Source organism: Melopsittacus undulatus, chromosome Z, assembly GCF_012275295.1.
Source record: "Melopsittacus undulatus isolate bMelUnd1 chromosome Z, bMelUnd1.mat.Z, whole genome shotgun sequence".
Taxonomy (NCBI): Eukaryota; Metazoa; Chordata; class Aves; order Psittaciformes; family Psittaculidae; genus Melopsittacus; species Melopsittacus undulatus.
In genome coordinates this window covers 64,361,286-64,649,643 of record NC_047557.1, presented here as the reverse complement: position 1 = coordinate 64,649,643, position 288,358 = coordinate 64,361,286, and the positions used below count along the sequence as shown (strand labels likewise).

At 38.7% G+C, this 288,358-nt stretch overlaps 4 protein-coding genes across 6 annotated transcripts; 1 reads left to right on the top strand and 3 right to left on the bottom strand.

The window, feature by feature from the left end:
• Positions 1–3,858: 3,858 nt before the first annotated feature.
• On the bottom strand, positions 3,859–75,750 carry PRDM6 (PR/SET domain 6). Its single transcript, XM_005142400.1, has 7 exons — positions 75,225–75,750; positions 66,037–66,344; positions 27,507–27,634; positions 23,759–23,883; positions 19,131–19,473; positions 10,061–10,237; positions 3,859–3,973 (listed from the first exon to the last, which is right to left on the bottom strand). Exons 1-7 carry the CDS (start codon positions 75,748–75,750, stop codon positions 3,859–3,861), a joined length of 1,722 nt encoding a protein of 573 aa, XP_005142457.1.
• A 38,083-nt stretch (positions 75,751–113,833) lies between these two features.
• On the top strand, positions 113,834–121,427 carry PPIC (peptidylprolyl isomerase C). The gene is made up of 5 exons (XM_013131054.2): positions 113,834–114,009; positions 117,198–117,311; positions 117,783–117,876; positions 119,495–119,679; positions 120,884–121,427. The coding sequence occupies exons 1-5, from the start codon at positions 113,902–113,904 to the stop codon at positions 121,010–121,012; spliced, it is 630 nt and encodes a 209-aa protein (XP_012986508.1). The 5' UTR covers positions 113,834–113,901; the 3' UTR covers positions 121,013–121,427.
• A 1,477-nt stretch (positions 121,428–122,904) lies between these two features.
• Positions 122,905–216,765, bottom strand: SNX24 (sorting nexin 24). 3 transcript variants are annotated; one of them, XM_005142398.3, is made up of 7 exons: positions 216,614–216,765; positions 170,773–170,856; positions 163,253–163,357; positions 130,811–130,905; positions 129,643–129,675; positions 128,792–128,856; positions 122,905–123,921 (listed from the first exon to the last, which is right to left on the bottom strand). In XM_005142398.3, exons 1-7 carry the CDS (start codon positions 216,671–216,673, stop codon positions 123,851–123,853), a joined length of 513 nt encoding a protein of 170 aa, XP_005142455.1. In that variant the 5' UTR covers positions 216,674–216,765; the 3' UTR covers positions 122,905–123,850. The 3 variants fall into 3 exon arrangements, with proteins under 3 accessions (XP_005142455.1, XP_030898980.1, XP_030898979.1); XM_031043120.2 differs by lacking the exon at positions 122,905–123,921 and adding an exon at positions 209,216–209,308 and having other exon boundaries at positions 128,184–128,856; positions 216,614–216,734; XM_031043119.2 differs by lacking the exon at positions 122,905–123,921 and having other exon boundaries at positions 128,184–128,856.
• Positions 216,766–225,759: 8,994 nt separating this feature from the next.
• On the bottom strand, positions 225,760–256,030 carry SNX2 (sorting nexin 2). Its single transcript, XM_031043116.1, has 15 exons — positions 255,896–256,030; positions 249,311–249,428; positions 242,093–242,256; positions 240,366–240,432; positions 240,114–240,157; positions 239,877–240,018; positions 236,013–236,091; positions 234,926–235,001; positions 233,536–233,649; positions 233,215–233,308; positions 231,297–231,502; positions 230,177–230,320; positions 227,205–227,285; positions 227,026–227,097; positions 225,760–226,248 (listed from the first exon to the last, which is right to left on the bottom strand). Exons 1-15 carry the CDS (start codon positions 256,001–256,003, stop codon positions 226,198–226,200), a joined length of 1,560 nt encoding a protein of 519 aa, XP_030898976.1. The 5' UTR covers positions 256,004–256,030; the 3' UTR covers positions 225,760–226,197.
• Between the last annotated feature and the right edge of the window lie 32,328 nt (positions 256,031–288,358).

Below are 288,358 nucleotides of genomic sequence, written 5' to 3'. Positions count from 1 at the left end.
ATCAAAAGTTCCAAAATCTAGACAAAATATAAACAAAAAATTTTAATGCAGTTCCAGAATATTTTATTTTCTGGAATCTTATCCACAGAAAGGATTTAGGTGGTACAGAAGAGTGCTCCGATTGTAATTAAAAAAAAAAATCATAGCAACTGTTGACTCTCAAAACCAATGAGGACTTACTTTTGGACTTTCACCTATTTATTTGTCTGAAATCAAATAATTTTGTCAGCTATAAGACAGAATTACATAATGCAATGTCACCATAAAAATAATAAATACTAATTAAAAGGAGAGATGATGCTACCAAAAAGATACAAACATCGTTGCTTTTGATTTTGTAGTATGCAATATGCTGTAATTACTACATTATTCCCAACTTAGTTTTCCTTCATGGGAAGACAAAGATCATATTTGGGGTCTAACTGTAGGTTCTTAAAGGACCTAACATCTTTCTGAAAGGAATAATTTTATGAATGTATAACATTTAATTCCACACTGGAAAAAGAAATCAGAACCAGGCACAGTTTTTAAATATGACTGTCAATGTATTCTGGGTTGGACAAAACAAAAAAAAACCCTAAGAAAACAAACAAACAAAAAACTCCTGACAAATCAAACAAGGAAAATAAAACAAAACACAAAAATAAACAAAAAAATCCCACCCAAAACAAACCCTCAAGCTTGTATTTTTTTACCAAACTACAAAATAGTGCTTCAGAAATTCTGAAATGGCAGGCACATAATCACTACATTTAAAGATAATTGTACTATACTTACTGCTTCAGTTTGCTGTGTGCAAACACATACTGTATTCGTAATAGACCTAATGTACTGTTGTTCTGTCGATACATGAACAGAAACTCATTCAGCATTCAGGTAGAGCAGACAGGAACTAGATTCTGTTTAGTCCAAACCTAGGATGTATTTCAGCTTGTCCATGTTAGTTTTACATTTGCTATATTGTAACAGGATGCCAAAAGTTGTACTTAAGGAAAAACCCACTATGAAATCACAGATTTTCACTGAATTGCTTTTTTATGCTGCCAAATCTGTTCTGAAAGTGCCATGCATAAAATAATACAATAATTGAAATTGTGCTTAGGCATCTGGCACAACATAGTGATTTACACAAGAAAGAATTACTTGGAAGAAAGTAATTAAGTTCTGCAGAAATCCTACTCTGGTGAATAAAAAAAAAAAAAACAGGAAAATCTTGAAATAATTGCTTCACACCCATTCAGGAGAATATTTAGACATGTGTTTAATTAAAAACATATGAATAAGTTTATCTATATTCAGCAGGGATCTTGCAATATTTGTAAGCATATACCTATATGCTATTTGCATTACTGGATTCAAATATAAATCCCTTCTGCAAGAGGCTGAGTGCTCTGCACTACCACTAACCACATCCCTGAACAGGAGAGCACAGTTAGATAATGCAGCAGCATAAATCAGTGATCCAACAGATAGTTCACATTTGCTCTTCAGGGAATGTCATATATCTTTTCGCACTTCTCTATTTATAAATTTCTGCTTTTTTTTTTTTTGGGGGGGGGGGTGGAGGGAGGAGAATGTCTATTTTCTTGCAGAAATGGTCTACAACTGCTGTTCAAATGTTAACCAAAAGCTGGTGCCCCAACAAAAAGTTACTTCACATGAAGTCTGTTAAATAATGGAAGGTGTGAACTACCAGGCTTGAGGGTCTGAAAGGTTTAGGATCAGATTTTGGTTTTTTCTGTTTGATTAGCCTTGCTAGGAATAGAACAATGTTCAAATAGTCACCTTTAAGTTACAATTCTTCCTACCCAGCTTTCCATGCTTCTTTGAACCTAAAAAACAAACACACACATTTATATAGTAGTTAAGAATTTTTCATCGTTTAGAGGAAAAAATCAGGTGAGTGGTAACAGAATTGCTATCTCCCCGTACCTCTGCACTGAGAAACAGAGCTGAAAAGCTCACAGGGCCAAAGCCTCTTAGTGAGATAATCTGGTACTTGCTAGAACAATGATAAAAATATCTCTTTTTTTTCACAATGTTTTACATTTTTAATGGCCAAAGACAAATAATAGAATAATTCCTGAAGTAATTTCTGGCAAAGCTTTGGAAACTTCAGATTCTGCAGTGTATTTTCAGCAACATAATAAACGAACATCCCGAAGTAAAGATGTCTTAGACTGTACATTCTTTTTTACATGTATTCGAAATTTAGTGTATGTTCTTTTTCTACTTGAGCTTTTTGCAGAATTCGTAAATGGTCTGAATCTGTTACTATATTTGTAGCTGATTCTGTCTAGCCCTTTACAGAGTTGGATACTTAATTCTCTACATATTTAAAATCATCCCCATAAATGTTTTTAAAATATTTAGTATAATCAACTGAGCCCTTATGAGCCACCCAGCATTTCAGTTTTGGTGCAAAACTGAATGAATCTGTTTTAATCCCCATAATCTCCACAAATTTATTTTGCAGTTCTACCTTATAATATAGCATGACCTCAGAACTGTTTAGGTTTGCTTCTTGTTGATGGTTTGGTTTTGGTATTTTTTGGTGGGTTTTTGTGATTTTTTTCCTTTTTTTTTCTTTTTTTCTTTTTTTTTTTTACATTTTTATCAAACTACAGCTCTAGCATCGACACAGTCAATATATGAACAAACACTGCTGGTCTCTAAAAGGGAAAAGCATTCTTTGATTAGACAAAATCAGGAAATCTGAAATACATCAAAGATAAAAGCTTGAAAAAAGCCAATATGGAAACTGTTAAATTGAACCAATGTAATGACATCTGAGCTTTTTACATTGATGTTGGGAATATTTTGGCACCCTTTCATTCACGACTGCACCAGGCAAATTTCCATGAAGTGAATGCTATGAGGCCTCCGAGCCATTTACAAAGTATGTGAGTTCAGATTTAGCTTTTGTTTTAAAGCTCAGCCCAAGTATGTTGAAAGTTTCAACTGACACAGGAGCATTTTCAATTTGATACAAACCAACAGAGTAAAAATATCAACGGTCTACAGCCTGGACTTCTGATCAGTTTTTCTGTTAGGATTTACACATAGACTGGAATCTTAAATATTTAAAATACTTTCTACTGCTTCTGTCTTTCATAGCTATTAGACTGAATTTGAGAGCTCTTAGTTTAATATAGCTTTCCTACTGGCTTCATTATATAATGTATGTTTGCAGATATATAACATTCCTTTTTTTATAATTTTTTTTTCCAGAATATCTATGCCAATGCAATACGGTTGAGTGAAACTACTTACATGAAAAAGTGCACACAATATGAGACATGAGACTATGGAAATGAAATGCCCTTTGGTCTGAGAAAGATGATACTGACCCAGATACAGCTCTTGATCACTTCCCATCCCACACAGCAATTTCTATTTTCAAGAATCAAATTAGCCCAGCCCAGCCAAATATATTGATTATACCTGGGTCCTTTGAGTCATGCTACAAAAAAAGGTGTAACAATAAACAAGTCCATGTGCATTCTCAGTCATAACTACAGGCAGAAGAACCCTTGAGATTCCTCACTTTGGCATTAAACAGCAATTATAAAGGCTTTTAGAATTAAAACTATACAAGGTGGGACTCGAAATGTTAACAGTCCCAAGTAACTTGTCAATTGAAATAAGACTTATCCCTAGTCATAAATAAATAATCTCTTTCCTGGTGTCACTTCCATGCCAGGATCAATATCTCTTAACATCTTACTTATTTTATTACTGCTTTTGGTTTTCTGGGACTGATTGAAAGTTGCTCAGAGGAAATCTTTGGTTTTGCTTAAGTGTCCGTGACATTTAATCATGACTTTCCTTGCAGTTTAATTCCAACCAGTCAATCAGTTAATCCACTTCAATTGATTCTGTGCTCTCTGTTATTGGCTTGCACTCATTGGGCATCCTCTGGTGTCGACTCAGCTGCGTGGCTTGTGTGAAGCTCCTCTCACACCTCTCGCACCTGGTGAAGTCAAGAGAGAAAATTGAGACCGAGGAGCTGCTCTGGGGGTGGAGGTGGAGGGGGTGATGGGCTTTGTCTCATCCTGCCTAATCAGAAGAGACACTCAAAAGTGGCTTCAGATTTTACTGGCTCAAGAGGTTTAATTGGTGGCTACTTCCAAGGCCTTGATGCCTATGATGGGACAAGGCCTTTCTGATTCAGAACAGAGGAATCTGTCAATAGAGAGGGGGAAGGTGATTTCTCCAGAGAGGCCTGTCCTGCTGTAGCTCTGATCACTGTCAGCTCAAATAGATAAAGAACAAAAAGAGATTTTTAGGAGTGAGCCATCAAAGAAGCAGCTTGTCTGCAGTTTTCTGCTCTGTAACCCCTAGGAGAAATTGATGACAAATAGAATTTCACCTTCTGCTAATTTAAAATCTACAATTGCCTATTGGAGGAAGAGAAATCACAAAGCAATAATTGTTCAGTGCGAGAACAAGACAAAACTCTTTGTTTATGTGATCTGATTATGCAATGGAGCTCATTTTAAACAGGCACATAGAGTTAGTGGTTACACAATTATCTGAAAGGAACCACACTATGTGAGAAATCTGTGTGTTGAGCAAGAACTTGTAACAGTCACCAGTGTTTGCTTCACTGTCTTTTATGCAGTCTTTCTACCTTGTCCTTTCTTTAGAGAAACCATAGGCTGCAACAAAAACAATGTGTGAACAAATGAATAAAGCCATTGCATTTTGGAGGAGATAGGATGTGGGTTATTTCTAGCCTGGGATGAATCCTCTACCCCTGCTCTGAAAGAGAATCTATTGTATTTAATCTTCCAAATAGCACCCTCTTAATTTGCATTCTAACACTAGATAGTGGTGTTTGATGATTGCAAATATGGATGCAGGAGATTCTTCTTGTATTGTGCTCACTCCAAAAGCTACCTTTGATTTAGTGTGATCTTTTACCTTCAAAGAATATTATCATAAAAGCATCACTAAGATGAATTCTTCACCTTCAAAGGAGAAATGAGGAAAACAAAGGGCTCAGCTGATTCATATTCATCTATCTCTTCACTGATGCAATGATAAAAAATGAACTGTCACTGATCTAACTGCTTACAGAAAAAAAAAGATAAAATAAATATATTTACACATATGCATGATTGTGGAATGTTCTTCACAGTAGTAATTTTTAGTAAGAAAGTTCTGTTTCAGGAACATCTAGCAAAGGCATTACAGAATCATTCATCCAAGCTACTGTACCAATCTAAAATGTCAACACTTCTAAGCTGTGTTTCTTTGATTGTCTTTCATAGAGTATTTTTAGCAGCCTGCTCCACTGTTTAAAACTGCACTTTGATCTTGACAAATGTAAAATGTCAGCTTTAATGTATCAGACCTATCAGCTCAATGAAAATAACTCAGAAGTATTGATTACTTAATGATTTTTGGGGTATTCATTAACGTCTATGTGCAGATCATCCACTCTCCAGAGCTCCTGAAGTGCTGATGACACATTAGTGGACTGCTGATTGTTTATTAGAAAACTGATTAGTTACTGGATTAGTGTGTCAAAATACACTACCTTTCATTGCCTGACAAACTTGCAGATTACTGTATTATTTTTATATACATATATATGTATCTATCACAGAGACATTAGAATCAATTTTAAGGCTGGGGGTTTAACTTAGTCTGTATGAGATATTGCCATCTGCTTGAACTTGATAGTTTTGTTATTTTGATGTCTACAAAGACAAGTGCTTTGTTTGCTGAGTAATAGGAGGCTTGGATCCTTGCCTGAGCAAGCTGTAAATGGTAGTTGCAAAATAATCTACAAAATCAGGTGTGGTAACACCTTATTTCTAAATAAATGACTAAATACATTTCTGGCTAAATAAATGAAATATATCAGGATGCCATGGGGCTATATGTGAATCAAAGTAAGACTATAAGGTGATCAAAACATTGAGCTACTCATTAAAAACACATGCCATGAAGGTGTAGCAGGCCTTCTGACCATTTCTGGAGCTTGCCTGGGAGGCTGGAGCTGGACACTGCATTCACTCAGACCCTTGCATGGGTCTTGAAAGCAGAGTAAGGTTCACTGTATTACTTTCAAATGCAAGTTCCTGACTTTATCCACAAGTTTCTTCTGTCATCAGAATGCTCTAACTTCCCAGCTACAGGCTGCTCTGGGAAACACTCATGCAGGCACAGAAAAGAAGGATGCTAAAGAGAGACTAAAAAAGAATAAATCCCTTGTTACAAGCATCTACCCTTTGGATGGGAGAGATGTGGGTGCCAAGTGTTGCTGCTGGTAAGGCTATGCTATCTGCATTCCAGCCCCTAGAAAAAGTCTGAATGAAGCCTTTGGCAAGGCACCTAATTCCCCTGGCTTTCTCATGTACACAGGTATCCTTCAGATAGTACCAAAAAGGTGCCTAAGACTTTCTAGGCACCTGCAAAGGGTGGTGGTGGTGTTTTCAGGTCAAATAGTTTTGGATATTTAAGTGCCTAGCTTACAGGGAGGGACATGTATTAAGCCCCTGCCTTCTCTTTTCAATGTGTGCAGAGAACCTGTTGCTGGATACAAACCGATAAGAAAGGTGAGGATGATAGTGTCACAGCAGTCTGCACAGCTATCCCACTGTAGGTGGGAATGGTAGTAAAGCAGCAATATTTTTCCTTTTGAGCTATGATGTACAAAACAAAACCCCAAAAGCCAAAACAAACTAACAAATAAAAAAAAAAAAGACAAAGCTGAGATGTCACTGCAGGTACAACAGCTATTTTCAACCTGAAATCTATGATCCCTAGTTTTCATTTCAGTGAGAAATAATGAAAAACACATGGGTTATCCCAGAATCTTTTCTCTAATACTTTTGGGTTGACTCACAAATATTAGATGTTTGCATAAACCTGGTTCTGCAGATAAGGCCCTCAACTATTCTTTAATCTTTCTAAAATGGAATGTATTTGGAGGTAAGAATTTAAAAAAATGGGATGTACAATACTTTTCCTTTCTCTCCTACCTTTTAATTTTTTTCAGAGCTTTGCTCCCAGACTAGCAGCCATAGTGGAGACTTCAGTAAGATAAGAATACACGAAAACTTTACAGTGGTGAGGCTGACTTGATAGCTTGTGATGACATGAAAAGAAATCCCTTCTAACTGGACCTGCAGTCCAGGCAATGCAGCTAAAGCTTTGACTACAGATAACCTCACTTAGCATCGTTATCTATAATGAAAAGCAAATAGAAAAAGTCTTCCACCATGCATTCAAAGTTGCCTAAAGCCTACAAAGAAAACATCTTCTCCCAGAAAAGTCTTTTTAAACCAATCAGATCTCTTTTAGAGGACCTCTTCCCAGACCTCTAAAATCAGTATTTTAAAATACAGTCACCCTATGTTCACCACTTTTAAAAACAGCTTCCAAAAGCAATATGCATACAAACATACACTTAGTGTTTGACATAGCATGCTTAATCCATGCACACTGTAATTTGCCCAAATGCCACTTACAAGCCTAACTGTCTTATTGCATTACAAATGGTGAGATTGCATTCACAGTAGATGTGGTTAACCATCCAGCTAACTGCCCATTTTCACCTATGAAATTGGTTATACCTTTAAAACTATGTCTGTTACTTTAAAAATAGCTTATTTAAAAATAATTTAGTGCTACCCATGCATGCTTGTTCTTGTTAAGAGTAAAAGTATTATTCAACAGAAGTATGTACATTACCATAAATACAGACTTTTTAAAGAAACCTTATCTCACAGGACTTTTCCATTTTACTTTTTTGTTACACTCAAAATCCCTTTTTAAACAAAGATTTTTAAACTAAATTGCATGAGCAAGAAACAGAAATCTTGTCACATTTACAGGTCTTATTTCTTAGAATTTGTTGATTTTTTTCACCCTAAGCTTACTTAATACCATGTCTTGCACGATGGTATTGAGACATCAAGATGAGCTGCTGCTATCTCTTTTTCCTCCAACAGAGAGGGTGGATTATTTTCTGGACAAGATTTCTGCACCTCCTCTCTCAAATGCAAGCAGCCCTGCAGGGGAGGCAAATTTGTCCTTTTGAACAGCTTGCAGGATCAGGGTGTATACATCCCCTTATCTGACTAGCAGGGATTGGAAGATCTGTAGCTCCAGTTTTAGCTTCATACGAAATGACTAGTCAACTTACTGCAGATACTTTAACAGGTCTTCCAGAGAGAAACTGGTACTTTACTCTTTCTTGAGTTTAAGGAATAATCTACATCAGAATCTTGCAAGTATGAAATGATGCCGTATGTTATAAAGAAACAGTATAGATCATCCACATTTTTTGTTGCTCTGCCCTGCAGCTTCAAGAATGGCCAGATATATCCCAGGATATTTAAATACTTCAGCATAAGCAGGGCAAAGCAAACAAATTCCAGATCAATGGTTAATTCCAGTACATACATTAAGCACTTTCATAACTGAAATTGTGCGGTAGTCAAGGCCATTTTGGGAAAGGGGAAAAAAATAACCAAACCAAACCGGAAAAATAATGACTCTAAATGGGGCAAAATAGCAGATCTATTGGAAACATGACAAAAACAGGATGTTAAGGAAAAAAATTAAGTGGAGTCAACAGGGTTACACATAAGTAACACCTTTACATTAAAAGAAATCTATTTTCCATTTTGACCTGGAAACCTCTTCCATTAATTACTAAAATCTATTTACACAGCAACTAGATAAAATCGATCTGATTGCTCACACTATTTTTGGCTCATTTTCCATGGGCTCTGAGCATTCAACAAACTGGCTCTAGAGGAGTCAATGTTTAGATGCTCTGAGTTTCCATGTTTTGACACCTATAAAGCTATCCTAGCTACTACTTCTGGTATGCAAGCTCTTCTGTCCTGGATATGTAGTATTTGGTTCCTGGCTCTGCCCCCTTGCCCCGAGCAGAGACATGTACAGAAGCCATGCTTCCTTCCAGCCGTATATGGAGGCAAAATATCTCTACTGGTATCTCTACTGGGCTTGTTATGAGGGGTTCTGGCAGGCCCCATGGCTGAGCTCTCTTACATTAACCAGACCAAGATCACAGGATAGCAAAAGTAGAAAAAAAGACAAACACAGAAAAGTAGATGGAGGACAGGCAGACCTTGAAGAACTGGGAGAGACACACACACCCTCTATGCGTACTCTCGTTTCTTGCTGGAACACCAGGTAGCTTCCAAATGAAGTGATATCAATACATTACACATTGATATCAATACATTATTTTTCTTCCAAAGTAGAATTGTTCCAGGTAAAACATCCATAAAAATTGTGCCTGTCAGTTCAGCAAAGACATGGGTACAAATATGGAAAATGTGTATTCTTGAAGAACACCTGAAGAATACCTAACAGAAGGTAAAATCTACCTGGGCCAACTGTGTTATAATTGGAGGTGAACACAGAGGAAAAATTATTTCTGAGATGCAGTTATGTACTTGGCTTTAATTTCAGTAAACAGAACCTACAGAAATAAGCAGAGGCTGTTTAATTAAAAAACATCTTGACCAAGAGACTTCTTTTTTTCTTTTCTTCTATCTTGGACAGCTGAACACTACCAATTTATTACTATGATCTTATCAAACTTATGCCACACGCAAGAGTTGCATTTTATATGCAGTGATTCTGAGACTAAAAAAAGATGGGTATTTCTACCCCTTATTTGACCAGACCCAAATTAGCTTTAATGTGAAGTTCCATCTACCTTATCATGTAGACATCAAAGAATCATATTAATGTTCTTACATCATAGCCTGTCCCAGTCTTGACTGTATTTTCACCTACAGTTCTCTGGCAGCAGCTTGTCATTTCACTAAAAATTCAAGTTCTCATCGGAAGACTGAAAATTGTTCAAGGCTAGCAAGGGACCCAGACAAAAGCCTGGCTTAATTCTAATATTAGCCACACCACTGGTTATATCTAGTGGTCTGACCTTGGCTTTCAAGGGAGCCTCTGCTCTGTGCTGGTATGGAGCAGTGATGCTAGTGAACAGCAGCAATGCATTTCCCTCTCTAATCTCAGCTGGCAAAGGCTGTTGGCTTCAAGTACTTACTTGAAGGGCTTTTCCCCAGTGTGTGTCCGGATGTGATTGTTGAGTGTTGTGGCACCAGCAAAGGCACGACCACAGTAACCACACTTGAAAGGTCTGTCACTGGAGTGCGTAACTACGTGGTTCCTCAGCTCTGAAGGCTGGGAGAAGGACTGGGAGCAGTGACCACACTGGTAGGGCCTGCAATGGGAAAGAGAAACACCATGTCATCAGTGTTTTCTATTGACTTGAGCAGGAAATCGTGCAGGCAAGAACATCTGGTCTTCCAAACAATTTGCAAAGAGAACTATGGATTCAGCTTTCTTGGGAGACACCCAAAGCTTCGTGATCTCTTTAGCAAATGTGAAAAGCTTGTGCAGGAATTGACTGAGAGTCTGTGGGCATCCTGCTCCACAAAACATAATTCATCAAGCTATGAGCCAGCATTACACATACATATGCCTTCCTTATTTCTCTCAAACTCAACATGGTACTCCTTCATCACAAAATGCTCCTCACACATCTGAACTAAGAGGTTCATGAAACCCTCTCTCTGTTGGTGTCAGCTTACCTACAAATGTATGTCTGATTGTTAAAACCGTATCGTAGGTAGATTCTGTCACTATTTGCAATTAAATACTTCATATTACTCTGGAGGAATCTAGGTTTTCTAAGATCACCTTTTTCAATGAGAGACATTGGAATAAATAATCACCATGTTACAATTACCTTTCCATTTTCTTACTGCTATTGAAAACATTTGCATCTAATTAACACATTTCTCCCATCCAGACTGAAAACACTTATTTTTATGATCTTGAAATGAAACCCAGAACTTAGGTTTTCAACACCACAATTTGTTAAAAACAAACATAAAAAACAAACAAACAAAACTGACTGATATGTTACAAATTCAGAATCATCACAAGAAGACTACAAACACAGAAAAGAAAGGACAGCAAGGTGAGATAGAACTACTGAAATGCAAATATCGTTTGTAACTAAAATAAAATTTCTGTTTGGTAAAAGTGATTTGATATCAACATCCTGTGTGGCTCTCTTTCTTTTTGACAATTCAATTAAGTTAGCAACAAAGCCCAACAATCTCATCAGACTTTTTGTTAAGAAAATTAAGATTTTTTTTCTAGAGGTATATTAAAAATTTCTACTCTGTACAACATTGTAAGTCAGAGCTCTTGATGTCTGCATTTCTAGAGCAAATGGCCAACTCCAACTTAATTGCTCTCTCTTTAATAAATGTGTATGTTTAAATGGCTGGAAATCAAAACTAAAAGGAAAGAGACAGTGGTGACCAAGCATGTACAATTCAATTAAGTGCAAAATAAAGTGAACAATCTCATTTGTCAAGTGAACTGCTTAATTGTGGCTACTTGCATCACTGAACACAAATACTATTATTTTACAGTGCTTCAGAGCACTGAACCCTGATTGTAGAATTTTTTAGCTTGATTAATAGCTCAGTATTGGTCAATAACTCAATAGCTTATGCTTTTAATTACTTACATTTGAAAATCTAACTGCTCTCCAACAAGTTTGAACAAAATGTATAAAAACTGTGGAAAGGTTACCTAACCTAGATGTTGTGGCCCTTAAAAAAGTACATGAGATATGTAAAATAATATTTTAAGAGAAAAATAAATGCTGAATATATTTCTCTTATTGGAAGACAAGTAGTCACATGCCAGATTTTCTCCTTATTTGAAGTGTGCAGTTAATTTGCACACAAAATATTTGTTGAACTTGAAATGAAAATTAAAGAGCTGCCAAAATAAAGATGATTTGTGAATGCAGGTTTATTTGTTTGGATATTTTTAAATAAAACACATTTAAGCAAAAAAGAACACATAAAGATATTCTGTGTCCAAGAAACATTGATTTTTTTTTTAATAGTGAAAGGGACCATTAACATCTATTAGCCTCTGGTTATCTATTTTTAATAGCTACCACAATAAATGATATAACACTGTATAAAACCAATTAATCTTTTATTTTTTTAAGTCAATGTGATTAATTTCATACAGGGAAAAGTCACATGGTAACTTGCCTGTAAATAGCCAAAATTCTAAACCAGTTGTAACTGAACATTGTGATGCTAAGTGAAATGTTTCTACCCCCTACATTGGCTCAAAACTTATTTGATGCTTACAGAACACATTTCACTGGCTGATGCTGAAGAAAAAGAAATGTGTAAAAAGTCATCTATTGCTAGGTCGCTTTGTATTTTTTCCATTCATCCATGTCTCAGAAGAAAAATTATTGAAGAAGTTACCCTTCTCTTTGCAGGGGATGCATTTCTCCAGTTGATACCCGGGAAATTTTGATTGATACTAAAATGTACAGAGTAAGTAATTTTTTCAATCTAAATATATGGCATACATTAAACAAATCTAATTTTAAAAAGTTAGATTATAAATGCATTTAAATACTATAACTATTTTAAAGTGCTGTATCTAATTTGCCCAGTTGTAGATACAAATATGCCAGTTTTTGACAAGTTTTGGATACTTTTATTTTTTTCCAAGAGCAAAAGAAGTTATTTAATAAGTATAAAAGTTGTAATTTTGCCCTCTGTTAACAATTTTGCTATTCTCTGAAATTTTTCTTGGCAGAAAATGAAATCAAAATGTTGTTTTTTTAAAAAATGAAGTGTCTCATAAGGAGTGAACATGAGCAATGCTCAGTTCAGTGAGTACATTGACACAGGAAAAGCAGGCCTGTCTTTGATGTAGCAGTTAGGCTACATCTTCTGCCATCACTTTGGTCTGAAACTGAAAAAACAAATTAAAATGGTGACTTCTTTATAGTAGAGGTTTGTAGACAGAAGGAACAGGGACATAATAACAAAAATGGTGGTCTTCATAAGCTGTAAAAGACGTGCTGCTAGACTGAATGCAATCCCAGACCAGAAAAACTCATTTCCACTGGAATAACTGAGATCATATTGCACCATCTTGAGCTTCAAGGTATCTATGTGAAATAATTACAGCTGTGTCACAGTCCAGCTGTGTGTTGATGCTCCAGAAAATTTATGTTCAAACAAAATTTACACTTCATATGTGAAACCTACATAACTACAATATTCCTTTGCAGAGGTACAGGCAGATTAGCAAGCATGAAGAACATCAGTTTGATGAAAGAGGTGTACCAAGCTCTCAAAGTACATGCTGACTACATGAAGAAATATTTTGTTCCATCAAAAATTTTTCTTCAGCTGTCATGAACATAGCTTTGAATGTGTCCATCACTGAATTTTTTACAAAGGATCTTGCAGGCTCTTACAGATGATCAAAACCTTCTCATATGGGATTTTTCAGTTACATTTAAGAACAGCTGAATTGATACATAGCAATGTGCAGAGGAGAATGATGTGCTGACAGCCATCAAAACCAGTTCTAATGTTTTTCCTGAACACCAAGCTACATATTTTTCTAGTTCTCTGTCTTTCTGTCTGAGCTTAAAGAAAGGAAATCTACTTACCTAGAAGAAAATTCTCCTGTTAGAAAATTTACACTGTTGTCATTAACCCCATACACCATTAATCAGCCGTCTAGGTTTACTTAACACATAGAGTCCAATGGCTTTTTCTAAAGACCCTAGTCTTACAGCCCCTAACTGTACTGTGGCCCACTATAGAAACACAGACCATTCAAAAGGAAATTCAGGAAGGGGTAACTATAATGCAATAGTTTTCAGGTTTTGTAGTTTATTTAGATTGTGAACTTTTCCAAGTTTTTCAAGTTACATTCTTAAAATGAAAGCAGTCAAGAATGCATTTTGCTCCCTAACCTAGATAATCTCTGGATGATTTTGCTGTTTGGTGATGTTTTTTCCCATCTTAGAATTTTCTCAATTTTGTAACTGTTTTTTTTTCTGGGTGAAAGTACACAATGTATAGGACCAGTATCAAACCTGTGTTCTCCTATGAGGCTTGTTGAATCTCATAAAAACTCATGCTTCAGGCATATTAAGGGATAACAGTAGAAAAATCCATATCTTTACATCTGGAAGAGCTGCAGACATGCAATTGGACATTTAGGTTTATTCTTTTCGGATTTTCACTTACCAAAAGTGACACAGACTCTAAAATATATATCTTGTACTGTTCTTCTGATAGAACAATATACTTTCCAACTTCTGATTTGCAAGTACATCCAGCCAATATAAACTTATTTTCTACATTGTAAATTATTCCTCATCTGAATTATTAGAATCCTGGAAAACCTTATAATTATTTTCCACTTAATTTTCTGATAATTTCCTATATGATTAACAGGTTTCTAGTAAGACATCTTCAGAAGTGAAGTTGATGTTTTCAGAGGCATATGGAATCCTTGCACAATCCTTAAAAGAGCAATTGCTAGTAACAGTGAGCTCCTGAATACCAGTAACTCTATCATTGAGACACTGTCACATGAGGGAGACAAAACAGCACATTGCTGTAATTTCTTCACCTTATAAAAAGCTAGAAAAGCACTAGCTAAAAGAAGAGGGATTAATATGCAGTTGAAAGTGATTTTCTCAATCAATCAATCTGATTCATGTCATGGTCTCAAAGCATGGGAAGCAGGGCTCCACTGGAGGCAGGGCACGGTTTTACAGCAAGGCAGAGAGAAGGCTGTCACACCACAGCCTGTGCAAAAGCTGAAAGCAGGGCACATTGAAAGGGGCCACCAACAGCTTTCAGGGCTAGGCCTGTGTACAGCACAGCATTAAGAGGAGAGCTACAGCCAGAGGAGTTAGGTCACAGTTGTCCTATGGAAAGGTAGTTTCCAAACCTTCATGAAAAGATTATGTAAGAATAAACATTAAATTCAGCATGATGTTTACTTTTATTGAGCAATACTGCATAGCCACTCCATAAGTAGAAATAGAAAATTCTTGCTCACAACATTTACTTTTTTTTAGGTCTGTTCTGTGATATGTTTAAATTAATTAGTGGACACAGAACCTATAAAGGAAAAGACAAACACAAAAAGTTCTGATCCATGATCTTGAGGAAAAAGATCTACTACATTGGCAATTTTGAACTTCAAAGTCCTGGTTTTGGTTGGTTTTTTGGTTGTTGGTTTTTTTTTTTAAATCACAATTTAAGATTGAAGTGCTACTCCAAAACACAAGTATAATAGTATATTTTGAGTAAACAAGAAGTACAAGGGCCAGAAAACATCCACAGTCTATCAGGTACAGACAGAACTTATAGAGTGGATTTTCCCTCAGATTATTAGCTTAAATACATGGCAGTCAGTGAGACTATATATCACAGATGTAGAGATTGTATATGAAAATATGTCAGAGACAGCTCTTGAGAACTGCAGCCATCTGCCTTTCCTCCACACCAATACCTCCTGAATCTGGTGGTCATGGTGGGAAAGAAGAAAGATGCTATTAAAAAGACTGTGTCATTATCAGAAAAGTGGTTGCTGTTTAAAAAAAAATAATTAAATTAAAAATATTGCTCTAAAAATGTTTCACTGTGATCAAAAGCTTTCAGTTACTCCTTTCTGGAGACACGTCAAATAGGATTGTTTGGCATTTCTGCAGTGGCGGAAGAAACAACAACAACAAAATAAAATAAATAGATACACAAACAAATTAATAACTAAAGAAGATGAAATAGATTTCTGACTTCTGCTTCAAGAAATAGGTGCTCAAACTTCTTCAGTCCAGGAAAGGCTTAAAATACGTCTCAAAGGATCTGAAAGTCTCAGAATCAAAATCTTGATGGATTTAAACCTTCACTTTCTATGCTCACTCAGTACTCAGTTACCATTAATTTTGAAGACAAGCTCTACAAAATATAACAATCTCCAAATATAGATTATTCTAATAATTCTCCTTTTTATTCCTAATTGATTATTGTTTTATTTGTTAATTCATGTGCCTGTTAAATAGAACCATTTTTTTCTTATTGCCTAATAGAATTAAATATATTTGCCCTTTTTTTATCTGCCCTCATTCAGATGTTTTCTGAATATAAGTGGATTTCAAGTAGTTGTTTTTGTTTTTGTTTTTAATTTCTCTAGCCCCAGGTAGTCCACTTTTCTCAAATTTCAGCCCATAAAGTGGATTCCTCTATAGATTCAAAAATGTTTTCCCTGCATCTCTTGTGATACGTAATCGGTATTGTTGAAAAACAAATACCAAGCAAGAATAGATAGTCTAAAGTAATTTCCTAGAGAAGATGGGCTCTGCTTCTTCAGTCACATCAAAGAAACAGTGGCTGGTGTAGCTCACAAATTGCTGACAATAAATGGGAAGCTGTTTATCAGTCAGAGCGGTGCTGCAGATGTTGTTGAGAAAATACAAAAGAGAATGTTGCACCCAGGACTTCAGGGTGGCAAAAAGATATCTTGTCTACTGGAAATTTTGTACAACACTTCAGGAATTTTTTATCTGGAGAAATGTTGTGTGTTTAAGGAACTGAAGACAACCCTTTTCCAGCCACTTTATCACTAAATAGCTGATCTACTGGTACTTGCTAAAAGACAAAATGCTGCTTCTGATATAAGATCAACATGTAATGGCTTCTAACCAGGGATATGAGAACCCAGATCCTAGGGCAGTTAGGATGTGCAGTAACTGTTATTCTTGTAATTTTACATACTGAATTAATTGCAGTGAGCTTAAACAGATTCATGTGACTGACATCACACAAAATGCTCAAATTAAACCTATTGTGAAATGCTTTTACAAGAGTTATCTTGGTGGTGCACCTCATGGGAACAAGGAAGGCGTTACAAAACTGGCCGCTACAAGGACTCTGCACAACTTACTTAATGAAAACATAAAGATCTAAGCTACTTTTCAGTACTGAGGGAATGCAGGTGTCACAAATCAAACACTGCAGTATCTAGTATTTACGCAGTAGGTTGATTCTTAAGAGTGTATTACAAACTCACTTAGGTTTTATGTTCTCTTTTTTAAGTTTCTTAAGAACAGGTTTCACAAAAAACAGGAAGCCAAAGAAGAAATCAGTGGAATTAGCCAGTATCAATATTGAGAAAAAGGTGTTAGCTATTATCTTTTAAATCTTCCTGAAAGGTTCTGGGATTCAACATGTATGACTCAGAGTCCTTACTTACACCTTCATCGCAATTCTCCTCAGATCTCCTGGGTCCTATCTCTAATCACTCTTTTCTCTCTTTGCCCCTGGGGGAGCCAACTTGTCTTCTGATATAGATAATTTTCCTACTAGGCTGTAGGGTATTCAGAGCTAAAAATGTTCTACACTTTATTGTTGAAGCTGTTCTGCATGGACAAATTAGGTAGGTGTGGGAGAGACAAAACAGCAAGATAACATGAATCAGTAACCTGCTAACGAGGGTGTTCAATTCTAAGGGTGAAGACTTAAAATACAGCCTGTGTTTCAGGCAATATTTGATACAATATACCTAGGACAAAATAAATAACAAAAAAATCAAATCTCTCACCTCCAAAATGACAGACCCAATTGGAGGATTAAACTGCTCTCATTTTCTCTCTCTGGCAGAATGAATATGTAACTATCCCTTAGAGTGCAGAAAAGCCCCATTAGGATAGACTCTTCTTGCAGTAACTATGATCTGCAGCTTGGTTCTTCATAAAGGAAGACAGAGGTTCAAATGAGAGAAAGGATGAAATCTAAGCATCACACCTTGTTAGGTGAGTCACTGAAAAAGTATGTGGCAAAGCCTCACAATACACTTCTTCTAGACCATCTGATGCAGCATTTTATGGTATACAGTTTCCTTAGGATACTTTAATACTGGAAACATTAGAGTCCATGAAATTTAGTAAAGTGGAACTTTCAGGACCTATACTCTACTTTGTGGCATTTAAATTGGCAGTCACGTCCTACAACTTTCTTAGCATGGCATTTGTTTCTGCCAAGACCAGAATAAAATTCAGAAAATGTTGGAAGGGCTTGTTTGCAATCACAATATTACCAACTCTTTAAATTCTATGAAGATTTGCCCTTAGCATGTCTGACATTTCTTCTTGGGAAACTGGATTTACACTTCGGTATCTCCACATGACAGAATCACACAAGTATATGTGTACATGCATATATACAATCATATACACAAAGAGACATAGACATGCATATAAACATACACACAGACACTCTGTTTACTGGGTTTTGGCAGTGTTTGGTTACATGTAATTCACAATTAAATGCTGCTGTTAGAAGAATCTTCTCCAGAGATTCAGCTGTTCTGCTCATGCCTTCTTCACAGCTGAAGAAGAGACAGCCTTGTGCAGCCTTTTTTATTGAATTAATTTGATTTTTACCTTTTGTCCTGCCAGCTATCAAAATTGTCAAATAAACCAGCTTTGATTCATAAATAATGGTTCCATTATATTTACTATGCCACCAGTCAAAGTACCTGAAATTTTAATTCACTTGTTCAGCTAAATTTCATCCTCAGCTCACAGCCATAAAATTCTGTATTGACAAACTTTCAAACCAACTTTGACTCTGAGGTATCTAGTCAACATTTTTCTTCTGTGTGGATATTAGTTTATTGAATAAGTGGCATCTGTTTTCCTCCACATCACTAGTAGAGTAGGTATTTCCTTTTGACAGCTTTGCACGATTTATGGGTTTGCATGCTCTGAAGAAAAATAGTACTAAGCAAAAAATTCCAATTCATTACCTCTTAGTGCTTAATTAAGTTCATACACATTGCACACTACAGATGAACCCTGAAATGACTGTGACAGCCACTGAGCAGCAAGTTAGATTATCTTTGGAAGACAGAGAGACTTTTAATTATCTTGACCTTATTTTTCCACCTATGATATTCATAAATTTTCCTTCTATTTTGTTGTCTCCATCAGATGTACCAACCCATTCTGAAAACAAGATTATAACCTTAGCTATTGCCTTTTATCTGCACATTTAGGCAACTGTTTTTACAAATAATGAAGTAAAGCAATAGTTTTTATTGTCTCGCTTCACACAGCTGCAGATGAATTGTTGTACAGGCTCCACCTAATAATGGTTTGGTTTTGGAAATGATAACAGCTTGATAAAAGAAGAAAGCAGTGGATCTGGCTATCAGTAGATACAGAAATAGAGCCTGGGCTTTACCTGTCAGGGTTCTGTGTACACACATGCATCTGTAAGAGGATCCGCTGGGTGAAAGTCTTAAAGCATTGCCCACATTTCCAAAGATGCCAGTCACTGAACTCAGAATTTAGTTGGCTTGTTGAAGTTGGGCTTGCAAGAACTCGTTGGTTTTTGACACTGATCTGGTTAAATCCTGACTCGATGGACCCAGACTTATCCAGGAGAGAAAAATTTCTGCTACACGGAGTCTGTGGAAATACTATGGATCGCTGTAGAGTAGCAGGGGATAGTTTGCTACTTTTATTAAATGGCTGTAGGGTGTCTTGTCTGGACATGGCCTCCATTACAGTCGAAGGGACATTCACTGGGAGAAAACAAGAAAAGTAAATAAGATGCTTTTTTAAAACTAATATAGTTTTGGGAGACACCAAAAAAAATACCAACATCCATTTTTCTTGACATTAGAATTAAACAACTTTATTTTAACAGTGCACAAAAAAAAACTGGCTTGAATGAGACAGTGATCTCAATGGATGATGCTGTTTCTGTGACACTGAAGTAAAACCACGCAAACGAGAATCTGAGACCGAAAGGACTCAGAGAAGAATGAATGGAATATACATTTGTTGCACAAATGGGTTTGTCATCTGAAAGAAAATGCTGCTGAACTTGTGATACCCTGACTCTGAATGGTGTAGTCAGCATGTCCAATTGCTATATCACAGACAAGCATGAATTTTGAGAGTATGGGAAAAAAAACCTCTTGCTCAGGCATTCCTTGAGATACAGCAGGGCTTAAATATCTACTGCAGCAATAGTTCCCTTATCCTTTCAAAGGGCAGCCACTAAGGGTATTATACTATTGCATCTCACAAATAGTCACACAGCTTATACAGTACAAAGCCAGTGACTGCCACAACTTATATGATTAAGGCTAATAGCAGTTAGCTCACCATAATACAATACAAAAAGAATCAATTATGCATCAATTTTCCACCTACAAAATAGGTACAAAAGTTGTCTCTAGTCGTAAAAATTTATTATGTTCATCAATTAACTATGGCTCATGAGGCATTCAGCTATTTCAACAACAAATGCAATAGCTGTTCTCACAAAGAAGTAATTTAATGCTGAATTTGAAAGTTGCATGATAAGGAAGGAAGGAGGTCAAACATATAGAAGACTGTTGAACTGCTGCCTCCATCTTTGAGTATCATCTAGTTCATGCAGTGAATGAAGGAAGAGTCCTATGGAAAAATAAGGTCAGCCAATATAAAATTGCACCACAATGCAAAAAGAAGCATAATTTAAGGCTCCTTGGCACAGTACCTCCTCATGCTTTCCATTTTGGCACACTCAGCTTCATCAGATAATATTTTAATGGAGATTTTAAAATTAAATATGGGTTGTGCATATGTCTATGTTTACATATGTTCGCACAGTTACTCTCACAATGTGTATAGGTACACAGCATCTACTGAAGAGGTGATTAAAAACTCCAACTCTATTTAGGTAAGACATGATTCTAGATTTCTAAGGACAAATATGAGAATTCAATTACAGTTATAATAACATAACATTATTTAATCATAGAATCATAGAATCATAGAATAGTTAGGATTGGAAAGGACCTCAAGATCATCTAGTTCCAACCCCCCTGCCATCACCAGGGACACCTCACACTAAACCATATCACCCAAGGCTTCATCCAACCTGGTCTTGAACACTGCCAGGGATGGAGCATTCACTACCTCCCTGGGCAACCCATTCCAGTGCCTCACCACCCTCACAGTAAAGAATTTCTTCCTTATATCCAATCTAAGCCTCCCCTGTTTAAGCTTTAACCCATTACCCCTTGTCTTGTCACTACAGTCCCTGATGAAGGGTCCCTCTCTGACATCCTTGTAGGCCCCCTTCAGATACTGGAAGGCTGCTAAGAGATCTCCACGCAGCCTTCTCTTCTCCAGGCTGAACAGCCCCAACTTTCTCAGCCTGTCTTCATATGGGAGGTCCTCCAGTCCCCTGATCATCCTCGTGGCCCTCCTCTGGACTTGTTCCAACAGTACCATGTCCTTTTTATGTTGAGGACACCAGAACTGCACACAATACTCCAAGTGAGGTCTCACAAGAGCAGACTAGAGGGGCAGGATCACCTCCTTCAACCTGCTGGTCACGCTCCTTTTGATGCAGCCCAGGATATGGTTGGCTTTCTGGGCTGTGAGTGCACACTGCTGGCTCATGTTCATTTTCTCATTGACTAACACTCCCAAGTCCTTCTCCGCAGGACTACCATGAATTTCCATTTTGCCCAACCTGTAGCTGTGCCTGGGATTGCTCCTACCCAGGTGTAGGACCTTGCACTTGTCATAGTTAAACTTCATGAGGTTGGCATCAGCCCACCTCACAAGTGTGTCAAGGTCCCTCTGGATGGCATTCCTTCCCTCTAGCATATCAACAGAACCACACAGCTTGGTGTCATCGGCAAACTTGCTGAGGGCACACTCAATTCCATTGTCCATGTCAGCGACAAAAATATTAAACAAGACCGGTCCCAACACCGATACCTGAGGGACACCACTCGTTACTGATCTCCAGCTGGACATTGAACTGTTGACCACAACTCTTTGAGTGAGGTCATCCAGCCAGTTCTTTATCCACCAAGTGGTCCACCTATCAAACTGTCGTCTCTCCAATTTAGAGACAAGGATGTCATGTGGGACAATGTCAAACGCTTTGCACAAGTCCAGGTAGATGGCGTCAACTACTCCACCCCTGTCCATCACTTTTGTAGCCCCGTCATAGAAGGCCACCAAATTGGTAATGTACAATAAAACCATAATACAAATTAATGCTTTGGTAATACCTTAAATAATGCCAGCTTCTTAACAGAGTTATGTTCTAATACCTTCCATCAATCATAGTGATTCCAATATTATGATATTACATGTTATATAATTTACTTAAGTTGTGGTCCTTCCTAGTCTCTTCTTTTCTGAGTATCTGAGGAGCTATTTTCTAAGTAGAGTTAAGTCCATTGGGTTATCTAACAGAAGTTTCCAAACATATAATGCATCTTACATGTCTCTTCAGCACAAGGAGCATTTTGTATACTTTCATTTTGTCCCAACATCCTCACACAAGAAGTGTGGATATCCTATTCATAGAAGTCCATAGAAGTAATAAGATCGGTATATTAAAGACCTAAGGAATATAGACAGAATTTGTACTGGGTGAAAATACTCCTGTGCAGAAGCAGAAGGTCTGCTCTGAAAGGTTAAGTCAATCAAGCCAGCATCTCTATGCTCAGAAATGAATTTCATCTACTCATGTCAGTCTCTCTGTGGATGAAACTCTGGTTCAACAGCAAGATAGCAAGTGACAATAGTTAGAGATTTTAGCCTTAATGATTTCCTTTTCAAATAAAGGTTTTGCAAGCTTCATGAGAGAAAAAATAATATTTCTATGTTATACACTGCAGAGCATGAGTTTTATCAGCAAACATTACTGCCAGTAATTAAATTTCTTTTAAACTTTTCTCAAGCCCAACAGATTTGGAAACTCAAGATGAAAAAGGGTGTTTATTTTTGACAGTTTAATCCCTGCTGTCTTGCTGGTTTATTGCTGTATGGTTCAGTATTTAAGTTGCTACGAGACACAAGTTCATCCTAGCATTGCTGTTTAAGTATCCAAGTACTTGACCAAAAAAATACGTCTTGTATGTAATTGATTAAGCATGGGTAGCCACAGGGTTACTTTGGACCAAAGTCAATTAGGCATCCATTATCAGTTTCTTCCATCATATAGATACACATAGTTATCAAAATGGAAGTGAGGTCTTTGATGCAAGCTCTAATCAAGTTCCACACACAGTGAAACTGAAGGGTGAGCTTGGATCACCCATCCCCATTAGAAAGGTATCCAGCTCTAGAATGCACTGGGTCTGTGTTAGGGCTACGTACTTAATTTTATTACAATTCCTAACAAACTAAAAATAAAATATTGAGAAGGAGTAGAAGAATGGATGGAAACAGGAATGGCTAGAATGGAATGAGGTTCGCTGTAATTTCAGATTACTTACATTCAGTTATTATTTAGAAAGGCTGGCTTTTACCTTTCAGCCACGAAGATCTCATCTCTATAATCAGTCAGACAAAGCTTTTCTCAACATAGTCAGTGGTAATAGAATGAAGGAGCACTAACAGAGGCTCATAGACCTGCAATACATTTCTGTTTTGGCAAGACAGTATCTTGGAATAGGTCTGATAACAACAGAGGGGGCCAAGCAAATCAGTTAAGAACAGATCAGGAATGAATCACTTAGAAGAGTGATTCTACACACTACCAAGCTACGTGGGGCTGTCATGGTGGAAAATGCACCCATGACTCTATGCATCTATGATTCTATGATTTGGTGAAATCTGCTATTTAAAAGCACATAGCTGCACACTTCCAAAAAACTCAATTTATTTAGGTAAACATACTATGATTTTGAGCAGCTGAAGTGTATCAGTTTCAGGGTTTTATTCTGTACACATCAATCTCACCCTATATTAAATTTAATATGTCCTAAAATACTCTAGGAATATAAATGATTAGGTATGAACCAGGAACTCTGATTTACGGAGGTAGAAATTCAAGGAAGAACTCACAATTTTCATCTTGTGCAATGCACTGGAGAGGGATTCCAAAGAAAGATGTGTAGCTGTCATTGTACCAAACCAACAGCTCAGTGCCCCTGGGAATATCTATACAAGCCCGGTAGAATATATTTGACCTAATAAAGAGAAAAAGAAAAAACAACTAATTTAGAAAGACAGCATTTTTCTCTTATCAGACACAGTATGATACAGCATTACAGTAGAAATCCATTTTGGAAGCCTTTCTGCAGATAACTAAAAGAAAAACTTACTGATTATTTAAAAACCAAATCTATCACTAAGAAATGGCTTTGTTCCTGTAGCACAAAATAGGAAAGAACTTCTAGGCACTTTGTTCCTAGCATATTTTAAACACTAGGATTTTACAAGCTACAAGATTTTATGAAAAGACAAGTATTTTCTTGCACTGTCCCTTTTAAAGTGATTTTAGAAATGCTACAGTTTGCTCACACAGTAGCAGCATCAGAACTCTGCACACAGTTCAGTAAGTTCAGCTGTTTAAAAAGCTTTGCATTTGTCATCTGAAGTTAACATAACATAGGGGAAATAGACAACAATTCTTTCATTTTAACAAGTTAGCTGAGCAAGAGATTTGAAGTAGTGCAACACAGCCTTTCATTATAGCAACATAACTCCAAAAAAGAAATCTTGGAGTGCTAAGTAAAACAGACTTTGACTTAGGGAAATACAAAAATGGGGTCAATCTGAACATACAACCATAAAATCTTCCTCTTTGTGGAACATGAGGTAATGTTGATGATCCTTCAGTAAGTATAATTTAGTGTTAGCGTAAATATGGCATCACATCACTGTGATGAGCTTGTATGTAGCCTTAGACCACTGAACAGGGAGTTGAGGTGGAGGGAAGGAAAAATCCTAGAATCTCCAGTATAAAATCAAGAGCCTTATCCTGATCTTGCACTGGTGTAAATAGCTTCAGAGTGATACTTCTGCGCTTAATAGATTTACAGTCTGGGGGCAAACTCTATAAGATTAGAATCAGGCACATGATAAAATAAAAATGTTATCAGTTTGTAGTGGCTTTTCCCTTAGGCTTCACATAGAACAGTAAAACACACTCCTGTGAGATGGATAGAAATTCAATATATACAAGAAGAACACTCCACTTTCGCTGAAGGATTACATACCAAAATGATACAGTCAAACTACCAAGAAATGACCATTTTTTACAACAGCTTATGTAAGGCTGAAAAACATCTATAGGCCAAAAAAAGAAAAAAATTAAGCCTCAACTGGTTTTCTGAGTGAAGAATTGCTACAAACGTTAGCCTGAAATTCAAGATAAAAATGTTTAGGGTTGGTAGGCTTTAAATTTAGACTTTCTATAAAGAATTGGCTGTAGCGATGCAATTTGTTCCTTGTATAACATTGCAGACACAAGGAGAATCTTTTTACCACATTTTTCATGGCAGTGAGATATGCACTTGTCAACATATTTTGTCACTGCAAAGTGGCTCTTGGCAACAGGATCATAAAGATCAATAAAAAAGTGCAGATTCTCAGTATTTTACTAGCAGCTGCAAAAATTTCATTTATCTTGTTATTTTCCTCACTTACTGCTACCCTGTCTCAGGAGGGCACTGCTAGCTAAGCAGAACGGTTTTCCTACCCTTCTATGAATATCTGACAAAAACTCTTCCCTTTGTGTCTACCTCCTCTCCTTCCCTCCTCTTCCTCCTCCTCTCCTCTTCTTTCTCCTTCTTCCTAGAGCTAAGCATTTCAGTAATTCTTTCCACTGTTATATAAAAATGAAAATCAGAGCCACGCTATAGATTACTAGCATCTCTTAACTTGAGAAAAATTGAGTCTACTTTGTACTTCACCCTTGTAACATTTCATCTCTCAGTTTGGCTTCCCTTAACATAAACACAGCAGCCCAGCAAACGAATGTACTAAAACTAAATGACACACTTTGCCGCTGAAAGAGCAGAACTGTTTTTGAGCAATGGGTGGTCTGTGGGGCTTGGAATAGGCAAGGAAAAAAAAAAGTAAGCATACACTGTCCCTTACAAGCATGCAGAGCTTCCAAAACTCGCAGAAATCTCTGCATGCTGAAGTACATCAAAGGGATTTTTCCCTTTTTGGATAATATTTCCTTTGCTGACATGTATTTAGTATTGTGGTTGGATGACTCATAAAGATTGCTTCATGGCGTCCCAACACAGTTGAAGCAGAACACATGCCAACAAACATTATTGTCAGCCTCAAAATAAAAACAAAACGTTCAGCTAAGGGTCAATCAATCAAGAGCACTTTGAAGAAAATTCCATTTAGATATTACAAATCATAACAGAATGAATTTAAACCAGCTGACTTTCTGTGAGGAGGACGTCCATGTACAATAAAAATTAAACTGGTTTTTCAGTGTCCAACTTTTCTATTTTCTTACACTTGGATGCAGTCACTGGTGATGGATGCCAGTTTTTTAAATTGTGTTTTTGTAGTTCATTTTATAAAGATCTGAAATAATCGAAAACAGATCAACAGAAGGAACTCTAAGTAAAAACTCCATCATGAAAGGAGAGTTGTAAAATCCACTTAATATTGAAAGATGTGTAATGACTTTCTCATGTTCACTTTTCATTTAGGTTTGTCATCTATATATATATGTATGTATATATATTTTTTCTTATTTGTATATTTATGTGTGCATGCACACACCACCACATTGCAAAATAGTTCACAAGATACCTACAAAAATACTCTTTCATCACAGCAATCTTTATTCATTATCCAGTGAGTTTATTTAAAATCCGGTGGGATTTTATGAATAGATATCAGATATTTAAGTGCATAATAAAAGATTTGTAATGTATAAATAGGATTGTTATTTTTTTAACTACAGTATTATTCAGTCAACTGGCCAGAGAATAAAAAAGCTGAAAATGCAATTGAACAATTTTACCATTGTTAAATTGGAACCCTATGGGATAATCAAACTTTATACATTTTATTTTAGCTTGGTTTTGTATGTTTTATTTTTAATTTTAAAGGTACTTTAAATAGTTTAAGACTCTTTCTAAAGAAAAGAAACTCTACTGTCTAAAGCAACTAGCTAAAATCAGGGTTGCTCGTTATGAGTGGCAAGACCAGGGCATTCTTTGATGTGCTTCCTACCACGTTTAAAAAGGCCAAGCAGTTGCTTCTAATTCTGAGCAAAAGATTTGTTTATAGCCATGATCATGTATTTGTCTGGGTTTTCTGAATCTCTACGTGAGTACAAAGTAAAATGCAACATAATTTCTTTACATTTTTCTTCACATTTTGACCTTCTCTAGCCAGCGACATAAGAGACACAAGCACTAGCAATCTTGGCTAGCAGGTGCACTCAAAGTTTACACTTTAAGTGTATGCATGCCTCATGACTGACTCTTGGAAAGCTTTTGGGTTCAAAGCCACTTTCCTGCCGTTTTCCCCCTTCTTCTAGCACATGCAACTTTATTAAGGGCAAAGGGCTGCTTGTGCTGGCTTACTTCTGATTAGACTGTTTGAAAAAGTGCAGAGGTCTCTGTGAAGTGTGGTGGGCACAGGAACAATTTGGGGCTATATTTATTCCAAGCAGCTCCACTCTGCAGCTTTTGTGTTGCTCTGAATGAGCACATTCATAAAATCCCTGTCTCTGCAATCAAAGGCTGTAGTGCTGGTGACAGTTATATTCTGGCTTTTCACTAACAGCATTTTCATTTTTTTGCATTGAGTAAATAAAAATATACTTTACCTGTACTGAACAACTGTTAAATTCTGCTCCCCGCAGTGCCTTGCACATCGGATATACCTCATCCAGCTTGACTTACTGGGTTCCCCACCATCAATAAAGTGCTGTAGTGTTCCATCTTGATCATATATCTGGGGGAGATGTCACAAGGTCAAGTAGTTAGAACAAATCATCAGCAATCATTTTCACCGATTTGCTGGTGTCTCTCTGTGCCTTTTCCAGGAATTTATTGCAATGAGATTTGTTATTGTGTACTGATGCTCTTAGAAATCTACATGGAACAGCAGAAAAGTATTTTGTGGGATGCAAGTTTATCATGTTTCTTTTATCAAGCCAATCTTTTTGTATTAAACATGTTTGTGGTGTCTGAAAGATGTGATCATGTTTCCCAAAGAATATTTAACCTATTTTGACAGTCTGGCCTTAAGTAATGAACTGCCAGATAAACAAGAAAATCTAGGCATAAAGACTTCATTGAAAAAGCTGGAACATCTGAGCAAGGGGCAGTAGTAATCCCTAAACAAGTACCCCTTCCTTCACATCTCAGTTGCAGCAAGAACATGTACTTCAGCAAGCTCACATGATACATTAGGGAGTTGTAGGATTCATAATACCAAAACAAATGAGACTAGAAGGAAAAAGAGATGCCTTTAGAAGCTCTCTTGAGACATATAATTTTTGAAGTAGCAAATGAAAAATCAGTCCTGAGGGAATCATGGTTTTCCTAAACATGACATCCCTGCTAAGGATATGTGAGCCAGTTATGATGATTTAAAAAATAACAGACAGTATTATGTTTATTCAGCACTAGATACTGCCTCTCATATCAAAGAACAAAATTGCTCTGGAAATTGGTTTTGAAATGAAAATACATGTTTCATGTACACCTGTGCTTCTGACTGCTTAAAAATGTAATTTAGAAAGTCCTGATCCTAGTAAAAGTGCATGGTGTTATAGGATTTTTACCTGTTACACCATTACTTTGTTAAACTTCAGCAATTCATCTGAATAATTAAGATCTCATCTGAAGAAAACCTGATATTCAGATGTTTTGCCCCCCCTTCTGCTTCAACAATTCTACCCAAAACATGTTATCCTTTCTGAAATTGCATGAGCCTAAACTGATCTCTTCTTGAAAGTACTAATTCTGTTAATTCAAGGGGAAGAATTTGAATTTAAGATTTCTAGAGAAAAAAATAAAAATCTTGCATTTCTATTTCAATATAAAGAGAATAATCTCAGAAAATACATGACTATATTCAATATTTCTGATTTATTAAAAGCAGGTTTCTTACAATGCATGCAAAAACATACACAGGAATCAAAATCTAGTTCTATACTCCACCACAAGCAAGTCTCAAATTCAGGAGCCAGCCTTGCTTTTGTTTTTGACCAAGAGGGACTAGGAGTAATCAGGAGCAATATATCCACTTCTAGAGCATGACAGACAGGGAAGTCAAGTGTATACAGAGATCCTTATCATTTGTTCCAGAGTGCTTACAACAAGGACCAGGCAGAACCTGACCAGATGCATGTTGAGGGAGCATTCTGGACAAACAAGTTGTCACCCTAATGTGCACTGAGGGGTGAAATAAAGTCAGAGAAATCAGGCAGAGTATTCCAGTAACAGAACACTTAACTTAGAAAGTAAATAATGTTGCATTTTATTTGTTTACTTGTGAAATTGCATAATACAGGTCAAAATCTGTAAAAAAAAAAACCCAAACAAAAAAAAAAGCTACACAAAAAAACCCCAAGAAACAAAACCAACCAACACAGAAATCCTTAACTGCAGTGATTATTATTCATATTACCATCATGCACCAGTTCTCACTCATTTTACAGTTGCCTAAATCTGGAAACTGCTGTACAATTTCCTGAAGAAACCATCACAAAAACAAACCTGTAGCACAACCCAGACACTATGGTGCATTCCAGTACTGCAATCCAGCAAACTATGCATACACATATTTATCTGCATCTGTATTGTATGTACATACACATGCATATGTACTTTAACACTCACAGCATTTGTTAAAAAACTCATGTTAATGAAAATCTTTGACTATCTCACTATATCCATTTAATCTGATGTAACTTTTAATACATTACCAGATCCTCCTGACAAAGTAAAATACCATTTCTCCAACTCTCTATGGAGAATGCATGTGTTTTTTTTCAGTATATCACAACAGTTATTGCTTTAAGTGGTGGAAATACAATTAGATATTTTGTTTTCCTACCTTGATTACAATTGGAAGTGTTATCTAAGCTGCTTATCGATTCTTTTCCCTATTCTGATACAAACTACTTGTTAACTTTTGGGTTTGCTGAGTTTTAAGGGGCTTTCTGATGACACTAAACTGGGAGGAGTGGCTCCCACACCAGAAGGCTGTGTTGTCATTCAGCGAGACCTGGACAGGCTGGAGAGTTGGGCGGGGAGGAACTTGATGAAATTCAACAAGGGCAAGTGTAGAGTCTTGCATCTGGGGAAGAACAACCCCATGTACCAATACAGGTTGGGGATTGACCTGCTGGAAAGGAGTGAAGGGGAAAGGGACCTGGGGGTCCTGGTGGATAGGAGGATGACCATGAGCCAGCAATGTGCCCTTGTGGCCAAGAAGGCAAATGGCATCGTAGGGTGCATTAGGGTGTGGTTAGTAGGGCAAGAGAGGTTCTCCTCCCCCTCTACTCTGCCTTGGTGAGGCTGCATCTGGAATATTGCATCCAGTTCTGGGCCCCTCAGTTCAAGAAGGACAGGGAATTGCTTGAAAGAGTCCAGCACAGAGCCACAGAGATGATGAAGGGAGTGGAACACCTCTCTTATGAGGAGAGGCTGAGGGAGCTGGGTCTCTTTAGCTTGGAGAAGAGGAGACTGAGGGATGACCTCATCAGTGTTTACAAATATGTAAAGGGTGGGTGTCAGGATGATGGAGCTAGGCTTTTTTCAGTGATATCCAGTGATAGGACAAGGGGCAATGGGTGTAAACTGGAGCATAGGAGGTTCCACGTGAACATCAGGAAGAACTTCTTTACTGTAAGAGTGACAGAGCACTGGAACAGGTTGCCCAGGGAGGTTGTGGAGTCTCCTACATTGGAGATATTCAAGGCCCTCCTGGACAAGTTCCTGTGTGATGTACTCTAGGTTACCCTGCTCTTGCAGGGGGGTTGGACTAGATGATCTTTTGAGGTCCCTTCCAACCCTTGGGATTCTGGGATTCTGCTTTTGCTTTAGATGCTTCAAGATTTCTTTTTTACAGCACTTTCCAGTTCTGATGAGTGCACCAGATTGCTGGCAGAGACTGGAATCTGATACAAGAGGACTGCACTCACCTTCTCATTTGACATGCCTTGTGTTCCTCCTTTGCAGTTCCCGTGTAATTAATTAACTTCTTAATAGATTCTTGACTACTTACAGGTAGTTTGCTGCTATGTTACATATAAAAAGACTCAGAATGTGAACCATATTATTGCTCTCTGAATTTAATCCTCTTACTTTGGAATACAATAGAAGCACCTTCTTTTCCCAAGAAAGTAAGTCTGAAGTGTAACCAGCACAATTCAAATAATTTCTATTCTATTTTGTATATTGCCTTCCTTTGTAAACTCCCCTGAGTTTACCCAATGATTGAGATCTAAATATAGGTCAGGTTCATCTTGCAAATACAAATTAAATATGAATTACTGGATTTATTAGTTGCTGGATTGTTTACTTATAATTATTTGGAGGTTATAGATACTGAAACTTTTAATGACAATAATCATAGCAACATATAATGACAGTAATAATAATATAATTTCTAAAGGACATGGTATCTCATGCAAATAATGCTCTAAAATATGTGAATGACCATTACTAAGTAAAATAAACATCAGTTGCTGGAACATCTGTCACTCTGGCAACATATCAAGTGTAGGTAGAACAGTGAAATATTTAAGTAGTATTAACAGAAAAGGCTGAGAGCCTTCTGAAAACTCTAAATTATTTCAGTACTGACAATAATCAGTATTGCTCACATGGAGAGAGGGGAGTAAATTAAATTCTAAAGCTAAAGACTGGTGTTCCGGTTTCTGGTATGGATGCCACAGAATTTTAGAATAAAGAAATCCAAATGTAATAGCATAGCTGCAGAGAAAACCAAGATAAAAAGCAGTTAAAAACAATTTCAAGGAATAGACAGTGAGAGCAAAACTGTTCGCTCATTGCAGTTTCATCCTCTTTATCTGTTGTTTTCTTTTGTTCTCTTTCCATAGTCTGCTAAAGGATTATGTCTTCAGAAATTCTACCTCCATTTTATTTTTCCATACACTCAAATAAAAATGTGTTATCATACCATTTACTTGACCTCTCATTTTCCTTGCAGGCAGAGGGAGAAAAACTGGTCCTGAGACTGGAATCTTTCTTTGCATATACTTTTGTACTGTAAAAGTAGCTATTATGATTATATTTTACATTGCAAGACATCAAAAAGATGTGAAGAAAACCGTAAAACATGCAAGAATTAATTCTTGAGGTTAGTAGGAAACCTTGCTTTTTACTGTTTACTGCTGTTCTCATTGACATCGTGCATAAGGTCATAGGATTTTGAAATCACTCAGTATTAGACTTCTCCCACAAGAAGTTCTACCCTTGCCTTCAGTGGGAAGAGTCAAGATAGCAAGGAGTACTTTTGATGAGTACCTGAACTTCATAAATTGTTGATTGTAACAGTCTGACCACACTGACATGTCAGAAATTCTAGCAACCATACAAATTATATTCTTTTTCTAATAATGTATGAACCTACAAGCCACAGCAACACTGAAACCTTCTTCATTTGCTTTTTGGACATCAGAACTGAATAATCTCTACATTAGGTAAATCTCACTCCTGTGAGACGTTTTGACAAACAGCACTACAAAGTCCTCTACAGGTGACTGTATTCTAAACAGAAGTTGAAAACAACACCAAGAAAAACAACATTTATAAACATGGGTACTAAGCTGACAGTTTGTAAAAAGTGTGCAATTATAGAATCATAGAATCATTTAGTCTGGAAAAGAGCTTTAAGACTAATGAGTCCAACCTTTACCTAGTACTGCCAAGTCCACAACTAAACTATGGCCCTCAGTGCCACATCTGAATGTCTTTTAAATACCTCCAGGGATGGTGACTCCACCATCCCTGCACAGCCTGTTACAGCGCTTGAAGAAATTTTCAGTGAACAAATTGTTCCTACTATCCAATCAAAACTTCCCCTGGCACAACTTGAGGCCATTTCCTCTTGTTCTGTAACTTCTTACTTAGGAGAACAACACCCACCTCACCACAGTCGCCTCTCATGTAGCTGTAGAGAGCAATAAGGTCCTCCCTGAGCCTTCCCTTCGCCAGACTAAACATCCCCAGTTCCCTTAGCTGTTCCTCATCAGACCTGTGCTCCAGGCCCTTTGCCAGCTCTGTTGCCCTTCTCTGGACCCACTCCAGCACCTCAATGTCTCTCTTGTAGTGAGGGGTCCAGAGCTGAACACAGAGTTCAAGGTGCAGCCTCACCAGTGCAGTACAGGGGGATGATCCCTGCCCTGGTCCTGCTGGCAACACTATTGCTGATACAGGCCAGGATGCTGTTGGCCTTCTTGGCTGCCTGGGCACAAGCTGGCTCATGTTTAACTGCATCAATCAGCACCCCCAGGTCATTTTCCTCTGAGCAGCTTTCCAGACACTCTGCCCCAAGCCTGGAAAATTGCATGGGGTTGTTGTTTCCAAAGTGCAGGACCAAGCACTTTGCCTTGTTGAACCTCACTCCACTGGCCACAGCTCACCATCCAGCCTGTCCAGATTCTTTTGCAGAGCCTTCCAGCAGATCAACAATCCCACCTGACTTGGTGTCATTTGTAAACTTACTGAGGGTGCACTCAATCGCCTCCTCCCGATCATCAACAGAGATTAAACAGAACCAGCCCCAGTACTGAGCCCTGGGGAACACCACCAGATTTATCTTCATTCACCATCTCTTGGTATCCTGGCCATCCAGACAGTTTTTACCCAACAAAGAGTACCATCCAAGCCATGAGCAGCCAGAAGAATGCTGTGGGAAACAGTGTCAAAATTTTTACTAAAGGCTTTCCTAAAGTCTTTACTTTTTAAACATTGACAGTCTTTTTCTCATTCACTAAGCAGGTCATCTTGTCACAGAGGGAGGTCAGGTCAGTCAAGCAGCACCTGCTTTTCATAAACACGTGCTGACCTGGCCTGATCTCTTGGTTGTTCTGCATGTGCCACGTGATGGCACTCAGGATGATCTGCTTCGTAACCTTCCCTGGCACTAACATCAGACTGGCAGGCCTATAGTTACCCATACCCTCCTTCTGGCCCTTCTGGCAGATGGACAACAGATTTTCTAACCTCCAGTCAACTGTGACCTCCCCATTTAGCCAGGACTGCTGATAAGTGGTTGAAAGTGTCTCATGAATACTTTCACCAGCTCCCTCAGTACCCTTGTCTGTAGCCCCAAAGATTTGGGTGCATCTAGGTGTAGCAGGATGCTGACCATTTCCCTTTGGATTATGGGGACTTCATTCTGCTCCCTATCCCTGTCTTCCAGCTCAGGGTCTGAATACTCCAAGAACAACTGGTCTTACTATTAAAGACTGAGGCAAAGAAAGCACTAAGTACCTCAGCCCTTTTCCTTCTTTTTTCTCCCTAACATATGGAACTACCCCACCACCTCTCCTTCCTTGCTTATCCCTTCTGAAGAGTTTATAGCCATCCACTGCAGCATGCCAGCTGTGTGAGTCATCCCACCATGTTTCTGTGATGGCAACTGTGTCATCATTTTCCTGCTGCACAATGTCTTCCAGGTCCTCCTATTTGTTGTCCATGCTGCATTGCATAGTTACGTGACATTACATTCAGAGATTACACCTATAAAGCCTACTCCTGACACTGCAGAGAGCAAAGCAGCCTTTGACCCTTTGTCAGAGCCAGCAAGACCTACTGCCTGACACATAATCTTTCAGACATATCCTAAACTTCGGAGTCCAGTTTCCTCTCTATGGGTCATAACTCTTCATCCACTCAGGCAGTGTTTCTTTGTCCATTTGTTCATTTGGAGGTTTGGAGAAAAAAGGCACAGGCAAAAAGGCCCAGGATTTGCATGTCCACTATGGTTCTTTTGGGGCTGGTTCCACTATCTGGCTTTCCTTTGAAGGGAACAGCAATTTTTAACACTTTTGTTGTTGTTTTGTTAATTTTCCATTATAGCATTGTATTCACCTCCTGGAATAACTAGTACAATTCAGTGACTTGACTTGCCTAAGGCAGTGATTGTTAAACAAAATGGCAATGATTCCCAGCATTTATTATGGCATGTATACATTATTTATTTATTAGCAATTCTTATGTCAAACTGAAAGAAAACTGGATTTGTATGCATGACTTGATAATTTACTCATTTAGATTGAGTTCTTTGTAGTACATTGGTGCCTATAGCGATTTGAAATCAACACACTATATAATCACATCCTTTACAAAGACCACACCTCAAACATTGTAATACTTCATAAATTACATACTATCTTTTAAATTACCTATACAGTAAACAGGCAATTTACTCTTTTCCACTATAAAGAAATCGTATTATCCATTGTGATAATCTTAACTTTGATGCCCAGTAAATATTGAATCTGTAACAATCAACTACCCACATAAAACTGGTATGAAAAAAAAATAGTATACATGTCAGCAACCTCATTTTACTCTAAGTGGAAACATTTGGACCAGTTCCCTATTCATCTGTATGGACATTGTTTCAGAAAGACATTAATTATAAATGCTTCACATACATTTCAGTATTGCTTTGTAAGTTTAACTGATTTGTTTTGCCTTCAAACTCTTTATGTATAGGTATCAGAAATAAAATAATAATTATGTTGCAGATAACATCTAAGTTTACTGGCTTATGATGAAATAAGAACACTTTGGTTTTATTATTATGTAGATAGTGAAAGCTGCTCACTACAGTCTTTACATATATGTGAAGTAGTGTCAAAAACTAGCTACTCTAAAGTGCTATTTTTTAAGTAGCTGGATAATATTCTGTTGACATATAGAAAATGCAACAGCTCATTTAAAGAATGATTTTTGCTTTTGAAGTTTTTGTTTTGCATACAAGCTGGTGTCAATTGCTTTATACTTTCAATTATCATGAAGATTTCCAAATGTTTTTAAATGCACCAAATCACTTTGACCTGCTGTAAAATATTAAAAGAAAAGAAATCCAAAATAAGTGAGCAAGGAGGACATTTCAGAAGGCCTCACTGGTTAAAATCAGGTGAAAAACAGCATTTGTTGGCAGTATTCTCCTTGGGATGAAACACCTCTGTGAAAATGTACAGAAACATACACTGACAGCCAATGGTCTTTAACTGCTCACAGTATTCAAAGTCATTTCTTATAATTAGTTATATCTGATATGTGAGTGTACATCTTGTAATATCTCTCACTTAGACCCCAATGCAGCAAATACTCACATGTTGTATATTGATCTCAATGGGACTACTTGTGCGTGAAATCAAGCACCTATGTAAGCAGTTGAAGGATTGGGATCTTATTCCAGAAAATATCATGAAAGTAATGTTCTGCTGATTATGTGGACTTCATTAATTTATTTTGTTTTAAATCATCTCAACTGTTTGTTTTAACACTAGCCCATGTTGATCCTGGAATAGGGAAGAATTACACAAAATGCAAACCAGTGTTGCTGAACAACAGGACAAAACTGGGATGAAGTGGGGCAGAAAAAAAAACACATGAATTCAGAAACTTGCACACATGCAAACAGTCTGTAAAAGCCCAGTGCTCTTGCAGTATCCAGTTATGTAACGTGGCCTCCTCAGTGTGTGCTTTTGCACTCTCCTGACAGGTTCAGTGACAGGACAGAAAAAGCAGTGAAACTCCAGTCACAAGTCATTCTGCAATGGAGACATTTTTGTTTGGTGTTGGAATTTCTATGCTCCTCACTGCACTGCATTCCAGTGCAGCCCCAGTAGCAGAAGACCATGTGAATGCAACAAACTGAAGTTATTCTCTGCAGTCTCATTTATGTGGGTCATGGAATATGAAGACAAAAAGTGTTGCTAATCTAGGGTCAGTGCCCAAGGAGACCAGGAAAAAACAGAGTAAAAAGGAAAAGATGATTTAAAAACAGGGAGTAAATGATCAAATCTGATCAATAACCCAGTGATCAATAACCCAAACAGAAGTCTTTCACACCAGTTGGTTGATAGATGCACATCCCAGTACACATATTAGGAAGGGAGCTACAAGAAGACTCTGTGGCCTGATGCTGGAAACCATCACTCATCTGGAAAGCCTCACTGAACTCACTCAGTAATAAAGCTCCTAAGATGATTTTCGGAGCCCAGGAATCAAGCCAGTTATAGTGAACTTTGTTGCCCCTGGTGCCCTTAAAAACATGACTGCTAAGTAATGACAGAGCTTTGGCAATTTTCTTGCAGTTTCTCAAAAACTTCAGACATTGTAAAGTGAAATTTAAAGGTGTTTGTTTCATATTTTTTTCATTCTTCTACAAGCAACCATTGTCCTCTGTCATTCAGCTGAGATGTTCTTTCAGCCTGTTTATGTACTCATCCAGTAAGGCAAAGAATTAAAAGGGCAGCATAGCTAACCACAAACATGATGTGACAGAGGACCACACTCCAAAGCAGTATGTGCAAAACCAAATTTTGTCTGATTTCTTCACTCAACATCAAAAACTAGGCAATGCAGCTGAAACGAGTGAGTACATAGATCCTAAAGTGACTTACAGATAATTTGGTGACTTTGAAGAAATCACTAAGGACCAAAGGACACTCATAAGTGAAAATCATTCAAAATTGTGCTGATTTTAATATGTGAGAAAGAAGGTAGTTGTAGGGACAACAAGGAAGGTCTGCTGTTCAAATGTGGCTCAGGGCTTACATTACTACTGACCCAGGGGAGGCTGATGGCACAAGGAGAGAACAGGTTTTGATCCCTTACTCCTGTAACTTCTGTGGAGTACACTTTTAGTTTCAAAACATGGTTCCAATCTATGTTTTCATAAGTTTATGCATGAAAGTGTATCTATGTGTGAAATAGCACTTCCAAGAAGGTAGCAGATTTTAGGCTTAGAAATCCTAGCCTCAACCATTAGTGATACTTTCAGATGTTTAAGTCTGGCAATAATTCTGTAAATAAAGCCTGCTACATTAGAGATTTTGTTTGATTTTACTCTGAAGCACTTGGGACTTTTAATTCTTTTCTTTATATTTAGGATTTTTAAAGAACCAATACCGTATACCCTTCAGCATTTTAAGAACTGGCATAGAAAGGTACTTATCTTCCCAAGCACATAGCTCCTAGGATATTTTCAATCCTGCAGTAAAACCGGCAGAAATCCTTATCAATTTAGACTTAATACTGCCATTGAAGTCAGCTGGACTCAAGTTTCTATTTACTTAGACACTATGGAACCCTGCATGCCTGTCTGGTTTTTAGGCATGTAAAAGCAGATACAATTTCCTCTAACTTTCTAAGCAAGACTTCTTAACTTGAGACAGGGAGTTTCCTTTGTATTTGCTATGAGAAGCTATGGTCTCATTTTAAGCCAGGGACAATCAGGGAATCGTGGAATCACTGAGGTTGGAAAGGGATCTCTGGAGATACCTCATCAGTTAACAAGAAGGTGATGACCTCCACCACCTTCACTTTGAGATTCCTGACTCATGGTTCACAGTCATTCTAGGAGGAAAAAAAAAAACAAACCCTGGGAAAAGTAAAAAACTCAGAAATGAGTTATGTTTTAAAAACACCAACTCTGAAACAAAAGCCTGTCTACAATTAACTTCACTTTCAAGCAATGTCAAGTACATTACTTTGTTCTGTCAAAAGCATTGCTGCCTAGTGTAATGCTTGTAACCCACTCACTGGACTAGGGTACAGAAAGCTGTATTCAGAGGACAAAACTGAAGTTTACACTAGTGTTTGTCATGGGTGCTTTTTCTAGTGTATCCCACTGAGCCACCAGTGACTGCTCCAGAATTCAAGCAGATCTCCCTTACCTGTCAGCCCTGCCTTTACATCTTAGATACTTTCCAGGGATTAAGATGGCATGAAGCACCTCTGTTCAGACACTGGAATTGCTGTGCAGATGCCTGGGTTCAGCTCCTCTGCTGAAAAAGCTTTGTTGCATGACCTACACCAAGTACTTAAATTCTATGTCTAGATCCTGTGGCTGTAGAACATAAGGATTTTGATAGTTTGGTTTGGTTTGGTTTTTTGCATGTACTGTTTATTGAAATTCACTCAGAGGCTGTAAGTATGGGTAGGGACACAGTGTATGTGTGAATGTTTATCACACCAGAGCACCCTTTTACTACTACAGTATAGATTCCACAGATAATTCTTTCTATTTTTTTTAAATGTCTCATTAAGACTTACCACAAATGAGAAATTTCAGTAAAAATTACGTATTTTAGAATGTATATTTTACTCTTTTGTGAGTTTTATATAATAAGGCACACTGATATTATTAGTTTGGAATATTTTGGAATGTCTGGAATGCTAAGTTCCCCAGATGATGAATAAAAGGTCAAGTAATAAAGTATATGATAAACTATGCCTGAGATTCTTCATAAAACAAATGAATAATGGCTGTACAAACTGTATTGCCATGTTTTTACATTGAAAAAATGCCTGCCTTATATTATTCCTTCAAATCTGTTAGACTGTAGGATTGTCAGAAAACCAGCATGGTGATACTTAGGAGCTGAAATCAGAGTCAAGAAGCAGATGAAAATGATGCATTAAGGAGTAGTGCTGGTATTGCCAGGGGATGCATAGCACAGAACGTGAAGTAGGATTTTTTTCTTGCAAGAGTGCAGGTCTGGTATTGCTAAGTAACATATTAAGTTTCATTGGAAGAGAGTTTGTTTCTGTGAGGATAACATTAAATTAGAACATTGCTTGAGCCACAGTTGCAGAAGCCCTCCAGAGCTGTTAAGCATTTGGCATATCTTACTTATCTCTCTGGATGGCAGGGGCCGTCAATACAAAGTGGAACATCAATCAATCTGGGGTCTTCTTCAGACATTGCCTGTCAGCTGATCAGAGGAAGACTTTAGGGAATCAGCCTTCCACTATCAGGTTTTGGTCTGTGATCACAACAAGCCACTGAACCTTTTACTTTTCACTTGGCAAAAACATACACACTGGAAAAAAGTCTTGACAGTTCATTCATTTTGCTCCATCACTGGAGCCAGATGATGTTTGACTGAGGAGACCCACCCTCTTTGATGCTGTGCTCTTTTGAGAGTGCCCTGCTGTGAAAAAAATTTTCTCCTACCAAATTAAAGAGAAATATTTCTGTGTCCAGCTGTTAAATGTGATGCTTGCCATTTTTCAGTGCATTGGCTCTCTTCCATCCTGCAGGCTGTGTTTCAAGCCTATCTTTTACCCTTCTCAGCAGCAATATCCACAATATGTTAGTGTCTCCAACTTCTACATAAAATCAACACCAAAAGGGAAAATACAAGTAATACTGCATTGCTATGATCTACAGCAGCAATATTTATATGTTTCTTCTGATTTTTTTTTAATTAAAGACAGCAATCATTTTATTACCTGATATAAAGGATAAAACTTTTATATACAATCTACATATAAAAAGTCAACTTCAGTTTCATTCTGACTGCAGTAGGCAAACTAACCTGAAGCGAAGCAAATCCTCTGTAGAATGCATTTACTGGTTAAATGAGTGTAGCTGTTATTAAAACTTGTTTCATGTGTACTGAGTCCACATCAAAAAAATGGCATCCATTCAGCAGTCCTAGCTCTGTTTAAATTAAGACAAACATCTCATGAAAGCTTGAATAAACATTTAGGTTTAAGTAATCAAGAAAACCTGTATCTTCTCATATTTATTAAGTGTAATTTTTAGACTTATAAAATACACTGTCACAAATTGTGTATACTGTAAACAAATGGTAGACTCATCATTACAATGTTTTGCCTGTCTATTGTAGTGGATGAAACACAGCAGGTTCCAACTACTCTTCAGCTCAAAATTTCCTTCATCCTTTTCATTTCCATATTTGCTGACATGGAAAAAGATCAATGCTTGACAGATTTTGACAAGCTCATTGTTGCAAACCTGTGTTTTGTAATTAATTTCAGACCACTACCAGCAAATCTGAGTAACCGCTCATGTACTCATCACATCTTCACACTGTGAAGGTTAAAACCTGAATAAGAGCCTCTGCAGATGAGAATGGAAGAACTTATTTTGTAAAATTGCATGGATGATAATAAAAATTAAGCATTTCGCCTTTAAGTATCCACATTCTAGACTTATGCCAAGAAAAAAAAATATAATCTAGAAAGATCAGATCTAAAAATAATCAGTAAAGCTGTATCCTGGTCTTCATTTACAATACATGAACTCAGTTTTTTAAATTGTAGAATGATACAGATTTACAAATAAATATAAGTTAGATCTCCAAAAGGCTAGCTTGGAGCCAAGCTTGATGCTGTAGGGCTTCAGGTAGTTCTCAGAAGCTATCTGGTATCTAACAAAGGCAGTAATGGGACTGGAGATGTCTAAGTAGCACAGAGATGCTGACAAGTAACAGTGTTGGCAATTCAGCAGGAGGCATGTTTTCTTGTTCCTAGAATGAGTCAAACATTTTCACTCCTAAAGTTACATACAACACATAAACATGCTTTATAAAAGGTTGCATTTGGATCTACATGTTGTGCTGCTCCATGACTGCATGGAACAGCATGCAGTTACAAGATGGTCTTGTTCCAAGACTACCCTTTATGCTATTCTGGTTCTTCTTTGCCCTTTTTTCTAAATAGATTAAGAAATCTTTTCATTGCTATTAATACGAACTTCATTTTCTATATCTAACCATTGCTACTCAATATTCTATTTACTTGCCTCTACTCTCCCATCAGCCACTTTCTAATCATGTTTCTTTTTTCTGTCTCTCATTTTATCGAGGCAGCAGAAAAATGCCCAAGAATGCTTCATTAAAGTAAAAACCAAGGACTGAATGTAAAGGTTTGTGTTAATCTTTTTTTCTATTCCATTCTGAATTTTTCTGTTTCATCTCTAATATTATGCAGCTTACCTTTACCCTTCCAGCCTTTCTCAACTCAGCTAAAATAATTTTAGGTAACATAGCATTTTTTTTTGTCCCAAACACTTTCAAGTGAAAACATTTAGATGCCTTATGTAGGCTAACAGATGCAGCAACTATATTTAAGAAACAGCAGAATAGTTTGAGCAACAAGTGTACTGCCCTTAAATGTTGACCTTTTTACAAAAGAACTCAAACCAGATGTAGTAATTAGAAACCAATAGAACCAGTGATTATAATCCATGTCAAAAATTTTAACAGTAAAATGGTTAATCCAAAATATTTTACCGGATATAGCCAAAACCTCACAATGTTCGTAAAGCAATAACAATAACAAAATGTTTCGGAGCAAGGTTTTCTGGGTTTGGTTGGGTTCAGTTTTCTGTGGGGTTTGGTTTTGTTTTTTTTTAAGTTATTTAGATTATTTCAACATTTTGCAAACCATAACAAAATGCTTCATTCTAAGTTTACTGAACTTTAAAACTGAAAGGAGTTCTGAACTGAGAAATGAACTTTCTGTTTAGAAAATGTAAGAACAACATGTTTAGATGATTTGAAACATATTTTTCCCAAAGTTTTATTCATCAGAATTTTCCCTGAAACTAATTTTTTATGCAAACTGTTTTAGTTTCTCAACATTTTCTAGAAAAGAAAAAAAAAAAGAAAAAAAAAGAAAGAAAAAAAAAAGTTGGTTTCCTCCTTGAAAAACTCCAACAGTTTGTAACTAATTATCTACTGTACACCAGTGATAGGCTATTACAGCCATACATAAGAACAGTCATGGCACCTAAGAGCTTGCAATCTGAAAGACACAGATAAGGCTAAATGAATTGGGAGACCCAGAAAATGTGATGAAAGCATAACCTTTCCCCACTTTTTTCCTCTCTCTTTCTCGCTTATGCATAATCACAGAAATTCTCTGCTAAAATACAATGAGATTAGTGGTGGGGAGGGGGGGAAGGGGGGGAGAGCAGAAACTTTCCAGTTTTCCCAAGCCAAGCAGGAATTGCCACACTTCTCCTCTGCCAGAAGAGAAAACCTGGGGTTTCCCAGTGGAGTACAGAGCTCTACCAGTTCCCTCCCATTCATGGAGAAAACTATCTCTGAATATACATGCAAACAACTTAAAATCTAAGGTCTTTCTTGGCCTGACAGTATGTCCTGGCTGCCAGCCCATTGGGAAGGTAGATTAATTTAAGCTGCATATTAGCCCATCCATTTGAGGGCAAAGGGGAAGAGAAGGCATGTTAAAGAAAGAGTGGGAGAAGCTAAGCAATGTGTGAAATAATAGAGTCAATTGTATATTCTAAGAGATTCCTCAAGGGGAACATGTTCCTGCTAACAGCAAGCAAATGAGTCCTTGTTCAACTGCTTTTTATGCCTCACAGACCCCATAATTACTGTATGGAGCTGCCTTTTCTAACTGGCTTGACCACTACACTCTTAAGACAAGAGAATATTAAAAATAACCATGTTCTGGCTCCTACCCATACACTCAGATTAACTACTTTCAAAGAATTTGATGAAGCTGTAATAAAAATCTATTTATCCATAAAAAGAAGCACTACTTGTTCTCAAATGACAGATTTATGATTTCATGCAAACATGAATGTCCTAAAGCTCACCCTTTTTAATAAGGAGTCTTTGAAAAGACATAAAATATTTGTCCTAATGAAGTAATGGTTTCCTAAGGTTTTGCTTCTTTTCTGTACTGCCTACAATTTTATGTCTTTGTTGAAATGTGTCACTTTTTAAATAATGATGTTTTCCTAAGTCTACTATATTCTTTTTCTAACCCACACTAAGAAAGCATAATTGTCAGACATTATGTTTTGAGGGTGAACTGACCTCCAACATGCTGTGGATAACGTAAATTTCTTTTTTTATAGTTATTTTGAAAACATTCCTAAACTGAAACCCCTTGGTTGTTTAGTATCTTGCACTCACTCCACCTAACAACAGTAAACTAAGGAGTCCAATGTTTTCAGCCAAAAATTAAAGTAAAAGGTGAGAGGAGAAGTTGAAAAAGTGCTTTAGCACTGGGAGGGAGTAGCTGCTATTAGAGAGTCATGGCCAACTTTAGATAAGACACTGTACTGAGACAGTCCAAACAGCTGTTGCAATCCCAGGATTGTCATCTTAGTCTGATCAAATCTGTCTAAAAACTCTCCAAGAAACTGGGAGTATGGGAAGAGTGAGACAGTAGAGGTTAATGTACCATGATTCTAGCCTCTGCTGACTCATTCTGTCAAAAAATATTGGGGATTGTCCAACAGAATAAGATAGTATGTCACTGTGGAAGATTTGCTTCTTTTTCTCAAAGACTTTTCATTCTCCAATAGAGAGCAGAGAAGGATGTGAGTTACTCCAGGCTTCAAAGGAAAGACATATATTTTGTCCAGATAAGTAAATTGTCTAGTAATCCCATGTGGCATCTGGATAAGAAATATATTATACTTACTAGAAAATTGAGCAAATCCTTGGAATCAAGGATGAATAAACAAACTGACTGAGAGAGAAAGACACTTACCAGAGGCTTAATAATGAAGTACATTCAGGAGCACTCCATAGTTCAAAGGCTAGTTGCTCAGTGAGCAGGACTAATGAAGCCTGTTTTTAGCAGGGATGTGTGTCCTTTGTCCCCAGAACTTTCACTGCTGTAATAATCTCCACTTCGTCACTGATTCCAGTGTAGAATTATAAAAAGTATTTAAATATTTTTCAGTTATTATGTACTTATTATGTCACTGATATCATTGAAATTTCAGCACATGGAAGAGCGAAATGTACAGTGGAGTCTCTCACTATGGATGCAGGAAGAATAGTGTCCTGGAATATCAGACCCTGTGACAGGTAAGTAGAAAAGAAGTATGGTGGTGACAAAAAAAATGTTCACAAAAAACAGTAACTTTTGCTCAACAGTGAGGTATAGATTGGGCTACTGACCTTTGCTGATCCCCATTAATACCCATCTGCATTTTTAATAATCTTCTTCACAGCATCCCAAAAGCATATAACTGGCTTTAGAAGTCATATAATGAAATGTGAAGTAGGAAGAAGGTGAAATCTGGAACACTGCTGGGCAGAAGTCACAGTGTATAGTATGCACACACTCAAAAAATCTCATGTGCTGGACCAGTTGCATAGGCAATAGGTCCAGATGCAGTTCTTGTTTTCCTGAATCTCTGGAAACCTAAGCTGCTGTATGTTTGGAAAAGCACTGTTGCCATGACAATACAGGATAAAATGTGCCCTGTATGCTCTTCATATTTGACTTCACTATATATACAGGATATCCTGTATTACACAGAATGTCTGGCAGTCCTGAAGGAAGAAAACGACATTTCCTGTTGTCATTTACTTTTTTGCTACTTTTTCAATACTTTTTCCACATTTCAGGAGATTTAACTTCTATATCTATTACATCAAACATAGTGAAAATGCAGGAGGGATTGCTGTCTTCCTAGCACTATAGTTATGACTATGAATTATATCAATTCCAATCACTACAGGTAGACCATTAGCAATAACATAGTTTGATTATAGATACACTTCATACACATTAAATGTAAATGTCATCTTTTGTGACATTTTCTCAATCTAAAATGTGATTTCTTTAAAAATGTTCAAAATCAACAAGCAGTGAAAAAACCCTCTCAGCTTCTAGTAAATTTTTAACATTGGAAATAGGATCAGAATCAGACCCAAAGTCATACTGGCATAAGCAAGCCTGAAGATACAAAATTCCATGAAAGGACTACAAATGGTGTCAAAAGGCATCATGCTGCACAATGCAGTGTCTATGCTTCAGTCTCTGAATTATGGGGTAAATCCTCTAAAAGTCAATACAACAATAACCAGCAGCAAGCTGATACCTGGCAGAGTTTTAAATTATTGTGATGATGGGAGAGAAAGAGCAGGAATATATTACCTCACTTAAAACAAATGATTGTTGCACTTTTCACCTGTAAAAAGTATAAAAGATATGTATTGCAATTCCCATTTTACACCTGAGGTAAACCATGACGTTAACATTGCAACTCTGTCAACTTTAATGGCACATCTACATATACCACGCACACAAATGAGAAAAAAATCCAAACCTTATCACATACATCATTCACATATTGCGTGGAGTCAGTCCTGAGATTTGTATTGATTTAATATCTTTGAGAGCAGAAATGAACAGGACTCAAAAGATCCATCATGATACAATTATCCAAAGTTTTTCTTTCAAAATGCATCTATGTGCAATCCTTGCCAAAATAATTTTAACTGTAAATTTGCAAATGCTTGTATTATAAAACTGTACAGATCTAAAGTATACCAGTCAAAGCTCAACTGTTTTATAAGTACATTTAAAATATGGCATTAATATAAAAATTCTATATCATACAACCAAAACAATATAACTTGCTATGGTAATATCTAGATCATTTTTTAAAAAAATAGATAACTCCATCATGTCGTTTTGAACTTCTTCTGACCTTCTGATGGCTACAACTGGGAACAAATGTTATCCAAGAAAAATACTGGTGGCTCTGTATTTGCAAAGCAGTGCATGCTTACACTAAGCAGCCTTTGCTTTAGTAGATATATCAGATGCATTGCATAGGAAAAGGAAGCAGCCCAGTTCTGCTTTCATATATATAAATTGTAATGTATAATCGCAGATTAAATATCCTACTGAGTTAAAGAATGTCTACTGCAATCAAAGTGACTGGGACTGATACAGACAAATCTGTTCTGTCTGTAAAGTAGCTATCTGAGTCACCACAGCAGGGCAATCACAGCAGCATGGGATGTACTTAAGGCTATATACCATGTTTTACTGTAAGTTTTGCATCCCATGGCAAGCTCAGTATTGCTGGCATTACATTATTTTTAAGGCTGAAAAAATTACCTTGATTAAAGCTAGTTGACTTGTATCTGCCCAGAGCTGCAGACACATCTTTGGCGGCAATAGAACATGCCCTTAGTAGATTTATAATAGGGAAAATGGATAACAAATGTTGGGGCACTATAGATTATTTCCTTTGTCCACATGCAGTGTAAAATTAAATTTGTTAGTGACTTAAAGGTAGGATTCTTTTCATGTAACAATAACCATCTAAGAGTAAGTATATAACCTACCCCTATTACCAAATGTCCTAATAGAGACAATGGAAAGAAACTGGCAGCATCAGAGGGCAATACATCATAAGCAAGGTTTATTGACTTTGACCAGATACTTAACTTACTGATATTTAATGTTAGACTGAGAGTGCAAATACAACCTGTTATAAATTGCCAAACCCTGTACAGAGTGCTCAATGCTCAATGACATGAGTGCTCAAAAAATCATCCATTTTTGTGCTTTTATATTGGTTGCTTTCTCATACTTTTAAGGAAAAAAATATATTTATAAACAATTTTTATCATATTAATGTTTGAGTGTGACTTGTAGTACATTTTTACTAGCAAAACAAGAATAGCTTCTATATAGAAATGCATTTATAATTAAACGTATAGCAGCATATCAGTTTCAAAAATTCTTAGCCTCCATTATGACTAAACTATGAAAACATGTTATTAGCCTGTGAAGAGAAATGATGCAAATAATATCCTTTTTTTTTTTGCAATTTCAGCTTTCTTCACTATTTTTTTCTTTTTTCTTGCTCCAGTGAACAGCAGCAAAAGCAGCTTTTAGAAGAGCTGTTGCTGTAATGCTCCTGAAAGCTGCTTCCTTAAAATGACCTTTCCTACCCAGTAATCGATTCCAGCAGGGCAACTCAAAAGCAAAAGAAAAAAAAATCGCTTTTTATCATATTGCTCATAAAATTACTGTATTGGGAAAGCTTTACAGACACATGCTTAAAACTGAGAAAACAAACAAAACAAACCAACAAATTAAAAGCATGCCATTTCCACTCTAATTTCAGGACTTGCCTAGTTAGGATGTCTCAAGTCATTCTCTGGAAGTCTTGAGATAATATGTGAGTGACAAGAACATGAGTATGTCTGAAGTCTGACAATAATTGCATACCACTGCTTGCATTGCAGCAAAGTCTTGACATGGCACACGACGTAAGCATAAAATAATAGAGCCCGGTGAGTCTATTTCAATCTTATGAGATGGAGAAGAAAAAAAGCTTTACTTAAAACCAGAAGCTCTTAACCTTCCACTGGGAGAAGGGACAAAGGAAACATGAAGGATGATGGTGGCTCCAAACTGTCCATCACTCCACAGCAGAACCAGGTTGAACTGGAAGGGCAGGTGGGTTTCCAGTAAAGCAGCTGTGGCTACCTTCCTGACCTGCTCTCTCCAAAGGCATCACATCAGATCACCAGCAGTCCCTGTGCCACCACAGCCTTGTCCCATGGTGGACATAAATATCTTACGAGCTTTCCAAAGACAGAGGTCTTTGCAGATTTCATTCTTAACAGGGGAGAAAATATTGCTGCCAAATCCGGGTCTTTGGGTTGCAAATTTTATTCAACCCTACCCAAAATGAAGGATAAGCTTTGTTCTCTAGCAAAGTCTAGCCAGAAAGATTCAATCCTACAGGAAATTGTTGTGGTGCTTGCAGCAGTATAAGCTAACAGGAACTGAAACATGAGACATGCTACAGCACATCTTCAAAGACTGAACACTGCCGCTTAGAAAAAATATAGTGTGAAACTATGTAACAGTGTCATCTAGTGACTCTTGCCATAATCTTATTTCCCAGACCAGCTACAAGGAAAGTCAGTTTTTACCCTACTGAAGTGAGCTTTGCCCATTCTGTCTATTGATTCTTGGCCTTCAGCTATGGCTAGATTTCAAGGTCAAACTGAGCGCCCCATACACAGACATGACACTTGCAGACAGGTTTCTGATGAGCACACAGACATTCTTAGCTGTGTGTCCGGAAATCCTAGCAGAATGCCAACTCTGGGTGTGGTGCAGGTCCTGTTTTGTGTCAGCGAAAGCATCTGTCATGATACTGATGAAATACAGCTCATGATACCACCTAATGAGACTCCTTTGAACCCAGATCTCCATGTAATCTGCAGAATGTTTTGCAAGGTCCTGCAGACCACCAGCAAGCCATGGACAACACCTTTAAGGCTCTGGTGAAAGCAACTGCAGTTATGAGTAGGCAACTTGGCAGGTTCTTTTAACACCTGACTAGCACAAAGGATTATGTATCTATAATACACCAGTGACTAAATGCTGTGCTGTACCTCCTTATTTCTAAACACACCCACTGAACAGGAGGGTGCTAATCTGTTCATAAGGCCCATGAGAGCCCATCAGCTTGACAATGAAAGAGACGCCTCTCTGATTCTTTCTAGTTTTCATTCTTCTTTCCTGAAAGTGCGCTTTCCGTGTATGAAAACACATAACAAAGACCATTTACAAAAATGAAAAAGCTTAACTAACATATTGCATTCTTTCCTTTTTTAGAGAGATTAAGTTCTTCATGAACTGTGATACTTGCCAAAGTGTACAGTTAAAGGCATGAGCATTTTGTTATTATAATTAATTAAACTGTCAGAAACATTGTCTAAAAGGCATTCAGTCTGACAAACTTGGAAAATCTGGAAAATGTAACTTAAGTGTGACACTTGCCTATAATTCGTGTACCAGCTTACAGGGGTATAAAACATACTGCAACCTTTATTAGCTGTTCATAAATAAAAATAAAATAGAGTAAGATAAAGTTTAAGGAAATGGGATTTTTTTTTGCATTATATTTTTTGTTTCAAATCACAATCACTTCCTTCCTTTGCTTTACACTGTACTGCTTAAGTGCTTTAAATGTTACACTTCAACTCAACAGAAGCTTCCAGAAAAATAAGTACAAGCTTTGTCATTGTGTTGGTGAGCTTTTCCCGATTCTGCTGTGAGTTTACCAGTCAAAATTAAGTTAAAAAAATAAAAAACATCCAGTATCAGATTTTCTTATTTGAGATTTGCATATGCCATGCACCAGAAAAATCTGTGGCATCTAGGTAGAGACCACCATATAAATAGCACAGCACAACAGGCAAACTGGGACACTTTTTTAACCTAGGACACTAACATCTTGTGTTCAGACTCATCACTGAGCTTTGCTCAGAGACGTGAACACTGATTTGGGGTCAGGAGACAGAATCTCAAACCTTGTTAACATTTGAGATGCAGATGAATTTGTCACACCTGGACACACTGCAGGTTAACAATACCAAAATTTCTGCCATGCAGGTGCAATAATTCATTTAGAAATAACTCAGCCCAACATCTCATTGTAGAGGGACATTGTCATATGTTCCTTGTGACAAAAGGGCATTAGCATCTGATAACCATGCCTTTGCTTCCAGTGGTATCAGCTCAACTTCATCTGGGCAAGTGACTGTAGACTGCTATCTCACAACTAATTCTAACTAGTTCATTGTTGGCAGCCCCAGCAAAAAAACTAAAAAGTAGACTAAAAGTAAAAATAAAATTAAATTTAAAAAAAGCACCTGGCTTTCATTTTGAAAAAAGTTATAAGCATTTTCTTTGACAGAACAGTCTTAGAAATAGAAAATAGAAGGGGAAAAAAAGTAAAAAAAAAAAGAAGCTACCAGCATTTCAGTCCAGAAAAGCCCTGAACCTTCTTTCTGTAATATGAATAAAAGAATAGGCTGCTCTGCTTCCTTTCCCAGACCTGATACAAAAGACTGCTTCAAAGGGATCCCAGGGGTCAGGAGCTTTCACCAGAGCCAAACCAGTATACCCTGTCACTTTAAGAAGAGGAAATCTGAAGGTAGCTTGAGCTGCTCTCAGGTCCTTCTTCTCAAGGGGACATGAGGGCCAACGGCACCACTTCTTCAGCACGAGATCTCAGGACAGCTCATGTCCACCAGTCACCTTGTGTTCCTCATCTTCAACACTCCTCATCTCTCCTTTCTCACACTGCCCAGATCCAGCTCTTACTTTCCCACCTTTATTGACTCATTCTTTCTTTTTCACCTTCACACCCCCTTCTCCTTTCTCAGACTTTTCATCCCAGCTCCACTTGGTGTTTCAAATGCACCCATTCCTTTCTAAAACAGTGAAGCATTTGAATACCTCCAACAGTTTGACAACATGTGTGTAACAAATCCCAGAAAACTATATTTTTGGTTTCCTTAAAACTCATCTTCTTTATCTGCTCTCTTTCATGTTTTCTTTTACAGAACTGAAATGATCATGTGCTAGCTTTACGTTGGGGCAGGAATTACTTATTTCTGAAGCACACGACTCCAAGGTGCTGGAAAAAAATGAGTAATAAATATGTAAGATGGAAAAAGATTCTTCTACAAAAAGTTGTCTTAGATCTTAGCCCACTTCATGAGAATATAATCTAACAATAATTACAATAAATCTGGAAGTCTGGAATCCTTTGGAGTATGAGTTTGGGGAACAATTTTTCACAGGTAACATGCTTGATGTATCCACATTTAGATTTACAAGGCATATAAGTGAGGACAACCAGACTGACAGGATTTAACTTCAGACAGTACTTTTTCTTCATAACTGCAAAGAAAAATCAAACACGTATGAATGATGTCCAAAGAAATACATCTGATACACTCATAAAGCTAATTCTGACTTAGAGTATTTATAGCAAAAAAAGGTCAAGATTTTGTATGTGCTGTAGATCCTCATTTGTTCAAAAAATACGTTTAATATTTGACAAGTCCAGGTGAAAAATTTTATACACAACTGGATAAACCACCCAGGTAGTTAAATCAATTATTTTCTGTTTAATTTTGCTATTTGTTTTTCTATCTGAGCTGCCAATTTTCTAACATATTAGAGAAGAAGTAGGAAAGTCTTTTTGATTGATAACAAGCTCAGATTTTTGTGTCAGATCAGTAGAGACTTTTTTCCAAAGTTTGAATTCTGTATGTTGCTCTTACATTCTTAGACAATTATTCTACAAAAATTATTTAAGTGCTCTTTTTTTAGCTGCTTTGACAAGAACACCAAAACAGTTCACATCACCCTTGACCCACAGGGTGTACATCATCTTGTCAACATATAAACAAACACATGATGGGTTGTATTTTAATAGATTCTGTAAATATCAAGATCCAATTCATCAAAAGGTTTGCCAAAGTGACAGCTGTGGGGGTTGTGGTATATGGTTGCCTGTCCATTCAGTGTTACTGCAATAGGATCATTGCAAGAAAATCTGGGCTACTGTTGCTCTTTATTTCATATTATTATGTCTGGGGAGATCTGGGTTAAGCTGCAGTCTGTATATGCCGCTTCATGTATAAGTGAGATATGCAAACTTCCAAGCAGAAGCCACATGGCTAGCTTTTATAATAATCTCTCTCTCTCTCCATCTTTATCAGACAATTCCTCTGATGTGTTGCACTCTGTCAGAAAAGGAGGCTGAGAGGAATTTATAAGCACAGAAACTCTTACTTGGAAGAATGAGCAGAGCTCAGCTTTGATAACGCTTACACACAGACTTGGTCAATTTTCTTGGTTGGCTTTGTAGCTTCATGGATTTTAAAGCCAGAAGGGACTATTCGATCATCTACACCAGGCTGTAGTTTATATGACATCAGCTTCCATCTGGGAAAAGACATAGTAAAAAGGGAGAGGACCACTGTGCCAAGAGTACCTGATGTCCCCATGATGGCATGGAATTGCTAAGGCAAGAAGTGTCCAGATGTGCCAACAAGCCAGAACAACCACATCTGAAGTTGCAGAGCTCGTGACAAACTTGTAAGGCCAGTAGCAGTCTGCCTAGGGCACAAATATGTTTGTTGTAAAATCAAAGTTTAACTGTTTGTGGCCTAATCCCTGTGTCCTTTGGCAAAAAACAGAGAAGAGCAAAAGAGAAAGCAAAATCTGCCTAGATAGCTGAGTGAAGAAATTCCCATATGCTCCCCACTGAAGATGAGACCCTTATTCAAAATGCTACAAGGAAGATGCAGGCAGTTTTAGTCTCCCCATGTATGGCCCAGAAGGTAAAGCAAAGGGTTTGGAAGTTCACAGATCAAGAAGGCAAAGGCTTTGATCATCCAACTCAAAGATGTAAAACTTGATGCATCCAATGACTTTGTGACCTTGCTCAAACCATGACACCTTTTAAAGAGTCAAAGTGCCTCTTTTATGTTTAACTACTGCAGAAAACATAGCTACCTGCTTCTTTTGAGATGTATTTTGTATAACTTCAGCTGTGGTATTTTTTCCCATATGTAGTCATCCATAACAAGAAGACAAATCAGATCTATCCTCTTCTATAATGAAGATAATATATTAAGCTCCATTAAGAACTCCATTACAGGCTTTTTCTCCAGAAGCTGATCACCTGCACTTCCACCTTGTATTTTGTTCTCTTTTCCCACAGTTATCTGGCTGTGGTCCCTAGACAGAAGGTAACTCTTCAAAAATATTTCAGTCAAATTATGGTATGCATTTTATACAATTTATAGTTACCATAACCCTTCTGCTAGAGAGTTAAATGCCATTATGCTGATGGGCAACTCATACAGAAATTCCAGTATGCATGCACAAAGCCAAGATCTCTCTTCTTGTCTTCTGCTGCCTTTCCAACTGTCTCCTCCAGGATGGAAAGTTAAGAGACTGATAAATAAATATAAAAAAAACCCCAAATATTGTCCTCTTTGAAACTGCTATCATTTTTGTTTTGCTGGAATGGGAAGTAACACTGGGATCTTTTTATCCACTGGCAAGTACAATCACCATGAAACAGAATGAAAAGACTTGAAAAATCCTGCAATCTGACACTGGGACAAAACTCAGGAGTCCTGATCTTGGAAGTCACACCATGTTCTCTTTCAGCTCCCCAACACCACCAGCTGCCAGGAAAGTGGAAGGGAGTAAATAAAAGCTTAGAATCGTACAGTGACGTGGTGGTGTGAGCTTACAGCACCCCAGGCTCCTTTTGTACTTTTGCTGCTGTCATGCGCACAAGAGAAAAGATCTGCAAGCTCAAGAATATTGAGCACTACAAAAGTTACCTACCAAAAGTTTTGTACTACTTCCAAGGTTTGAAAGCTTAAAATAGACAAAATACCTAAAATAATGAACAAAAGAGTGGGAAATATCCAGAGCAGAAATCCATGACAACACAAAAGAGAAAAAAATAACTTCTGAATGCTATTTCTTAATGTTTTTCCTCTGACTTTCTGTGGGATATCTACAACTCATCATCAGACAGCACCAGCTCAAAAACTGAATAATAACTAACTAGATCAGCTCATAAGGCAAGCCTAGCCTGATTTGTGAGAGAGTCGTAAAATTACTTGTAATCTCTGAGAACAAAGAGAAAGAATGGCAGTAATCTTCTGAGAGCCCTAACCCTTTCTGCAAACTCACTGGGCACTACATTGCCTTGCTATCCTATTCTCCATCTTCAAACACAGTTTTTTTGACTGCCTGCATCTGTTTGTTGACCTAGTTTTCCCTATGATTTGAAGGTCTACTTTTTTAGCTTCTATAGATAATTGAATTTGTTGAGGAAAAATGGAAAGTAAGATATCTAGCTCTCTGATTTTTATATTGAGATCTTCAAAGAATATGAAGGAGGGAGAAATTCAGTCAGACTTTCAGTCTGTGGCAGTCTAATCTTTGGCTGCTGCACTATAAAGTCTTTCTTACATAGAAGTTTCTCAACATTACTTCCTCCAGAAGTAACTTACCAGGCAAGTTAGTATCAAGTTCCAATGACTGTCTCATTATTTGAATAAAGCAATGGAATTAACTATCAAAATGTTAATGCACATCCAATAGAGCCTTGCTTATGATATAGAATTTTTTTTTTCCCCCCAGTTGATGTAGGGTGACAGCTAGGGGAAGATATGGATGATCTCAACAGCAAAATCACTGCTAATTCTCCAATAAAATTAAACCACCTTCCACACAGAAAATGCCAGAATATTTACCCTTTCCATAGAAAACACTGAGACAAATGCATATCTTTTAGGAATCACAAAAAGAATTTTTAATGTAAGATTTTTATAGTAATAAATAGTAAAATAAATAAGAAATTAATAAAAAGATAAAAATAATTTAAAAAGTAAAACATAATAAAACAAAAGTTAAAAAAGGTAAAAAATAATAAACCAAACATCTTGGTGGTACATACCTTCACTAGGTTGGCTCTAATCATAAATTATTGCAAAGACATGGAATTGCCTCAGTTTAGCTGTCACTCTAGCAGCTGTCTTCTCTGTGGATGAAGCAGCAAGTTTAAATTCCTGATGTCTTTTGTCCCTTAAAACAGATTATCTGACACTAAAGTGTGACTGAGAAAGGGGTATTATTCCTGAACTACCCACCAACCAGGAGCAGCGTGTGGTACAGGAGCAGTGTGCTGCTCAGCTTCAGAGAGGGGAGAAGGCCTTGTAGAAACTTCTTCTGCAGCTATCGCTGTTATTTCAGAATGTGATTGATAGTGTCCTGAGAGGCATTGCTAGCTATTCCTGATCATAAATACAGCCACTCTGACATGCAGGCCATAGTGGGAATGAATGGTGTAAAGTATAGTATATGGATCTGTGAGATTTCAGAAGACGTAAGTAAATAACATGGAAGTAATAAGGTAAGAGTGAAGGATTAAGCAGATTAAGATTCTACAAAGTCCATAAAGTTATCTAACATAACAGTAGCTATATCTTTGAAAAAGAAGACATCTGATTTGGCTTAGCAGCAAACAATGAAATTGTGCATAAATTAGCCTTTCAACAATAAAGGAAAAATCTATTTCAAACAATGAACTAAAACTACTGAAACACTACTGCCTCTGGGACATGTCACTTTGGGGTAATTAGGGCATAAAAATTAACATTTTATTAAATAAACAAAAGCCCACAAAGGTTAAGAAAAGAGTCAGACAAATGTAGTTTTTGGAGGAAAGGGAGGCTGCAGACCTCAGGCTGACCTTCAGCCATCTTTTGTTGAGAATGGCAGACCACAAGGTCAAACAGCTACTCAGCCAGAGTTACTGTCTGAGCCCATCCAGTCTCAGATATATAGCCTATTTTAATGTGTGTTCCACCATATGGTGGGCTAGAGACACCCCTGAGCCCAGGCTATGTGGTTTCTGCTGAAGAACTCTCACTGCTAGCAATTCATTAAGTCTCTAGACTGGGGATGCAATAATATCATTCTAGACAAACAAGCAAGCCAGTTAATATTCCTCAAAAATATGCCTCTTATTTCCAGTAACTTGAATGTGATCCTGGTTTCATGACAAAAGAAAATGAAATTCTGATGAGACAACATTGATGCAAAATTTGAACAGCAATACAGTACCCATTTTTCCCTAAGCATCTTCAAAATTAGTGCATGGCCTAAGGAAATGGCAATGCTCGTCTTCACTTTGGTTATCTTTGTGACGAAATTGCATAAGAAATTTAGCTTCTTAAACATCTTCTGACTTTTAAGCTTGCTGAAAAATTTACAGCAAATTAAACTCTATTGTGTTTCTCCTTGAACAACAGAATAGGTTCAGCTGGGTGAAAAGTTTTGGTCCCAAAACGGAAACAAGGCCTCAAATTTCTCAGGAAGCCCCTCTCACTAGAAAAATGCTGGAGCCAGAATACAGTACTCAGCAATTTTCAGCTGAGATCATAGCTTGGTACACTTTGCCAGCTGACCCAGAAGATTATAGCAATTTTAAGGGAAATTTATAAGTCTGTGTAACTTTTTTGTGTATTTCTGTTATAGCTGGTCAAAAACTAACCTGCAGCCTCCATTTTTCTGCATTAAAAAGCCCCCATCTTGTTAAAAATCAAATTTTTTGCAGGAAGCTATTAGTTTTGCTCAAGTATTCTCAATATGTTTTTGCATTAGTTAAGAAGAACCATATTTATTTTGATGAAATGTTAGTATTTCTTACTGAACTTTCCAAGTGCATGCCATCTAAAGGCACCTAACCAACCTGTACACCAATTTTCCTCTCTGAAATGTCATGAATGAGAATCAAATTCTTTCAAGTTTCATGGTTTTTTCCCCTCAAATGTCAAATTCTTCTCAGAATGTTTGCTCTGAAATACAACAAATTTTTTTTAGAGGTGGAAAATATTCCACTTTGCTACCATACCTGCCACTAAAATCTTGCTGGTCAGAATAAAATAAATAAACTTAAACCCAAGAAAATATCTATATTTTCTCACCAAAACTTCACATCTCCAGTTGGAAATGAAGATGTGCTTTATTAACAACTAATCTTACAAATAAGAAAATACACCTGAGTCCTTATTTTTCTCTAAGCAATTGTGCACAAGTTCCTGTGTGATGTACTCTAGGTTACCCTGCTCTTGCAGGGGGGTTGGACTAGATGATCTTTTGAGGTCCCTTGCAACTCTTGGGATTCTGTGATTCTGTGATCTCTTTCATCTCCTTTTACTGGAGCAATGGAAAAGGGGGCAAAATTCAAGCCATCATGAAACAGAAACAGGAATAGAAATAGAAAACTTTTTAAAATTATTTTTACTTCAATGCTAAGATTTTTTAAATTTTTTTTTATTTTGTGAACTGGTGGTCTGAAAATAGCATCAGCACTGCCATGAAAATTCTTTTGACAGATTACTAAAAACCAGTATCTGCTTTCCACAGTGGATACTGATACAGCATGGAGCAAAAAAGTACATATAAGTAATTTTTTTTTAAAAATCTGAGTTTCACACAACTGGAATATTAGCCTAAGTAAAAATTGAAGTAAGATTCAATTACTTCATTAGTTTTACCTATAACACTTCAGTTAATGTAGGAATTACTTTTTTGTCCAGTTGAAGATTGTAACAAATACTGAACATTGCCCTATTTCCGAATTCAGGACTCTATTACCAGTGAACAACATGAAGAATGGAACCTTCATGTGGCCTCTATTTCAGTCAGAGTTTCTTGCACTCATCATTAAAACACATTTCTCTACTTTGTAGTTCCACAGATGAAATCAAAACACCTTTAGCAATGCCCTGGGATCACTAAATTTGCTTGCTTATACACCAGTAGGTCTCTACACAGAAAATACCAGCTTGAATTACTGTTAAAATATGGAATTGTTTACATACATCTTGCTAAACCCATGCAACAAATATGCAATGTAATATAAACAATAAATTTATGAGTTACAGATTTTTTACAAGATACCAAAAAAAATGTTTTCCTTTGATGCTAATATTCATCTAACTAAACACAATGTGTTGCTACACAGTCAAAGGCAATGCAATCCTGCCTTTTTTCACAATAAAATATTATCTTTAGGTCAAACAAATGCATTTGTACAAGGGTACCTTCTTGAGCTGAGTGTTGCTGTTGTTGTATGGACAATGGCAGACAATATGCAGGTAGCTCTGCGGTTCTGAAGGGCCAGCTGTCCTAACTTAGAAAAAACAGATTTAAGAATTGCAATTAAAGTGATACTGCATTATTCAGTCAGGCTTGAAGACCTGATTAAATCAAAGTTCCTAGTGACACCAATGGTTACCTTTTCTAAACAAGGACTGTCTAACCACTGCAGGACATTAGTCTTGGTAGTTCTTGATCTGCATGAGGCCTGATACAAATTAGCTTGTTGCTAGCTATGACCGAACCTCATCTACAGTTTGCAAAAAGAATCTGCTGTAATCACCTGCAATCACCTGCATTTTAAGGTTTAACATTCATAGGTTTTTAAAGTGTATTTCTTATTTTCATACAAATAGAAAGCACTGTGCTTTGTGGTTGATGGCTAACATTTTGAAGCTTTATTGTATTTGTTTTAATATAGAAAAATTTCTAGAGCATATTTGCTTTGTGACAAAATGTCTTTATTGTGTCTTGCAGAAATAATTGACCCAAATGAAGTTACTATACACTATATTTATTGGTTAGTTAGAACTTTAAGATGCAACAAATAGAATACGTTATTGACTTTTATATCTTCAATCAAATATTCACAGCTGCAATTTGCCAAAATTATTTACCTTTCAATAGTGAATCACAAACAGAATATGCACTATAGACTCAAATGAATGTCTTGGCTATCAGCAAACGAATTACAAACTGAAGAAAAAATAAGCGTTCTGGCTACCATTAGAGTCCATAAATAGCCGATGTGGCTCTCCTTCAAAGATGTGTGATCTTCTACATTAGTAGTCTTTTTCAATGCATAATTGACCTTGAGATGGAGAATAGCCTCATAGTAGAGTGGCCTTTCTTTTAGGGAACAATGAGTATAGATAGTAGAGGATGTGCCTGTTGTCAATGATCATTGCTGAAATCTGCCTATACCACACTAGAACAATCAATTTTGTAAATTATTGCAATAATCAAGGAAATTGCCTAATTTATAAATCCTGGCATACAGCATTTCAATGGATTCCTACATTTTAATGCTGATGCTTTCAAGGCCAAATGAATTGTTGTCCAAGCTGTCACTACACAAAATGATAAAAACATTCAGTCTTGTGGGTAACTACATCTCATGGATATTCAGAACATCAGGTACATAATCACTCATTAGCAAATTCTGTGATAGCTTCAATTTGCAAGTCAACAGTAAAAAGCCACAGTTTCCTTATGAAAAAGCCTTCTCTGGAAGCAAGGGCTAAAAATCACTGAGCATTACTGAAATAATACATTGAAAAATTTCCTAGACTTCTTTGTTCAGGTAAGATACAACACTGTTTAACCTTTTCTTTTATCATGCATGAAAAAGAATAATCTTATCTCTGTAACTAGAGGCAGGTTCAACACTTTTTGACCATGAATCACATCAGTGCTGGTACCATTTGTATAGAAGGGGAACAAATGCAGGGCTTGGTGCCATGGCTGTTGCTGGTAGGTAATTCTACCTAATCTACCCTCCAGCTTGCTCTGCACACTTAAACTGGCTCTGCAGACATAGTTACACTGGGATTGCTATTCTCAGTTAAATCTTAAGCAATTGATTTCAGCCAATAGTGGGCTGCCAGTACTTTACTTACTGCTCAATCTCACTAACCTGACATTTATGGTGTACTGATTGGCCTCTGTCAGTGCTGGTGGTTGTAAATTCACTTTGAAAAGCTTTGTGTTAACAGCCTTCAACCAGGCACTGAGAGGAGCATGAGCAGGCGAGCTGACAATTGCTCGACCTCCTGCCCTTATTACAGTGAGTAAATCAGGCTTTGAGCCATTAGGCTGGAGCCTGAGGCCTACACAAAAAGGATTGACATGACTAAAGGTCAACCTTTGTCACACATATGTAACAATTTGGATAATGGAATTCTGTAACTTATTTGAAAAAAGGTGCCAAATGCGTGGAAGGGAAGTATACCCTGGGCTGAATTTTCCAGCTTTCATGTTAAGCTGTTACTTAACTGTCTAAATTTTAAAGTCCATGCATGTTTGATTCCATGGAACCTGGGGGACCATAACGTATGTATCAGTGATTGAGATAGGCAAAATACTGAACATCCTCACTACCCTGAAAGGCCTATGCTGCAGTTATGGCTTAGGAAATCTATAACCAATGTATTATTGGCATCAAGTATGCAACACATTTTGGACATCCATACATCTCATTAAAATACTGCCATTATTCACCCACTTTGAATCAAAAGTTAAAAGTAATTTCAGGCTTTAGGAACTAGCTTTCATCCAACAATCAAAATTGCTGTTTATTAACTCACTAAAAAAAGAAAAAAAGAAAAAAAAGGTCAAATGTTTCTGTAATGCTGGTGATTGGATCACTTTTGAGCAATATGAAAGGTGTGATCAAATTAAGGGCAGAAATTAGTTTCTATATTTAGTTGGGCTTTATTTCAGTATTTTTTTTGTATTACATAATAAAATCTTCGAGGTGAGGTTATGCGCTGTGGGAAAACAGACTGCGTGATCTGACAATTTAGAAATATTTTTTTTTTTGGGAATAGCATGTGCTGGGGTGCTGGCATATTCCATGCTGTCCACGGAATAATTGTTTTCAGTAATACAGTTGAGTTTCTGGGGCAGTATCCAACTCCCTACCAAAGTTTATTCCAAACTTCACTAAATAGGAAGAGAATCAGACCCTGTCAAATTAGATTTGTTTTGTTGCACATGTGCTTAGGCCTATTTATCTGCTCAGGCATATGATACCTTCTGTACATAGTATAAACATACCAAAGACATGGAGAAACATAAAGATAAGGCATGAAAAAGTCCTGCAAATATCACAGGGTTTCTAAAAGAAACATCAAGGTTTAGTCCAGCTTTTCTAAGAATAAGTATTATCAAACAGAAAGTAGCCTTTATATCTGGGATCAAACTAACTTTATATTGACATTACATAACAAGTCTCTAAGTTGCAAAAGTTATCTGGAAAAAAGTGATGCTAAGTGATTCAGAAATACTAATATTAGGAAGCTCCTTTATAGCAGCTTAGCTCAATTTTCTTCTAAGGTCCATAAATTAAAGAATCAATAGCACCGAATGTGCTCTGGCTGGATTTTCAGCTTGGTAAGCTGCTGAACATGAATGAGAGATGCTTCCAGGATGCAGCATCTGAACTTAAAATCCATGCAAAAGTAAAAATTATTGTGCCATTTTAATAAAAAATAAATGCAAAATGTGACACACTGCACAAAACCCTCAGAAAAAGCAAGCAAACCACAAAATGGCAGCAGCTGTTACTCTGAATAATTTAAGATATAATTGTAACATAACCGAAAGTTTTTTTTCAAGACAAAATTATTTGAATTTCATGAACATGACATATTTGAAACAAGGCTGACAAGCAGTCTAGAATACTAGATGATGGATTGCTGAGAAACATAATTTTCACTTTAATAGATAGATGGCGTGCACATAATTCTATCCCCCAATGCTTTGCTGTAACAGCGAAGTTAGTCCAAAACTACAGCCTTGAGAATCTGAATACAAATCCATCACCATAACTGGAATGAGAGCTTCATTTGAAAAGTAAGGATTCTCTCTGCATATTAATTTGTACAGAAATATACAGAACTCCACATGTACTCTGGCCAGCATGCGTCCCAGCAAAATGCCTGCTCTTGGTCCAGATGAAGTCAAAGGAAGGGTTTTCTTTGACTTCAGTTAGGGCACAAAAAGGTCAGTAGTATCAAAATGGTACTTTATTAAAATGGCATGCACACTTTCTGGTGGTGCCAGTTAATCCTATCCATTTCAGATGAAAATCAATAACACAAGTTTAGTATTTTACATTTACTAATGAATGTCCTGTTATACGTATATTTTGCTTATCCCTATAAAAAAACCTAACACGTGAAAAGTGGAATGGCGTTTCTTCCAGAAAAGCCAACCTTAAATTAAGTCAAATTAAAAATAAAGTGAAAAAATATATTTGACATTCTGTGGCTTTTCCAAAGGGAAAAAAACCCAACCCTCCCCCCCCCCCCCATAAAAACAAAGAAAAAAATATCAACCTCTTTATTCTGACAGAAAGAAAAAAAAAAGACAGCAAACTCTATTTTTAGGTGAATGAAGAAAAGGAAACATAATTTGTCCTTTGGTACATCTGTCAGTAAAAGCTTTTTCATCTAAATTGCATTTGCAGGGGAAAAACCCGTTTATGACTTAGCTGTTTCCAGAATTCACAATTTAAAGTTTGAAGCCCAGAAAACTTTGACTATTAAAATATATAAGCTTTTTAAACTTCTGCATTTTATTCTAATAAAATTTAAGTGTGTATCATATACATTCTTTAAGTCTACTCTTATTAAATTTTGATGTTAAACAGAAAGGGAAAAACATGTGCAACTAGATTAATTTATCTCCAGGGAGTAAGGACACATTAATAATTGAGATAATGTTTTCATATATGTTGGAATCAAGTGTGTCTTTTCACTTCTTTATTAGAAAACACATTAGGGGAAGATTATCTCATTCTCATCAGTAAAACCTAATTGCTGAGAAAGTCTGTTTTCTTTGCAATAACAAAGGGATTGTTCTTATTATTTCAAAATGGGGGAAAAAAAGAAGAAAGAAAAGAAAGAAAAAGATCAGAAATATTATCAAGCAGCGCTGGAATAAATGCTTGTAGTACCAAAGAGAGTGTCTACTTAATACACCCAGTCCTGTTATTGTTTTAAACAAATCAGAGTTTATTGCATTTTTATAAAATACAAGCAAACTCTGGATGGAGCAGAAGTGGGCCAAAGGGGCTAAAAAGAACTATAGCTAAAAAAATTACAAATATTTTTTGCTTTCTGAGGGCTGATCTTTCTGTAAGTTATAAAAAATTATCTTAGCTGGTTGCAAGACAACTCTATAATTTCCCATGAACACCCATAGGTGTCAAGGCCTGTTGTGAGGTAATGGAATGGTATGCAATTTACTCTGAATCACTGTATGTTATGCTGTATGGATTACATACAAAGCAAACACTGAGTGCATGGTGGGAACACTTGTGCAGACAGACTAAAGCATATTTCCATAGTGTTGAACTACACATCAAACGCAGTGCTTCTGATGTTTCCCACAACAAAGGGAATGAAAAAAGACACCAAATCAGTAACAATGCTTAAAAGTCTTTGCAATAGCCCTTCTATCTGGTGCACACAAAGAACTGCAAATGAAAACAAGAATCTATCAACTTCACTTTGCAGTGCTGAGAGAAAAAAAATTAGAAGCTATTTATGGTCCTAAGGAAAAAGAAGTTCTCTCTAGGTCCATCAAGACCTAATGTTGAATAACCGATCTGCGGTCACACTTGTATTTGCAGCTATCGTGAAAAGATCAGTGGAAGAAAATTGTCTAAAGCCACAACTTTGTAAATAGACAATGATGAAATATTCCTTTAACATTTACAGCCATTTAATCCACACTTCTATACCATAAAGACTAAAAGAATACAGGCTATTCAGACATATATTTTCAATTGCTTGTATTTATTTTCATAGATCAGCTTTATAAAATCACACACACTTTCTGATTATTTTCTTTTCCTATACTTTTTCTTTATTCAACATCAGTTCTTTGATAGATAAGGCATACCAAATTGAAAGCCAAAACTAATGAGAAACAGCTAAAACTTTTACCTAGAGCTTACAATATGTGATTCTTTGCTAACAAGTTTTGCTATTAATATAAATAATCCTAGACCATGAGCTGTCCACAATACCTTCTAAAAAACCCAAAATTTAGTCATTATTTTGAGGTAATTCACTTAAAATACACATACTAATTTTTCTAGTCAACAGACAATCTGTGTTGTGTGTTAAGAACAGAAGAGCAAACCCACACAAAAACTCAGCTAACACCTATCAGTGGTCTGAACCTGGCACATACCTCAGTACTATTTCTTCTTTGTACATAAAATATTTTTTTCTTTCTCCCCCAACAATCTTTCTTCTTTTACTGCCCTAAAACAACTTTTAAGTTCATCTGAGATTAGACTAAAAAATTCTTGCCTTTTATAAAGATATCAACGTTTGCAACTTAACTGCGTAAAACTGATCCATAACTTAGGGAAAAAAAAAAAAGAAAAAAATAAGGACAATGTAAAATTCTCTAACTCCATTTATTCTTGCTAAATGTCAATGCTTTATGTAACTTGATGATCTGGCAAGCCTATTTAATTATTTTATATTTTGTTAATTAGCATAGTCTGAACCACAGAATCCCTCTTAATAAAAATAAATCCTCCAACACCATTATATAGTGTTCCATAAAAGAAATACTTTATTAACAACATATCTCAAAATGTTCTCATTATAATCAAGGGGCTTTGGTAGGAACAAATTTAAGTCTGACTTATTTATGTCTTTTATACAAGAGAAATTCCATCTCCAGTGAAGTCAGCAACAAAACTCCCAATGATTATAATTCATCCAGTTTTACCAAGTACATATTTACTGAGTACATTTAGGTGTGTTCTGAAACTGATCTTTTACACCTCAATGTGAAAATCTCCTTGCCACAATGACTTTTTGGGGTAAATACTTTCAGACAAAGATTCTGATGAGTTATTTACTATTTGCTTGCATATAGAAAATGCATAGGAGATACCTACTCATAGGAAGAAGTCACACAGATAGTATGCAAAAAAAGTACGTAATTATTAAAAGAGGTAATCAGTCCCAAAGAGCTAACAAATATTCACAAGTTTTCTGCGAAGAACTACTATATACAATATACTGGCTCCACAACAACAAATATCTGCTAAAAATCCATTCACTTCTATAGTATACCCACTGAAGGCAACAAAAACAGTTTTTGCATCTTCATGGAATCTTTGCCTGGTTTCTGACCAGCAAGAACATCCGTTTTTATTCTGAAGATATGTATTTGGTCTAGATGAGTAAATATCACCTGCAGATCTACCAGCACACCCCCGCTGATTCTCCATAATAGTTAGTCTTGAGGTGAGCAGAAGCTGCAGCTACAGAGCACTAAGCGTAACTATGAAATTACATCTTCCTGCACAATGCAGAGAAGAAATAAGTGGCAAAAGACTAGGTAAACAGTAGGCTGTTTCTGCAAATAAGAAGGACTGACACACAGTGTGTTTAAAGTCAGCATATATTGTCTTTTCTTTCTAAACTAAGTAATCACAAGATGCTCTTGTTAGCATCTGCATGCAAATTGTGCTTAAGCAAAAAAAACCTCCAGTGTTTCACTGGAGAAAATGTACGTGGTCATGAACAGTAACTGGCATGGATGTCCCTGTATGGCCAAATGGATACAAAATGGGTTTAATGATCTATTCTGACAAACCACAGTCACTGTTCATCATAAAATAAAACCAAGTATCATGGGTTGAATGTTTTCATATCAATTATCACTGTTATACTCTCTAACATGGTGACAAGTATATAAAAATATCTCATGTTTTCAGAGAGCAGAAAGTGGCTTTCACATAAAAGCACAGAAAGCATCATTAGGGAAGTGCACAGTCAGTGCAGGACACTAGTTGAACTGAATTTTGAACAAGCACTAACACCTTCACTGTGTGAACAGCAGGACTGCAGCACAGGCTTTGGCGCTTGTTTTGGTAGATTTTCTGGGCTGTCCAAAGGCCATAGGGATGGTGCAATATGTCATCTCTACCCACACATACTACTCAACCTAAGATGATACAGTTAGTATTGTGATCTAAGAGTTCTGCCAGGTCTTGTTACACAGGTCAAAAGGTAAAGTGCAGTATGTGCTGTAACCTTCAGAATTCTCTGACCGTGTCTCTCTATTCCACATTACAGTTCGATCCTCAGATGAAGCTCTGAGGTGCCACTGCTTTTTAATGACTACCTCTAGGGCAGAAAGGTTTTTGCTTGCACTGGCTGCCTTTTCAAATCTGCTGGGTTGACTTACTTATATTGTGTTGGTTTTTTTAATGTCTAGTGAACAGTGGTAATGTTACATACAATTATGTTCAATGTCTACTTCAAAACAATCAAATTTGACAAGGAAAAAAAGCTGAGAACTTACTTCCCAGAGATGCTGAGTGTTCCTGATTGAACCTGCTTGAACCTTCTCTGGCAAGAGCAGGACTCCCTGGAAAGGCCCAATCCAAGTGCCTTGCTGGATCCGCTGAGCCGCACAGATGCCGTAGGCCAGGCCAGGCACAGTGCTGGTGCACAGGCACACCTCCCGAGGCAGGTCCCGGAGCCACTCCGGGATCTCCGGTGGAGGGGCTGCTGCAGCAGCGCTGCTGGTGCCCACCAGGCGCCGCAGGGAGTGCAGGGGCCCGTGCATGGGGCACTCGCCGTTGCGGTTATCAGCACACATGTCACATCCTGTGAGACAAAGAGGGGAAAACACCATCAGTATGGTGCTGCTGACCACCACCACGGTCACTACCATGGGCAAGATCATGCAGATCCCTCTACTTTTCCTATTCAGGACAGCTCAGTGCTCAGACGGTCCTTGCCCTCTGCATGATGCTTAGGACAGTTTTCCTAATATCATCAAAGCTGTGAATAAGAGATCCCAAGGGCTGAGCAGTAAGCCTGCAGACATTTTGCAAGCCTGGTGTGTTCAGAGACCTGACAATATTAATTTATTTTAGCACATTCTTTGAAGATTAATCTTCTGACTAACATAAATAGCCCATTTAAACCATCCCAGTGTGTTTCCGTGAGCCATTTGAAACACAGTCATAATGCCCTACAAGTCCCCTTCATTTGCCTTACCACAGCTCAGCCCAGTGGTTTCATTGAAAGAGGATTTAATTTCATCCTTATTTTAAATGAATGTTCACTCTACTTTTTGCATTAACATGTGTGTGACTGTCTGTTTAGGAAATAAAATAAATAAAACAGCCTTATGAATGACAAATCAGAGCGTGGGCAGACATTTACTTTCCTATAGGCACATCTAATCTCTAAATTAAATCATTACTTATTCCTAGCATACACTTGAAAATTTTGTATTGCATGGGAATGCATGTGTTCTGCCTGTTACACATAGCTGACTCTAGGAACAAAAACAGCGTGTCTGATTTTGTGAGCACCTCTCACGAAAAAGACGCATCTATAAAAATGTTAATTTCCCTGTCTGCTCTTAATAACAGATGGTGTTTCTCTATTTTGGGAAGATCCTATTGGGTTTTTTTTCTTTTTTTCTGAGCACACAAAATGTTGGTTAAAAGTTTCCACTGCACTTTACTGCACATGCCATGAATGTAAAAGTTCCAGGAAAATGTTTCACGCTCAGGAGATCCATTTCTCTGGAGGTATGCTGAGTTAACACAACAATAAATAAATTGACATAAGTTACCATATTCAGCACATTTCACTTTTGTAGCACAGTTAAGGTTTGTTTTCATACAAATTTATTCCAGAAATATGAAGGAAAACCAATAACTATGCCGTAGTACTCATGTAGAATGACCTAGATATTTCCGCTAATAATTTTATGCAATCTATACAGATTCTTACAAAACTAAAGCACAGTATTCAGTATAGAAGCTGGAGCTTCTTATTCTAAGCCACAGACTCAGACTTGCTAGACTGCCTGCAACCACAATTTCAGTTCTCAGGAGTACTGACTCAGCTGTTCTTCCTTCAGAGACGGATATACTCTGTATTATGTAGACCCGTTTCCTACAGAGCCTTCAAAGGAAAACCTTCCTCTCCATTCAGTAAAAGCTGCTAAAGGATAACTAAAGCTGTGTTTTCAAAATATGGCCTCTGATTGCGTTTTCCAATTTTAGAAACACTTTCAAAGCAGCGTTTCACATCATAATTAGTAATTATATAAGTATTAATTAAACAAAATTATGCATTCAGCAATATGGAAATACTCGAAAGTTACATGTGGAAGCTAAGTTCCCTTGAAATCATTACGCCTTCCAGTCTTGCATGTGTTCTTGCTAGGAACTCATCTGTTCAAGTTTTCTACTTGTAACATCAATTACAGATCTTAGCAGAAAGCAAGCAAGCCCAGAGTTGGGCTTCACTCTGCTGGGTGCCCCTGCGGAAGAAGGCTTGCCTATGATACTTGTAAGGGCAGTAAGGTAGTGGTGAGTCTGAGTCCTGTGGCACTGCTGTGCCAGTGAAGCTGCACGGCAAAGTTTCCTAGTGGGGACACTCATAGTGGCCAAAAAATGCCTCTTAGATGGAGGGGTTAAGGTCTTTCCTTAACAATATAATCCATGTAGCAAAATGAGATGTTCTGCTCTCAGCCATGTCAACTGGAGTGGCTGAGGGTGAGATTTGCAGTATACCAGGGAAGAGGTTTCTGGCTAGTCCTGAGAAAAATTATACAGTAGATATTCCTACAGCCATTCCCAGGCAGCAATTATGTGCCAGGATTTCTTTGTTGTTGTTGTTATTTCCACAGCTAATTTGGAAAGTGAGGTATCACCACAACATCTTTTCTTTCCTCTTTGAAACCTGTCATCAAGAAATCCTGTGGTTTTGACTTATCCAAAGATCTCAGGGTCTTCACTGGGTTTTGGCACTGGAGATCATACAGAAAGGTACTTAAATAGGAAAAAAAGATTAAAAACAAAACCAAGCCCAAGCAGGTTGGCATGTGGGTACAGTTTAAACAAATCTGGCATCTTATCATGTATCATCGGACAGGAAAACTGTGGGCTTAAAGAGAAGACATCTAACCATGATACCAACTAGCGCACAGTGCAGGCCCTTGAATATGACCTGTTTGCACTCTTTGACCATCTTCTGGATGCATAATTCTCATCAGAACTATCTGATTATTAATGGCTTTCTTGGAGACACTGTGTCTCTGTAGCAGCTTACGTTACACATGCTAATGCTTCTTCACAACTCTGATCAGGCAATTTCAGTGTCAGTTTCCTGCATCCTGCTACCAGGAGAGCATACATAACTTTTCATGCACACAAATTTTAGTACCTGCTTAAAACAAGGATTTCTTAACTTTGCCCTGACAATATGTGTGCACGAGTAGAAATATATTGATATACATATTTTATAGAAGTAAATTTTATTTTATTTTTTATTTTATAGAAATAAAACATTTTCTTTTAACATTTTCAAGGAAAAGAAATCAAGAAATTGATGAGGAGTGTAAACAAACACTGTGTCACTGTCATTTATCCCTACAGAAACTCATACATGTGATATTTATTTTCCACTATCCAAAACCACTGGTAATGTCTTAACGCTTGGCAGCCACAGTATCTGATCTCTTGCTGTGTTCCTTTCCCTTTGTCCTGCCAAAGCTGAAAATTTGGAAAATTGGACATCTTCTGAAACTGTTTTGGCTTACAGCTTGTTGAAGAGGGAAGGAATCTGTCTTTAATACTAAGCAGTACTGAAATTCTTCTTAGTTGCATGCTTCATATATCTATTTTTAGATTTTATGTAATTGTACAAATATTTTTTAAATTCTCATAAATATTATAAGAGGTGGAAACCCTACTGACGTATTTTACCATGCCTTGATTAAAAAGTTACCATGCATCTTTTTCTCTGCAGTGACTAACTTCTGTGTAATGATAGGTGGAAGGCTTTAACCCAAGCACACTTTCAGTAATGTTAAATTACCCATCTAAAGACCATTGCTGTAAGTAATGGACTTACAGAGAGGACTAGGGAAGGAAGTCCTTAATCAGATAAGGGAAAAAAAGGGAGAACTTCAAGACCTGCACACTACCCTGCCTCACAGAAAGGATCAACAACATTATCTTCATGGGTACTGCAATGTGGGATGTGATAGAGTGCATCAACTTGTTAACAGTATGTGGAAAAGAAGAGGGTTTGCTGTAGTCCACTGACATCACTAAAGTCTCTAAACTGTATGGCAATCTTTAAGACCTACACAGGTGCTGGAAAAGACAAGGTGGGACAAGTGTGGGCTTTCCAGAGAACTGCCACAGAGGTCAATGAGGTGTATTGTGCCCTTCCTCCTCTTTTGATCTCAGAGAGCAGCTCTGTGAGTACAGGCCTTCTCCAAGGACTGCTGAAATTAGTACTTCCACAGGCTGTAATATAGCACTAGTCAAGCCACAAATGAAGACAAGAAAAAGCAAGAAATGTGAGAAAGTTGAGGGATTTACTGAAAATGGAAAAAGCAAGGGGGGCTACTGCCAGAGCAGGGTGTCTCCTGATAAAGTTAGGAGACAAGAAGGTAAGGTCAGTAGGAATGTTCCATTGCAGGCACAGATGCAGCCAGACTCTTTAGAAATAGATCAGTTTCTCACTTTGTACCTTCACTCTCTATAGGTAGGAGGAAGAAGCAAGGAGAAGATTAAAATATTTCCTGGTGGAGCTGTTTGGTATAGCTCTTTGGGGAGGAATGCAATATGTTATCGTTTATTTGCCTCCATAAAAATGAACGCAGTGCAACACCGGCACTATAACTCCATGTGAATACGCTCAAAAGTACTAAACCTAAGCAAAAGGAAAAGCACACATCATTGCCCCCAAAATATAATTGTAAACACTCGCCAACCTAAATAATGCTGCTACTGCATATTTAAAGGAATCTGAAAAGAGAAAGGTTTTGTCCATGAAAGGTATGGCCCAACATATTGTTTTAACCAGCAACCCAGCTGTAACAATAAATGGAAGAAATACATTTTTGTCTCAGCAATAATATGCTTCAGAGGTGCAGTTATACTGGTTACCTGCAGCTTGCTGGTATTAAAGAAGGGTGGCCTCTGACCTTTTGCTTCATAACTCACTGCAAGCATACAGGTATCCGGTCTAAGTGCCCATCATTTCACACAGTATTACTCACTTGCAAGTATAAATCAGTGTGGCTGGCCCGCCGTCCCTGTCTGGGTCTGGGTACCCAGCTAAGAGAGAGGGTGGGCTGGGTGAAACAGTTCCCTTTCATTTGTCGAGGGCTGGAGCTTTCATAAGGATGACGGGTCCCTTCTGCCTCAGTTTCCTCACTGGCGAGATGTTACCAGTCTCTTTCTGCAGAATTAACCGCAGTTTCTCGCAGACTGCCTGACTGGAGGCTGGCTTTCGAGGAAGGGGGACAAGACACAGATGCGCTTCTCCCCCTCGGGTCCCTTTTATTTATGTTTTTTATTGATCCTCGTCACTCGCTGCGGATGACGGGTCCTAGGGGTCGGGTCTCGGTAGCGGCACGGCGCACCAGGGCCCGGCTCTGCCCGATCCCCCCTTCCACGGGTTTTGGCCCCTCCATCTCCCCGCCGCTCCCCGCTGCCAGCCCGGGCCCGTGATCCCGCACAGGCGCAAGAGCCACGGAGAGGTCCAGTCCGGTCCCCCATGCCGGGGTCAGGAGCACGCCACGACAGCTGCATCGATCACCGGTGTGCGAGGGGCGGCCTCGGCGCCCCGGGTCAGGACCGGGCATGAGGGCTTGAGGGGACCGTTTCGCCTGCCGAACGGGTTTCGGGTTAATTTTGCGCGGCTGGCTGGGGGCTGCCTGGGGAAGATGGGTTTCATTTTCCCTGCCTTCGACTGAAGGTATGAATGAATTGAATTTCCGTGTCAGGTATAAGAAGGGTAGGATAATATTGTGTGTAGATAAACCTTGCCACCCCTGCTCCTGAGAGACCCCCATATACAATGTAGAGATGATGAATAGGCTCTGGGAGAGAAGATCGAAGTTCAGTCTGCACCGGCTCCACTCTATCCTACAGAACTATAGGGCAATTAATTTCGGCTTGTCCCCTCATCCTTCATCTCCCGGTGGCACATATCGATGGAGATTACTGCTGATGGACCATTTTATCACCCTAAATAAACAGTCACCGCCTTCTCTAACCTCAATCTAATGTATGGCTATCTGCTATGTTTAAGGGTGCTGGGTAACTAATGATGTAAAATACCTAAATCATACAGGTTACCAGCAGTCTAGAGGAAAAAAAAAAATAAAGTCCAAATATTCCCCACACCGATCCACTTCACAGTGTGTTATATATACACTGTCTCCCTGTAAACTGAATGAGAATAAGCGTGCAAACTGCTTGCTTGCGTGACAATTCAGTTTTACACAGCATATTTATTACAGTGGCAGGTTAGCGCTTCCCGGTGAAGGTAGAAGAGTCGTGGGCTCCTCATCGTGAAAGCCTCTCTCCAGCAGGGAGGGGCAAACCCAAACCCCCCCACTGGATCAAGCCAGAGCCGCACCCCTCAAACTCACCATGGGAGATATCCCCTCGCCGCACCAGCGCCCCTCCCCCAGCGCCAAGGAATACCCTCATCCTTCCAGAATCAGCAGCCAGGAAGAGAACGGTCCCCAGTCGCCTGCCACATTATCAGGGCTTTAACATAATCCTCTTTACTTCCCTGGAAGTACTACAGGGCCCTAATTAGGGGTTTGTTTCTCGATTGTTGTTTTTGTTTTATTTTCCCCCTAACTAAATCACTTTCAATTTAAAACAATTACATACAGACACTTAACCCGCAGCTCCTTGGCCCCTTCCCTCTCCCAAGACCTTGCCGTACTCATTGATATTTGACGATCGAGGCGTGCGTCTATGGGGAAACCGCCTCCCATCCATCTTCCCACGGCGGCCGCACGGCGCCGGGCCGGGCCGGGAGCGGGGACCGGGGCCTACGGCGGGGGGGCAGCCCGGAACAACACCACCCCACGGGGTCCCCCGGCGAGGAGGCACCGCCGCTGTCGCCAGCCCTGCTCCCGCTGCCCCTAGACGCGCCGAGTGAACCCGGCGGGTGCGTCCCTCCTCAGGGAATACGGTTTGCCCCGGAGAAGAAGATGGAAGCTCGGCGCTGGGGGTCGTTTGGGAAAGAAGAGAGAACGGGGAATTCTCTTGCCTTGCGAAGGTGGTACACTTGCAACTAAACCCCGAGGGACAGGCAGCAGCCAGGGGCCCGCTGTCAACTCCAAACCGGCCGGTAGCCGGAGGACCTGCGACAGATCGGTCTCCTCGGCTGTCATGGGGCAGGCTGGGGAGAGTGCCCACCCGCCCGCACCCGGGCAGTCCGCTCCGCAGTGTCGGTGGGACGGCTCGGGGCTGGAAGTGCAGCGGGCGAGTGTAACTCGAAGGCGATCGCTTCTCACCTCACACGCAACCCCGACCTCCTGTCCCTCAAATGGGCATCTCCGATGCGGGACGGAGTCGAGATGGCTGAAAATCCCACCTGGCCCGGACCCCCTGTGTGACTCCTGAGGCAATCGCGGATCCGAGGAGGGGTGGCCAGGCCGGTGACCTGCAGCCTTTGAGCGAACGAGTGAGGGGAGTATGGGGGCACGGCAAGAACCGCGATTCCCACGCTCCTTCCTCACGTACAGCCGGCTTTTTCTGTTTCAGACTAGCTGCCCAGAGTAAACGCACCTGGTCCCAGAAGCTTGAGACACTTGCATCAGAAGTTTTGCTCAGAGACAGCTAACAACCGCTGGAACGAAAGCCGCCTTTAAACGAGTTCCATGGTAAGACTGTTTAGATCTCACTGCAGAAGAAACAAGGGGGCCCGTACTGCCAGCACTGTGCCTGTCCTTCAGACGGCGAACGCTGTCCCGGTCTGCTCTGACGCCGTTCACAAAGGTCCCTTCTGCTTTCCCGCAACCACTTTTAATACCACACTGGGCAAGAAACTACGCCGGTGTCGTCTGCGACTCTGCGGCTTGCTATAATTCCCCTTCCTTCTTGAAAACACAACGCCGCCATCACTTTTGTATCTTTCTTTCTCTTTTAAAAACCTTTATCTTGCAGGTTTACAGAGCTTATCCAAGAAGTAAAACATGCATGTCTGAACTGTTCGGTTGGCGATTTATTTCAGATTCCATTAAGTGCATGTAATTTATGAGATCAAGTTTTCTGCACCCGAGAGTAGAAAATACACTAACACGCTTCACTAGAGGGTGAAACTAGGTACGAGGAAGTGGCTAAAAACAAAGTCCGTCTACAATATAGAAAGATTTATAATGTTAAGAAGGCAGAAAAATCGCTACCAAACTCAGTCAACTTTCTTTTCGCTCTTTAACACATGCACAGAGTGATTAAGACTATGCTAGCATCCACACAGTTTCACTAGTGCGCAACAGAGTTTCATGGAAACTTTCAAAACAAACTCTGCATCTAAAATAAAATTAAACGAATCAGCGTTTTGCTAGGGCATGTGCTCCAGGGTCGCTGGTTTGGGGTATCGTTTGTCTGCTCAACAGCTGTCCTCAAACAGACATTTCAGGGTGGTGAAGAGAGGAGGACAAAAAAAAATAGAGTTTTGAGAAACCTTGGGATAAAAGGGGCTGTTTGAAGCAGTGATTAAAAGTGCATACGCTGAAGCCATGTTTCAGTGTTTTAACGGGGACAGATCCATGTGCTCTGAAAGTTAGCAATAAGTCTGAAAAATTAATATAGTTTATCTAGTTATTTTCACCCAGTGAAGTTCCTCGGTTGCATAGTATCAACAGATACAGAAAGAAAAGACAGTCAGAACAAGATGCTAACCTCTAGTCGATACAGATGTTTAATAATAGGGGTGTCTCTCCCCCCTCCAGAAAAAAAACCACAACCCCCCACAACTCTATAATTCACAACAGCAGTATTAAACGTTTTCTAACCGCCAAGTCCTAAATGAATTCTCACACACAGGCAGACGACTTATTTTTCCTTTTCTCTCTTTTTTTTCCTAGAAAACCAGCTTTTCTTATTAAATGATCATGTCATGCTTTTCCATAGGGGTGAAAACTAAAACTAGCTAGGTGTTAACAAGGTCTGAAAGGGAAACTCCCCGATTAGAGGGAGGAAAACTTTGCCCCAGTCTATCTGATGAAAACTGCAACTTTTCTCCTGCCCAGCTCGGAGCAATAAATGATTTCTGGGTGTTCGGCAAAGCCCAGGATTTTCAAGCAGGAGCAGAATGCAACAAGCAAGGCAAAAAAAAGACAAGCTTCTTCACAAGCCGCTCTGAACCATTTCTGAATTCACTTTCCTAAGCAGTCCTCAGGAAGAAACCCACCCCAAAGCCACCTTCCCCGTGAAGTGTACCTTCCAGGGAAGGACCTGGATTTCAGGCAGTAACAGCTATTACTGTAACGGGGTTACCGCCCGCCTCCCGAAAGCCCTGGGAACCACGCAAAAGCAGCTCAAGGGAGGGGAGAGCAGGGCGGAAGACACTTCTCACGCTGAGAGCGGTTGCGGTACCGACTGCGGACCTCCAGCCTGGAGCGCTCCTGGGCTGCCCCAGAGCAGGGAGAGGCGGAGGGAGGGGGTCGGGGACTGCGGTAAGGGGCATGATACGTACGGTTGTTGGGGTCACTGGTGTGCTGATTCAAGGGGATGATCTCCATGCGCTGCTGCCCGTACAGGTAGTAGTCCAGCTCCTCGGCCGTGCACCGGAACCGGACTGCAGTCCGCTCGCCGCATTTGCTGCCGCCGCTGCCGGCCCCACACACGTCCTTGCCCTGCAGGGGAGCGGGCGCTCCCCCGGCCGGGAGCTCGGAGCTCTGCAGAGGCCCGAAGACTGGGAGCTGTGTTACAGGCAGCGAGGTCAGGCCGGCCAGGGAAGCGGCCTCCGCGGCAACGCAGGAGGAGATGGAGGAGGAAGACAGAGTGGACGAGGAAGAAGAGGAGGAGGCGGAGGAGTGAGAGGCCGGACGCTGGCGGAGGCTGTCAGCTGAGGGCTCGGTTCTCTCGGGCGGTTGAAGCTGAACGAGAGCCCCGCTGCTTTTGAGCTGGCTGCTCTGCGGGAAAAGCTGCTGCCAGTGCTGCAGGTAGGCGGGATCCACCTTCAGGAAAGCGGATCCGCCGGCGTCGCCGGGCTTCAGCATCGCGCTGTCTGCGGAGCAGAGAGGAAGCGGACAGCGGACGTGAGACCCCCGCCCCGCCTCGGCAGGGCCGAGCCTGCTCTGATCTCCGTGCTCGGGCACGCCGACAGCTCGGGGTCGGCGGCGGCACCGTCCCTGCTTCCCGGCCCCTGCCGAGCTCGGTAGGAGAAAGCCTCGGCCTGAAAAGCCCCCGGGGCGGACAGGCGGGAGACGCGGCAGGGCTTTCGCCAGCCGCCGCCCGGGGCATAGCAGGACGCCTGCACTCAGCCTTTCCCTTTCATTCCCTTCTCTCCGTCCGCGGGAGCAAATGACTCTGAAAGTTGACAACAGGGAGGAGGAAACTTCATCCCCACTCACACAAGCGAGTCATTTCCTTCTGCGTTCCACAGCAGCCCTTGCAGAAGGAGGACGGGGCCCGGCAGCGGCAGGGCGCTGCCGGGATGTACCCGCCGTGGCACGGCTGTACCGTGCTGTGCCGAGCGGGGCGGAGGCCCTGCCTGTTTGCCCCGGCACGAAGCTGCCTTACCTGAGCGGGATGCGGAGGATAGGTGCTGAGCTGTGGGCGTGCGGCGGTGCAGGCAGTAGCAGAAGCCTTCCAGTGGGAGGAGGGCTAAAAGGAGAGTCTCTCCCTGTCTTTGTCCGCGGGGAAGCGGGGTGACTCTCCCCCGGGTGCCGGGACCGGCTAGCTAAGCGCCGCCGGGCTCCCTCTGCCGTGGCTGCGCATCGCAGTCGCGCCGGGCTCCTGGCTCGGCTCTGGCAGACTCCAGGAGAGACACGTGGGTTTTACGACAGCGCAAAATACAAGTGTGTGTGGTGTGTACGGGAGGGAGGGGATGGACCGGGAAGTTACCAGGGAGTCTGAATGCAGTGCCCTATTTTTGGCAACTTCCACCACTTTGTTCCTTGCTCAACTTTTAAAGGTATCCCTTTCTTTCCTTCCCTCCTCCTTCCTTCCCTCCCCCTCTCCCTCCCCTTCTCTTTCTCACTCCCTCTGTCCTCCGTCCGCCCGTCCCTCCCTCTCTCTCTCTCTCTTTCCTTCCCTTCCCAGCTATCAGAGCACAGTACCCCGGGAAGAACCGGGCTTTTAACCCGGCAGAAGGTCCCCAGCTCCGGGTCAGGGCTCCCTGCCCAAGCCAGAAGCGGCTCGCATCCTGCCAGGCCCCCGGGAGCAGGAGCCTCGTCTCACTGTCCGTTTGTCCCTCTGGGGCTAAGGTGGATTTCAGAGACCTCCCCGGCAAGTTTCGCGGTACTGGTGCTGTCCCACCTACTTTACTTAACTCGTAATTCCTGGGATAAACTTGCCTCCCGCTCCCCTCGGCTGCCCGGGACCTTCCCCAGGAGGTCCCAACACAGATGAGGGTACACAGCTCCCTAGAACTTCTCCCTCCTCAGACCTTATCCCCTCGAGCGCCAGCACGGCTCCCTCTTTCTCTCCGTCCTCGGTTACAGCATAGAGCGAGAAGTGCAACCTGTGGCAAGAAACTTCTCATCTCTAGCGACTTTTTCTTTCCACTTTGCATTAAAACAGGCATTTTCCTCCCCGCTGCTCAGTTGCTGAGCTCACGTATCAGTGAGTATTTTTTCCAGTTTCTTTCCTACACTGTAAGAAAAACTAGACGAGAACTATAATGTCCTAGGATATATATGGCATGTATATGGTATCCCGTGCATTTAAGACGAAATATTTACACTAAGCGCTTATGTCACCTAAACCTCTCTCTGGTGTCAGAAATGCCCCCACTATCAGGTGTCACGTTGCCACCAAGAGCACCCTTGCTTCCGAACATAACGTGTGCCCCTGATAGTTGTTTCTACCATTCCCTCCATCATGTTTCTAGTTTATTTCTTTCCTACCCTTCATTCTCGCGGAGCCTGGGAAAGCTGCTGCTGTTTAGACTTTGTCTGTGTCTAAGGCAGGACATTTTAACACAAATTTGAGTAGGGCTGGGTAAAAAAATATTTTGACTGGCATTATTTTGACAAGGTCATCCGTCATCTGCTGTATAGATTGATAACACCTAAGTTAAAGGCAAACACGAATAGGAGGGAAAAAAACCCACGGGGTTTTATGGATTGTAAAGTCTCCTATAAAAACCTTCTGTATGTCTTTGGTCAATTCCCTTGAGAGACATACAATAAGTTTCCAGCCCTCTCGCCACATTGCCCTGCTCTGTGAAGTTCTACTTCCAGCGGTCCGTGTGCCAACGCGTTCGCACACCGCGCTGCTGCGGACGCTATGCTGTGAACGGGAGCTCTCCGTCCTTCCCGTCCTCACAGCGTTAGTAGAGCGTCTCGTCCTTGGCCAGCTCCTTCCTGGTCACAATTCTATTCCGCCCATTTCGTCTCTTTTAGTTTTATTTATTTATTTATTTATTTATTTATTTATTTTATGTGCCTCTGCGTTATTGCCATTTTCCTCACCGGACATCTTTTAAGAGTATCGAATTACGTTTAGTGGCATCAATCTCTAAAAATTCGTTTCAAGCTAGAAAAACGTGATGAAGTGGGGGAAAGCTACTAGCTAACGGGCTTAAGTACGTTGTCAATATCTGCACTTGCCTCGAGTTGTTAGCAGAAATATTCCATGTGGGTTCATATTAGGAGGACTTCAGTCTCTTACAGTGTCGGTTTGTTGGGGGTTTTACAGCTGGAAAAGTAGCGCTTCGAGCGATCGAGGTGGCAGAATAACATTTACAGACCGCCTGGCACTCTGGGACCCAGGAACGGGAGGAAAGAGGGAGAGAGAAGCACAAGGCTAGCCTCCTCCTCCCGCCGGTCCTCAGGGCCGGCGGCTGCAGCAGCCCCGGCAGCCGCTCTCGGTCACTCGGGCGGGAGCCGGCGGCCCCATGAGCCTCGTTGTTCGGGTTTGTCCCCTTAACCAAAGGCACGGTTCGGGCCGCGCCGGGGTAGAGTGGCTGAGGGGCAGCGGCGGAGAGGCACGGAAGGACGCGGGGAGGAGTGGAGCTGCGTATCTCATCTGCACAGGCATCGGCTCCTGTCCCGGCCTCTCCAGAGCACCGCTGCACGCAGCCCCTTCACCCCTCGGGAAGAGCAGAGCTAACAGGGGGAGAAGGGGGCTGCCTGGCCCTCAACCTGCTCCTCCCCGGGGTGGCTTCAGCCAGCCCTGACCTCTGGTCATGCTTCCCCAGTCAGAGCGGGCTGTGCGAGCCCTTTTGTCTCCCCGCAGTTTGTCTGCGGTCCATTTGTTACTATTTATTTATTAATTTAAATTTTATTTTCCTCTTGGATGTGACTTCTGTATGCAAAGATTCAGAGGAAAAAAATATCCCAACAAAAAAACCAAACAGAAATAGCACACCCCTCCAAAAAAAAAAAAAAAAAAAAAAAAACCACCAAAAAAAAAGAGACTTCGAGCCGTTTTTAACTCTGCCTCCTCCTCCTCTCAGGCTTTTTCATTATTTAGAGGACGAGCACTGAAACAAATCACATTGACCGTTTGGAAAGCGATCAAGCCTTTATAAAAATCCATTGCCTGAGAATCGTTTGGTGAATATTTGCTAGGAATTTGTTCAAAAGAAATAAATAAGGAGGGTAAGTGTATTAAATGTAAAGGGGGAGCACGGTGGTGTTTTTCTTCATTGATTAATTACCTCTAAAATGAAACAAGCGGGAAGAGGAGCCAAGATCGATAAATTAACTACCCAAATTCATCATTTTCCCTGAGATTTTTTTTTTCCTTTATTTCTTTTCGTTGGTTTGGTTGGTTGGTATTTTGTTTTATTTTTGTTTTGGGGGTTTTTTTTGTTAATAACCTTCAGGAAGGATGCCCGTCTCTTTGGAAACTCGAAGGTTTAATTTTACGCTGGGGGTAGAAAAGAAAGCTAAACCCCCGCTAGGAAGGGATCGTGTCGCGGACACCCTATCTGATTTCGTTTGACACACAATTAAAAAGTTTGCCTTTCATATTAATTAATTCTCCTGATCTGGGGAAGACAAATGGTCGGTTACCTCTGACAGGAGTCCGATAAAGGATTCAGCAGTTTTCCTTCTTGCCCTAGGCGTCTCCTCATTCCAGTTTTAAGGTCATGAGCGGCCGAGTTAACAATTCATTAATACAGACATTTATTCAGATGGGATTCACAGGGATTCGCGCTCTCCTGCATCTCACCGCTTGGATTTAGTATCCCTCGAAGGACGAGAAGAAGAGAGGGAGGAGATGGGATGGAGGAAGGCGCTCCACCATGCACGGACCTCTTTCCATACACATGGTTTAAACGTGATACAGCCAGCGAGAACCGGCGTCCTGCTCGGCAGAGCTCAGCACGGCCCATCCCCGGCCACCCCCGGGCAGCCTGGCGGCACTCGCCACCTCCCGAGAGCTTCCTGAACTGAAGCCGCGCGCTTCCCTCCCCCTTCGTCTTGCCCCAAAAGCGGCCGAGGAGCGGCAGGGGCGGGTAAAAACCGGACCAAAACTCCAGTTCCCGGGACCGCCCCTCACTGACATCGTGCCCTCTGTGTGACACCCCGGGAGCGAGGGGCGCGCTGTCGCTGCCGGTGCCGTGCAGCGGCCGGGACGGGCCCCCAAGGCAGAGCGGGGAGGGATCCGGGATGGCGGCAGGGTCTGTCCCCCCCACTACACACCGGGCGGGGCACCCCGCGGCTCTGCTGCCAGCTCAGTGCCTTGCGGGAGGGAGAGAGACCAAGGGAAGAGCCGGTCCTGGTAGAGCCCGGTCTAGGGTGTCGGGGGAGGAATTAGAGGGTCCCTAAAAGCAGGGACTGGGATCCTTCCCTGGGAGCAGGTGGTGAGACACAGGGAGAGGAGGTCTGCTGCAGGGCTCTGCTCTGAGGTGAGCATACGGCACCTGGAAACGTGGATCTTGGCTGAGATTATTAAATGATCTGGCAGTGGCCACCAAGCAGATGCCAGCCAGATGCATAATGACTTTCTGCCACTATTGACCTGATACGGATGTGAACTAGTGACCCTTGAGGTGAAATGCTCTATACTCTATTAACAATTCCCCAAGCCACCAAATCCCCCTCACAGACAGATTCAAATATTTATGTCCATCAACAAAACAAGCTCTGCTCCAAGCATGGCACACTGCAGATGGCACAAGAAAAGGAATTACTCGGTTGTAAAGACCAAATGAAAATAAATCAAGACAGGCTATACATGTAGTTGAACTTAAAACGTCACAAATTTGACTTCATTTTGTTCCGGCTTTCACACATAGCCTATCTGAAAGTGTTCTCAATTATGTGAGAATTATATTAACTATTCAAATATCCTTCTGAGTTTGGGGTTTGTTTTGTTTGTCTGCTTTTTCAAAACAAATACACAATTTAATCCCTAACAGTGTATTAAGATAGTTTTCCAGATAGGATTATACAATTTAAAATTCATTCTATGGGTGATAACAAGATTAATAGGCAGAATACTTTAAGCACACCTGACATAGTAAAACACAGATTTTGTGATTTTTTTTTTTTTTATTCCCTCATGGCTGAGTGCACGCTCTTACATGTATTTAATCTGCCATAGTTTCAGAAACTTACTTATAGTAAGGGAGCACTCTGAATGGCAGACCTATACAATCCCTGATGTCAAGCTTTCCTTAACTAAGTGACTCAACTTTCTGAATGCTTAAGCAACACTGGGTGACTACTTCAAACTGTAAGACATAGTCTCAAGAACTTTCCTGTACTTAATCTAAAAATAGCTCTCATGAATATGGAATCTATTAAATATGATTGTTTACATGTGACATGAGAATGATAAGGCCTGGACAAAACTCAAGAATAGTAGCATTTCAATGTTTAGTATTGTCATGAGAATGCTGTGGTTTTACCATAATGTTTGCAGAAATAAATGGAAATTATGGGGTTCTGTTTCAGTTCTGGCTTAGCCTCATAATCATGACTCAATGTTTAAGAAACAAAAACCAGAAAAACCTCACACTTTATATTTCCCACTGAACAGCTTTTTCACAATATATACTTTTCTAACATATTTTTTCTAGGTTTGCACTCTGGTAGGTTTGCCTTCGCCCCACCCTTTTTTTTATCCATTCTTAAATTACTGGTGAATCTATTAATGAGGAAAGGAAACAATTGACGACCCCAGGGAACAAAAATTCAAACCAGGGATGGTGTCTTCCTTTGCCTTGCATACCACATGGTAAAAGGCTGCAAGAACATGTCTGAAATACCTGTCCTGCAAACAGTCTTTGGGTGTCTTTTTGGTTTTGTTTTTTTGTTTTGGGGTGTTTTTTGACTATGTCTGGTAAACGATATTTTGCTTAAAGTAAGCCCATTCATGGGCTCTGGCTGGTGGGACTTTCTTCAGTAAGTCAAATTCTGGAATACAAGTGTTCATTCTGATATCATGATTCAGGAATAACTGTTTCAATAAACTTTTATGTGTAGAGAAGGATGTGCAGAGAGTGTAACAGCTCTATTGGAAGATGTGTGCTGTGTACTGTGCATACTGTGAAAAATATCTGGTCCCAGCTTTAACACCAAACAGAAAATTTGGGGCTGCTACAGCAGTATTAATGTATAATATCTTATCAGCAATGGTGTTTACTAGGTAAAGAATAAAATCAAAGAGCATGTGAAGATGGACTTTCAAGGAGGAATATCTGAACCAACAGCTGCAAGAACTCAGTAGAGCTCTTGCAGCTCCATAATAGTTGCTTTAGTTCAATTTCTAGAGCTTTACCAGACAAATATTTGTTTCACTTCCTCAAATGGTCAACTAGTTCCTATGATGCTATCTAGAACTATGGGCTCATGGCAACTGAAGCCCAGAACTGAACACAGAAATACAAGTGCTCAAAGAATAGATCACATAGGTGAAAGAACTGACTTTTTGATAGAGAGAAATCATACTGCAGTTGGTACTTTTCTGCAGAAAGGTTTACTTTCTGACATCTTACAGCATGAATTATTCATTACAAGGGAGTAAAAACCAAAAGAGCTGACATATGGAAATACATGGAATGACCACACACCTTAGGCCAGAAACCTGCCTAAGCACCCCATTGTGAAATCCAGCACTCTTCCCTTCTGATTAATAAGGAGCAGTTTTTCTAGTTTCCTGTTTGCCTTCTGACAACCAGACTGGCCTTGCTATTTTACCTTGTGCATTTGTGCTGAATCTGCCCTTGGAGCTAACTCCTTTGTTTGGAGAAAACAAGTAGGCTCTCTGTATCCTATCACAGCTACTTAGCCTCCATCCAGCTGAACAGACATTAGAGAAAGACCATCGTAAAGCACAAAGCTCTTTGTCATGATTCTGTGAGCTATTTCACATTTTGGTTGGAACAGGTTAGGTGTTCTGCTACACTGGCAATGCAAGTTCTGATTCTTGGATTTAGAAAGAAGAAAGAGTAGAGTGAAAAGAAACACGCTGACCACTGAGTTCAGTACATTACCATTGCAGGAAACTGTGGAACAGCTAAGTCCAAAAAAGTTAAAACTGAAAGTTCTTCTTTCTACTGTCTGCTGTAAGAGCCCTACCATCTCCTGCTTCCTCCCCCCAAAAAAAAAATCATTTGGCAAACTTGAGACTTTTAGTAGAAAAGACAAAACAAAACAAAACAAAAACCCTAAACAACTTTCCAGAATACAACATACCATAGGTATTGAAATGGAAAGACAAACGATACTGTGGGTCTCTGCACTGGAAAATGAACTGGTGAAGGGAAAATGTCCAGGGGACCTTAGAAAGTGAATACTCAACACAGAGCAATCAAAATGTCTTCAACTGTCACTGATAACAACCACAGGAAAATCTGCCACTAGACAAAAAAAATAATAATCAGTTTTATGTCATAAACATCAGAAAATCTTGACCAGGTAAACCAGAGAACCCTCCATAACATTAAGCACATCAATGTGCTTGTAGCAATTCCTGATGCTCGAAATAAAAACACAGATACTTTACCAGAACATGACTTTGCATCAAGTAGAAAAAAACAAGGCAAATCATGCCATTATGATATATACAGGTAGAATGGAAGGACAAAGGAAGTGGGAGCCAGCCTACAGCAGCTGGGATCAGGTAACACCTACAATGGCAGTGGAATAACCATTGAGGGAAATGGAGGGTTAATAAACAACAAGTTGTAAATCTCCATCTGACTTCTTGACAACAAACAACGCAGGAAAACACCAGAGACTTAGGCACTGGCCATCTGGATCTCTGCTCTGCAAACTGTCCACAGTACAGCTATTGGCTAGAAGCGGTAGAGAAACTTGACTAGAATGTGAGGACTCGGCTGGCACTCGCTTTGGCTCCATGTGGATGACTGGATGACATGTCTTGAATAAAAGTTTAATCTTCTGTCTGACAATCACTGCAGACAAATCTTACACATCAGAGATACCAGATAAACCATCTTCACTTGCAAGAGTGTCAAATCTATACATGCAATTCATCCCTTGCAGCTACTACTGTGATCACAAGACTTCAGCTCCTTCCTTAAACCAAGATCAAACCTTGGAATGTTGTTCCTCCCACACTCCACTTCTGGTACACAAGCAGTTCCTCCAGCAACAATTATGGGATATCTCCTTCCACCTAATCCCTAAAGGACTGCCATTGCTGCTTTTGTTCCAGTAAGAGAAGCCCACTACAGAGATCTTAAGACACATTGTTCAGACTGTCACAAGAACATAGCCTGAAGGTCTTGGAGCTTGCAAACTACACAGTTTGCAAACTATGCAATTTGATTTTCTGATGTTCTTTTATGTTCATTATTTAATTTACAATATCAGAAAGTGCACTCTTCGACAGTTTATACAGAAGTCTATAGGACAACATGTAAGTAGTAAGGTACAGGTGTTTCATATTTTGGTAACCTAACCACAGTATTATACTTACACTGTCAAATTTGTTCTTGGAGCATAAGAAGCTATCATCCTAAAAAACTATCACATCTCTTCTGGAGCTTAAAATCTTCAGACAGAAGTAGAAAAAGGAGTCACGTACTTACTCAGAGTATATCAGCCAGACTAATGCAAAACAGCCTCAGAGACAGGTTAATGTAAATCTTGTGCTGAATGGAAGCAACCTCCCAGACTGTTGGTTCTGCTGGCTGAACAAGCTATAATTTTTAACTATGAGAAGATAAAAATAAACAGAAGTTGGTAATTTCTTTACACATACATCTACACTGAGAAATGCTCTGTGTATGCTCTTTGTGGGACACTAAAGTCTACAATACACACAGCCTATGACACTCAAAAGAACATGGGTGCAACTTGCAAAATGACCTCTACCACTCTACCAAAAAGGCATTTGGTATAACTTTAGGATTTTTTTTCTCAACAAAAAAAAAAAGAAAGAAAAAAAAAGAAAAATTCTACTAAACATAAAACTGTAAAATTTATTTGTTTATTTATCTTAAATTTTATTTGCAATATAATGTTTGGGTTTTTTTTTAAATTGAAAAACTCTTCGTAAGGACTATTGTTTCCACTACAGCCTTTATGATTTTGAATTTTCCAAAAGTTAGTATTCTCAACCTATTACATTTATATTTCCAGGAAACAAGTTGCCTAGAGAAGCTGTGGATGCCCCATCAATGGCAGTGTTTAAGACCAGACTGAACAGGGCTCAGAGACACCTGGTTTAGTGGAAGGCTGGAACTAGCTGATCTTTAAGGTCCCTTCCAACCCAAACCATTCTGTGATTCTATGGTTAAAAAAGTCAAAGTCATATTGCCAATATAATGTATGATTAAGAACAAGCAGTATATGCAGTTCAATAGAGTTTTTTCTGAAAGTCAAATAAATTATTACTCATGTTTCTTCTTAATAGACATAGAAAAACAAATTACACTTCTTAAATATGGCTAGATAACTGTGTGACAGTGTGATAAATATTATTTATCTGAAATGGATTCATAGTATTCTGGAATGTTGTCATGATTTTTGATATGAAAACACCCATTTCTCTGGTAGAACAGACTTATACTGCATGCCAAGCAGTCAACCTAGTGTCCTCTGACATTAAAAATCTACATTTTAGAATAATTCCCTGTCTATTCTTATTAAAAAATGCCACACACTTCAATACAATGGTACTATTTAAGGCAAAGTGCCATAAACCCCACTGACTGAAAACATAAAAACATTAACTTAGCTATTTAATCACTCAGGGTACAAGTGAGTTTTATTATAAAGATGAAAAAAACAGACTCATCGCACAAATCCAATCTAATCTAAACCACAACCATCTAAATAAAACTTGCAATATTTTTATAGTTCAAACTGATTTAGGAAAAAAAATTACTTTCAGCAGTCACGTTGCTGTTCTTTCTGTTTCTGAACAGCAATTCCAGTTTCATCTCTAGGAGGAGAGGTGGGTACATTCCTGATCTCATCCTTCTGCTCTGTTAAACTCTGCTTTCCCTGAGAAACCCTGGCATGCACTTTTACAAATGTATTCTTCCTGACATTTTGGCTCCTGATTTGGTTGCCCACCATGCAGTCTGGCTTTTCATGAAACCTCCTGAGAGTTCTTCAGATTTGTGAAAATAGAGAAGAGCAGAGGGAGAAGATTTGAGTAGCTAGCAAGAGAGCCCAGAAACACTTATTTCAGAAATTAGAATTAGGAAATATAAAGATACAAAAGCAGTGACGAAAAAAAAAAAGGTACAGATGATGTTTTCCTGAGCTTTTCTTAGTTCTGATGTTTTTCTTAGTTCTTTCAGGCTGCAAAGCTTCAAAAGAAAGGCTTTACAGATTTAACATAGAGCTGCAACATTAGACTCCCTTCAGTTCTTGTGGAACAATGTAAGTGGTACAGACCATAAAGAAATGTTATATTAAAGTATTTCTTTTATGACTATATAAATAGTTCCAAAGCAAAAATAATAGGACTGAAAGGTAGGAGATATATTAAGGAAACACAAAACATACGCTTTGAGAGGCTCCCTTACTGTGTAAGGTCTTCTTTTTTGTTTAAATTTTTGATAAGCAAGAATAAAGACTAGTAAAAATGGGTAAATTTTGATTCAATCAGCACATCCCGAGTCTCAGTGATTTCAGCAAGACAACCGTTACAATAAACACTATCTAGCACTCAGAGTACAGAGTTCCCATTTTTAAATCAAGGATGTATTGCATAGCTTGCTATTGAGGGCAAATGCCGAAGATTTGCATGCTTTTATCACATACTTTGGGCAAAAGCAGTAAGAATCATCTAAATAGAGATTTATGCCATGGCTAAAGGCTACAGTAATTCTTTTGAATAGTGATTTAGAGGGAAAATGATTCCTCATTCACATGACCTGAAAAAAAGACAAAATAATTATTACTTCTTTTTAACTTTGCCTAATTATATACACATGGTGGTAACATTCACAGACCGAATTCATAATAACCTGAGAACCTCTTTCAGGTTCAGCGGGAGAATTCAGTTTTTCCACAAACCCTTCTTAACCTTTGAACAAAAAAATTTGAAGTCACATTTTCAGAGTGTATATCTCTTCACATGGAGTGTGGTCAATGGTTATTTTCCGCATTTTTTTTTGTGAAAAAGAGTTTTCTAGAAAGGGAAATGGTATGTTGATGTGGTAATATGTAGGTAATTAATGATCTAGGTAAGATGTAGGTAATATAATCTTTCCTGAACACAATTTCAAATTGAGTCACAAAACATTTCGCTCTATTAAGTTGTAGTAAAATCTGCACATATTGACAGGTACAGAATTCTGGAATTTAATCTGATGGCTATGTAATATGTTACCTTTCTATCCTAAGAAGATTGCAAATAAATAGTGGGTCAGTCAGAAGGGATAGACTCTGCATAAAACAGGGTATAATACTGGATCTATTAGATCTGATTCACTAGAATTTTGGAACATATTTTCACTTGACACATGATTAAGGTATATACCTGAGAAAAAGAGTAGTTAGGGAAATGTAGCCACTTAGTATGAATAAGCATGTAGAAGCTACCATTTCAAGAAAGCTATTATTGTTAATTGGTAATATGGTAAATTTACACTGCATTGAAAACAGTTCCTAAACCTTTCACACCAAGACTGGTACAATTACATTTGTTTAAAATCAAAGTTTGACGGTGGTCAGCAAAGTGACTATAAAAAGGCCACCTTCCAACAGCCTTCCTTCTGATCTATATTGAGTATACCTTGAGGTTGTTCTTCCTTTTTCTATTTTTCTGTGACTAAAACATATTTTTTTAGCACTTTTAATTCCTGGTAGTTGTGTAGAATCAACACAGATGTGGCAGAATGAGCTAGATACTTTTTCATTTATGTAAGATAAGCAGATTTATTAGCTAACCTCTCAATCTTTATTATGCATGGTATGGTGTGATCGAAAACAAACCCCAGCTTTTCTTTAGAACACAGGTTGAGTTTTCAGGATTGGCTACATTGAAGCTCCTCAAAAGAACAAATACAATATAGGATATCTGAAAGACAATGAAAAACACAACCCTCATTATGCTATCGTTACAGCCACGTAAAAGCCATGTTTGGAGCATTTTGCCACATAAATCTGTGATAAAAATCACTAGTATTTTATAGCTTGAGTGCTTGATTACTGGACTTATCTAAAATATATTTTTTATTAAATACAATCATAATGTATTATATATTCTTACAAATCTCAGGAAAAAATTACCCAAAAGGAATGGAATTAAGATTTCATTTTTCTAAGCTTTTAAGATTTTTCTTCCTACTCGAGGAAAGTCAGATCAATTACTGAAATATCCCAGATAAATTCAAAACATTCTGGAGAATAGATGTTGACATTAAGAGGACATGATTATATAAAACACTTAAAATAATATGATCTTCAAAGAGGAGTGAATTTTGGCAGTCTTTTCAAGAAACACAACAAATATCAAATGTATCAAAAAAAAAAAGGCTGCGAATAATATCTTTTAGTTGTCTGCATGATAAAAGTTGGTAAAAAAGGGCATTTGATTTACAAGGCAAGAATACCAGGAGTATTGATAAAGAATGCAAACAAGGAAACTAGGTGCAATTCCTTTCTGAAGCCAGCAACTAATGATTTAGATTTATTTGTCTTTGTTTTACATTTTGGGGAAAAGTTGAGCAAAATATCAGTGCTAAAACAGACACTGCACTGCTAAATGAAGTGATCTAACACCTGAATAATTAAACAGACCTGCCAGACTGTATAGCATTAAATTACATCCTGGCACATGGATACCCAGCTGGTAGTGCTGTAAACATAAAATGGCCTGGAAAGTTTGCAAACAATGTACAGGATTTTTATTGAGACAGATAAAGACTAAAAGAAATAGGACCTAAACTTGTTTGTATCTGGAATAGTGTGCACAAAACTACATTATATAAATAAGTTCGGACAAGATGGATGAAAAACCCATGAAACTCCAGCAATGATATGCTTTTCTTCACCATACTATATGTTGATACTGATATCTTGGTTTCTGTTCCCTGACTAGCTACCCTCCCAAGTAATGTAACAGGCAAATTTCCCTGTCTGCAACAGTGTATCTACAGAGACAGTAGTTACTATGCATCTTTGTAAAAAGCTTTCATACCTTCTGATGAGAAATAGTCTACATTAATTGAATTACAGTGGATAAACCCACACACTGGCTGGGAGAGTTGGTTATTAAGCGCCAGACCCCTTCTGCTTGCCTGCTTTGTGCTATGGTATGTAGAAGATACTCTTCAGTGTGTGTGCCTGTGTATATCTGCTATGAGAGAGAGGGACAGAAAGGCAGAATGACTGTGTGCATAATAGATCTCAATGAAAACAAGAGCTAAATTAATCTGGGTTGCCAAGAGACCTAATATTCTATTGTGATCAAAATAATGCCAAAGTAAATAGAGAGGTCAAGCAGCAGCAGCAAAAAATTCATCATCTGTCAGGGTATTAAGATCAAAAATAAACTCTTAGGAATATTGCTTCATAGTGCACAAGACAGGGTCCAGCCTAACAGAAAACCGAGACACCTTCTTTGAAAGACATTGCCACATTTGCAATGTGTTACAATCAGTAAAATAAAAAAATTAAAAAAGAATGATTGAATATTAGATGGCAACATGCTGGATCTTCCAATCGTAACAGATTTTTCTTCTTAAAAACTGGACTGATAATTGTTTTACTTTGTGGCACTATTAAGAAGTTCTCTACCATAAAAGAAAGATTAACAATGTGAGAACCCAGAGGGATTAGAGAATCCAGAAAAACTGTAACTGTTTAGAACAAAGATTTGGCAAAACATAATAGTGCCCTGAGGTGTTGGAGCATAAAATGCCTAAAGCATTTGTAGCTTGAGAATTGTGACAAGCTCAAGATTGGGAATTACAGAATTGTTAGTGTTGGCAGATTCGTTAGAGGTCAGCTGACTCACAATGATCTTAATTTTGTTCTTAAAGTGGGATGTGAACAGTTCACAAAGTTTTGTTGATGGAGGAAGAGCCAGATTAGTCAGCTTCCCTGCAATAAAAAGTTACAAGAGAGTAGGGCAGACTGCCCGACCAGCAATTGGGTTGGAATAATAAGCAAATCTGGCTTGTTTCAAAACATCTCGGAACATATTTATATAGTCCAAACTTGTAACTGTACATGCAGTCAAGAAGCACTCAAACAGCATTTAACTTGTAGCCCAGAACATTCATTTGACTACATCTGCCAAAAAAAAAGTCCATAGAAGTGGTATGCTCTTTAGGACATTATGAGGGTGGCTTGGCTGTTATATATTTAGGAGAAAATCTAGAACTTCCTGAAGTAGTCAGTAGTATAAAAGGAAGGTGCTTTTGTCTGGCAGACAATTATATTCATTAAAAAATAATAGAAAGTAAGGTATTACACATCTTATTTAAGTTTTACTCTGACTTTATTCAATTCAGATTATTTTTTTTTTTAAAAAAATCATCCAAGAATAAATGGCAGGAAAAAATGAAAACAAATAATGGCAATTAGCACCTCCTTCACAGTTTTTATCTACAAAGCCTCTTATCAATATCACTAATATAGCAGGTGACTATCCTCTAGATAAAGAAACCAAGTCTCAGTGAAAAAAACAGGTCTTCATGCTACATGGAGTGAGTATGGATTTAGACTTCATACACAAAAATATATTCTTTGAAGTCAATGGAACAAATGTCAGGTGAACAGCTAAACCAATGTGTAGCATCGGGGGGGGGGGGGGGGGGTTTGCTATTCATCCCAGGTCACAAACAGAATCATTATGAAACAGAATTAGGGCACTGGAGTCTCCCATGCCTGTGCCCTATATAGCTAACCACAAATAGAGATTGCACTGTCACATTTAATTCCCAGCAGCTGAAGAACAGATGACTTTATAAAGCACTGTCCACACCCCTAGCACTTCTAAGGTGACAACCTATGTCAGAACAGCTTTATTTATATTGTTTTCCTTCACATGGGCTGCCTCAAAAGTTGCTCAACTGATGTTAGCTGAGTATTAAACTTTAAAGATAAAAAGGATGAGAATTATGAAGTACAAGGGAAAAATCAGACATGCTGTAAGAGTACCTGAAATGATCTCAACAGTAAGGGGGAGGTGTGTGTGTGTAATAACAAAAAAGTTAACCTGCGCTACAGAAGACATAGAGAGAAGGTTCCTGCACCATACAGGGAGCAGTGTAGTGCCCACACAAGAAACACAAGAAGAAAAAAAAGTTAGTGTAATGCTTTAAAATGAGATCATTGATGATAGTGTAGGACTGAGGCAGACTGACAACACAGGAAAACAGATTTACTTTATTCCATGGCTGTTTTTTCTACAACATGTCAAACAGCTGTGTTCTCCACTGATCTCTCAGGAAGTTCCACAAAGACAGATAATTTGATTTAGACTTACAGAAAGGCATGGAGACATGTTCTGTAGAGGAATTATGTGCTGTCAGGATACCTGTAACTTTAACATTCACAGTGATTATGATTCTGTGCTTCAGCTACAGCCCTATTTCTATCGTGGTACTGAAATAACCTGAAAGCTTAAACCTGGAAAACAAATTCAAACAGCAATCCATACACAATTATAACACATATCAGAAGTTGTTCCAACACAGTTAACAGTGTCTCTCTATCACTGGGGGCATGAGCCTTGTAGGCAAGATTTAAAAGTCCTAGGTATTCTTCAGCTTTCCCTGCTTGTTGTATGAAGTATGTGGTATGCACAAGCAACAATAATTCATAATGAACTAACGACATTCATCTAGAAAGGATGGAGCCCAAAGACCACAGCTTCATCTAAAAGCACAGGAAAAACTGTGCAGTGGTCTTATGCAATTGCAACTGCTAGTAGCCACAGCACTGCAGCATTCAGACTGTTTATTTTATGAATTTCACTCTGGAAAGTCATTCAGTGGAAAGTGGTCCAGAAGTGAACCTATTTCCTTTGCCTATGATCTTAAATGTGATGAATAGAGCCTTTGGTAAAGCTGCTATTCTTAAAATCCTATTCGTGGCAGCTAGATCATAGAGTACAATGTTGCTCTTGGAGCTAACTCTGAGAATGGGACATTTAAGATTTGGGGGTTTAACTAACCCTTCCTGAATTGCCTCCACATTCATATAAGTTTCACCTTGTTTTTCTTACCCTTTTTCCATATTAATTATTAGCAGAGAATTCTTTGCATACTGCTGCATGATGAAGAAGAGGATAAAATGTTGCTGTTTGTTCTATTTTAGGAAAATGAGCTATTTGCTACAACCTCGATGGCTCCAGTGTTTGTTTTTGTAAGTTTAAAGACAGAGCACATATGGCAGTAATTCTGGTATTTCTTCTTATGGACACACTGGAAAATCATATTACTATGTATTTTATCATGAAAAAGGGTTGTAAGCACTAAGTAATAGAAGCTCAAAATCTCAGTGAAAACAGGAGGTTAACAGAATCATGGAACATTTGAGATTGGAAAGACAGCTGGAGGTGATCTGGTCCAACCTCCTGCTCCAGCAGGGACACCCAGAGCCAGTTGGCAAAGACCATGACCAGACTGCTTTTGAGTATCCCATAGGATGGAGACTCCTCCACCTCTCTGGGCAACCTGTGCCAGTGCTCAGACACCCTCACAATGGAAAGGTGTTTTCCAGTGTTCAGAGGGAACTAGCTTGTCCTGCCATGGGGCACCACTGAAAAGAGCCTGGCTCAGGAGAATGAAGCTGCAAAGCCACTGGCCATCATATTTGAAAAATCATGGCAGTCAGGTGAAGTTCCTGATGACTGGAAAAAGGGAAATATAACCCCCATTTTCAAGAAGGGGAAAATGGATGATCCAGGGAATTACAGACCAGTCAGTCTCACCTCTGTGCCTGGCAAAATCTGGGAGCAGATTCTCTTGGAAGGCATGCTAGGGCACATGAAAAACAACAAGGTGCTTGGTGACAGCCAGCATGGCTTTACTAGGGGAAAATCCTGCCTTACCAATTTGGTGGCCTTCTATGATGGGGCTACAAAAGTGATGGACGGGGTGGAGCAGTTGACGCCATCTACCTGGACTTGTGCAAAGCGTTCGACACTGTCCCACATGACATCCTTGTCTCTAAATTGGAGAGACATCAATTTGATAGGTGGACCACTCGGTGGATAAAGAACTGGCTGGATGGTCACACTCAAAGAGTTGTGGTCAACGGTTCAATGTCCAGCTGGAAATCAGTAACGAGTGGTGTCCCTCAGGGATCGGTGTTGGGACCGGTCTTGTTTAATATCTTTGTCGCTGACATGGACAATGGAATTGAGCGTGCCCTCAGCAAGTTTGCCGATGACACCAAGCTGTGTGGTTCTGTTGATATGCTAGAGGGAAAGAATGCCATCCAGAGGGACCTTGACACACTTGTGAGGTGGGCTGATGCCAACCTCATGAAGTTTAACCATGCCAAGTGCAAGGTCCTACACCTGGGTGGGAGCAATCCCAGGCACAGCTACACCTTGAGCAGGTAAGAGATTCAGAGCAGCCCTGCAGAGAAGGACTTGGGGGTGTTAGTCAATGAGAAAATGAACATGAGCCAGCAGTGTGCACTCACAGCCCAGAAAGCCAACCGTATCCTGGGCTGCATCAAAAGGAGCGTGACCAGCAGGTCAAAGGAGGTGATCCTGCCCCTCTACTCTGCTCTTGTGAGACCTCACTTGGAGTATTGTGTTCAGTTCTGGTGTCCTCAACATAAAAAGGACATGGAACTGTTGGAACAAGTCCAGAGGAGGGCCACGAGGATGATCAGGGGACTGGAGCACCTCCTGTATGAAAGATAAGCTGAGAAAGTTGGGGCTGTTCAGCCTGGAGAAGGCTGTGTGGAGACCTCACAGCAGCCTTCCAGTATCTGAAGGGGGCTTACAGGGATGCTGGTGAGGTACTATTTATTAGGAACTGTAGAGATAGGACAAGGGGTAATGGTTGAAACTTAAACAGCAGATATTTAGACTGGATATAAGGAAGAAATTCTTTACTGTTAGGGTGGTTAGGTACTGGAATGTGTTGCCCAGGGAGGTTGTGGATGCTCCATCCCTGGCAGTGTTCAAGGCCAGGCTGGATGAAGCCTTGGGTGATATGGTTTAGTGTGAGGTGTCCCTGGTGATGGCAGGGGGGTTGGAACTTGATGATCTTAAGGTCCTTTCCAACCCTAACTATTCTATGATTCTATTTGCATGCACCCTCCCTACAGGTATTTATATACATTGGTGAGATCCCCTGGAGCCTTCTCTGGCTTTAACAGTCCCAGCTGTCTATAGGAGAGATGCTCCAGTTCCTTCATCTTCATGGCCCTTCACTGGACTCTCACGTATGTCCATGGATGTTGTACTGGGGATTCTTGAACTGGGGTCCAACCATCAACTCCAGCATTAAAACTGCACAAAATAAAAAGTTTTAAAATTAAAATGATACCAAATAGTAGCTTATTTTCCTGATTTGGTATGGTAGTTAATAATACAAATTAACAGTGTAACTTTCAGTGGTGCTACAGGGAATAGTTCTGAGTTAAAAAAGCCAGATTAGGGAGTGTAGGCCTTGAAACAATGAAAAATAAAGTGTAGCTCCAGTTACAGAGAAAAAGGATAAACTCATCAGCATTATTCTCAATAACATACAGAAACATGCAGGAGCCTAACGTAAAATGGGGGACTGGTATTATCATTTGTGAGTAATTAATCAGACCTGCTACCTTTTCTGCTCCAATTCTACCTATTGCAGAGGTCTTCTGCTAAAAAGTTTTCTGAGCAATTATGAGTAAACACAAATGGTCTTGATCCCATGCTTCTACCCCTGAAATTCAGTTGGAAACACTCCTTTGATGGCCTTTGGATATATTTCTATAATAACAGCCTTAGAACTGCAGGTATGTTAAAGTTATATGTTAGGCTGACTAAATCAGTAATGAAAACTTTTCCTATCTCCTTGCAGAATGATCATGGCTCTTTGTCTCTAGACGTTACATTGAGAAAAAGAAAAAAGGGTCAGTAAAAGCAGCTGAACTCCAAAACCAGCTCCCTACAGTACTCAACTCTCAAGCTACTCTTCTGTCATGCTGAGAGAAGAGCAGGATACTTCTTAGTTTTTAGGTGTCTCTTGACTAGCAAATTCTGAAACATCTACTTCAGTCTTTCTGCAGAAAAAAAACCTTTGGTCTCCAAAGAGTATTCCAGTGTAATTAAAGTGATACTTTCTCCCCATTTCTCTTGATTTTTCTCAAAGTCCAATATTGCTACTCCAATTTCCTATGTGGTTGAACCAAAGCAGGAAAAGGGAATTAAATAAAAATTAAAATAAAAGAAATACACAGTCTATAGCTACACTCACAAAAAAGGTTAGGCATACATGATCTATACCAATAATTCTTGAAAATAAAAACAATTCATGCTTGGGGATTTTTGAACCCATTTCTTCCTAAAACAAACTACCTCAGCTGTATCCCATCAACTAGAATTTGAGTAAAAACTACATTTGATGTTATCCTTTCTGATCCTTACTTCTTTCAGTCAATGGTATTAGCTGCTAGCACTATGTGTTCTCACTGGCAAACTTTAATAACCCTTTTCTTTTGCCTTCAAGTGAAACAAGAAACAGAAGGCAGGAGTAAAAATATGTTTTTGAGCATAATTTGGTCTTGTTCTTACTACTTTCTTCAGCCTATCTTTTTTGTGCTTCTGAGGGAAAAAAAGCACCCAGAATAAGTATGAACTGCTTGTCTCTTCACCGATTCTTCTCTTTATGATTATATACTTATTTCCAGGATAAGCTAGAGTATGTCTGTTCTTCAAGTCCTATTGAATTTACCACACTGATCATGAGATGGAGCTAAAACTGATATGTATTCTCTAAGTACACAAGATTTGGTGTAGTTGAGTATAGTCTTTCCTGGTGGTAGTCTGAACTAGGCTACTGCGCAGCTCTTAACATCAGACTTTTACCCCTGGTTTAAGGCCTCTTGAAGTCAATGGCAGCTTTGATGACACCTGAAATCATACCAGGCATTCACCATGTCTGTTAGCCCATTCACTCTATGCCCATGAGCATTTCCAGCTACTTATTTCAGGCAATTTCTTTCAGAGTTTCTTACAGCACTTTGCAGGCTGAGGCTGTTCTGAAAAACAAATTATCAAAAAATCAAAATATCAAAAACCTGTTTTTTCAAGTGCCAATATTTTTACGAGGGAAATGGAACTGCCACTGCAGCTTCTGAGCTTCTATAAGTAGCTGGGTCTGGGTCAGAGATCGATATAAAAGCATGTGGAGCCTTCTTCCTGCTCCTCAGTTACAGAGTCCTCTTGCATAGATTATACTGATTTTTTTTCTGCTGCAGGACTGGCAGCTTCCAATAACTAGGGTCTGCTATCCTTAGAAGTTTGTAGGGAAAATGTTCTTAAGAAAACAGCAAATACCTCATGATCTATAGCTATCTCCAATCAGATAAGATTGTTTCTCATTTCCTGAATCACATTCTTTGGAAAGACACTGGAGTATCTAAAAGATTTAGATAATATCTAAAAAACCTCTTCTTCCCTCCCCAAAACAATTTTGGAGAACACTTCCTTGGGAAGCCCTGAGTTCTGTTGAAAACAATTCTATTATTCTGAAATATGATGCCTTCCAAACACATCTGTTATTCAGAAAACAAAATACAGATAATTTTTAACTGGTTAGTGGACTACAGTTTTGGAATCAAGCAAGTAATTAAACTAATTTCAACTTTTTATCCAGAATCATGGGCGTGCACTCAGTCCTACAGCCATTACCCGCTTGGTATTTCCAACTGCATATGATATTACTGACAGCAGCTGGCATTACTCATGCCAGAAGCTTTTTTTTTTAATCCTCAAGGCATCTTTTAACTTCTATAGCTGTGAATACAGGGGAAGACCCTCTGAAAATATACTTCTTACTACTTTCTATTAAATTTGTTTTGCTGGCATTACTGCTAGGTAGATACAGAAAGGCACTATTAGTAGGTGACAAAAGTACAGATTTAGGGAAGGACAATTGCTTTCATTCAACTCACTCAGACAATTCACAGCTTTGAAGGTGATCCTACTGGAAAAGCAGATGCAAAGCTGAATAGGGGCTCAGTGACTGAAGAGCTCTTAACAGCATTAGCTGGCCAGGTTCAACTGCCAGCACCTGAGATTTGTTCAAGTTCTCAACAAAATCCACTGGTTGCTGATAACCAGGTCCTTGCACAGCAGGGAGAGTCAACGTTTCCAGGAAATAAAATGTTAAATAAGGCAGTTGTAGATACTGATGCTACCCAATTATCCAATTTCAGATAGGATGCCAAGCCTACAAAGAGTGATGGCAGAGGTCTGTATACTGCTGGAAACTGTATCTCAGATAGGTATCAAAGCATCATCTCTCAGTACTATTTTGATCTTGCTGTGATTCAGGATGAGCTAGTTGCACTTGTTTTCTTGTCAGCATACTGATGTTTTAATAGTGGAAGCAACAACACCCACTGGAAGATACACAGTTGTCATACTGCTGGAAGCTGTTCCAGTGAGGACCTGTCACTTTCCCAATGATAACCTGTGAAAAACACAGATGGGGCCTGCAACTGAGCCACAATGAGATAGTGATATAAGTCACTGATGAGCTAAAACTTTTTGTAACTCTTTGAAAGAGTCAGTGGGAAGGGAAGAGAAAGGAAGGAAAGCAAAGCTGGAATCTTCAGGTTTATCCCAGCTTGCCACAGTATGAACTTGGGCCTGTCTTCTTAGCTGTCCCTTACAGATGACCTGCTCCTGTCCCATGTTTCAGAGAGTTCTTTATAATAAACTGATCTGAAAGTCATGGTCATCTTATCTATCTCTAGTAATCAGAACTGGGACCCCTGAAAATTTTGGTCATCCAGGTCATAGCTGAAATATGACTTGTGATAATGTCTGTAGCCATGCAGACCTATATTAGATCTGAGAGAAGCAGCATGAATCATGCCTCTGTCTTTGAATTTGTAAGAGGTACAGCTACAGCTACGGATAAGCTTCATTTCAGCAGATCATGACTGTGAAATGCCTCTTCTACCACTCATACCTTCTGGCAGAAAAGACCATGTGTGGACACTCAGTCTCACTACAAAAATGTAGCCAAGTTGATCCTTACAGGCTGCCAAATGTACAAATTCTGCACTACCAAATGTAAAAATCCTACTCAGACAGAAAAAGCAATTAATGGGGAAGCATCACAGACAGAAGACAGAGAGAAGGTCAGCCAACAAGGACACCCCTGCTGGAAGGCTTCACCAACGCGCCGTTCATGTGCTATTCATGTGCTCTTCTATATCCTGCTTTGACAGAGGCAAACACCACTTTGTAAGAACTGAGTTTACACTGATACTAAAGAGGCAGAAAAAAGATTCTAAGTTACATTTCAAACACTCATTCTGCTTTTCTAAACCGTTTGAATCTAATTTCCTAATGACATTATAATTAATGAACCATGTCATTAAAAGACAACGCTTTAGCTGTGGATGACATTGTTTATCCTCTGGGGGAACATTTGCTGCATTAGACATAATATACATAGCCAATGTGTTTATGAAATGAGTACCAACTTTGTCTTCACATTCAAGAAGATTTACTAGTTCAAATTTACAGACTGGTATCCCAAGTGTGAAAACAGTAGTTTGCATGTCACATGATATATCAGTCTGCTTTTATAGCAATATAGGAGCACAACAGTTGTGAATAAACTCCGGATTTAAACACTACTGAGGTCTTCTACAAAGGGATGCATACAAAGCTATCACTTCCCTCACTACGCTGTCTGAAATTAGAAAATTTTGACACAAAATACTGCTAAGTCTAAGAAAGTGCTGGTTTTTCTGTCAACTGGGAGAGAGAGAGGGCATAGCCCCAGAATGGAAAAAGCTTTCCTGGAACTGAATTTTGAGTATTCACTGTAATCCCTTGCCTTCAGCAGCAGCCACAACTGGCAGTCTTTGGGGTGATTTTTTTCGCACTTGTCAGGTTGATGGAAGGCAAGATGTGAAGGAAGAGATCTGTAAAAAGTGAGCTCCCTAGAAGCCTGCAGTACCAATTAAATCATAAGAATGCTAATGTTTAAAGAAGCCTGAACATTTTGGAACAGAGCAGTACATGGACTTTATCACTCTGATGTTTTAATGAGCAGAAAAATGCCACCAGAGTCTGCCAAGCCAAAATTTCTTTCTAAGAATACCATCAACACATCCCTAGATACAATCAGAGAAACATCTGCTCTGTTTCTACTCTGCTGCTTCTGCTACAAACCAGGGCTACATTTTAAGATACATAAAAATTGGCACAAAAATAAATCAGATTCCAGGTAGCATTTGTGGGATTTCATCCAAATCCACCAAAGCCTATTTTGAACTGAAAAACAATAATGAATGTAAGGCTTTTAGGCCTCTAATGAGAATTATCTAGAACTTAATGGGTGAAATAATATAAATGGAATTCTGTAATCTGTTTCACGTTCCAAATCATTACTTTGTCAACCAAAATACTGTGAAATGTGCCATCCAAAACATTATGTAATTAAGGTATGCTTCCAGACATAGAGAAAATATGGCATCCAGCAAAGTATAAGCAATCTGAAGACTGAAGAAATAACAAAAGTTTCAGTATGTTAAAATTACACTAAACATTTCAAAATCTAAAACACAATGTGAAGTCATATTTCTGAAAGCATTTCCCAGTAACATGATACTAACACATCTGATCCTTGAGCTATTTATACCACTTCGCTCGCAATCACAAATTTGATTCCTTTTTATAGAATCCTAGAATGGTTTGGGTTGGAAGGGGACTTTAGAGGTCATCTAGTCCAACCCCCTGGCAATGAGCAGGGATGTCTTCAGCTAGATCAGGTTGCTCAGAGACCTGCTCTGCTAATTCAGACCAATTTAAATCTCCCACTGTTTCTGCTTTTTTTGACATGTTACACTGCTTAGTATCAATGGGTGATAAAACCAAAACCCAGTAAAACATTTAATGGCATTGTACTAAGAACAAATACTTACAGTTAAGACTTAGCAGGTCTTGCTTCACAGGAAATACAGAGAATACAAATGGCGAGTGGAAGGCATGTCATCAGCATCAGTTTCTGATTAATTAAATATTGAAAACTGACAGCAGTATGAGCAAATTGTTATTCCAGACAGTTGCATTTCCATGTATTATGTATATTCTATGCATGTTGTAAGAAGTTCTTGTTTTAAAATGCTTTGTGTAGTCTTCAGGGCTTAGGGGGGTTGCTGACACTTAAAACACTACTCATTTCCACTAGCTTAACACTGTGAGGTCTAAAAACAATACTGAAAAGTTCCCTAATGCTGAAAGCTCCCTTCCAACAACAGAAAGCTGAGAAGTTTTTAACAAAGGGTTGAAAATGCCCAGCTTTTCGTGTCAGGTCTCTTGGTTCCTGTTTCAATAATGGCAATTCAGTGTTGAGATCATTCAGGCAACTCTGAACATCTGACTTGGCAAGGTAAAGGTGTATTGAGTCTGGCTGGGATAGCTAATTTTCCTCATAGCATCCCTGGTAGTGCAGCACTTTATATTTGCGGCTAGAACAGTGCTGATAACACACAAGTGCTTTTGCTACTGCTGAGCAGTGCTTGCATAGTGTAAGGGTTGTCTCTCCAACATCCTCATCCTCACCCAGTAGGCTGGGGGTGGGCAAGAGACTGAGGGGGGACACAGCCAGGACAGCTGACCCAAACTGACCAAACGGATGTTCCAGACCATCTGCTCAGCAATAAGCTGTTTGTCTTCCAGAGCAACAGCTATGCATACTGGAGCCCTGCTTCCCAGGAAGTGGCTGGACACTGCCTACTTATGGGAAACAGAGAATAAATCTTTTTTTTCTTCACTTCTGTTTTTGATTTATCAAACTACCTTTATCTGGACCCACTATTTTTTTATTCATCTTATTTTCTCCCATCCTGCTGAGGAGGGGAGTGATAAGGTGGAGGGCACGAGGGGTCCAGCCAAGGCCAACCCAGTGCAAAAGGGTCCCACTGCCATCAGTGCAGCTCTTCAAAACAGAACCAGAATTTTTTCCAAATTATTTAGAATACCTTTATCAAAAATAACACACTTATATTACCATAAATTACCAGCATTAAACAAAAAACAAAAATAAAAACAAAACCCAGTGAAAAATTATAAGGGTGATTTCTGTAACAAGTTGCTGGACACAACATGTAGAATGTAAGAAGCACTCCACAGTAGGATTTTTATAAAACATATCACTTGGAATACGAAGAATCAACTTCAAATAAGATAACAGGGAAAGATGATAGCATCAATAGTATTCATTTGAATGTTGACAATACCCATGCAAACAGTAGTAATATGTCAATATATGCAGAATTATTGTATCATACTAGTCAAGATACTGCTTTTCTTTTTCAAGTACTAGAAACCATCTAACTTTCCTAGGTACTGTGACACAGAAATTCTTAATGAGAATCACCATCCTCAAAGCAGCCTTCTCCCTGGTTCAAGATAGTCAGGTTTTGTCTAAAATTATCCCTTTTCATACATAAGCTCTCTATAAACATCTGACTGCTTTCATTATGACTTGTAAAGGAAAAACTCTTGTACTTGTCATTATCACTGTGTTCTTCAATGGTTGCAAGCCCCACTTTTTCTCTTGTCTATTAATAATCTTCTCTGGTATTTTGAAGGTGGGGACCAATCCCATGCACATGCATCCTCACTTATGAGTATGTTAGTTGTTTTCTGAGTGTTACTTACTGAGTTGCTATTTACCTCCTAAACTATTAGCAAACTTTCTTTGTTTCACTCTTCCTATTTCCTTTCCCCCCACCTTCTCCTTGTCAAACCCCCACCAACAACTATATTAATAATAATGAAAAACCTCACAAGAAAAGAACAAAGCTGGATCTTCATCATACACACATGACAGGATGCTGCTTCACAACTCTTTCATTTTCTCATTTGCCTTTTTAATGAAGAAATTTTCCCCTCTTTTCCCTTAAGAGCCCAGAGCCACAGGCTATCATGATTTGCACTTCTGGGCATTATCAGGCTAGAAGTATCAATCATTGGAACTTAGAGATATTGACAAAGGCATGCTTTTCAAACACTTATGTACTTACCTTTAGATGTATGTAGTTCCATGGAAGAGAGACCACAGACATAGTAAAGGGATATGCAATAGTACTTGGAGAACTAGAATCTTTATCGTAGGTAATAAGCAGAGAAAGGAAAAAAAAAATCAAAACCCAACCCCAACACAATTCTGAGATGTGACGAAGTTTTATCTTTTTTAGCTAAGTTTTAGCTTTTTTGCTTGAAAACAAATAAATCTGACTGTACACTTCCTTACAGCTAGGTTTGACTACTAGATCTTTTTTTTCACATAAGAAATCTTATGCAACTGCAGACATTATGAAAAACAGGATCCAAATGAATGACTGTGTGCTAAATGCTCTTTGCAGTAAGATGCGCAATTACAAATAGTTCTGATATCCTGTAAACAAATGTGCTCAAAGCAAAAAACAGTTCTCGCTCCAGCTGCACTATTCTGAAAACACGTTACTGTATCATCTAAATAAATGCTTTGACCATTAGAGTGGAAATTGTGACACTTCAAATTGTGTTTGGATACAAAATCTAAAAAGCTTAAAAACTATTCACCAAAAGGAAGACACTTATCTAAAGCATAGGACACATTTATTTTGCATAAGTGCACCAGATGACAGGAGAAGTCTAAGCTATTTCACAAGTGATTTAATAGAAGTGACAGCACATATGATACACTCCATCTTTCTGAAGTCACATAAAGGAAAACAAAAAAACACAAACAAAACTCCCCATAAACCTCTTTCTTCATTATTCATGAAGGCCACATATAGTGACTTATAATTTGTTGACCTTAAGTGGGTTATTTTAACCATGGTCTCCTAGAATTATATCCAATTACAATGGCCCTGGTATTTTATAGCTTTTAACAGTCTTATAATTCAGACAGTGTATAAGATGAAGTGGTGCAGTTTCATAGTCTTTATGGAATTAAACTTTTGCTTTTAACATATGATGATACTCTGCTAGTGATACATAAAAAACCCAAAACAAGTAATGTGATGATGGCATTGTGAAACAATATGGAGAAACATCAGGCCTGGGAAATATGACACGCTTTCAGTGACTCAAGTTTGAGAATCAAAAACCTATTTCAAAGTGAGGAAAGAAAAATAAAGGCACAGCTACAGCAGCCTTACAGAACACAGTGCTTACTCCAAGTTTTGTCTTGGCAGCTGTCAAGCAGTTAACATTGATGAAAGTGCCCATAGAACCATAAAGCATTATTATTACGCATTTCATGCCCAGAATTCTTTTTACCTGTATAACATGATATACTAGAGCAATTTGGATATGAAATATTTCTGCATCACTATGATAAATCATAGCTTACTAAAACACCATAGTGCTGAAAGGAAGTGCTACAATTACTGCCAATGCTGGTACTACTAGAAATCAAAATCTGTCAGATGCTATATGTTTAATAAATCTTTCTTTTGTACCCATCATTTTAAATTGTAAAGAACCCATGAGAAGCAATGAAACACATCATTACAGATACTATTACTTAAATTGAGGACTGTCAAACAGTAGTAAATTATTCTTTTAAAGGCTTAATTACTTCAGAAACAGCAAGCGTCAAAATAATGCACATGTGCTAGCTCTAAAACGCAAAAATGTCCTGTGCAGCATATTACAAACACAAGATAGTTTGAACATATTCTTTGAATGGGCTACGTAATTTTTGTCACAATACCCTCATGTCACTCGATCAATTTAAAAAAAATGAGAAAAAAAGAAGGCAAGAAATCACAAAATGTACTTGTCTGTAACTTCTACTCATACTTAAGGATAAAAGTAATATTTCAACTAAAAACTGCACAGCCAGATGACGCCTGCTCCAATACTTGACCCATGTGGAAAGACTGAAAGAATTGAGGTTGTTTAGTCTACAGAAAAGAAAACTGGGGGGAGAAATGATAACAGTCTTCAAATCAGCTGTTCTGAAGAGGTGAATAAATTGTTCATGGCTTGGGAAGATGGAATAGGAGAGAATGGTCTTCTGCAGTAGATCCTCTCCTGATTTTGCACTTTTTTTAAAATATAAACTGTCACTGTGCAAAGACACAGTGAATTCAGTGTAGTCCTCAGCAGACTGGAATCAGTTTGTCTGTGTAAAGAGATTGCAGAGACCTCCCAAATCTTCATGACATTTATAATTAAAGCAAAAAAAAAACCAAACAGTCATAACAGATATTTACATATTACTCCTTAGTTTTATTGTAAGGATTTCTGTCTTTTCACAGTTAGTATTAAGGCCACTATTTGTCTGGCTTTTGTGTATTTTCAGTTTGATGGTCACGACACCAAATTCCTACAAAAGAGCATATACTTATTTCAGTGTCAGGAAGAGATTTTCTGTGTAAAATTGAGTTTTCATTGAATGTATTAAGTTTCTGCCTCTTCAAGATTTCCTCTTTAAGCATTGTTTTATCTTCTTCCAGAAATTATTTAGCAGCATCAACAAAGTGCATAAACTTTCTAAGATAATGTAATCCAGATCCTGTCTCATGTTGCTGTTTTTAAACTTCTTCACTGCTCATTTCATTCTTCCTGCCTCATACTGCCATCTTGTACATGGATGAAACACGCCTGTGGCACCGGAGCGGAGCCAGGGGAGATCAGTGTCCAGAAGCCTCACCACAGAGCGACAAGAGCCACTGAGGAGGGAGCCTCAAGTCCTCGACTGGACTTGCAAAGAGCTCAGCTACCGCGAGGAGGTGACTCACCAGGGGCGGAGACAGGAGGAGTGGCACCAACTGTGAGTGCTTAAAAATCTACCCAGGGAGCGCGGTGACCAGGAGTGCGGCGAACAGAGCAGGCAAACAGAGTGGGTCGAGGCAGTTTGCGCAGCAGTTCGCGTGGGCAGGCGAGCGGGACGGTGAGCACTCGCTGTACGACCAGGGTCTGGTCTGGGAGCTCTGCCCCGGCCGCCCCGGTGGTGGCCAGCGTAGGCACCCAGACAGAGCTGGTAAGCAGGGAGGTTGCGGTGCAGAGCTTGGAGTGTAGAGAGTGCCTGCACTGGTCTTGTGAGGGAAAGGTGCAGAATGGGCAGGGCTGCGCTCGCTGCTCCCTGATGGAGGTCCTCCTCCAGCAGGTGGCTGAGCTACGGGATGCTGTCAGTAAGCTGCAAGATGTCAGGGAAGCTGAGAGGAAGCAGGACTGCTTGCTCCAGGACCAAACAGCACAGGGGCCTCAAGATTCCCCTCTAACTCATGGAGAAAAGAAGGGGCTGTTGATCAGGGAAGCTGGGAATTAGTAACAAAAAAAAAAACAACCAAAGGAGGAAGAGAGCAATTAAAAGCAAGGGGCTTCCTCCTAAATCTGCTGTACCCACCCAGAACCGCTTTGCTGTCCTGCAGGGGGCTGATGAGGAAATGCACTTGCCTCAGAAACAGTCGGCTGGTGCACTGGTACAGAAGATCTCTACTGGTGCCGCCAGGAAAAAGTGGTGGGTTGTAGTAGTAGGGGACTCTGCCTTGAAAGGGACAGAAGCGCTCATCTGTCGGCCTGACCCGGTCGCAAGGGAGGTGTGTTTCCTACCTGGGGCACGGATCAGGGATGTTGAGGAGAGGCTGCCTGCTCTAGTAAGTCCCACGGACTATTACCCACTTCTAGTGATACATGTGGGTGCTAGGGATATAGATAGTAGTAGCCTGAGGAGTATAAAGAAGGACTACAGAGCTCTGGGAGAGGTGGTCAGGGGCTCTGGAGCTCAGATAGTCTTTTCGACAATTCTCCAAGACACAGGGGAGGACCTTCCAAAGGCAAGGAGGATTGGACAGGTTAATAAATGGTCAAAAGGGTGGTGTCATTGTCAAGGGTTTGGGTTTCTTGGACATGGGGCCCACATTTGTAGGCCAGGCCTACTGGTGGCTGGTGGAAGTGCTCTGATAAAGAAAGGGAAGAGTGGCTTTGCTGGGAGGCTTGCCAGACTTGTCAAGGATGCTTTAAACTGGTTGTGTTTGGGGAGGGGAGCATCATTCCATCCCAACACACCCAGTCAGTTGACAGCACCTATAATAAATACTCTGAGCAATGTAGTGATATTCTAGCCGCTTCAGCCACTGAGCTGGCTTCATTTGGAGCTCGGATCAGATGCCTCTATACAAATGTCCGTAGCATGGGGAATAAACAAGAGGAAATAGAGATGTGGGCACATCTACGGGGCTATGATATAATAGGCATCACCGAAACATGGTGGGGTGGCTCCTTTGACTGGAGTGTTGGAATGGAAGGTTATACGCTTTTTAGAAAAGACAGGCTCAGTAGGAGGGGAGGGGGAGTTGCCCTTTATGTTAGGGATAGGCTGGAGAGTATGGAACTCTGTCTGGGGACAGGTGATCAGTTAACAGAGAGTTTGTGGGTCAGGGTTAAGGGGAAATCGGTGATGGGACACATTACTGTGGGGATATGTTACAGACTGCCTGATCAAGAGGAACCTGTGGGTGAAGAACTCTACAGACCAATAGCAAAAGCCTCACACTCGCAGGCCCTTGTTCTCATGGGGGACTTCAACCAGCCTGACATCTGTTGGGGCGACGGTACGGCCCGGCACAAGCAATCCAGGAGGTTTCTCAATTGTGTGGAAGACAACTTCCTTCTGCAAGCAATAGAGGAGCCGACGAGGAGAGGTGCCCTGCTTGACCTCGTGCTCACCAACAGGGAAGGGCTCGTTGGAAATGTGACTCTCCAGGGAAGTCTTGGATGCAGTGATCACGAGATGGTCGAATTTGAGGTCCTCAAGACAGTGAGAAGAGCATGCAGTAAGCTCACTGCCCTGGACTTCAAGAGAGCAGACTTTGGGCTCTTCAGGAACCTGCTTAGCAAGGTTCCATGGGATATCGCCCTAGAGGGCAAGGGGGCCCAAGACTCTTGGTTAACATTCAAGGATCACCTGCTACAAGCTCAGCAGTGTTGCATCCCGACTAGAAGGAAGTGCAGCAGGAGGGCCAGGAGACCTCCCTGGATGGATAAGGAGCTGCTGAGAAAAATTCACAGGAAAAAAGAGGCTTATAAAAGGTAGAAACAAGGACAGGTGGCTCGGGATGAATACAGGGATGTTGTCCGGGAAGTTAGGGACCAAGTTAGGAAAGCTAAGGCCCAATTGGAGCTAAACTTGGCAAGGGATGTTAAAGATAATAGGAAGGGATTTTATAGGTATGTAGCGGCTAAAAAACAGACTATGGACAATGTAGGCCCCCTCCAGAAACTTTTGGAAGAACTGGCTACACAGGACTTGGAGAAGGCTGAGGTTCTGAATGGCTTCTTTGCCTCAGTCTTCACTGGCAAAGGCTCTGACCGCAGCACCCGAGTCTTGGAAGGCGGACGCAGGGACTGTGAAAACCTAGACCTTGGGAACACTGTACAAGAGGATCTGGTTCGAGACCATCTTAAGAACCTGAATGTACACAAGTTCTGATTTCCTGATTTTCATTCAGGAAATTTCCTGATGCAATCCATCCGCAGGTCCTGAAGGAGCTGGCGAATGAACTTGCAAAGCCACTGGCCATCATATTTGAAAAATCATGGCAGTCAGGTGAAGTTCCTGATGACTGGAAAAAGGGAAATATAACCCCCATTTTCAAGAAGGGGAAAATGGATGATCCAGGGAATTACAGACCAGTCAGTCTCACCTCTGTGCCTGGCAAAATCTGGGAGCAGATTCTCCTGGAGGGCATGCTAGGGCACATGAAAAACAACAAGGTGCTTGGTGACAGCCAGCATGGCTTCACTAAGGGGAAATCCTGCCTTACCAATTTGGTGGCCTTCTATGATGGGGCTACAAAAGTGATGGACAGGGTGGAGCAGTTGACGCCATCTACCTGAACTTGTGCAAAGCGTTCAACACTGTCCCACATGACATCCTTGTCTCTAAATTGGAGAGACATCAATTTGATAGGTGGACCACTCGGTGGATAAAGAACTGGCTGGATGGTCGCACTCAAAGAGTTGTGGTCAACAGTTCAATGTCCAGCTGGAGATCAGTAACAAGTTGTGTCCCTCAGGGATCGGTGTTGGGACCGGTCTTGTTTAATATCTTTGTCGCTGACATGGACAATGGAATTGAGCGTGCCCTCAGCAAGTTTGCCGATGACACCAAGCTGTGTGGTTCTGTTGATACGCTAGAGGGACCTTGACACACTTGTGAGGTGGGCTGATGCCAACCTCATGAAGTTTAACCATGCCAAGTGCAAGGTCCTACACCTGGGTGGGAGCAATCCCAGGCACAGCTACACCTTGAGCAGGTAAGAGATTCAGAGCAGCCCTGCAGAGAAGGACTTGGGGGTGTTAGTCAATGAGAAAATGAACATGAGCCAGCAGTGTGCACTCACAGCCCAGAAAGCCAACCGTATCCTGGGCTGCATCAAAAGGAGCGTGACCAGCAGGTTGAAGGAGGTAATCCTCCCCCTCTACTCTGCTCTTGTGAGACCTCACTTGGAGTATTGTGTTCAGTTCTGGTGTCCTCAACATAAAAAGGACATGGAACTGTTGGAACAAGTCCAGAGGAGGGCCACGACGATGATCAGGGGACTGGAGCACCTCCCATATGAAGACAGGCTGAGAAAGTTGGGGCTGTTCAGCCTGGAGAAGAGAAGGCTGTGTGGAGACCTCATAGCAGCCTTCCAGTATCTGAAGGGGGCTTACAGGGATGCTGGGGAGGGACTATTTATTAGGAACTGTAGTGATAGGACAAGGGGTAACGGGCTGGAACTTAAACAGGAGAGGTTTAGACTGGATATAAGGAAGAAATTCTTTCCTGTTAGGGTGGTGAGGTACTGGAATGGGTTGCCTGGGGAGGTAGTGAATGCTCCATCCCTTGCAGTGTTCAAGACCAGGTTGGATGAAGCCTTGGGTGATATGGTTTAGTGTGAGGTGTCCCTGGTGATGGCAGGGGGGTTGGAACTTGACGATCTTGAGGTCCTTTCCAATCCTAACTATTCTATGATTCTATGATTTACACTTCAGTAAACAGGGAAGTCATCCTTGCAAACACCAACATTACTGATAGTGAAAGGAAACTCTGGGATAGTATTGCTCAGCATACCCAGACTGAATAGGCCTACCCACACTAGGAGGTAGTATACAAGCAGGTATGCATATACTAGTAGGTATACATATACTAGTAGGTAGCATACTGAATATTAAGGAGTATTAAATTCAGGAATTGCTCAGTCAGACCATGTTTTCTTGTCTTTCCAGCACATTGCTTTATCCTCTGCAGCTCATGATTCGAACCAGTGTAGCACTTTGACTGAACTGCTCTGAGAAAATACAGTCTCATCAGACAGTATTTGTCTTCTTTCAGATTCAAGGCTTAGAATTAGCTATGGGTCCACCTGTCATGGTTTAAGCCCAGACAGTAACTCAGAACCATGCAGCTGCTCGCTCGCTCCCTCCCTTTCCTCCCCCTATTCCCGGAGGCATGGGGAGGAGAATCAAAAGAATGTATCTCCCACGGGTTGAGACAAGAACAGTCCAGTAACTAAGGTATAACACAAAACCACTGCTGATACCACCAATAATAATAATGATAAGGGAAATAACAAGGGAAGAGGATGCAATCACTCACCACCTGCTGATTCCCAGCCCAACTCAAGCAGTGATCTAGCCCTTCTGGGTAACTGTCCCCAGTTTATATACTGGGCATGACGTGCTGTGGTATGGAATACCTCTTTAGGTAGTTTGGGTCAGGTGTCCTGTCTCTTGCTTCCTCCCAACTTCCCCTCCTCCCTGGCAGAGCATGAGACTCAGAAAGTCCTTGGTCAGATTAAAAATTACTGAGCAACAACTAAAAACAACAGTGTTATCAGTGTTGTCCCCAGGCTGAAAGTCAAAACCACAGCACTGCACCAGCTACTAAGAAGGAGAAAAATGACTGCTACTGCTGAACCCATGACACCACCTTTTCCCATATTTTTGTCAACATCCACCTTGTGACTCACATATATCTGGAGTATCAAAAATGCTCTGTACCACTCACTGCAAACCTAAAATTACCTTCAGAGTGCTGAAGAATTTTAACATGTCCCCTTACATGCTCCAAGACTTTTTTCCATTTTCATCACATCCCAGTCTGTACCATTTCTTGTTTAGTGTAATTGTAATGCCTGAGCAAATACTGAATAGGTAGCTATAACAAAGGTAGATAATAGTGATAAAGAGACTGGAAATGGTAAGTTCTCATCTTCTGGATTTTTAACTATTGAAATTTATGTGATGAAGTAAATAGGTGGACTGCTGTGTGTATTTAGTTAAAATTCCTAACTATTTTCTAACATATTTGTACAGTGTACAGTCTCTTCAAAATTTATACCCAACGACTGCAACAAGTCAGTATATTTTTGGATTTTGTTGTATTTCTGCAGTAAATCTTAACTCCAGAGCTAGTCCACCACCATTATTATGTGGTGATGCAATGCAAGGAAGGCAGTGGAATCATAATTTTAAATTACCCATACCTTATCAAACTGGCAGGGAAAATAAACACATACTTAGATAACTCCAAGTAAATTCTCTTACTCATATACTCATTGAAAGTGCACTGACATAACAAAGAATCTAGCAAAAGAGATAGTAAAGTTTTGGACCTGCTTTGTTATTTAAATAAGAATGTGAGTTTGAATACAGCAACCACAGGATCAGAGAAGTACTTTAACCACCTATACATACATGGACTAGTTTTGTTTCAGCACTAAGATGAATGGATCTAATTAGCTACAGGGAAACCAGGCAAATGTCTTGAACCATGCCCTGAAGCCCCACAGCCATCAGTGCTGACACTGGCAGTAAAGCCTTCAGTTTTACAGAATGCCAACACATGGGCCAGGTGCCAAAGTTAAGCCCTACGTTAGTCCAGGTGGTTCTTTGACTGAGGAGACACGACTTCAGATGCTTTACACCTCTTAAGGAAAGGTGATCTATTCATGTCAGTCACCAATTCAAGCAAGATGATCATTCAGTGTTTCTGCTCATGTGCTGTGTAGCATGGAATCAAGTAATCACCTCTCTGCTGTGCCTGGGAAATGAGTTTTTACTAAAGTGTCCTGATAAGAAATCTCACTGCACCTGGATGCACTAGTATAGGCAGCACATGGGGCAGAACAGAAAACAGCAGAAAAGTGACATCCCCAATAAAAACCAGTCTATTATCAACCTATAGTCAAAGGTGTGAATTAGGGTATATATGTGGTTCTTTTTAGTTTGGATCAGGAGTGCACTTTTGAAGCAGGTATTTCCAACACCCCCACTTACTGCGCTTTGGCTCTCACTGTAGAGGTCCTGCTACACACAAACTAGATTCTTGTCAGACAAAACTAAACTAGAAGTGTTCCAGAAGGATGCCCAGAACTCAACTGCTAGGAGGTATCTGGTCAGCCAGACAGGCCACCTGAAAGGCACACAGGAAGAAAACTTCTGCTCGTGGCCTGGACAGGCATACTCTTTGCTGGGTAAAAACTGGATGGATGGCCTGGCCCAAAGAGTGGTTAAACCCACCTGGCAGCTGGTCACAAGTGATGTTCCCCAGGGCTCAGTAGGTCCAGTTCTGTTTAATATCTTTAGCAGTGATTCAGAGGAGGTGATTGAGTGCACCCTCAGTAAATTTGCAGATGACACCATGCTGGCTGGAAGTGCTGAAGGAAAGCTCTGCAGAGGGATTTGGACAGGCTGGGTTGACAGGCTGTGGTCAGTGGTATGACCTTTAACAAGGCAAAGTGTCAGGTCTGGGACTTGGACCACAACAACCCCGTGCAATGCTACAGGCTGGGGGAAGAGTGGCTGGAAAGCTGATTGGCAGAAAAGGACCTGGGAATGTTGGTAATAAGCTGGCTGAATATGAGCCAGCTTGTGCCCTGGCAACCAAGAAGGCCAGCAGCATCCTGACTTTTATCATCAATAGCATGGTCAGCAGGGTCAGGCCAGATTATCTCCCTTCTCTGGGCACTGGTGAGGCCTCACCTCGAATCCTATGTTCAGTTCTGGGCCCCTCACTACAAGAAAGTTATTGAGATGCTGGAGTGGGTCCAGAGAAGGGCAGTGGCACTGGTGAAGGGTCTGAAGCACAGATCTGATGAGGAGCAGCTGAGGGAACTGGGGGTGTTTAGTCTGGAGAAGAGAAGGCTCAGGAGGAACCTTATCGAGGTCTACAGCTACCTGAAAGGACAATGTAGAGAGGTGAGCATCAGTGTCTCCTCAGGACAAGAGGAGAAGGCCTCAAGTTGTGCCAGGGAAGGTTTAGATTGGACATTTGAAAAAATTTCTTCAGGGAACAGGTTGTCAAGCCTCGGAACAAGCTGCCTAGGGAAGTGGTACAGTCACCATCCCTGGAAGTATCAGAAAGACATGTAGACATAGCACTTAGTGACATAGTTTACTGGCAGATTTGGCAGTGCTAGGTTATTGGCTGGACTTGATTTTCAGGATCTTTTCCAACCTAAATGATTCAACGATTTTATAACTGTTATATCTACTACTTGGTAGCAGAGGCACAATCTCAACCTGAGAGGCTCAGCAGCAATGACAATGTATGTGTGGCAGTGCAAAGCTTATTCTTCCTCAGGCAAATGAGCTCTGGGCTGGCTTTGCAGCCAGCACCAAACTCTCTGTGTAGGTGCACTGCCATATATCCATGAACATAATGCTGCCGAGTTTAACATTAAGCATGTTTGCATAAGCCATTGTCAGCTTCCTGCTTCAGTATATCAGTATCTACTTTTTTCTTTGATATGCTGGCACTTGTAAGCCACAAATTTCACTATGTGTCACAAGCTGTATATTTTCTAAGGGCTGTAGCACCAACACCATTTAGTTCTGAATGCACAATTCAAAGAGTACAGGCTGCAGGTCAGTGTCAAAGGTAATTTCCTAGACTGGGATCCCTTCTCTCTGACTTCTTAGGCAATGGGTTGGGAAAGACATTTGTGTTTGATGAATTCATCTGGAGTAGCTCATTACTATTCACAGCTGGGGCTGCTGATATGGGTGCCAGTCACCTCTATTGCTAACATAAAGAAACGAGGAGTATAAGGGCCTTAGAGGGTCGTGTTTCTATGCAGCACCTTAGTACCAGAGATGATCCACTTCCAAGATCCCCTGAACATCTACTGGTTTTTGGCTACCTAACCCAAAAGCGGGCTCTTCGAGGAACGCTCGAGTGTGAACAGCTGAAGCCCAAAGCACAGCTTCTCAGCCCCTCACGGGTAACTCGCTCCTGCTCGGCGAGCCTGTACCCCAGGAGACCACACTTCTTCCCGTTCCCGCAAGGAGCGGACACCGCTACATCTATAACCCCCGCAAACGCAGCCGGGGACCCGGGGCTCACCTGGAAGCCCCACTACCCACCAAGTATAGAGCCCTGCCCGGAGGACAGAAGAAGGGAGTGAGGACGAGCGGTTACACGGCGCCCCGCCAGCGCCCACCTCAGCACATGCAGCGGTCCCGAAGCCCCCGCTCCGCGCCTCGCCCCTTCGCCCGCCCTCACAGACCCCGCACCGGCCGCAGCTCGGCTGGGTGTGTGGGTGGGTGGATGACCCCCCCGCCACATGGCGCGGTAGGAGCCGCCCGGCGGCAGGCGCAGGCGCCGCAGCGCTCGGTTCAGCGCCATGGCTCGCGGGGTGCCAGCGGCTGTGCTTGGCGCTGTCGCTTGCCTTTGCTTCCTACCCCCCGCGGCCGAGAGCTTCAAGAAGAGGGGACCCAGCGTGACAGCGAAGGTGACTCTCGCCCGCGGCTGGGGCAGCTCCGCCGAGCGGAAAGTCGCCCAGGGCGCCGGCCTGAGGCGAGCCGGGATGGGTGGGTTCGTCCTGAGGGGGGGCCGCGGCGGCTTCTCTGCGGGCCCGGCAGGGGATGGTTTTCCTGCCGGCTCCGCGTCCGTTGTCGGCAGGTTCTGGGAGGCTGCCTCCTCTCACTCACCCCCGTCCTGTAAGCGGAACGCCGGTACCTCGCTGGCTTGCTGTTTCCCGGGCCGGATGCTGGGCGGGAGGGAGGCCTCTGCGCGTTGGGTTCGGGAAGGGCTTGGGCGAATGTCTTCGCTATCCCATTTTGTGTTTTGATTTTGGAGTTTCTTAACCGCTTGCTCCCTTTCTGTTGGCGCTCCGCTTCAGACTTTGGGTTAGCAAAGCCTGCCTTACAGAAACTGTAACTTCAAAAGTTAAACGTCACTATTGCGGGGTCTCTGCTGGCTGCGGACTTGTAGTCTGTGGATTTGATTCTTTTTATGGGGTAAGTCCCATAAGCTGTGGTCTCCAAATCATCTTCTGGCAATATAATGCAGTTTAATTGTGCATAAAGTACTTAGCTTTTTCAGACCTTCTGTCTGGGATTTCATTTTGTACCCTTTCCCGATCCTTCTGCTGTGGGACATAGATAATTGGACCTGCTGATCTTCCTTGTGTAGGCCAGTCAAAACTTAACTTAGCTCATCAAATCACTGCAGTTCTCTGTTCCAGCTTGCATAGTTCTATTTAATTTCTCTTCATATAAAAGGTATTCCAGATCTTTGAGCATCTGTGCTGCCTGTTACCTTCTTTAGATTGGTTTTATCATTCTGCAACAGAGAAGACAGAATTACATAAAGCACTCAGGCTGTGAACGCATAGTGCAAATGTATACGATACATAATTATGCTCATCTCTTGTCCTTATCCATGCCTAGCTATTATAAAAATTCAGTTTTCTTCTCTGATCTTCACAAACCCAGAGCCAAACTTTTTATCAAACTGCTCATGATGACTCCAGATATCTTTTCAGAATGGTCGCTGATTTAGGACCCCTTGTTGTGGCTGTGTAATCCTCTTCCATTGGCAGTGTTTGGATTTATCGTGAGTTTATTTGTCATTGTATTACCTGGTCCGTAAGAATCAGGAAATCTTTGTTTCACAGTCAGTTTCTTCCTCCCAACCCCAAGTAATTGAGTACTCTTGGCCATTTTTTAATCTCATATACACCATCTTGTGCAAATTATACACTAATATATTGATGAGAACCAGCCACTCTTACTGATGCACTCTTTTTTTTTTTTCTTTCATTTCAGCCTTGAAATACTTCAAATTGTAAATAAGATTGTATGTAAATATTGGTAAGACTGAAAATGTATAATATTTGTTTTCTTTAAGACTTTTTGGTGAAGAATCTGGCCAGACGTTTTTTGAGATTTGAGGCTGCATTGACCAGCTAATTGGTGTCTTTATGCTTATTGACTTTCCAGAAAACTTGAGGAAATATGCTTAAGAGAACATGGCTTCTCTATGCAAAAACAATACCTACGGCTACCAAATATTTCTGTGTTTGATTTCCTTGCCAAGAATATGCACAGACATGTTCTTTTGTGCATTCTTTGGAAGTTTTCTGAAAGTCGCCAGGCAGGTAGCACAGGTATGTAGCATGCTAGCAGGAAGCCAGGAACTCACTGCTGTTCACAGAATTAGCTGATGTTTTGGAAATACTGGCTTTGTTGCTTAGGAGAGTGGCTTTGCCGTGGGTGAAGCCTTCTGGTTGAGTTAGGTTTACAGTATGTGATGGACTTTACTTTCTGTGGTCTGTGAGAGTGTTTAAAGTTACTGCTATCTGGGATCACTGTTTGGCAGCCTCAGTTGTGTTACTTATGTATAGTTATATATTTCAGGCAGTCCTTCTACTAGGAGAACATTTCCAGGTAAAATAAGGTGTGTTTATAGGCAGGCAGTACCCCTTACCTAGATAACCCTGGTGGCAAAATTTGCAGAGGTGTGTTTATGAAAACATTAAAAAGTTGGTTAAAGTGTGCTGCTAAAACTCTGGGAGCCACACATCTAAGAATTTTATGTTATTTAGTGCCAAGGAAATGAATGAAGTGTATCAAAAGGAATTTTATTTTCTTTATAGAGCAGTTACGAAGTTAGCCAAAAAAGTTCAACAGTCAAAACCACATGGAAGATCAAGAAATGGTAGAAATGTTTAGTATGAGAGCATGAAAGAGGCATTCACATTGAAGCAACTGTGGTCATTTATTATCATTACTGGACTAATTTCTTAGCGTTGCAGACAAGTAATATGTGGTTGAGCACCACAAGGAACAGCAAATACCACATCATAGGAATACACGTTGCTGTTTCCTAGAAGTTGTAATAGTCTTTATGTAACTTTTACAGAACCTCAAAATATCTCTTTTCCTGACAGCTGTTTCTATTTTCAGTAATTTTTGGAACATTTTTGCACGTTCAAGTATGTATTCATATATTCTGAGCTATATTCAAACGCTTTATAACTCATTCGCCTTTTTGAAGTTGCTTTTTAGCAACATTTACATTCAAGCTTCTAGGCAGTTAGCTGAATAGTGTAGCCTGGTCCTTTCTCCATCAGGTTTGAATTCATATTTAGGAAGGCAACTCCCTGCTTGAGCTGTAGGATTTTCTTCCTACTGTTTGTCAATTTAATGGCATTTAGGCTTTAGCCTGTACTTAATCACATACATAGTAATGCTTAGAACAGTGAAGGTTATGAGTGGACAGAAAACTATTATTTGTGGGGATTGTCAGTACTATACTTCCTTTTTATTGTTCACCACACTGGAGTTCTTTCCTACGTTCACGATTCGTCTTTTTTGTACAGCTTTAAAGACATGCATGTCAGGGAAGAGTCTTCTTGAGCACTGCCTTCAAACGTGTGATACAGCAGTCTCACTAAGCCATTAAAAGCAGTAAGAAATAAAAAGTGACTTCACCAGTTCTCAAACATTTTTCTGCATAATCTGATTTTGATAGCTCTGGAAGTATTTTTCTCAAACAGCACACTCAGGAACTGAGAGTTACTATTAATACAGACCAGCCAGAAGTGGTTTCTTAATATCTTGTGCTTTCAAAAGCTTGGCCTTATTGTTGCGCTCATGTTTGTATCACTTTTATTCTACTCACAAAAATGTTCAGGTGTTCTTTGACGTGAAGATTGGAGACAAAGATATTGGCAGAATTGTAATTGGATTGTTTGGAAAAGTTGTCCCAAAAACCGTGGAGAACTTCATTACGCTGGCAACTGGAGAAGTATGTTTGCAGTTTTCTTCCACTTAAGTGTATTCAAGTTTGGATTGGGAAGTAAATATTTGTTTAATGCTGTTTCAGTTGTCAACTGTCAATCTTAGTTCAGTGGAGCCTGTGCAGGGGTGCCATTTCCCAAGGCTGTGCACTGGTGTGTGACTTCTCAGGTTCTTGGGGCTTGGTTCACAAGATGTAATTATGCGATGCTGGATATTGCTACCTCAGACTGTACTTGCCTTGCAGATCTGGCATGTAGTAGTAAGATAATCAGTCAAATAAAGACAGTGGCTTTGATAACTTGCTTTGTGGTAGAGCAGTCAACTACATTCACCTGCATCTCAGTTTAATGTTCTTGGCAGTGTTTGTATCTGGTGGTGGTATGTCTGTGAAATCTGTTCGTTCACCCATATATGCTTCCATATGACTGTATAGAACTGCATGTTACACTGATTTAAATAATTATTTCATTTTTCTTAGAGAGGATATGGATACAAAGGAAGTAAATTTCATCGTGTGATCAAAGACTTCATGATTCAAGGGGGAGACTTTACAGCTGGAGATGGATCAGGAGGTAACATGTTTACTTTCTTCCAGATTCCCTTTCCTTTAAATCCCAGCTGAAATGATGGGCAAACCCATGTAATTCCCTTAGTCTTTCAGCTCATAAATGAAATAAATGAAAAAAAAAAAAGGAAAAAAGTTTTAGACCATCTAGCACTTTTCCAGGCATCTTGGAACATGACCTGCAATTATTTGAATTACTATTAAGTATATGTAGAGCTTCCTTTGTCTTCAGCTTTTGCAGATAGCTCTTTTCTGTCTGTGGCTTGTCCCCCATTCAAGAAGCATGGCTTTGTGTGATGGGTTGGAGCCATGCAACTAACTGAGCTGCTGCTACAGCATACTGTCTCCAGAAGATGGATGTCTCAACCCTTGCCCTGCCCTGGCTTTGCGACAGTGCTCCTCCCCTGAGGCACTCACTGACTGCATGTATACGTGAACCAGTTCAAGTCATCCACGAGAAAACTAATGTCTGATGAAACAGTGTAGTCCTGTAGAGAGAAGGAAAGCAGGTAGGGAAGGAGCTCAGCCAGTTCTGTGGAAACTTCAGAAACATGTTATGGGAGGGAATTTCAAAATGGGTAGCAAAATTAGAAAATGAGGGTCATGCCCTCTCCCCTTTTTTTCCCCATACTAATTCTAAACCCATAAACTTACTGATGGTGTGAATTCTGGCTGTGTCCATCACTCATGAGCCTCCAGAAGAGCGGTTTAGTCCACTAAGGAGGGCAGCCCCATCTCTTGCATTGTGGCTTCTGATCACTTCCTTTACACATGCACACTTCACGTGCTAGGGTTTGAACTGCCTGCATACAGTGTTAGCTGTTTCCCCACTGCGACAAAACAGAAAACACACATTCCTTTTCCTTGCAGTGAACAATGGGGAAGGCTAAAATTCGAAAGACAGAGTTTTAGCATTAAAGGTAGGCAGTGGTTTTTGCCTACTAATACCATTTATTGGGATAGTAGCTGGTGGTGTTGGGAGCAGTGTGACCACTGTGCTAGGCACTGTACAAATAAAGAATGAGACAGACTGCCTTCTCTTGTCAAAGTGATGGTGGTTTAAACATGACTCAAAATGTTTTCTCTTCTGAACTATCTTAGAAACATCAAAATCTGTATGTAATACAGATGGCACAAATTCACAACAAACCTTTTAGACTACCCTCCATTTAGTCTTCATATATTTCTAGACATGTCTAAAGTGCTTTCTTATTAGGAGGAAAGGTTGGGAAAGTAAAGATTAAAATTGTCACAAAACATGGCAACCTAATTTTTAGTGGCCATAGATACATAATTTAAATTTGTTGAATTAGGTTGAAGTACACTTGTTCAGCAGTATATGTAAGTAGGACCTTTAAAGGTACTCAGCTTCCTTGTTAAATTTAAGTGTAATCAGTTTTAAATATTCTCTCCTTACATGCAATGTTTTAGCTTACCTTTTCCTTTACATCAGAATGCATTTAGTTGTGGAATCACTGACAATGGAACAATGATGTTGCTGTGTTTACTCAAAATGAATCTTCAAGTCCTGAATATATACTGTATTTTTCCCATTTTTGAACTAAAAGATTTTGGTTTGGATTGGATTTTTTTTTGTAAAGTTTGTTTCTAAATTTGTGTCACAGGAAGAAGCATCTATGGGGAAAAATTTCCAGATGAGAACTTCAAGCTTAAACACTATGGAATTGGATGGGTTAGCATGGCTAATTCTGGTCCAGACACCAATGGATCCCAGTTCTTCATCAGTGTGACAAAGCCTTCCTGGTTAGATGGAAAACATGTAGTGTTTGGCAAAGTCCTTGATGGAATGGTAAGCTAAAAGTAGTGGCAAGATTTATCCAAGAAAATCTGAACAAGTTCTGCCATATTTTATTTGCATTAGTGTAATTTACACCACTGTGGTTCAAAAGAGTTGAATGTTATCTAGTATGTACATGGTAGAAAACGATTGTGAAGAGCTTGAAGCTGGATGATTTGGAAGTACAATGGTGACTGCAGAAATGGAAACTTAAATTGTGCCTCTGGCTTTCACAGCTTTTGTTTAGGCCACTAACCACCGAAATCAACACTGACATCTTTGCAGATCACAAAGGCAGAAGGTTCAGGTTCCCCTGTCACTAATGCTGTTAACCATGAAATAATTGTATTTCTACAAGCTAAAGTCTACTTCTGTAGCATGTATTAGTGAAGGATGACATTTTCACTGTCAGGGTTTTTAGAATCATGTGGATGTAAAGTATACAAACAGGTATACTCAGATCTGTTTAAAAAAAAAAATCTAGCCTATTCCCTCCAGCTCTGCACAACTGCAAAACTGATTAAATGCCAAATAAAATTTAAATTGAAAAATGGTACTTGCAACTGATTGTTCTCATAGTAGTCTGGCTTTCCTTTTAAGTCATTCTATTTCATCTGTGTTTTGGAATAAATGGGGGAAACCTGAAGTGCTGCACTGACCAGTTCTTTGAGGGGTTTGAAAACCTCAGCAGAACACTTGCCCCTGCTTCCACGTTCATATTGAATTTGATTCTCATGAGCTACAGTAGTAGCTGAAATTTTTTGAGGAGCAACTCAAACTAATTTTTAGTTTAGATTAATGCATCAGATTTCATGAAGCCCAGTTGTGCTGTTACAATTAGAAAAACAAGTACTTCTCATCCTTTATGATCTCTGGATTACACTTTCTGATCATAGGCTACAGACAGACCCTGAATGTGCTATGGTCGGCCAGCTGAAAGGATATTTTGAGTTGCCCTTTTATAATATTTTTGTTGGGTTAAGGTTTTTATGGAAGGGCAAACAACCTTCCTCCTGTAAGCTGTGTTTGGGTGGTAGAGTAGCATGACTGTTCATGTGGGGAAAAAAAAGGCATGTGAGAACTCAGCAGGGTAAAGGTCTGTAAAGTTGCTTAGTATATAGCAATGCTTGGAACACTTAGTTGTTCATGTGGTCCCAGTCTTGAGCCACTGAGTTTCCTTGGTTAAACTGAACTCTCTCCTCTTTTGTGTTAACAGTCTGTGGTACACTCTATAGAACTCCAGCAGACAGATGAACACGACCAGCCCCTTCAAGACTGTGTGATTGTGAACAGTGGCAAAATAGCTGTAAAAGAGCCATTTGTAGTTGAAGTAAGTGACTGGTGAGACCAACAGTCAGAAGGGAAAGTAAAACTTGCAACTTTTTAAGGCTTCTTTTCAACTGATCTCAACCATGTATTGAGTTTTCTCCTCAAAATACATCAGGTTGTATTTAGATAGTACTTATTATTTGCCAGATACATAAAAGATACAAGCATTTCTGTAACAATTTTATGGAGCTCTCACTCCTTGAAGTTCATGACATATCTCACTAAATTGCAGAAAAAGTCTTTAATGAAAAATTTTAGATGTATTTTTATTTTTTCAATGTCTGAAATACAGTCATTTTGTCATTTTTGGAGATTTTTGCAGTGTTTCCGCCTTTTCAACTGAATATATTATTTTCTGTAACACTATCAGCATTTTTAAAATTGAAAAAAAAAAGAAATATGTTGTTTGAATAAATAAACTTTGATTTCAAATAAATACTTAATGAAGAGCTTTTTCTATACCCTTTCCATCTGTGCCTCTGGCCTCTTTTATCACCTTACTTGATTCTGCAAAGTGTGTAGGAGGTGCTGCTTCTCAGGAAATGAGGTGGTAAGATTAGAGCAGGGATGGTAAATTTCTCTGCTCCTAGTATGTCAAAATCCCTGCTGTCTTCCTAAAAAGCAACAGTATTCACGTGCAATCCTGTAATCAGGAAAGAGCAGCTCTGTCTAGTCTGTTAAGTCTGTTAACTGTCTGTTAAGTAGGATAATCAGTTAGAAACTCATTAAAACAGAAGAGTATTCGCTTTACAGCACAGTGAATTTTGTAACTCCTAGCTAAAATTAGTTATTATAAATGCTGCTTTTTTTTCAGTTTTGCTCTATGTCAGAGATGTAACTTCAGGTTCACTGTTTTTGTAATGCTTCGGAGTAACTCAAGTTGACAGCTTAACTGGTAGCTTTGAAACAAAGTGTAAGGTAACCACTTAGAGACACCTGAGTTTGTTAGGCTCTTTAATGAGAGAGATGTGGATTTTTTTTTTTCTTGAGTTTCCAGTGTTTCAAAAGTCAGGATACGGGAACCGATGCAAAGATCTGAAGAAAGGTACACCCACCTCCACGGTTTACAGTACATCACTTACCTTTGTGGTAATGGGTTTCCTGAAGGGTGTCCTGATGCCCAGGTGAGGTACTGGCGCCCCATTGTAAGGGAACAGGAAAACACTGCAGGCAGGGATTTACCTCTGCTCCTCATGACAGGTCACTTGCATTTCAAGGGGATGCTTCTGCTGGTTCACCATTTGCAGAACTGAGGCCTCTCTTGAGGGTAAATACTGACACTTTTTTTAGAGACATGAGAAAGGATTACTGTCCGCTTTAAACAAAGCTAGAGGAGGGTCTCTGAATGTGCCTAGTACTATGCAATCAGTCTTCCAATCTTAACCACTGTTCATTTCTAGTGCTTCAAGTAAAATCCTCTGGGAAGCAGCACTGGGAAGCGGTGTTGGGCAGTAAGAGTGAGAGAGCCTCAGATTCCCTCAAATAGCTCAATTTCAGCAGGTAGCTGAAAGCTTTTCTGGCGGCTGATCTGCAGACAGTGTAGAGGGTTCTGCTCGCTGAACAAGTGCTGCGGTCACTGGCCCACCTTTTCACCAGTTTCAAAAACCCATGCGATGCCAGGACCAGACTGGTGTTCCTGCCTAGCTTTGCCAGTATGGCTTTTCTGCAGCACTTCCTTTCTCTGAACCCAGTGACTTACTGCCTCTTAAATTATACTGATTTTTTTTTCCCCAAAACCATGTACTTTTATAAGCCTATTATGCTTACATAGCATGCTGCTGAGTCTTAAATGAGCAGATAACCAGGCATTTTCTTGTGCTTCTTGTGGAGGTATCTGTGAGACCATCTCTGAGACACAAGCTCAGAGAAATGTCTGAATAGAAATGCAGAGAAAACACACTGATGTAGTACATTCATCTTCTAGTATTTTATTTTGTAAAGTCCAGTAGCACACATACAAATTTCCAGTTAAATCTGAACAAATATATATATATAATTATACATCTATCAATTTTAGTTTTATTAATTTACTACTTAATCATATTCTTGTTTTAGCTTACCACAGAGCTGTGTGCTCCGTGACTTACAAAATGTTAAAATACGGATTACAGTCTGCAAGTTGATGTGAAGAGTAAACACACACAGATAAGATGTCATATCTGAATGGAGATGCGTAAATGCCGTGGAAAATCCCCTGGTACATAAAGTCATTTCAGCTGAAATCTACAAAATTTCCTGAGAGCGAACTATGTATTTTAAAACGTGGAAGCAATGTTTTCCAATAGGAACTCTCCATACAGCTGCACTGGCTCTTCTGCTAAGAGGCAGATTCAAAATAATTTAAGAGAAATTAACTAAATATTGAAAGTTGCTTTCAGTTTCTTCTTGTTTTTTTTTTTTTTTGGTGCAATTTCTGACAGTCTCTTAAGTGCCAGCACTTTTAATCTGTCCAGTGGCAGCAATGGGTATATGCTGGGAAAAATCCTGTTGTAAAAATGCTTAGTGTAATTTATAATAGAAATTACAGAAATAATTAGTAAAGCTTTCAATTCTTTTCAAAGGTTAGTGTAATTCAGTGTAAGACTTTCAGGTTTTAGTGTTAAATAGTTAGAGCATGTCAACATATAAAGGTATAAATAATTTCAATACTGTTGCTTCCATATCTTTTTTCTTTTTTAAAGCAGCAATTGTAGTGACACTGATTTTATTTAAAAAGATCGAATGCTTGAACCTAAACTGAGGTTGTGCCTTTCCCTTCTGAGCATAATTTTCACGTCTCAGATACTTATTCCTGTTAATACCATTACACATGACTTGGAGACTTGCTTCAGTTTCTTCTAGCCACACATTACTTCTACCTGGGCAGTAAATGGGGATAAAATATTCCATGTAGAATGCCTTCTATAACTACGTTTGGAAAGTCATCTGAAAAGAAAAAAAGAAAGAACTTTGCTTTCTTACCTATGCCAGCACAATATAAATGTTTTTTGTGAGACTTAACTAGGTAAGGCTTCATATAATGTGGGTTACTGCATCACTCCACTGTTTATCTGTGCTGGGGATGTGCCATTAGTAATGCTGTTTCAGCATTAAAGCCACTTTAGTGTAGCACTGGGCATTGCATGAATGCACTGCCAGATCTGTAGCTTATTGATTTAAAGGGATGTTCTAATACCTAATGCTGCTAGGCTCCAGCTCTTTATCTGAATCTTTTCTCACAAGGAAGATGGATTACACTGGCAATTCAATTTCTAACAAAATCTCAATATACTTGAAGAAATTCCAAGATCGCTACTGGGAATACTTCAAAGCTGTTTTTCCATTGTGGTTTACAGAAATGTTTAGACTGAGAAGACTTGAGGATGTCTGTACAGTCAGAGATGATTATATGAGGTAGGAAAATTTCAGCCTGTCTAATCAACATAAAACATCATGTGTTACAAAAAGTCATCCTATTAATATCTGAAGTTAAAAAAAAACCACTATGTTCTTGCCACAAATGTAGAGGCAACTGGCACTGAATTTTCATGTTAAATTTAGCATGAAGGAATTACCTGATAGAACACAGTAATAGTTCCACGCAGGAGAATGTAAGAATGTACATTAGTGAAGTGAAACTATTTTTCAAACGCACCAACTCCTGCGTTTTTAATGGAGGGTTCACTTTAATCAGTGGGCATTAAAAGTAAGATTTTCTGATCACCTCTTATGATTGCTGCTATACTAGGAGATGGATTGGCCTAGATGAACAGACTCTTTATAGAACCATAGAATCACAGACTGGGTACAGCTGGAAAGGACCTTAAGATCATCTAGTTCCAACACTCCTGCCATGGGCAGGGACACCTCACACTAGACCATGTCACCTGGAGCTCTGTTCAGCTTGGCCTTGGACACTGCCAAGGGTGGAGCATATATCACTTCCTTGGGCAACCTGTTCTGATACAGAACTTTCCACACTAATCAGATCTTTCCTTCACCTATCAGCCTACAGGCTATTCAAAATGGGGAGGTGTAAATTTTATAAAAAACATTAGGTACTTGGCAAATTAGGTCACCAAATGTGGCTGGGATGTTGCCCCTTATTCTTTCATTAAAATATTTCTGGAGGTGAAAATACTGAGCAAAAAGTAGATTTGACTTGGTAAGAAAAAAAAAGTCCTTACTAGCTGAGTGTCATCTCACTGGCATTAATAAGGTGATTCCAGTGTATTAAAGATGTTACAAACAGATATTTTAAGACATTTTAACAAACTGCAACATCCATTGTGAACAATGCATGAATAATTCTCCCAGCTTTTCATGGTAAGTCATAATTATAAATTACTTGTTAATACTTTGAATCCAATAATGATTCCTCAAATCCTGCAAGCTCAGCTATCCCCAGTCACCCTGGCAGAATAACCCTATGCTGTTGTCATTAATGTTATTAAAAATACACTTGTAAGGGCAATCTGATGCTTTCCTTCTAAATTAAATGCTGCAGTCCAGAAACCAGTTTTTACTGGTTCTTCTGTAACATACAGAATATATAGGAAAATGAGTATTGATTTAGAAAATTATACAACTTTACAATATCAAATTTACTGTGAGGCTTTGCTGCTTAAAAAAAAATCAAGTACATTAATTTCAGTTGATAGTATAAGTACACTGAAGCACAGTCTTGCAAATCTGTGATACTGACACAGCTTAATGAATCATCAGAGTAATTTTTGAACAAGACAATAAATCTGAGATTCCACTTTTTAGCTTCTGAGGCATCATTTTCAATTCACAGCATTTTAGATTTTTTAATTATTTTTTCTTCAAAATAGTACATGTTGGGTTTTTTTCCCCACCCCTAAAAATGGAGTGGCCACCTTACACAAAAGGTGATGTGCTGAGGCACTCAGAAACATCATGAAAAACCGAGTGTGAAAAATCAATGAGGGTTGTAACTGTGAGTTTTATTTTTGCTAGTTGCCTTGCAACTCAAAAATGTGTAAGTTCAGTCACTAGAATAATAGGAAGATGATAGTTATGAAGACAAGTAACAGTGCAATGAAGGGGAGAAAAAGTGTTCTCCAAGTATTATCTTGAAGAAAGAACTGTTTTTTTTTCATTAAAAAAAAGAAAAACACAAGTACACAATCTCCTTTTTTATGGGAATACAGTCTTTCCTGTATCCAGGGAGGAATAACTCCTGAATATTTCTGAGCCAAAGCGCTCTCACAGATCACCTTCAAAGAGTACACAAAATGAATAGTGATTCATTTGGATGCTTCTGGTCACAATCTGAACAACCTTGGCTGTTTTTTTTACAAATGAATGAGTCTGTCAAAGTAAGAACTGATCTGAGCGAGACAGTTTCAGAAAGCTCATCTATATTTTCTCTGTGCTGCAAACTGAAAATGAAAGAAGAATTAAAGGCAGTGTGTAAAAGCTGTAAAAACTTTGTTTCTTTCCAACTAGACTTAACTAGTAGGGCCACCAGACTTAAGACTTGGTTTTCTTCCCTTTTTAAACTACAACTCACATTCTAATTTGTGTTTTAATTCAAGTTAAAGAGTAACTTGCAAATTAATTTGATGCTTTAGGGTCTTCAAATACAAAGAATATTCATGTGCCACATGAAATCTAAATACTGTGCGTCAAGGCCAGAAAATGACTTGGCAGAAGCCGTAGAAGTCTTTTGTTTCAGATGTCATTAATGAGGCCTACTTAATATTTAAATATGGCATGCATTAGAAGAGGCTTTTATCTTAATCCAAGTAATGCACTACTTAAAGGAGTACTTACAAAATTCATTATGAAGTTCCTAATGATTTCAAGAAAAGGAAGCTCAGCCTTAGTCATAATAAGGAAGGAAGGAAGGACCATCACAGAACTGCAAAATCCTGAATAGAAGTCTTACAGTAAAACCTTACATGTTGGCTGAAAACACAAGTGCTGTCTTCCTTTTCAGAGTAACTGACTATGAAATCCATTTTCTCTCTCATGAGTGATATGGAATTAAATTATGTTCATAATTTACACATTGCTCTTGAGGAACCCGAGTTTGCAGTTAAGAGGAGCATTAAACAGTAAGATTAAAACATGCAATTGTGATCCACCCTAAATACCAGTATAGGTAGCATCTGGGCCAACTTTTAGACAGAGGTATTTCTGCACGTGCTTCTGCACTGTGTTGTCACTTGGGTCAGGAGTGATCTTGTAAAGTGACAATCTCACCATTGCCAGCCTGTGCTTCGGTGCATTGATTTTCTGATGTGTGCTCCAGCCTTAGATGTGCATTCAGTCCAGGTGACCAGACCAGTCCTAAGTCAAGTCTAAATGACTAAAAACTAAATGACCTTTTAATGTGTCTTCTGATGTGGACCTTGGTCACACAAGATCTCTGCACTGTTTCATTCTAGAACTAAAACTTCAAATTCAGTAAGACTCTATAGGGTCAATACCATTGGGCCACACCACTAGCTAGAGTGGACATTGCCAGTCAGAGAGACTTATTTAAACCTCTCAAAATACATGAGCCTGGTCCCTATGGTTTTGAAAAATAGCCTGAAAAAAAAAAACCAACAGAATTACAGAATGACTGCAACTGGAAGAGACCTCTGGAGGTGATCTGCTCCAGCCTCCTGCTTAAGTAAGGACACCCAGAGCCAGTTGTCCAGGACCATTTCCAGAGAGCTCTTCAGGATCTCTAAGGACGGAAACTCCACCTCCTCTCTGGTGACCTGTGCCAGGGCTCAGTCACCCTCACAGTGAGAGTATTTGCCACTGGCCACCACTGAGAAGAGCCTGGCTTTGTCTTTTTACACCCTTCCTTCAGGCATTTATATACATTTTGAGAAAATGTGAATGAAGTACACTTTGCTGGCTAAGAAACTTCAAGCAAACAGTGTTCTTTCCTCAATTTACTCTTAAAATTTTTATGATGTTCAAGGCAGCTAAAGAAGCTCCCTTTTCATTTCAATACAGTATTTTCTAAAATCAAACAAAATGCTATATGAAACAAATAATCTTACTTTGCAGCTCTGTGAGAAAATTCTGCCTTGAAACTGTAATTACATTTTTAATACAACATTTAGTAGAAGTATCGGTTCAAACAAGTAAAATGATAAAACCACGAGGAACACACTATTAAAAATTATTTTTTTGTTTTACCTGCACATGTTTAATTTAAGACAGATGATAGGTTCCCTGAATTAATAATGCAAAGAACTTTTTATTAAAAAAAGGCAAAAAGAAAAAAGGGTTTATTAAAAGCTCTTTCAAACACTTTTTTGAACGACATATTAAAAGAAGAAGGTTAACACAAATGTCCTGTGAAACACATCAAACTATACATTGTTCTTCTCCCTCTCCACTCCCCCAAAAGAGCACTAGAGGTTATAAATGATAAGAAATAGTAATAATCCAAATGGAAATACAAACATGCTCACAGGAGATAGACTGGTGTTTAGGGAAAAAGCAGTTACAAAAGACTGTGCCTCTAAGTTCAAATCCTTCAGGCAAAAAAGCCCAAAGGGTCAACAAGAAGAAAAGAAATGCAATGTTCTTTTTCTTTTGACCTGAATTCTCAGTAGATTTGTCTGAGAGAACAACTGGGGGAGAAAATTCCACCCTTTTATAAACTGCCCACCCCACTTAGTGTTTTAATGGTTTCTTACACAAGAACTATCGTTTTATTGGCAGGTTATTAGATTTTGGACCAGTGTCATCTGACTAGGCTGGTATTAATAATAATGTGGTTTATGCAGTGCAGGGTCAGAGCAGTAAAGAACCACTGTTAACAGATGACAGGTTTGATTACCGTTGGCTTTAGGCAAGATATATGGATCCCTTAGGAACAGCAGCACAGGCTGGTGGGACAGTTTGCTGGAAAGGTCAAGAACAGAGATGTCAGTATCAAGGGACAGCAAACAGAATATGGTACAAAGTAGCTTTGATAAAGTGAGGTGGCTGAGCCATGCAGTAGCTGTGGACAGTGTGCTTTTGTACATCAGTGCTGCCCAGAAAGAGCAGGCTTCATCTCCTGGGAGCAAAGCTCACCGCTCCTCAGCTACACAGCAAAATTGCCAATGTGAAGCTGAGGTGAAGGGGCTGTGTCTGGGAGGAGCAGCTGGCAGCTGGCTTTGAGAACTCCCTGGTACCTGATGCAATGAAGGTGCAACATCACCTACAACCACAGCCCTGGGTAGCCCTTTTGCAGGGCTGTTTCCCATCCTGGCCACAGTACAGACATCCCCCACCAGCCCTCTTCCCTCTGTTCTGTACATGCACGTGCCAAGTAGTTCAACCAGGTACACACAAAGACCTGTCAAAATGCACAGTGGACAACCTAAACATCTATTTTCTTCTGGCAAATCTTCTTGCTACCTAAAACATACTTTAATGGGTAAAAATATTTCCAGAAATTATTTCAGAGCTAGCAGTACTCTATTAGGGTTTTGCAAGGAATTTCTCAAATAAGGATGCTCAATTCACACTACAAATGGATGGATCTACCACAGCTGATGAAACTAGCCATGATTATAAACACATCTAATTTTAATACTATACTACTGCCATTTTGTAAACTGCACTGAACAAATACAGTGAACACCGATAATTTCAAGTAGTTTATTAATCTGGTGTCCTAGAAACAGTAGGCATCAAGCTTACCTTGATTCTTCAGATTCTGTTTCATCAAAAGAGCTGCAAGTAAAGTGAGAGGAAACTTTGGTTAAACAAAATTAACTCTACACTAACAAAAACCCCCAGACAAATCCTTTAAGAACCATCAAAGGGACGAATCTTTTAATAGTCAGTAGTTGCATAATGTCATGCAATGAAATAAATGTGAGAGATCATATCTTTTTACAATAACCTCTACTTGGAAATGACAGCATCCATTTTACTGAAACAGATTCATAAGCAGGTCTCTTTGCCTATGAAGCACTTGGGTACAGTCCCACTGAAGGTATTGCCTGAGGTTATTCACTGCAGGTGAAAGTACAAGTCTGTAAGCTTCTGAGTCTCTCAGGAGACTGCCCTGGGCGAGACACTTCCCAGTGTACAGAGGGCCTCAAAATTACCTCCATTTTTTTCACCTTTCCTTCTCTCCACTGCAGATCCACAGATCTTCCCCTGAAGTGGGAAAGAGCCACGTAGCTTTCTGGGGAGCAAGTTCTGGTGATGCTGCTGGACTATCAACTATGTCAGCCTGCACAGCAAGAGAAATTACTTTCCCTACAAAGCTTACAGCTGCAGATGGTAACAGAGCTTCCAGTTACACTGTTTGGGCTATTTCTGTAGTAATTACATTGATCATACAAAGATTGCCTTCTCCCACCCTTATCAAGAGCCCTTCCCAATGGAAAGGCAACGGGGCCATTTGGGTTGATGTCATCAGAAAAGTGAAAGACCCCATTTTCAAACACACAGAGGGAGATCATAGAAGGATCATAGAAGGAACTTCTATTTTGTGCAGTTACTGTGACCGTTAGACACATGCAAAGGCTTTCTATGCAACTTTAGTGAGTGTTTATGAGTATTGTACATTTGAGTAGATACTTCAAGATCTATGAGAAAATCGTGTTTTTCCTCATCTAAACTATCCTTTCCTTTCCAAGAATATTACACGAAACCTCACTTTGTGTCTTTGAACAGTGTGGATTTATTTTACCACCTTTTGGGGATATATAAACATTCTCAACATGAACGTTATGCCCATTTATTTTAAAGTGTTAGAGTTGGCAGCAAGACCATTTTAAGTCAATGGAATTGCATCAGCACTGAGTGAATATGGGCCTTTTGGCCTCCATGTATTTTTCAGTAAATGAGAGCTTACCCACAGCTTTCTGCTTTTGGCAAGCTAGGTACATGGCGAACATTCAGGAAATCAAGAAATATTTTAGGGAGCTCTTCATTTTCTAAAATGACTGTCTGTAAAAAAATAAAGAAGAAAGGCACAATAGAAACCCAAGATTTTTTAGTATCTTAATTATCACACACTTTTATTCAAGCTACCAAAACATTTCCCATTTGCAACACTTTTCAATACTTAACACCTATTTTGTAGTACTTCATCTCAGTAGGAAAACCACAGTTCTTAATGAATCACATATAAATACATTCAGCTCATGCTACTACATTGTTTTTCACCTGCCATCACTGGTGCCAAGCTAGATGCCTCTCAAGCAGAGAAGTCCGATTCTGGAACTAATTTACTGGCACACTTATTTGTGAATAAAAACCTGTTTATTTAAGGCATAAATCAGCTATAACACAGTGCTTTTATGTTTACCTCACAGGAGACTCCCGTCTGCCACACCAGAAAACTGAAGTTTCCACTTGGTGCAATTTTATTAACACATGCCTTGGTAAATGCTAACAAGGGAAAGAAACTCTTTGCTTAGCTTGACAGATGAGCTTGCAACATACTCCTATCTGCACTGTGACTCCTAATGACAGAGCTGTGACCAAATGCTGCTGGCTAGATGTGCCACATTCTTCCAGAGCAGTGACATGAAGACTGGACTCCATTCTCCTTTATTTTCTGTTGATGAGATGATTTACAATTTTCAGTAAACTAATTACAAGTATACTTAAAAATATGTAGCAAATAAATGAGATTCTTAAGCACATGTTCATCATGAAACAATGAGTCTTAAAGAAAAAAGTAGATCTCTGACAGTTTCAAAGAAGCAGACCAAAAATAATCACTGATCTTTTCATTTTAATGGGGCAAACAGAACAGTTCATAAATTCAACCAATGTCTCACCTGAAAGATTAAGCCCTTATTTATTTACTGTTCATACTGCCATGTATTCTGATAATACACATACTTCACATGCAAAAGAAAGCCACAAGCTCTTTCCTAAAACGCCTTTCTTCCTTCATAAAGTCCTGATCTGGAGAGGATGTATGTATGGAAGAAACTAGATTTATAAATCAAACAACTTGTACAGGCAAAGCTATCCATATCCATCCTGATAATTTTCACACCCTATGTTAGAAGAAACAAACCTAGAGAAGAAACAAGACTGGTAATGGGAAGAATCATTACTCATATTCAGGAGGTAACTTATTCCTGTGTGTATATTCTTTTACATTATAATTATCACTGGGGAGACACCACAGGATGTAGAGAATAACAAGATTACAAAAAAGTTAGGTTGGAAGAGACATTTAGAAGATTTTATAGTAGGTTTTATTGGAAATGGTTTGGTTATTTGTGTAATGAAAACCCAGTTAGTGTTAAAATTCAGTAAGATGTGCACAGAGTTAAAGAGAGGTACACATTTGAAAACAAAGATATTTGAGAACTGCTTCTTTTTTTATGTTACATTTGCAAATTGGGATTCAGAATCTACAGTTCTTCAACAGCTGCAGCCATCACTAACAAGTCTGAAAAAAAAGAACTATCAACACGAAAAAGGCAGCTTTTGAACTCTCCTGTTCTAGATTTCAAAGGATGTAACAAACAGGGAGGTCTGAAACGTTGGCAAGTGTTAAGCCTTTCAGTTCACCTCTGTATGAAGATGCTGCATTAAAAAATGCCACTTCATTTGCATTCTGAAAAGTCAGCACTCTGCTGCTGCAGAATTTATCCAGTTCTGCATTCAGCTTATGCACAGAAGGAGGGGTGTAGGTGGGTGCATACTCAGGTGGTGTGTGAATTGCATAACAATGCATGTTGTTTGCTCAAATAAATAATCGTAATAATAATATGCAATTAAGAACTGCAAAAAGTTATATAAAGATGTTTAAGGGCATACAATGCTTACATGCAACCTCATACTTACAGCTACTGACAGCTTCTTCCAAAAGTTGAGCTGCCTGCTGAGGCTGCTCAACAGAACAGTGACTGTCACGGAAGACAAGGACGCATGACTGTATAAAAGGAAAACTCCCAACAGCTCTTATTTGTTTCTACTTCCACTCACTCCAGATAAATATCTTATCCTGTTTCTCTTTTTCTTCTTTGTATGACATGCATCAAGTCAACCCAAGCACTAACCCTCCCTGACCAAATGTATTTCAGAAAAATATGTAAGGAAATAGCATCTGGTTTAGTGTGCTAATCCATATATTTTGTTAACTGTCAATAACTCTGCTTTGGTGGAAAATAAACTTGAAAATGTAGAATTTGCAGAAAAACAAAGGCAATTTGCACTGTACTCTATCTTGGAAGTTGCCTCTGTTGACTGGGAATTCTGTAATTTCCTGAACTTTATGAAGGCAGGAATTACTGCACTGAACAAATGAGGATTTTTCAATGGATGTAATGTGACACTCATTTTAAGCAACTAAAAAGTTAATTATAATGATAAGGGGGAAATTATCTTCTGGATTAACTTCATTTGCTTTGGCATAAAAAAGGGCTAGTGTATAATCCATCGACTTAATATACATGGTAGAAACCAAAGGAAAAGAGAAAAAAACCTTGGGAACAACACAACAAAAAATCCCCAGCCCTACTGGATCAGGTGTCTGTGTAGCTGCATTTCCTACATCTGCTGGTGGCCCAAAGTGGATGTCCAGAGAAAAACATAAGCATGCTCAGCTTCCTATTTAAGTTGTTAAAAAAATACTCTTAAATTAGAAACAAATTTTAACATAATCGGCTTAATTTAAGTGGGACAACCCATAACAGACCTGATTTTTAACATCTAAGTGAAAACTTGAGACATACGAATTTTGCAAACTTGATGATCTTTAAATAATAGCTGATTAGAAAAGGTACCAGAAGGTACCTCTCTACACTACTGTCAATAATTTATGATGTGATATGCTCAACTGTAGCCTTTGATCAAGTGTATATATGTCATTGGCTTGTAAATATGACTATTATCTGTTTGCTCTGCAATCCGAAACCTAGAAGATAGATTTTTTCGAAGAAATAAAGTCTCACAATTAGCTTGTTTGTAATATATAAATTTCCAATTAATCTGAACAATATCAAGACCATAGCAATGAGTTTCAATTATGGTCCCCAGAGTGCTAAGTTGACTAACTTAAGAAAAAAAAAACCAAAATCAGCATGTGTATTTCCTTCCTAAAATAAATAAAACCCTCCAAAACTAAAACACCTCACACAACCTCTGGCAAGTGATTGGGAAGTGACTCCAGAAATACATTTTTCAAAATCATTGATTTCAGCTAAACTAAGAGTATAGATACCATATATTATTTGAAAATCGGAAAGGGTGTTTATCTCTTACTGTCACACTTTAATGAACTACTCTACATTTTAGGAAGAAAAACAAAACAACACACACAAGGGAAAGTCTGGTATTTACATCGCAGGAATGTCTTTTTCATCAAAAAGGTGCAATTATTATGTAACACAAATCACAAAAATCACAATTTTTCTACCTTATCAGTTTTATAAAATCATGTTTCCTAAGGATTTAATTGATTAGTTGCACATGTTCTTACAGTGACATCTGAAACACTTAATTGTTGGTTATCTTTTCTCCTACAGCAAGTAAAATGTAGTCACAAAATTGCAAAGGGACTTGTTCTGCCTTAACCTTACCTAGATGCCATCATGCAGTGGAAAACAGTGCTTAAATATCACAGGATAATGCTCTCCAACAAGGGAGACATATAAACAGCATAATGATTTCCCACGAGTTTCCTTTTTAGAAAATTGTCTCTAAAGACAGGGTAAATAGTGACATATCTTCACAGAGGACACTGCAAAATCGAACACTGGCATTTTAGTTAGGTCCAAACCTACTCATCAGCCAATTATAAGAGTAACTGAACATCCCGCTAAAAACCTGAATAAGACTTCTTTGCTAACCTTAGGAGATCATGCCGCAGGAATGTATAATTTTCAGGTATTTATTATTATTATTTTATTATTATTATTAATAATTATTAGTGGTGATGGTTTTAATGGAAAAAGATTTAAAAATCAATTTCTTACCATCACCTATCATACTTTCTCAAGGTTACTGGAACAACTGTTGGAGAGCAAAAATGTGAGAGGGGAGCTGAGTTACAAGGTTTTTACGAGTCCTTACAGACTTTTCCTTTCAATCAGGTTTATTCTGAAATGCTGTACTGTTTGGATGAAAAAGTTCATGACAGTTTTTCCTCTCTTCACAGGGAGAGATGCTTCACAATACCTAATTCAGTGTTGCAGCTAAAATGGGGGAGAAGAAAATCAATACATTCCAGCTACAGTAAGTAGGCTGGAGTGTCAGTCTCCACTGGGACCATAACCCACATCTTTTAGAACACATTACAGTCTATATTCTTCCACTAACTTGCTTTTTGTGAAGTGCTTTATACAGTCCCATGAAATGATAAAAAAGTTACCAAAAGAACACATTAACTAAAACCCAACTGGACAAAGGAACCAGACTTCTAAGAGCCAGCTTTTCTTTTTTTAAAGTCATAGCAGATACAATAACATTTTATATTATCCATTGTGAAGAACTATGAAGAAACCACTTCCTTCTTCAGTAAGGATGTTGTTATAGAATTATTTCTAAAAAAGTTGTCACTTAAGTTTTACTAAGGAATTTCCACTTTTCATTATTACTAGAAACATGTTTTTCAAGACAGGAGGTTATCAAACATGCTTAAAATCCTGTACAAAGATACAAGAAGTATGCAAACACACATATAACAATACAGAAGTGATGCTCCATGCAAAGTACCAGCTAGCTAACACTCCTAGGCTGCATATCGAAGGGAAGTCAACAGTAAAAAAAGGCACAGAGGGGAATTGCACCTGTGACCCTCAAGACTGGAGAATAAAAATTCTTGTACCAACTTTCAGATTCGTTATACTTCCATTGAGCTTAAAACTTGGATGGTATCTCCTGAGTGACAAATCCCTCTATCACAGCATTCTCAAAGTACATGGAGGATAAGTGAACTAGATAGAAATGAAGCCATGTAAGTTATATGACTGCTGGATCATCATTGAAAATATGTATGCAGAAATTTATGACAGTGTCTATAAGCTGTTAATGCTTTTATTTAAGCCTTATTTAACCTAAATTTAAAGCATTTTCATAATTTTCACTAAAATTACTACCCACTAAGTTTTAAGGTAGTCAGTACTTTAGTTAGAAAGCCAGATAATTATGCATTTGCAGTTCCAACTAATATTTAACTACTAAGTGCAGAACAAATTGGCTTGAGGCTATGTGTACAAACATAAGTGATTTGATGTGAAAAATACAACATTGATTTTTTTTTTTTTTGAAAACTGGGCGTAGTGGGAGCAAACAGTGAATATTTCTGCAGCAAAACAGGAGACTAACCCTTGACAGATCAGAAACAAAGTGCAACAGACTACAGTTCCTTTGAAAAATAAAAATGAAAGGAAGCAGTCAATATAATTTCCTGAGACACTGCTCAAAGGACTGGAGGTTAGGACAAAGTTCACTGAGAAATGAAGAAATCAACAGAGCAAAAGGAAAAGAAGCAGAAGGGCAGGATGAGCTAATGATATAAAAAAAAAAAAAGTTAGTAGGAGCAAGAAAGGCTTTTAAAAATAAGTATTGGGAAGAAGTATTGTAAAGAGTAAACAGATCCCTAAACGACAAAAAAGACACAAAAATACATGTTGATTTTAAAATGGCTTAATTGAAGTGTTTTTAAAAAGTCAATGGACCCCTAAGACAATGGACAATTAACAAGTAATTAAGACCCTGTCAATAATGCTACTGGTAACAAACAGGTGCAGGACTACCTTAGACGATCATATACACATATATCAATCAGTAGATCTAGAAAATACACATTCCAGGATGGTAAAGAAATTGCGTAGTTATGCTTGAAAAGTCTCCTTGAAGTACAGGGGAAGATTTAAAAAAAGCAAACACATTTACAATACACAGTACACAACAGACAAAGCAGAATAGGTTAACACTTGAGGTACTGTTTTCTGAAAGATTAAAGGAACTAAATACAAATACACTGTAAACGACCACATCCCCTCCAACATTCAGGTTTCAAACTAAAACACCTGGAAAGTCTGGAAACCACAAGTGTTTATAGGATCGTAGAATAGTTAGGGTTGGAAAGGACCTTAAGATCATCTAGTTCCAACCCCTCTGCCATGGGCAGGGACATGGCTTCTCACAGTCAGATGCTGCCCTCCTTATATGCTCTTGCACACTGAGAAGGAGGTCAGATGGGATAAAGCAGCAAAAACCCGCAATGGTATCAGATTAGGTAAGTAAAGACTACCACAAATACATACTTTAAGGCTAATAAAGCCATTACTGAAATGTGAGTTTTAGATTTTCCAAATTTGCAAGTGTTTCTTCAGTCCTAAGAATGCTTCTCTAAATACTGGGATTTAGTGCATGTTCTTGTCTTCTTAGTATGAGATAACTCCTTCTTAGAATTACTGGATCATTTAGGTTGGAAAAGACCTTTAAGTTCATCCAGTACTACAATTAACCTAGCACTGCCAAGTCCACCACTAAACCATGTCCCTAAGCACACATGTACACACTCTTCAAATACCTTCAGAGATGGTGACTCCACCAGTTCCCTGGGCAGCCTGTTCCAATGCTTAACAACATGTTCTGTGACAAAATTCTCCTAATGTCAATCTAAACCCACCCCAGTACAACTTGAGGCCACTTTTTCTCATCCTATCACTTGGTACTTGGGAGAAGACACTGACGCCCACCTCACTACAAGCTCCTTTCAGTTGTATAGAGTGATAAGGTCCCCCCATAGCTTCCTCTTGTCCAGAGTAAACACACCCAGTTCCCTCAGCCATTCCTAGTCAGACTTGTGCTCCAGGCCCTGCACCAGCTTCCTTGCCCTTCTCTGGACCCACTCCAGCACCTCAATGCCTCTCTTGTAGTGAGGGGCCCAGAACTGGAACAGGATTTGAGGTACAGTCTCACCAGTGGATCCTCACAGGAGGATGATCACTGCCCTGGCCCTGCTGTCCAAGCTATTGCTGATACAGGCAGGATGCTGTTTGCCTTCTTGGCTCCCTAGGCACATGTCAGCTTACGCTCAGCTCCGTCAATCAGCACCCCTAGGTCCTTTTCCACTGAGCAGCCTTCCAGTCACTCTTCCCCAAGCCTGGAGTGTTGAATGGGAAGCATAGCAAATCAGCTACTCTAAACAAAAGACCTTCAGGATCCCCTCACCATGACCTTCTTGCCCAGATAGAACTGACCTAGGAGACAAGGGAGGTTGGAAAGGGGTTACTCTTCTTTTGCATAAGGCTGTTGTTGCCCAAGTGCAGGACCCAGCACTTTGCCTTGTTGAACTTCACACCACTGGCCACAGCTCATTTATCCAGCCTGTCCAGATCCCTCTGCAGAGCCTTCCTCTCCTTCAGCAGATCAACACTCCTGCCCAAATGGTGTCATGTGCTGAGGAACCAGAAGAACATGAGAACAAGAACATGCACTTTACTGAGGGTGCACTGGATCCTCTCACCCAGATAAAGAGATTAAACAGAACTGGCCTCAGTACTGTGCCCTGTGGAACACCACTTGTGACCAGCCATCAACTGGATTTAACTCCATTCACCACCATTCTTCGAGCCTGGCCATCCAGTTTTCACTCAGTAAAGAGTATGCTTGTCCAAGCCATGAGCAGATATTTCCTTACTTTATTTTTTTTTCCCTTGGTCTCCTCATCAAAGGATGTCTGTAACTGAGGCCATAAAACACAGAGAAGTATATCTGCTTACAGTTACAGTAACAAATCAGCAGGATCACACATTCTCTTGCCTAAGGAAACCCATTGATTAATTCTCTGATTTGCCACTGGTCTATACCATATTATCTACAGCTGCTTTAGAACAGGAAGATTAAAAACATCTCAAAAATGTTAAAAAAAAAGAAAGTTCCATAAGAGAATTGGGGATTTATAAACTGGTACACCTGTTGCAGGGAAGTCAGCAACAACTGCAGTAAGTAGTGCATGGATAAATACATCTGGATAGAAAAGAATCACATAGCTGCTGTTAAAGGAGGCCCTGTTTCAAAACTTACTGCAATTCCTGACAGGATCAAGAAGCACAAATAAATATGGGCCTGTTGTTTAAGCATACCTTCATTTCCGAAAGGCTTTTGACAAAGACCCCCACTGAAGACTTGGAGGTAAACTGAACAGCCATGACCCTTGCAAACATAAGCAGTTACAAGTCCTGAAACAAAGGATAGGAGAACACAGCCCATGGTGGTGCATACTGGAAAACGTAACAATGATGGGTTTTAGACTGACCATTAGTGATCAGAGAAGTGAGATACTGGGGGCTACAATGTATCCCTCAAAGGACAAGCTTGTTAGCCAGCAGCAACCAGATCCCAAACTTATTAGAAATTATTAGAAAAGGAATCAAGAACTCATTAGAAATAATTATATGTTGTTAATATTATGAAAAATGAAAGAATTTAGAGATAACAACACACTTCTTCATGGACCACAGGACATTGCCGATGCTAAAATATGTGTTTGTTTAAAGGAGAGACTGCACAGAATGATGGAAGAGGAATTCATTGAACTGAAAATGCATGGAAATGCAGAGTGTATTCAGAAAGAATTATCAATGTATGTTCTCTCTGTTCTCCCTCATGTACCTGCTTTTGAGCACTATCAGATGCAAGCTATTCTCCCAGAGAAACCTCTGGTCTAATCTTCTCCAAATATTATTTTACAGTATGCCAGGGGAGTTACAGAGTTAATTGTACTAGTCCACAGTAGCAGGCCGTTCTCCCAGAGAAGGAAGATCGGCGACTCACTCTCTCCTCTCTTCATTTCCCTCATCCTCTCTGCCATTTAGGTGGTTAGGAGAGGCTGCTCCCAGCTGCCAGTTCTCATCAGCAAAACTCCATGATGAAAGGTAACTTGTTGGCTTCCATGCACCCACAGCCCCTCTACCTCCTTCCTCTCCCAGCAGTAGAGAGAGTGGAGATTTGCTGAAGAGACATGGGAGAGACATGGTTCTGCTCAGTGGATCTATGTTAAGGACTGTCAGGGACAGAGGATAGACCTCATGGCTGAGCCGGTCGTGGTGGCCAACATCCCCACTTGCAGGTAGTGAAGACAAAGTGGTGATGCAGGGATGATAATCCAACACCTCTTCCCTGCTGTCAACTCCAAGGAGTTTTATTTTAGAAATATGCATATTCTTTAAAGATTTGCAAAGCAAAATAATTTTAGGACAAAACAAAGATAAAACAGGAAAGAGTTAAAGGAACACAACAAATATTTTCAGAAAACGTAAGATGTTACCTGGAACCAGGTACTGTTTGTCTTCGTTTACCTGTACTGAATACAAATTATCTGAGAGAAATACATTTCTGAATGTAAAATGGAAGTGAAATAACTGTTATTTCAATTTGCTAGATGTTTTATGTAGTCACACTGTGAGATATATTAATTCATATTTCATAAAAAATGCTGCTTGACACAGAATGCAGTTTTGGCTGCAGAATGGCTGCTGTTTTGTGTTTGGATGCTTACTTTCTAGACATACTAAAATATATATAAACATTTTTTCTCCTTTTATGATGTTATTTCAAAGAGGAGTTTGAAGAAAATTGTCACTTATCTCTACACAGAGTGTTTGCTATTTTTCCTGCACTGCTGTATTTTCTAACTACTGTCTTCACTATGCTTGTAAAAAAGTCCCTTATAAGAAGAAAAACTATGAGCAATTAAAGAACTAAGCTGTACTCCATTCTTCAGAGCCAAGTATGATAATATTACCTCAACAGTCAGAGAAACAGAGGCATAGTTCTGCAGCATGACCAACTTTCTCTTCATCTCCCCAAGCCTCCAGTTTCTGGATAATGTCACAGACTATATTCTGTTAAAACGCTTATGTTGAATTGGATCTTGGATTTTTTGGTTCGATAATGCAGTTTTGGTCAAATAAAACAGCTTGTGAGAACTGAAAAAGCCCAGAACAATACTGAAACCTTTAAGAATAGCCTTGAAATAGCATTTTCACTTTTTCTGTTTCAGAAAAAAGCATCCCACAGCTCCAATTTTGCTGGTTTTGCTGGGAACAAGGAAAGAGCCAGGTATGTGATGAAGACTGAGGAAATTACCTATGAAAACCAAGTTTCTAAGTCTTGCTCTCCCACAAGAAGGTTAATTACATGCAAATGTCCTATCAAAAATCTAGAAATCATTGAGGGATGACTTCCCCATCTGCACTGTTTCCCACAAGGTACTGTAACAAAAATGCTATTCAAGTCTACAATAACTTCTTATTTTGTCTCCCTGATATTTTCTTGTCAGAGGTTTTGACGCACAGTAAACTCTTGAGAAATGATTCGACATTCCCTTTGAAACTAATTAGACTAAGCAGCAGGTACCCACTCCAAAGTCCAAAAAAGAGAATGTAGAAAGCAGAGGGAATTTGCTGCACCAGGGGTTAGTAAACTCACAGTGCCATTTTTGCAGAGGTAACAAGGGGTAACACAGCTGACCAAACATGTTTAGATGTATATGATGAGGTTTTTTGGGGGTTTCTTCTTTTTTTAGTTTTGTATGTTGGTAGCTCTTTCAGCACAAAATGTGGTGTTGAATAAGGACTTCAGGTTATTTTACAGTGTTGGAACCGTCACTGCAAGGAAACTGATAAGCTTAATTTTAAAAACTCTGAAGCTTCCATTACATTTTAATCAGCTTAATCAGAAAACACACTCTACAGCTGCAAAATGTTTACTTACTTTTAGCAGCAAAAGTGAGGTAAAAGTCTCTAGGTTTTTTCCTTTATTGTTCCCACAAATTATTAACATAATAACGATTTACTTTGATATCCTAATTCTGTAGTTAATTAGGTTGTTCACACAAGGGCAGGGAAGCACAAAGTAAGTTTGATCACCAGCAAGCTCAGAAATAAGAGAGTGGGGGGCTGAGGAAAACAAGTCAGTCTTAATAGTATAAATAGATACCACAGGAATAGAACAATAGTATAAATGTCTTTGTTCTAATTTGTGAAAACAACTGGCTTTCTTGTAGAACCACTGTAGCAAAAAGAAAAATCTGTTTTAAAACATGCACTTTTTCAGATCAGATTAATTTACCTTCTGTTTGTAATAATTCTTATGTTTTAAACATTTCTCTAGCACCACAGGAGACCAAGACACAATCAACTTAGAACAATGCAGTAGATGCTGTGCTGACAGCATTAGCTATTCACTCAAAAGCATCAGTTTTCTGAGAAATTCAACAAGGTTTGCTCTCTTTGGAAACCATTTGTAAGAAATTTCTACTCTGCACTGAAACCAACAGGTTAAAGTCAAAGGTTCGGACAATCTCTTCTTGCCTGCTTATGCTACAGAAGCAGCATAAGAAATGGCCAAGATGTAGTGACATCTAACCATATGGATATCAAAATAGCTTAGAGAGCATTTCATAAATTACGCAGGCAAGTTGGAATCAATGTCAGAGAATAAAAGCCTGAACAGATGAAGTAGGACATTTTTTAACAGACGCTAATATGTACGTTTAAATTAAATTCTTGATTAATAGCTACTATGCTGTGAGAATGTTTTGTCAGGGTTTATAATTCATGGATTAGTTTCAATAAAAAGGAAGACAATATAAATGACTTGGAGGATAACAGGGCAGTCATAAGAGAGTAAATTATTTTGCCAAACAACATCAGAGCAGAAAGATGCTCAAGACTGTTAAAAAATCAACAGTAAGCACTTCCAGTGGTAACAGTCACTGCAGAACAGTCATGTGGGCAAGTAAGACTTTAATATGTGTTGTCAGAATATTTAACTGGTCCAGTTTTGTCATCAATAGGCTGAGTTTGTTAATTCTCGTACTAACACACATGTGGACCTTGACAGATGAGTCACTTTTGTGTTAAACCAGAATCTGACTGGGGACTGCACCCTGTTTCTTTGTACCACACACCATGCTACTCCTCCAGAAATGAGAATTTCAATTATCTAAAATATTTTGTCTTAAAACAGTAATTCCTATGCTCTATTTACTGAAACCTTCTTTTATCATACATGTAATTTTCATTAAAATCTGTCAAATAAAGATCTTGTTCATGCCAAAATTTTACATTACATACCCTTGCAAATTTTCAGAAAAAGCTCTCTTTGTCCCTCTTCCCACTCACACCCATTACAGGAGAGATCCAACAGCAAGTTATTAAATTCTTTACTCATCAGTGAAATTCACTGTTTGCAGAATCAAGCCCAGCATACTGCAGCCTGACTTTGTCTTGCTAAGGAGTTGACAGTCTCTAAACAAGCAGGGGAAAAAAAAGTATAAATAAAAGATACAACAGCTAAAAAGTGTGGTGTAGAGTCTCTAATCCTAAATTCTGGATGCTCTTTACAACCTTAAGTACTTGCTTGCTCATGGATTCAATCTACAGTGAGAATTATTGTTACCAGAAGTGCTGGAACCAGACAAAGTAACTCCCTGTCTCTGGAAGTACACAAACCCTGCTTTTTGTTTGTACGGAACTGCTAACAGAAGTTACAAGTTTTCTCTTTTATTTTTTGCCAAAAAGCCCAACCCCAAAAAATCCTCAAAATGCCTTGTCCTTCCTTTTTCAATCCCGACACTGGCAAAAACCTTACCTCTTTCAGAGAAATGAGCATCTCTTGTTACATGATGCTCTGTAACTATAGGAGCAAATCAATAGCAGCTGAATGCCATCTGCTTTGGGCAGCAGAACAGCACCAAAAGTGTGAGCAATGCATCTTCCCTTATTGAAAGGTTATTTTATGCAAGTAAACAATTCGTCGTCTTCTTGCACGCTTGATGCTCATTTACCACTTTTGATCAATAAAATATGCAAAACAACAAAAAAATTGAATCCTAAGAGTAGTTCTGATGCCAGTGTGATAGTTAATCAATATCAGGTCTCTGTTCAGTAAGGCAGGCAGTAGGGTAGCTCCTTTATTGTATGAACCCAGGAAAAAGTGTGGAAATGTGTCTTCTTGCCTCTAAAAATACAGTAAGAGAAACAAAACTTTATGTTGCAAATTAAAAAAAAAATATTGAAACAGGACGCACTATTTCAATTGTATTTTCCCCCATCACTGTACAGAGCATCCTTGTGTCAGCTTGCCTGATAATTCATTGCAAAGAATCTGCTGTTATGCTATTGATGGAGGTCTACTATCATTAGCACAGATACCTGGTTAAATTGTAGCCATTACAAGACTTTGGACAGCAACTGTTTCCTTCTAAAGCTGTTCTACCTTATTAAGTCTTGGCTTTCAACGTATTTATGTTTCAGGTGAATTCAGTTTTTCTGTTAAAAACAAACTGCTATGGGAATTTCTGTTGCATGGTGTTTCTTTTAGTCAGACCACAAACTGCCTTATTACATTAAGCCTCCTGACAATTGATCCAAGTAGAATACTTCTCATCCAACAAAGAAAACGACATCATTTTTACAGATATTGCAGAACAAAACCTCCAATTCAAACAACTACCTAAAATGACACAAAATACTTTAAATAACAATTGCTACTCACAAAGGCTGTCTACTGTAGAGAGCCATATATGCTTATTAAAAAAAACCAACCTACTCTCTTATTTGAACAGCAATTTTGCAGATTATATCACAAATATAAAGCCACAAATGTAGTTCCACACTCTATGTTCCTATCTGCATTTAATACTGCATTTTTTTCATGGTTCCTTCCTGCTTGTACCTAGAAAACACAATTATTCAGATATGTGGCCCTTACTCACTTTTGGTTATTTGAACTGAAAAAAAAGCTTGGTACACTTCTGTAGAAGAGTGTCTTTTGCAGGGCTTCCATTTAAGAGAACTACCAAGTGAAGGACTTAAAGAAACAAAACCAAAATCCTGTTCTCTAGATTTGCAATGCAAAGACACTTCCCAATGTACTGGTCATGGACTTCTAGAAAAGATTTCTTAAAGGTGAAGCCAAGCAATACTGAATAAAATATAATTTCATGATCAGATTAGAACCAAACACTAACTTACAGTCAAGCAGCAATACTTATACACAGGAGATACAGAAAATCTCTTGTTCATTGTCCGGTTTTCATAATTCTCACAAAAACAAGACAACTGGAGGAACATATTTATAAATCAACCTGTAAAGAATTTTAAAAATAATTACTGGTAATTAGCAAAGCACATGTTTGCACATATGAAAAAGGTCCTTCTAACCTATCAGTGAAATTTACTAATGTAAGACAGGTTTGGGTTTTGGGTTTATTTAAATGTGTGAATTAGAGGCTGATTTGTAAGCAACAGTTCAGTATTTTTCTTCTGAAAAAAAGACCCTGTAAGACCTCAAACATCTGTAGTTATAACAGGCAGCTGTCCCTTCTGCATAACGACGCTTGGATTACACTCCTTCTGCATGGCTCCTTCAAAAAAGCTTATGAGTTTACATGAACTCCAATATACGGTTTGATCACATTTACAGAAGCCAAAACAATTTTGATCAAATTAATAATACAGAACATAGTAGTGAAAGCACAGTAGCTTTGAGTCAATGACCCAACTAGCAGCAAGGGTATAATTTAAAGTCAGAAATTTCCAGTGCATGCACCGTTAGCCACAGTGAGCCTGTTACTGCTCTAAAGGGAATTGTTTGCCTCTTATTAGATTTTCTACAGCACAGCCATAAGTGATAAATGTACTGCTGTACTCACTGTCAAGTTAATCAATGCTGCCAAAGTTTTGTTGACCTAACAGTAATCCATAAAGTGAGCAGCATTTTCTCTATCCCTATGACATCTCAGTCCTCAGTGGGGATACAACAGCTTCTTAAAAAAGATGAAAAAAAACCAAACCCAAAGCAAAGCAAAACAAAGCAGAGGGAAAAAAGATATTTTCAAAATTCTGTCTTTAAATTACCAGACTCAGAATTCCTTGACTCTCTGACAAATTGCTTAAAATTGAAGGCCACAAAATGGATTCAGTTTGATGGTTAGAACACTAGCAAATGGGTAACTTCACAGAAGATAAAACCTTGCCTACTGAAAAGAAGGTAAAAAACAGCTTCAGGAGTCTTCCAAGGAAACAGTTGTGAACACGATTTACTTGTGACTACAGATTAGTGCCAAGGTACAAATGGAGCATGGTGCGGCAATTCTGAAGACAGCAATGTGGAAACAATAATAAAAATCACCACCAATAAAACTTGTCTACTGCTGCATCTGGCTGTGATTCACAGTCCACGACAGGCATCACCACAGCGAAGAAGAAAAAGCCATGAGACAATCCCTGGTAGAGCAAGCTGCTCTATAAACAAACCGCTGCCATGCTCTCACAAGCAATTATAGACATATGAAATATGAATTGCCATTGATTTTTCTTCCAGAGGTCACTCTACTCCATGTTTTACGCACTCTAGGCATTTATTTGGGTGGCAAACTGACAAGTTTTTACAGAGTTAACGGAACAATGTAATACTTGCTCAATCATAGGTACTTCATTATACTTCTGTTTCTTGACACTTGTCCCTCCCAAAACTCACTAGCAAGGGAGTCCTTGATAAAGGTGAAAAGAAACCATCCTAACTTGGTCAGCAAATGCTTATTTACTTCTGCTGTGCTGATGGCAGAAAAGCAGCAGCAGTCAGAGGGCTGCATTTATCACAGCATAGTAATTTTGCAATGTTCTGATTTGGCTAAAACTCTCCACATTCTTGTTACTGAAAACAGGAGAAACAAGATTGCAAGTTAGGTTGCTAACAGAAGTAACATAGCTGCCTGGATTTCTGTTAAAAAATAACATAACATGAAAATACTGCAAAAATGTCAGAACTGCTCTCTAAAATTTCATGGTTTTAATGCTGTTTTCACACTTAGCAATTGCTTGATGTCCCTTACTCAGCAATTAGAGAACTACTTTATTTTGGCCAGTAAAGTGGACTAAGAATCAAGAATTCCCAAAACATATATTTTGGCATTTTTAGACAGAAGTCTTCCTTAGTTCTATTATTCTTTTCTGACATCAATATTTGGTCTCTGGGTTTCCCATGCCAGAAGAATTTGCAAAAAGACTGTGTTGCACAGGTATTCTGGCCCAAGAGGCTCTTATTTACCCTGCAAATAAGCCTTGGCATCTGAAGCTAACCTTAAATTGTTATTTTGTCACAATTCTTGGTGCCTCAGTGCAAGGACAAAACAACACTAACATGGCACAGACTGCTTAATCAGATTCTAGACTCCATGATAAGCAAAAGAGAGTATCTGAAGGGGGCCTATAAGGATGCTGAGAAAGGACTCTTCATTAGGGACTTTAGTGATAGGACAAGGGGTAATGGCTTAAAACAGGGGAAGTTTAGACTGGATATAAGGAAGAAATTCTTTACTGTTAAGACGGTGAAGCACTGGAATGGGTTGCCCAAGGAAGTTGTGAATGCTCCATCCCTGGCAGTGTTCAAGGCTGGGTTGGACAGCACCTTGGGTGACATGGTTTAGTGTGAGGTGTCCCTGCCCATGGCAGGCGGTTGGAACTTGATGATCTTAAGGTCCTCTCCAACCCTAACTATTCTATGATACTATGATTCTATGCTGCCAGTGCAAGTACAGCTGGAGAATTCGCACCCTGAAATCAAAGCATATGTGGATACAGTATAAGGCTTCAGAAAGGATCTACAGTTGAACTGAAGTCTACAAAACTCCTTGCATTCTTTGTTGACTGGAGGCAGAGGTAACCTTCAACACATGATCATTAGAAGACACCATTATGAGTGATACGTAGACTGAATAAACCAGTCAAGGGGACAAAATGAAATTTTAGGGAAAAACCAACAAAACAAGAAAAGGTGTGAAGATGGGTACTGAAAGATGAAGTAAAAGAATCTGCTGTAAGTATAAAAAAGTAGTGGTTGAGATAACATACAAATATTGATATGATAACATGCCGGCTATAACTCATAAATATACTACATGAAAAATAATTTAGATTGTGAACACGATTTACTTGTGATGATAGACTAGTGCCCTGTCCATCCACATATTAACAAATCCAGCTCCTCCGTCTGCCCAATATGTCAGCATCAGTCAATGGTCAGTAGTGGACTTCCATCTTACTTCTTTGGTGAACATCACTGTTTTGTAAAATTGGGCTAAAATGATTGGTCAATCTCAAGCAATTGGGACTTTCTTTCTTTTTTTTTTTTTCCACATCCATTTTTTATTTTTTTTTTTCAGATGCCTAGGCTGGCTGCTAGAGCACTGGAGTGCTGTCTGTTCTTTCATACTAATCATAGTGCTCCTGAGCATCTGCACTGGACCACAACAACAGCCTCCTGCATCATTAGAGCACAAATGCATCACAAAACCTACTAACCCTTATTTCCAATACGACAAAAAGACCTCAATATCCTACGGCAAATTACTTTTACAGAACCTATCCTCATCATTCCAGCTTTCAAAGCTGGATAATTAATTAAGATCACATAATTAAACTTATCTGAATTTGATTGATTATAAAAAAAATCCACCTGTAAAGCATGTAAGCACTATTTCATGGCATATAAATGCATCGTTACAAAAAAAAAGCAAACCGCTTCCTAACCCTGAAGTTATATGACTGCTGCAGTTCAAAACTATTAGCATGTATCACTGCATGACCTTGACTGAGTCCAAATACACAGAGAACCATCTGACTGGATAATGTAGACACAGCTGCTGGTGGCTGTGATTATGAATCCTGTGCACGGTCTTTGCTCCTCTGTAATCTCCTGTTAAGAGTGCTTTTGAAATGTTACATTAGGAATCTTCCCCACTGAACTAGGTGTGTGGTCTGGATCCCATGCTGAAAAGTCCACTTGGACATCTGGCAGAACTGGGAGAGTTTTCGCTTGGCTAACTTCCTCTTGATTTCTTGGGGATGTTCTGAACATTTTTGGGAAGCCAATATTATAGGGAAACTGCTCAGAAAACCACAGTTACACAGTATGCAACTGTTATCTCCCAATGACTTGCCAGCAAGGATTTAAAGAAAAATACTATAAATGATCTGTGTTTGAAGTGTTATGTCTGTTATCACCATTTCATGAGCTGATATGATACCATACTAGCACAGCTATGAATGCTGGATTTCCCTACTGATTATGATCTTCTGGAAATAAAAAAAGATAAGACACTAAAAAATGGAGGATGAACTCCCCCAGTCAGGTACATGTAACTGGAATGACATTTTCTAAGAACATTTTATTGGGAAAGTTATCACTGACCTTTTCATTTTCCTAGAATAGACACAGCCCATGGGTTGCAACAGCATAAGAAATAAGATTTGTATCTAACAATTTTAAAACTGTAATTCTATAAAAGCAGACTCCAGCCACTTTGCTGCTGTAAAGGCCATGGACGCACCACAAAACCTGCTGTTCCAAGACAGCAGTTTTAAAAGCTGTGGCAGCTAGTGTATTTGTGCTGTCAGTTTACATGAGTGATGCCAACACACACTGCAGCAACATGATTTACCTAGCCAACATAATTTTGTAAAAACTGACATACAAATAAGCCTGTTTGGTGGGTAATTGACTATGTGTATCCTCTCCTGCCTTCTTGTTGATGGAGCACATTACTCCAAAACCTTATATACACAACAAATATCAACAGCCAAAACAACGTGTAGTACCTTGAGTATACTAATACTCAAAGCCTATAAACTTATTTTGATATCTAAGGTGACAGAGAGGCTTTCTCCTCATGCTGATGCACTCATTCTCAAAAGGGAAAAGGCTGGGACATAAGAGGATCATCTAGGTGTCATTTGTCATTAAGAGAAATATCTAGAGGACCCATGTGCAGAATGATGCTTTTACCAGATGGGTCAATACTATTTGGTGTGCATGGACAACTGAAAGAAAAGAACACCCATCAAAAATGTCTTTAGTGACACCCACTTGCATTAAAGAGGACTCAAAAACCAACGTGCTACGTTTAAGTCCTATCAGGCACATGGGTTACTGGTTGTTAACAGAAGCAGGCACTTAACAGATTACCATGTGTACTGGACAGTAAAACCCACAAATACTGTAGTGTAAGCAGGGCTTTCTTGAGCTTTAGATGCAATTGGAATGCATCTTGTGATCGGCTCTGAGTTGTAAGATCTGGGATTTTCCCGTGTGTGTTATTTCCTGCACCATGTTCAAGGAGAAATGTACACAGCAGAGGTGTCAAATACAATTTGACACTCATGCAACTGAGGTCTTGAAAAGAAAAGGCTTTTAGTGCTTCTGTTGTGAGGAGAAACAAACGACTTATTTCTATACCACAGATAAAGTTTTCCTTTGTGCTTAGTGGTTACTTGCAACTCTATTTTGTTGCACCACTGCTTCTTACTGCTTTATGTAAAATTTGGATTCATTGATAACATTGGTTTACTCTGACTGTTATACTGAGGTTTGAACTAATTGCTCTCAATTAATCTGTTCCACTCCTTGATAGCTTATTTATCAGATTGGGAAAGATAGATTTAATGGTACTTGCTGGAAACAAGTTCTTTAATTGGAAATACCAGAGTGTTTAGCTCACTTCGTGCTCTAACAATTAAGAACAATTTGGAAAAGCATTTTTCCCCCTACTATTGTCTCCTTGATTAGATATCCAAAGCAGCAGACAAAACAAATGACAATACCAACTAGCAGTATTGGTTCAAATAAAAGCCAGCAGCCAAATTACTTACTATGAGAAATGTGAACCATCCCCATCAATTCCAATGCTGTGTTACATTCATTCTGCTCTATCTTTGCCTCCCACAAAGGAAAATTGCAAAATTTCTTTCAAAATGCATAGCTCTATGCCTGCCCCTATACAATTATCCCTTTCCACAAATAAGCCAAATCAACAGAAGAAATTATTTTTCTTGATTAAGCTCCCACATTTCTCTTGGGATGAAACAAAACAAACAATTAATCTTTCCTTATTTGTTCTCAGAAGAACCTGCATCCCTTAAATGTACGATAACCAAGGTACCTGTGGCAGGCAGTCGGCAGCAATTATGCTTGTGGTGGAAATGAATGGACTAGAGTCAGAATACCTAATCTGCTGAGAGTTTCTACAGGAGGGCAAGGTTAGACCAGGAAAATTCCCTAGCTGTGGAAATACTGTTAAAAATTACCACTTGACTTCAGCATAATTAACAAGGTTTGGGAATTTATATGAACTGAGTAATTGAAAAGAATTAGCAAGAGATATATACATTAATCTTCACCAGTTACAACATGCCTAATGAAATTAAATGTTCTACTTCATGCTTTGTTTCTGCAAACTTTTTTCACCTACAGAAGAAAAATTACATTAGATAAAGACAATAATAGTTATGAGAAATTAAAAAGAAATTGCATCACCAATTTTCCTGTGACTACTTCTTGAAGATTTTCTTATATAAAATTCATAGTATTTATGATAAGCAAATCTATGAAAGTTTCTTATTTTAATGTTCATGTTTTTAAAGTCAACAGGAAAAATCCCTATGAGAATTATAAGTTTAGACATCATTCAGCGATGTCTTTAAATGTCTGTAGATGTATCCACAGTGAAGACATTCTACAATCAACAGTTTCAGTAAAATTAACTTTTTCACACTTACCTAAATTTGTATTATTTTCAGATTAGAGAGACAATAAGCAGATGAAAAGAGAAATAAAGACAAGCAATATTGACATGTGTGGAGAAAATGTTAGCAGAAGAAAACAAGCTACCCATGAGCACAGGACCTTGTCCCCTCAGTTCACTCTTGAAATCCTTCAACATATCCTTTAGAAAAGATTGCACAGAAGCCAAGAAAAGACACACAAAGGAATTATATCTAATGCAGGAGTACAATTTACTGCAAGACCAAAGGAGAAGGTGCAATGACTACTTTCACACAACCTATATGAGGAAGACTAGTTGTCTCCTCCTCCTCTCACCTCTCTAGCCTCTGATGGTGTAACTTCTTGCTTAAGCAACCCTTCTTGTAAAGGATTTTTCTGACTTGTGCTCTTTCCTTGCAATGACTCTTATAAGCAGAAGCTTGAGAAATCTGAATAAATTCAGTATCTTTCTGGTAAAACCCTATGATGATACATTGTTAGATAAATACATTAAACATTATTATGGCACGATTCAAAGTAAAGAACTGCCAGGTTAGGTTTATCAATCAAACTTTTATTCAACTTCCTTATGTGTAAGGATTTATTTACTGTTGCTTACATATGTTGTATGATCCCATACTAATTTTGTCCTCCAGAATCAGTTCTTCATCCAAAGCACGGAATGGATGATATTCAGTTATTCAGCATACATTCAATATTTTGTTTTCTTCCTCTCACCTCCAAACATACCCTATGCCTTACTTGCAAATTCAAATCCTGCTTTGAAGATGGAATTATTCACTTCTTCATGAACTCACTGGCAATTCATTAAGTAACTTTACAGATTAATTTTGAAGAAAAAGCCCTTAAGACTTAACTTGCCTGAAAAGTTGAATTGAAAAAAGGGGTAGTCACTTGTACACCACAAAGTAAGTGTTAGCTTATGCAAACCAACATAGAGTAGGAAATGAAAATGAATTTAAAATGCCGTAGATCAATTAAAAGGATGAAGGAAACTGTCTGCCATACTTCAAGTGGTGATTATAAGGACTCTTTGCAGGAATTACAGCTCTCACCTTCATCCCTTTATTAAAATATACAAAATTGTTTTGACTTTTTTTTTTCCCTCCAAAGATGCTCAAGCAAATATATAAAATATTTATTAAGGAAAAAGAAACTTTAATGCCTACATGCAAATGAGAGGCTGCCTTCAGGATAAGGAAGGTGACCATTTTTTCTATCATCATGGCTAAATGAAGTCAGTATCTCATGCCTTCAACTGCTTCAGAAGCAATCACAGCTGTAGAACAACTGGCAATCAGTAGACTACAGTGAATACAGCAGTGCACCAGCACTCAAGTTTTAATATCTCTAGTTCTGTTTATCAGGTTGTGAAATCTCAGGCAAAGAACTTGATTTCTTTCCCCTTTAAAATATCTTACAGTTACTCTGAGCATATGCAGGTCATGACAGAGACAGTTTCTCACTGTACAGAAATGCATAATTAGTATAGTCTGATGTTCATCTTAACTTGGGTGAAAGTATGTGACACAACAGTGTTATGATATACAGTATAATGAAAAGAGAACAAGCATTTGGACATGATTTCTAAGCCTTTTATAACTTCCAATGTAAATTCTGCTTTTAGCTGAGTAAAATTTATTTTGATCCGCTCTAACATGTAAGAGTGAAATGAGAGTGTTCATGCAGCACAATTCTATACAGCAAAACCAAACAGATTATTGTAGATGAAAGAAAAAATATGAATCATAAACCACAACACAGTACCACTTGAAAAGCAAAAAATGTATTTCTTAAAACACAAACCAAATAATCTTCCTAAGCATGTTTGAAAAATGCTTGGACTATTTCTGCAGTAAACACCCCTGCAGACACTGTTAATAAATGGCTCTCCTTTAAATTATCTACAGAATTATTCTGCTTTCTTGTTTTCCTTTGCTTTCTGCCTTGTCTTAACAAAAATACAGTCCTGTATGTATCAAGCACATTTCTTTAAAATCCACAGCCATCTAAAACCAGCTGTGTGACTGTACCACCCAAGAAACATGTATGCACAACAGCATCTTAAAATACCTGGTCGCAGCAATGATGGATTTAAGTTATTAACTGATCAAAAAAAGATGGATGGTGGTCTGCTTTTCTTAATCTACATCATCATCTAGATCTATTTAAAGATATGTGGTACACTAACAAACTTAGTTAAGGTTTCGATAAAATCAGTAGAATAATCTGCCCTGTTACATTGAGACTGTATCGATCAATAAAATCACTTGTACTAGGAAAGTACTGTTAACTACTGACAATCCCAGCCATTAATATTATTTAACACTCTGCTCACAATCTTTAATGAGGACAAAGACCATTTTGCCTTTTTACACTTATCATACCATTGCTTTTAGAGCCCCTTACAAGTACAGTTTAACCTTGATTACTGCAGACAAAATGGAGTTAGAAAAGGAAGACATTGAATAATTTTGGATAATGGAGAGAATTTTCAATGTGATTAATGGATGTGTGTGATTCTACAGACTTGCCAGCAAAACATCAGTTAAATCTTATTTCAATGAATCCAACTTTTACTTGCAACTTCCTAATGCTAGACTGATTCTTCCCAATGTATTTGCCTGCATTTAAAACAACTGATTTCCAGAAGCAGCAATCAGAAAGATAAGCATCTGTTCTGGACTTCATGAGATTGTTTTTTTTTTTTTCTGCAAATAAGCCAATTTGCTCTTAAATTACTTAGAAGTAGATCCCAACCGTGAATGTGTACGTAGGACAAAGGCGAGGATTGCCTTTGCAGAAATCTTTGTGGTGGTTAATGAATGACACAAGGAAGATGAAGTGATTTCTACCCAGCTCCTGCTCTTAAATGTGGGAAATGCTTAAACAGAAGTCTAGTGGGAGAAAACCTACAGGTCAGAAATGAACAGGATAAGGTAGAAAATAGGCAAAAGAGGCAAAAATAGGCTCACATTTTGCACAAAAGTTTTATAGCTTAAAATTTCATTCTCCAAGTTCAGCTTTTAAATGTACAGCCAATTAAGCCAATTACCTCCCACATGTAAAGTATTTGGTCTTAAAAGGCCTTTACTAATGCTTTGCACAGTGGCATCTGACCTGTGTACCTCTTCATTATATCAATATGATTCAATCATGTCTTCTCAGCCATATGACTGTTTGTGATAAACACAGGGCTCAGTTCATGAAAACACATTAATGTTCAATCAGATCTAATGAAAGCTGAAGCACAAGTATGTGTTTAATTATTTCAAGGGCTATATAAGAAAAAACGTAATGGTTCAGACCAAAGGTCCATTTGCATGTATCCTATCTCCAAAAATGGCTAAAATGGATATCAATGAAGAGTATAAATGAACAAGATTAACATATAAGTAACTTGTCTTCAATACTCTAACAGACTTGAAAGGCATGAGGACTTTCTATGCCTGATATAAACTACTCTTCCATAAACCTTTCCAATCTTCTGTGGAACCAATTTAAAGTTTTGCATTCATGACACCATTGGGAAAAGATACACAGGAATACAGGAATAACAAATTGCTTGATACAGAATGGATTTCTGAGAATATAGAAGAAGAACAATTGTAAGGAATATGAACATTGACAGAATGGATAAATGTGATGAATGTAAACTGCACAGAAATAAAATTTGAATAGCTGAATGATCATTAAATAGTTCTAAGATAATTTTGTTGTTACATTTCCAGAATTAAATAGTAACCAACTTGATTTTACTGGGGAAAGGCAAACAAATGTCTCATAAAAATGCATGCATCACACATAAAGATCTCAATATTTCCAAACAGCTTCAACAGCACTGGTTCAAAACCGTCTACCTCTACAGATACTATTTTTTTTTAATTCTTTAATATTGATAATGGAACATCAAGAACTGTTTCATTTAGAAAGCACTTACAAATTGCTTCTAATTCTAGAGAACTATGCCAGCTTCAACAAACTCACAACTAAGATCTCCCTGTCTTTATATGAAATCCTAGCTTTTGTTCCACCTAGAAGAGCTAAGGCTCACTTTTATGTTCTACCATGGGACATTTTTATCTTCACTTCACAAACAGAAGAAAGAACTGAAAAATCCAGTGCATCACCAAGGATCTGTTTTCCTCGCTTTCTAATCCTACTCCAGTCAAGGTAGCTCTGAAGCAGTATTTCAGCTAGAGTTGCAGAGGAGTATTTGGCTATTGAAAGGCAAAGGTTTAGCCAATGCACTATGTGAAGTACTCGCAGACTGAAGTCAGGAGTCTAGATGGCTTTTCTTAGAGAAGGGAACTCTCAGTCTTCTTGAGAATGGACAAGGTTATAAATGGCTGAGTTTGCATTCCTTCTTGTTAGAACTGCAAGACACCAACAGAAATGCAATCAATTAAGCAGTGAAGAACTAATGAAACTTCCCACTAGGTGATGGAAAACTCTTTTTCTTCACAATTTGATTTAAAAAAACCTGTAAGAAATTATGTCATTCCCCAAAATGATAGTGAAAAAAGGCAATGAGTGACACTCAAGAGAAAGTGGATTTTTATCCTCAGTTGCAATATGAAATGCACTGTTAAGTCTGTAATGTACTACAACAGAGCTTTCTAATAAATAAAAAGATCCTTTCAATATTTTAGTTAATTTGAATCTAAAACTTTTATGAAGCAACAGTACATAACTAAATCAACTTAAAACACAGTTCAAAAGTTTTAGAACATAATTTGGATTGATGACTAAAATCAGAGGGTTTTCTGGGGATACTGAAGGTTACTTAATGCTTCCATTCAGATTCATTAATTTGTTCATATGCACTGTCCTGTCAGAAAAGGCTATTTGTTTATTTAAACTCTATCACAATGAATTTATCAAAGACAATCACCATGGCCCACAAAGAAACAACACTTTGGGCCAAATTTTCTGTAAGATAGTTTTCCTTCTGCAGTCACTAGCTGCAGAAATAGTTCATTTGCTTTTTTTTGTTTAGGTTTTTTTTTTTTTAATCTCAGCTGCTGTTTAACTGTTCCCTCAAAAAGAGTAAAAAAACGCATTATAAGAACATGTGATTTTCTCCTTTATATTTCTGACTAACTTCCTCATAAAGCAACTACACATTATTCAATGCTCCATCCACTGTTTTCCTAACTCCACTCTGCTGGAAACTAAGACAGCTAAGGAGTATAGGGTTGGATTTTACTTTCTCAAGAGGAAAATCATAACAGGTATGAGTTTATTTATATTTTTTCAGGAAAGATAGGTAGTTAAAATATTTTTTAAGACAACTGCATTTTGAAGAATACTGAAATATAAAACAAAGTGATTCTTAAATATTCAGATTATTTCCTTAAACGGAAAACAAATCTCTAGTCCAGTTCCATAAACTCCATAACTCATTTTTAAGATTTGGATTCCTGAAACTGCTGGAATGCTGCAGTTCATAAAATCTTCAAGTCTCACAGCCAAGCAGCACTTTAACCAATCTTATCTCCAGGAATCAGGACTGTTCTCTCTGTAAACAGTTCAAGAGTAAATAGAAGACAAGTATGTTTTCTTGACCACAGCTAAGACAGAAATATTAGCTATACATATTAACTCTGGTTAGAGACATATGTACATACAGACCTTACATACATGCAGAGCAGTTCAGAAGGTTTACAGCCCTCTGTTTTATATTAGAATCATGCCAGTCACAAGAAGAATTTTTTCAGGTCACAAGAACTGGAAGAATCAAGTTAGTATCCCGAAACTCATCAAAAAGATGGGCTTCTTCCAAAATCTCTCTCCATACTCAAAACATTTCAGTGAAGACTAGCAGCAGCTACACACCCTCATGCTGAGGTGTGGGTACCACTTCACAGTAAATTCTGTTAATGATGCCTGTTACCTTGTTGGACTGATGATATCAGCAAATGATGAGATTTCTTTTGCCCGAGGGGGTTAGAAAACATCTATTCCATTGAACTTTAAAAGCCAGATCTGTCAAAGGGCAAGTCCTTGGGGCAGAGAGACTGGATGACAATAACATCCAGTGTCAGCTTACTGGGACAAGGATATGACCTAACTCCAAATCAGTAGAGAGCAGGTGGCTAGATCACATTCTTCCCTATTATCAATTCACTGGAAATAAGCTCCATAAAAAACTCCTCCTCCAAGAGTACATTATGTAAAAACTTTTTGTAACAAATACTGATCAGATTGAGGATGCAGCTGCTTCGATAATCATTTAGATAAGGTCCCTCAGTCCTGCCCTTAGGAATCCCAACAATGTTTTCAATGTCCAAAATGAAACCCTATCTACCTCTTTAGTTGATCCATTCACAAAATGACTTACTGAACTCATACACAATAATTGTGCAAGTGGGAGCATTTCAAGTGATCTATGCCTCCTTTAAATATGCTTCCAGAGCAGACTATATTTCTGTATTGCTTTGTGATACAGAGTCAGTACAAGATTAAACGGTGGATTAAAAAAACACCAAAACAAAACTCAAATAACTGCCACCAAGAAGCTACAATGCTGATTAACATTCTGTCCTATCATATTCCACACTTACCTTCATCTTCTCATACTTCCAAGCAAATACATTTCTTCTCCAGACTCACAAACATACTATCAGGAATCACAGACTTTCAGTGCAGTCCAGCTGGCAGCCCTTCTCAAATTAAGGGCTCCTCCCTATACAACCAGCTCCCTCAAATCTGTACCTTCCACTTTTTCTTAACACCAAACTCTAAAGGAAACATAGTGATAAAAGGTATTTTGTAACCACAAAACAGTCACAGCTAAGTTCAAATCTTGCTGCAATCTAGTACTACTATCAAGAATATTTTGGTCAGCAATAGTATAATCCAGTGATATATATTTTACAAATTTTAAATCAAAATCACCTGGATCTCTGCTGTATTACAAGCCACAAGCTCAGATATTCCAGTAAGTAACTATTAAGTTAGAATTTATAACACACACCTGTTGATTTATTAACTCTTAGTTGATGGCCACCACAAGGTAATGAGAACTGGCTTAGTCTGCTTCCACTCTCAGTAATAGGCATTTTTTTATGCAGCAAAGACCAAACCAGCTCAAGCCCTCTATGTTGCAGGTTAAGATCATGGACAGAGACAGTTACCACAGATCAACAGAGAAGCAATAGTTTATTGCTTCATACTAATCTGCTTGAATGTTTGGGGCCACACTCTGCCATTCACTTACCTTTGCATCTGTTTCCTCATTAATAAATTAAACATAATCACCTTTCCTCTTGTCAATCAGTTGATTGTTCTCAGTATGCACAGGGGCTGTGCATTATTATTATATGTGCAGTTGAATTACTATGTGTATTAGTGTTTACTAGTCAACTGTTTCACTGTATTAAAACCAAAAGTTGTAAATTCTGGTCAAACTTGTAAAATGTGAAAGTAACTTAAAAATAATATAGCTAAATTATTCTTTCACAATTCAACGAAAACCGGTCTATTACAACAAAAAAATTTCCCACTCAACTTTTCAAGAACAGAAGTAAGCTGTCTGATGAATATTAGCTGACAGTGTATACTGATAAATTCAAGACAATGACTATTTTTATCTCATAATTTAATATTTTACTTATTCACAATTTTGGTATTCCTCAGAAAGTCATAATTAAATGTTTCTGAGCTCCTGTCTTTCCACTCCAAGAAATAAACCACCTGTGCTAAAAGGATTTAAGAGGGAGATTTCATCATGAAAAAGACACAAAAAGCTAACAAGGTACTTGCAACTGTAGCACCCTGCAGCTCAAGCAGGGGATTTTCTTGCCCTCTTTATTACTTGATACAGACTGATTTTACTATTCTAATTTCATATAATTTTATCTACATTTAACTATAGAAGACTACTTCATCAAAAATAAATTAAGAGCCCAGTATGATTAGACCATGTCAGATACAGCTCTGTATTTGACTACCATCTTTGTGGCTGTACAGATTTTCAAGGTGCAAAGTGCAATTATGAGAAATTAATACATATTGCTGTCGTGGTTTAAACCAAGTCCCCCAACTCCCTGAGAGTTAGGAAGGAGAATCCAAAGAAGGTAGCCCCCACGGATTGAGATAAGAACAGTTTAATTGCTAAGGCATAACACAAACCACTACTTCCATTACTACTACAAATAATAATGATACAGCAAATAACAAGCGAAGAGAATACAACACCCCACCAGCCACTGACCCATAACTCACTCCACCCTGCCCAGCCAAGCACCGCGTGCTCCTTCCTCCATTCCCCTCCAGAGCTCCATCCCTCCTGCTCTCTCTCTCCCAGTTGCATCCTGGGCATCATGTGCTATGGTATGGAATACCTCATTGGCTAGCCTGGGTCAGGTGTCCTGTCTCTCCTTCCTCCGGGCCTCCCCTCCTCCACCTGGCTGGAGCACGTGCTCAGAAAAGGCCCTGAACAAAAACACCCTCAAAACATGCTCACTATCAAGCAACTATTCCCAGCCCAGAAGACAAAACACAGCACTGCACCAGCCACAAGAAGGAGAAAAAATTACTGCTACTGCTCAACCCATGACAACTGCATAAGACAAAAATATCTGAATGTAACATCTGTGTAAATGTTTGATCTCTCCATGACATTCTGGCTGTTTTTTGAAAAACTGATGACCATGACTCCACAATAGTTTACAAGTAGCACAAATAGCCGGTCTCTAGTACCACAACTGACTAGTGATGGTAGTAGCCAAACTGCTCTTACAGATTAACTCTCATTAGTATCACCTGAAAATATGTTTGCAATGTTTTATATACATATTGTTAAGTTAATAACTGATCATGTCTTCTGAAATTGTACCATGTTTCTACATTGTGTCTTAGAAAATCCTTGGCACTATTAAAAACCTCCTGATAACTGAAGTGTATCAGTATGAACTTCTGTCTAAAATCAGGTTCTTCATTATCTTACAAGTTAAATTTTCACTGATAATTAGTTCTGCTTTCTGTTAGCAGAATAAGAAATCAGTGACTTTGCCAAGAATTCAATTACTTTTACTCTTCTTTTAATTTAGTATGTGCATGAGTATTGATATAACTTAGAGGCTTGTCATGTTTCAATCAAATGATGTCCATCAATCCCTTCCAACATACACCATTGCATGTTCCTATGATAGCCAATGGTGATAACAGAGGGAAAAAGTTAACTGAATGTACCAGACTGTGCAAAACCAAGAGTTGATTGACTCTTCCAGTAGGGGGAGATGTTCTTTCAAAGTTTATCAGAAATTATAAAGTGCTAACAGATTTACCCCTGTATCTTTTTAAGAAAATCAAACTCGTAACAGAAATACGTGCCTTAGTAGCAATATCCTCCAAAAGAGAGTTGTATGAAAAACAGAAAAAAAAATGAAATCATCACAGAAAACGGCTGTAACAGAAAAACATAATGACGATGGAGAAAGCTGTGCTGACAGCCATCAAAACCAAAAAGGCCCTATTCCTTTTCAAAACCAAAGTCTCTCCAACAGCAACGTTTTTTCACCCACACAATAAATGTAATCTTTAGATATCAAAGATGCTATAAATCATAGAGTCATAGAATAGTTAGGATTGGAAAGGACCTCAAGATCATCTAGTTCCAACCCCCCTGCCATGGGCAGGGACACCTCACACTAAACCATATCACCCAAGGCTTCATCCAACCTGGTCTTGAACACTGCCAGGGATGGAGCATTCACTACCTCCCCGGGCAACCCATTCCAGTACCTCACCACCCTCACAGGAAAGAATTTCCTCCTTGTATCCAGTCTAAACCTCTGCTGCTTAAGTTTCAACCCGTTACCCCTTGTTCTATCACTAAAGTTCCTAATAAATAGTCCCTCCCCAGCATCCCTCTAAGCCCCCTTCAGATACTGGAAGGCTGCTATGAGGTCTCCACGCAGCCTTCTCTTCTCCAGGCTGAACAGCCCCAACTTTCTCAGCCTGTCTTCATATGGGAGGTGCTCCAGCCCCCTGATCATCCTCGTGGCCCTCCTCTGGACTTGTTCTAACAGTATCATGTCCTTTTTATGTTGAGGACACCAGAACTGAACACAATAGTCCAAGTGAGGTCTCACGAGAGCAGAATAGAGGGGCAGGATCACCTCCTTCAACCTGCTGGTCACACTCCTTTTGATGCAGCCCAGGATACGGTTGGCTTTCTGGGCTGTGAGTGCACACTGCTGGCTCATGTTCATTTTCTCATTGACTAACACCCCCAAGTCCTTCTCTGCAGGACTACCATGAATTTCCTTTTCGCCCAACCTGTAGCTGTGCCTGGGATTGCTCCCACCCAGGTGTAGGACCTTGCACTTGGCATGGTTAAACTTCCTGAGGTTGGCATCAGCCCACCTCACAAGTGTGTCAAGGTCCCTCTGAATGGCATTCCTTCCCTCTAGCGTATCAACAGAACCACACAGCTTGGTGTCATCGGCAAACTTGCTGAGGGCACACTCAATTCCATTGTCCATATCAGCGACAAAATACCATAGAGGAACATGGAAAAAATGATTAAATTTTTGCATTTAACAATACTAATTAAATATTTAAAAATGCAAAATAAACAATGTTGCCTGAACTGCTTCCTGTGTCTCAGAACAAAATCTGAGCTGTGTTTTCCTCCTTATTTCTAAATTACTTTTAAAACTTTAATGCCAGAAGTAATTCTGTCCCAGTATTTTTCTCTTTAAACAGTTTTCTTTCACAAACCTTCTTTGAGAATTAGGGGCTTTCCTAAGCAGTGTAGGCTACCATCAATTTTCTATGAATGCAACTCACTGTCTGTTGTGTTACATTTCACCATTCTTCCAGATGTGCCACTGCAATTGTGGATGATGTAATAAATCAGATCTATGAAATTTTTACAAATTTTTACTACTCTCATATGAGTAAAAATAGAATATCCTCAGTCTTGTCTTCCTCCAAAAATTATTTTTTGACTAAGGTAATCTCTATGATCCCTCTCAATAAAACAGCACTTGCATTAGTATAGCTGAATGTCCAGTAAGCTGGGAACATGTCTAGAGGACCACCTTAACCTGACTTTGTCACCAGAGAAATGGCTGTGAAAATACATCACAGGGGATTTTTAAAGCAACCATGGTGAGAGTAGAAATTCCATTTATTAAAAAAAGCTGTTACTTATCGCTGGTATATTTAGATGTCTGTATGACTAAGTAATTCCTGAGGAATCCTTTTACAGTCTGTAGGAAAATCAGAACCCAAATAGGCAGAATCTGGGATTTTAAATGCAAGTTTCCAAACCAACTGAGATGAATACAGGATGACAGGTGCCTATTTCAACTAGATGAGCAATTCAGATACAGGTATGACAATAGAGAAATACAAATCTGATGAGCTGATTCTTCCCTACTTTGTCTAAATAGAGTTAAATAAAGCCTCCTTGTCTCTTTTCTGCAACACTTTTGATTGGTACATTCAGAACAGTAACATTATTTTCCCCATTTTAGGCACAGGAAAACAAGATACTAGTAGGTACACTAAAGTCAGTCAGCAGCTTTTGCATGAATTTGGGACAAAAATGCCAAACAGTCTGGATTTCTATCTGCTAGGCTTGCTAATCATCATTGCTGTATCCATTTCCCACCTCTAAAATTGCCTGTCAGAAAAACACCCAACTTCATACCTTCAAACGTTTTGGACACCACCACTTTGCAAATGGATGTTGATTTTACTTTCACAGTGCTAAGAGGAGACTCACCTGCAAGTACAACTCCAAGCCTTGCCGTCGCTGCTCCAGGACTTTGGGGACCCAGTTTCTCACGTGCTTTGAAGGCATCTCTGGAGTTCTTATGAATTTCTTTAGCTGTAAATGAAATGAAATGCAGACAAGAAAGAAAGTATAAGAGTAAACAAAAGATTTCTGTTGGAGATGAAGTAGTACAGGTAAAATAGTAATGCATAAAGTACAACAATACAGCAATGAAATTACTCACCATCAGCTCACTGAAGTAACAGAAGACTTCATACCTACATGTTGCCATTACAAATCTCCAGGTCTAGCTGCCCTGGACAGTGAAGAGGAACCCTACTAACAATTCGGTGTGACTAACTGCATTAAAACAAAATGACAACAGCTACATGAGAACACTTGAAATGAAGTCCCCATTAGTCAACCTGGGATGATACCTCACAATGTCACTGCAGCATATCTAGGTATTACTGTGCTAAGTGCACTGACAAAACACGGTGACAATTTGGAACTCTGGATTTAGGCAATGATGAACAGGTGGAAGAAGTACAGACAGGAGAGCTAACCATTTCTCTGGAGAGCTGGCAATCAAGAGAAAAAAATATCCATGTTGTCAAATTGCATCAACAGATTAACAGTTGTGTTTAATATCTTATACTGAGACACAGAAAGATCGTCACTGAATGTATTTCCAATAATTCTCCATAATTATTCCTCTAAAGATTTGTATAGGAAAGCTTTTATAGATATATACAGAAATGTGCCTATGAATACAGGACTGAATACAGATGGACACACACATGCATTCTGAGAACACTAAGAATAAGCTTGCTGGAGCAATATATTTTTTTTCAAAACACAAAAATATTAATGTTTTCCTCAAAACTACAGCACAAAAATGATAACTGAAATAGACTTCATTGCATTTTAATAGAAGGTGACATCAGACATTCTTTCTGTTGGTTATTGCCTGACTAAATCTAAGGCAAAGAATGCATGGAAAGAAACTCAAAATTGACTTTGACATGCATGCCCATGGGAGACTGAGAATTTACATTTCAATCTTGAGCTTGCTGAGATGTCACTATAGGAAAAAGCAGTGCCAACATATCAATGTCTCTACAATCACAAGTAACGAAGCTACTGCAAGGAAACATCAATTGCTCTGGAAACATTCTGCCACTTGCTTATTTCTAAAGTCAAATAACAGTGCTAAATTAAAATGAAACAGGAAGTGAGAAAACAGCCCATCAAAGCAAAACCCCAAATCCATGTACTTTTACTGACTGATCTTAAAGCCAGAACATGAACTCCCATTTTTACATCTAAACTGGTTGAGAATGTTGAAGAAACTATGGTCACAGCTGTTGCGAACTATGACAGCACCTGCATGGGAGAGGAGACAAATCTGAAACAAAACAAGTGTCCACCAAAGCCTAGCTGCTTGCAGGGTAAATGCTCTGTGGCTGGTACCACCAGCTGATGACAGCCCTCTTACATAAACCATCCAAAATCCATTTGCATAAATATGCAAGTACAGGTACTATATGCAGGTATAAAGCTCTACAGATGTAGAAGTGAATAAGCCCACTTTCTTATGCTTGAAATAATATATTGTAACAAATAATTACTACAATGTCAAAGAATATTAAGCAAATCTATGTATGCCTTAGCTGTATTTCTTTAGACCTGTCCCTACAAAAAAAGCCACGAGGATGATCAGGGGACTGGAGCACCTCCCATATGAAGACAGGCTGAGAAAGTTGGGGCTGTTCAGCCTGGAGAAGAGAAGGCTGTGTGGAGACCTCATAGCAGCCTTCCAGTATCTGAAGGGGGCCACAGGGATGCTGGGGAGGGACTATTCATTAGGGACTGTAGTGTCAGGACAAGGGGTAATGGGTTCAAACTTAAACAGGGGAAGTTTAGACTGGATATAAGGAAGAAATTCTTTACTGTGATGGTGGTGAGGCACGGGAATGGATTGCCCAGGGAAGTCGTGAATGCTCCATCCCTGGCAGTGTTCAAGGTCAGGTTGGACAGAGCCTTGGGTGGCATGGTTTAGTGTGAGGTGTCCCTGTCCATGGCAGGGGGATTGGAACTAGATGATCTTCATGTCCTTTCCAACCCAACTATTCTATGATTCTATGAAACCTTCCTACTGTGTTATACATTAGGTCCATAACACTGACCTAATGCGTATTTGACATACTGTAGTCTCTATTTCTTGCAAGACTAAAAGACGTAAAGAATAATCTGTCCAACTGTGAAGTCAATATGATTTATAATGTACACTAATTATTTTAAAATTATAAGTAACTTGCAAGACAGGATACAAAGAGCTTAAGATTTTCAGAGATTTCACTGCAGTGAAATCTGCAGCTGTAGCTGTTACCTTCTAGCATTCTGGTGCTTAAAAAGAACTACCAATATTTAAAAATGTAAACGGAGTATAAAAAATAAGGCAATAAATGGTTGTATTTTTAACTATTCTATACACATAGAATTTAATTCTTTCTAAAAAGCTCTCCATAAGAGAATAATAAAACTTTTGTTCAGACTTGAATATAATATTATAATGTGAATGGTGTACAGCTTGAAAGGCCCAGTTTGCCTTGCATAACCAGTGCAGAGTCTATGCAAAACTATTTCAAGAAAACAACAGCAGTGAATAGTTTCTGTCAAGGAAATAATCTGTACTCCTGGTGTAGACTTGGAAAGATTTTAAACCTTTTCCACTACAGCCAGATAGCAGAAGAAGCAGGGCTTTACTTTTTTTACACAACTAGAATATAAAAAAGGTTGAACCCAGGAAAGATAAGTACTCACCTGTGCTCTTGGAAATGGCTTTGCTTTAAAAAAAAAATAAAAATAATGATAAAAAAGATAATCAAAACATTAATTGGCATTCTGATGTATAAGTAATCTCTTAAAGGAGCATTGGAGTCCTCCTTCCTTAAAACAATGCCAGATGAGCATGTCCTTCCCTGGCAAAAGGTAAAACCTCACCTTCAGCCTTTATTCCCATTTGCTATCATGGTTGCTCCCTATGGAAGCTTTGTTTCTCCTGCTCATTACAGGTATCTCCAGCACTAAGGGCACCTTGAACATGCACGAAGTCTAAAGATACCTTTCCAGCTACCATGTACTTAGAGCAGTTTGGAGTGAAACTTACATTTTAAATTAATGAGTAAGAGAGGAACAAAAAATAAATACCTTATTAGCATGCTGAAAACAAACTGGTATTTGGACCTGACTATAAACAGTGTCATGAGATGTGAACAAATTGTTCACAAAGAACAATCAAGATACAAGTGCAAAACATTCTTCTCTAATAAAAACTGTTCAAATACACACCCTACTGTTTTTAAGAGCATTGAGATTTTCTGCTCTAACACGAAACAGAGAAGGGTGAAATTGCATACTGTATTACCAGAGAATGCTTTTTCCAGTATTTCTGTAACACTGAGACCACTACAAAATGTTCAGAGCATGAGCTGTTCAAACATGTTTACTGAAATTTTACTACAGCTTCAAAAAGTAAGACTTAAGAAAAGAGGTATATTGTTGCAAAATACGTTGGGTGCTTTGCCAGGGACAAGGAACAAATAGAGAAAAGTCACTATCAAGTTTGCAGAGTAATATAAATGGACAACAAGCAGATGAAGAGTAAAACTGAAGAGTGGTACAAAGTGTCTGGTTAGAATAACTGGTTTTCAGGTTTGTTTATTTTGCTGTTTATTTTGCTGCTGTTTCTGGAGATAACGAAAGTGAACATCATTTATGTTTTTTCTGGTGTTTTAAGGAGAAATCTCTGCAAAGGAAGTTACTGCAAAAGAACCAGGGGACAAGGAGACAAATCCGAGAGTGAGACTGCAATCATTTGTGACTTCCATGTGGAGTACCTGTGCAACTCCAGAAATTACAGTGAAATTAGACTTCAAAGGGAAGAAGGAAAAGAAAAAGCAGAAGCATTCAATGCCTTTTTTTGGTTTTGCCTCACTCTTTAAGAATACTGGCAGACCCTGGGCTGCCCAGTCCCTGGAGTTGGAAGACCACAAGTGTGGGAAGAGTGACTTTCCATTTGTGAATGCTGAAATTATAAGGGACCAGCTGTATCAGCTGAATGCTCACAAGTCCCTGGGGCCTGATGGACCAGGCTGCTCCAAGCCCCATTCAACCTGGCCTTGAACACTGCCAGGGATGGGGCAGCCACAACTTCCCTGGGCAACCTGTGCCAGTGCCTCAGTGCTCTCACAGGGAAGAATTTCTTCCTAATGTCTAATTTAAATTTCCCCTCTGTGAGCTTAAAGCCATTCCCCCTTTTCCTGTCACTACATGCCCTTTTAAAAAGTCCTTCTTCTTGCAGGCCCCCTTAAAGGTATTGGAAGGCTCCTATAAGGTCTCCCCACTCTTCTCTTCTTCAGGCTGAACAAGCCCAACTCTGATAAGGTCATTGACCTAGCAGATGAAAGGAAGGCAGTGTATGTAGCTTTTCTGGATATTAGTTAGGTTTTTGATACTGTCCTCTCACAGCATCCTTCTGGACAATTTGTCTAGCTGCAAAATGAGCAGGTTTACAATACACTGGGTGAAGAGCCAGCAGAAGTGAAGAGCTCAAAGATTTGTAGCAAATGGGGCTACATCTGGCTGACAGCTGATCACCAAGCTGTGTTCCCCAGGGCTCAATTCTGGGAACAGCTCTGTTCAATATTTTTATCAATGATCTGGATGCAGGATTGGAATGCACCATTAGCAAGTTTTCTGATGATGGCAAACTGGGAGGTGCTGTTGACTCTCGAGGGACAACAGGTCTTACAGAGGGATCTAGTCAGATTTGAGGCCTGGGCAATGATTCATGGGATGAAATTTAACAAGTCTAAATGCTAGAATCTGCACCTGGAATGGAGTAATAAACCGGGAGAGGAGCGGTTGTGGAGCAGCCCTGCAGGAAGGGATCTGTGGAGCTGGTTGACAGCAGCTCAGGGTCAGTCAGCAGTGTGCCCTGACAGCCAAGAGGGCAAACCCCATCCTGCAGCGCATCGCACACAGCATGGCCAACTCATCAAAATAGGTGATTGTCTTGCTGTATTCATAGAATCACAAAATGTTTGGGTTGGAAGAGACTTTAAAGATCATCCAGTTCCACACCCCTGCCATGGGCAGGGACACCTTCCACTAGACCAGGCTGCTCAAAGCCCTGTCCAACTTGGCCCTGAAAGCTAGTTTATGTCTTATTGCTCACAATAATACAAGAAAGAAATGCTTTTTCCATGTGGGGAGATCGACAAACTTATTTAAGACTCTTTAAATGTTAAAGGTGCTATACAACACAAACACTCCTTGTTTCTCAGCTTGTGCTCTATAGCTTATCATTTATAATTTACACTGCCTGCCATTATAAAGTGTTTGGGGGGGGAGAAATACTCCATTCCAGTTCAAATTGCTCCTGCAATTTTAATTCCCCAATTTTATTTTTTACATAAAAATTTGAAGTTTTATTTTTAGAAATTTTCATTGTGAAGGATAAACTTATTGAGCCACACAACATATCCAGTGTCCTTGTTCATCCTTCAATAACTTTTTAATCCAATAGCCAAGTTCTGATTCAGTGATGGTGCAGCCTCACCCTGAGTAATGTGTAGAGCTCTGGCCCCACAGCTGAAGGATGTGGTCCTTGAATATGTCCAGAGAAAGGCAACAGGAAGACATGTCCTATGAGGAGTGGCTGGGGGCTCTGGGTTTGTCTAGTTTGGAGACAAGGAGGCTAAGGAGCAACCTCACTGCTCTCCACAGCTGCCTGAGGAGGGGAAGTGGAGAGGGAGGTGCTGCGCTCTGACCCCTAGTACCCAGTGCCAGGACATGTGGGAATGGCTCAAAGCTGCATCAGTGAAGGTTCAGACTGGACATTAGGCAGCACTTCTTTAATGAGAGGATGGGGAAACAGAGGAACAGGCTTCCTGGAGAGGTGGCTGATGTATCAGTGTATCAGTGTTTTAGACTCAATTGGACACATACACCCTTTATAACATGTGTTAACTTTTGGTCAGCCCTGAAGGGGTCAGGCAGTTGGACTATATGATCCTTGTAGGTCCCTGGCAACTGAAAATATTCTATTCTAATCATGGGCAGGATACATTTTAAGCATATAAATCCTGATTTTCCTCTCAAAATGCTACCTAACTTAGTTGTATAATCTCTGCTCATCTGCTTTGCTTTCAATTGCAGCATCAGTCTCAAATGTAAAATAAAGCATATATGTATTGCAAGACTTGCTGGTGGGCAAGTTGTACCACTGATTCTGACACTGTTGCTCATGAGGTATCACATTCAATGTGAATACAAGGGGGAAAATATCTGAGACACATCTGATTAAAACAATAAACAAGGAAATATTAAAAAGTGGCAGCTGATACATTAACTGGGCCAAGAAGCAAAAGGCAAGAAATAGTTGCACATCTTAATTACAGTTCAGGTAAGCAAAATATACCTTTGGACTTTTGAAGGCCAACCAACTGATGGTTTAATAGTTGTCTTTTGTTGACATCAGCTTGCTTACATCCATAGCCCATATATGGCTGATAAAGCCATCCTGTCTTCCACCAGTATGTTTCTTCCCTGAATGAGGTCATTCCTGAGCTGATTCAGGACCACCAGCATACATGCTGGTGTGTAAGCTCCTCTGACACTGCAGTGGCAGAAGCTGTAAACTCCTGTGCTCTTCTCTGTCACTTGCAGAGAAGCTTTTCCATACTTAAGGCAAGCAGTATCAGTCAAAACAGTTGAGTGTGCACAACCCCACTGCCATTGAGAGCTACAAACCAACAGATGTCCACCTGACCCAAGTCCTAGGAATGAAGGACTGAAGCTCTTCATTGCAGTCCACCTCTGGCTGTAATTCTTTTCCATAATTTTCCTTCACAAAACTTGGCCTCCATGAGCCTTTCAGCTGAACAATTAGTGGGTAACCAGACTTGAAAGTACTGAGTTCCTCATTACACATTATTACAATGATTCAGAAGACAATGTTATCAGATATCTTGTATAACACATTCATTATATAAAGAATAGCAGAGTGAGATGCTCTACTCAGTCTTTTTCATGTCTAGTTTCTGGTGTATACGAGTTGTTTTTTCCGCTTTATATATAGCAGGCTAGCAACATAATTTAAAGAACTAACAAGTTATTTGCCTAATTGAATAAAACCAAGTAAAATGAATAAAACCAAGTAACATATTTATTTGTTATAGGAACGTGTCTTACTTTGTGACTTTACAAGAAGAAAAAAAAATGTACTACAGACGGCATTTTAGCAATACAACATGTAAACAGTAATAAAAAAAGGCAAGTTAGTAATATGTGAGAAGTCATCACTCCCCTCCACAAAAAGAAGAATCCAAGTTAGTTGGGAACTCATTTCCAGATACACGAATCACAAGAGGTATTTAAGATAAACCATATATAGCAACAATTTTGAGAAAGGAAAACATCACAACTAAGGCAAAACAAAGTTACATCTTGAAAATTACTACCTTTTTATGAAGTGCATGGAATTCACTATACCTCTTCTCCACAAAATGTTTCCTTCCACTCATAAGCACCTCTATTTTAAAGACCTGAAAATTACAAATAGTAAAACAGAGATTAATGTTACTTGCACAGTCATGTTCAGTAAGAACTCAGTAACAGAAGTAGATTAAACATGTAAAAGGAGAAATAAATGCAAATACTCTATTGTTGGTTTATTTCCTTCTAACATATTCATCTACAGTCTCAACAGAGCTTGTGCTACCAGCTACACCCTAGGAAAAAAAAACAGAACAAACTCCCAAATACAGCAAATGCTTGTTTTCTTTGTATGATACATGTGACAGCTTTTGTTGCTGCCTCTGGAAGGTTGAAAGGCCAGGAGAAGATCCTCTCTGGGTCCACTAATTAGTAGTCACTAACATGACATTTCCTTGATTCCCAGGTCACTGGGTCAGTTCTGAGGGCAACTGATGCGAAATATTTTGAAGTGATCAAGAAAACATGGTCTATTACATAAAGGCAAAATCAGCAGAAAAGCAAGACAGAAAAGGTGGTCTATCTAAGACTTCTTTGTTTCCTGTTTTGCTCAGAAAATGCTGGAAATAATTATTTACAGGCCAATTAGAGACAGTGTTCAGGACACATGATTATATCAAGACTCAAAACTTAGGCCAAATAAAAAGTTCTTTGAAATAAATTTGCAAACAGTGTTTATGCCTGTTTCTGTCACAACATGCCTAGCTAGATAAACACATTGTATTGCCCACTAGAACCTTTCAAACAGGTCAAAATCCTATGGTTTTCACTGGCTAGCCAAACCACATTAGAAACAGACAGCATTTTATTAAATCCAGTCTGAAATGCATCTACTTTTGTTTGAATGCAGTAAGGATGGGACTGAGCTATTTCACACCAATGTTTACATTACCAAAATTAGTTCAGATCCTTGTAATAATTTGTGCTACAATCTACCTCTTTGAAAAGGACTACTTCTGTGTCCTAATCACTGTGACCAGATGACCTTAACTGGGGGCACTGTTTCCCCTGCCTTTCTGTTAATCTATTTAGCCTATTTTGGGAGAACAGCTATTGGCTATTAAACAATTTTCCTCTACACATGAATAAATTCCAAGGGACCCTAAGGAATATGTTGTAAGTTCTGAGTTGTAAAGAGAATCACATGCAAAGAAAAATCAATGTAGACTTTTTTCTTCAGTTGAGACTTAATCCTAATTATATGAGAGGAAAACATGATTTACATCTCATATTCTACATACTGTATGAAAAAAATAGTTCTGCAAGGAACAAAATGCTTTGGATTGCACATGTAAGCTACTGCATTGAGGGAGTTTCAAGTTATCTTGGTGGGAAGAATGGATAACAGAATATAAAACTAGTTACATTAGAAGTGATGATGAGTCACTAGCTAAGGTGTTACAACAATTCTGAATTAACTTGATATTAAATCTCCAGGAATTACAAGCAACTCATAATTCTTACTTGCAACTCAGTCAGTTAAAAGCCACTACACCACTGTTGGTTTAGCACTTTTGTTGGCTACAGGGTTCGCCAAGCAATCTGGGGAATCACAAGGGGCTCCTGCCTCAGCTATAAGCACTCCCTTGACAGGTAACTTTCTTGTGAATCATGGCTTGGCTTGTACAGTCCCATTTTGATTTTAGTCATATATGTGCAACTTCAGAGAAATGTCTCTCTCTCTGAAGACTATAAACCTGACATTTTTTAAAGGAGAACAGTTGGATATAGGGAAGAATATTAGATATAAATCTCTCTGTGGACCTTCTTTCCAAAGCATGTATCTGTTCTGTTCTGTGTTTTCTCACTGATTAAGGACTTACAGAACTGGCTACAGAACACTGAAAAAATAGGCAGCATTTATTCATTCTCCTTTTTCATCTTAGAAAAGTTTTAATTACTGTTTTATAATTTTTTTTTAACATGACACTAAAGGATATATTTGGCGGTCACTTTCACAGAAGACAAAAGAGAACCACAGTTTCCCACACACCATGGCATAATTTTCAAACCCACAAATCCGCTATCTTTACACCCTCAAATGCCTGTGACAATATAGAAGCTTTAAGTTTGCCTCCTACCATCTAAAGCTCTTGGATCCAGCTTTAGCAGCCATCTAAAATTTACAAAGCTAGACAACAGATCTGATATGCATGAAGTTGAAAATTACTGTCTGAAAACAAAACCCTTCAGATGGCACTTCTACTGTGGCACCTATGTTTCAGAAATGTATGTGGACATTCTGTAAATATTTTCACTTAATGCAAATCTAAACATTGAATTGATTTATAGCGCAACTTAAAACCCAGAAATGCAAGTAAGTGAGATAACACATATTGTGTTTATGAGCTTCATATTATAAAATGACTTTATTCAGACAGCATAAATTCCAGGTTTGCCTCCTGTTTACCAGATCACAATTCACAAGAGCAAACTAGAAGCACAGAAGTGAGTTTCTGAGTCACTATTTTATATAATAACATATCTTTGTGTGAAAGACAGAAAGATATATTAGTTTGTGAGAGAGATAGGATCTCTTCATGTATTCAAAATAGCTATAGAGAAATCTCACACAAATTTAACTGAGCAATTGCAGGCCTTGACAGAAAAACAATGTAAGGAAACTGGTGAACACAGATGGAAGTGCCAAAATAAAGATGGAAGAACTATGGGGGAAAAAATGCAACACTCTAAGGAAATTACTTTTCTTGTAAAAATGTTCATGTTCTATGAACAGATAACTCTGAAAAGACATATGACTTTTTATAAGTGACAGTTACTTAAATAAAAAATGCAGCAATCACTAAATAAGACAAGTAAAATGCTTTTCCAATGGTCACTGAAATACCAGAAATTACACTACACTGGAAGATTTGCAGTTCATCCTGATTTGGGTACAAAGGACCAGAGATATAAAGACACCAACTAAAAAACTCTTTATGAGTACTCTTAGAGTAGAAATGTCTCACCCTTCTTGGTTGCTGCCAGAACAGTTACTGAAGATATCTGCACAATGCCAGAAGATCATTATCCATTAAAAGCATTCTTCCAACAGAGTTTAACCCACATAAATGAAGTATGGGACAAACACCTTTTGATACTAATATGAATAATGTTGATATTTTGCCTAGCAGAATTGCAGATCTGGCACTGTAATTCATAACCATCAAACCTGAGAAGGAAACTCTTCAAGAAGAATTTCTATGGTAAAACCTTTAGGTCCAACTGCAAAACAGATTTGCATATGATTTTTAAAAAGTCCAACAAGAAACCCCAAATTTTTTTGTCTTATTTCTTTGCTTCAACTTTGTTCCAATGATACAGATTCTGTTCAGATTTTGGAGACTGTTTTCTTCATTTGTTATTGTTAGCAAGTATGCCTAATTTTACCATTTTCTCAAATTTATTGGCTTTTGATTATTAGTAAAACTCTTAACTTAATGATCTTTTTTCATTATTTACAAGAATACTTATGTTTCTTGCTGCAGAAACTGGACAGTACAATGTAGTATCTACTCTGGATAATGTGTGGGCAAACAATTGGTACTCTATCACTTTAAATTTCCAAGACAAAAAGCACAAATGGAACAAAATAGGAATCAGTATGACATATTTATATGATTTTACATTTAAAAACTACCCATGCTTTCCTGTAAGCCCACCAATGTCTTAAGCATACTTCAAGAACTCTGTGGTATATAACATTGATACTGCCCTCCTTCAGTTCTTTATGTAACTCTAATACTTCCCTCCTTCAGCTCTTACCTATGTCAAATGCTTACACTAGATACAGAAGGACATCTCTTAACTGCTAATTTGATGTGAAAACAGGCAGCTTTAGTAACTTTGTCTCAAAAAATCCAGAATGATTGGTTCAATAAGAACCAGACAAGAATGACAAACATGACCAGGAGTAGGAAGAAAACAAGAACAGCAACTTCTCAGTTTGGTTTTCTATTATATAAGAAATACACGGATCACACTTTTATATTCACTCATGGAAAATACATTAACTACACAGTTTACCATTATGGTAAATTAATATCATATTGTGTGTATTTATACGTGGAAAAATTAATTTCAAAATATATCAATTTCTGAAAAATCATCGTTCAGAAATGGGCAGCCTTGTTTAGAATGGGGAGAAACAAAAACCAGAAGCAGAAAAAGAGAAGTTTACAAAAACCAGATACACTTGCCTAACATTCATCAGGAAATAAAACTCCACAAAATTCTAGTACGGTGCTTTTCTCTCTCAAGACCATGCTTAATAACACTAATTTTATTTAAAATACTACTCTCAGAAATAAATACAACCCTTTAGATGCTTCAGTATGGTTGACAGGCTTTTATCTGAGGAACAGCTAATGCATTCGAAGTGTCAAGAAACTCAACCTTAAACCTTTGTCATGGCTGTATGAAAGGAATTCCAGAGCAAAGGAAATGACAGCTACAGTCCATGAAGCACTAATCAGATTTCCATGCGTTCGGTGTTTCATTGTGGTACAGACAATGGCACATTTTCTGTCTCAGTTGTTGTATAACTGGAACAAGACTATGGCATATACTAGAGATCAAAAGATGACTTTAAACCTATTCCCACCCATCTGATCCAGGGGAAAATAATATTCCACAGAATAAGTAAGAGCACTTGGTGGGGGGGTGGTAACCAGAACTGCATGTAGCAGCAATTCAGTATATCAGGGGTGTAAGTGCCTCATGGCAATGCTCCATATGTCTGCCCTCCACAGCATAGGAGGAGACAAGGACAACATTTGGAGCCAACTCAAACTTCAGAGCAGCCTTGAAAAAACTAAATCTCGCTAACCCCCAAATGAAAACAAATTAACTTATTCTGACTTCATACTTTGGAAGGGGGAGTAGCAAAACTCAGTTCTGTAGTGGGCATAGGGCAACTCAGGGGCACAGAGACAGGCAAATGTGGATCATGGAGGCATAAAGTGAGGGAAATCTCCCTTTTTTCCCTCAAACCACATTCTCCTAAGTTCTGGCACTTTCCTGTCTTGCATCTGCTGTTTACTTTGGGACATCTCCCCCATTCTACTTTGAATTAATCACCACCATGACCCCTTGCTGAGACTTAAGGCCTTCTGTGCCATAGGTAAATTGCTTATAGTCACATCTTTGTCTCCTCTCTATAGCAATTGCTCTCCACACCCCACAGGAGCAGCTCCTACACAAGCTCCTGCATGGTCTTTCCATAAGGAAAATGTCCCCTTCCTGCTGAGGAACTAGGAAACAAACAGGAGCACAGTAAAGAAAAACGCAGAACATCTCTCAAGACCCCTCTTTGCTCCATTCAGCTTTGCTGAGGCCCTAGGGAGGGATGAAAAATGGCAAAGGAAAAGTGAAACATTGGGTATTAGAAACTGAAAGTAATCAGAGTGCTGGATGGGGGGAGGCTGAACAGGATCAGAGCTGACAGTCATCCATCCTCCCTAGCAGCAGCCCTCACAGGTGCTGAATCCTTTTTCCTGATGGCCACAAGAGGAGGCAGAAAGCAGGAGATGCAGAGGGACAACGTGGTTATGGCTACTGCAGTCATTTGGAGCATTGGTCCTCTCAGGCAGGCGATGGGTCCCCAGCTACCTCCACCTCCCACCTGGCCTGGGCAACTGCTTGTGCCTGTGCTTGGACCTCCAACAAGACAGTTCTACTCAGAACAAGTGTTTCTTTTCACTTTTACAGAAGGGCCCCTATGAAATTCACATCCATTACATTACCCATTGCAAGATGGACTTAACTTACCTGAAGCCAACTCAAAAATTGGTTAAGATCCACATACAGCCCCCTCCCCCAGCCCAAGCTGTGTCATGTCTGTTATACAAAATCAGACTGTTTCACTTAGTCCCAATTACAAATGTACAATGTTAAGTTACAGCACAAGAAGTCTGTATTAACTATGGAAATCAAGGCTTAGCATTATGCAATTATAACCTGCTTTCTCAGGTCTGTGAAGGAGACCATGTCAGAGAAGTGAAATGTTCACTACAGGATTTCTACAGAGTATTCCCAACAGTTGTAGCATATGTGAAGCAGTTACTTGACCCCTCCTAGAAGCAGACCTACTATTTTTGTATTACAATAAATAAGATTTTCTACTGTGACATAAACCCCTTTGAGAAGACAAATATGTTGTTTTGCTAACTCCTGTTAAATCTCATGTTACTGCAATCTAATTTGGATATTCATTATTAAAATAAGATGCCTCTTTACTAATTTTATGTAACCTTCAGCCATTTATTTACTGAAAAAGCTGTCTCTTCACTAACATCAGTGTTACTTGTACCAGCAGCTAAGCAGCTATCTAAACAAGACTACAGCCTCTTTAAGAACCTTTCAGCATGTAGTTTGTCTTTCCCAGCAATACTACAAAATAATTAAGGATACTCCTTCTCCTATGCACTTTTGCAGCATGGGCCTCCTCCACTCATAAAATGGCACAGTGTTGGTGTCACTGAATTACATGCAAAAGGCATGTACAGGACTTGGGGGTATTCTTTCTGAAGATGGCCTTTGAGAAGTATATGTCATATTTCTTATGGTTTAGAGGAAGAGGCAGTAAACTAATTATACTGCAGCAAAGTGAGACAGTTTTGTAATTCGTACAACATGGGAAGCTTGAGGGAGGCTTCTATGGAGCTGTCACTGCTGAATGAAAGAGTAGCTGACATATAAGACTAAGTAGTTTTCTGATTTTTTCAGCTCTCTTTAAACCAATCTTTTCCAAACACATGGTTCATAAAATCCCATAGGAACTTCTCTGTCATTTCCTGAAAAATAACTTACTTGGCTTTCCAAGCCTCTCCCTTGCCAGAGAAACACTGACTATGGAAATCTAATTTGCAACCTAACCAAGAAGCTACAAGATCTGACTTGCTTTTGATAGTTTTCTTTATTAGCCCTGAAGAGCACAGGTGGCAACCTTTTAAAATTTCATTGGCACTGTGGTCCGCTATTTGGCTAACATCCTTAGAATCAAACTTGAGGAAAAATGTGTCGATCTTTTACTGAGTAAGGAGAAAGTTCCTAACAAATGCTAATTCCTACAGTCACACAAACAAAAAAAATTAGCCTGCTCTGCTCTATTTGTTCACCTGGATCACCTCAATGTCTCTTATTGAAAGTGTTCTGATAATAGAATAACCACGCACCTTTTTATGGAAAAGATTAACTTTCCAATATAAATAGTATATTGGGATAAAACACTTGAGTATTGCAAAAAAAATAACTGACGGTGAAAGTATACTTACATTAAATGTCTAAGTTTGATGAAATGTAAGGACTCTTCTATTTTGTGACAAAATCCTTTGCTATTTTATTTGGATTCTATAGAGTCCTCCCACTTCCCAAGGCAGGATGCAATTCCCAATAACAATGAAAGTACCCCCACTTGCAGCAAAATAGCTCCAAAAAAATCCTTTTATTGAGAGACTAGACACAAGACCAAGTTTAATTCTAGAAAGTTTAAGACTGTATTACTTTGCTTACACTTGTATTTGCTGTCTGGAGAATGCCTGGGTCACCTTAGACTTCCAAAGCACAGATGTTTTGTTTAGAAACAAAAATGTCAAATATGTGTCAAAGAACACATTAAAATAGTATACACACAACAGTGTGATAAGCACTATACTTCAAAGGACCTGGCATTGTATGCCAAAGGAGCTGGCATGTCTTATATTCCATGGTATGTCTACCATGGTATGTGAATTTAGCTTTTTTCTCTGCTAGTGACTAACTAAACACATATGAACACGAAACACAACAGTATTTAGCCACATTAAAAAATCAGCACCATATTCTTCATAGTGAGTAAATACTGGGGGTAAGAAATACCACATACCCAACTTGCATCTTTTCTTATTAGGGTCTCTGCAGTAACCCACCTGAGAAGTCTCTGCACCACTATACCTGTCAACATAAGGAGTTCATCTGAACCATTTTTCAATAGTGGTAGTCAAACTAGTCAAAGATGTTGCCTTTCTAAAAATCTGTACATCTTAGCAACGATCCTTCATTTAAGCATTGGGATTAGTTGGCTTACTGGCTACAGTGAAAGCAGATATTCCTAAACCAGATTTAAACTATTTCAGGTACTGCTGGCAGTATAGCAGTAGAAGCAGGGTGGGTAGCATAAGATGCAAAACTGGTGTCAAAGCCCGGACAATGGTCAGTGCCAATGGAGCCAGCCTGGATCTAATCAGGTGTATCTATGGGAGCTGCAGTCAGTGAAACGCAGGTGTTCCACAAAAAGAAGCAAGGGTGAGTGTGAAGTTCAGAGGGATGCAGGGTTCGCATTTGACTCGAGCAGAACGTTCTGGGGGAAGAGAAAAAATATTTCTTAATTTTCTTTTCTTAGAGTTACTAAGTAAAGCACAACAAGTACCTGAACTGCAGAGTTTTAAGAATTGCATTGGCCTTAGTGGAAGAGCTAAGGCAGCACCGAATTTGACTCAAACACACGTCTGAGAAAAGGCAACACCTAAACCCCTTAACATATCATATCAACATATTGTATAGGTTCAACAGCAGTAGAAATACTTACATAAACCAACATCCAGGATAATACATAAAGTATCCTAATAGCAATTTTGCGATATGAGATTGAATAACCTATCAGAACTGGTTGTACAATTAAATATTTATCATTTGAAAGACAATTAAAATTGATTCAATGAGAATTATATTAATTTGCAACTAGCCTCTCAATCACTTGAAAGACAGTGAGGCAAACATCAAGTAATTACATGCCTGCACATGTATCCAGGCAGATAAAGTATTATGTATCCAACACATTTCAGAATGATTTTAAATAAGTTATGAATCGAGTCTGATGATGGCAATGTGAAGACAAAAACATGCATACTGCAAAGTGACAGGCAACGGTTGATGGAAAATTGTGCTAAATGTTTAATTGCTGACTGTTACTTGAACTAAAGACAACCCAGTATGCCAGCCTCTTCAAATGTTAACTACAAGCATCAGCCAAAAAATAGCATTGACAAGTCTAAAAATCTGTGACTGTTTTTTCCTTACAGAAGAAAAATTTAGAAACAGCCAAGCACAGGCTGCTGAAGAACTAACCTGGCTTGAACACTTCAGTAAAAAAAGTTTACAGATTCCTAAATACAGCACAATGAAGAAATAATGTCTTTATACTAATTTTTAGCTGGAATTTGAGAGTCACATTTCATATCCTGTTCTTGGGTGAAAAAGAAATCTTTATTAACTCTACTAGAAATCTCTGGATGTTCATCACTTGCAGTAACAACCAATTCTCCTATTTAAACCTCTAAATTCAATTGGACAAATTCAAAAGTACTATCAATAATAATAATAATAATTATTATTAATAATAATAATAAGTCATCTCTACAGACGCAATGTAATACTGTCACATATATCACTCCTTCCCTCATTCTGAGGCTTCAAACTTTCTTTTTGTCTTATTATGAACTTGTTGAAAACTCCTCTCCCCTGTGCAAACCTCACCAAATCTCAGCATTTTCCTGGTTCTAACCTTCTGTAATGCATATAAAACTTTTGTCCTTTCTATTCAGAAAAACATTGCCATAGATAACTTATTCCAATGGGGGGTTTATTACAGAGGCTCTATTATTGTGAGTCTCCAGTGCCTCCCTGCAGAAAGAATGTAAACTTCACTTTACTTTCAGCTCTCAGTTGCAGTGAAAGTTGATTCTTTTATGTATTTATAGAAAGTCACATTTCTCTATTTACAGTGCAGAAAAAATGCAACTTGACTTATCTTATATGTGTGTAAGGTGCCATCTTACCTTCAACTGCCTCAGCAGTTGCTCATCTCTCTGTACAGCCTCTGTCCCTACTTACCTTTTCTTTCACCCACATACATTTTCACAGGTAAGAAATCTAAATGGGTAACTAAGGGACATATATTTCATATCCTTCCTGTTTCATACTTCAGCTCACACACACTATTATTTTTACTTAACATCTCAATAACATTTGAAGAGGACCTAAGATGGAGTTAATGTAATAAAACATATTATAAGTTAATGGCAGCACTAGGATTATAATAATCCAATATTTTCCGTTACAAGACTGTTCTCAGTTACATATAGTTTTGCCAACCTTTAATGTTTGAACTTAGATTTTCATACCAGGTATGTGATTCAGACAGAAAGTATTTTTAGAAAGTTACAGCTGAGACAGTCCAAACACAAACTTAAAGAAAAATATATTTTACTTTACACATGCCAAAATCAAAACCTCCAAACCCAACCCAAAAGAAAGCCCATGCCATTTCACACAAATTCCTTCAGGACTAGGATGAGAAAACCAGTAAGACAGCTGGGAGGCAAATCTGGCTAACTCATAAACTTCTGGAACAAACTCTTAACAAAACTTTGCACAAAGTATGTGCAAATGCACACCTTCCAAAGGCATCAGCATTCCTGGTGCTCTGTTATTTTTACAGGGCATCCCTACTGACTTCCTGTTTATGGCATCTCCACAAAGCTTGGGTAAGTTTCAGGCCTACAGAGTATTTTTCTATGGCTCAGAAGCCACTATAACATTAGGGAGCAGAAAAAAGATTGGATGATGATTTTTAGTTTTTGTGAGAAAGAGATGCTGGACAGGAATCTACACTATGGCACAGGGAACACCACCTGAAATGACCATACAGTGTTACCATTAAAAAAAGCAGGCCAAGGAAGACCAGAAGGGCCTTTTAGTCTGAAGTAGTCCAGCTCTTGTAACCTTGAATGGAATGCACGATTTTGTCATGTATGAATCAGAAAAGTACGTCACTGGATCTGATCACTGGGAGAACCCACTGATAACACACAGTATTCCTCTCCTTACCTCCACTGCTGGTGGGGCAGATGGTAGATAAAAAAATATCAAACACCTTTTAGTCTAGAGGTCTGTACTTGGGACCTAAAAGCTCCACATGCAAAGATCATATGTCTGGGACAGTACCTACCCAAATGATGTACTCCCTTGCCTTTATTACCAGTCACCTGTTATGGGGTACAAAAAGCAGAAACTATTAAGAAACACTAGTTGTGAACTTAAGTACCCAAAGTGTCATTTAAACTATTCACACAATGCAACCCAGTGTCATTGCAAATACTTACTTGCAGTGGTCAGTTACATGCTACTTTTTCCTCTTTAGCTCAGCATGCAGGATTGACAGTGTCATGGGAACAAATGAGCCCTGGAGATGATGCCCTTAGGGCTCTTTCAATGTAAGAATTAAAAAAAAAAACTTTAAAAAGGCAGGAAAACCATATGTATGGAAAGTTTGGCCTCAAGATTAAGGCAACTGGTAACATAACAGTTACTTTGGAAACTTTAGATCTATAGTCCAAGTACTTCTGCAACAATGAACAATTTATTTCATGGTTTTTCCTAGGTTAAAATGTCAAGCCTTTGGAGACCCAGTGGACGCAGAGCAGAGATGTACATGTTTACACCTATGCAGACAGCAAACTTATTTCACCTTGCACACTGTTGTACAGGTCTTGATCTCAGGACACGAGAAACTGACTCTGGCACTTACTCGCTTCTTCCTGATTTTGTCAAGAAGGCTTTTCAATAAGGATTGCATGTAAAATGCAGGGGGAAGAACAAGAACAGAAAACCAAAAGCCCACCACCAAACCTGGCAAGTGCACACACAAACTCAAATGCCCCATGAAGTCAGCTCCTACATGCACTGCCATCTAGCTATTTTAACATGAGAAGCTGCATCCTTGCAGGGACCACACTACACACAGATCCAACATAGCTCCTCCTTCTAGGGTATACTAAAGAGCTAAAGAAGGAAACAGAAAAGCTATTCCAGAAAATGCAATATTGATTTTTCTACCTGAGGAAATTGTTTCAGGGAAAAATAACTCCTTGCTCCTCTACCTCGTAAGAGAAGTCTCAAAAAAGACATTAACCTGAAAAACCATGAACCACTGCAGAATTTTGCTCTAAACAGCGTTTTTGGCATACAAAAAGTCATCAAATAGTATTCATACTTCTGGTATTCTTGAAATACATAAAAGGAGAAAAAGTTATTTTTCCTCAAACTTCTTAATCACTACAATTCCTAACAAATAATGAAACCAGTGGAGGATTTTAAAGTAGAAAAACTCCTCTAATTTTTCTAAGATCACAGAAAAAAAGAGCAAACCAGTTCATTTAACAGTGTAGGTAAAAAACAGTGTTAAAAGACAGACATTTTCTTATTCCTGTATCACATGTTAGCTTTCTAAGATCTTGATCATCATTTCCACATGAATAATGCCCTACTAAAACTGAACATAAGACTGCTGACTGTAAAGACTGATAGGATTTATAATGGTCTTAAAAAAAGATATTAATTATTGCTGTAGTTTACTGTGACAAGATAATACTTCTAAAATAATTTCAGAAAAAAAACCCTAGCACTTGAATGTTTTTGGACAGTTGTTGCTTTATCTGCATGTTACTCAACATGCTAGGTTTCAAAAAAGTCTTCCCCCAGCATGTGTCATGACATCCAACTGTGAAATAAATAAATAGCTTGTAAAATGCTACCCATTAGAAATAAACAATGTAAAATGTATAATCCCACTCCCAGATCTTTGTACTGAAAACATTTTTCCCCCTTTGTTTTTTAGAAAGAACCAATGGAAATTACTGCATGCAAAACTCATTTTTTTTAGGAAAGTAAGAGCATGACAGATCTAGTGCCAAATCTGGACAATTTAATAGTTTCATCAGAAAATCTTCTGGATAAACACTGCAGCCAGGGCCTAAAGTGGTGGTGGAGAAAGTTGAAACATGATAGGTCAAAACCCTGTGCAATCTGACCTATGCTGACCCTGTTTGAGCAGGGGTGAGGTGAGAGGTGCCTACATCTCCATAGGCCCCTACTAATCTAAATGACTCTGTGATCCTTTTAACTCAGGAGGAAAAGTAAAAAGACAAAAATATCTGCTTTTCTGTGCTCGTGTTTTGGCTGACAGTCTGAAGATCCAGTTATGTACTCACAGCTTTTCCTCTGTCACAGATTTGTAGTTTTGATATTGGGCAGCAATTTGCCCTTCTGCTTTGTGGAGTAACTACCTTGAAGGATTAAATTTATTCTGATTTAGGATATCAGATGATATCCTGAATTTGTTTTTTCTGTGAAGATCCTGTTGTAATATTTTGAAGAAGATGGGTGGGATGGGAGACAATAGATATTCCCATTTGCTTCACACTATTTATCTTCTTAAGAGCCTTTCATCTTTCCCACCAGATACAGGGGAAAAAAGTCAGGTCGACAAGTCACCATTCAAACAGTAATTTATTCACCACAGACAAAATCCTTCCTAAACTACAAATAATGCTTGTTTGCTCAAACAACAATCACAGAGGAGCCAGGAGGGAACCTCAAGCTGGCGTCACCTTTGTGGTTCTCTCCATTGCCTCTGTGACTTCAGCAGTACTTTCTTACACGTTCGTTATTGCTATTCCAAATAAGGCTAATATTAGCTTTTATGGGTTCTACAAAGAAGAGTGAAATTTCTTACTGCTGGTGATCTAACTGCGAATACTTGCTGTTGTCACTGAACAGTACAGAATACTTCCTCAACAAAGGTTCAAAAGGTAACTAGCAACAACTAGAGCTCTCAATATGTCATAAAAGTTGCTAGATTAATAAAAAAGCTTATCAGATCACCAGCACATATTAATCATACACTTGAGACTACATACTTATTAATGTGTATATAACACACCAAAAGTTATTATTTACATTCCATCTTATGTGATTAGGATTAAAGGTGAAGTTTCTAGCAGGAGAAGATCAATGCTTTTCTATGTTCAGAAGCCTTCAAACCATCAACCTATGTTCCATCAAACATACTGGAAATTGAAAATTCAGCAGCAATTTACAGTAAAATGAATAGCCAATAAACAAACTATACATTTACATAAGCAAAACTCTTTTTCCATGTTTATTTTAATTGCTCCAGGGTGCCATAAAATCACAGGATCTACACTCTGCTGATGCACACTGATCCAAACCTTGCAAAGATTTGGGGAAGACATATGCCCAATTTTGCTAATGTCCTAAAAAGTAGCAGAAGAAAGCATTATACAGTCAAAGCGAACTATTATTAAATGTGTAACAAGTGTGGCTATACTGTTGGGTAAAAATAAGGGTCTCCAAAAATGCTGACAGTAGTAAAATAACCTTTGATAGGCACTGTGCCTATTCAGCAGATAACTGAAACAAATCCCAATCTCAAAACACTACAGAACCTCAAAAATACACAAATTACATTTATCAACAAAACAGCTCAGTTCCTACATGAAAAGGGAACGCATGTGGAGACAGAACAGTAAATAAACCTGGTTTAAAATACAAATTCTGTAAGCATAAGCTTTTAGGTCCAACTAACAATACATAACTGAGAGATGATCTATTTACACTGCAAGATCTGTATACTTTTTAAAGTTGTTTGGTTTGTTTTGTTAGGTTATTTTTATTTGTGAGTTGGGTTTTTTTTATTATTTTTCAGTTACCACAAAGCATCCATTTATAAATGAACACACTGTGCTTGACAAATAAATAAATACACTGCCTGCTTATAGTTAGAGGCATTTAAAATATTCAATATATCAGGAATAGAAGTCTGAAAATATTCTTAATGGTTTTGTTTGTTCTTAAAATGGGAACTCAAATGCCTTAAGTTTTTGGTGAAAAGACCCAGTAATGACTAAACAATGACCCTATTAATTCTTTCTTCTACCCCCTTCATACAAGGTGGCTTACAATGACCTCATAGTAACCTCAACAAACATTATTTTGCAGATTACAATCCAGTTTAAAATAAGAATTTAAAATATGCTTCCTCTTCTCCTCACTTCCCATTTCAAGGTACTTTAATCAGTGAAAAGTTGTACTTTCTGGACTTTTTGTTAAGGTAAAGAAAAAAGAGGTTCTCTGGCTGAAAAAAACCTCAAGTGACTTGCTTCCAAATCAGATTTGTACTGTCCCCTCTCAAGACACCTATTTACATGAAATCTCTTATAGTTTCTCTGCCTGTATAAAATGCAGATGCCACTGCACATCAGGCCTGTGTTTGCCGCTTTGCACAGACAGTCCAAAACAGTTTTCCTGATCTGTTTCAACTTGAAATGTTGTCAATATATGGATTGTCTTGCTTTCTAATTCAGTGAAAAATCTAGTTTTCCATTAGTCTCTGCCTTTCTAATTTTCGATACAGCTTTACTAAATGTAATTATTAAAGGCAGATTCAAGAAAGCAATTACTGAGCTACTGGTTTGTATCTCTGAAGTCTTAATAAGGAACAAGTAGTTGAAGTGACAGAAACATGGCAAAATCTGTAAATAAAAAAATAAAAAGGAACAAAACCCCAAAACTAAATGAAAACCCCAAACCCAGCTTTAATATACTTTACTTTAATATATAATATACAGAGAGAAAAATCAGAATGATATATAAAATTGTTATGATCAGTATATATTTGGGGCAACCACACAACTCCCTGTTATCACAAATCTTTATACCACTGTGCAGTGTATTGGAATTGAAAGTATATTTCAGCACTGCTACAGAAACTGCTCTAAAAAGAGATTTTAAAATATCAAAAGTGGGATTGCGAATAATGGGAAAGTGTAATTTTTCCCTCTTCATTTGGGGATTTTCAATGTATTTGGAGGGGTTATGCTGGACTATGAGATACCTAATCTCACTTGTCAGTTCTAGCAACCAAGTATTCAAAGTAAAATGAAGATGATTATGTAAAAAAAATGTAATAGGTAGAAAATATGCAGTAATTGTTTTAAACCCAAGAAATATCCTAAAGCACAGGAAGGCACTAGGTCGTAGCAGAACCCTCTTGCTAGTTTTTAGAGAATTTCAGGAGCTGTTCTCAAGATGGTTGAGTCCAAACGCACAAGACTGCAGCTGGAATATTTTCCTTCTTGGTAATGATTTCATTTCCCTTTCTCTCCCACAAAGAAATGGGTAACACCCACAATGAAGTCAGTAACATAAGTCCCATTTAACAGCTACACCTTGACATTACTCTGGTTTTCTGACAACTATTCTACACACACTATGGGTTGCTGTAAAATCATTTTGGTAGTTTTATGTATCAGACAGAATGACAATGTTTATCACTTGTAAGGCAAAAACTACTGGCTCTGAATGAGCTCATAAGCCAAACAGAGAAATAACAAAATAGAAATTGACTAAAAATAGTTTTCTGATTTAAAATAAACATCAACCCACACAGAGCTTTCAAAAAGCCTCTCTTTCACCACAATAGTTCATCATATGCAGTAAATTAATTAAAGTATGCAAGCAGAGTAGCAATTAGTAACTTGGCATCACTTTCCACCAGTACAAATATGTAACATCAGAAGAGCACCTAGCTACTCCTTGTATACAATACAAAGGTAATTCACATCAAATAATTAACAGGATGAAGGAAAGGTAGAAGAGATGATGTCTGAAAAAATAGGGAATACAGTTAATTTTGATTGGTTTAGTTTAACTAAGATTCATGCCTTTCTCAAGAAACCTGGTCTGTTTTCCAGCTGAGGACAACTACTGTTAGAAAGCCTTGCAGAAGCCCCTTCAGGTGATGGTAACCTGAGAGCCCAAACTGAGGACTCCAGAAGTCTATGGGAATCGTGCTTCCTGCCCTGAAACCAGGCATTTCAGCTGAGACATTCTGGTACATATGGCCAGTATGGTGAGTGACCAGTGAAAACCAAATCCCCAGTACAAAAGCATTGTCCACATGGCTCATGCCAAAGCCTCTCATAGTGGAAGCACAGTACCAAATCTGAGGGCTTTTGAGCTTTTCTTCATACAAATCACACTTCAGTATAACAGATAAGAATACTAAAGTATGATAGCATAATTAAAGTAGCAAATACTCAACTGGATATGGTAGACTGGTACTTAATCACACACCTGTATAAATATGTACTCAACATCACACAAAGATAACACCATATCTCCTCAGCAGTTTTGCCAGTGGCCAGGAGAGCAGGGTGGAGGGCAAGCTCAGTGAGACTGCTATCACAAGTAAGTAGACTATAGAGCAGTTTGTTAGTGCATTAGCACTTCATTTTATTCATACATTCAGTTTCTCTTCAAACTCACAACTTCCATGTTTTCCTTCTTGTGCAGCAGCAAACCTGGTAAAGATAAGATGTCTATGCTGCATAGGAAGGACTAAACCAACCCTCAAGACAAAAAGCCGAATGCCATGCTCCTGTCAAAACATCTTAAATGTTTATCTAGCTCCAACCATCTATTATAGAAATTTCCTCTCCTCCCAGAAGACTGTGCTCTGGAACTTGTGTTGTAAACTTCTTAGGGTAAAATTGGAGCTAGAGTCTGTTCCACAGTGTAAGACCCATAACATAGCCAACTATAAATTAAATACTGAATAGTACTCATCTCTCTCCTCTTTGTACTATTTCCTATGGCAGTTGATCCTCATTGGAATCATGAAGTATGACAAAAAAAAAAATCAAATTAGAAAAATATTGCACATTTCAGCTACAATTCCCCACTACAGAATGCAACTATTTTGTTCTTCACTTCCCTGTTGTCAATTTTGAGGTTCTTTAAGCTTCCTCAACCAATCAAGAGCCCTCCATTTTTCAATTCTGTGGTGAAATATTGAAGAAATTAACTATCTGGAGCTTTGAAAGATTATGTTAGCGTAAGTAAGGTATTATCTATTGTATGCTGCCTAGGAGAACATTTTCAATATTTATTCAATCTTCCTTCATTTTGACAGCAAGTAGGACTGAAGATTTAGTATCAAAAGACAAAAATAAAGTAAGAGGTAACTTCTAAGCAGGCCACTTAAAAACTGTGGCCAGTGCTGCCCTGTAATACAAAAAGCCTTCTTTTTCTCTTCAGTCTTTTTGAATGATTTGACTTGTACAAGCCACAGTCATTTTGTTGCATGCTCACGGAAAATGAAAAAACTTGTATGTAGCAATATCAAATCATTTATACACAGCAGAGATCAGCTGTCATTTCTGTCTCTCCTGCCCCAGCAGTACATCTCCTCCCACACTTCTCTTTAGTCTAGGGGAGCTGTCAAGTTTCTAGTTTCTGACACGTATTTACATCATTCAATGACATCTGACAGTAGTGAAAGGCCACAGAAAACTGCTTATTGATCAGAGCAAAACTAGTTGACGGAACAGATGAGGTTGTATCACAAAAATGCAGCCACACTCAGGTGATGACATTTTGCTCCCTTGTATACAAGTGCTTAACGGAATACAACTTCATTAGATGATGCCACTAGTGCTTAAAGAATTGAACAGTTCTCATGAGGGTTTGTCTACGCGGTGATGAGGACAATCTATCTGTACTGGTACCAATGTATTACTAACCCATTTTGCTCATGAAGACTTGCAAACTACCAGCCAATGTGTCCTGATGAATACACTAAGAGACACTGAAGACTCAATCTTGCCAAAATCTAATTGAGCTGACCTTTAAAAAAAAATAGAATTACCATTTAGGGAGCAAGATCTACTTGAGATTTAGTTCTGCAGAATTGTGTGGTGCTTAGTAAAGACATTTTAAATTACCATTTTTATGCTTGGGACTCATACAGTTTCCCAATGGAAGTGATAACTGTTCATTAGTATTTCAGAGGTTATTATATCAGCTGCATGAGTGTCTTTCAAACTGTATTGATTTCAACACCGTAGAGCTCTTGGGCAGAAGCTCTCCATACAAACTGTGCTGCAGCTAAAATATTTTTATTACTTTCTTCTTTTCGTTGAGTAGAAAGCCACATCCAATGTAAACATATTTTCCACAGAGTAACCTGTAAGGATATAATTACAGTATATAGCCATTCTTTACAGAATCTATGTTTGCATTAGCAGTGTAACTGGAAAACTCAAAGCAGTTTTAACATAAAGTAAACCCAAGTGATTCAAAAAGCCAGTATGTCACTGGAATAACTTGCAATCATGAAACTTCTAGAGGTACACTGATTACAGCACAAACCTCAGAACTTGATTTCCATTTCATATCTTACAGTATATAACAGCAGTACATCTTTGTTTCAAAATAAAAAATACAGAGGGGGAAAAAAGATGCTGATAGTCCAAAAGTCACTCTTCACAAAGGGTAAGTGTTGCTCAGCCTTTCCTAAGTCTTGCATTCAGGTTAACTACTCAAAATTAAAAAGAGTTTTCAAATTCAAACCAAACTACTGGCCACCTCAGACACTCAGAAAATTATTTCAGTTTCAAGGGGATAGAGATAAAAGATTCAGGTTTCAAAGAAGGCGTTTCTTATCACTTAACTTAAATAAGTAGCATGAGACTAAATTTACTAAATCCAAGCTCTATACAGCTAGAGAAATCCAAGCTTTAGAAATAACAGAGAAATGCAAGCTAATTATGTCTTTAAACAGAGTGTGTACTCTCAGTAGAAACAACATGGCCTATCCTATATGTGACTTACTAACAACAATAGAAAAATATGACAGCAGTTGTACTATTTTCAGTTCAATTGTATCACTCAAACTTCTTTCAGACAAAAAGAGTAACTTAGAGGTGTGTCTTGTTCTTTCCTTGGTGTTCTTGTAACACACTTGCTAGAAAAAGAAAAGTCTAGAAGAAATTTGCTTTCAGGCTGGATAAAACCTTGGGATAAACAGATTTTCCTAGGTTATCTGGCTAAGTTTGGATCAAGTTTCAGGTATAGAGCAACTAATTTTTGCCGTCTAATAGCATCTCACTGTAGTAAAACTTCCAATGTCTACTCTACAGAAAAAAAAAAGGGGGGGGGGGGAGGAAGAGGCAAAAAAAAAAAAATAGCAGAAGCACAACAGTTACAAGACTGAATTTATTTTATTAGCCCTGGCAAAACACTTTTTTTCCCTTTTTTTTGTGGTTGGTTGTTTTTTTGTTTCGGTTTGGTTTTTTTCCCTGAAATTTAAGAAAACTTTCAATGCGTACTGATTACTTGTGATGGAAGATTTCAGTCCAGACCCCAATATGTACAATGATTCAGAAAAATAAAACAAAGAACTTTATCTTACCAAACAGCCTCGTATATCTAACAGAAAATGTCATCTCAAGACAATATGGTTAGCTGTCTGTATTTGTTTGCACATAGACAAACCCATGCATATTTAACATGTACAGAACTAAGGGGAAAAAGGAAGGTAAAGAAACAGTCACATATTCAGCGTATGTGATGTCAAATGTCTGAAAAGCAAACTCTCTGTAATCTTCTCAAAGGCAGTGGGAAGAGAAGAGGAAGTATTCCAGACAATAGACACTATAGATAGGATGCGATTTTATGTATATTTAAGAAACTTATTTCAGCACTGACCTTTATTTTTTAACAAAATAGAAATAAAAAGACAAAGAAGTGCTCCACATTCTGCCATAAAACTCTTTACTACATAAGATTTTATTCATAAGAACTCAAAATTATCCAGAATATCTTTAAACAAGAAGTTGCAGACAAATTACATTTTGTCCTTTCCAAGTCTGGTTCTTGTACTTTGCGCTTATATAGAAAACAGGAAATTCTCTTCATCTCAGTTGTCTGATATGCATAAATATCTGGGCTCAGAGCCTTGATACTGATGATGGCAACAATTCATAGCTAGTTATGAAAAAAAAAACAAACCAACAAAAAAACAACCCAAACAAAAATACCCAAGTGAACCTACTTTTAAATTAACCCTAGATCTAGAACTGCTTGCTTTATTTTAAGTCCAAAGCACAAGAAACACCTCTCTTAATTCAAAGAAATGAATCAATTTTGAGTCACCCTGAAAATCAAACATACACAACACAGTATTAATCATTTCCAAATTTTCCTCGACATACCTTGGAATGAGTTCTCTCACAAAAAAGCAAGAAGCCATACATTTCCACTCTAAAAGAATAGTAGCTGGAAGGACTGGAAACAGACTGTAGGACAGGTTGCTGACATATGGATACATAGAGGACATGCAAAACTTGAAAGTGAATTATACATACTTTGCTCTTTCAATCTTTACATAACATAAAATAAATTTCACATCTCATAATGTTACTTCTTAATTACTTTCAGATTTAGATTTTTTTTTTGTAAAGCAGATCCTAATTGCAGCATGCAACAATCTAAATTAGTTGCTCATATTTAGGACATTATTTTAATATTCCTTTATCTCATTAAGAGAAAATACATCACTGGCATTTCTTTCTGTTTTAGAAGAGACAGAAGACTTTTTCTTCCCTGTGAATAATTCACAAAAAGCCTACATCACTGCATCTGACTTCAAAAGAACAGAAACTGACTCTTTATGACAGGGATATATGAACTGAGTAAATGCCCAAGCCATTGCTCAAAGCATGCCTGTAGGGGTATCATCACTTTTTTCTAGACAGGCACACTAAGCTGAAGCAATGACTTTTCTGTTTTTCCTAGTTAAACTCAATGGAGTTTAACTCAAAGTCAAACGAAAAACTAGTATTTGTATTCCTTATGCATTAGAGTTATCTTTCCTTGTTAGTGAGTAAGTATAGATTTTAGTGCCATAGGCTGTTGTTCTATAAAATATTTACAATAAATCAAGAACCTAACATTTTTAAAATGAATCCTGAAAGACTAAGAAAAACAAAAACCATGTTTACTAATTTGCAGTAAATTACAGTTCTGCTATCTTGAATCCCAAAGCATGAGACACTACAACCTGCATCACATAATCAGATCTTTCCATTGGAAAACACATCACTTAAGAGAGCTCCTTTGAGCACGGGTTCATCTTTGCACTAAAAGCACATCTTTCAAAGGTTCCCATACTGAGGATCTTATGACAACTTCTGCAATTCACTTCCATGTCATTTTCTGCACCTTTTTCTAGCCTCAGTCTTTTTACTCTGCTCTTTGGCAAAATGACCGATCTTGTGCATGAAATACAGTGTACAAGCAGTAACTTCAGAAACCAGAGCAACATTCACTACTGTATGATGTAGTAAGTCTTTTCACCCTGCTGAGGTGGCTTGATACTATTTGGGGCTGTAAACTATTTTTTTAAAAAATAATTATTATTATACTTTACTGATTTTTCTACCTTTTTAAAGGTTTTATATTAAGTAAAAGTATACCGGAAAATGAGAGAGAGGTAAAAAAAAAAGTAAATAGCTTCATCTGTGATTTAAGAAATATGAAACCTACAAATAGAATCTAAATTTATAATGTATGTACAGCAATTCAGTACATAAAGAATCACACATTTATTTAAAACCACAGAAGCACTGTTTCAGTCAATAAAGTGATCTTCTCAGATCCTGTTTCCTATATGTTGAGCCTAGATATAGGAACCTGTTTCCTTTATGTTTCCATACAAATCTAGTGATTTTGCCAACACACTTCTAAAACTATTATTTGGATGTATTTTGAAGACAAGTCTATGTTCTCCCCATGGATGAAGAAGCGAAAGGATTTCTTCTTCTCACCAGTCTCTTGTTTACCAAGTTGCCGTTTGAAGTTATAATACAGTATGCTGACATTTTGTCATATTCCTAATCCACATCAACCCCCTGAACCCTCCTGGAAAGCTTTATTTCCGTCTACCTTGGAATGGATAGCTTTTCTGAAGAAAAAAAAATTGCAAAAAAGGTAATACAATTAGTCAGTGAGTAAAACAACAATCACTTGCCCTAATCAAGTATTCCCTTTAAAAAACACCAACATACTATAATCTCCCAAATATCACTACTCATTTATCACTAAGCATTACTATAAATCACACGTAGGTCATACTAAGCAGTAAGTGCTATAGTTAATCTATATTACTGAACTAAAACTAATAATCTGAGTTGCTATCATGTTAGCAACATAACATCAACTTGAACTACTGCAGAATTTTGCTGTGTACTCATCAACTGAAGAGGTTGAAATATTCACATGTTCAAAGTTTTGACATAACAGAAGATCATAATGTATTTGAAATTAAAAGGAGAGCAAGCTTTTGTTTCAAAGATCAGCTTCTGAAGAAACAAACACTACATATAAGTTAGAATACATTAAGCTTAGATGACTGAAACAATTAGTATACCTGGGAGCAAAGAGAATCCAGAAAAGCTGTGATTCACTTAAGCTACAATGACTGCACTGGAGATGCAGAGAACAATTGTTAGAAGAATGAAAAACAAGTAGTCTTATGCTACACTAAAAATACTTACACTGAAGCTGAAGTAATTTTGTTAATTCAAGGAACATTTGCTGAAAACATTTGCTTTTTCTTACTGAATTACTAAATTTGTTATTCTGTTTCAACCAAAAATGTATTGTTATTTGAAGGCACTTCTCTGCTTTTAAAATACCGCTTTTTAGACTAATTAACCAAGCAAAATGTCAATTTTATAAAATAAGAACATAAGGAAAAGATTAATACTCTTTTCCATCACTTATTTCTCTATCATTCCCTCTCTCCCATGCTATAAAACTCTTCATAAAGATATGAGAATTACTTAAAGAAACAAAGATATTCTTTATTATAATGCAAAAATTTCTAGTATAACTAGAATTTCAACCAATTCACTAAAAAAAAGGAGAAAGACACACACTTGAGCAATCTTTGGTTCTCTTGTCAGAGAGAAATGCATTCAACAGTGATCAGCACAAGTTTTCAGATACAGCTCATCAATCAAATTAAGCAAATCTCAGCAGGCACAGAAAAACAAGAGATGCTGCTGCCTACTATCTTGCTATTTCTCCTTTCTGCTCCCATCTGCTGTTGTACCACTACTACATAAATTAATCACTTCATCCTTATAGGCAGCCGCTGAAGCAGAGACTATGAGTATTACAAATATGCTCTTACTCTCTACCTCAGTTTCACCTGACTCCACATGGTTTTCCATGCTTTTCTGCAGCAAAATACCAGACCACTTTCACTTGCTTGAATGAAAAACTGAATTCTCAGGTCTTGAATCACAGCTAGGGTACCAGCATGGGTGTTTTTTCCTGGAAAACAGGGCTTTTTCCACAGACCACTTACACTGAAGATTCTCAATGGCTTCAAAACATTTTGAAATAAAGGTCAAGATCCATATACGAGATCCTGAAGGCACAGCTGTGGCAAGAATAACACACATACAAAAAGTAGTGCAACAATTGTGGAAGAGGAGATCATGGGAAGGATATGAAAATCAATAGCATAGCTAGCTCCATCTAATTATGTGCAATGCTTCCCTCATTCAGAAATCTCATTAATGAAAGTATTATAAACAAGAATTCTCATTCTTCACATTTACGTTAAAACTGGATAAATGCCTCATTTCAGAAAGGATTAAAATGCTTATGTTTCCATCTTTCTTCAACCTTATATAGAAACATTTAAAATCCCAAGATACAGATTTTGGGAGAGGGCAGAAGGGAAAGAGATATTTCACAGCACTGCCACTACAGAAAAACTAGAAACAGATGGATCTTATATATTGGTTTGAAGTGACCACATTGATTATGAACTAGTTGCATGATTAACTGCCTGACTTAGAAAGCTAGATATTATCAGCCATCTATTTCAAATGCACATTTTAGAAGGAAAAACATGGTTGGTGTATCTTTCTGCCAGACTTGTTAAAATGGCTTAAAATTTGGGTTTTGAATGAAATGCAAGCAAACATTACTAAAGCATTTATGTGGCATACCAACCTGCCTCATCACACTTTCCAGTCTATTTTATTGTGCTAGGATGAGAAAATACAGCAGCTCCAGCCACAACCACATTCTTCTCAGCACACTCCTATTTTCAGCAAGCTGTGAAGACCCTTTCAAAGTCCTATTCTCCTGAAACTGTATCATTAGACATCCAGTCTTTGACATATCCATGCTTTGCACTTACCTTATAAAATGCTATTATATATTTTGCACAGATACTCCCAACTCAAAGACAATAGAATGCTATGATAAATAATGAATTAATGTCTATGATTCGTTATTTCCAAGAGTGCTAGCATACACAATTATATAAAGTAATTAAAACGACTTATGTATTTCCTAAATTCAATGCATACAGTGACCCCTACTGGTCTACTAGACACCTCCTCAAAGACACCAAGTGACAAAACCCATCAGTCCCTCTAAGAAGTGGACCTGAGCTAGCTTACAAGGACAATCCTCACATAAAAAGCATCTATACCTTATTCAAATTACGGAATGACTAATAATATTAACTCCATAGAGACAAAAATACTCCAGTGCTTCCTATGGACTTTTAAACATACACTTTTATTATTATTCTAAATAAAATAATCAAACAAATGGCTTGGAAAGAATACCATATACCACTATCTATAGCCAAAAGTCACACTATCATGAAGAGTTTCAATTTTTTTCCAAAAATCTTCTTAGAAAAAAACAGGAGAAACAAACTTCAGTCAACTAGAGGTTTTAAATGACAAAAATGTAAACTTCCTGTACTTTCACAATTAAACATGAATAGCAATTATGACAATAAGCTCCTATGAATCAGACTGTGCTTGCTACTGGTTTATATATATAAAATAAGGTCAAAAAAGTATCTAGTTATTTGTCTAAATACTTTCTGCTTTAATATATAACTAAATAATAAGCTAGGTAAATAATGTGCTGTGTAATACACATATTTTATCACCTAATGCACTATTTTATTAATTTAAGCAATTCATGTTGTAGGAGGATCAGTTCAAGATCTTAACACTAAGATGAGTACACTCACAGTTTAATAAGATTACGGTGTTTATCAGAAATACAAAATGTTCTATGATTTTTTAATAAATATGTATGTACATATTAGATATATTTACACACATTTATGTGTGAAATCAGTATCCAACTAGGATCAACAACTACTAGAAAACAAAGAAGCTTATGCTGAGTGGGAGTTCCAAATGCATTTCTTTCACCACTGTGCTTTTAAATTATACACATGTGATTACAACATAAAGTGTGTGGAAGATTGACGAAACAAAACAAACATTTGCCTCTGACTCCATTTCAGCCAGGATTAATTCCAAGAATCTAGCAAAAGAAAGCAGTGCTATTTCCCATTCCTGAAGGAAACTTTTGCTTAGAAAGCTTACGTAATAGAAATCTACTCTCTGCTTCAGAATCCCTGCAAATTAAAAGGAACAGAATATTGTGATGACTGCAAGTTTCCACTGCATCTAAATCTAAACCAAATCAGTCCAGTGTTGCTCAATATGTGCTCATACTAGGAACTTATAGAAGACATCCTCATCCCAGTTGCTCAGGAGTAGCTGGAACCCAGAGGCAGAACCTCAGGGTTTCCAAGTGGTCACCAGCAGGCTGGCCTGCATCCTGCTTCTTAATTCTGACCAGCAGTTATGGTTGCTGAAGCAAACAATTACAGCAAAAAAGATACTTTAAAAATGCACTGAACCAGTTCTAACTTAGCACACAAAATCCCTAGAGACTGCGACAGGAGCTCGACATTTTCTAGAGTTTTTATTTTTGGGAGCCATATTTAAATATTTACAATGTTAGACAAAGAAGAATAAAAGAAAAAATAAAAAGAACAGTGACATGTTATAAAACATTTAAGAAGACTGTAAGTCTATTTTGTTGTAGTTCTTTTTCTTCCAAAACTATGCAGTGAACTTTGGTATTGTTTTCACTGAAATACCAAGTACTACAACATCCACTGTAGATGTATAAATTTAGATATTTTTATGTCTAAAAAAATACAAAAAAAAATAATACTGAAGTAAAAAGTCAAGCACCTCAAAGACAGTGAATTCAAGAAATAATGCTGTGCATGTATAACTTAATCAACCCCTACAGTCTTAATGCCTCAAGACATAATTAAAAACTTATTTCTTAAGATCTTAGCACTATTCAGTGAGTAAGTGTTCAACTATTATTGTGGTGGGTTTTGCACATGATGGCTTCCAAGAGCCATCTGAACACTGCACTGAAGTAGATACCAAGCTGAGCAGTGCAGTTCATTCACTAGAGGGAAGGGATGCCATTCAGAGGGACCTTAATAGGCTTGAGGAGTGGGCCTATGTAATAAATTTTAACATCATAAATTACAACAAAGTCCAAGTGCAAGGTCCTGTACCTGGGTCAGGGCCATCCCCCCATCAATACAGACTGGGGAATAAAGGGACTGAGAGCAGCACTGTGGAGGATTTGGCAGTACTGGTGGATGAAAAGCTCAACATGAGCTGGCAATGACCACTTGCAGCCCAGAAACCAATCATACCCTGAACTGCATCAGAAGAACCGTGGCCAGCAATCAAGGGAGGTGATTCCACCCCTCTACTCTGCTCTGGTAAGACCCCTCCTGGAGGATGGCATCCAACTTCAGTGCCCTCAGCACAGGAAAGACATGGATCTCTTGGAGCAGGATCAGAGGAGGGCCACAAAATGGTCAGAGCAATGGGACACCTCTATTAAGAGGAAAGGCTGAAAGAGTTGGCATTGCTCAGCCTGGGGAAGAGAAGGTTACAGGGAGATTTTATTGCAAACTTTCAAAACTTAACGGGGACTTAAAAATTAAGAGAGACTTCTTCAAAGTCCTGTCGTGACAGGACAAGGGGCAGCAGTTTTAAACTGAAAGATGGGAGATTTAGTTAGGACATAAGGAAGAATTCTGTATTTTTTATTTTTACATTGAACATGGCGAGCGAGACACTGAAACAGGTCACCTAAAGAAGTTACAGATACACCATCACTGGAAGTGCCAATGGTGAGGTTGGAACTGATCAACAAGCCAACCTATTGAAAGATGTTCCTGCCCATGTTAGAGCTTGGACTAGATGACTTTTAAAGGCTCCTTCCAAACTGAACCATTCTACGATTCTATAAAAGGCGACTTTTTACATTTCCAAGCTGTCCACATCAAAAGAAGGGCCCCAAGTCTATTAGAAACCCTGATTCCCAACCTGTGGTAGGAGGAAGTAACACAATGCCAAAGCTGTTGCCAAGTGAGCATCAGTTCTAGATGGCTACAGATGCACTACTACATCAGTAGGTTGCTCTGATCAAACCACAGCTTTTTATCTGCATTACTTTCAAATCCCTGATCTTTGTACAGCAGTGCAAAGCGGATTTCCACTGTGCTCCTTCTCAGAGTATTCTCTCAGGGTACCTTGACTTTTCTCATCCCAGTCCCACCACACCCCACCCCACACTGAGCACTCAGGATAAAAACACCCATTGGGATGTTAGTAATCAAAGTTATATCTTCTGTCTCCAGTGCTTGGGTGATCCGGCACTGAGGCCTCCAAAAGGCTGATAGTCAATATATGTCTGCCATCATACAGGTTACCTGGCTACTAATTTGTGTTCCCCAGGTAATGTAGATTCCGGAGAATGGTAAATTGATCCCCAATGTTCTTCTGCAAGTCTACTAATGATCTGTAAATGGAATACTGTTTCATCATCTATAAACTGCTGTAATGCAGGTGGTAAAAATGGGTTTGTAACTGGGAAATGCATGAATGTTGACTCATGTTGCCTAATTACCACAATGCTTATCATGACCTGATACTGCTACCTGAAAAAAAAAATGCATGCCTGAGCCATGAGGATAAGAATATTTTACTGTAATCGTATTCCTTGTTAGTGACCAAGATTCTTGCATACTAGTGATTCTTAAATTGTATAGCTTCAAACATCCTGTTAATAACAAGGACAACGGTGAAATACAAATGTTTTATATTTAGTGTTCGGGACAGAGGCACATCACCATACTGCTGCACATCCAGTATTTTGCACCAAGACTTCTGTTTTAAGGTATTACTCTTGCATAAGCTGCAGAAGATTCTTTGATCACTATCGTGATGTTAAGGACAAAAAGCTACATCTGAACATGAACAACAAATAAGTTACATACATCAAGAATCAAGTGCAGCTAAACCATCTGTGAATGTCTGTAAGAGAAGCAAAAGGACTACAGTGGCAGGTGGTAGAGCACTGCTGTATTGTCTTACTCTGCCTGTGATTTCTGGCAAAGTACATGGTCTGTGAAGACACGTGGGAACAAGCACACAAGAACTTTACTTAAGAGTCATCACATAATGCCTCTTGCATCAGGGCAGAGACAAGGTTTGTATTACCAGTGAACATGCAAGAAAACATCAGGAAAAGGAGATGACACTGATCTTTGAGCACTAAAGCACACACTGACAAGCAGCAGGTCATACCACAATGTTAAAAATATATGCTTGACTAATTCATTAATTCAAGATCAGGTGACACCTACGGTAAGTTCTGCAAATAAAGGTATATAACAATGGTTGCCCTACAAATGCACCTGAAATTCTCTTTAAAAAAACACAATTCTTCGATCAGCTCTGGAAAATATTTGGGAGTAAGTGGTACAAACTGCTGTGTTTTTGTTCTGTTATCTCAGTCATTAGCAAACCTGAAGATCTTTCTAGCTTTACAAACTTGTATAGTTTACCTCCATGCCTCTTCATATGCGACAGGATTGAAGCAGAAGATGCCTGTGCTCTTCAGGTGTTAACTGTGGGAAGGGCTCCTGCATGGCTTTCCCCTCCCATAAAAATGTCTCCTTTTTTAACTGACAGATGAGGACAAAGTGCTTGACTTAACGCTGGAGATTCAGAGCTCTGATAAGGACTCCTGTTACTCTTGTGCTGCTTTCTGCTTCACAACTAAGCCACCAATCTAGCCACCTCTTAATAAGCTACCCATCTTGCAATTTAAGCATTTAGAATGCTTTCATTTTATGGCAGACATTAAACACAGAAAAAGGTGTACTGAGGTAAGACTGGCACTGAATTTTTGCAGTTTCTTGAGTAGCTTATAGAGCTATGCACATTTACAGTGACAAACAAATAGAGGCAGTCCAATTCTGAAGTACTAAACAAGATGCGTACTGAACACAAATGCTTTACTGAATAATATTTGAAATGTTTAAAAAAGGGGGGAAAAATCTGATGTGACAAGTCTGCTCCAAGTACAGTTGTTACTTCAAAATTTAAAGCTGGGAGCAGAAAAGAATTACCTCCTCCCAGGAAGACTATGCCAAAGGCTCTCTTGAGCAAACTAACAGAAGATGTTTCTTCTGCATAGAGAAGCTCATGATTGTTTCAGTAACTGTTCCACTATGAGATACTCCTACCATTCCCAGGAAAAGAGAAAAATAGCTACTTTGGGTGAGTTATCTGGGGTGTTAGAAAGCCATTTTGAAATAATGCAAAGGACAATTGCCTAGTATCAAGGAAGGCTCACAAAAATAAGCTTGAGGAAGACTTTGCTGGGAGATGCCCAGATGAACTTCAGAATGTCCACACAATTTGCTTACATGGGTTTTCTGCATATTATCTCCCAGTTCTGAAAGACCTCATGTCTATTTTGGCTCTGTACTTCTGGGAGTTATCAGCTCACCTCCAGCCAGGACTAACTATACTTTTTACTCTTGACAGAAACATCTAAGCCTCATAGAGGTGAAGCTTCCATACCCTGCTCCTGAAGTGTGTTCTGGTGCAGCAGAATCTTTATTATTCGGCGCCACTTTGTAATTACTCTTTCTTATTTCTGGCGGACAGGACAGGAATTGCACAGCACAGGAGCACAGAGTCCACAGACTGATTGCCACCTTTCTTTTTTCAACAGCCTTTCCTGTTACTGAGATTGTTATGAAGTTTCTGCTCGGTGTTTTCTTTTTGACCTAAACTGCCCCTGGTGTATTTCATTCTTCACAGTGATCAAAGATCCAGAAAGCGGTGTCACACAGCATATTTCCTCCTACAGTGCCTTTGCCTGTGGACACTCTTTCCCATAGACTCACATATTTCTTAGAGTTCAGTATCTAAAATTGGATACAGTAGTCCATGCTTAGTATACCGTTCTCAGTGCTGATGTGGCTTTTTTATATTCATCCTTTGAAACTCTAACATGCAATTGTTTTTTTTGAAACAGCATGACACCAGTGACATGGCCGTCTTGCAATGCACAACGAGCCCCACATCCTTTTAGGAATATCTGTTACCTAATAATGTGTTGGACCTTCCTCTCTGCTGCTGATTATTTTTGATAAATACAGCACTTGGTACCCAATTCCTAATGCATTAGATCCCCATCTTCCTTTCTTAAGAAATCTTCCCAATTCACCAAAATTATTTTTAATTCTGTTCTTGTTCTCCAACATGCTCACAAGCACTTCCACCTTGGTGTTGACAGCAAATTTAAATAAGGACACTCTTACTCTATCATCTGGGTCATTAAAACATTAACTCATACAAGATCTCAACCAGGCTGCTCTGCAATACAACCCAATAAATCATTCCACTTTTGACATATGCCTGTGCTTTTGTAGATCTGCACCCACATACATTCAAACACGTGTGCATGCTCATCTATGTTCTGCCCCTATCTGAATCTAAGGAGTCTGCACTGAACACAGTATTGCTTTTAATGTTTGCTTAGTGGCAACTGATTCAGATTGCCTTCAGTACAAGCCAACCTTGTGCTTAAAGCATGCTTACTGGATTCAACTAAGTTCTACTTTCTACAATCAACCACATTTTTTCATGGGGAAACAGGGCACAGCTGTTTCACTACTGCACAGCTAACATTCACATAAGCTAGCTGATGCCCTACCAAAAACTTCCACCAAGAAATAAAAGCAAAACATACTTCCAAAAGTTGGTCTATGTTAAGCTTACAAAGAAATTCTCCTTTCTTTTTATATGCAATACTGAACAGTAAAGTTCCAATCCTAACACAGAATTTCTCCAAGGTACTGTATAACACAAGAATACTTTTCTGAATATATTTAGAACAAAAAAAAAAAGCATGCTCATTTAAAAATTTTGCTTAGCTATGCAAAACTGCTAAGCAAATATGGAAGCTACAGTGGGAAAGTGTCAGACCTGCACAGAAGTGCTAGCAGGGTGCTCAAAGTTACATTGTTGCAGAAATTCCCTAGGTAAAGCTGAGAAGAAAGAGGTCATGCTCAAGCTTTTTTGTAAGTTTCTTAGAGATATCATAAATATTAATAATATATTTAAAAACAACCAGTTAAATATTAAGGCATATGCATGTATGCTATACTAAAATACAACAATAAAATACAAATCTGCTCTTCCCATAGGATTCACTTCTTTTTTTTTTTTTTTTTCCTCTCCAGAAAAATCCTTGTTAACCCAAACTAACATGTTCAAAACAACAAGATTCAATGGTCTGGCAGTTTTTAAAAACAGATTACTGACACAGTTTTGAATGTTTCTTAGATGAAATCACTAACACCTTCACATTAATCGATTAATGTCAGCAGAATTCTGGAAAGCTATGCTGCAGGCTCCTGCACCAAAGTTCTAATCAATTAAGGAACTCAGCTGAAAAAAAATGATGTAAAGATCAGAGTTGTCAATGGCAAAATAATCTCATCTCAGTGGTGTCAAAGAAAGAGTGAAAAAATTCCATATATTCACTTCATAATGCAAGAAAGCTATTCCAAACAAAGATTTAGTAATCCTATTAATTGTCAAATAACTATTGCAATTAAAATCTATGAAGAAATTCTTCAGGAATCTACACTTGAGATCATACTGATGTTATTTTACACAAGATACACCTCAGGATAAATTGTACATGCTTTGTTTTGATTTTACAGTATTAAAGAACGTACTCATTAAAAAATGCAGTGATTTTATTTAGAGTACTAAAACGCCAAACAATACAGAGTCAAACTTTGAGAAAAACATATGCACAGTTTAGCCCTTGTAAACCCACTGACATTTTTACACATTTTACACACTTTTAACTTTTGAATAGGGAGAAACAAAGCCACTGATTTTTGGCTGTATGTTCCATCTGTAAACAATCCTTATGCACAAATAACACTGCTTTGTTGGGCTGCTAAGTTCTTGAACCTGCTGAGTTAGCAAGGTTGTCCACAGCAGGGTGTTGAGGAGAATTAAATACCACTCAAAATAGGGTTCTCATTTCTCCATACCCTTTGTTTGGCTATTACCATCATGAGGGCCTCTACCATGCTGCATGCCGTAGAAAGCTGCCTGACACAATCTGTAGTGCATTCTTTACCTTCCACAAGCAAACCATCAGAATCTATTAACATTACTTTACGCTGATAGCACTAGAGACATGACAAATCACAGGCCAAGAGTCAGATACCAAAGAATGCGTCTCAGGGCATTGAGGCCAGGCCCATTTGCAAGCAAATGATATTGTGTGAAGCTGGCATGCTCAGTGTATGACAAACTGATGCAATTTCAGTACTGTCGGAGAAGCTGGGTGAGATTTCTCTGATGCTGGCTACAGTTACTGTACAGAATTGTGCAGAGTTCCCAGATTTGAATCACTTGGGGCCTGAGAGGGCTTCACTTGACAAGCCACAAGTAATTACACTACACTCTTTCTATTGTACTCTATTATTTTGCCTCTTATCTCTAGGCTTTGAGCACTCATGAGCAAGCAAGGTCGCTTCTATTTTGACTGTGATGCAACAAAACATTGTTCTTTTGTGATATGATAAATAAAACACAGCCCTGCAGGCTAAACATTTTTATCAGGCCTATTTTCCACTTCTATAAGCAACAGCAACTTTGGGAGCTTGTTAGAAGAGTTGCGGCTGGAAATAACCATGCAGGCAAGTTCATGAGCTTTTCACTTTTCACTATCTCGTTATTGTAAAAAGTCGTTTGAGAAATGAGGCATTAAGTTCTTAGCCCATAACAGATAACAGTTGTATCTGTGATTCATTTAAGCAGGTTTTTATCCCCTTCCAAATCAGCAATTTTTGACAATTTAGTTGGTGAGTAGCAACAAAGTTTTGAATGTGCAGCATGTTGTCAGTTGTTTCCCAGACAACAAATACTCTTCAAAACTAAAGTAACTATATTTTCTGTACCACTTCACAAAATGCATTATTTAAACACCTAAGCAGGTAGGAAAGTTTTGTGTTGTAGCATTATCCTGGCCACTGAATTTAGGAAGAGTAATGATATCAAAAACATTCACATTTAAAAAAAAAGGGGGGGGGGGGGGTGTGTGTAAAAAGAACTTAGGTACAAGTGCTGAGTTTACGGTATGTTCTCCAACTTTGTTTCTAATCCAGGCCAGCCTAAGGATTGGCTAATTTGAGAGAATACAATTACTACCTTCAGTAACACTCCTAACAGGTTCTTACCAAATTCTTTTAAAATACACCTAAAAACATTCTTTCCCTCTTACCAACAGGTACTAAGAATTTATGGCTAAATCTGGAAGTCTGGCATCATAACATTTTCACCAAAGGGAAGTAAACCAAAATGCCCAAATGAACAGATTTTGATATAGAGGAGAAATATGTAAAGGAAACTAAAAAAACCCCATACTCAGCCATACTTCAGAATCTGCTTGAGTTTTGTAATCTCTGTGTCAAACAGGAATTTTTAAAACATGCAGAGGAAATAGTGCAAAGACTGTACCCCTACCAATCACACATCCACATTCTGAGTGCTCAGCAAAAGAAAAGGCCTCTGACATTTCCTGTTCAATACCAAAAATAGATGTTGTCAGTATTTTCTGCCTTTTTATGCTCCCTCACTGCAATGTGAAAATGGAAGCTAGGTCTTTGGCTTTCAGAGGGAGAATGGATCTTTAATTAAAACCTAGCTTTTAAATGGTTTCTAACTTGCTTTTAAGCATTGAGTGGTTTGGAGTTTCATTTAGAGTATGTCATCAGGGGACATATTTTTGTTAGACTTCGTAATAAAATCAGAAAAGCGGTAGGCTAACACTAGTTTCTGAATCTATAATGGCATAGCATTCAACTCCAAATTCCATTTGTAATTTTTCCCTGCATATCCATTTCTTCACATATTTCAAGCAAAGTAAATATACCATGCCTTGACATTACTGTAAATCTATCAGTCCGTTAATTTATGATTAAACTGAATACACGCTCCTTATGTTTCTACATCTCAAAAGAACAAGGAAGTTAAGATAGTAATTACCATCTCATCTTAACTGCAGAAGCAGGGAATTCTACTCGTGGAGAGAGCTTGAATACTACGTAAAGAGTGAAGAAGGGAATCTATATGCAAAGAGACAAGAGCCCTATGCCAGACCAGAAATAAAAGCAGTTAGCTGAAGTACATATGGTCACTTTTCATAAAAGCAGTTCATTGTAATCAATACAAACTTGCTGTTGAACAATTGATTGTTTCACCACATAATTAAGCTTCTTTATTTGTCTTTATGTAAGAGATGATAGGAAAGCTTTAGATTTCATTATTTTCCAATTTGGAGATACTTGCAGCACACGAATGTGCTAGGATATAAACAAATACTGCCCTAGTATAAAAAAGGAACCAATTTTTAAATGTGAAATTTAAGTGAATCAATTACAGGAGAGACAAGGAATATAAAAAAATAAAATAATGATGATCGGTAATTTTATCTCACAGCATTCAAGGTAGACTAGTGGAAGAAAAGACTCACAGACGTCTTATACCATTTTCACTACATTAAAGATTTCAGTAGTCAAAACAGTAACAACAATGTTTTGGATAGACATAACTTTTCACAGCATCTCATCAGGAAAACACCATTATCAAGTGCAAGCAACCCCTTTCAAGAGTGATTTTTGAAACTCTGTGTACATGGTACACAATTCAACAAATGTCACCTACAGCCCCCCTGGTCTTAACTGAGATCCACAAACACTGTGACATACAAATAAATAATATAGTAAATGGAAGATGCAGTGGAGGCTTGGCAGTCATTTCTTATAAATTACTTACTGTAGCTCACTGGTGGCAGCTTCAACATCCAAAAGCATTTCCTCAGATTTCCTATTTATACATTCATAGAACTGAACGTTGTTTTGAACAGGAGGTGGAGCTCTCACTGCACCAGCAGCAGAGGAATGAGAGGAAACATATTTTAATTAGAACATGGAATGAAGATGCTGCTCCTTTCTCATGCTCTTTGTGCCCTGCCTTATTGCAATGCCTACAAGTATGCAAGAATTACCGTTGTGCCCAAATACCTTACTTAAAAAAAAGAAACAAACCAAAACTAAACAAACAAAACCACTCACAACCACACAGTATTTATTTGTTTAAAAAATGTGAAATGTTTAGAACATGATATATACATTGAAATAGTAATTAAAAAAAAAAAGACAGTAACTGGGAAGTATACATGTTCTAGCTACAGTATCTTTATCATCAGGGCATCTTCAAGATGCTTCTTTCATTTCTCATTCAAAATACAATGCCACTTTCAAAGAGAATGATGACACTTGTGCTTTGTCACCAGTGTTGGCTTCCAGAATGCTCTACAAAAATGCCATTTCAGCCTTCCCCAAGCCACAGACAAGCTTATAGGAAACAGAAAATGAAAAAGTTGATACAAGTCCTTAAACAGTTCTTGTATAATGGAGAATGGAGAAATAATGGTTGCTCACAATAAGAGTATTCAAAATGTAATAGCTGGAAGGCCTTCACTAGCACATTTCCATGGTGCATACCCAATAAAAGTACTTCCACTGTACCCAAACGCAGCACTGAAATTCTACCACTAAGTGCTCTGACAAGAGCATGTCTTCTCAATACTCCCCTCACTGCCAGGGTGCCAAGAAGACCTTTCTTCATCTTGGCAGCTGGGTCAAGACTGACTAAACTTTGTCCTCATTAACCTATTAAGTAAGAAACAGAGTTAAGTCATTAAGCTGCCATATAAAGTCCCACCAATCTCTTTCCTGTTTCTTGTGAATTCAAAGATAATAACTGATAATCATTATGAATTCAAAGTTAATCATTACAAAACCCACTGAGATTTACCTATATTCAACCTCCAAACAATCAGTCCTTTAAATTCCTCCATATAAAAATTTCACAAAGGAACTTAAAAGGAGAGACAGCTAAGTCTGAGAAGAATCCATGTAAATTGGCACCACAGACAAGATTCTTCACAAAGACTGCAAAAATTAAAATCCATAATTGGATGGATATCTCATTGTATTTTCCAACAAATAATTTTGAATTGCAATGGTTTGAAGAATTTTCAAGTTTATAGTTACTCTAAAAATAAATACCTATTATTGAAAAGATAGCCTTCTAAAACTGCTACTGCAATATTAACTTAATTAATTTAATAGCCTAGTTAGTTCTGTAGATGAAAAACACATCTTCAGCTTCTTCAAGAATCACCAGTCACCTAACATAAAAATTGTATCACATATTGAAATTCCAAAATGACTTCATCATTTAAACCTGGAATGAACTACACTAGGCATTAAAAAGTTCAATGACCAATTAAAACGTGTGTTGCAGTAACAAAAAAAAAGAGACATCTACTATACATATTGCCTCATTTTGTGTTTGAAAGCCTCCTGTGTTCTCTCTCCTGGAAAGTGTAAAATGTGCATGTGCTTAAGGCTATCTTCGACAAGATTTTACAAGTATCACAGATTGATGCTATGCAGACATAAAACACCAGCAAGAGCAGTGTGTGGATCCTCTGATTAAATAATTCCATTGGTAGCATTATATTATCAACAAAGATTTGCCACTACCTCTCAAAAAGTCAATGCTATTCAAATATATCTTCATTGTGATGCATGTTTGACTGTTCTGCTACTTCTTATCTTCCTGAAAATGTAACTTCCTCATCAAAACAGCAAATCAGGACTTAGGCGAGAATTGGGTAACTTGTGTTTTGCAGTTATGTTTTACTGACAGAATGTGTCAACTTTTGGACTATCAGATAGTAAACTGATACAGGCAACCAAGATGCTGCTTTTTTATCCTATTGCTGACCCCCCTCCAGGAACACAGAAAAAAAGATTTCTTGTGCAGAGAAATCTTGCATGGCCATTTCCATCAGGATTTCATGACTGTGAATCAGGGGAAGGAAAAGGGTAGTGGTTGAGCAATTGCGCAAGGAGTAGGGATCACTGAAGTTGTGTCTGTCTAATCTGTCTACACCCCAAAGCAGATTAAACACACAAAAAAAGGAAACAGCTTTAAATGATTGCTATGTATATATTCAGTCAATTTTCCATTTTGTTTTTACCTTTTCCAGTTTCTGCCTTAGCTGCTTTCATCTGCACTGCAAAATTCACTGTGTCTTACTTCATACTCTTTAAGTTCCCCACTGTGCACCAAGTGGTCAGTTTTCATGTCATTGACATAGTCTGTCAACAGGAAAACTGACTGGAGGAAACAAATTTAATCATCACTGCTGACAAATGCACAAGTTAACACGCACACACAAAAGTATTTTCAGTAACAGCAATGTTTGACTTAAATTAACAAGTCTGTTTCTCCCAATAATACACGCTCTTCCACTGGAACTGAAAAAAAAAATGGTAAAAAGAGCATTTTTCTGACACTACAGAATCATTGTCATCTGTCAAATTACCTTTATCGTCTTCATCACCCCATGCAGGAAAGTATCCATACTGACCTACTCTGACTCCCCTTTGGAGTAACCACAAAATTTTCTACGAAGACACTAGGAGAATGAAAAAAAAAAAAAAAAAAAAAAGCTTAATTGATCTAACAGAGCTAATATTTTTGTTTAACTTCCTTGAACTTAAGAGTAACTGGTCTGCCACTGATTTCAACAGGACCTGTGACATGAGGTAATGAGTGGTGAGTTTGCACAAGCCAGACTGGTAAGCAAGAAGTGCTCATGCTGGCAGATTTCATAACCAAGGCACACAGAGCCTGCTCAGATTTTTCAAAACTACCAAACTCGCAGAGTCCAGAGACTCAGTGAAGAGGTATATAGGTATACCAAACTCTAAGTCCTTGTAGTTTTTTTATACTTCCAGAAACAAGAATGTAGCCTAATATTTAAACTGCTTCTTCTATGGATGTAAAGTCTATGGACTTTAAAAAATCCACAGTACTTCAGGATTTTACATGTCATATCTTACTTCTACAATATTTGCAACTCCAGAAGCAATTCGGGAAGCTGTATTGGAAGTGTTAATTAAATGTAGTAAGCACACGTGTCAGTCAAATATGCCCTCTGCTCTACAACATATTTAAATGTACGTCACCTTGGCCTGTAATATACCACTGTAAATTTTTTTTGGTCAATATAAATCAAATGTACACTAATTTATTCAGTAAGTTTCCTAGCATCTGAATCAACATTAGAAATCCGACCAGTATTTATTATTCTGATATTGACAAAGGGAGCATATTTAAATGATAACAAGAACACATGGGTGTCATTTTGAAGTTGAATTGTTCCCTAGGGACATCCTTAGTAAGCATCTACATTTAAAGGTCATTCACTGCCAAATTATGAACAACTGTTGCATTTATTAGCACAGGCTCAATAGTTTGGAAGCTAGTGTCATCAATTTAAACTGACAATGAAATCTAATTGTCCACATAGAAAACGGACATTTTCCTTACTCTTATGTTTCTTCATGTTATGTATACCCCAAACAGCTGGAACAAGTGCCAGTTTACTCTGGGTTTTGTTTTGTTTGAGGGTTCTTGTTTTTATTTTTTGGGGGAGGTGGGGTAGGGGAGGATGTGTGTGAACTGCATAGGGGGAGGAAGGTGGTGGTGGTGGCTAAAAGGTTCTATACCATAGGAAGTATGCTTTAGTAAAGCTGAGCTCCTGAAACAAAGACTGAAAGGAGTGCATTTTCCATTACTTTGTTGACAGATCCCTATCTCAAGTGCTGCATTAAACAATTCTTCCTCATTTTTCTTTCTAATCTTTTCTTTCCTCAAACCAATCTTTCATTGGTCGAGACCCCACCCTTTCTGCTTCTTAATTCCTCTGTAGTTTTCCCTTTGAAGCTAGAGAGAAGTTTTCAGTTTCTGTGACGTCACTTCTGTGCTCTCTTCAGAACTCCATTCTACATTCTACTTTTATAGCTAGACAGTGGCTGATGGCTCTCTCTTCATTCCACTTTCCCAGTGCTGCCCAGCCATACCAAGGAGAAAATCACCTGAAACATAAGGTTTCAGGGAACGCAAGCTGAAAAACAAACCAGTAAAACTGGTAATAACCTTCTTTAATGGAAAGGACAAACACTCTTTTTTTGTGACTTTCCAGGAAGTGAAAATACACGGTGGCAAGCTGAATCCAAGAGGAACTGGATTCTGTTCTGCTATAGATAAGGAAGCAGAAACATGGAGATATCAGGAAAGCATGTTTTGGTAGCCATACAGAGCCACCACAGAGAGGAAGGGGTCTTCTTGTAGTCTCTCATTTCATGCAGGAGATCATGACCGTTATTGTTTTTAGCAAAGAAACTAGGATGACCTGATGGCCACACTTCTCAAACCCCCATCTTTCAGCTCTGTTTCTCTGCAGTGGCTTCTGACAGTAACAGTGCAGAAGGCATCATCTGCAACCTCCTGGCATCTACTGCACTGGTGGGGAGTCAGCATATGGCAAATAATCTATCTGCCCCAAGTTCCATCACCCTTTTCCGCTATTAATCACATAATCTGATGGCTCCCTTTTTCAGCTACTCCAAGAATAGATTTCAATTCTAAGCAAGTCAGCAGTTGTGGGAAAGGGAAAAGTAAAAATTCAACCATGTAAAGCAGTACTTCTGTGGTCACAGAATCATAGAATGGTTTGGGTCGGAAGGAATGTTTAAAAATCATCTAGTCCAATGCCTTCTAACATGGGCAGGGACATCTTCAACTCTATGAAGTTGTTCAGAGCCTCACACAACCTGACCTTTAATGTTTCATGGGATGGGACATCCACCATATCCCTGGGTAACCTATTTCAGTGTTTCACCACCTTCACTGTAGAAAATTTCTTCCTTATGTCCTAACTAAATCTCTCATCTTTCAGTTTAAGTTTCCCCCTGTCCTCTCTCAACAGGACTTTGAAAAAGTCTCTCTTAATTTTTCTTATAAGCCCCTGTTGAGTTTTGAAAGGCTGCAATAAAATCTCCCTGTAACCTTCTCTTCCCCAGGCTGAACAATGCCAACTCTCTCAGCCTTTCCTCTTAATAGAGGTGTCCCATCCCTCTGACCATTTTGTGGCCCTCCTCTGATCCTGCTCCAAGAGGTCCATGTCTTTCCTGTTAGATGCCATCCTCCAGGTGGGGCTTACCAAAGCAGAGGGGTGGAATCACCTCCCTTCACGTGCTGGCCACGTTTCTTCTGATGCAGTCCAGGGTATGTTTGGCTTTCTAAGTTATGAGTTTGTATCCAGCCTTTCATCCACCAGTACCTCCAAGTGCTTCTCCACATTGCTGCTCTCAATCCCTTTATCCCCTACTCTGTACTGACAGGGGATGGCCCTGACCTAGGTACAGGACCTTGTACTTGGAATTTGTTGAACTTTATAATGTTCACATAAACCCACTTCAAGCCTGTTAAGTTCCCTCTGAATGGCATCCCTTCCGTCTAGTGAATAAACTGCACTACTCAGATTGGTGTCATCTGCAAATTTGCTGAGGGTGAACTCAGTCCCACTGTCTATGTCCTTGATGAAGATACTAAACAGTACTGGCCCTAATATAGACTCCTGAGGGATTCCACTCATCACTGATCTCTGTCTGGACACTGAGCCATTGACAACTACCTTCTGGATGCAACCATCCAGCCAACTCCTCATTCACCAAACAGTTCACATATCAAATCCAGTTCAGAGAAAAGGATGTTGTGGGGGATCATGTCGAAGGCCTTACAGAAGTCCAGACAGACAACACCTGTAGCAATTCCACTGAGGTAGTTAGTCCACCCTAGAAGGCCACTAGGTTGGTCCGGCAAGACATGCCCTTGGTGAAACTGTGCTGGCTGTCTTGAAATGCTTCCCTGCCCCTGCTGTACCATAACATAGCTTCTAGGAGGATCTGTTCCATGCTCTTCCCAGGCACAGAGTTAAGGCTGACAGTTTGGTAGCTCCCAAGGTCCTCCTTTCTACCATTTAAAAAAACAGGTTTCCCTTTCTCCATCCCCTAGGGACTTTACCTGATGGCCATGACTTTTCAAATACCATGGAGAGTGGCTTGGGAACTGCATCAGCCAGTTCTCTCAGGACCAGACTTTGGGATACACCTACCGGGTCCCATAGGTGTATATATGGTCGTGTTCCTCAGTTACTCTCAAATCTGACCTTTTCTTACAGTTGCTCCCCAGTCCATGCCCTGAGTTCCATCCAGTCAAGAGGTGTGGGAGGAGAGATTGCAAGTGAGGACTAAGGCAAAAAAGTTAAGCACTTCAGCCCTCTCCTTACAAGTAACCAGTGTGACAGTTGTGTTCATCAGGGGGACACAATTTCTTTGACCTTTATCAGCATACTGGTTTAATGTTAATACCATATACTGATGGTGCACAAGAACTGATATTGAATTAACTATATAATTTCATAGAAAAAAAAACATATTTCACTTATATACACTGTACTAGTCCAAGACTGCACCAATCCCTTTAATTTGAAGGTTACATTTCAAAGAGACTAAATACTTCATAGTTCCAGTTCCTCCACTTTTCTCAACTTTTGTAATTCATCAGATTCAGGTAGCACAGAACTGGTGAAACATCTACTTAATCACAAAGACTTCAAAATCCTACAATCCCCATATTTTATAGCAATACCTGCCAAACACACAGCTTCTGACTGTTAATACCCATATAATGAGGTGTATCTCTTTCATGGACACCCCCTTGTCGTAGGGAAATAGCTTGTGTGCCCTTGTGAGGTTGGGAGCTATGCTGGTGGCGTCATATGCCTCTGGTAGGGTCTCCCATGCCAGACAGGTCTCAAGTGAAGGGTCAGACAAAGCGTGTCCATGGGCAGGATGGGCTCAATAGCCTTTGGGCAACCATCCTAGGAGAAGGACAACTCTAACTTCAAACCCGGGCAGATGGAGCTCATTTAGCCCTGTAAGACCATCCATCTAAGAGAAGAATACTTTAATCAAACCTACAACCTGAGGACCTTGCTGTCACCATCCAAGCTCGCTAGGCCCTGGCAAATAAACCTCAGGTGTAAAGGGTGGGGCCAGTTCCACGCATGCTGTGCCTCACCTGAAAAATGCACTGAGCAGGCCCAAAGGGTTTACCCACACTTGCAAAGCCCTGTAGCGACAGGCGAGGGATGAAAGCTTTCATCAGCGCTGCCTCCATACAATTCTAAACATCCATTGGACCAATTGTGTGTCAAACGTTACTGTCCTTGAACAGGCAGGGGTCACCAGTATCGAGGCCATATTGCTGAAATTGCAGCTGTGCTGGGCAGGGCTCATCTCTAGGATGAAGGATCATCGCCTCCCTAAGATTGTGTTTGACAGTGAACTTGCCACCAGTTGCCGCAAGAGAAGTGCCCCAAAGAAGAGATATAGGGACTTACTGAAACAATACCTTAGCCTTGGCCATATTGACTACCATCAGTGGTCCACCCTCACCTCCAATCAGGAGACTTGAAGACAAAGTATATATATACATAATGCTGTTCTCTCCTTTCAGAACACACGCAGAATCAGTCTCGAGGAGAAAAGACAACGTAGAAAGAATCGCACCCCGCCTATACCACCCAAGGAGACCTTTCGCTGGGCTTTTTTCAACTGGATTTGCCTATCCCACATTGGCTTTTTTAGTCATCAGCGTGCTTGTAGTAAGCGTGGGTAAAGTCCTTCCCAAATCTTCATTCGTGAAGTCAAACCATGATGGTGGATGATGTCTATAAGCATGACAGCTGATGTGGTCTGGACACAGAAACATTCACAGGCTCCATCCATCCAAGTGAAATCACCCTTTTGTTCAATGCAAAGTAATTTCTATGTTACCGTTTTTTCTTAGGTTAATATTTCTGCCTACACAGTATCTTTCTAGCTAGTACAGAGCAATGGTAAGCTCTCAGTAAACTGAGTTTTGCTGGAGGGAAGATTTATAGTGTACCCATTTGCATCAGCCATCAATTTTTAGGCTTGGAACAATACCTACATAAATTATTTAGCAATGTAACAAACTGACAATTACATTACAATAAGCATTGCTCATGCATAACCCATAAGCTCTTCAAAACATAAAGGAAATACACCACGTTACTTTCAGAATGAACTTAAATATCCTCTCCCACCAGCATGTCTCACCCAGAGCTATGACTTCTAGAACAGATTCATGGTCAGGGAAATCCCTGAACTAATACATCTGATAGTGTAAAGCATGATAATTTTTGTATGGGATGTGGTATAGAACTTCCTCACCTGACTAAAGAGGCAAAGTAATCATGCAGGAACAACTACCAAATTACTAAGCTAAAGCAAGTTTCAGACCCACAAGTTTGACTCAGCACCAGTGACCTGAGAGGAACAGTGCTATAATAATGAACAGTGCTGCAATAATCAAACATATTCACTTTCGAGTTCATTTTCTTGAAAGACTTCTAGAAAGACAATTTTGTTTTTTTTTCAAAATGTGTTTCAAAAGCTGTTTGAAGCTTACACAGCTTAACATTTATAGTATTTAAAAAACCCAAATTCTCTGGATAGCAGGATTCACTGACAGAATTACTATTAGAGAAACAAAAAAAACCCCAAACTACTAAAACAGACTAAATATTTATATTGATATGAAAAATCCTACTTGTGTGATAACCACATCTTAGAAATAATTCTATCACTTCAACTATCCTGCCGAACAGGGACATGCTGGAATCAGACTCAGTTGGAATGTTTAAAGCTGGTTTCACTCCCCAGAATCATGGAGACATGTTGTAGAGAACCACTTATATTTAAGTTCAGCTAAACAGTTACACTCCTATACTAACACATCAAAACTGGTTTACAAGGCTTACAAATACTTGCCAAAGATAGACACCATTAGCATCAAGTAGATACACTTGCTTCACACAACTATGCCTACATGGATCAATTTTCTGTCAATTCTACAGAATTAGACTTTTTTTGCCTAGTATTTTTCAACAGGTCGGAACTACTGAATTAGTAGATTTAATAAAAGAAATTAGCCTTGATTATCCATCTTCAGTCAAACGCCTTGGGCTTTGGTTCACTCAGGTGGTAAAGTGTTAAAGCTCAACAGCTCCATGGGATGATAAAATCACTGAGGTCAAAAGGACATCTGAAATTGCGCAGACTAACTCCTCTGCTCAAGCAGGGTCTGCTAGATCAGGCTGCTCATGACCATGTGCAGTCAGGTTTTTAGAACATCCAAGGATGAAGACTTCACAGTCCTCTGGGCAACATGTGCCAGTGCTTGACTATGCTTATGTTAACAAAAGGGTTTTGTCTTATCTTTAAATGGTATTCCATGTACTGTGACGTGTGCCCATTGGTGTCTGTCACCGAGCACCAAGGAGAAGAGTCTAGCTCCTCCTCCTTCATTCCTTCCATCCAGATTATTTGTACATAGTGCTGAGATCCCCCGAGACCTCTCCAGACTGAACAGTCACAGCTCTCAGCCTCTCCTCACGCTAGAGGTGCTCCAGCCCCCTCATCATGTTCGGCACTGCACTAGACTCGCAACTCGCAAGCCCCTAAGCCTGACCTGGCCTCAGCACCCACACGAACCTTTCTCAGTGGGGCCGGGTGGCCAGGAGCCACCACCTCTCTCTCCCCAATGGCTACGCCGTATTAACCACTGCTGCCACTGTCACTGCCGCCACTCCACAGTGCGACGCTCGCGTGGGCAGGAGAAGCCCGGACAGGCCCGAGGCCCCCCCCTCCTGCGCCGCGGGGGTCAGGGCACAACAAGCCAGAGCACGACAGGGCGGCCTTGCCCTGCGGCCCCTCAGGCCAGCACCTGCGCGGCGGCCTGGCCCCTGGCACGGCCCCGGCCGCATCACAGTCCCGCCGCTCACCGTGTATCCCCGTTCCAGCTCACTCTCCTCGTAACGGAAGGAGGGGATGTACACCTCCATGGCGGCCGGGCCAGGCAGGGCCGGGGACACCGGCTCCCCGTCAGGGCCGACGGCTCTCGGCAACCGGGGCCGCCGCAGCCATCTGCACGCAGCACGTGACGCACGCAGCACGTGACGTACGAGGGGCGGGGCGCGCGGCGCGGCTTTTGGTCCACGGGTGGTGCGGCCGTTTCTTTCGCCTCATTCGTCACGGTTGAAGGCACAAGTCAGCTGCCTTCAGAACGGCGGGCAGGGACAGGCCGCCCGCCAGCTGTAAAGGTGTGCGAGGAACCGATCCCTGCAGGGTGAAGGGAGGAGCCTTCCTTCGCAGCGGTGTTTGCCGGGCAGCAGAGCTGCTCCGGCACCGTGGGGGAAGGGCAAAGGTAGCCAGCTCTGGTGGGAGAGGTGTGAGGTAAAAAGACCGCAGGTTCTTCTAAAACCCGTACATTTTAAAACAAGGTTTGAAAGCAGTGGCTTTAACGTGAGGGGGCAGCTGCGTTGCTTTGAAGCACAATAAAAAGAGGAGAAAACAGAAAAAGGATGAGTTTATCCAGTGCTAAATCCACACCACTGTTCAAATCATTTTCTCTGCCTTCTTGGGCAACCACCTCTCGGTAGCTGTGCAAACACAGTGCCTTTCATAATGCCAGCTGTGAGCTGGTACATGAAGTGATGGGAGAGGGGAGAAGCTGAGCGCTGAGGAGTTTCCTGTGTTGTGGCTATTCCTCAGAAGCAGCCTCTTCATTATTTAAGAGAGTAAATGCCCCATCCCTGGCAGTGTTTAAGTCCGGGTTGGATGGGGCTTTGAGCAGCCTGGTCTTGTAGTAGGTGACCCTGCCCAGGGCTGGGGGTTGGAAAGGAATGAGCTTTAAGGTCCTTTCCAATCCAAATCAGTCGATGATTCTACAAAACTAAACCATTTTAAAGAAGTACAGATGATTTATAGTCATTGGGCAAATTAAATTAAACTTCCTCCCTCAAATAAGCAGCTGTGTTGATGATTTAAGAAGTAATGGAGGAAAAAGCAGAAGGCAGAATACTAGATTCATTTAGTAGGCAGTTATGTTGTACAGGGTAGCACTCCCACCTCACATTTGCAAGTTTGCTAACCCCAAGCTCCAAACCGTTTGGAAGAGCTCGAAAGCAAACCGCAGCTGTACTAAATGCAGCACCTTAGAACGCACCTTGTAAGGTTCATAAAACCTTATGCTGGAGAGTCTCATAGGCTAAATGGTTAAGACATGCAATATCACCATTTCCCACTGATCTTGTAAGAAGCAGCTACCATTACGAATTTATGTGCATGCAGGGTTTGATTTTACACAAGCAGAATGAAGTATAAAGACATACCTCAAAAATGGACGGAAACCAGCTGATTACTTTCATCTAACCTCTGTGGTTATGCTATCTCACTGCTTCTAAGATCAGCTTTTGAAACTTCTTCTGAAAACTAATTTGCTTCCTGCTAGACTAGTAACATCAGGAGGAAAAATGATACAAGCTCTCCATTTCTCATTGTTTGACTACCAGTTAAACTTAATTATATTGTGCTCTAAGCAAAGACCTGTGACCTCAAGAATTCAATACAGAAGGATTTTGACTAAAACCAAGATAACTAAAACAAACTAACTTTGCTAAACTTTGTTAATACATTGTAACAACCATACATATAAAAAATTATCTGAAGTCAAACAAAATGGTCCTGGGGCATTTGTTTCTGCACAACACTGCTGCTGAGCCAGTGTCCTCAACTGCTGTTGACCAGCAGGACAGTCCCAGTGCTGCTCTGTGCTAGTGGTGACAAGAGTAAACAGGTTTCCAGTCCCATGTACTTCCTCTGTAGGAACCACACCCTTGGAACACAATGATGACTGAAGGGAGTCAAATAAGAAATCCCATTTTCCCCTAAAGCATGACTGGTAAGTACATTACAATCATCCCGAAGATAGACTAGTGTCCTGGTTTGAGCAGTAGCAGTCATTTTTTCTCCTTCTTGTAGCTGGTGCAGTGCTGTGTTTTGACTTCTGGGCTGGGAACAGTTGCTTGATAACGAGCATGTTTTGAGGGTGTTTTTGTTCAAGGCCTTTTCTGAGCACGTGCTCTGCTGGGGAGGAAGGGAGGCCAGGAGGAAGGAGAGACAGGACACCTGACCCAGGCTGGCCAATGAGGTATTCCATACCATAGCATGTGATGCCCAGGATGCAACTGGGAGAGAGAGCTGAAAGGGTGGAGCTCTGGAGGGGAATGGAGGAGGGAGCACGCGGTGCTCGGCTGGGCAGGGTGGAGTGAGTTATGGGTCAGTGGCTGGTGAGGTGTTGTATTCTTTTCACTTGTTATTGGCTTTATCATTATTATTTGTAGTAGTAATGGCAGTAGTGATTTGTGTTATGCCTTAGCAATTAAACCATTCTTATCTCAATCCGTGGGGGCTACATTCTTTGGATTCTCCTTCCTAACTCCGGGAGTTGGGGGAGCAAAGGGGGGAGTGAGTGAGAGTACTGTGAGGATTTGGTTTAAACCATGACAACAAGCCATATAACAATAGTCTAGTTGGGCTTGTAAATGTGGGCATGCTAGAGAAAAATTACCATGCTATCATTATTGTTAGTTTCTGGTTAAGACTCCAGTCTTCAAGCTTAGTTTCTGTTCTTCCCCAATACAAAATGAATGTACAATTCTAATTACACCATTTATGCTGTAACACATTTATGCTGATGAGAAATCAGTAGAAAAATTTCACAGAACACTATTTATGGTTGTTTGCATTCTAATAACCAATTATTTCAAGAAAAAGCTACTTTTCTCCCTAATGCCATGTAACTTATTAACAGAGAAAAGTTTGAGACATTAATCTGGTTTCAAATTCAATAGTACATAATGGAACTTTTGACTGTGCATCAGCCAAGAGGAACAAGGAAGATTACATGGTGAGCTGAATTCAAATACATCAATATGTTTTGGAATGTTAAATACCTAATTTGCACAATACATCATCATTAGTAGTCTAATCTTTAAAGTTACATCTAAAGAAAAGATAGGATTTCTCCACATGGCTGACTAGCCAAGGATTGTCTTTCTGTCTCATACATCGAGGATTAAGAATCTAAGAAACATTCATTCACAAAGCTATCAGTGTGTGCTGAAAACCATCCAGTATTTTTGGTTTTGAAAGTTAATTGCACAAACGATACAATGATTCCTACAAGCAACAAAGTAAGGAGAATATATTTTAAATGTAGCTTGATTTGAACCAATGTAATGTATAAACTCCTTTATTAAAAGCAAAACTGTAAAAGGGTTGAGCTCCACTGGTAACAATTACATAGGCTACCTCCAAATTCAGCTGTTGAGCAGGCTCCAAAAGATATGAACTGCAGGTGTTGGTCTTCAATGCTGGTTTTTGTTACACATATCAGTATTTTGGGTTATATTCTTAAGTTAACTTGATCTAGAATGTAAAATAAATAAATAAATATCATAGAATCGCAGAATCATAGAATGATTTGGGTTAGAGGGGACCTTAAAAGGTCATCAAGTTTCAATCCCCCTGCTGCAGGCAGGGACACCTTCCACAAGGGCAGGTTGCTTGAAGGCCCATCCAACATAGTTTTAAAACTGTACTCCAGTTTTAACCATTGCCTGTCATTAGACTCCGTCTTAACCTTCCATGATTACAGAAACATCGTCACTGTTTAGAATAAGGTCCAATCAGTGAAGTATATGCCACACTCAAATAATTGAATGTTTAATAATTTATTGAATTTAAATAAGAATGTGGCATTTTCACAATCAAACTTTCAGATTATCTAAAAATAAAATATATTTGGAAAACAAATCCCCTCCTCTCTTTGTTGGCCACTTGTGTGTTTCTTTTTTCCAAAATTTTTACTGTGTGATTCCTCCAATAGGGGGAATACGTGGTGAATTCACCATCCATCATGCTGGAATGATTCATAGGAGCAAAAAATGGAATGAACACAGTCAACTCTGAAAGATCAGTTTCCACTAATCTTCATGACTTAAGGACTTTCTGAATGGCTAATTTCCAGAATAGGAGTAGGCAAAGAAATGCACATAACAATTCTAATTAAAGTGATAAGCAATGCACGCATCAGAACAAGAGGCCAGATTAAAATAAGAGATAGTCCTTAATAAGATTGTTAGATCACAACCGCAGTTTGCCGATTTTTCAGCTGCTACAAGAAAGACTGGTTTTAAGTAAACCTGTATCTCACTGTATGCCTACAGATACTGGGCTCCTAAGTAAATAGTAGCAAGATTGAACATACTTGATAAAACTTTGAGTAAAACAGTATTTATTCTCTTTTAGAAAACAAAGCCATCTAAATCTCTTTATTCCCTTAAAGATTTAGATGGCTTTTTTTCTAAAAGAGGTGTAGTTCTTTCTAAAACATCACACAGCACTTTAATCAGCTAGTGAGTATAAAAAAGACCACATGGAAAGAAGACAGGCAGAATCATAACTTCAGAGAGGTTAGTCAATTTTCCATAGGAGTTCACAGAATCAAATCCAGAACTCAGTACTTCTAACAGCCACACTGTTTGGACCTGATAAGTAGGTAGTTTTCTGAAAAGCTCAAGTGTGTGAGCACTTTTGTTGCTGGGGCAAGAGGGAAAAGTCAATGTGTTAGTACAATGTAAGGTAACCACAGGTTTTTATACAGTGCAGTGCTCCTCTATCTTGCTGAGACTTCCCATAAAAGTTCCACATCAGATGTGAGGCCAAGATAAAGCATTTCCTCTCTCCAGATTTGCGCCTTCTTCCTTGTGCTTTCCTTATCTCGATTTCTTTAAACCACTTGGTTTATCTCATCTATCCTTGCTCTCCCATTTTCATTTGCGTATTTCTTTCATTTTAGTTTTCAAATACCCTGCAAGAAGGATTCTGCCTAAGCTGCCTTCCATACTCTTCTGAGACTCTCTTTCTTAATGACATATTTTCTTAACGACAGGAAACAGATGTAGTGTTTTAGCAGTAAAGTAAAAAATTATTTTACTTGTGAGCAAGCTCATTCAACTATAGAGGACAATTTTATTTATTTTTTTTTTAAAAGAAGAATCCCCTCAGTAGGTAACCAGTAATATTCTTAACAACCTGAAACTTCAGGTCCTTACATGTTTTAATATTGAACTTTTGTTGTTGTAATGGATTCATGTTTTGCCAGAGATTCTAAGTATTACCTTAGGAGAGGTTAAAAAAAATGAATAATTGATAATGAAGCAGAATATTCCATTTTAAAAGGGACAGTGACTGAAGAATCAGAAACTTACTGTGGACTGAACATCAGTTTAAGGAAGAGGTAACTATGTGGTCAGTTTGAGCCATATTATGTCATATGTTTTTAATTCACAAAGAAAACAAACCCTACACAACTGAATTTTCATTTTCAGTTGGTTAGTGTAGAAAAAGGAAGTCATGTTAATCCCTGCTAAAAAGACTAATGTGAAAGCTATTTCTCATTCTTTCATCACAGAGAGAAGATATCTGATCATATTTAGTACTGATAGAAGAAAAAAAATAATCAAGAGCTAAGAAAGCTCAATAAAACACCTGGAAAAAAAAGGTCAAGAAAGTATATGTTTGCCCATTTTGAGCACTGCATGTTCAAATTGAGCCTTTAATTCTGGAAGTACCCACCTTTAGTCTCACTGGCACAAATCTGAAGTTTAATGTTGAGTTGTCAGTCAGTTTTCATTAGCACAAAGCAAGCTAAAGTCAAGAATATCATAGTGCTTAGTTGAGTGTTAAGTCTAATCAATTGCTTAATCATAAACCTGTTCCATACTTGAGCTTTGCAAGAAGCAGTTATAAGCTGAACACTGATGCACAAGGTGTTACAAGCTTAAAGTTTCAGCATTTCACCACAGAAGGTGCTAATCTGGAAGGTTTACACCAATATCACTGCATAAATCAGCGTAATCTTCCAGCTGAATTTAGATTTCCATTCTGTTTAGAAACAGTATTGGGTGTTTACTTGTGCTTGATCACAAATATCCAGTGTCCACAGGATCTCAGGGAACTTGCAGATGAAGTTGCTAAGCCATTATCCATCATATTTGAAAAGTCATGGCAGTCTGGTGAAGTTTCTGCTGACTGGGAAAGGGAAATATAACTCCCATTTTTAAAAAGTTAAAAAAAGAAGACCTGGGGAACAACACACCAATCAGTCCCACCTCAGTGCCTGGCAAGGTCACGGAGCAGATCCTCCTGGAAAACTATGTTAAGGCACATGGACAATAAGGAGTGATTGATGACAGCCAATGTAGCTTCACTAAAGACAAATTGTGCTTGGCAAATTTGGTGGCCTTCTATGGCCACCACAGTACTGGTGGATAAGGGAAGAATGACTGACATTGTCTACCTGGACTTGTGCAGGGCATTTGACACTGTCCTGCACAGCATCATTGTCTCTAAACTGGAGAAGCATGGATTTGATGGAGGGACCACCTGCTTGATAAAGAATTGGCTGGATGATCACACTTAAGAGTTGTGGTCAACAGACTGATGTCCAAGTGGAGATCAGTAACAAGTGGTATTCCTTGTAGGTCAGTAACTGGGACCAGCACTGTTCAACATCTCTGTCGCTGAAATGGACAGTAGGATTGAGTGCACCCTCAGCAAGTTTGCAATTACACCAAGCTGTGTGGTTCTGTTGATACACTGGAGGGAAGGAATGCCAATGGCCAATGCCAACCTCATGAATTTCAACAAAACAAAGCATGAGGTCCTGCATATGAGTCGGAATAATCCCAAGCATAAACACAGGCTGGGCAGACACTGGATTGGGAGCAGTCTTTAGGAGAAGGACTTGGGGTCTTGGATGGTGGAAAACTGAAAATGAGCCAGCTTCAGTGCGTGTTTGCAGTCCAGAAACCATCCACATGCTGGGCTGCATCAAAAGGAGCGTGACTGGCAAGATAAGCAAGGTGATTCTGCCCCTATACTCCACTCTCATGAGACCCTAGCTTGAATACCATATTCAGCTCTGGGGCACCACACAAGAGGGTTGTGGACCTGGCCGACTGTGTCCAGATAGAATCATAGAATAGTTAGGGTTGGAAAGGACCTTAAGATCATATAGTTCCAACCGGGCAAGGACACCTCACACTAAACCATATCACCCAAGGCTTCATCCAACCTGGTCTTGAACACTGCCAGGGGTGGAGATGAGACCACAAAGATGATCAGAGGACTGGAGAGAGCACCTTTCCTATAAAGACAGGCTGAGACAGCTGGGCTTATTCAGCCTGGAGGACAGAAGGCTCAGGGGAGACCTTGTAACAGTCTAAAAGGGACACAGAAGATATCTGAAGAGGGACTTTGTACAAGGGCATGTAACCCTTGACAAGGGTCAAGGTCCCCCTAAGACAAGGGGGAACGGTTTTTAACTGAAAGAGGAAAACTGTTTCTGAGATCATCTTAAGAACATGAACATGCACAAGTCCATGGGACCTGATGAAATCCATCTGTGGTTCTTAAAGGAGCTGGTGAATGAAGTTGCTAAACCACTGGCCATCATATTTGAAAAATCATGGTAGTGAGGTGAAGTTCCCAACTGGAAAAAGGTTAATATATCCCTCTTTTTCAAGAAGTAGAAAATGGATGATCCAGGGAATTACAGACCAGTCAGTCTCACCTCTGTGCCTGGCAAAGTCTTGGAGCAGATTCTCCTGGAAAGCATGCTAAAGCACATTAAAAACAATGAGGTGCTTGGTGACAGCCAGCATGGCTTCACTAAGGGGAAATCCTGCCTGACCAATTTGGTGGCCTTCTATGATGGGGCTACAGAAATTATGGACAGGGGTAGAGCAGTTGACGTCATCTACCTGGACTTGTGCAAAGTGTTCAACACTGTCCCACATGACATCCTTGTCTCTAAATTGGAGAGACATCAATTTGATAGGTGGACCACTAGGTGGATAAAGAACTGGCTGGACGGCTGCATGCAAAGAGTTGTGGTCAATGGTTCCATGTCCAGTTGGAGACCAGTAATGAGTGGTGCCCCTCAGGGATCGGTGATGAGACCGATCTCGTTCAACATCTTTGCCAGCAACATGGACAGCGGGATTGAGCGTGCCCTCAGTAAGTTTGCCAATGACACCAAGCAGTGTGGTTCGGTCGATACGCTGGAGGGAAGGAATGCCATCCAGAGGGACCTTGACACACTTGTGAGGTGGGCTGATGCCAGCCTCATGAAGTTCAACCAAGCCAAGTGCAAGGTCCTATACCAGCAGTTTGAAGCAGGTGATCCTACCCCTCTACTCTGCTCTTGTGAGACCTCACTTGGAGTATTGTGTGCAGTTCTGGTGTCCTCAACATAAAAAGGACATGGAACTGTTGGAACAAGTCCAGAGGAGGGCCACGAGGATGATCAGGAGGCTGGAGTACCTCCCGTATGAAGACAGGCTGAGAAAGTTGGGGCTGTTCAGCCTGGAGAAGAGAAGGCTGCGTGGAGACCTCATAGCAGCCTTCCAGTATCTGAAGGGGTGCTATAGGGATGCTGGGGATGAAATATTCATTAAGGACTGTGGTGATAGGACAAGAGGTAATGGTTTAAAACTTAAACAAGGGAAGTTTAGATTAGGTATAGGAAATAAGTTCTTTACTGTGAAGGTGGTGAGGTACTGGAATGAGTTGCTCAAGGCAGTTGTGAATGCTCCACCCCTTGCAGTGTTCAAGGCCAGGTTAGACAGAGCCTTGGGTGATGGTTTAGTGTGAGGTGTCCCTTCCTGTGGCAAGGGGATTAGAACTATGATCTTAAGGTCCTTTCCAACTCTAACTATTCTATAATTCTATGATTTGTATTAGACTATCAGGAAGAAATTCTTCCCTATGAGGGTGGTGAGACACTGGCACAGGTTGCCCAGAGAAGTTGTGGATGCCCCATCCGTGACTGTGTTCAAGGCCAGGTTGGACAAGGCTTGGAGCAACCTGCTCTACTGGAAGTTGGCCCTGGTTATGGCAAACGACTGGAATTGGATGAGCTTTAAGATCCCTTCCAACTCAAACCATTCTATGAACCTACAATTCTAAGTACCGCTTCTAAGAACATCAGTAAATATCTACAGACACAAAACCAGAGCACTTAAGGTTTCGTAAGGTACATCCCTTTATTACTGTAATCACAAAAACATGATTTTTGTACAGGAATGTTTTAAGTGAACATTAATCAATGCAACTAAATTTGTTTCATAAAGATCAGGTAAACATACTACAGAACATTGTATTGTAAAGAACAAAAATATCAGATTTCTGGCCTTGCAGTGCACGTTTCAGTGCAAGTATTAAGACACAATAGTGTTCAATTCAGCAATGTATTGCAGAACATCATGCCACAGTCCACTTCAGAGAGGGTCAGGACATGCAGCTTGTTAATAAAACGCTGTAGTATATAAAAAAGCCACATGTTAATTTCTAAAATACAGTGTGGTTTATTTGGATGATTTAAAGTGATTTCATTGTGGAATTTAGTTTTATCCAAGACAAGCATCCAGAGTGTCTCGTCATTTGGAATACTCTTCTTTCAGGCGATGGCTTTGGCTTCAGGTAGGAATGCCTCCCAGTATTTTATTAGCTTGAAGAGAGGGGAAAAACACTCATTATTAAGTAGTGAATGTTAGAAAACACATATACCTTCCTCCTCTTGTGGTAAACTTGTGTCCAGTGGACAAAATAAGAACATGGGTGCTTCATATTATCCATTCATGTTATTACATAAAGAAAGGGAAAATACAAATAATAAATACACAAATCTGCTAATAGCAACACAGTTGTTACCACACACTGAACAAAATGCTAGAGAATACAATTATACAGAATTTGTTTATAAGGTCAGTTTGCTATTCTTACCTCTAAGGATAACATTTTTTTTTTAAATTCATGGAACAAAACTGAAGGGTTATATTCTTGGAATGAACAAAGGAAAAACTCTAGACACTCTCTAGGTAGTCACTGGAATCTATTTTACTGCTTTACAATACTCAGTCAGATCTTATACTTTTTTAAAAGAACAATAAACATTTAAGGATACAAGCCTCTAAGTCTAAGCACACACTCATTACAATTTACTCCAATCTATAAACAAAAGTATTACTTCAGTTTCAGAAGACGACAAGACCCTCTCATACCCCTAAGGGAGCTTCTCCCTTGCTTTCCTCAATTAGAGCTGCACAAGGGAGCATAGCAATAGCCAGGAAACTGCAATCACTATGTTACTTTGTAATACAGTAGAGATTAGAAGTAGTTCTCTTAATGTTTTAGAAATGGCTATACTTAAAGCCCATTTTTTTTAACTAACCTAATATGGAAAGTATTGAATATTATGTTGTACAAAATTTAAATTTTATCTTACCTGCTGCTGTGTTTGCACTAATGACTCTAAGTACTCGATAATAACAGTTTTAAAGTCTTTCACTCGTTCCTTCTGTTAATAAATAAATTATTGCATATTAACCTCTTAACAAATTTTACTTGGAATGTCAATATTATCTACATTAAAGCTGTCATTTACTTGGACAAAATTATACATGCCTCGAATCTTCCCACTTCCTTGCGAATGGTTTTGGAGATCTGCTCAAAATCTTTTTCCCCTTGCTGAACTTTTGTCTCCCACTGGCAAAGGAAATGAAAGACATGCAGAGATAAGACTTTGTGTTGTGCATTCAGTCTATCAGTATGTGTGTATACACACACATGAACTTTTTTTAGTGTATCACTGATAGTCACTGAAGAGCTGAGAAGGACCTGTTAGGGTTTTTTGGTCTTCTTAAGGGAAGGTCTTACAAAGACAGTTTCAAAGTAATACTTTCAAGCTTGAACAGGGGAGATGTAGGTTAGATAAGGAAGAAATTCTTTATTGTGAGAGTGGTGAAGCACTAGAACAGGTTGCCCAGAGAAAGATATGGCTGCCTCATCCCGTGCAGTGTTCAAGGCCACGTTGGATGGGGCTTTGAGCAGCCTGGTCTAGTGGAAGGTGTCCCTGCCTGTGCCAGGGGGTTGGAACTAGATGGTCTTAAGGTCTTTTCCAACCATTCTATGATTCCATGATAAGTTGTGTAATAAGTTGTCATCAGATCAGTTAAAACAATGGTATCTCTAAGGTAATGCTATTTGTAGATGAAACATAAAAATACCTTAGTATTACAATTAAGGAACACATAGTAACATTTTTTAAAAAGATTCCACAGAAACCAGAAGGGATCTCTAAAGCTTTACTTACTATTCCATTTACAAACACTACTATAAAAGGAATCTAAACCTGTAAGCTTTCTGTGGCTACCTGTCCAATCAAGTATGAAAGAGTCTCAAAAGTTAGTTCCCTGTATTTTCCTGGTCCCAGAAGAAGTGATTAACTCTTCATCTCAGCCTATAGTGAAGTATATAATTAACATATTTATGTTGCAGATGATAAGCTGTTGAGGATATGTTTAGTAGTTTTTCAGTCAAAATGCATGTTGCTTAAGCAAGCCAAAGCATATACTTTCTATGAAAACAGTTTCCACTAAACAAGAAAGCAGGAGTTGGGAGTGTGGCATTCATGTAACAATACATGACATTAGATTCCATTCCTCCTTAGTTTATGGGAAAAGATATTCAGTTACACAACATGAGCTCATCATCTGCATTACATTGTAACTTCTTTTAAACATTTGTTACTTGTTAAATTTAAGCTAGCTGTACAGATACACTGGAAAAAAACCCTCAAAGTTAGAGGCCTCACACTTTGGGTGCATGTAGCCTAACATCTTTAAAATGAAACTGTATCTGCTCATCTCAACATATTTACTGAATCATGGGAGCCAATATATCCAGTAACACTCAACTTCCTCAGAGAAAGACAACTGAGAAGCGACATACTTAAATATAGCATGTTCCTGTTCCAGTGGCATTATCTACTCACAAAAACATTTTATGGTGCAGTGTCAATTTACTATTGTGATATGAGATGAACATAATCTATGTTCCAATAAGTATTGATTTGTTTGTATTTTTAGTTTATATTTATTCAGAATACCTTTTTTGCCTTTTCAGACATACATTATGAAGCTATGCAGTAAGTCATAATAGGATGTCCTCTATAAAAGAACAGCCTTTAGAGTTACTAAGTAAGTGAAACAATACAAAACTCAGTCAAGGAAAAGACAGATTAAGAGTGCCTGTGCCTTCCTACCACAGCAACCAGAAGTGTCTGAGACTTCAGTCAAAGCCTCTGCAGGCCTCCAAAATCCCAGTTTCATCAAATCCAAATGTGAGGTCCTATAAAAATTATCACTGAATAGCAGTCTGCCATCTTACAGTTTCTGACAAGCAGAAATTTCTCCTTATTTAATGAGGTATTCTTAAGACTGTTCTTTGGCCTTTTATCTGCAAAAGGCAGTCATGTATGAAGTTCAAGCTGTGTATAGGCTTCCACTTCACAATTTCTCTGCCAGAAGAACTACTATTGCAGAATTCAGCAACTCTGAACATATTTCAAAGGCAGCAATAACCTTCAATCAGCATATTCAAATTGTGGGTTTACTAACAACCTTCTATTATCATCTAGGAAAAATAAATCCTTCAGGAACAACATCATTAACTCTTTCAATATTGGGACTGAGAAATGGTCACTGAGCATTTCCCGCTACTTCCAATACTCAGGAATTATTTTTGAGGAGGCGTTCCAGCTCACTTGTGTACTGGAGGGATGGCTGACACCAATAGAGGCAACCAACAAAAATATGGTCACAGGAGTGACACTGTTTTCCCAGTAAAATAAAAAATAAAAAACCAAGTTAATGAGTGACTTCAATACCATATGCAAAATAAATTGAAGGGCAGAAAGAACAAAGCAGCATGGGGCTTGTGACTAATGATGAAGCCAAAAAAATTAACGGCATAAGAGAGCTTGAAATCTGCAATAATGTTCTCCCATTATTTGAGGAAGAATACTGATGCATATTCAGAATGCACTGATGTTAAATAATTAAGTTGTCCTACCTCTTCAATTTCCTTAGTGAAGCATGATAGAGAAAGTGTATAAATTATGACACTTCAACATGTTAGATTTATTTTTACTGAAATTACACCATATATACATATATATATATGGGTAGGTATGTTGCATAATTAAACAAAACATGGGAACAGTTCTCCATTAGTTGTCTTAACTGGATTTTATCTTTAGAAGCCAAAAGGTACCCTCTGCTCTACCCAAGCAATCTGTTAACAGGTAAAAGCATTAACTTGCCCATGTTTCCTCCCTCCCATCTCCCACACTCTGTAGGGACAGTATTAACTGCCTTACAGGTCTTATAATGAGTAACAACTGCACACATTTAATATTTTAAATAAATACCTTTTAACAATTTTGGTAAATATGAAAACAGCAAACGAATAAGTGATTTGTAAAAAGAAACCAAAAAAGCAACCAAACAAAAAAGAGGCATAAGTAGTGCACCAGTGCAGAATGAATGAGTTAATGTAGAAAGTCTGACCTCCAAAATAATGCTTGGCAACATTACCTCTTTTATTTCATCTTTAGCTTGCTGCAATTTATCAGGTTTGTTGGCAAGCTGGAGCTTTGCTTCAGCTTCACGTTTTTTTTGTAAAGTGACCTGAGCATCTTGCCACTTCTGCCAGCATTTCATTCGATGATCAAACACACCCTGTAAGGACAAATTTATTAAAAAACTGGTATTGTTAGAGCTATCTGAATTCCTAGTACGAAAATATAATTTTGGAATGAGTACACTTAAAGAAACCTCACTGTATCTACAACATGTCTTCTTGCATTTCATTTGACAGCATGCTAATACAGCTCAATACCTTCCACAAATAACAGGGTATGCAGAAGCCTTTTCAGAGCAAACACCTTAGTGCTCCAAAGCATTTTATGTGCTTCATTCCACCAAGACACTACAAAAATGACTACAAAGTGCTCTATTATGCAAATACACTCAAAGTGCAGATTCTAGCAGACTGCTCATACATACGGATTACATGAATATACTGCAGTACATTTTTGCTAGCAACGGACTAAGGTAGTATACTTTGACAAGCTGGCAAGTTTAAAGATAGTCCTAGTTAAAATTCTTAGCCACCCCTTCCCATATTAAAACCTAATAATGCTGTGCAGCATGACCTACACTAAAATAGATTATTCACTTTAATAAGATGATACAAATTGTATCTACTTCTTATTTATAGAAACTATCTACCCAATACAGACAAATTGTGTTCTCATAATAAAAATACTTAAAAATAAGTAACCTGAAAGAACAAGTACAGTATGCTTAGACACAGTAATGTATGGTGTCCTCAAGTACTATAAATAATTAATATTACTCACAGTAGATGGTGCTCACCATTTACATTTTGTCAGGATCTTAGTCCATTCCCATTTTTGATCGCATTCATTTTTATCATTGGAATAACTGATCATGGATGCATTCATTTCACTCAGCTAGATTTAATGCAGAAGCATAGTCCTAACTGTGTTATAGTATGTGAAAAATGCACAAATTCATTTACCCTAAAAATCTAAAGATTTACCCAATCTACCCTATACATTTACCCTAAATTTACAATTGAGGAATGTGACTTTAAACATGAAAACCGGTATTTTTTCCAAGTAGTACTCACTTTTACTGCAGCAATGAGACGAATGTAATCACCAAGCAGTTCAGAGAAGACATAGAAATCGGCAAAAGCTTGTTCTTGATGCAATTGATCTATCTTCTCCTCAACCTCTGCAAGCTGAGACAAAGCTCTAGATAGAGCAGTGTGGTCCTCAGAGTTACCTAACATGGCAGCACTTTTAGCAAAAGCAGCTGTGTTGGCTGAAAGCTCTGAAATACACAAGTAATGTTCCGTACAGTGTAGTTAGTTATCTTACTCTGTAGCATAGATCAGAGGAGCAGAGACCCCTGCCCTATTTCAACCCTAACTTCACCAGCTGAAAATACAAGCTTTATTTCCTAAAGCTTATGATAAAATACACAAGATCTCAGTGAAACGGGATAAAACCTACTGCACAAGATTTCTCTTCAGTAGAAAACGTTTTGCTGAGCCTGTAAATGTCATGCCTATTCTGTCCAGCAAAATAAATGGAAAAAAACCTGCTACTTCACTTATTTTCCAATTGCCTAGTTCATAGGAAATTCAAGCCCACAAAACAAAAGCCAAGTCACCTACAGAGCAAATTCAGAGCAATTTTAACAGGTCTGTAGCATAGCTGTTCCATGGAGCTCAGAGTCGAAAAAAAAAACCCAACCATTCCACAAAACCACTATCCCTGCGAGTGGAATTTATTTCTGTTGGACTATTCTATTGACTGAAGTACCTTTAGCATACTGTAATGTGCTGCCATGTTCTGACATGCCTTAAAAGAAAAACAAATAATCAGACTCATATCAGCATGGCTGATGTCCATGAAGGTAAAGTTTTGAGCTTTGCAATTGTCTCATCAAATACATGTAAGTCACCCTGCAAAGTCCTATGAAGGACCTTTGAGCAAAAGTTTAATCCAAATTACTTCAGGATTAAAAATGCAGGTATGTTTGCAACTGTGTTACCTCTACAGAAACATCAGAACAGCAGAAATGTTTATAGAAGCAAAATGCCTTTAGATATTTAAAACACCTACAATTTAAACACAACTCCCTAAAACCAAACCAAAAACTCCTTCAAGTGTATGAGCAGGTGTCAAATCAATAGTAAACAAAGACTTCCACAGTCTATTAATTCCTAAAACACCCCTTACTCTTGAGGACATCTGGCCAATAAGTTTGGTTTTTTTGAGAGTAATTCCTGATAGAATCATGAGAAAGAAACTTAGGACAGCTTCAGCACTTTCAAAAGTGCAGAGCTGAAAGGTGATCCCATATTTTAAGATAATATGGTAGTGTCAGAAGACACACTTACACTCTTCATTTAACTATAAATCAAAGCTTTTATGTTTTGGGTGTTTTAAATCATCTGATAGAAAGCAATCTTTGACAAAACTGCAGCACAGGTCATTAAAATATAAACTTACAGGCTTTGCTTCTTTCTAAAGTAAGTAAACCAAAAGCTGGTACTCTGAGACTACTTAGCTTTCCAGAAAAGTTTACCTTAAGAGTAGCTGATCTAAGAATAGTAAATTCCCGTTTAAGAGTTTAAACTCAGTTAACAGTGCAATACTGAACCAAAAGATGTTTAAATGGATTTATGAAACCACTTCATATTCAGAAGGAAATGACCCTTGCCATGAGATATAAAGATACATTTAGACATGTCTGTTGTGATACGGTCGCTTACTCGGTATGGTATTGAATCTCTGCAAGAAAAATATGTATGCTAAATCAATATAGTAACTTTAGGAATTATAGATATTTTGGCTAAAGTTAAGATTAAAAACAGGTATACAAAAATGCCAGAGCAGTTTGAATAAAAGGTGCAATTAGATTTTTGCATTAAAATATCTCATATAACTATTAATTAATTAAGAGCTCTGACACACTAAGTTCTTACTTCACCACCATTTCCTAAAGTTCATGCAGCCACATAAATATCTAGTTACCTTTTCTGTGGCAGACTAATGCTTCAACACTGGCATGAAGTTTCCTAAGTTGCTGATCCAGATTCTCAAATTGCTGCTGTTTTTCTTCAAACCACTGACAAAAGATGAAAGAGTCAAGCATTACAAATTAGATTACCAACAACATTTCTGGTTTTAAAGAACCAAATTATCCAGGCACTGCCAGGGTGGTCAACTGATAAAGCTAAGAATTCAAGCCAATAAGCAAATTAATAACCCATTTTCTACTTCTACAGCTTTAAAATGCAATTGTTGAAGCTCATTAATTCATCTCATTATTCAAGCCGAAAAATCAGCTCTTACTGCATCCGATTCATTCATCTTGATTGTCATTTTGTTGACAGCGTCGGCAGCCTTGTTCACCATCCTCAATATTCCTGCTCCACTCAGAGCCTGGGTGTTAACTGCTCTCGGCAGCTGGAATTGAATGACAAATAAGGGCAAACAGACTGGTTAAAAGGATGGAGGTTTAACTGGGCACAAGGGGGAAAGAAAAGGATATAGTGTTTTCTTTCCTCCTATGTGTTACAATATAGTGGAATCTAATTTCTCAGATTTACTACTTTTACATTCTCAAGAGGAAAACTTAAAAATACAGACTATTTACTTCTACATCTTTACATTTAAATGGAACAAATAACCCATTTGTTCAAAGTTATCAACTAGCCGAAGGTCCTAAACTAACCACCTATACACTACTGAAAACAAACTGCCACTACAGAAACAGAAAAGCTTAGATTTACAACAAATCAGATAAAAAAAAAACCAAAACAAAACTGTAAATAATTTAATTGTAATGCAAGGCTTGCACTGTGTGTTGATTATAAAAGGTTCATGTCTTTTTACTTTTCAGCACAGGCCAGATTTCAAAACCCACCTCATGCATATTAAGAGAACTGAGTATTTGCTTATGTACTTAGAAATCCTCAGGGATAACAAATTTAATTGATATGATTATTCAGGCTAGTTTGAATATGCCATACAAGGTGGCCCCTATGTCAGACCATTTACCTTTCAATGAGATGTTTTGTCTGTCAGCAGCATTGACAAATCCACCATAAGTTAGCTATTGATGCTTTTGTCAGTAGTGAAGTCTTTGTGACTTATTAGTATAACTAAGATATTGACATTGGCCAAAGACAGTTCGGTATTACAGTGAATCCACTATGCACATTTATAAAGAGATATTATGTACCTTTAACAATATACTAAATACCGTAAAAGGTGCCACATTGATAGCATGAGTGACTGGAGTTTTCTATTCACAAAACATCTAGCCTGGCCAGCAGCATTGTTAGCATTTTTACATTATCATGCCAACACACCTTAAGTCGGACTCCTCGAGGCAAAAGACCTGCTTAGAAGCCAGTTTAATTCTTGATCTTATGCAACAATCAGTAACATCAATTATGGATTTTCAGCATGTATAACAAGCTTCAGTCAGGAGTTGACAGACCAACTCGCATGTGGATAGCAGTAGCAAACAGCCTTTGGACACTACCACTCTATAGCTTTTCTCACAGGCAGAGGCACACCATTCCCTAAGTAGCCTGTGCCATTCTGTCCATGAAGGCTACAGCCCAATTTGACTGCATGCAAATTAGGGAATTAGGTCTTGGTACAAAGAGAACATAGAGCTTTGTCGGTTACCATATTTAGAAACAAACAGGGAAACGTGAGAGAACTTGAATACCTCAGAGCTTTCCAAGAATTGTCTTAAATCGGGATCCTGCAACAAGGTTGGGTGTTTTACTGTTCGCTGTAGGTACCTATGATTTTAAAAATTAAGGTATTAGCTAACAAAACAGAGTTAATAAGCCTGACAGCACTGGAAAGTGGCCATCTAAAGAACAGGTACAATGCAGCACACAACCTTCCTCATTATCTAATGGGGCTTGAATACTCCTAAAATGTAATTTCTAAAGGGTCAGATGATAGCTCAGTCTCCATGCCCCTTCATGCCTTTCTGTTTCTGGTGATTCTTCAAACCACATTTACGCATATTTCTTGTTTAAGATAGGCTCTGGAACTCCAGAAGTTCAAGAGCTTCAAACATTATCTATTAGGTCTTTCAATATACAGTCTAAAACCTTTGAATTTACTGTTACATGGTCTGTTGGTCTCATATGATGTGATTGCACTACAACAATCTATACACAGAATACTATAAACTTATATCAAAATTGAAGCTGTATACTTATGTGAGTTTTAACAGTTACTTTCTGAAGACTTTACTAGTCATGCCCATAGGGGAAAATGATGCAGTGGATCAGCAATAGTACCCTTCCACAGCAAAGGTACTTGAACAATATTAGTGGTATACCAGCACTGAGTGAAAGAGATCAAATATATCTCATGCCAAAATTCAGCCAGTCTCATCCATGCACTGCTTGTCAGAAGGCCATTTTACTTTCAAGTGACTGAAGGTCTCTTTCACGTTACTGCCCAAGAGTTGATTTTCTATGCAACAGATACACTGCTCATATGCCTTGACTCCTTAAATCTAAAATGCCTAAGCTAAAGTGATGAAGTCTTACCTACTGAATCTCTACAATCTTAATTTTAAGCACCAACCCATTTGAAAAGAGTTAACTATCCTCTCTATGAATGAGGCTGCTTTTCCCATTATTAATTGTACTTATTCCATTTCTACACAAAAAATTGGCAACTGCATACAGCCTCCAGAACCAATCTAAGACGGCCCAGACCCCAATTACAGGGCCCATTTAGTATATTACAAACCATTCTGAGGCTAAACAAGTTTTAGACACATACATTACCTTTCTAGGGCTGCTCTTCTTTTCTCTACAAACTCAGTAGACGAAGAATCTTCCTTGCCTACTTTAACCTTGGTCATGCCTTTGAAGAAAACAGCATCATATTGATTTTATCATATATCAATCATTAACATAACTGACATGATTAGAAGACAAAGCTCACGCAAGTTTACGTATTTAAGTCAAATTGCAATGAAAAACACTACATAGCAACAGAAAAAAACATCAACGTTGCATGCTGTGTGGTTTTGTGGAATCAGATCTGTGAAATATGCAATTACCTGTAATATACTAGTTGTGACTAAAAGTTACACAAAACTGGTTTAATTTTCATTTATGAAGACAACCTAAATGAAGATCACAGTCGTACTGGTCACTCATGTTCAGAAGAAGAAAACAGTTACCCAGAGAAAGCAGAATAGTAAAATAAATCTCACATTATAAACCTATTAAGTTTACTACCAATATTCTCATTCTCTTACACTTTAATTTCTTAAACTAGAAATTTTTAGTCAACTAAGGCAAATTAACCAGCTCTGAAAACTCTGAAACATATGAACAACTATGAACTGAATGGAGAATAAAACTGGTAGAATAAAATCCATGCAGTCTTACATCACTTCCTCTGCCCAAGTCAAGAATGGCCAAAAAAACTATGACAGAGGAGCCAGAGTTATTGATGCACTGTGATATGGGAAATACATTCAACCTCAGCAACACAAGAACTCAAAACCTATCAGACTGAGGTCAGCATTTTTCTTGCTAAAGACCTAAACCCCGAAGAGTTTAGGTACCCGAGTCCCACCAAAACCACCATGAAACACTGCACATTCATAATTATTCTTATTTCCTAACACAAGCAGGGTATATTATGACACAGTCCAAACATAGACTCATAGAATCATAGAACAGTTAAGGTTGGTAAGGACCTTAAGATCATCTAGTTCCAACCCCCCTGCCATGGGCAGGAACACCTCACACTAAACCATGCCACCCAAGGCTCTGTCCAACCTGGCCTTGAACACTGCAAGGGGTGGAGCATTCACAACTGCCTTGGGCAACCCATTCCAGTGCCTCACCACCCTAACAGTAAAGAATTTCTTCCTTATATCCAATCTAAACTTCCCTTGTTTAAGTTTTAACCCGTTACCCCTTCTCCTGTCACTACAGTCTCTAATGAAGAGTCCATCCCCAGCTTCCCTATAGTGCCCCTTCAGATACTGGAAGGCTGCTATGAGGTCTCCACGCAGCCTTCTCCAGGCTGAACAGCCCCAACTTTCTCAGCCTGTCTTCATACAGGAGGTGCACCAGTCCCCTGATCATCCTCATGGCCCTCCTCATGGACTTGTTCTAACAGTACCATGTCCTTTTTATGTTGAGGACACCAGAACCGCACACAATACTCCAAGTGAGGTCTCATGAGAGCAGAGTAGATCTGCTCTGTTAGTTCTGTGCTTCTCCAGCTAAAAGTTCTCAGCCTGAGATTCTGAATATGTGCTCTGTGACCTGCCAGGTCAACACTTCCCAGAGTTGTTCCTCTCCTGATGTCCTTTCTGGCTTTATAAGTTTCACGCAGTAACCCACCAAGGGGACAAACAGCATCCTTATAGGAACAATAAGGCATTACCTAACCTGTCACTGAAGCCTTACTTTTCCCTTCTCTGTAACTTCATGAATATAAGTCTGATTGGCATTTTTTATATGTATACTACACACTGTAATGTAAGTCTTCAAATTTATCTGTAAAATTAAGTATCGAGGATTAAAGTACTAAGGTGAGGTAATTCATATACCTCATATTTTTGCGTTACATATTATTCACTAGTATTTTACTGCAGGAAGCACGAAATGCTGCAGTTAAATATAAAAGATCCTTTACATTTGATAACAAGGAAAAAAATTAATATGTAATAACCAATTGTCCAATGTGATTAATTCCTGCTTTGTGATATTGACAGTTGTTTCCAGGTATCATGCCAAGTTTACTTCTCGGCTGATCTAAGTCTATTTAAATGCAAGTGTAAAAGCAGTTTCTGTTGCCAAAGCACTCTTCCAGTTCCTCACTGGAAAGGATCTGTGACTTCATAGATTATTTTCTAAATCCAGAAAACATAATTTCCCAACACACATACATATGCAGTGAGGCATCTCACCACTGACTCAGTTTTATCCTGTTATTCTGCAGTCAATAACTGACCACTTGAATCTGTGGCTAAGGTCTGAAATACCATCCCCAACCGCCTGTCACCAAAATATAACTAGAGCTTAAAACTTCACATCTTATCAACAGTGTAACAGAGTGAATAGACTAAGGACTTCTGTACAATACATTGCATAACAGCGAATGTATTCTGCTCCTATTAAGACTTCAAAAATGAACACATGATTTAAATACATCATCTTACTTTCAGGTGTTTTGTCACCTCTCTGCTTTAAGATGCCTTATTTTAAATCAGCCTAGAAACGACATAATTTTGTACAGAACTTAATACTACCTGTGCACAGAAGTTTAAGTTTAAAGCAAGAGTTTCATGCTCTTTGGAAAATGTCCTACAGAATCTGTGTGTTTTCCCAACTTATCTGTAGCTTAACAAAGTCTCTATACAAGAATCTGAAATGACAGCCAGTGCTTGCTTAAACTGCAATTAAGTCTCACCATTTTATACACTTCCAGGTGTATCAAATATTTATGCTGGCTTTGTTCAAGTGGTACCTCAAACCCAGTCCAAGCTTTGTCTTCAGATGAATTTGTGATGCAAGTACTACATTTCCATGTAACCGCACACTCTCATACATGAGTTAAATATTGTATCATCCAACAGGCACTAGAAACCTTATTCCATCTTTATAAGCCCTGTTAGCATTTGTAATTAAGCTAATTTTTTGTTAAATGAAATATTGGTTATTACAAACTCATAGACTACTTTCAAGAACTACCAAAAATTCAGACCAAATTTTCAGTCCCACTGAAAAATGCCATTCTTTTCCACAGAACTAAAAGCTTGATTTTTCCAAGCTTTCTGCTGCCTGCATCTCCTGAGTGTGCCTATTCCTACTTATGTGAAAAGCTGCAGCTCTCATTAGCTTTACATTTAAAACTACTAGAGGAAAAAAACCAAACAAACCCTGAGTCCTGCCATTCCCCACATACCATTGTTCTAGAGTCCAATCACTTCTTTATATGAGAAAAGACTTCAACAGGTTTTAGAGTTTTAAGGACCTGGTTATTATGAAAGAACCCGTACTACTTAGAGCATAAAACTGAAGTTGCTTCAATGGACTACACATGCTTCTTAGATCTGATTCTTCAAGGCATTCACATAGACTAGCATTACTCAAGGTGTCTTCTGAATTAAGAAGAATTAAGTAGAGGTTTTAGTGTTCACAGTGGTAAAAAGAGACAGTATTAGAGTAAAAGAAACAGTATTAGAAGTGGAGTATGTATAAAGCTCTGTATATTGCAGGCAACTGCCAACAGCACAAGTTAAAAATAAACTCTCATTTAACATCTTTGTTTTGATACACTAATCAGCTCTTGAAGGGCAATAATAAAGAAGGAATGATAGATAAGAAACAGAAGGCCATGTATTCGGACAAATGTCTTCCTTATTATCAATGCTGGTCTGAGTTAGGAAGAGACCAGTACTTATCTTTCCAATATAATCTGAACTTTTCTAAAACAGAGAACAAAGTATTTGATAAAGAACAAAGAGGTGGTGTGAGTCTGAGACCACCTGATAAGCAACAAGTAATATTTGTCCAGAAAAATTATTTATTTTACAAGCCTCACATGTATTAAAATACTTAATTTTTATTACAGTACTTAAATGTCATGGTTAAATTCAACCTTACAGGAATTATACTTACCTACAATACTTTTTTCTGGAGCTGGAGGCACAATGTAACCAATATGCATGTACTTTGTTGCTAATTTGCTGTGCAAGCCAAGAAAATCACTGAATCTTCTTTTAACAGAGAATTCATTTTTGTGGAACATGGAAAGTGTTGTCTTCAAAAAAATAAAAATAAATTTGTTGTGAATTTCTGATCCATCCACTCAGCTCTGATACAAAGTTATCTGCAACTATTTGTTGCACTAGTTACCTTTGTTGTTACTCTGTAAGCCATATAAGCATTCATGCCATCTCCTGTAAGAAAATTAAGATTCTTATCACAGGGCAAATTTTTTTAATCCCTCCATACACTTTGTTCCAAAATATACAAAAAATAGCTTTCCTTTTGACTACTAATAACTGCCAAAAGATAATTGAATAAGAAACCATGCTAAAATCTCAGAATAGTCTTCAAGGGATAAGACAGTATACTATCTGACTTAACTAGGCTCGAGGAACTTACCAACTTTCTCAGGGTCAGATACATTGATTTCAATATCAAACAAATCTCCATTTGCTTCCTCTTCAATCTAGGAAAAAGATATGCCATATTTAACAAGATTATGTGCTTCAATGTTATTTATGTATGATTACAAGAATAAGGGTATAGAGGAAAGAGGAGGAAAACATCAGTATGTTTGTTTAATTAAAAACCCCTTCCAGACCCAACACCAAACATTGAACGAATATAATTTCTAACACAATTTGTCACTGCAACAGAGTTCATGCGGTGGACCTGGCAGTGGTAGGTTTATTGTTGGACTTGATTACTGTAAAGGTCATTTCCAACTTAAATGTTTCTGTGATTCTAAGACCGAAGCCTTCCTGTAAAAGCTTTTAGTATGGCAGCCTTTTCTCAGGACTTGTTGGCCTCAATATTTTAGTAAGTATTTATCTTAGGAGTATGTTCATTGTATCACACAGAATGCCAGGAGAGACCATGCTTAAAAAAAAAAAAAAAAAAAATCACTCATTTGTGATGTTTCTATATGCCTCTAACAAAAAGACAGAAAGACCTTTTTATTTAAGGTTTTCCGTAGCAGAGAGCTTGGGAAAAGTAACAGGAAATTTTCTGATAGTTGTCTGAGATCTAACAATGCAGAATTTCAGAGTCTTTCATACAATATAAGTTTGCTAAAAATGTTAAAGGGAAGGAATGCCATCCAGAGAGACCTTGACATGCTTGTGAAGTGGGCTGCTGCCAGCCTTATGAAGTTTAACCATGCCAAATGCACAGTTCTACACCTGGGTTGGAGCAATCCCAGGCATAGCTACAGGTTGGGTACAGAATTGATTCAGAGCAGCCCTGTGGAAAAGGACTTGGGGGTGTTGGTTGATGAGAAAATGAACATGAGCCAGCTTCAGTGTGTGCTCACAGCCCAGAAAGCCAACCGTATTCTGGGCTGCATCAAAAGGAGCGTGACCAGCAGGTCAAAGGAGGTGATCCTGCCCCTCTACTCTGCTCTCGTGAGACCTCACTTGGACTATTGTGTGCAGTTCTGGTGTCCTCAACATAAAAAGGACATGGAACTGTTGGAACAAGTCCAGAGGAGGGCCACGAGGATGATCAGGGGGCTGGAGCATCTCCCGTATGAAGACAGGCTGAGAAAGTTGGGGCTGTTCAGCCTGGAGAAGAGAAGGCTGCGTGGAGACCTCATAGCAGCCTTCCAGTACCTGAAGGGGGCCTACAGGGATGCTGGGGAGGGACTATTCATTAGGGACTGTAGTGACAGGAAAGGGGTAATGGGTTCAAACTTAAACAGGGGAAGTTTAGATTGGATATAAGGAAGAAATTCTTTACTGTTAGGGTGGTGAGGCACTGGAATGGGTTGCCCAAGGCAGTTGTGAATGCTCCACCCCTTGCAGTGTTCAAGGCCAGGTTGGACAGAGCCTTGGGTGGCATGGTTTAGTGTGAGTTGTCCCTGCCCACGGCAGGGGGGTTGGAATTACACGATCTTAAATTCCTTTCCAACCTTAATTATTCTATGATTCCATCTTAAGGTATTGTCATGCGTCAAATTCACACTAAGCTTTATATGCAAAATAAACAGAATCAGTTTTCTTTTACCTACTTCTTAGGAAAGGATGATCCCATAAGCCAACATTTAGGAACCATGATTTAAAAAAAAAAAAGGAAAAACTTAAAAAAATCAACCAGACATTTTCAAAATTTAGAAGTTTACCATGTACCTCTTCTCTGGATCTATCAAAAATCACAGGGGCTGCTACACTTTTTGACTCCATTCTGGGAGCTACTAATGTAACAGGTGTTACAGGAGTGATTGCAGGAGTAGGTTTTGGTGAAAGCATTGGATCCCTCTCCGGACTGTCCAACGAAACTTCTTCTGTTGCTTCTAGAAAAACATTTTGAGTTAGCAAAGGTTTCCTACAGCAGGGATAGATACGCATCACAAAAATTACAAACACATAGGCACACACACACACAGACACACAAAATCGAGATACAAGTTTAATAAGATCATCTGCAACTACCTTGTAACACATGTTGCCTTTTTTTACAAAAAAAAATTGTTTTAACTGTATTGTTAGGTAAACAGTCTCTTAGAGAAGTCGCAAGTGCCAAGTAACATATTTTTGCATGAGATGTTTTGGAAACTAATGATTTATTTATTTACCACACAAGCAGTTATTTTTCAGTACCTGCACCAATTTTCCTTTTCACACTTCGAACAACTGCTGATTTAGCCATGTAGGCTGATAACTGAGCAGACCAAGCCCTCTGTTAGATGAAGTTACACAACTGCAATACACCCCTGCCTCACAACCTGTAAAATAGAAAAACTAGCAGGTGAGACTTTCTGACTAGTAAGACTAACTATCTTTAGTCTATCTTCAGTCTCTTGGGGTCTTAAAACAGTTCACTATAAACTGAATACTTTTCTCAGACTGTAGCAGTTCATTTCTTTAAACAGGACCTAAATCTCTGCTCTACAAATCCTGTGTGCTTTCTTCCACTAACTGGATTTGACCACTGGCAAACTACACACTTCCTGGATACACAGAAGTTCCTGTTCTAGTTTAAATAACTAATGCTGTGGTTCTTGCCAAATGTGCATTTTCAAGAATTGTAGTTCCTTAAAAGATAACACCAACCACAGAATTTGATACCAAAATTGACTTTCCAACAGATCTCAAGTTTTGTTAACAAACGAGAATTCCTGTGGCAAGTATTTTACCAAGCAGGGAAAAGGGCACTAAAACAGATCCTCTCCAAGGTACAGTTACCAAAAATGTTTACTATGCAATTTGGAAAAGACCTGTGCAACTTCTACCGATACAAGCCACTTAATTTTTGAAAGAAAATACACCATCTTTCATCCAAGCTTTTTACAGCCTGGCACATGCAATGAATATAATTTAATTCTTACTAAGAACTACTTTAAAATTTGTGAAATAGTTACAGTGTACAAAACCAAACCACCACCGCCAAAAAACAAACCAAAACCCCAACCATCTAAACCAACTCTCTTTTTTTCATATGTATTATCTGTATTTCAGCTTGTGTCCATTGCCTCTTGGCCTGTCAGGGGGTGCCACTAAGAAGTCTGGTTCCATCTCCTCCATTCCCTCCCATCAGGTGCTTATATATTGCCGGATTCCCCACATAGTCTGCTCTTCTTCAGGATGCACAGCCACAGCTATCTCAGTCCTTATTCATATATTATACACTTCACGTCCTTCATCATCTTCATGGCCCTGCACTAGACTCCCTCTGGTCTGCCCATGTCTTTCTTGTAGACAGAGGTAGCCCAGACCTGTCCTCGGCACTCCAGATCTGGCCTCACTACATGAAGGGCTGAGCAGAAGTAAACAAATAAACCTCCAAAGCAGGCACCTTTCCATATTCTCCATTTTTAACATAAACAAAAGATTACCTAAAAGATTTCTTTGAAAATATTTATTTTTTTATTATTCCTTTATTCTGACTGCTATTTTTTTCTGAAGAATCCTACTGATGCTTCCTGCCCTTAAATGCCACAGGAAAGATACTGCATCTTAAACCAAAAAAAAAACCACCTTAATTCAAAACCTCCGATCAGGTGGGAAGTCATGCTGAGGCAACTTGAAACAAAAAAAAAACAAACAAAAACCCCAAAACTTTTAGACTGGTAGGAAAACAACATTTAAGGAAGTAAGGAAAAGAGGTAGGTCTCTCATTTGGCTAGCAGCACTCCACATGTATGTTTTGTATTATACAAATGACGATCTCTAGTGACATAGTATGTTATATACATAAAAAAATAATTAAAAAAATATAAAATAAGGCAATTCCACTACAATTCTTCCTTTTTCTATCACCAGCTATATTCCAGCATGTGTGTTTTAGAAACAAATCATTAATCATCACTAAGTACTTCTCTGTACCTTCAAATTTTAGACAGGCTTATAAAACAAGTAATGAAATGATTCAAAGAACAGAGATTTCTCCCTTTCAGCAGCTGAGAAAGCATTCTTGCTACTGTAAAAGCAGGATTTCATGAAAGTGTGTGAATTCAACATAACAAACCAACACTGCTATCAGATGAAACACAAGCACATCCCAGCACTCTTTTTCAAACTTGTATCCATATAGTCATCAGTATCATGAATTGATCTAAATTGTGTGTAACATGAACTCCAGACATGATTAGCCCCCTGCTACTGTTCAGCACAGTTGAAGCTATCTGCTAAGCTGTGCATTATTTCTGTAAAGGAAAAAGCAGCAAGAACAAGCAGTTGGAAAGCAAGGTTTCCTTTCAGCAAGATCAGTGACAATAGACTTCATCCACACCAGTATTTTTAAAGCTGTGCAACCTCAGGTTTGTTGGGAAAGAGCAAATTTTTGAAGGTGCTGTCTACTAGCCATTCTTTTCTATTTTCCTGGAAGAACTTAACAGAGAAAATAGTATCCACTTGAAAGCAGAAAGTCAGTTTTTTAAGGAAGAGAGAGGAGAATTTATGCCACCCTTCCTCCTGTTACCTCTCTGCTCAAGTCAGCATGCATCCCAGACATTACATAAATCTAGAAGAATGAAATGTAAAAGATAGTAGAAAGGGGTGATGGAACAGAGCTGGACAGACACAAGGATGATGTACTTCTTGATTTAAACAAAAGCATTAAAATATTCTGAAGGGAAAGTAAGTATTAGCTTCACACAATAACAGCAGGCTCTTACACTTTTTAGCTTCTGTTTTTCCCCTCAGAAAAACAGTCTTTAAGTAGTACATAAGCTGAAGATCTATTCTCCAAGAAAAAGATTTGTTATGACGAATTCCAGCATTTGTGTCTCTTACACACATTCTTTCACTTTGAGAAATCAGATGACATAGCTAGATGTAAAAGTTTCACTGAAATTTTTTCTCTGTTTTCTGTGGTTTTTCTGTTTACTTGTTTGTCTTTCATGGCAAGATGAATTTGGTGGGCTTCAGAGTAGAAGACATGGCACTTTCAGAAACACTTGCTTCATTTATTCTTTCTAGTTTTCTCCTGAAAACTTACGTTGTGGTCTCATGGTTGTTTTTGTTTTGTATTTGTTTTTAAATATTCTGTATTACTATTTTCATGACAAATGAAATCTAGATGTCTTGCTTTCTGAGGAAGTTCTCAAAGACATAAGCTCTTCTTGCACAGTGAGAGGCAATGGCTCCATGCAGCTTCTAAGAGGAACACATCGAGGTCTAGCACTCACGTCACTTATGGCAGTTATAGGCACATATTAACCACACCCAACAATCTAATGTTGTAAGACTTCTAAGCATAAATACCTACTTTATAATCCATAAGCAGCCATCTGTTATGGATGACTACCAAGATGATTATATTTATCAAACATCATCTTAAAAAATGCAAGTTTGCAAGTTCTCACTAGCAGCTCATTTTAGCTGAATTAAGTAATTTTTACTGTTAACACTTCAAAATGTCAGACCTCTAGCATTCTGACATGACTTAAGAGGGTAAGCTATCTTTAAGAATTTACTCAGGCAATCACATAAATGCAGAAGTAAACTGAAGTAGAAACTGCTGTCCAGAACAGAGGACAGGTTATTAAAATAGGCTTCTCCTGGTGTAACAGTATTTCAGAGACACATATCCTAACAGAACTATGAGAATTACTACATGTAAGCCATAGCCCATGACCCTTACAGTTATACTAGGAGTACGAAGGATAATATTAATTGGAGCAGAAATAGTTTTAGTAGAAAAGTTAGCCACTAATCTTATTTCTTCTAACTTCTAGCTGTAGGTTCACATGCTTTTGTGCATTTGTTCCTTGCAGAAGAGACCTAGAACTGAACAACTAGCATCTGCACTGAATTCTTCTGATCAGACACACCACATGGCAACAGTCTGATAGGCAACAGCCTGATAGGCAACAGCTAGATATTTCTGCTGTTCAGCTGGGCTTTAAAGTACATATCATATCTGGTCCACAAAATTAGCACCAACTTTTCTATATTAACTACCTGAAAAAAGGCTTAAGACAAACCTATCATGTGAAGAAAAACAAAACGAAAACAACATAAACACCAAATATCACCCCAACTCCCCAGAGCCTTGTCTTTCCATCAGGACACAGCAGCTGAATATCTACACAAAATAACCTATTCCAAACATTTATCAGAGCTGAAAAACCCTAACCAAAAAACCCCACAAAACCCAAACAAACAACAAAAGAACAGTAATCTTTTACCAGACTAGGGCAGAAGAAACATTGTTATTTCCCATTTTTCCAAAAACAGTGACAGAGCACTGGAACAACTTCATAGACCTGCTCATTATCTATGAGCACTAAAGGCAGAAGGCACAGACAGCTATATCTTGCACAGGCCATACATGGCACATTTCTGCAGCTATTAACAGAACTTCAGGCCAACATTTTGGAAGACTACTTGATTCTTTAGTTCTTCATCCTACAGTTTATGGACAGCCAGGTTTTAAGACACATCCTAAAGCTCCTGAGATTACTCTTAATACTATACTCTTAATACTACTTAATTTAGAGCACTGACCATTATGGTCTCCACATGTTAGAGCCTTACAAGGTAAGCTAACAATTATTTTTTTGCCAAATAATCAACACACTGACTTTTGTTCTAAGGATGACAGTGTTTAAGCAGGTTTGGCAAGACAGTCTGCTTTTTTACAGAACTAAGAACCACAATACTAATAAATACAGCAGCAACATTTAGTGGTCTCCAATGACAGCTGGAAAACGCATTTTCTTCCATCTTGGAAACCCAGTTTTAATAAGTCACTTATGAGTCGTTAGAGACAAGGTAATGAGCATCTAAAACATTTTATTGCATGTACTGGGTTTTGGCTGCTGCAGAAACACAGTAGCAAAGAGGTTTTAAGTACAGTAAAAAAAGCCTAAAAAAAAATCCCAGTTTCTGCACTGCATTAAAACGGTAGAGGAAATCATATAATTTGTTCTCCCTCACTTCCTTTTCTATTAGGTTGCATTATTAGATAGAATAATGAAAAAGATTTATCAAGCCTCCAATAGCTACAGACACATGCTATCACATTTTTTACAAATAAGTCTGCAAAACTAGAATTGTTTATGCCCCCAAAGCATCAGAATCCCTCCTTTCACAGTAGCTCCTTTTCAAACCTATAGAATTTCTTTACCTACATTTTACAGTGTCTAATAATTCAATGAAGAAGAAACGTAAGTTAGAAAGCTATGGAACATCATTGTCTTCCTCTCCAGTTAACCAATCCTATAAGCTGTGCCAAGATAGGTTTCTTTGGAATTTCAGCATGCTGAGGGAAAAAATGCAATCACACTCCCTTGTAAATTAAGTTTTGCTTTCATAGAGAGCCAGGGTTATGCAATCATGCTGGAAGCAAGAAAACAGATACCTTATATTGCCTTCTCATATTGTTTCTATTCATTGCTAATCAGTATCAGAAAGTTAATCAGATGGATTAACATCATTGTTTAGCAAAACAGTCCTAAGAAGGCACAGTTATACTTGTAAGTGCAGAGTGATATTGTTTTTGAGAACACCTATGCTGACACTGTTACAACCACAGAAGCCCATCACTAGGGTACAACTGTATTGCATAAACTTCCAGCTTAGAACAGCATCCTGTGAAAGATGTCATATTCTGCCTTAGGCTCCATAAATCACTCTTGTTTCTTTCCTCTAGTTGAGACTTTGCACTAGCCTCAGTGTGCATATAAATTGACCTTTTAAGGACCAGTCTTACTTGTGTTAGACATGAAGCGTGTTAGATTATTTCAGTTCAGTGCTGCATGCATTTAAGAGAATGTCTTTCATAGCAAAACTCAAACTCAAGAAATCAGTCGTCACAGTGTTCATTTCAGTTGAATCAGTCTGGCTGCTAACATTTGTTCTTTCTCTCTGGTTCCCTTCAATATTTACTCCAGCTACTTTCTTTTTTTTAATATTATTCAAAGGAGAACAGGCTTTCCTAAAATATTCATTCCAGATGGCTCTATGGTTATAAAAAGCTGGGTTTATATACTGAAGCTAAATAACCAAATTACCCTTTTTTACGCACAGATCTGGATATTGTTAATTACATAAATACTATTACTACTGTCAGCAGAACATGTTACTAACCAACTAACACTGCCACACTCTGCACTGACAGTTGACACCACTGAGAAACTTGTATTTCACAAACTTAACTAACATTACTGAGTACCACAAAAAAAACCCACCTGTACATCACTGTCAAACTGTTAAAAGGTTTTAACCCTCTGCTGTGGTTTAAGCCCAGTCAGTAGCTCAGCACCACTTAGCTGCTTGCTCACTCCCCCCACTTCTTTCCCCTCAGCTCCAAGTGGGATAGGGATGAGAACCTAAAGAATGTACGTGCCATGGACTGAGATAAGAAAAGTCCAGTAGCTAAAGTATTATAAAAAACCACTACTAATAATAATGGTAAGGGAAATAACAAGGGGAGAAAATATAAAACTAAAAAGGGAATGGGAAAAAAAACAAGAAACAGCAGTGATGCACAATACAACTGCTCACCACCTGCTGACTGATACGCAGCCTGACCTGAGCTGGGTAACTCCCGCCAGTTTATATACTGGGCATGACATGCTGTGGTTTGGAATACCCCTTTGGCTAGTTTGGGTCAGCTGTCCTGTCTCTGCTCCCTCCTGGGTTCTTGTGCCCTTCCTCATGGCAAAGCATGTGACTGAAAAGTTCTTGATCGGGTAAGCACTACTCAGCAACAACTAAAATATCAGTGTGTTATCAGCACTGTTCTCAGACTAAACCCAAAACACAACCCTTCATAGCTGCTAGGAAGGAGAAAAATAACTGTTAGAGCTGACACCAGGATACCCTCCTTCCCAGGAAAGCACGTTTCTTTCAGTCCAAGAGCAAAAGATTCATACAGACACATCAGAAAAAAGCAATTACCAGCAAAGAGGTCTTCTCTGTCATCATCTAACATGATTTCTGCCGGCTTTGGACCATTGGAGTTTGTGCTGAGGTCTTCTGCAGGAAGATTCACTGGCTCTGGAGATGAAGGACTTGACTAAAAAAGAAAAAAAAAAAAAGGAAAAATTGAAATAATAAGCAGAGAGCAGTTGCTGTGTGTCAGTATCTAAGAATTATTGCAACAAGCATTCTCCTTCTGTTGCAAAGAAACAAGGCAAGATGTACCAAAAGGAAACCCTGGCAGCTATTTCCATTTCCGACTCCTAGCATGGTAACAATGAGCAAAAGATGAGCTAGTCAAGAGCTCTTTTTATTTCTTTATCAGAGAGAAAAAGTCACCCACTTCCTCAGGTTTAATTAACATGAAACAAAAGTTGCTACAGAAATATCTACAATAAGTTTATTAGTATTGCTCAACATAATTTGATTAAGTTCCTTTTTGAAAGGCCTGGATTTAAATCTGGATTGGCCAGATAAGAACAGTAATTAAAAAAAGTATCCAAGTGCTTTGTACCAGTTTTTCAGAGGTAAAAAGAATGCATTAATGCTATCCAAATGATTCAAACCTGCTTGTGACCGTAAGAAATTCTGAAGCTTTGCAATAGATTAAATTTGGGGATTATTGCCACAGAGGGTCACATTGTACTGTACAAGAAAGCCATGCAGTCCTTTTAATTTACTGAAGACTAGAAATTACTCTGTGAAAAACAAAAATACTTGAAGAAAACTCAGGAAAATTAAAGCAATACTGAAGCTGGGCTACCAAACGTATTATTTATTCACACACCAAACTGAAGATCAGTGCTTCAGTTAGAAAATCTTATCAGCTATCAACTATGTTTACTGCCATAGTATTAGAAAACTTGTGAGACTCACTTTTGCAACTTCACCCAAGATGGCTACCTAAGGAGTTTTCAACCACAGCATATTTATTCATGAATGCATGCATGTCCTGCATTCAGCTGAACCCAGGACAATGCACTTCAAAGGAACAAGTATAAATTGTGCCACTGCTTGCTTTCTAGTTTTTGCATTAAGTTGTCATAATTTAAGTTCAGAACCAGAACATAAAATGGATAGCAAACACTTCAGGCAATACTTCAACAAATGCCACAGACCACAAAAGATTTTTAAAAGTCTGAAAAATACTGAAAAGCCACTGAAAAAGTCTGTCCAGATTGTACTTTCATAAACAGCAGAGAAAACAGTTTTAAAGGGGAGGCATTCCTCATAGCCAGCTCTCCAAGAAAAGTGTACATCCCAACATGGAGTATGGCACTGTTGCTTTACTTCAAGCAGCACAGAGGAATATCCTGCCCCCTGCATGTGTCCAGACCTGATTCAACTGAAGTTCTGGTACCGAAGAAGTAAGCAAGAAACAGTAAAAATCCTGCCAAATTCAGACACACTACAAAATAATTTTTCAGAGGACATATAAAATCAAGGCTCTCTCAACCTAGAGGTGTTAACTCAAGGTTTTATTTGCTGAAAGTAGAAGGAAGATGAAAGCAAACACCAGGATACCAAAAAAAATTTGTATTCCTCTAAACCACATTATGGTAGCAATAAGGAACGACTCCATTCAAATGACAGAAGACGTTATAACCCCTTCCCTTTGCCAAAAGTTGTTGCTTTCTGAAAAGCCCACACACAATGTGGGGAAACCAGTAAATAAACTGCAGTGATGAGCAATGAAAGGAGCGGTCTCTCAAACTGCTTGTTGGATTCTGCTCTAGCCTGCAAAGAAAGTCAAACCAGAAACACTCGAGAACTGTACGTAGTACAATCTGACCCTACCCCAACTTTGCTCTTTTATCTCTGCGAAATACAGCTAAAATGGTAATTAAAGTGGCTGTCAGGAGAGGTAGTAGCACAGTAAAAGTCTCAGTATCAGACAAGAAATAGGAGACAAGACTGACAGAAAAACTCATGGCCCAGACACACACAGGTAGCAGGGCTGTTTATAAATTTTAACCTTACTTGAAGCCAACAACCTACAAAATGTCAAAACACGTCAATTTCCTGAAAGGTACAATGACTACTGAGCTGCAAGACAGTTAAGTCAATCATCCAACAATCAAGATACCAAATGACCAGGACACTCTGGTACGCTGGACAGTCGGGATAATTATATCCTCAGGATAACATTTCTGTAAAACAGGTGAGTGGTGAGAGGCCTATGGGTCCATTTCGATTTGAAATAGCAGTAACAAGCTGGTTTATCCTCTTTTCTTGTACACTACAGTCAGTGGCAATAACCAAGTATTTTATAGCTTTGACATACGAAGTAACAAGAATGAATTCTCACATTTTCTGTCAGCTAAAATTATAGCCCTACATGTTCGGACATCCTCCCTTCTATGAATTAGCAAGGTCCCCCCCCAGACTAGTTCAACTACTTGTCTGAACTCCTCCAAGTCTCCTGCAGTCATAACACAGCAGGTTGACAAAAGCTGAGCATCATACTATTCTAGATGCTAAAGTTAACCCAGCTTACTGTCCGAAATAGTGTTACAGCAGCTCACAAATCACAGTATGAGCCGAGAGAACAGGTTCAAGGGTAGGACAGTAACACTTTCAGGAGAGAGTAAGAGGACACAAGCAACTATGCTAGAACAAATGCCTACATGCTTCTATTACAGCCTGGATTTAACACCAAGGAACAAGACATACATTTCCAATAGAATTACATCAATCAATCTTGGATACAGACTTAAGTTTTCTTCAAAGGTACAATACAGTGTCAAAGGACTTAAAATTTTCCTGTCAGAAATTCCAATGTGGCTTTTACCGCTTCTTCTACAATTGTCCCTGTTAAATTCAATGAGTATCATTAAAGACATCTAGACTCTGTGCCTATCTAATGTTTTGCCTTCTATACAAAAGCTAAATATATACTGCAGATCTTTGATGTAAACTGATAGACTAGCAATGAGATTATATACACACCCTGTCCTAAAAGACAGTCTTTGACTACTACATCTACTGCTTCCTGATCACTTTCAAGAGCCTTAAGGTATTCTTTCTTTACAAAAAGGAACAAAAAAAAACCCCAAAATAACAAAAGACAACAAGCCAAAACCAAACAAACCAACAAACAAAAAGAAACGAATAATAAAACCCAAATACCCCTCCCCCACTCAAACAGAAACAGGAACATAAATACCAGTTGAAATGTGTATGTGGCAGCTTAGCTACACATTCACATGGTACCTGCTTTACAAAAGACGGATAGGCAATACCAGAATGAGTGAGAAGTTTAGGGGAAATGAAGACGGAACAGATAAACAAGGAAGGTGGCAAGGAAACAAACCAGGGCTAAGAGGAAGAAGGGGAAGGAAATGATGAAATGAGACTAGAATAAACCATGTAATTTTTCAGAAAACCTTAACATACACTTTTTTAATATACAGTGCCAAAAGTGACTTGCATACAGCTATTTGTAGACTTTTCTAATAGTGGCACAGGACAAAGAAAACAAATTAATAATTTGTTGATTAGAAACTTGTAACAGGATTACTCTTCCCACAATGCACAGTTAACTTACAGGACTTCCTGTTGTGCATATCATGGACATGGATTTTTATTTTTTTTCTAAACAAAACAAAACACCCCATGCACTTGAAAATTTAGCAAGTAGATACATCTATGGAAGATTATTAATACTGTAATGTTACCTAGGGCTCAGGAAGTCTTTGAGCTACAAAACCTGTTAGCTGGGAGATGACTGCAGGTGACTACCACCACACACGTATAATGAACAGCAACATTCTTCAGACAGCATCCACCACTGCATATTGCTGTATATGCAGTCTTGGCTTAGATCATTTGTCTAATTCAGTCTGGCTGTTCCCATTAATGAAAGCACCTCTGGCAGCCAAAGGGAGACCAGATGGTGATCATGGATTTAATGGAGGCAGTCCTCTAGACATTACTTATGGTTGGCACAATGAGAACTTAGTAATTATTCTACTACACTGGGATCACTGTGGATACCCAATGAAGAAAAGAACATCCCACCATCTTGGACAAGCCAGGACCTCAGCCAGGTCCCAAAGTCCATAGATGCTCTGTGTTCACAGAAAAGGAAGCATTTTCATTCTCTGTCACCCAGCAAGTCTTCAAGTCCTAGAATGTGTTCCCACTGCAAACCAGAAATGCCAGGTATTACAGCGCAGAGAGACCTTTGAATGTTCTACATTCCAGAAGTAAGAGGATATAATTCAAGACATAACTTTCAGTATATGTGCACAAGAAAGTTAAACTCCAGCTTCTTTTTCTTCACATCAGGGTATTCAATTTGAAATATACAATATTCTCCATTTGCTGATACAGATCAACTACTAAAGTCAGCAAGCCTTCCCATATTTAAATATTACACATTTATTACATTTTTGCCATTTATAAGAGAGCTTTATATTTTGTCAAAAGAAACTTAAGATGAATTAACATGTGCTTTCTAACACAGACAATAGTGGAAGCTCTTAACTGCTTCTCCAGTGCACAATCAAACCATATCAGAAAGAAGCAGCACACCTTTTGTGAGCTGCAAAGAGAATGGAAGCAATGAAATTAATCATGCAAAAACCAAATGGCCAGCTCCAAGATAAACCAGTTGTGAACCCTTTCAAAGTACCACAGCCTTCATGAACACTGGCTTTGGACCTCATTGTCCCTTGCCATGCCCTGATATCAGCAAACTACTACTGATCAACTACTTAAAGCATGATGCTATTCTGCTGTTACTACAGAACTTCTATTTGCAGTCAGAAACAGCTATTTCATGAACATTTATAGGAATAAAACAACACTCAAGACAGAAGTTTAATTAGGCCCAATGCATAAGATAATAATTATATGCATTCAAGCTGGTGAGTAGTTCAACTTTCATGATCTCTTCCTCACAAATTTGCAGGAAAATTACAAGATTAGGGCTCTTCCCTAAACGTAGCTGATTAGACCTCAAAAAAGGCTTTACTGACAAAGCTTTTCAAAGCTTCTCTTTAAGTGAAGAGGCTTCCTCTTTCTACTTAGCTACTTTCTTCTAAACAGACTGTGTAGAAAAACAAAGCAGCACAACAGACACATCAGCCAAACCACCCAGTACAAAGTGCATTCCTTGGCCAGTTTTTGCAATTAGAGGAACTTTCAGTAATTCTTTTTAATCATTAATATGAGGACTTCTCATTGTGACTGCGATTTAGACACTAAATCTACTTTATATCTTGCAGCTTTAATTCTTGGCTATATCAGTAAAGACATTATTCATATTACACTGCAGTCCTTAGCACAGAAAACAAGACGCCAGCGATATACACTGCATCACACAGAGATGAAGAGAAGCCTGTTGATACAATTCTTGCCAGCTGTACTTCACATAATTTGCTATTTCTGCACAGCATTTTCCCACAGATCTTTTTCTACCAATAAACATACTATGTATCTATAAAAATAAATAAATAGACTTGAGAGAGGTCAAGTTCATAAGCTTCTTTGTATACTGACCTTTTTTTGTTAAGGACAGGCAATAGTCAGAGTGAAGCAAAGAAACACACACTGATCCTATTACTGTAAAGGTCAGGGACAGGAAACTCTTCAGGAAAAGAATCACAGGGATAATTCCCTTTTTAAATGGGCAACTACATACACGAAGGACCAAGTTCTTCCACAAGATACTGGCAAAACACACAGATGAAACATGACCACAACAACTCAGCAGGAAAAGCTCCCACTATAATGAATGCACACACAAGCACTTTTCGGAAGTTGGACATATTTACACATTCATTTTTTTCTGGGGTTCCTGTAATGGAGACCTGACAGGGAAAGTGCGGTTTAGAGATGTATTCATCACAAACTTTCAGGTCTTCCAAACCCTGACCTCTGAACCACCGCAGGTTTCACATCGCCTGTCGTGCTGCTTCCTGCCTTCAGTGGCCGCAGTGGCAGCTCCCACCCCCAGGGTCGCCGGAGGGCGGGCACTGACCCCAGGGCCGTGCACTGTACCAGTGGCATCAGGCTTAGATATTCCGAATAAGTTTTTACCAGTCCCTGCAAACTGGAAGGAGGTGAAGCTTCGGGAAGAAGCGAAAGAAAGAAAATTGGATGTTATTAATCCACGCAAAAGGGAGGTATGGGGAACGACAACACAGAGGAGGGCCAGCGAAACTGGCGTCATGTGAAGAGGAAAGGTGGAAATATTTATTATCTATCATGTGCTGCCCACCCCACTTTGTCAAGGCAAGAAGGGGGAGATACGAGGGAAAGCGGCGACTTATCACCGCAGTAGTCGGAGAACGAGGTTTCAGTTTCTTGAGCAGGCGAAGTCGGGAGGGAATCACCGACCCCCCGCAGGGCCGAGGCCCCTCGCCCGCCGTTAGGGAAGCGCCGAGGAACCGCCGCTCCCGGAACAGCGGCAGGCGGAAGGGCCGCAAAAGGGGGGCCGGCCGGTAAGGGCCGGAGGCCAGGTGGTCAAGAGCGCGGCACCGGCGGCCTGGCGGGGAGCGGAGGAGGGGAGGGCCGGAGCGCAGGGCTGAGTGCCCGCGGTGTCGGGCGAGCTCTCACCTCCAGGGTGGACACGGTGCTGGTAAACAGATCCTCGCCGTCCTCCAGCTCCTCCAGGTCGGCGGCCCGCGCGTCCCCGAGCGGCGGGGGCTCCCTTTCAGCCGCCATCTTACCCTCCAGCTGCGGCCCCTGCTCTCACGTGACGGCCGGACCGCCCCTCCCTACACGTGACTGGGGCCGGAGAACGGCAGCGGCAGCGGCAGGGTTGTGTGTGGTACTGGGATCATGGAGTAGTTCAGTGCGGCCGGTGAGGTGGGGCTAGCCCACTCACCACCGCTGCCTGCCACCACCTTGGAGGAACGTGGAGGAGTTTTACCTCTGTTCATGATAGCTGTTCAATTAAGAACGGGTTTTCTGAGAGGAAACTCTGCTCACTGCGATGTTTGAAGTGTGATATTCCCTACGGATGTGGGTTAGAAATATTAAGCCCCACTCTTGCAGGGCAGTCTGGTCGGATGCAGTCATGTTCACAACCACTAAACTAACGTGTCTTGTGCAAATAAAACATTTGCAGGCTCATTCCCTAAGTTACAATTTCCGGATTGCTTTTCTTCCCTTCCTGCATTTGTAAACTAGCTCATAAACAATACCAATTCTTCCAAAATTTTAAGCTCTAATGCTTTAGAAAAGAGGTCAGATGTCAAGTGTCCCAATAGTAAGGATTAACTAGGGTACTTAACAGCTGATTTGAGCTGCTACTGCTGTTTCTGCAACACTGAAACAAGTTTCCAAAAGTTTCTTGTTTTCCGCATTGATAAAGTTAAGGTTTAAAGTTAAGGAATGCTCAGAATGTTCTTGCTTCATGAGGACTTTGTTAATGTTTGTTGGGTTGAAGTTAATTTCTAAACCGTTTCCAGTGGAGACAGTACTCTTCAGGCAGGAAGAATAAGCCTGCTTTTACAGGCTGTGACCTACCTGGGGCAAGGGTGGAAACTGTCTAGTGATTGCAGAGTGCAGAGTAAAGACTAAATGGAAAAAATAGTCTTATTTATGTGTCTTCCCAATCACATAATGAGAAAGTTGTAAATATGTAAACAGAAATACATGTTATCTTGGAAACATGTAGGTGCCATGCATAACTTTATATGTACTGCTCAAGTTTGAGATGTCAGAAATTGTGGAGAGCGCTGTGTTTGGAGGATTGGAGTGCTGGTCCCTGGCGACATCTGATGACATTTTATGAGGACATTTTATTTACAAGTGTTCTGAATAAATCTCCTGTTCAGGAGAGCTAACTTTTCACTGGTACTCAGGAGCTCCAGGTTTCCAATCACAAATAAAAAAGCAGTTATTAAGTAGAGGAGACTCATGAACAGACATTCCAACAAAAGTGACACTATCTCTTCTTAGATGTATCTTAGACAATATCTTCTTATCTTCTTAGACAATATCTTCTCATCTTCTTAGGCAATATCTTCTCATCTTCTTAGGCAATATCTTCTTAGAATTAGAAGGAACAGCCAAGCTTTACTGTTTTCCTCAGGTCAGGAAAAATTGACTACTACTCCAGTAAAAGATGTATTTTGAGACCAACATAGCTACAGTATCAATGTTACTGAGAAGATGTAGTAACTTTGTTGTCATTTACCAGGCTAGATAACATTTTTGGGTTTCACCTGAATGGGGGATTCCCTAGCATATCCATGTTTCCCTTTCTTGCACAAGAGTGGTAGTGGCTTTTAGGATGTTTGCAGTGACTATGACATGAAATGTACCCTGTTCACATTTTTATACTATTCCTAAACTGAGCCCATTGCTGTTCAGTAGATCCCTAAATAACATGCAGACGTCTTTTTAAGATCTAAAAATGCAGAGTAAAAAAAAAAAATAATTAAAAATGTCAGTTCAAAATATGCAAACATTTTTTATCCAGAAGTGCAGTTCTCTGGCATCTACATTTTTGTGGATGGCACTATTATTGCATCCTTATTGCCTTTCCCATTTCATGTGATATCCCTGTTCTCCTATGCTATTCATGGCAGCTTTTCAAATAATAGGCATGTGCACACTTTATCTAGAAAATATGACTCAAACACATCAGTAATAATTCTGTGTCTTTTGACATTATACATTATGTTATTTCACCATAATTTTATTTGCTGTGATTAAAAAGATCATATGATATGTATTATTATTTTTAGATTTCTGGCAAGTGTGGTAATCTAGCATAGTACTTGCATGTTTAATAGTTTGCTACAAGACTGACTGGTTTTCTGACTTCATCAAGACTCACACCCATGCCTTTAATGTTCCTGTGGCTAGACTATAAACCAGCTCTCTGAAATACCTTGAAGTAGTCATCTATCACACCAGTTGAATATGCTACAGAAACAGAATAAAATGAAGAGCAAACAAGATGTCAGCTGTGGTTGTTTTTTTTTTTTTGTTAGTAATTAGGAAATGTATGTAAGCAGTTTAGCTTCTCTGGTTCAAAGCAACATTGTATTTATAGGCTGGGTTCTTTTTTACTTAGTTTTCCAGTATGCTGAGATCTGTGGCCACAGAAATCTGTTACAGATATTATTATGGCAGAGGAGACAAGCTAACACAAAGGTAACTCCAGGACCTGAATTTTTAACTGATTGAGATTTCAGTTTGAAAAAAAACCCTGTGTATAAGTAAATCTGAGTGAAAAAAAAAGTAATCCAAAATGGAGAAATCCAATCAATTGGAAAAGCATTAATGCTGCAGGAAAACTTAGGATGACTGCAAAAAGCCAATCACACATGAAAGTGTGATGTGTTACTGCAAAAAAACCCCCAAAACCTCACTTTTAAGCCAAACCTGGTTCCTGTCACCCTGTGGGTGTTAATATGTGTGTCATTCAACAAAAACATTAATAGCTGTCAACTTTACCTCATGCTTCAAAGTCAGAATCTAAGGGAGAGGAAGTTACCTATGTATCCTAGTGGAAGCTGGATACCCCTTCCTTTGCATCCAGTAAATCCACCTCTGTAATGCTGTGTGAAAAGAATATTAAGTTTGCAAAGTTAACCTGAATAATAGAAACATTGGGGCTAAGTTTACATGTGGAACTTGTTTCAGGCCTTTATGTATGTATGTGTGGTGTGCCTGCTTTAATTACCTGGCTACATGCTGTCATTTGTATAGAAGCCCCCTTCCCAAGAAGCATTGGCCACATGGTTTCAGACACTGGTTTTCCTTGTTGTTTAACAGTTAGCTCTGTACTTTATTATATGCTGCTCCAACCCTACTCTGAAGACAAAAAGATTTGTTTCTTCATGAGCTTTCTTCTTGTCACCAAACTGAGTGTTTCATAGGCACAGATGAATTTCAGCTTCAGAGTACTCCTGTTGGGAGTATGCTGCCCATTACAAAGGCAGTGAGCAGAGATTGAAAAATTAAAACTTAAATTGTTTATTAATTCGGCTGCCCAAACTGAGCCAGCTAGGATTTTTTTGTTTGTTTGTTTTGGGTTTTTTGTTTGTTTTGTTTGGTTGGTTGGTTTGGTTTTTATTTGTTTTGTTTTGGTTTTGTCTTTTTTTGTTGTTTGTTTTTTTGTTAGAATAACACTTTACAGTTTACATTTTACAGTTTATAGTTTACATTTTACAGTTTACCCAGGCAGCAAACCTCAAAATGACAGTACTGGCCTTACCCACACCAATTTTTAGGGCTGTCTTTCCTTCTCTATTCTGTCCCTTCATTTACCAGCCTTGTCAGGTTCCATACTTTCTTGATTAGCTTTGAGAGAAGTTGAGAAGTTGAGAACCCTTTAGAAATATAATATATGGGTTTGGCCAATCAGCCAATAGTTCCTGCCAGAGAATACATCTGCCACACAAAACTTTACCTCTCCTGCTTCTGTTCACATATTTGTGTGCTCTGCAAGCCCTTTGGAGGAGATATGGGAACAAAGAAAGCCTTCTGCATAAACACTCTTGAGAGTTGCTATGACGTAAATGTTTCCTTTTATCATGCAGAAACAGGTTTCACTGGCATGTATTTATTTATTGTCAATTTTAAATATCTTTTAAAAGGAACACTATGATAGTATCAGACTCTCATTTCTGTATTTCAGGCTACAGAGATGCTTTAACATTGAAATAGTTACAGGAAGTTATTTGGGTATGAGCAATATACCACGTGCTACTTTGCTTGGATATATCTCTGGCCACCAGTCCAAAAGAAATTAAATTAGATGCAAAATGAAGATGACAAAGTTCTAAGCAATATGAGTCAAGGTTTTGTAATAAAATATGTCAGATTTTTGTAATTTCTTACATGTTTTAGACTTCAGTGACTTTATCTTAGTATTGTATAATGTAATAGCCACCGCAATTTCATATTATTTTAGCAACTGAAAAATCAATGAAACTGGAATAAACTCAAGACTAAGAAGTGTTCCTGCAGTACCCCTCACTGGGGAGACAAATTTCTTTGCAGAGGTTTATCAGGCATCGAACAGGCTGCCCAGGGCAGTGGTGAAATCACTGTCCCTCAGAGTGCTCAAAAACTGTGTAGATGAGGCCCTCAGTGACATGGTTTCGTCTTGGCAGTCCTGGGGTAGTGGTTGGACTTGATGATGTTAAAGATCTTTTTCAACATAGTTGATTCTGTGATTCTAAGAAGCTATTTTGTAAGAAAGAGTGGTAGTGAGTTATACAAGCTTGAGGTCTGTGCCTGTGGTTTGCATCTGCAAGGAGCCACAGGAGGTTATCTGGTTATCATTTGCTGGAAGATGTTTCTCTAGCCTTTTCTTAAACATTGAAGAAGACCCAAAACCTCTGCAGGCAAGCTGCTTTAGTGCTTTGCTCTACAGCACTAGAAAAGACATTCCTCATGCTTAACAATCACTATCATGCCAGTTATACACCCTCATATAAAATATGACTTTGTAGAAGCATGGTGCTGTTAGGGCTTGTTCAGTGTGTGATGATATTCAGAACTGATACTGGCTTCTTTTTGTATCTGTGAAGCTGTTTAGTCAGTCTTTGGAGTGAAGTCTCACATTCCCCACATTGAATTTTGTCTTTTTTTTTTTCTTAACAACATTTATGCCCATCTGTGTAGACCATTCTGAATTGCACTGCAGTGCTACAGCTGTTTGATAACACTTGCAAATATGATATGCATTCTCCCTTGTGCATCACTGATGAGAATATTAAATCATATAAGGCCTACAGTAGACCACTGTCTTATTTCATACAACGCATTCTTCCATAAAAATGATAATCACTACAAAATAGCCTTTGACTTTGTTTTCTAACCAGTTTTGTACCTACTGTATAAGGGATTAACATATGATATTTCATTTGCTTCTTTATGAAAATGCTATATAAGATGAATGTTCAAGAAATACTGAAGGAACATTTATTCACTAAGAGATATGGTGAGGAATATGGCTATGTGCAGTGAGGGAACAACCACCAGAGTGCAAAGAATTAGAGTAGATGAATTTTGGAGATTTTAGTTTTCCCACTTAGAAAACATTAAAAAAGGAATAATGTACTATTGTGTAGTGTCTGCACTTGTACAGAGCAGTAATGTTCTGCAGTGAGTCAGCCTTTCTAAGAAAAATGACAAAACAGAAATATTTACAAAATCTGTGCGTTTGACACATGTGCCCACTCATTCAGTCAAACAAATGAACATTACACCTCAGATCATGATGACTGTTCTTCTGTGAAACATATGCCATTTTCCTCTCTAGGTATTTAATAGCCTATTTTACAAAAAAACCCTAAAAAATTCCTTTGTCACCTTTGTTTTATTATTTGCTGGTGAATGGTCATTGTTTTCACTTACTAGAGAAAAAGAATTATTATCTACATGGAAGGGAGTGGTTCTTTCACTAGCTAGATACTTCATTTCCCTTTGGAATAGTGACAGATACTGCCCTCAATCAATGGAATGGGGATTTCTGTTCCCCAGTTTGTCTGATGTTTCAGTATACTAAAATATAAAGCTCTAGTAGCACTAGCTGGGTATGTTTACTCTGTTACAATAGTACGATGATGTAGAAAAATAGTACTTTTTTTGGATCTTCATAGGTATTAATGGCAGGTGAGAAATAAGCTAGAAACATTGGCTACTGTTGTATGCATTTATCTGTTGTTGGGATTGTCCTCCACTGCTTATGCTTTAGAAGAGACAGAATGCCTTCCAGCCTTAAATCTAAATTGGGCTGTTGCAACTCAATGAGAGACATACAGCAACCTCCAAGCTATCCTTATTTGGTCTGTGCAGTGACCAGTCAGCTTTTCACTGACTGCAGTCTCTCAAAGCTCGTAAGGAGTTGTGTCCCAATACAGGAGTCATGCTGAAAACAAGTGTAAGGATGCTGTTAGCAAGCAGACATGAAGCAGCCCTTGCCAAAGTAGAAGCTGTGTGTCTAAAAAGTCCCCAAATGGCTGGAAGTGGGACAATACTTGTAGAAGCATCGCATGCACCTGCCTGGAACTAATCCTTTTTCAAGCATCTGCTTATGGCCACAGAGAAAATCATAATCACAGTAAAGAGAGCTAAGGGTTGCTAAATGCTGAGCAATTATATGTTTGGCTACAGCTAGTAAAATTTTTGGGTCATGTGTCTGCAAGCCCATGGTCCATGACTAAGAGAATTTGATACATTTATATAAATATAAAGCTGACTTGGCCTGTTTTCCTACTGTCAGAGAATGTAAGGAAATCTTTTAAAGTCTGCAGCTGGTTACATGTAAGATATGAACGTTTGCAGCATTTTGTTAATCAATTCTATCTCAAGAGAGATAATTTGTTACAATATTTTGGTAGCAAATCAATAAGGTCAACTTTTTTACTCTTCTCTAACTCGCCAGATCTTTTAGATAGGAACATTAGAAACCATCAGTCTGCTGAAAGATTCATATGCAATCTTGGCAGCTGTCTTAGTGGTATATGGAGCAACAAATTCCAGTGCATATCCTTTGACAGCTTTTTTAGAGCTGTTTATATAGAAGTTTTGGGTTATCTTCATTCTTTTGCCCAAAACTGGATTGTACAAGGGTACCTAAAAAGCCAGAATGGTGTGGGGAATGAGGCTGCACACAGTCAGAGCACAATCTCTGTTTGTGCCATCCCTTTGTGGCACATTGAGAGTTACCATTTGAAAATCCCTCTGATAAGAGAAAAGGTTTCATGTGGCTATTAAACATTTTTTCTTCAATGAATTCCAAGTTTCAACTGTAGATCATTTTCTTTTCCTTAGCTGGGGGACAGGGGCAGAAGTGATCCTCTTATTTTGCAGCTAGTTTCTAGTACTGCATTCAGAACTGCTCAGAAATGCCTCCTTACTGTTACCATCACTGGTACACCAGGGGAGAATTTAACATTATTATTTATTTTCATCTAATTTCTCCAGGGAAAAATTCATTTAGTGAGAACATTAGGGTTGGAACCATAGAGAAAACAGCTTCAGGGGGAAAACACTAACAATCCATTTCCAAGTGTCTGTTTTTAGAAGGAGAAAAAGGAAAAAAAGTCACCTGCAGAAAGCAAACAGTGTGTTAACAAAGGTTCTTGTAACCAGTGCTGCACTTCAGTGAATGTCTTTCAGCTAGAATTACTGTCTCCATCTGGTGTAGGACTCAGTATCAAAATAGTTTCGTGTTATCATTTGGTAGGTGTCAAAATTTATATTGTCTTCCTCTTTCAAAAAGTTCCAATTTTCAAGCTAGTCTTAGTTTAGAAGATTTGAGAATGGAGTAGGGGAGAATGACAATGAAAAGGAAGCTTTTTGTGTGTGTAAGAACCTCATGGAGAATAGTGGGAAAAGCCTGAGGTATAGAAGATGGCAGCATGGAAAAAAATAGAAATGATGTGCTGCAAAAATTGGTGTAATTGCCTCTCCAGTTGAACACTGGACTAAAAATCTTGAGAGCATTGTATTGTTCTGCCAAGTGTTGAGGCTGTGGAAAGGAAGCTTTTTTTCCTGCTTGCTTTGGCAATGCTGTGAGGTTGTGATACTTGCATACAGAAACCTACTCCCAGAGCTGTGGGATCACAATGACAGAGGGCTTGCTATATTCTGAGGTGGCTGAAAGTTTTCAGTTATTACCATAGGAACAAAACCAGGTTTTACTCATCACAGGATTTTTCTGAAAGATCTGCATTCTTAAATCATTAAGCTATAGTTCTGGCTAATTCATCCATTTATAAAATTTATTTTATTTTATTTTTTTTTAAATTAAAGTTCTTTGGTATGGATATGGAACAATATTTTTATTTATATTCTAGACACTGACAGCAATATATTTTTTATGTTTTCATTACTTTGAAGCCGTTGCTAGGGAGTCGCCAAGAGGGTCTACAAAGAACTTGTGGAGGGTCAGGGTTTTGTGTTCCAGCTGTTCCTCTGCTGCAACTATGCATGTGCAAAAGGAGGGAAGTGTTGTGTACGCTCCTACATGGAGGTTCAGTGCTTTAAAATAGTTTGCCTCTTTCAGCTTGCCATATGCGGTCTGATTTGAGGTAATTCACTTTTATTTTAAAGCAGAAAGTAACAGAATGCAAATCTGCTCTCTGGGACCACTGTTGGAATTTTGAGAACACACATATCCAACACATAGCTCCAAAACCCTGCACTTCAGTTTTCCCTCAGCATTTTCATATGTATTCTGGGTACAGTTTACCCTCATAACTTTAGCTGACTAAAAAGTGGAAATCTAGTCTAAGCTACTCAGCTCAATTTGTGGGTTACAGAAGAGACAGTTAAAGAAAAAGGTGTTTTCACTAGAATCCTACCTGTCTAACTCTTATGCTAGGACAGATTGCCTGATGAATGCATATTGCCATTGCTTAGAAAAATGCTTAACTTTAGAACTGCAGTTAGATAAGAAAGTCTCATTCAGCAAAGCATAGTACGTGTCTTAAGTTAAACCAGAGTATGTATCCTAAATTATAGACTCTCTAGGTTATTGAGCTTTAACCTTAAACATGGCTTTTTTGGCTGATCATGGTATTTTTCATCATCAAAATTATAAAATGGCTGCAGAATTAACCTGACTCAAGATACTAGTCTTAATACTGAATTCAAAATTAGACTGAGAAAAGATTACCTCCCTCCCCTCCAGCCAAACTGGAACATATACTGCTGCTGCTTTAAAAAAACAGAGCCCTACAACTAAAGAAAACAAAACCCACAATCGGACTTAAAAATATTCCTCAAAATGTTTGCATTTGCATGGATTAAGAGAACTAGGTGCCAAAAAAAGTTGTTTCAAATGTCTCCAGTAATTTTTTCTAGAGTATGATCTACAGTCTTCCAAGATTTTTTCCCCTACTTTGTGAACATATAAGGGCATGTGAAAGCAATTTTTCATTGAAAATTGCACAGTGAGTATGCATGAAACACTATTTATTTCAAAGTTCCACAGCCCAAATGCAGCTGTAATTTGCATCATTTACAATTTTGCTGTAAACTGACTTGGGGCATCTCTCTACATTATAGCCAGACCAGGCAAAAGATAAGTAAGAAAAATGGAAAACTTCTAACATAATTAATTTCCACCAGATAGCACTGTCTGTCTAACAATTAGTTTATCAATTAATGTTGATTATGGGTTTCCCAAAAAGTAAAGGGAAATCTTACAAACATCCTCTGAACACCAATGCAAAAGAAAAGTTTGGCCCTGCTGCCACTAAGAGCTAATACAGTATGTGATACATGTATTTGTTTTTATTTAAGATATTTTGAGACATGTTAAGCAAAATCTGGCTTTAGAACACTGTCCTTCTTTGACAAATTTTATTTCACTATGCTCCAGCTAAATTTATCCTTTGGAGGCATAAGTTTTGGCTTGGAAAATCTATTTCCTTCAAGTTTGTGCTTCAGGTGATAGCAGATGCTAAACACAGAGCAAGGAAAAAAGATTAATCTCTCAAAAATATTAAGAAAGCAATCAACATATTGTCTAAATAAATTAATAATCACATTTTCAGATTTCTTCATAAAGAAGCAGCTTTGAGAGCTCAGGGAGGTCCTTAGAAGAGCATGCATCATAATAGGGTGAAGAATCCATTGATAAAGAGATGGGAGCTGTAGAAACAAATTGTTCAGGTTCAGTCAGCGTCTTATAAGGGATTTTTTAAATGATTGACCTGCCTAAGCTAGAAATGTAGCCACAGAACAGTGTGTGAAGTTTTTTAATCTTTTATTTGTCTAGCTTATGTTCTATATTCTGATATATTTTCTTTGCTTTGATTAATCTATTGTGTATGTCAAAAAACAGGGCATCAAGCATCTCATGTCAATACTATAGGTTACAAGTGTGATTCTGCCAGTAAGTTAATTACTGCAATCACTGAACCTGTTCAAGACTAATTTAGCATGAACTTACAATGATAGTAGTGATATTCTGCATGGGCATTCCAGAGTGCCATGTGGTGGGATCATCTTAATGTTTCCTAACCAGTCCTCCTTAAAGAAGCTATCACTACTGTAAGGAGAGACTTTCTGTCCTAGACACCTTTTCCTTTTCAGGTAAAGACAGATTGTAAAGAGCTCTGTTTTACATAATCTTCAGCATGATATTAAATTGCCTGTAATATAAGCATCCCCTATTCAGTTGTGAGGAGATACACATCTTCAGACAGCAATTCCAGTTTACTCTAGACCACTCCCACTTATCTGCCTTATGTCTTTCTACTGACCATATGGGAAACCTATAGCAAGTCTTACCCTACCTTGGACCCTTACCTTGGGCTACTCAGGTGCATGCCCTCTTTGACACAAGCTATCTTTTAGCCATTTTCACTTGGATCTTTTAGGTGCAAAATATGTAGGTCCACATGGAAAAAGTTGCTATAAAACAATACATAGAGAGTTGAAAGGGCGGGGGGAGAGGGGTAGATAGACACTATCTCTCTCTCTCAGAGTATATAGATAATTCAAAATAGAGTTATACAGCATATATATGTGGTATATAGAGACTATATATATACTATATACTTGGTATATTGCTCTAGATAAAGTATATATACTCTCCCTGCATAGACTATCAGTCTATATATATTTGTACCTCACTTGAGAAACAAATTTTTTAGCTACAACAAAAAAGTTTGTCCTGGAGATGACTGTCTTCTCTTCCTGTGACTACTAGTACACTGGCACATTAATATAAGAATAGTGGACTGATATCTCAGTTCCTCATTCTTGATTGCAGTTTTCCAGATTAAAACGGAAGAAGGAAGAGCAGCTTCCCATTTCCTGCCTGATGCTAGGAATATAGATGATAAACAGGTGACAAGCTGATTTATTTGGAAAAACAAATGCAACCAGTCCATGGAATTAATTATTTCAAGATATTTGAATTCCTTGAATTGTTTTGATTAATTTCCTCCAACAAACATATCTGCCTTCCTCTTCATAGAGCAGTTCAGTTTTTACAAAATATGTGCTATTTTGAAGCATTTGTTTTTAAAGGATGGTCAAATTTGTGGTGTTTCTAAGCTATGTTTTCTCAGCTGCTTTCCTGGCTGTCAACAGTCACAGACTGTTTGCTTGTGACACCAGGGAGAGTGGTCGCTGTTGAATGGCCAGATCAGTAAGATCAACATGCTGGAACTGCTTGGTTGCAATGGACAGTTCAAGGCATGTGTTGGGAACAGTACCTGTTCTGTGCAGATGAATCACTTAGCTCTACCCAAAAGTCTGGCCCAGTTCCCTCTGTGCTAGCAGAGGATGCAATGTGCTCTGTTATTTGTTGCCCTGTTTCATAGGAGGTTCTTGCTGTGCTGATTCTCCAACCAATCCTCTGAGATGAGCTGTCAGAAGTGACTTTGCTGCTCCAGGCAGGAACCAGCTGAGACTGCAGTCTGAATGAGCCTGGCTGATTTTGTCCCAGGTGGCCTGGAAACAACTCCCACATACTTGATGACAGAAACACAGGACTATAGTATTAAATGGGTTTTGCATGGCAAAGAAGTAATGAATAGCACATGTGAGAAGTGGTGAAGAAAACATGATGGTTTTGCAAAAATAGCTGAGAAATAAGTTTCATGTTTAGAGAATATTTGTTTTGTCATACCCAATGATTGAACTATTATTCAGTTGAAGTACTTTTTGATCTATGAAAATTGAATAAATCTGGTTCAGTACAAAAATCAACATGGTAGTTGAAGCCTTGAGAAAGACTTAGGCGTATATATAGTGTAGTATCACCCATAGTTAAACTAAGTTGAATATTGTAAGGCTAAGTAGTCTTCAAGTTTTAAAGTATAAATGATCTGCTTGTTGACATTTGGAAGATTTACACTGTAGTCATTTTATTATATGGGAATAGAGTTTACTTAGTGGTTGGAGTGGGACCATAGTTCTGTTGTGTTGTGGTGATTCCTGTGTTTCTACCTTTGGCTAAGTTTTGTCAGCAGCACGGACAGGCAATGCATACAACTCCAATCTGCACAGGTGTGCAGTGAGACCAGTAAGTGTGTGCATGTTTTTAGTGGGATAAGGGCTTATACATGCTTATTTAAGCCTTTTAAAACATAGAGGAAATTAAAGTCCTTTCTGAGGTTCTGATGGATGACAAACTTAAATGCTGATATTGTACTGCTTATTAGACCCAAGCATTAGAATATCCAAGTGAAATAAAAAGGAAAATGTTAGTGGATTTGTAATTATGACTTCAGTATGATGGGAATGTGTTGTGGGTTTTCTGGTTTAGAGAGCAAATGTTATTTAGAAGACACTTGTCTCAAAAGATTGTGAACATAAACCATCAGTATTAGGAAATTCCCATACTGTTATTTAACCAGAAGTGAAAAAGGGAGAAACAAGTGCTATTTTGGATTACTGAGCCTTTTGTTTTCTTGTAACAGTCCTAAGCTATTTCCAAGAATATATTTCTCTTTGCTAAGTTAGGGTGCTGACATGGAACTTATTATTTTAGATGAGCGTGTTACTCCTAGAAGAATTCACTGGTCTCAGTCAAGTGATTTTGTACCTTTTCTTCCTCAAAGAAAAACGATGCATTTGATCTCATTTTCCCCAGACATTTGTGTCAAATTGGCATAATCAGCATGTTACTTTATGAATTCAGTATAATGAGAAACTTCCTCTTCTAATAGAGGTGTTTACACTTGAAACACCGTTTATACTTCAAGGCTGACACGTCCTATGTTCCTAGGCTTTCTTTTAAAAACGCGTGTTCTGAAATAGTTCTTTTCTGTGGGAGCATTTTGTGTTACATTTGGAGCTAGGTAGTCTCCCTCTGGTGGCTAACTTCAAACCTCGGCTGTTCGGGCACCACAATTTTTCTAGGTTAAGCAGCTACACTGGTAGAGCACTATGTGCATCACAACTTACTGTGAAAGCAGTGTGACTGTAGCCTGTCTTCATGCTTCTTTATAGAGTGAATAACAAATTCAATCACAGAAGTCACAGATATGTGTTCCAGGAGAGCATCATAAAACCTTTGCACCGGCTAGCCAGGTAAGAAATGCTTCACACGTTGTCCATCCAAGGTGAGGAACATACGAATGAGCAAAGAAGTAAGAAATGGCTTGCAATATTAAAAAACAATAATCTACTGAATCAAAGCCCTCACACACCACCGACTGGCAACCCTAAGTAGTTTGTTGTCTTCAGGAAAAATATTTCACTTGATAGGTTTGCGTAATTACTGTAATATGTATCTTCAAAGACACATCTACTTCCCAGAGGAGCTATCTGAAACTGATGGAAAGTGGCAGCAAGTTGTTTTTTCATCTGCTAACCACAACAGGGAGTCAACAAGCCATATCAAAACCAAATAGTCAACACTTTACAGCCAAAATACAAAGGCATTGTAAACTGATAATCTATTCTGGGTCAGTCCTTCAGTTTTGATTTTGTTGATGAAAACAGATTCAGTCTTAATAAATTTTATAGATAAGTGAGAGTATTAAATTCTGAAATTGTAGAACTTCAGAATTATCTGTTAGAATTTTTAAAAAATAACCATCACAGAAAGAAAATATGAAATGCACAAATACAAGACAAGGACTAACTGGTGAAGAAACAAAACTGCATCAGGAAGTTGAGTGTGAGATCAAAAGCTGATCATGAAGGCATCACTTGCAAAATAAGCAATTTTCTCTCTGGGAATATTACAAGAGCGTTTTATAAAAGGCAGGAGGGGCAGATTGTGTTTTTTTGACTCAACTTTATGCTCAAGCCTAGAGTCAAGAATATTGTGTCCTCAGAGCACAGTAAGAAAGACAAACTAAAAGGACATCAGTGGACAGCAAGAAGAAAGATAAGAGATTAAATAACATGACCTGAGATGAAAAACTGATCTAATATATGAGAAGTTGTGAAGAATGGTGTAAAGAAAAGCAATGGTGAACCACTCTGCATTTCCCTCATACCGTGGCAAGAAGGCTTATTTGCATATGGGAAAGTTTTGGGCAGAATATAAGAAAACTTTCTGATATGTGTAGATCAGCTGTTTCATGAGACACTGCACAGTGGTCTGAACAATGTCTTTCAAGCGTGGTCTACGCACATGTGATCTGCAAATAGGGAGCAGACTGGGTCATTTCCTTTCTGCTAGGCTGCAGTATGACATCTGCTTCCCCAGGATCTACACAGCTTTTCTAAACTGATTCCTTTTGCTCAGTTTTAGAGTGCAGCCATAAATGCATGAATAAGTACTGGATTCTCTCACTGCATGGAAGATGACAATGTTTCATGGATTGTTGAAAAGTGCCTATCAAGAGGTGCAGAATTAAATCTCTTTATTTTTTGCCTCAGAGTTTTCTAGAAAAAGGTAACTGGTGTGTAAGGCTTGTTGTAAAACATACTTGTTATGTTTGGCATCTGCTGCCACTGAATGGTACCTTGGAGTCTGGATCTGTTGTTTTTCCTCCTTCATCCATACTTCACATATTTTTTCAACTTTATTTATATCTGAAAAAGAAGCCACAAGGGATTTTTTAAAAGGGAAGCATCCAACACAAACAAGTGTTCCAATTACATAAAGCAAGATAGTAATCCTGAAACATAAACCAAAATCATCCAGATCATTCTGTCACAATATAAATCCTGAATGCAGTATTTTCTTAGGAATTCTTTAAAAAACGATACTGTCTCTCACATTTGTTCAACCTGTTTGGTTGGTTTTGTCAGTTTTGTATCTGTCTGTGATATCATTTTGCCTTATCATGGAATTGTAGGAGATGTAGTTGGAATGGTCCTCAAGAAATTTTTGGTTCATTCCACTGCCTTATGTTCATTTGTCTGCTGCCTGACAATATGTATAGATCTAGTTTTGGAACATAAAATCTTTTGGTTTTAGTTTTAATTTTTGGAACAAACTGAGATGAAAATTTCAAGGTAGAGGGAAAAATGCTGAATGCTTAAACAGAACCTGGGACAATTTGGTGATCCTGCCTGTTTCTTCAAAGGTATTCACACTACCAATGTAAACTTGAAGGCAGAGAATAACTCTATACAACAGAATAGTTTCTAAAATTATTTAAAATTGCCTGGAGAACAGAATCCCAGTTTTCTAAACTCCAGGCTGCCAATGTGTAACTGAAACTGTCCAGATATGATAAAGCTGGATTTTGATAACGTAAATTCTTGCAGAGTTTTTTGTAATCGATTTCCAGCCTCCTTTATGATTTTTTTTTTCTCTCATTCTCTTACAGTAATTGTTGCTATGTCTGCATTCTTCTGCAGTTAGTGCCATTGTCAGGTTAGGGACTAGCTGGAAGAATCGATGACAGCCTCTGCTCCAGATGACCTGTTCTTTCCAGTGCTGTTCTGAAATAGATCCCCAAGGCTAGCAGCTGGGTTGTGAAACTCCAGTTTATAAATCGTGATTTAAAATGGAAAAGAAAAAAAAGTTTATGCACATGAAAGAAATGCCAAGCACTGGGTTATTTATAACGTAACTTATTAGGCTTGGACCTTTATGTTTAATCTTATTTTCTCTTTGTGAGAAAAATAACTAAAATGCTTTTGGAGCATGTTATGTTTCTGGATGTATAATATAGAAGATTCATATGCCCTGAAAATAGGGAACAAGAGAGAGCTTAGTGCTGATATAGTAACTTGTAATGTGACATTCCTCGTAGAAATGGAAGATGTATGTTGATCTGCTCTGAGCAGTTGTCAGCATGACACCCATCCATTTCAGTGAGGATCCTGAACAATCCCCCCAGAATACTGGGATTTATGCAAGGTGCCTTTCTTTTCCGTAGGCAAGAAAACTGAGCTGCAGTAACAGAGAACTACCATAGTTAGGAGAAGGAAAGCACATAGGTCATTGAAGAAAAAAATTAAAAATATCCCACACCCTAAAATGTTTTGTATTTCCCTAATTTAAAAAAAATCCTGGGAATTCTCTTTATATGTAGGGCCTCCCATCATTCTTAGGAGGTGGGTTTGTTTCAGAGCTGTTAGTCAGGTTTGATGGTAGGAAAGAATTCTCACAGTCTTGTACTGTCTCCACAACATCCATCCCAAAATGTGTGTTAACATATGTGATAAAACAGAAAGGAGTCTAAGGCTCCAGTGATGAAAGTGATGAGCTACTTCATCAGAGAGTAGCTAGAAAGAAAATTTCAATGGGTTTTTCTCTAAGAAGCACTGAGAGTACATGGAGTGTACTCAAGACATTTACACCAGCAGTGCCTGTGAATCAGGGTTTAGTTTATTGACATTAGAACTGAAGTTCAGTTAGGCGAACAGCTCCATCATCCTCTCTTAGGACATCATGGGAAAGCAGATAATCTTGGTATATTTTATGTTATACAAATAGTAATAATCTCCAAGAATTCATTAATTGGTGGCCTAAAGGCTATGTAGAAAAACATTACATTATAATTCCCAGAGCAACAGCTGAGGTTATGATTGTGCAAAAAATAAATTCTATGAAATCCAAAAACAATGTCAGATTTGGCTTTCATGAGCTGATTTTCCACAGCCACATTCTCGCATCAGTTTGGGTTTATTTTTACAACCCCCCAGGCATGACATCTTTTTGTATGGCTTTAAGAGTTATGAAACACTTATGAAACACAGAAGGGACTCAGGGAGGACCCATGAGCTGTGTTGTGCTGTTGTGCCACATCCACCATGTGATATCTGGAGAGCCCTTTCTTAAACTGTTATGATCCCAGCTCATTAGGGAATTCAGAAGTGTTTGGATGACTTCGCTAGTATTGAAGCTAGTTTCCTTTCATTCTTGCAAGAGCATTGTAAGGTGAAATAATCTGCTGCTTCTTGTTACTGTTTAACAACATCCCAAGTGCCTAGGAGTAAAGGTTATGAAAACTAGGGGCACACAAAACTTGTTTCTTACCTTATTTGCCTTTGCCTTATGTGACTTTTTCCTTGACTCTTACTCTCTGTAAGCTTTTTTTTTTGTCAGTGACAATCCTTGGTCCTTTGTTTACTCTTTGATTTGTGAAAGCACTACAGAGCTGTGTATTTTACTTTCATTTCATTTATGAGGAAAAAGAATTGGGCTGAATTTTGCACTATGAAATTTTGTGGTCTCAGATCAACAGATAGGCAAGCACATGCAAACTGTATTAAAGTCCTGTAAAACACAGGGAGAAAAGAGTACATTAACAAATGGAGAAGATCTGTTCAGGCAAAATGAAATAATGTGGTGCTTTCCTGGGAGGATAATAAACACTGTCTGAATATTAATTACCTGAACTAAAGCAAAAAGATTATAGTATGGCTGGAACAAAGTAGTATTTGCCATAGGACTATTGCAAGGCCTGCTGAATGAATGCACGTACACTCCTTTCTGAGCCTAAGCTGCTGTGCACATTAAGAGTTAGTGACTTTCTGCAAGTAAACCCATTAAGAAAACAAAACTATGCTTGCTAGCTACAGCAAATGTTTTTCATAAGATGTCTGAACTGTCCTATCTATGTAACCTGCCCTGTGGATTATAAAAAGGCAGCACATACACAGTTGTTTATGGCATCTGGCATGAAAGCAGCAGATTTGTCATGTCACTAGATGGTCACCTGCCAACAGTTGCCCACATCCTGTTATCTGCTTAAGTGTCAATTGTATATTTATCCTGGTTGACTACAATTAAATGAAATTAGTCATGTTTCCAGGGAGTGTAGCACTGTTTGTATGCTATGAAAAGACTGAAAGGGAATTTGGATGCCCTGGAACTAGGTGAATGCATTTTTTTTTTTTTAATTTTGAAAGTAATTTAAGCCTTCAAGCCTAATAATGTCAACAAAATTAATTATTTCAACAAAAGTACCTACAGATAAGAGGAGAGCTCAAAGAGCGGGTGGCATCTAAAACACGGAGCTGCCTAACAAGATTAGTATTTTTATGCATGTTCTATCTTACCCTGTATAAATATCTTATATGTGGTAATGTTGTTTGCAGCATTAGAAATTAACCTGTTAAAATTCAAGAAAACCATCTGATGCCTGGAATTGCACAGACATATTTAATAAGGGCTGTACATTCCAGGACTGGGAAACTCAGAATGACACTCTAAGATGTTCCCAAAATGGCATCTGAAAAAAACTCAACACTGTTTTTCTGGCATTCCAAGCTGCTAACTGTCAGAATGCACCATACAGCAAGTGCTATTTGAAATGGCTTTGGGAGGAGTCCTGATGGTCTCCCCTTCCATTCTAGTCAAGCACGGGGCAGGTCAGCAAGGCAGTGCCTCTACGGTATCTGGAGACCAGTGAGACACTGGACAGTGCTCTGGATATATTTGGCAGTGAGTATCTAAGACAGGTCAGTGTACCCACCTGCATGGTATCTGAGCTGCTAAATTTTGAAGAGGGATGTCTCCTAATTGGTCTGTGTAAAGAAAACTAACATTAGGCAGGGGAAAAAGTTTATATTGGTCAGAGAGCAGATAAAAACCTCAATCTGATCCAGCTGTGTCTTGTCTGTGACAAAGAAAAGTGAAATAAATTGCAAAGTCATTGCACCCTGCCTGTATCAGACTGTCTTTCATATTCAATAAATGATGTGTGATTACAGTAAGCAGCCAGCTATGAGGGAGTATATTTTGGCAAAGCTTCTCCCCTCTCTCTTCAGCACTGATGCTATGGCTTTCTGCCATAGTATCCTCCTACCTGTCAAAATACTTAAGTCTGAATGCACTGACTGCTACCGAGTGAGGAGTAAGCCTGGTGTTAGGCAGCTGCCTCTGGAATGCATCTCACTGGGGAGAAGTGGCTGGGCAGAGAGGTCACTGCCCCCATACCCACAGAAGTCATTCTGATATCAACAGAACTTCCCTTTCCAGACCAGAGAGAGGGGGTTTTAGGAGCTGACAGGGTATTTTGTCTAGTTTGTTTGTGGAGGATATAGTAAAGTGTCCTTCATCTATTTTTAACTTTTTCCGTTCTCTGATTTTTTTTTTTTGGTTTATTGGTTTGATTTTTGTTTGTGGGTTGGGTTTTGCTTTTGTTCTTTGTTTGTTTGTAATACTCAAGGGTTTTTTTGGTCATTGATTTTTCTCAAAAGCTCAGCATTTGAATTTGTTTCTTTTATGCGTAGCATAAACTGAATACAGATTTTGTTTGCTTCTTTTTACTGAACTTCTCTTGTTAGAAATGACTGATGCTTGTTTAACCTCTCTTTTGTGCTGTGAACAGATATCAGATCCCATTCTCTCAGAAAGGAATATAGAAAGGAATCATGGATTCATCACCATTCATCATGCACTTCAACATGCATGTGTGTGCCTGCACTGTAAACTGAGTCTGCAGATAAACTAATTTGTCTGCTTGTAAGTGAGCTGTAATTAGACTTCTGACTAACTGCAAAGTGACTATTCATTACACAGCAACAGTACAGTGCTAGATTCACTTTTTTGAGCCTTTTAAAAACACTATTTGTACTTTCTCACATCCACTGAATAATAATAATATAACCAAATAGCTTCTTAGTATTTTGAAATGTGGCAGCATATATGGGTTCATGTCACCAACTTGGAGCCCACTGGGTTAAGTCCTCCACAAATACTGTATGGTTTGGCTCCATCCAAAAGGTCTTACCACCTAGAGAGCAAGATGGAGCCAGAAACGGCTTTTTTTGCGGGGGCTGTCAGTTTCCCATGTATACACCTTGTATACACCATGTATACACCTTCCCATGTATACACCTTCTGACACTTGCAGCGTAATTCTGTCCCAGAATGTGAACAGGATTTGAGACAATAAGCCCCATTTCTCCTTTACAGAAGATGTCTTTATTGCTCCAGGCCCAGTACAGATAGCTTCCTAAAGGTGTATTTGACTGTCACAAGTGGGGTGCCCTGATATATGCACTATCTGGCAGCACAGCATCAGAGAAACTCTGGTGTCAGGCCCTGGCTGGCTGCTGGCACACAAGGATGGCCACTGTTTGTGCCCACAACTGTTGGATACTGTCTTCATCCCTAAGATCTTCTAAGAGCTACCCCAGCTGCAAAAAAATACAAGGAGACAAGACTGTTAGGTGCCTGGTCCCAGCCATGGAAGTATAGAGGCCATCTTAATGAGACCACTGCTCCTTTGAACCTGTGGGTGTGTTCTTCAGCCACAAACAAGGATTTAGACCTGACTATCTAGACCTTGAAATGACACAGGTTACCTTCCAAGCCTGTGCTGTACACAACAGGTGCAAATACGTATTCCCCTGACCACAAGTGTCTTGAAGCAGGAATTCTTCTAAAGCAAATAAACTTCTTAGGAGCCTTAAACGGAGGGGTACTTTCCCCTGTAACAATAATGCATTCTTTTCTTTTAAGCTGAAATATGCTGTTCTTTTATGAATAGTCATTTTATCTTGGAAACTTAAACAAAATGAATGTATGCTTTTTTAAGAAGGATAAAATAAAATTATATTTCTACTGCTACTGGAGGGAAAACACATGAGTCTTTTTCTTATGGGCTTTAACACTGAAACCTAGGAAGGTAGAAAATTTACATTTTGCATAGGAATTCCTTTAAAACTCGAGTATTCTCTTTCAGTGCTCAGATAAAAGTCTATTTTTGATCAGTAGAGTTATCATATACAAAAAAAATCTGTCTATATTTGAAACACAACTGTTAGGGACTGTTATTTAATCCTGATTTCCTAAAGGTACTTGTTTGGATAGATACATTGAGTAAGTTTTGAATCATTAAAAATCAATACTGGGAGGTTTTGATTCTCAGTGTGTAAGATTTTATGTCTGTGTGTGAAGGATTGAAGGGATGTAGAGAACAACTCTGGCTTCCTAAGAGGGGGAAGCTGAATACTGCAGCTACAGTACCTTAAATGAAGCCTCAAGCTAATGAACTCTGCTCTCAGAGCTGACCCTTTACCATTTTTTTTTAGCCAGCAGATACGTACTGCAACACCTACCCTTTGACACTATCCAGAGGGCTTTTTATGTCACAAAGAGCTGTAGAAGACCATTTTTTAATGTTTCTATTTATTTCTGTTCTAGTGTTTCATGTCTACCATGTTTACTGCACTGTTTTATTAGCCTTTCCCATTTGTTTAAACTACCTGTTGTTTCTTGTCTTAAATTATAAATAAGGACAGTGGACGTCTTTCTGTGCAGTATGTACTCATCCAGTGCCAAAAGAACTGTGACTTGTTATCTATGACTGAGCACCCAAGGTACTATAAGATATCTTCTGTCTTTGTGGAAGTTTGCTGTGACTCAGAAGATATCTGGTTGTTACAGAACTTGCTATCAGGGGACTGCTGCACTACACATAGTAATAACTCCTTTTATCCTATTACATAGTAAAAGGATAACCAAAACTAATCTGCTGCCAACTTTGAGATTTGAAAAATGAGCTTGAAACCAAGCAAGACTTTCACAGATGCTGTGATTTCTTCTGAAGGAGAAGAGCTTACTGTGCAATTCTTGCATTTCTGTTGTTTAGTACAGGAATGAAGCCCTCTGGCACAGAGTAAGATATCTGCCTGGAGAGATACCCTGTAGTAAGAGGTCCTTGGGGAGGCTGAGTGTTGTAAAGCCATATAGAAATACCCTCTTGAACCTTTTTGAAAATTTTGGCTATATTGGAGAAGAAATTGGGATGTACACACATTGCAGAGAAAGAAGGGTCAGCAGGAAACTGTGCTGAGGAGCAAGCAGACACATCACAAGTTACTTGCTACAAGCTACAAAATAAAATGTGCTTATAAAGTTTAAAGGTGAGGATCCTGAATCCTTTTATGTCAGTGGGCGAGGAGCTGAGAGCAGCTGCAGCAGAGAAGTGTGGTGAGAGCCTGCCATGAAGGGACAGACTTTATGTGGGGCCAAGAGCCAGTGAGCTGCAAGACAGAGGACCTACAGCTGCTGTTAAGGAGTGCTCCTTGGGGATGCAATGTATATGCATGCCTCTCACACGACTAAGGGAGAAGTGACTTTGAAAGAATTGCTTATTTCATGGAATTTCCCCCAGATCCATTTATGAATCAAAAATTACAAAACTCACTCAAGCAGATAATTATTAACTGTCATAAATGTAGCAAGGGAGTACTTGCAATATGAGAAAGGATGTAAGCAAGTTTATCCCACTGATTAATTTTCTTTGAAGAAGAATGGTAATTATGCCTAAATTTTACTCATTGATGTCAGAGATAGGGAGGATTAATACATCTTCATTTTCTTTGTTATAACAGGTCAATCAGTAAAATTTAGAAGTTAACTGTTCCGTATCTATAATTTTTTCACTGATCCTAATATAAATGGGTTCTTCATTCTTAATTCTGTCATCCCTACTTGACTTACTCTGTAGTTAGACTTCACACATCACATAAGACAATTCCAGTCCATGACACACCACAGCAGAGGTGCCATTCACTCCTGTCTGTCAGGGACATCACTAGCTGAGTGGCTGCAACATTGACTTGAGCTCAGTTGCATATATGCTGCTCTGATAAGTCACTGTATTTGGCAGTGGTTTAGACTGACATCCTTGCACTAAAGCAGGTTCTAAGCACTAAGACACTGTTCAGGGTGAGCTCAGGGAGTCTTATACCACCACTGAGCTGTGCAAAGGACTGCAGCATGCCAGAGGTCTTCCATCCCTGGCCTCTTTGCACTCTCACAGTCAGAACTGCAGTCTTGGTTTCACAAATGGGACTCCAATTTTATCTTCTTTTATTTTTTACAGTTTTATTGCAGCTTAACAACAGCTTATACACACGCAGTATATGCTAGACATAAAGCTTGCAAATACATTTTAACCAGACCATGCTGACTGCTCATACAGCCATACCCTTAGCAGGTCAAGTAACCAACAGTACTTTAAGTAAACCTTCTACACCATGGAACTGGTAGTGCTGTTTAGACATTTCAGTAAATGTACCCTACTTACTACTATTTTGCTTCTGCAGTCCCAGAGAAATATTTGTATATTCAGGGAGGAATATTAAATAGCTTTTACCAAATAGCAAATTGAATCAATTTACTCCACAGTTAATGAAAGCTTTGTATTTGTTCAGTGTGTTTTATTGTGTATCAAATTATCATCATCTTGTCAACATAAGAGTGAATTCTGGACAAGGCATATATACTATGTGTTACTCAGGATAGCACAAAAAGTAGGACATGAGTGTGAATAACAGGTTAACATCCGTACATTTTTTTCATAGATAATTTAATTCTTCCTGTTCCCATAAGACTTAGGAAGGGGTTGTAGGAATTTCTGTAAGTATTGAACATCTGTTCCATAAATAGCCACAAATAAGTATGGAAATATGGTGTTGAAATCACAAAAACTGGCGTTGGCTTCTGAATGCAGCACACACTGAGAGCTTATTTTTTTTGCACGGCTTCTGGAAAGGTCTGTGCTGAAAGACAGGATTTAGATTTAAATCTTTAGATCTAAACATGTGGCATTTTAGTAGGCATTTTATATCTGATTTTGGAAGATTTAGTACCTTAGATCTTTGAATGAACTCCCACATGACATCCTTGTCTCTAAACTAGAGAGAAATAAATCTGATGGTTGGATCAGACAGTGGATAAAGAATTGGCTGAATGGCCATAAAGAGTAGTGGTCAAAAGCTCAATGTCCAATTGGAGACCAGTATCCAGTGGTGATCCTCAGGGACTGGTGTTGGGACCGGTCTTGTTCAACATCTTTGCCAGCAACATGGACAGTGGGGTTGATGCACATCAGCAAGTTTGCCTATGACACCAAGCTGTGTGGTTCCGTTGATATGCTGAAGGGAAGGAATGCCATCCAGAGGGACCTTGACATGCTTGTGAGGTGGGCCAATGCCAACCTTAAGAAGTTTAACTATGACAAGTGCAAGGTCCTACACCTGGGTGGGAGCAATCCCAGGCACAGCTACAGGTTGGGCGAAAAGAAAATTCAGTGCAGCCCTGCGGAGAAGGACTTGGGGGTGTTAGTCAATGAGAAAATGAACATAAGCCAGCAGTGTGCACTCACAGCCCAGAAAGCCAACCATATCCTGGGCTGCATCAAAAGAAGTGTGACCAGCAGGTCGAAGGAGGTGATCCTGCCCTTCTACTCTGCTCTCGTGAGACCTGACTTGGAGTATTGTGTGCAGTTCTGGTGTCCTCAACATAAAAAGGACATAGAATTGTTAGAACAAGTCCAGAGGAGGGCCACGAGGATGATCAGGGGACTGGAGCATCTCCCGTATGAAGACAGGCTGAGAAAGTTGGGGCTGTTCAGCCTGGAGAAGAGAAGGCTGCGTGGAGACGTCATAGCAGCCTTCCAGTATCTAAAGGGGGCCTACAGGGATGCTGGGGAGAGACTATTCATTAGGGACTGTAGTGATAAGACAAGGGGTAATGGGTTAAAACTTAAACAATGGAAGTTTAGATTGGATATAAGGAAGAAATTCTTTACTGTTAGTGTGGTGAGGTGCTGGAATGGGCTGCCCAGGGAGGTAGTGAATGCTCCATCCCTGGCAGTGTTCAAGGCCTTGTTGGATGAAGCCTTGGGTGATATGGTTTAGTGTGAGGTGTCCCTGGTGATGGCAGGGGGGTTGGAACTAGATGATCTTAAGGTCCCTTTCAACCCTAACTATTCTATGATTCTATGGAATACCAACTGATCTGAAAGAAAAGATACAATATTAAGACCAGATGTTAAAATTGTGAAAGTATTAAGCATAAATGAATTCATACCTGTAAACTGAATCTAGGCATTTAAATTGTTTCAGTTGCAAGTGAAACCAAGTATTCATAACAGCTAAACTCCAGCAGTACAATCTATCTCACATTTCAAACTACAGACTTTAAATATCCTAAAGTTTAATTCCACTTCTATTTTCACAGCCCCATAATTTATTATTTTTTTACCTCATTTACATAGTAATCTAATTTTCAGAGACTTTGTCCTTGTCATGGTTTAAACCAAGTCCCCCAACTCCCTGAGAGTTAGGAAGGAAAATCCAAAGAATGTAGCCCCCACGGATTGAGATAAGAATGGTTTAATAGCTAAGGCATAACACAATAATAATGATACAGCCAATAACAAGCAAAAAGAATACAACACCCCACCAGCCACCGACCCATAACTCACTCCACCCTGCCCGGCCAAGCACCGCGTGCTTCCTCCTCCATTTTCCTCTAGAGCTCCACCCCTCCAGCCCTCTCTTTCCCAGTATGCATCCTGGGCATCGCGTGCTATGGTATGGAATACCTCATTGGCTAGCCTGGGTCAGGTATCCTGTCTCTCCTTCCTCCCGGACTCCCCTCCTCCCTGGCAGAACATGTGCCTTGAACAAAAGGCACTTGAACAAAAACAAAGGCTTTGAACAAAAACACCCTCAAAACATGCTCACCACCAAGCAACTATTCCCAGTCCAGAAGTCAAAACACAGCACTGCACCAGCTGCAAGAAGGAGAAAAATGATTTCCACGGCTGAACCCATGATAGTCCTCTTCAGGTTTGTCTATACAACAAAATGAAGGTGTGACTAAAGTAACATGTCCTAGTTTAACCACACCAACTTTATTGGGCAAGCACCGACACCAGAAGTCACTGCAGCAGCACTGTCTTAGTTCGTACTATCAGAAAACAAACTGTCCAGGAACTCTTAATTAAATTAGAAGCAGTACACTAAGATGTGGTACAACTTCACTTTCCTAGGCAGGCATATCTTTACTCTCTCATCAAAATCACCAAGAAGTTTAGGAGCACGAATCTTTATTGACTGCCAGTAAAATTTGTTACACTAACTCATTGAAGCACTTCATAAGTCTTCCTCTAGCTTATCTTCACAGGTTATACACGTCATACATATTGCTTTTCTGTCCATCTATCAATCAATCAATCAACAAATGGGATTGTTTGAGCTAATGGTGGACTAATGGTATCCTAATGGTTCTCCCTGAAGAATGAAACATGCCTTAGGTTTGTGGAAAATAACAGTTCCTCTTCTGCTCTGAATTTGCTAACTAGGTAAAATAGACTATGTGGTACCATGCTTTAAGAAAAGACCATTAACTATCTTTGTATTGATGGGGCTGGTTGTTATCAAGAATCATCTGCAATCATCTTTCTTGCTACATTTCATTCTGCTGTTACAAGAGCCAGCAAATAAGTGTATGACATTCCGACAGTGGTGCAGCAGTTAATGTGGATCTTTGTGCTACACATTACAGTCCGTATTTTTGGACTATATAACCATTATTTTTTAATTTTTGGAGAGCTTGTATTTGTATGCATGTGTGCTGTATTAATTTTAAAATAACTTCAGTAAGTTAGCCTGGTATGCCAACTTTTGCATCCATGCATAGATACTCTTTACAGCCCTTATTTTTGCTCTGCGCTAGTTCATGATATAATAATAATTTGTTCATTTCCTTCTGAAGACTTACAACAGCTCTCAAATCCTGATGTGAAAACATATATTTAAAAAACACTCAATAACAACTGATCAAATGTCCAGAGAGGCTGAGTGACATTCTGGTAGGAATCCTCTATTGCAAAGGACCAGTAATGTAGAAACTATTCAAATGACAAAAGTAGTATTTTGATTCTTAAAAAATATCTCTATGGATAATGCATAGGCTGCAGACATGGAGAATAAACCTTAGAGGAGCCAGTGAGTAATATTTTAGACTACACACCTAAATGAAATAGGATTTCACTTTCCATTTGAGAGGTGATTTAAGAGCTGATGGTTTTGTCCAGAACATGCAGAAAAATCAATCTGAATTAACTTTCAAAATGGATTGGCCAAACCACTTTACATTTCTGTGCAACTAACTCTCATTTAGAATGTATTAATTTACTTTGGAAGTAAATGTAGTTAAATCAAATTAGGGCTGCTTCAATTTTGAATGAGAATGTACACATAATGCAGTTGAAGTAATCACAACTTTAAATTCACACCTTTTGTAAATTTGAATTAGTTTTCTTGAGTTTTCCCAGACATATAAACTTTAAACCTCACAGCAGTCAATAAACATTTCTTCAGATGTGCATTCTTACATATCCAGATAAACCAGAGCAAACAAGACAGCCTAAAGGAGAATATCCTGGCAGCCAATAATGCTGCAGATGCAGGGTGAAGGTAGAGTTTCCTGAGTAAAAGCTATGGTGAAAGCAAATGCCTCTTGTGAGTGGTATCATCTAATACCTAAATGCTGAAAACACTTTAAACCTCCTACTGTCAACATTTCATTATATCTGTGATAGCCAAATTTTTGATAGGGAAATAATGTTATCAAAATTGACTGCAACGGGTTGCTACTACTTGACAGGCAACCTCTCCTATGACAGCTTAAAGGCATTTAATGAACCATGGGTGTTGATTACACATGCCAAGTTCCCTGCTCTCCCTGCAAGCTGCAAATCCTAATGACCTGGTTTGCTGTATACTTGATGGCCACCCGCTGCTGGAAATGCCTGTGCTGTGTACAGCTTGCTGTGTTTTCTAGGTGCTGAAAATGGAAGAAGCTGAAAGAGCATTTATTTCAGCTACTGAAAAAAACAGTGGGAGATATGAAGGAGGAAGATAAGGATAATACAGTCTCTAATAAGACCATCTTTACTGTTACAGTGCAGATTAAAGCCTACATGACAATAATTGATGTGCCAGGTGAACTGCAGGTTTTCTACCCAGAATATCTGTTCAAAGGTAACAAAGAGCAATGGCTGAGAAATGCCAAGGTATGCATGTGAAGTGAATCCCTTGGTAAAACCTGAGGACGGATGAGAAGACTGTACTAAGTGGGAGAAATAAGACATCTGGCCATCAGAAATTGGTTGACTGAAATTTGCTTTTGTGCAAGACTGTAAATCACAGAATTTAAAAATTAGAGCACGATGGCTTGCAGTGAATTCAACTACCTGTGATATTTCAATAAAATATAAGGTTATTTAAACATCTTTAAATAAGAAATTACTGGGTGCAAACACTGCTGTCACGTATTTTTTGGAAAGAAGTAATTGAAGGTATAAGCAATTCTGATCTACAAGATTTTGAGCAGAACTAATGTACTTCATTTAATCATCATCTTACTTTTAAATGTAGTAATTTAAAAAAGATGTATTTAAATAGTCATAGTGTTTCTCTTTTCCAATGGATACACCAAATTTATAATGAAGACAGATTTTTTAAGCTTCTGCTTAATCTTACATAATATAAAACATGAATCCTGAACTATCACTTTTTAACACCACCTGTCACCTGACAATTTCAACTTAATGTGAAACTGTACACCTACAGTTAAAGGAAAATGTATAGCACATTACCATATAAGTAAAATATAACATTCTAAATCTACACTTTAAATATATGTCAGCCTTCTTTAGAAGAGCAACATTACTATATTTGCTAAATAAGAAAATAATCAAATTCTTTGGTATTCATGAACCTGTGAATGATGTTGTAAGTATATTAAACTTGCTCATAGAGAGTGAGAGCCAGGCAAAAAAGAAAATGAAGCTGATAGAAAGTACCTTATATGTATAATGCAAAGCACAACAGACAACACTTTTGGATTTGTTGTCACAATTTTCAATTTAAACTAGGGTGTCATTTTAGTTATGCTTGAATTCTAACAAATTTCAGATCAATGACAAACTTCATTCCGTAGCATGGAACAGATTCCAGAAATGGACTGCAGGCAGCTTGCAAATATGTGATCTTATTTTATACTTATAAACTCTGTGTAAATCATCAGGACTTTTGTGTATATGAGAGCATGAGTTCTGAACAGCATGGAGAGCATTGCATCCTTTCACATGCATGGCTCCCACTGTCTTCGATGAGAACTGGCCAGGAGAATCAGTTCTCCTGAGTTTCAGTTCAGCTGTGAAAATAAAATACATCGTCATAGAGATTTCTCCTGATTTGACTAAATGTTGTGTAGCCCCGCTTCTTCTTGCAAGCAGCTTATCAAAAGAAATGCCAGCAATCTTGTAATTTAGAAGTTGCATCTCAAGGTTGAGGAACCTCTATGTGCTCCAGGGCAAATCATAATGAAAATTCCAGGTTTAACAACATGGTTTTAATGGCAAAATGCTTATTTTATCCTTCTCAATCGCATTTAAGACATAGGCTTTCTATTATGATTATTTATGGTTATCATTTTGGCTGCTGTAAGCAGCAGTGTCTTGGCTTAGTTGTCTTCTCTGCTCAGAATGAAAAATGAAGTTTGAAAGAATGTTCATTACCTTCACGGCATGTGTTGACTGCACTGATTCTTCATCTGCCAAACTGCATATGCTGGCTTCTGTCTCATCTGGAGACCTCTGTAACTAAAAGTAATAGATCAAGTTAATTCTAATATAATCCCACACAGACCCTGCTACCACTGCAGCTTGTTAACCTTATATGCAAACAGTTTATTTAAACTATCTGGATGACATCATGAAAACTGCCTTCAATACATCAACAAAAGTATGAAATGAAATCCCGCTTCAACATTTTTTCCAAGATATGACTTGTTTTCTGCTACTTTCTTCCAAAAAACCCCAAATTTGGAACCTCAATACTTAGTGAATTTGCTTCAATTCAATTGGCCATACTTCCCAAACTACTATTTTCCCACTATTTAAAAAACCCAAACCCCACGAGCAGAACAACTTTCAAATCACTAAGTTCACAGTAGCTTTGTATGTAGTTCAAAGTAGTAATTGAAGGATCCCAGCAGCAATTTTCTGAGCAGTGAGCTCCCTTTTCTTTCATGCTGATGATTCGCATTCCTGCATTTGGTGGATCTTCACACCTAACTCAGTTCACTGATGGATTTCTATCATTCCTTAAAGACTCCAGTCCACTTATGGCCTCACTATAGCAGCAGCAGGTTTTGGTTATGCAAAATGTTAAAGCAGTTCTAACAAGCTGCTTTGCAGTTGTTTCCACCATCCTATGCATTTCCTACTTTCATACTGGCTGTCAACGACAGGGTATTATTGACACAAGTAAGAAACAGTGCCCTATGCAACAACTTCTGTAACAGACAAAATGTCTCTGCACTGCCACAGCACAATATATCATTTGGCATAAGATAAAATATTCATTAAACATCACAAATGCCAAGGGTACCTTAAAACTGCAGAAAGTGATTCTTATAGCAAAATAAGAGCAAAGACATAAGTGTGCACATGACTGGTTGTGATTTATAAGTACAGAGTGTTCCCCACTGCTTCAGGGTCCTGGCTGTAACTAGGCGCAACATGGTGAAATAAAGATAGCATAGCAGTCTCAGCTTCAAGATTTCCTATAATTTATCACTTTAGCCCAAACACCCATGGTGATATCATATATCTACTAAATTATTTTGCATAATATTGAAAAAAATCCTTGAAAATCAAGATTAAAAGATTATAAAGATATTAACACAATCATAAGAATATAAAGTAGTATCTCCCTGTCATTTGCCCTCAAGACTAGTGCTTAGCTGGGTAGTAGATAAGAGCTGTTAAACCTTCTGGTATTGACTACCTCAGGGAAAATATTTAATACTTATTAAACATGATTTCTGAATGGGAATGATGAAAACTGTTAGGAGAGCACTCCTAAAAGGACAATAAATTGTCATCATGTCCTGTGATTATTATGCTACTTAATAAGCAAAAGTATTCTTGTAGATAAGCTGGACTGGTTCTTGTAGGCTTTCATGACAGCTTTATAAATTCTCCTGGCTCTAGTCAAGTAGGCATTTTTGCCAAAATGCCACAGCTCTAGTAGAAAGGATATAACATTAAAGTCACATTCTTCTAGAGTTGCTCTTTGCTATTTACTCTATATGCTAGTTCAGGTTAATAGACAACATTTCAGTAAAAAAAATTTCTGTAAGCAGATGCTGAAATGCAAAGTTTTTATTTTTTTATTTTTTTCATATCTAGGATAAATTTTACAGTGAAAATAAGAGACATAATTCTGTAGTTATGCACTTAAGGAGAAACTTAGGAAACCAGTTCCACCATTTTGGTAATAAGGGAAGATAAAATCATCCTGGTTGAAAAAACATGATTTGTTTAAAAAATTAAAAATTGGCTTGTTTCTGAAGTTACTAATGTAAGTATCTGCAAGGAGAACAGACATATCTGTCAGTAATTATATGCACAGTGCTCTAGCCTATTTCTGAGGATATCAGGATGTAAAATATGATGTATGGCTGTTATTTTTTAGCTGATTTTAAGCAAATACCGATTGTGGAGAGATACACCTACATTTCATGTATAAAAATTCCCAGAGCTGGTGTGCCAGAGTGGTACTCTGTGGGTTTTGTTTTTAATAGTTGTACCAATTTCTCTAGTAAAAAAATATTATATTTTCCTGTAGTCTGTCCTCCAAATTCAGATATTCAGAGTAGCCTGGTGATCCTTTAGACTCTTAACACAAGAAGACAATTCCTTAAGACAATATCTTAAAAAAAACTCACAGTTTTTGGCAGGCATAGTAGATTGCCTTCTCCTCAGCCCCAAGTAATCCCCATTACCCAAACACAGAAACACCTATCCTCATAAAAAAAGCCAGTTAGGAGAGTTAGGAAAAGATACCTCTCAAGCCACAAACACATGGAACTTGTTGCAAAATTGAGTGTAGGAACCATGGCTTCCACCTTCAAGGGCCATACCAGGGTCCCTGAAAGAGCAGGGGTAAAACAAGCTAAACTGGAAAGCAAGGAGCACACCATATCTAACTAGTATTTAAGAGAAGCAAGAATTTTAAGTATTACAAACTCAACAGGTCACTCTATTTTTCATCTGAGCACATGTACAGGCTGGCAAAGTTTCCTTGTTGCCCAATCTTCCTTGACTTCTTTCCACACAGCCTGTAATTCTATACTTGACTTTCATAACAGTTTGTAGCAGGAACAGGCCCTTTTTATTTATAGCTAGTGATACTTTAATGCCATCGGTGTGTATAAATTCCTCATGCTTTTATAATTTTGAAATCCCAGCAGAAATTATTACTGCAATAAAAAAAGTAACAGAAGATTGTATTTATGGGCACATCAGTTTCAAGTTCTTCATGGATTAATCAAGAAAAATGTTTACATTAACTGCAAGAAACAAAGAAATAAGATTACATTTTATTTTTTTCTTTAGGAAA

Coding starts and splice junctions, on each gene's coding strand:
- SNX24 (XM_031043119.2), bottom strand. CDS start 216,673: ATGGAGGTGTACATCCCCTCCTTCCGTTACGAGGAGAGTGAGCTGGAA. Junction 170,857..216,613: donor AGCTGGAACGGGGATACACG/GTGAGCGGCGGG, acceptor TGTAATTTTCAG/GTCTTTAAAATAGAGGTGCT. Junction 163,358..170,772: donor TCCATGCACTTCATAAAAAG/GTAGTAATTTTC, acceptor TTTCATTTACAG/CTAAAGAAATTCATAAGAAC.
- PPIC (XM_013131054.2), top strand. CDS start 113,902: ATGGCTCGCGGGGTGCCAGCGGCTGTGCTTGGCGCTGTCGCTTGCCTT. Junction 117,312..117,782: donor TTACGCTGGCAACTGGAGAA/GTATGTTTGCAG, acceptor CATTTTTCTTAG/AGAGGATATGGATACAAAGG. Junction 119,680..120,883: donor GCAAAGTCCTTGATGGAATG/GTAAGCTAAAAG, acceptor TTGTGTTAACAG/TCTGTGGTACACTCTATAGA.
- PRDM6 (XM_005142400.1), bottom strand. CDS start 75,750: ATGCTGAAGCCCGGCGACGCCGGCGGATCCGCTTTCCTGAAGGTGGAT. Junction 66,345..75,224: donor CACCAGTGACCCCAACAACC/GTACGTATCATG, acceptor TTTGTCTCACAG/GATGTGACATGTGTGCTGAT. Junction 10,238..19,130: donor TGTACACAGAACCCTGACAG/GTAAAGCCCAGG, acceptor TTCCCATTGCAG/GCCCTACCAGTGTGGTCACT.
- SNX2 (XM_031043116.1), bottom strand. CDS start 256,003: ATGGCGGCTGAAAGGGAGCCCCCGCCGCTCGGGGACGCGCGGGCCGCC. Junction 249,429..255,895: donor GCACCGTGTCCACCCTGGAG/GTGAGAGCTCGC, acceptor TTTCTTTTTTAG/TCAAGTCCTTCATCTCCAGA. Junction 240,158..240,365: donor ATCTGACCCTGAGAAAGTTG/GTAAGTTCCTCG, acceptor ATTTTCTTACAG/GAGATGGCATGAATGCTTAT.